Source organism: Leucoraja erinacea, chromosome 5 (assembly GCF_028641065.1).
Source record: "Leucoraja erinacea ecotype New England chromosome 5, Leri_hhj_1, whole genome shotgun sequence".
Taxonomy (NCBI): domain Eukaryota; kingdom Metazoa; phylum Chordata; class Chondrichthyes; order Rajiformes; family Rajidae; genus Leucoraja; species Leucoraja erinaceus.
Genome location: NC_073381.1, coordinates 28,553,248 through 28,766,992, shown reverse-complemented (window position 1 = coordinate 28,766,992; position 213,745 = coordinate 28,553,248). Strand labels below are relative to the sequence as shown.

The 213,745-nt window shown below is 41.4% G+C and overlaps 1 protein-coding gene and 1 long non-coding RNA gene across 3 annotated transcripts; one reads left to right on the top strand and one right to left on the bottom strand.

Moving 5' to 3' along the window:
- Positions 1 to 598: 598 nt before the first annotated feature.
- On the bottom strand, positions 599 to 138,896 carry asap2a (ArfGAP with SH3 domain, ankyrin repeat and PH domain 2a). Of its 2 annotated transcripts, XM_055635286.1 has the most exons (28): positions 138,542 to 138,896; positions 98,739 to 98,811; positions 76,429 to 76,574; positions 75,634 to 75,708; positions 68,528 to 68,577; positions 66,021 to 66,150; positions 62,522 to 62,607; positions 62,276 to 62,351; positions 54,447 to 54,533; positions 44,562 to 44,665; positions 43,732 to 43,801; positions 43,188 to 43,275; positions 41,550 to 41,598; positions 32,920 to 33,086; positions 30,331 to 30,464; positions 23,212 to 23,306; positions 21,166 to 21,355; positions 19,912 to 19,997; positions 17,747 to 17,862; positions 15,502 to 15,569; positions 15,300 to 15,407; positions 14,069 to 14,306; positions 13,064 to 13,222; positions 11,234 to 11,426; positions 9,794 to 9,852; positions 9,266 to 9,372; positions 6,459 to 6,581; positions 599 to 2,090 (listed from the first exon to the last, which is right to left on the bottom strand). In XM_055635286.1, the coding sequence occupies exons 1-28, from the start codon at positions 138,665 to 138,667 to the stop codon at positions 2,016 to 2,018; spliced, it is 3,078 nt and encodes a 1,025-aa protein (XP_055491261.1). In that variant the 5' UTR covers positions 138,668 to 138,896; the 3' UTR covers positions 599 to 2,015. The 2 variants fall into 2 exon arrangements, with proteins under 2 accessions (XP_055491261.1, XP_055491262.1); XM_055635287.1 differs by lacking the exon at positions 98,739 to 98,811 and having other exon boundaries at positions 138,542 to 138,680.
- A 37,832-nt stretch (positions 138,897 to 176,728) lies between these two features.
- Positions 176,729 to 179,563, top strand: LOC129697071 (uncharacterized). The gene is made up of 2 exons (XR_008723443.1): positions 176,729 to 176,979; positions 178,949 to 179,563. It is a non-coding gene; the product is annotated as an uncharacterized LOC129697071 (long non-coding RNA).
- Positions 179,564 to 213,745: the final 34,182 nt, after the last annotated feature.

Genomic DNA, 213,745 nt, shown 5'->3' with positions numbered 1-213,745 from the left:
ACAACAGGAGGTGCAACTCCAGAGCAAACAAAATCATGAGAGACCTCTTCCACCCCTGCAACGGACTGTTCCAGCCGCTACGGTCAGGCAAACGCCTCTGTTGCCATGCAGTGAGAACGGAGAGGTTGAGAAGGAGTTTCTTCCCAGAGGCAATTCGGACTGTAAACGCCTTTCTCACCAGGGACTAACTCTCCAGAACGTTTTTCCTTCTATTATTTATTATGTAAAAGAATATGTGTGTTATGATTGTGTTTATAATTTGTTTGGTTGTTTTAGTTGTTTGTCTTTTGCACAAAAGTCCGCGAGCATTGCCACTTTCATTTCACTGCACATCTCGTATGTGTATGTGACAAATAAACTTGACTTGACTTGTCTCACAATTTTACTCTTTAATGAAATAAAACTGATTTCTCGCAAATCTTCTGAGTAGCAAAATGATAGTTAATAACCAAAGCAAACTATCTTGATGCATCGGATGGATTTTTAAACACCTTTTTAACCTGATTTTGTACAGTATTTCACCAGAAGCCTCAAATAGCAGATTTACTGGGCTTCATGTTCAAAATATGCACAATAGACCTGCATTACTTATGAAGGCTTTGGTTTAATAACAGTTTATTGTATTTGTGAATTAATTCTAATGTTAAAACTGGGATATACAGTACATTACACATATCTAATTGTCAATCAATGCAATGAAATGTAAAGGTATAGGACTTAACATTTACAATATATATAGTGTTGCTCTGCAACAAATACCAAGTTTGTCATATCTGTATCAATTTTACACTACATCCTAAACAGGATTTATTTTCGGCTCTGAGTACTACTCACAGACAATGACATGAGAGCAAGGTTTTCCCTGTCCAGAGGTTTTTATGATTCTATTAGTCACTCAAAGAAAGCAATAGACCTGAATGATGTCAACATCTTCAATATTAATTTGTATTGCATACATAACCTGCTTTTTGACAATAATTACAGCCACATGTGTAAATAGTGATAGGCTACAATTTTTAATTGTATTGCTGGACCAAAATAATTTTCAAATTTGCATTCCTATGCAATGGAATTAAGAACATATTTTAAAAAGAAAGATTGTAACAAATCTAAGAATTTAAAATACTAATTTTTCAAAACTAGCTATTACGTATTTGAGATGAAGGTTTACTATAAATGTTTTGCACAGTACTATTTTTCCATATATTTTCTCAAATTATTTTGTCCTTAATAATAAAGATTCAATAATTCCGTGCAGCCTTTTAAAAAATAAGTCTGCAGCAAACATCAATTTTTTTTTCCAAAAAGATTTAGCAAGTTAAACACTATTTTGGATTAAACTATTTAATGCTAACACTAGGACTGTACAAAATATATAGTGGATCCCCATGATCATGTATGTATTTCCATGACTAATTTCTCACGAAGAATAGCTGTTGGATATTATAGCTGTTCATTAGCTGCCTTTTGAAAAATAGTCATACTTACAGCATAGAATCCCATGTTTAAGAACAGTTAGGAACATTACAGGAATTAAATTTTAAAAATCAGTATGGAAACAAGTATTACTTTAGATTAATAGTAGTGTTTTAAGGCTTTATGCAAGTTACAAAGTTCACCAAAACAGCATGCTTTCTAAAGTCATTACCTGATTTATGGATTACATTATATAATCTTTAAAAACTACTTGTGTACTCCAATTTTGCTGCACTGTTGATGCTACCTATTTTTAACATTTTAATTGCGTTAGTGATGTGAGTGATTCACTATCCAAAGATAACATTCTTTTCATTCCCAAGTACCTACATGCACCATAACAAATTGACAGATGTGAGAAGTCTACAATTTATAAAATGAATCTCCAGTTGTACTGAAAGTGCAAAAACTTTAACAAGAATACATATTTCATCTTCCAGATAAGAAGTGATTTGGCTATCGAGCTAAAAAATTGCATTCATTGTCATCAGGGTGTGGTACCATGCTTAAATTGTTTCTTTCCATGTCCAAAAGAGAGCTCAGTCAGCAACGAAGTGCACAAAAGTCACTGGGAACACACCCCTTCGCTTTGGGTCTCCTTCAATGTGACCAATCTAAAGTAAAACAAAGATTTCAGTATATTCACAAAAACAGGTGTTACAGAGTAATAATTATAGATGGACACAAAGTGCTGAAGTACCTCAGCAGGTCAGGCAACATCTCTGGAGAAACAGGATGGGTGAAGTTTTGGGACGGACCCTTCTTCCTCAGAGATGCTGCCTGACCCACTGAGTTACTCCAGCACTTTGTGTCCCTCTTTGGTATAAACCAGTATCTGCAGTTCCTTTCTACACAATAATTATATTATGTTTATTACACAACTTCTACAGGTGCACAGTAGAGAGCATGCTGACAGGTTGCGTCGTGGTTTGGTTCGGCAACTTGAGGGCTCAGGAGCGGAAAAGACTACAAAAAGTAGTAAACACTGCCCAGTCCATCATCGGCTCCGACCTCCCTACCACCGAGGGGAACTATCGCAGTCGCTGCCGCAAAAAGGCTGGCAGCATCATCAAGGACCCACACCATCATGGCCACACACTCATCTCCCCGCTACCTTCAGGTAGAAGGTACAGGAACCTGAAGACTGCAACGTCCAGGTTCAGAAATAGCTGCTTCCCCACAGCCATCAGGCTATTAAACTGAACTGAAACAAATCTCTGAACACTAATAGACCATTATCTATTTGCTCTTTATCTGCTTATTTATTGATGTGTGTATATATTTATATAATGGTGTATGGACAGACTGATATGATATGTTCTGTATTCGTGCCTACTATATTCCATTGTGCCGATGCAAAGCAAGAATTTCATTGTCTTATAACCATATAACAATTACAGCATGGAAACAGGCCATCTCGACCCTTCTAGTCCGTGCCGAACACATAATCTCCCCTAGTCCCATATACCTGCGCTCAGACCATAACCCTCCATTCCCTTCCCATCCATATAACTATTTAATTTATTTTTAAATGATAAAAACGAACCTGCCTCCACCACCTTCACTGGAAGCTCATTCCACACAGCTACCATTCTCTGAGTAAAGAAGTTCCCCCTCATGTTACCCCTAAACTTCAGTCCCTTAATTCTCAAGTCATGTCCCCTTGTTTGAATCTTCCCTACTCTCAGTGGGAAAAGCTTTTCCACGTCAACTCAGTCTATCCCTCTCATCATTTTAAAAACCTCTATCAAGTCCCTCCTTAACCTTCTGCACTCCAAAGAATAAAGCCCTAACTTGGTCAACCTTTCTCTGTAACTAATTATCTGGGACATATGACAATGAACTCTCTTGACTTGACCTGACAATTGTTAAACTGTCATCAATGAGATATTGTGAAAAAATAAAATTAGAACATCTAAGATATTACTGAAAAATAATCTAAATAATAATGAAATTCTTACTAACAATAAACAATGGTTTTTGTACCACACTAGTTCAGAGAAGTATTATTACATTTTAAATCCATTTCATTAGCAGCAGTTCACTAGTTTAAGTTTTTTTAGTTTTAGTGTTGTAGCATATTAACAGGCCTTTTGGTCCACCAGGTCCACACCAACCAATGATCATCTGTACACTAGTTCTATTGTACACACCAGGGACCATTTACAGAAGCCAATTATGTCTTTGGAATGTTGGAGGAAACCGGAGCACCCGGAAAAAGACAGGAGAATGTACAAACTCCATACAGACAGCACTCGTAGACCGGATCAAACCCGAGTTTCTGGCACTGTACAGCAGCAACTCTACCACGGCGCCCCAGTCATATTCTGAATGTTTGCATCCTCTAAATTATGCAATAAAATGATAATCTGTTGTCTTGAGTATTTGTAATTCTCAATCATTCAACATCATCTGGTCCATCAGATGGTGTTTGATAGATTATTAAAAACTAAATCTTTTCCTGACAACATTATTATCATCCGTTTCTTTAGCATCTTGAGACAGAAGTACTAACATTGTTGGTGTTGGGTCAATAACTGGATCAGATGCCATGCCTGAAGAGATCATCCAAATTAACAATGTAATTGAAATATGGCAGAGGTTCACCGTTGGTGCCTTGTTAAAGGGACGATGTCTTAAATGACGATGATATAAAAATGCTTTGTTTGCTGAACACGACATTTGGTTGGACCAGGGAAAACACGATTGATACTAGTCTCCCAGAAATGCTCACAACTCTTGCACTGCCGGGTAATGTGAGGATAATCGCCATCCTTTCTTCATCATCTTTAATCCTTTCAGCTATATTCTTGTCAAACTACTTGTCCAACTGCTTACTGCCCATCTACCATTTATTTACCTTATGTTAGCTATTACCAATTCCCTTTCATCAGTCAGTGACAACGAATTGAAGCCATCTTCTGAGATTTCCACCCCACAGCCTCTTTTTCAGAATAGATATTAAACCAATTTCTTCCCTTCCCTCTCAGATGGGCAAATAAAAATAAATGCCATTATTTACATAGAGAGCAGAGGATTCATCCCGTCTGACCGAACCAATATTTGCTCCTCAGTCAATGTTATTTGAATCGTGTCATTCTCTGGTGAGAACTTGTGAAATAATTTGTTCCTGTATTTTGTACATTTAATATCCAACTTCAGGAACTACTTCACCTGATGTGAACAATGCTCTGTGTTCGAGAAAAGTTACCACGCCTCCAAAAATCCACTGCAAGCCATCCAGAAATCAGCGATGGGACACAAAAAGCTGGAGTAACTGAGCAGGACTGGCAGCATCTCTGGAGAGAAGGAATGGGCGACGTTTTGGGTTGAGACCATTTGGGCCTGAAGAAGGGTCTTGACCCGAAACGTCACCCATTCCTTCCCTCCAGAGATGTTGCATGTCCCGCTGAGTTACTCCAGCTTTTTGTGTCTATCTTCGGTTTAAACCAGCATCTGCAGTTCCTTCTTACACGTCCAGAAATCGGCACCTGGCTCAGCAGGTAATGTTTACTGCATTCCCTTTCCCTCACCAATGCTCCAGTTCCCGTACTGCCTCGCAAGTTACCAAGGCCTTGGTTCCCACACTCACAATATCCCAAGTTTTCGATTCCCAAATTCCTTCAAACTCAACAGGGGCGTAGCTTCTGCTCACAAGAGCAACAGTTGCTATGCACTTTAAAATGACTATGATTCCATTTCCCACACTTATCAGGATTACTGGAAAAATTATGTTGTGTAACATACAAAAAAAAAAACTTAAGCAGTGGTCATGCATTAATGGAAATAACAACGGCATAGAAAATCTGCCAGTCCATCACCACAAGCATGCTGGATTGTTGGAGTTTCATTGTACTGAAGAAATGCTAGTCACTCTTAATTCTTCAGTTGCAAATTGAAAGCTAACACCTTATTGCTTCACTAAACATATTTACACATCGCACGTAATTGCTGTATTTCCCGGCAATGAAGACGCTACTTTTTACCTAAAAATAAGCCACAAAAAGGGGGGAGAGTTCCTTTCACAGCGTGTGGCGAGTTTGGCCTGGGTCAGCAAGCAGGGGGTCGGGGATCAAGCCAGCAACTCACTCACCACTGCCGCAGCACTCCGGGCACAGAACCACCGTATTGTCGGCGGGGAGGGAAGTAGCTCGTGTGGCCGCGAGCGGCCGCCGTTTCTTAAATTCCGACTGCCGCCGGGAGCAGGACATGGGTGACACTGCGCTGGGTGACATTGCTTGGCATTCACTGCCGTGGCTTTCAATGTAGACGACAGTGAGGGGACCAGCTCCAGAGCAGGAATCATAGACCGGATGGATAACAGGACAGCAGGCGGTGGAGCTTACTCCTGTGTCAGCGTGATCAAGGGACCAATTGAGGTTACTCGTGCTGTTATCCATCGCCCGCTGATTCGCTCTGCGGCAGCAGTGAGTGAGTGGGTTGCTGGCATGATCCCCGACCCCCTCCTTCTCAACGCTCCTGCCCTTGCCGACCCAGGCCAGACTCCCCACATGCTGAGAAAGGAACTCTCCCCCCAATTGGTCCCTTGAACTAGTATTGTCATTCAATAAGATCACAGCTGATTCAACTTGTCCGGGTGTGCTCTCGTTTTTCCCACCATCTCTCCACCTGCTGTCACCCTCCACCCCCCACCCATTTAGTCATTCAAAATGGAGGAGATCTCGAAGCCTTGGGCAAATTGAATTGTTACTTTCTTTATTTTAATTTAATTTAATTTATTTTTTTTGAGCATGAGAAGTTCTATGTCCCACCAGCCTTTTTTTCAAAATTTAGCAACTCAAAATGGGGGTGCATCTTCGACGCAGGTGCGTCATCATTGCCAGGAAATACTGTACCTCAAAACATGATTGTTTGATGAAAGAGTAGAGTTAGATCGGATTTGTTTATCTGCATCAGTTACAAAGTGATTGTTAATTATTTAATACAATCTTATAATGTTAACAATTATCTAAACCACTTACCCACCACTCGGGATCTTCCTCACCATCAACAACTATAATTTCACCCTCAGAGAATGTGAGCTCATCCGGATTATCTGCACTACAGTTATAAATTGCTTTCACTCTTCTTGGTTTAGACTTTATCTAAAATAATGAAAAGAAAATGAAATACCACAGAACAAAGTAAGCTCCTAGTCCAATTATTAATGGTTTAATAAACTGTGACCAAAAAAAAAAAAAACATTTTAGTTCTAATGTTTATTGCATAATTAGCATTTTAAAGGTTCATCTATATGAATAAATGAAAAAGAATTTGGATTATACAATCTAACACGACACAAACAGTATAATTTCATTAAACTCTCCAAGTCAGTAAACAAGATATATTTCTGACACCAAATCCTTATCTAGCAAGCTCAATATTGATACTAGGGCGAACTAAATTAATTACACCAAACTATAGCTTGAACTAACCTGACTGGGGGTCAGGTATCAGAGAGTAAACTGGCCTAATCATCTAGTTCACTTTCTCATACAATCTATCTATATAACTAAAAGTCTCATCTTGACCACTTCCTGTCTGCGCGGTATATTGATTTTAGAAAAAACGCTACCATATATCGCTATGATTTTTGGCCATCTTACTCTCAGTCCTCCTCCGCTGAGGTAGCCCCAAGGATTTTTCCGATCGATGAAAAATAAAAAAGTTATGAATGTTAAGAAAATCATGAGACCAGCTGATTGGTCCTCTCGCCTGTCAATCACCATGATGAAGGTAACGGCACTTCCAGGGGGGTGGGGGTGGAGGGATGGGGGAAGGACTATAAAACACCGGATGCCTGGACGCGAGTCAGTCACTCTGGAAGATCACGAGGGAGAGTCCACAACTGTGATTCTAAGCTGTGAATCAACTGAGTTGCGAGTCTGCAATGTACTTGCAATAATGATTTGTTAGCCCTTAATGACAATGCAATGAGTTGTTTGGCCTGCCCTGCCTGTGCTTGAAACTGCAATGCAAAATTGGAAATGAAGTGATAATGCAATGAGTTGTTTGGCCTGGCCTGCCTGTGCTTGAAACAGCAATGCAAAATTGGAAATGAAGTGATAATGCAATGAGTTGTTTGGCCTGCCCTTGAAATGGATTGACTTGACTTGAATTGGATAGACTTGACTTGAAATGGATAGACTGGACTTGGTGACTTGAACTGGACTTGGACTTGACTGGACTTGCAGTGGACTGACTTTACTTGAAGTGGATTGGCTTGACTTTGAAGTGGATTGGCTTGACTTGAAGTGGATTGGCTTGACTTGAAGTGGATTGGCTTGACTTGAAGTGGATTGGCTTGACTTGAAGTGGATTGGCTTGACTGGACTTGAAATGGATTGACTTGACTTGACATGAAACGGATTGTTGGCCATGCACGCACTGTGCTTGACTTGACCCACAACAACCATGCTAGCAATCCAGAACCCCCCCCCCCCCCACCAATATTGGAATTGGTGGAGAAGTGGAATATTGCATTGGGGGACCAGCCCTGGGTGAACCTAGGACCCAACGGGTCCCACTTAGTACTAGATTAAATGGTTCAACTGTTACTATGGTATAATTTGCTCCAATTTAAATTAATGCAAGAGCTGATGTCAAAAACTTCCAATTAATACACCATTCTCACCAGAAAGTTAAGACTTTCTTCTACTACCACATGAACCTTTCTAACTCCAATTTATTATTTCAATTCGCAGAAAGGGTTTTCAAAACGGATTTCAAGTGCAGTAGCTTGTAACTTTGTCCTTATAATAGTATTTATAGGCTGAACGCAAATTTAAGCACAAATGAAGTCAAAATTGACAGGTACAAATTAAAAAAAAGCTGAATAAATAATAGCCATTTTTATTATTGACACATATTATAGACGCATCATTAGGGAGATCGTGCACAGTGGGGTGGGGTAGGAGGAAGAGGTGTTACCTAAAATTGGAGAATTCAATGTTCATCCTCTTGGGTTGTAAGCTACCCAAGCAGACAGAGGCACTGTTCCACCACTTTGTTGGCCTCACTGTGGCAATGAAAACAGCCCAGGACATAGAGGTCAGTAAGTGAATGGGAGTTAAAATGATGAGCAACTGGGAGATCCAGTAAGACTCAGTGGACTGCGTGCAAGTGTTCGGAGAGATTAAGCTTAGATCATGCAACTATTTTTCCGTATACTCGAGTTCGGTCTGCCAAGTCCTGACGGATCTCCCAGTTGCTAATCATTTTAACTCTCTTTCCCATGCAGACCTTTCCGTCCTGGACTTCCTCCATTGCCTGAATGCGGCCACACGCAAACTGGAGAAACGGCACCTCATATTTCCGCTTGGTCAGACAACAAATCAACAGTATGAATGTTGAATTTGCCCATTTTAGGGAACACTCCACTTCCTCCACCCCCCAGTACATACTCACTCCCACCTTTTTCCCTCCAACATCCCTTCCCTTCACCCTTCCTCATCCCCCTCCATTGTCCCCATCCACCTATATCCCTCCCTCTGGCTTTACTCCTTTGTCTCCTTTTCATCTCTAGTCTTTGTTCACCATCTGCCAATCAAAACCCCCTTCACCTCTACCTATCACTTGCTAGACTTTGTCCCACCCCTACGTTTCTCAGCTCTCCCTCCCCCCCCACACAATCATTCTGAAGAAGGATCCCGACACAAAACAGAGCCTCTTCATTGTCCTTCAGAAATGCCACCTGACCTGCTGAGTTACTCCAACAATTTATGTTCTCTGGAAGCTTCTGCAGTTCATTGTGTCTCGGTATTTTTTAGCATTTGTCTAATGTACTTACCATTTGAGACTTCCGTGGCATTGGCGCTGGGGCCTTGTTTAAATTTGTTAAATTAGGTGCATGCCCTGGCTTTTTTGGGGCAGTTTCAGATGTCAGAGAAGAATCACCTGTTAGAGAACAAACAAATAGCAAAGTTCAATAAAAAATTGTTCAATAACCAATAAAAAAAGTTCAATAAACAATTATATTTTTGTCCAACTTGTTTTATGTTGGATTTAATAAATGTAACGTTTTAATCGAGCATCAATAGACAATAAACAATAGGTGCAGGAGTAGGCCATTCGGCCCTTCGAGCCAGCACCGCCATTCAATGTGATCATGGCTGATCATCCCCAATCTTTTGTGTTACTCGGAGTGTTCCAACATGCTATTTTAATATGCTCACTATCGTAACAATGCAAAGTGGTAATCAATTGCCACATGGAAACTGCCCATAAAGAACAATGAAATATACAGAATCTCCCTGGGTTACGAGTGATCTGACTTATGGAAATCCAACGCAAGTTCTCCAAATACATGTTCATTCACCTGACTGCATTGATTCAAGTACTGTTGATGGTCTTTTAACTGAGGATGTTCGATCAGAGCTGTGAACAAATGACAAAGACAATATAAAATGAGCAGTAAATTTATTTAGTCTTTTTTGTTGCTACTTATTTCAGTTGGTTCTGTCCAGGACCCTTCAATTAGCTGAGGGCAGATTTCGCAATGGCAAGGTAGACACAAAATGCTGGAGTAACTTAGCGGGACAGGCAGCATCTCTGGAGAGAAGGAATGGGTGACATTTCGGGTCGAGATCCTTCTTAAGATTGATGACAGGGGAGTGGGCGAGATAAAAATAGAATGTAGTCAGATACAGTAAGACTGGTGGGAGAACTGGGAAGGGGTGGAGAGAGAGGGATAGCAAGAGCTATTTGAAGTTAGGGAAGTCAATGTTCATACCACCGGGATGTAAGCTACCCAAGTGAAATACGAGATGCTGTTCCTCCAATTTGCGCTGGGCCTCACTTTGACAATGGAAGACGCTCATGACAGAAAGATCAGATTGGGACGGGGAGGGGGAGTTGAAATGCTGAGCAACCAAGAGATCAGGTAGGTTAAGGCGGACTGAGCGGAGGTGTTCAGCGAACCACTGCGCTTGGTCTTGCCGATGTACAGAAGTTGACACCTGGTACAGCGGATCAGTAGATGAAGTTGGAGGAGGTGCAAGTGAACCTCTGCCTCACCTGGAAAGACTGTTGGGGTCCTTGGATGGAGTTGAGGGAGGAGGTAATGGGACAGGCGTTGCATCTCCTGCAGTTGCAGGGGAAGGTACCTGGGGAGGGGGTGGTTTGGGTGGGAAGGGACGAGTTGACCAGGGAGTTGCAGAGGGAACGGTCTCTGCGGAAAGCAGAAAAGGGTGGAGATGGGAAGATGTGGCCAGTAGTGGGATCCTGTTGGAGGTGGCGAAAGTGTTGGAGGATTATATGCTGGATTAAACCAGCATCTGCAGTTCTTTCCAACACATCCTTTCACAATGGCAAGTTGAGCACTTGGCAGAGTTCTTTAAACCAGCCATGCAACTCCAGATATGTTTTTTTTTTAAACTTTCCATGCAGATTATAATTTTTTTCCATTCGTCTTTTCAACCATATTACCATAGATTTTTCACTAGTTTAAATGAGAGAATTAGAGCCCTGTAGAATTAAAAACAAGACATCAAATGGAACAACCAAAAGAATTTTGGATGAAACCAAGGATGGATTCCACAAGATTACACTGGATCAGGAAGACCATTTATTAATATCAACACGTCCATCTTGACAAATCTACAATTAAGTCATCGAATGTTTCTGAAATATCAGTGGTTTTGACAGAAAATCCAATGTGTTGCCATTAGCATTTTTAGCTCTTTATCTGCATTGCCATAGTAGAAACCAAGTAAAGATTGATTTATAGTTACTAGCTACACATATAAAACCTATTTACCTGGGCAATGACCTCTGTTGTGAAGTGCGAAGTGGTGGCTGTGGAGGCAGTGGGAGTGGTGGGGTCTTTTTGTTCTGAGCAGCTAGCTGCAGAGAACCCTGCTGTTGCTGCTGGGATTGTGACTGTTTTATTTGCAAACTCATTGCTTCAATAACACTGCTTGTTTTTGCCACTGGAGTAGGTGGTGAAGGATCTGAAAGATAACAATAAACTTAAAGCAAAGGAAGTTATGCACAACATGCAGCATCTTTTCACCATTCAAAGTTATTTTCAGTTTCTGGACATTGTCAGATAGGCCAGCATTATTGGCCATCCATATTATCCTTGAGATGAGTCAAGGATGACTGGCTGCTTGAACTGCTGAGGTCTTTCTGGTGAAAGCACTTTCACAATATTGTTGAAGAATGTTCCAGGTTTAATTACAGTAACGATTAACAAGAGGTGATATACAGCATTTCTACGTCAGAGGATACATGGCTTGGACAGCAAACTGATTCCCTTAACCATCTTATTGTAGAGCAGCCAGGTTTGGGGATTAGGTTTGGCAAGAGCAGCAATGCATTCTGTGTTCCCAAAATGGCAGATGTGGCCATCACAGTCAGCAATGATGCTGCAAGCACTCTTGATGATGGATGTAGAAGTCCCCGACCCAGAGTAAGCTATGTGCCGATTCTTAATGCCCAAATCGTCCATGCCAACCAAGCTGCATATCTGGGCTAGTACGAGTTGCCTTTGTTTGGCCCTTATCTTTCTAAACTATTCCGTACCTGCTTAATTGTCTTCTAAACTTTGCAATTTTTCCCAGCTCTACCACTTCCTCTTGCAGGTCACCCCTCAGTCTCCTGTTCACTAGGGGAAAAAGCCTCAGCCTATTCAGTTTCTCCTTCCAACTCAAGTACTCCAGTCCTACAGAATCTCTTCTAAATTATTTCCAGCTTAATATCATCCTTTCCATAACTGGGCAAACAAAACGCCACACAATACTCCAAATGCGGCCTCATCAACAGCGGTGCTGGCTCGAAGGGCCGAATGGTCTACTCCTGCACCTATTTTTCTATGCTTTAAATGTTTATACAGTTGTACATGATCATCCCAAGTATTGTACTCGATGGAGAACAAGGAATTGTGGATATTAGTTTACAAAAAAAGACAAAGTGATGGAGTAACATGTGGGTCAGGCAGCATTTCTGGAGAACATGGAGAGTGGCGTTTCGGGTTGGGACTCCTTCAGACTGATTGCCGTGGAGGAGGGTGGGGAGAAAACTGGAAGAGAGGAGTGGAGATCCTATTGAATCTCCCAGTTGCTAACAATTTTAACCCACCTTCCCCGATGATCAAAACCCTGTGGTAATCTTAGCCAATCCTCTTCACTGTCCACAATACCACCTATTTTGATGTCATTCGCATCATGGAGATGGCAACTACACTCTCCATCCTAACTACTAACCATGGCAACTACAATCTCATCCTAATATAGATGATTGACAACAGTGGACCCAGCTCTGGCCACAGTGGCATTCATGTTTCCAATCTGAAAAACATCATTCCATCTCCCCCCTCCCCCAGTCTAACCCTTACCACCATGCCGATTTTATATCTAATTGGTTACCTCACCCCGAGTCCTTCATGATCTAACCTTCCAGTTTAGCATAACATGTAGGCCTTGCTAAGATCAACATATCCAACTGGGTAGTTAGGTTTGACGTTTAATCAAATTACCTAACATCATTTTGGATCGCAATACCAGTAAAAACAGCACAGAATTAATTTGAATTAATTATCGTATATCTTTAACAAAGCTGACCACAATATTAGCGGTCAAACACATACTTGCTGTTGTTGATGTAACGCGGACTGGTGGTACAGGCGGGTGAAGATTTGGTGGATCTGAAGCAGATCGTTGCCTACTCGCAGTATCCATTCCATGCGAGGCAGATTTCCAAACACTGGACGATATAGTTGTCTGAACACCAGGAACTGAAGTTTGGACTAAATTAAAAACACAGAAAAATATAACTCAGGTGGTATTGTGCATCACAGATTCTGTTTCACAATTTTCCAAACATCATGAGCATCTTTCATGAGCATCTTTCCGTGCAAAACAAAGTACTTTCTGAATTAACACTTTAAACTAACTTGTCACAATCAGAACGTGCATTGCTAGGCACTGGGATTGGACAGGTTTTGAGTACCAATGACAAGCCTTAGGAATCCTATTACCCTTTATCAATCTCCACAGCAAACAGAATATTCCACTGTTTATCAAGGTGAAAAAGCAATGCTAAGTTAACTGTTTCTCCCTTCGCCTGTCTATTCCTGGGCTTCTTCTCAGGTTGTTGTCGCAGCCTCACAATTTCTCGAATTAACGTCTGAACTCCCCTCATGTATTCTCAGAGCACAGCTGGTCCATGATATCCAACTCCTGCTCCCTCAACAGTACCAAAGCAGCAATGATAAATTTATAACCATTTGACTATGATAAAGCATTCCTTCTCAATCTATATCAGTAAAGTTCAGTTCAATTCAATTTATGACTTATGTGAGCAGTTAGCATTAAATAGCTTTTAAAAAACAAGGGGCATTATGTGCCAGCAGCCCAATATGCTGGACTCCAATATGTTGGAGTAAATCCCAGAGCTCAGTGGGTTGAAGCCAGTGTCAGAGTGCACTCAATTTTCTTCAACTCTCACCCAACTATTCGGCCATTCCTCCGTTATTAAAATGTTGCCATTTAATTTTCCAGAACTTGGTAGATATAGAAAATAATAATGGACAAGTATATTAAATCACATGTACTAAATAGGTACCAATACTCCTCAAACACAAATTACTCACCTTTGTTGATATTCCTTGGTGGAAGAGGAGGAGCATTAGTCACAGAAGGAGGAGGGCTGGAGCCAAGTACAGTTCCATATGTCTCATTATTCAGCATGCTTGCAATGAATGGTCGCTGCTTGTCTTTTAAAGCTGGATCCCTTGTCAGGACTGCATGAGGAGCTGGAGGTTGAAGCTGGTTTACCCCTGATTGATATGATAATTGATAGAAACTGATCGGTCGATTGGGACTGGATTGCTGAAAAAGATAGGTTTTATTAGAGCTGAAATGAGGCTTAACAATTTTAATTCAACACATTCCTCCAATTGGCATCATTGGCATAAATGTGTAACATTTTACATTTACCTGCAGTGCTACCGAGTATGGTTAGTGCAAAAAAAAGTTCAGAATTCCATTAGGGTTGTGGCAATATATACGCAATTATTTTTATCAGATACTTAAAGTTATGAATTGGGAGATTAAATGCTTTGAAATGTCTAACACTCAGGATCATATCTGAAATGTGCCTGGAAAACCAACTGACTTATTTCTGCAACGTAATTTTCGATAGTGCCAGGGCATCAAAAGTAGAGGGACAACTGGCTAGAAAGAGCATTGTATTGGCTTAATTCATTGGCTTAATTCATTCTTGCCATAGAGGGAGTACAGAGAAGGTTCACCAGACTGATTCCTGGGATGGCAGGACTTTCATATGAAGAAAGACTGGATAGACTCGGCTTGTACACGCTAGAATTTAGAAGATTGAGGGGGGAATCTTATAGAAACTTACAAAATTCTTAAGGGGTTGGACAGGCTAGATGCAGGAAGATTATTCCCGATGTTGGCGAAGTCCAGAACAAGGGGTCACAGTTTAAGGATAAGAGGGAAGTCTTTTAGGACCGAGATGAGAATATCATTTTTTACACATAGTGGTGAATCTGTGGAATTCTCTGCCACAGAATGTAGTTGAGGCCAGTTCATCGGCTATGTTTAAGAGGGAGTTAGATGTGGCCCTTGTGGCTAAAGGGATCAGGGGGTATGGAGAGAAGGCAGGTACAGGATACTGAGTTGGATGATCAGCCATGATCATATCGAATGGCGGTGCAGGCTCGAAGGGCCGAAAGGCCTACTCCTGCACCTATTTTCTATGTTTCTATGTTTCATAAACATTTAGAAATAAATAAGATAAGAGGTTTGGAAGTATGCTAAGACATTGTATGTACAGTTTGTGGCTGAATGTCAGATTTCTACCTTGTCTTCAATATCATCGTCACTTTCATCCAAATCTTCATGATGTAATCGCCATTCATATTCCACATGTACATGGGCATTGAATTTTCCTGATAATGATTGTATAAGCTGCACAAATAAATCATTTTTTGAAGTTTATTAAAGTATAAATGGACATCTTGCGATAATTTTAGTATAGGAATAATGTAAACATAGAACGTACCACCTCTTCACATTGAGTATGTTTTAAGCGTTTAGCTATATCAAGTGGTGTTTCTCCTGCTTCATTGGCTAAAATGAAAGAACACAATCTATTAAGTATATTCTGTTTACATTGACAGAATTTGTCATTCTAGATGCTGCAGCATATAATGTTGAAAACTCAGCACCATTGATATACGATCAACTGAAATCTGCAATTAGCATTTCAGCACTTTTTGATATATTGAGCTGCAAAATCTTGTATAGGTTTGTGCAAATATAATTCCTTTGAGAGACTTAAATTAGTTTAGATCTGCTTAAATCAGTTTAAATGTGCTTTAGCAAGACTTGTTTTTCAGCTTTGGTTTCTTTTGTGTACTAGTTTGGGTCAAATTACAGAATGATGCATTTACAGAAACCAATAAGTACAGTCTTCATGGTTTCTAAAACTGTAGTCTAACGAAATCTTCAGTTTACACTATTAGCCCGCAGGTTAGGCTATTCTTTGTGTAATTTTCCCAGACCCGACTTTTTCCCTGTATGCAAATCCAATACATCAAATAGAACCAGATGTGGAGCTGTTATTGAGAAGGAATACAGGAGAAAGCATTTAGATACTGCTGCAAAAATAAATTTTGAAGTGTTTTCAGATGCCTATCACTAGCAGTCACTGCATAAAGCAATGCCACAGCCATTGCCATCACTTATGTGTTAATGCAAGATTTGGCATGCCATTTTATTTTAATATTTCATGTTTCCTTTTCCACACTACAGTACTGCTGTTTTAAATTATATAACAGCACTCAATAGCCACTCGAACATTCTATACTTCAACAGTTAGGTGAGAAAATGAGCGTGTCCCCTCCATCCTCCTCACACCTTCATTCTTCCTGTGCTAATCCACAATCTATGTACATTATTACCAATCAACAGGAGTAATCTTTCTCTGGACACCCTTCCACACCCATATGACAGTGGTAAGACCCAGATGAAGTTCACTTTTATTTCACATGGTCCAATTAATTATTACCTACCTTTAATTCTGAACTTGTGGGACCTCTATGAATTCTATTAAGTTTGATGCATTTATCATAATCGTAATCATACTTTATTAACCAAGTATGTTTTGCAACATGCAAGGAATTTGATTTGCCATACAGTCGTCCATTGAAAAGCAACAAAACACACAAAATACATTTTAACATGAACATCCACCACAATGACTCCATCACATTCCTCACTGTGATGGAAGGCGAAAAAAAGTTCAATCTCTTCCCTTCTTTGTTCTTCGCGGTCGGGGGCCTCGAGCCTTCCGTTAACGGGACAATCTTGGTTCCCGTAGCCGGTGGCTTTCGGGCACTCCGAGTCGAAGCTCCCGCATCGGGGAGGGAATCTCAGCTGGTCGAACCTTCTGCGTTGTTTGGAACTTCCCGACATTGGTTTCTACCAAAGACTGCGAGCTCCTCGTCGGTGAAATCCGCAGGCCACAGTTGGAGAGTTGATACCAGGCAAGGGATCGGCTCCAGTGGTAAGTCCACATCCCCGCGGTGGGGCTCAAAGTCAATCCGGACCAAGGCCGCCAGCTCCATGATGTTAGGACGAAGAGCGACCGGAGATATACGATCCAGAAAACAATCGCATCTCCAGCAAGGTAAGAGATTGAAAAAAATGTTTCCCCCCGACCCCCTCCCCCCACTTAAAACAAACCAGAGAACATTAACACAAGCTTTTAAAACACAATAAAAATAACAAAAAAAACGAAAAGACAGACTGTTGGCAAGGCTGCAATCGTGCGGCACCCTCGATGGTATTTGTATTGGCAGAAATCAAATTGATTTAACTCTAACCTTAAACATGACTTCAGCTCAAAGTGAATAACTCTCCCCTGTTTATGCTGTTTTGAACGTAAATTTACAACCATAAATCAAGCTTTGATCAGACTTTTAAGCCAAAACAAAAACTGTTGAAAGTCATAACAACTCGTATGGTCAGATTGAGGCTGACCTGAAATATGAATATTTTGTAATAATTGAAAATTATTTTCAATTTTGTCCACTTGATCTTCACATGTCTTGTCTTCCCTTCAAAATGATGCTGATGGATGTTTATCTGAAACATGAACTTATTTTTCTCTCTTTTGGGATGCTGAATGACCTGATGCGCATTTGTAACTTTTTCTTTTTTATACAAGGATTTAAACAATGCCCAGTCATTATGGATGGGACTCTCAGGCACTAAATACAAAACATGATTTTAAAGCAACATACCTATTTCAATGGAAGCTTTGCCCCTCAAAAGCAACTTGAGACACTCCACATTATCATTTAGACAGCAGTAGTGTAATGCTGTACTGCCTTTAGTAGTCTGTTTGTCAAGATTCCCGCTGTTGGACCAAACATGACAAATTCATACACAGGATTAAATTTTAAAATATTCCATTGTAGCATTTGACAACTAAATACAGTATGAGATTACATATACATCGATGAGATTTCCTTTTCATAATGTAATACGAACATCTAAAGTAATATCAGGAACAATACAATTTTATAAGATCAGGCCAAATGGTTTGAGTAATGATATAGACCATTATTACTGGAGTATTACTAGACCAAGTGGGACCCGTTGGGAGGCCTGGTCCCTCAACGCAAAATTGCACCATTCACCATAGCCCCCATGGGAGGCCTGGTTCCCCAATGCAACCCATTCTTGTAAAATATAACATCAAATGTGAAGAAACTTGAAACGAACGACCACGGAAAAAAGCTGAGTAAGATTCTGCAAAGATTTGCGCGCTATTGTCAACCGCTTTGGCGTAGTTCCTTGATCTCACAGACAAACAAAACAAGACAAGACTTTTAATAGTATTATTATATTACTAAAACTCTCATCTTGTTTGTTTGTATGCGTGTGTGCGTGAGTTCCGGAAACTCCGCCAAACCGGTACACAATAGAGCTACAATTTTTGGCCCATCTTACTCACCATTGTCCTGCAATGTGCAGTACCATGTTTTGTTCAGTTTGATGTTATATTTTACGTGATTGACATTTTAAACTTTCCAAAAACCACTTTTCAAACCACTTTCCCACTTGCCCTGCCCATCAGCCGCCTTTGATGTCACAATGGCATCCCGAATTTAATTTACATTAAAAACAAAAATCGCGATTTGCATTGACATTGTTTTTATTCTTTAAAAAAAAAGACCAGTTTTAATCAAATTCATCCGTTTTCATTACCATCTAACATTGTGTTTAGGTTATTTTAAAGAGAAAACACGATTTTCATTGAGAATTTCATTTAAAAAACCCACGATTTTCAGTGTAGGGGGTGGTGGTATAGGGGGGAGGTGAGGAGTGGGGGAGCAGGAGGATAGAGGGAGAGGAGGGGGGTAGGGAGGGAAAAGTGGGGGAGGTGAGGTGGGAGAGTGGATAGAGGGAGGGGGGATTGGGGGTAGGGAGTGGGGAATAGAGGGAGAGGAGGGCAGTTAGGAGGGAGAGTGAGGGGGGTGGGATAAGGGGGGGAGGTGAGGAGTGGGATAGAGGGAGAAGAGGGGGTAGGGAGGGGTGAGGGGGTATGGAGGGGAGAGGGGTTATGGAGGGAGGGAGTGACTGAGGTTAGGGGAAAGGAGAGGGAGGTCGAGGTGAGGGAGTGGGGAAGGGAGGAGGAAAGGGGAAAGGTGAAGAGGAGGGGGAGGGAGTGCTGGGGGATGAGGGGGAATGGAGGATATGGGTAGGATGAGGGATGGCGAGGTAATGGAGGAGGGGAGGGGGAAGAGGGAGGAGGGGAAGGAGGTGGTGAGGGCAGGAAGCATAGGAGTTGGTGGAGGGTTGGGAGAGGAAGGATAATGGAGGAGGGGAATAGGGGACTGAAGAGGGAGAGTAAGATGCATTCACATTGATCTTATATTTTCAAAATTGCCATTTTGAACTTTACAAATGTCGCAGTCACTCTCCCACTTGCCATCCGCGCATGCGTAGTTGGGGGAGGGTTGCTGTGACTCGCGTCACAACGGGGATCTCTGGCGTCACAACGGGAAGCGCCCGGGCTATGGGTCAGTGGTGGAATATTGGCTCGGGGGACTGGCCCAACTGGTCCGCACCTGGTCTACTATAATATAAATATTTCACCAAAATCTCTTCTAGTTATCAATACCCATCCTCATGGAAAGTGAGCAACTTATTTTTGAGATTCTCATAATGAGTTATATTGGTTTGCCAAATATACAAAGCAGCAGATAGGAATAGATGAATGTTACTGTCATTTCCCAAGGCAACACAGCAGAGTAGTGACAGAAATGACAGATATGCAAGTTGCAGCACAAATTTTCTGTAGAGTACCAATCCACTGCTTATGCAGTTAATTATTCACATCACCTTTACTTGCTTGCCAAGAAGCAGGCTATTGTTTTAATGTTTATGGAAAAATGCTTACCTATTCTGCACTAGAAAATCAACTACATGAAGTGATGTCCTGTCCACTAATCTTACAGCAAGATGTAGTGCTGTTTCTCCTTGTTCCTAGAATATGTTGAAAAGAAAACAATGAGCAACTAGCTTTTAAATATACATGAAAATCCATTGTGCTTTGGAGAGTTCACGGAATTATAGAAATGTTACAACACAGGAGGTGGCCAATCAGCCCAATGAGTGTCAGTTCTTTGTGTGCTGTCCCTTTCCCCTTGCTCTTTCCATACAGCTTTGCAAATTACTTTCACTTAAGTACATATTCAAAGTCTTATTGACTGTTTCTTCCACCCTTTAGACAGCAAATCCCAGCTTCTGATCACTACCAGCATTAACATCCTAATCCTCCCTGTATTTATAGCCCATCAACTTTAACTTGTGTCCCCTGTTCTTCCAGCATTTTGTGTCTATCTTCAGTGTAAAACCAGCATCTCCAGTTCCTCCCTACACATTGTGTCCCTGTTCTTCCCTCTATTCACCTTTTCTAAGCCCATCATGGCCAATCACAGTCAATAATATCCCTCAACCTTCTTCACTCTAAGGAGAACCCTATCTTCTCTAGTCTAGCCTTGTGGCTAAATTTTCTCATCTTGTAAACCAATCATAAGTTCATAAGTGATAGGAGCAGAATTAGGCCATTTGGCCCATCAAGTCTACTCCACCATTCAATCATGGCTGATCTCTCTCCCTCCAAACAACACTCTCTTGCCTTTTCCCCCACAACAATCCCGTCAATCCTTTCTACAATCTCTAAGTACACATGCATCAAAATGTGTGACAATCGGAATCAGATGCAATACTCCAGTTAAGACCCAATCATTGCCCTATACACACTAAAACCACCGTTGTGCTCCAAACCTTTATTTTTAAAGGTCTGAATTCTACTGATTTCATGCACCTCTTCCTCAACTTATCTCACCATTTTCAAATATTTATTCGTATCCCCTTTTTTCTCAAATATCTTATAAAGCCCAGCTATTCATTTCTTATTCTAATTTCTTAATCAATCTGCAACTAGTCAGTGCTCCATGGGCCTCAATTTTCCTGGCCAATATTTTATGTATGTCTTTTGGAAATCCACATATGAAATCTATTTATTCCCTATAGCATTAACTCCCAATAAATTACACATTATCCCTGAACCATTTCAAATATGCATTCACATTAGCATATTCTCTTTTTTACTGAAGTGATATATTTGTGCCACAAAATTAAATCTTACATGTCCATTCGCCAAAGGTATTGGGTCAGTGAGATCGACACCATCAGCATAAACCTGAATTAGTGCAAAAATGTCTCTCGACTTGATTGCATCACACAAACAGCTAAGTTTGGCAGCATTATCAGTGGACCTTTTCCGTGAATACTTCCGTTCTATGTATTTGGCTGTAATGTAGTCCTTACGGGCAACCCTGATGGAAGAATACATTTTTTTGAATAACCCTCATTTGATATCAATGACAAGAGGTACAAGACTATTTGTTCGAAACTGAATGATGTTTTAATAAAAAATAACTGGATTCCTTATTTGTGCAAATGTCAATCTTTAAATAAAGAAACTTAGCATTAGCTGTAGTAAATCTCCATTAACCGGGAGTTTAGTGGTGCATCACTCCTTCAGTCTTGTAAGAGTGTTCATTTGAACCTGCTTATCAGCTGTGGAATACATTAAGGTACTGTTCACAACAAATTAATAACTAAAACGCATGTCTGGTAAGCATGTAATTACAGCAGGCAGTGAAGAACATTAATGGGATGTTGGCCTTCATTGTGAGAGGATTTGAGTTTCGGGGCAAATAGGTCCTACTGCAGTTGTACAGGGCCCTAGTGAGACCGCACCTGGCGTATTGTGTGCAATTTTGGTCTAATTTGAGGAAGGACAATATTGCTATTGAGGGACTGCAGCCTAGGTACACCAGGTTAATTCCCGGGATGGCGGAACTGACATATGACGGAAGAATGGGTCGTCTGGGCTTGTATTCACTGGAATTTAGAAGGATGAGAGGAGATGTTTTTACAGAAACATTAAATTCTTAAAGGATTGGACAGGCTAGATGCAGGAAAAATGTTCCCAATGTTGGGGGAGTCCAGAACCAGGGGTCACATTTTATGAATAAGGAGTAGGCCATTTAGGACTGAGATGAGAAAAAACATTTTTACCCGGAGAGTTATGAATCTGTGAAATTCTTTGCCTCAGAAGGAAGTGGAGGCCAATTCACTGGATGTTTTCAAGAGGGAGTAAAGGGCCTGTCCCACTTGGGCGTCATTTGCGCGTAATTTACGCGACATCATTTACCCATCACGACGCGCGCATGGTGCGCATTACGCGCGCACTGTGCGTGGTGACGTAGGCAGTGACGTGCGGTGCCCCAGGATTTTGGGATATACAAAATCTTTGCGCGCCATCTGCCTGACGCGCAAATGACGCCCAAGTGGGACAGGCCCTTTAGCTTTAGCTCTTAGGGTTAAACGAGTCATGGGATATGGGGAAAAAGCGGGACGGGGTACTTATTTTAGTTGATCAGCCATGATCATATTGGATGGCGGTGCTGGCTCGCCGGGCCACTTGGCTACTCCTGCCCCTATTTGTTTCTTCTATGACTCCTTTACCATAAACAACAATAACTTAATTTTAAATTTAGCTGGGATAGTATGAGGTAAAGTCTGTCTTGCCCATTCCATACCACTGTCATGCGTAAATATTACACCGAATGGAAATATATTTTATTATTTTATAATTTAGAATGAGGGGGTCCTCGTTGAAACGTACAGAATACTGAAAGGCTTGGATAGAGTGCATGTGGAGAGGATGTTTCCTCTAGTGGGAGAGTCTAGGACTGGAGGTCATAGTCTCAGAATTAAAGGACGTTATTTTAGGAAGGAGATGAGGAGGAATTCCATTAGTCAGAGGGTGGTGAATCTGTGGAATTCTTTGACACAGAAGGCTGTGGAGACAGTCAGCGGATATATTTAAGTAGTAGATAGAATCTTGATTAGTACGGGTGTCAGAGATTATGGGGAGAAGGCAGGGTTAGGAGGGAGAGAGAGAGATCAGCCATGATTGAATGATGAAGTCGACGAGCCGAATGACCTAATTCTACTCCAATCATATGATTTTCACAACAATATCAATACATTTTATTAAAAACACAAAAAAGGGTAATTTTTTAAAACACTCACATTTAAATTGACAGAGCTTTAAAGTTCAGAAAATTCACACTTGCTTTGTCTCTTTACATGATGAACAGGAAACCAAATGTGTACTTACATGTCACTGTTTGGATTAGGCTTGACAGTACCATCCAATGACAAACCAGCTTCCATGATCTCATTAAATGCTGCATTCCCAATGTTCTTAGCTAGCTGTCAAAAATAACAATATTTAATTAGGCCTAACATATATACAGCTAGTCTATTATTTAAATTAAAACTGCCAAGAAAGTTAAGAAATTACTTTGGCTGCCATCAACGTCCACTTCAACGACCAGCAAGCACATATTTCTACGCTAACCCTATCTTAACCCTTTTTATTCTCCACTAATTCCCATCAAATTCTGCTCCTCCTCCACCACCCCACCCCATCTCCCTAAATTCCACCACTTACCTACACACTCGAGTCAAATTACATAGTCAATTAACCTACAGTGCCCCCCGTAACCCATCATTTATTTATTTGCCTCCGTACTCCACAATTTGAGATTTGTAATAGAAAAATTCACATGTGGTTAATGTGCACATTGTCAGACTTTGTTAAAGGCCATTTTTAAACATTTTAGTTTCAGCCACAAAAATAGGATGGCCAGGTTACAGTTTGCCAAGAAGTACTTAAAAGAGCAACCACAGTTCTGGAAAAAGGTCCTGCGCAAAGATCCTATAGCAGAGCAAGATGGGTCACTCTCACGCAAACGTGTAGTACGCTCATGGGCGGATTCATGGGTGATTATATGACTCATTTTAGCAACCTGCCCCCGCCATCTTGTTCCGCCATCTTGCTCAGCCATCTCGCTTCCGGCCAAAGATTGGATCCGCAGTGGGGAGAGGGAGTGCGCGGCCTGGGGCAGCGGGAGAGGGAGTGCACGGCCCGGGGCAGCGGGAGAGGGAGTGCGGGGTCCGGGGCAGCGGGAGAGGGAGTGCGCGGCCCGGGGCAGCGGGAGAGAGAGGGGAGTGCGCGGCCCGGGTGAGTGCGGGTCCGGGGCAGCGGGAGAGGGAGTGCGCGACCCAAGGCAGGAGTGCGCGGCCCTGGGCAGGGGAGAGGGAGTGCGGGGTCCGGGGCAGCGGCAGCGGGAGAGGGAGTGCGGGGTCCGGGGCAGCGGGAGAGGGAGTGCGCGCGCGGCCCGGGGCAGCGGGAGAGGGAGTGCGCGCCCCAGGGCAGCGGGAGAGGGAGTGCGCGGCCCTGGGCAGCGGGAGAGGGAGTGCGGGGTCCGGGGCAGCGGGACAGGGAGTGCGCGGCCCGGGGCAGCGGGAGAGGGAGTGCGCGGCCCGGGGCAGCGGGAGAGGGAGTGCGGGGTCCGGGGCAGCGGGAGAGGGAGTGTGCGGCCCAGGGCAGCGGGAGAGGGAGTGCGCGGCCGGGGCCGGGGGGAGCGGGAGAGGGAGTGCGCGACCCAGGGCAGCGGGAGAGGGAGTGCGCGGCCCTGGGCAGCGGGAGAGGGAGTGCGGGGTCCGGGGCAGCAGAGGGAAGGAGAGGAGAGGAGTGCGCGGCGGCCCGGGGCAGCGGGAGAGGGAGTGCGCGGCCCAGGGCAGCGGGAGAGGGAGTGCGCGGCCCTGGGCAGCGGGGAGAGGGAGTGCGGGGTCCGGGGCAGCGGGAGAGGGAGTGCGGGGTCCGGGGCAGCGGGAGAGGGAGTGCGGGGTCCGGGGCAGCGGGAGAGGGAGTGCGGGGAGAGGGGGAGACGATTATATAGATTTATATAATTTTCATGTATGTGTGTTTATAAACATTTTATTCTTTAACAAGAATTAACAGAATTATGAATCTAACCCTATATCACACACAAAAAGATCCCCCGCAATGTCAATTACCCTGCGAGTCGGGTCGGTTCCGGTAACTACAAAATCAACTCAAACACTGCTTGTGAGCCATTTAAAAAGAAATGATTTAAAAAACATAAAAAAAGACAATTACCAGAGCCAAATTTTATTCTTGACAAGAAGTTTGAACTGACAGATTTATGAATCTAACCCACACAAACTGTTGTCCCGCAACATTGATTACACTGCGAGTCGGGTCGGGTCAGGTAGGCTCAGGTTGCTAAAATGAGCGGGGAAAAATGCCCAGGATCCCCTCCATAGCGTACTACACATCAGCCCATTGCATTTAGCAGGAATAGCCTATCTTGCTCCGCTATAGGATCTTTGGTCCTGTGGACAGATGAGACGAAGATTAAGGTACAGTTTAAAGGACAAGAAGGAGCAGCTGATTGTGAGTCAGATCCCTGCTGATTTCTTCCAGCAGTTTGTATTGTATTGTACTTGTATTGTATCCAGGGTAAGGCGGGAGCATGAGGCCCAGGGCAGTTTACTGTTCTGGATGTCAGATGTTGGAGGTCATGGAGTCGGATAGCCCTCCAGACATCCACATCTGTGCCAGGTGCATTGAGATGGGGCTCCTAAGGGACCGTATTAGGAACCTGGAGCAGCAGCTCGATGACCTCTGTCTGGTCAGGGAGAATGAGGAGGTCATAGAGAGGAGTTATAGGGAGGTGGCCACTCCAAAACCACGGGAGACAGACAAGTGGGTCATGATTAGGAAGGGCAAGGGGCAAAGGCAGGGACTAGTGAGTACCCCAGTGCCTGTACACCTTGAAAATAAGGACTCCTGTTTGAGTACGGTTGGGGGGGACAGCCTGCCTGGGGGTAGTGACAGCGGCCGGGCCTCCGGCACAAAGACCGGCCCTGTTGCTCAGAAAGGCAGGGAAAAGAAGAGGAGGGCAATAGTAATTGGGGACTCTATAGTTAGGGGGTCGGATAGGCGATTCTGTGGACGCAGTCAGGAGACCCGGATGGAAGTTTGCCTCCCTGGTGCCAGGATCTCGGATGTGTCTCAACGCGTCCAAGATATCCTGAAATCAGAGGAAGATGAGCCTGAGGTTGTGGTACATATAGGTACCAATGACATAGGTATAAAAAGAGAAGAGGTCCTGAAGGGAGAATTTAGGGTTGAGAGGAGAGTTAAGGAAAAGGACCAAAAAAGTAACAATCTCAGGATTACTGCCTATGCCACGCGACAGTGAGAGTAGGAATGGAGCGAGGTGGAGGATAAATGGGTGGCTGAAGGACTTGTGCAGTGGGCCCGGATTCAAGTTTCTGGATCCTTGGGACATCTTTTGGGGAAGGTGTGACCTGTACAGAAAGGACGGGTTGCACTTGAACCCGAGGGGGACCAATATCCTGGCGGGGAGATTTGCAAAGGCTACTGGGGAGACTTTAAACTAGAACGGTTGGGGGGAGGGACTCAAATAGAGAAAGCTAGTAGACAGAGTGTGAGGCAGGAGGCAGAGAAGGGAAGCACTCGGACCCAAAATTTAGGGGAGAAAGAAGAAAAAGAAAATAAACAGAGAATAAGAGGCGCGGGTTTCTTAAATGTGTATATTTTAATGCCAGGAGCATTGTAAGAAAGGTGGATGAGCTTTAAGCCTGGATTGACACCTGGAAGTATGATGTTGTGGCGATCAGTGAAACATGGTTGCAGGAGGGCTGTGATTGGAAACTAAATATTCCAGGATTTTGTTGCTTCAGGCGTGATAGAATTGGAGAGGCAAGAGGTGGAGGTGTTGCATTGCTTGTCAGGGAAGATATTACAGCAGTGCTTTGGCAGGATAGATTAGAGAGTTCATCTAGGGAGGCTAATTGGGTGGAACTGTGAAGTGGGAAAGGTGTAGCAACACTTATAGGGGTGTATTATAGACCGCCAAATGGGGAGCGAGAATTGGAAGAGCCAATATTTAAGGAGATAGCAGATATTAGTAGTAGGCACAAGGTAGTGATTGTGGGAGATTTCAATTTTCCACACATAGACTGGGAAACACATTCTGTAAATGGGCTGGATGGTTTGGAGTTTGTAAAATGTGTGCAGGATAGTTTTTTGCAGCAATACATAGAAGTACCTACTAGTGAAGGGGCGGTGCTGGACCTCCTGTTAGGAAATGAGACGGGTCAGGTGGCGGAGGTATGCGTTGGGGAGTACTTCGGGTCCTGTGATCACAATACCGTTAGTTTCAATATAATTATGGAGAGGGTCAGAACTGGGCCTAGGATTTAAAAGGAGTGAATTGGGACATTTTGTTTTATGGGAAGAATGTAGAAGAGAAATGGAGGACATTTAAAGGGGAAATTTTAAGAGTACAGAATCTTTATGTCCCTGTTCGGTTGAAAGGAAATAGTAAAAAATTGGAAAGAGCCATGGTTTAAGGGAAATTGGACACTTGGTTCAGAAAAAGAGAGAGATCTACAATAATTATAGGCAGCATGGAGTAAATGAGGTGCTTGAGGAGTATAAAGAATGTAAAAAGATTCTTAAGAAAGAAATTAGAAAAGCTAAAAGAAGATATGAGGTTGCTTTGGCAAGTAAGGTGAAAGTAAATCCAAAGGTTTTCTACAGCTATATTAATAGCAAAAGGATAACGAGGGATAAAATTGGTCCATTGGAGAGACAGAGTGGACATCTATCTGCAGAGCCAAAAGAGATGGGGGAGATATTGAACAATTTATTTTCTTCGGTATTCACCAAGGAGAAGGATATTGAATTATGCGAGGTACGGGAAACAAGTAGAGTAGCTATGGAAAATATGAGTTTCAAAGAAAAAGAAGTACTGACACTTTTGAAAAATATAAAAGTGGATACGTCTCCAGGTCTTGACAGGATATTCCCTAGGACATTGAGGGAAGTTAGTGTAGAAATAGCAGGGGCTATGACAGAAATATTTCAAATGTCATTAGAAACGGGAATAGTGCCAGAGGATTGGTGTACTGCGCATGTTGTTCCATTGTTTAAAAAGGGTTCTAAGAGTAAACCTAGCAATTATAGACCTGTTAGTTTGACTTCAGTGGTGGGCAAATTAATGGAAAGGATACTTAGAGATAATATATATAATCATCTGGATAAACAGGGTCTGATTAGGAACAGTCAACATGGATTTGTGCCTGGAAGGTCATGTTTGACGAATCTTCTTGAATTTTTTGAAGAGGTTACTAGGGAAATTGATGAGGGTAAAGCAGTGGATGTTGTCTATATGGACTTTAGTAAGGCCTTTGACAAGGTTCCTCATGGAAGGTTGGTTAAGAAGGATCAATTGTTGGGTATTAATGCAGGAGTAGCAAGATGGATTCAGCTGTTTGTCAGGTTGGAGGCCAGTGACTAGTGGGGTGCCTCAGGGATCTGTGTTGGGTCCACTGTTGTTTGTCATGCACATCAATGATCTGGATGATGGTGTGGTAAATTGGATTAGTAAGTATGCAGATGATACTAAGATAGGTGGTGTTGTGGGTAATGAAGTAGATTTCCAAAGTCTACAGAGAGATTTAGGCCATTTGGAAGAATGGGCTGAAAGATGGCAGATAGAGTTTAATGCTGATGAGTGCGAGGTGCTACATCTTGGCAGGACAAAATCAAAATAGGACGTACATGGTAAATGGTAGCAAATTGAGGAATGCAGTTGAAAAGAGGGATCTAGGAATAACTGTGCATAGTTCCCTGAAGGTGGAATCTCATGTAGATAGGGTGGTAAAGAAAGCTTTTGGTGTGCTAGCCTTTATAAATCAGAGCATTGAGTATAGAAGTTGGGATGTAATGTTAAAATTGCACAAGGCATTGGTGAGACCAATTCTGGAGTATGGTGTACAATTTTGGTCGCCCAATTATAGGAAGGATGTCAACAAAATAGAGAGAGTACAGAGGAGATTTACTAGAATATTGCCTGGGTTTCAGCAACTACGTTACAGAGAAAGGTTGAATAAGTTAGGTCTTTATTCTTTGGAACGCAGAAGGTTAAGGGGTACTTGATAGAGGTCTTTAAAATGATGCGAGGGTTAGACAGAGTTGACGTGGATAAGCTTTTCCCATTGAGGGTAGGGAAGATTCAAACAAGAGGACATGTCTTCAGAATTAAGGGACAGAAGTTTAGGGGTAACATGAGGGGGAACCTCTTTACTCAGAGAGTGGTAGCTGTGCGGAATGAGCTTCCAGTGGAAGTGGTGGAGGCAGGTTCGATTTTATCATTTAAAAATAAATTGGATAGGTATATGGATGGGAAAGGAATGGAGGGTTATGGGGTCTGAATGCAGGTAGATGGGACTAGGGAAAAAAAGTGTTCGGCATGGACTTGTAGGGCCGAGATGGCCTGTTTCCATGCTGTAATTGTTATATGGTTATATGATTAACTTATATCAGAGTGATGGCAAGAGCAAAGTATGGAGGAGAGAAGGAACTGCCCAAGATCCAAAACATAACTCCTCATCTGTGAAACACGGTGGTGAGGGTGTTATGGCCTGGGCATGTATGGCTGCTGAACATACTGGCTCACTATCGTTATTGATAATACAACTGTTGATGGTAGTAGCAACTGTTGATGGTAATAGACACATCCTATCTGCTCAAGTTCAAACAAATGCCTCAATACGCATTGTCCAGCGGTTCATTCTACAGCAAGACAATGATACCAAACATACTGCTTTAGAAACTCAGCAGGTGCAGCAGTGTCTATGGAGTTTTTCAAAGCTAAAAAATGGTGAACTATTGAGTGGCCAAGTCAATCACCCAATCTGAACCCAATTGAGCATGCCTTTTATATGTTGAAGAGAAAACTGAAGGGGACAAGCCCCCAAAACAAGCATAAGCTTACGATGGCTGCAATACAGGCCTGGCAGAGCATCACCAGGAAGACACCCAGCAACTGGTGATGTCCATGAATCGCAGACTTCAAACAGTTATTGTATGCAAAGGATATGCAACAAAATACTAAGCATGACTACTTTCATTTACATGACATTGCTGTGTCCCAAACATTATGGTGCCCTGAAATAGGGGGACCATGTATAAACACAGCTGTAATTTCTACGTGGTGAAACCAAAATGTATAAAAATGGCCTTTATTAAAATCTAACAATGCGCAGTTTAACCACATTTGATTTTTTGCTATTACAAATCTCAAATTGTGGAGTACAGAGGCAAATAAGTAGATTTTGTTCGGCGCGGACTTGTAGGGCCGAGATGGCCTGTTTCCGTGCTGTAATTGTTATATGGTTATATGGTTATATGATTATTATGGAGGGCAATGTAATGTCACCAACATGCAAGAAGTGCAGTGCAGCAACTTCTACTAACTGCACATAGTAATTTTTGTAGAAATTTCATTTGGATTCAAATGAATGAAATACTTAGCTAAAAGGGACTTACCAAGAGTTCAGATGTTCCTAATACATCTAATGTAAGGGATTGTATTCTAGAATAATGAACTCCCAGCTCTCTGTGAATCCCAGAGCACTCAATACATGTTAGAATTCCCAAATTAGTAGATAGCCATGTTGGATCTACAAAATAAAATGTAACAATCAAGCAAACAAAAGAGAGCATTATCATTTAGATTTTCGGCTGCCGCATGCAATAAATTTGTAATATTTAACATACAGCCACTGTTGGTTCATTGGCATTATTGGTTAAAAATGGGTAACTTTGAACCAGTGAGCAAAAGGTGATCCTGAGATAAGAAATAAGGGGTGCACACTCTGGGTATTATTTGAAATAGATGTTAGAGATTGTTTTGCGAGTTTCAGTTCTCCTGCGATCTGATCAACATTATCTCCTTAAATAAAATAATTATTGTGCATTGTACTGTGCCTCTATAGTTTGATTTGAAGCTAAACCAACTAATCACTACTATTACAACCTTAAAACAGTGTTTAATGTTTTATGTGTCATTCCTAACTGTCACTGTATGTCATGTTGTCACTTGCAGGCGGAGCACCAAGGCAAATTCCTTGTATGTGAATACTTGGCCAATAAACTTATTAATTCATTCATTCACATCCAGAGCCTAGAATACAGGTCGCTCTACTGTAACTCATAGTTCCACAACGTGAATTGAACATAACACGATAGATGAATTGAAGATAATGCGATTGATTAAATAATTAAAACACCATTTAGTCATAATAGGGCCTAAATGGTTATAGTGTAATTTCAATCCCGAACTAGAGAATTATTTAAAAGTTACTTTGGGAACTGGCAAGCAGTATAAAAAAAAAAGTCTTGAGGGAAAGAAAAATGTTTCCATGTAACTTCACTGCAGTAAACTGACACCATTACAATTTAACAACAAAATAGCTACGTTCACCACAAGGGGCGATAGAAAATGATACGCCATTGTTTCTATTGACATTTGTACAATACTTTTCTATTAAACGATGTAACATACAGTGTTTAGTATTTTTAAGCTTGTGATAACAAAAATTAACTTAGTAAAACCCCTTTCTCACGGGGCGACTTGACGCAAGAGTTAACCAGAGTTGAACATCGTGGGAAACTCTTGCGATAACCGTACAGCATTCGTGGACCACCGTGGCGCTAACGGCAGGTACTCGCGTAACTTGGCACTCGGGAGAAAATTCAAACAAGCTTGAATTTCTCCAAGAGTGACTTGCACACTTGTGGTTGAACATTGCAGCATTATATGCACGTAGTGGCCAGTGCGATATCCGTACTGACTCTTGCGTGTACCGTGGGAACTCCTGCGAATGAACCCGGAAGCTGGACAGAGGGGACAGAAGGCGAGTAAAAATTGTCTTCTGTGGGATTGAATTTAAAAAATAAAGATTTGCATCCGCATATGGACATCAACTTATTCATGAGTTATGTTAATGAGATTCAAGAAAATAACTATAATCTTTAAAAGGGACTTTACTGAAAGGTCCCGCATTTTTATGGTCCGTGAGAAATTTTTCACATGTACTTCTTTGAGAGAGAGATGCTGCTTGGCCCGCTGAGTTACTACAGCATTTTGTGTCTAACTTGCTGATTCAGACAGTTTTTGATTATCAAGGATTCTGCGCTGACTCTTTACTCTGAAACACACGTTGGAAATTTAAACTTGGGCGCAACTAACATCGTCTTACTACCGTGGGAACTCTTTAACTCAGCGGGCAGGCAGCAGTTAATTGTTGCTCCCTTCAGTTTCCCAGGGGGTCGGGACGGGACTGGAGTTGGGAGGGAAAGGTGGGGGAGTCGATGGAGAGGAGGGGGAGACAGATGGGGGTGGTGTCTTCATTTACTGGCGGCGGGTGTCTGTCACTGAAACAGGCAGGTGAGATTTCACATCCACCTTGTGTGTGCCTCTCTCTCTCTCCCTCCCTCCCTCTCACACAGGCTGAGAGACTCTGCCTCTGTGAGTGTACGTCTCTTTCTCCCCCTCTCCCACACACAGTAAGACCGAGGTACTGTGCTCAGTCCATCTGTGTCTCCCACATACACAGTAAAACTTTGCTTTGTGTGTGTATATACGTCTCCCCTCATTTCTCTCTCCCCCCCCCATCATTTGTGCCACGTGATGATTTAATTACACTTGACAGTTTACAATGTCTTTCAAGATTTAACAGGAAAGCTCGGGAAACGGACAAGTTACCCGCACAAATAACAGAAATGCCGAGTACCGTGGGAACTCTTTGTCTACCCCCCGTTATATCGTGTGATATCGTGCTAGACCATGACCACTTCACTCTGGTTACATCTTGCGTCAAGTCGCCCCGTGAGAAAGGCCTATTATTAAAAAGATCTTTACTTTTAAAAATACTGTGGGGAAAGATAACTTTGTTATTGCAAGTCTGAAACTCTCTAGCTCCTAGCCCCTTTTCCCCATTGATAAATAGGTTTTAAAACAGAATATAGCAGTGTAGATGTACATAAAATAAAATAGATTAGAATGTATAGTAAAATCAAATCATGGTAATCAATGACATTTCCTTTTAACATTAAATTGTAAATGCAAAGTACCTGGTGCTCTGCAGTCACAGCAAACGTCATTTCCCGTCATCCGTTGCACCTCCACAATAATTGCCTTTGTTAACTCCTGGACAATGTTATTTTCTCCTGTGTTATGGTCTCCCTTAAAAGCATTGTTCAAAGCCTCTTCTTTACTGTTCTGCAAAACGGACATCCAACTACAGAATAGAAACAAAGATGCAAAATGTGCATTTGAAAAAACTGCTTCAGAGAAAAACAGCTAAATCATTGAATCTCAAGCACAAGATTGACAATGTTAATTATGTTGTCGGATTTCGGACATTTTCGGATTTCCGAATGGAAGATTTTTAGCGTAGATTAGGTAGGTAGCGCAGGCGGCTTGAAAAGTTGGGAGCGGCTGCCTCCTCCCCGGACCGGGAAGGAAATCATTGTAAATCATTGCTGTTTGTAATTCTTACCCTTCAAATTGATAAAATAACATATATCATGCATCCTCTGTTATTTTAAGTATACAGTATAATACTGTTTTGTTGATCAAATGCTCTTTTAAAGCCGCAACCAGCATTTCCATAATAAGAGTTGATGAGCTCAATATATGGGGCTGTGTTTGGAATTATTAGACAAATAAGCAAAGCTGGTTGGCGGCCACAGCGCTGTGGAGCTATGACCCGGTAAGGCATATCCCCGCCTCTCGATCTAAAAAGTTTCCCCCTATTTTCCAAAATAACTGACATGAATTTTATATGGGGAATAGCACAGTTGACCTGGAACCGTGGGTTATGTAGGTCAAGTTTGGCACCACAGCTTTGCAACATAATTAAAAATGACAGCATCGGAGTGTTTCGGTTTTCGAAAAAAGCGATTAACCAAATTTACAGTAACCAAAATCTAAATAAGAGTTGATGAGCGATTAATCAAGCCAAAAAGGCTCATGTGAAAGGATGGACGTGTTTGGCATTTAACACGACTGCAATTCATAATTAGTGCAAGCATCATGACAAAACTTTTTTTTTTACATTTTCTTTGATTAAGATTTATGATTTCTGTTTCAAGGTGAGTACATTTGTTTCTGAGTCCATTCTAAGTAATGATTATGATCTTTGAATCCTATTATAATGTCAACAACCCACCAATTAATCTCCCCTTTCCAGATGATATCAGGTTTCCAAATAGATATTCACTTTCACATTACATTAAGGTGAAAAAGAATTGAAGGACTTGCAGATAGAATCTGACAAAGGAGTGTTGGAAATGTGTTGTACAGCTTATCAGCATGATCAGTCAAGCCATATTTCCTGTTTCTACTGCAACTTCCATTTAATCTTGGCTCACTATCTACTCTCCATCCAGCAATAAGATCAAGGATCTTATTGCATCTTTAATCTGCAATTTCCAGATATGTGAAAGCTGCTCTTTCTTCCAAGATTGTGTTTTTACTACATCTGATTTAAAATTGAATATTCTGTGCAAAAGTGCAACACAAATCACATACATGATTGCTTATGAGAAGCTAAAGAAATTATTTGTTGTAATTGCTATTATACTATTGTGAAAATATGCCGTGTTAAATTTTCCAGAACTTTGATAATATTCTGTTCTTTGACTCAGCAAACATGTGATTCCTCTTCCCTTCATTAAGCATATCTGTTCACTAACTTAGTGGATAATAACCTTTGTGGTCACTGCACTTTAGGAAGGATGAAATGCCCTTGGGGAGGATGTAGAAACAATGCACTGGAATGGATCCAGAGATGAAGGACTTAAGTCATTGAAAAAGCTGTGGCTGCTATTATTAGAAGAGAGAAAGCTGATCACAAAGAATGGTGGTTTAGTGCTGAAGTAGTAATCTGGAGCCAAATCTTAATGATACAGAAGCACAAATGCAAAGACAGTGAATGAACCAACATTTTACAACTTGTAATGATGCCCAAAAAAACTTCTGGAATGTGGTTATAAAAATAATCTGGTTCACTCGTCATAGTCATGTGGCATCATATCAAATGTGTGTAAAGAACCTGCTACAGATAATCATCTTGTGTTGTTCCTTTGGCGATTAATCAATACTGTTCATGTTGATTATCACTGGGAAGATCCGAACAAGGACAAAGATTAAACTCTGTGAAGCACCACTGTTGACAGAGCTGGATACCTGATGGGGGGAACCAGCACATAGAAATATCCTGCAGATTCTCACTAATTCTCCAGCTGGAGATGTAATGGTCCACAAAGTGGACATGACAGGCATAACCACCTCATTCTGCGGCAATGATGTATATCCTATACCCTCAATGTTATTTGCTAACACCAAAGATTTTGACCACATTTACTAGCTCAAACCAGACATCCAAATGGAGACATGGGCCATTAATCAGCAACAGAATCCCATGCTAAGAGTAACAGCAGGCACATCCAAATGCAAGGTGCTCACGTGGTGAAGCTGCAATATAATGCTAATAAGCATGCTAACAAGCAGAAGTAATGGGTGACGAACATATCTAGGAAATTCCTCAGTCCAACAATCAAATTAAAACTCTACAGCCCTGCCACATCCACTTCTGTAGTTTGAAAATGACATATCTTAGAATATGGCTACTCCGACATCTCAGTGACAGTAGAACCTAGCACAAACCGAGTCATTTACAATCGTATAAAGTCAGACGTGTCACTTTTATGATCCATGGAGACTTCCTCCCAGAGAAGCCAGATACAGAAAATTATATTTATTAACTTAATTTCAAGGGATAGCTGTTGTCTCGTCCTTTAAACATACTAAGTGCAGAGCTGAAGAGTTTTGCTCTAGATCCAGACCTGCCATTAGCAGTACAAGAACAGCATTGACAGTAAACCAATTCAACCAGGTATATCATATCCACTCAAATAGGACGGCTAAACAAGCCAATTACCAAGCCAGTGTCCTCTCGATCATCACTAAAGAGATGAAAAGTGTAATCACCAGTATTTTGAACTGACACTTGCTCAATAACAATTATTTTACCTGTGCTTTGTTCACATTCTGCTAGATTACACAACTCCATTTTTCTTTTTTACAGCGTCAGTCCAAACAGGGACAGAATTCCAGAGGGAGTGAAAATGACCGCCGTTGGCATCAAGACAGCTTCTGACTAAATATCGTATCTATGTATCCGAGTCCTAGTAAATTTGAAGTCAATGGAAATTTTAGGGACAAAAACTGTGTGTGAGGTGACACAATGTCTAGCACAAAACAAAATAGACTATTCTCAAACAAGCATTTCTCAAAGCAGTGAATCAGGCCTAATCAAATTTAATTACTCCATCAATGGAGCCTTTCTTCCACCAAAATATTAGAGGTCTGGATCTTCACTCGTAACTCCGGATTACTTAATTTCGTTCACTGCGCCTTGATAAATCCCACAGATTTTGCTGGTAAATGCCAGTTGTTCCAAATAGAGTGTATAATTATTTTGTATCATGATTAGCTCAGGACATCCATGTACCTGTACATGACACCTCAACCTTGTTCAGAGATTTGCATTTGTTAGTTCACAAGGCTCAGACGACCATTGGATCCTGAGCCAAGTCAGTCCTGGCACAGACTTCACATACTTCAATGACCATTGTATGGCTGCAGGCCTAACTATATTTAACTAATTCATCAATTACTATTCACTTCCTCCTAGACCCAAGAGACTGTGCCAATGTTCAAACCATGCTGCTGCAGTTCAGGGTGCTTTGGGACGGCATGAAAGGCTATTCAAGAACTGGCAAGGTGGTTGTGAACAGCAATTCCAGAACGTTCGCACCAGACCCACAAGATTTACCCAATGAAGTTAATGATTCTCAGGTTGCACTACACTCATTAATATTCTGATAACCTAATAAAATGCAAAAAGGTTTTGCTGCAGCCAAGTTTCAGATTGTGATGCCTCAAACATGGGATTTTTTTTTGATATTTGATGGAATTGTCATTGACAGATTCCTCATTTTGAACACGTTGGGATTGCAACTGTGCCAGCCACATAAATTCCAAGAGTATGTCAGAAGATGTGCATCCAGTTGCTAGTGACTCACCACATCTCTTCCCCAAGCCAATTCACTATCTACAAAGCACAAGTCAATAGAGAAACTGAATATTATACATTTGCCTGGATTATTCAGCTTCATAAATATAAACATTTAAGAGCGTATTACCACCACAACACACTTTGTCACACACTGCTATATGTGGCTATAAACAGCCAATCCTTCATCATTGATGGGATAAAATACGGGAACTTTTAACAGTTTGTACCACGGGAAGATTTCACTACGCATTGTTGAAGTTTTACCAAACATACTGCAGTGGTTCAAGTAACCAGATAATTGGATGGCCAAAAACTGCATGTCTTCTCAATAATGCATACTTCCCATTAGTTTTCATAGCAATCTAAGCAGCAATGCACAAAAATAATAAATTAGTAGTTTAATTGAACAGTATTGTGTTACTAAAGTGCAACTGTTTTCTAACAGAGATGTTATGTGACCCCAAGACCTAAAATCTTGGTTGTCAAATATAAACAAATGCGTTATCTTTAAAAATTCGACTGACTGTTAGGCAGTTCATGAAGCCATAACCACACTGTCTTTATTATTCATGAAGGATAAAGACAGAGTCTTCCCATGGACAAGAAAATAAAATCAGATATTTCTGAAGTCGTTTGATGACGACACAAAAGACTGCAATGGTGAACAATGGTCAACGCCTTCATAGATACGAGCTTCTTTGTAGATTTCAACTTTTGAGCTTCTGCTTGCAAGTTTCAGCTTGTTAAAATGAGTTACATATCCTTTTGAGTTACATCAGGGAGGAGACTGACTAGCTTCTGATTCTCGCACCACCCACAGCAGCTGATAGGCAGTAGCTAATACTGAAGTAGCCAAAAGGAAAGCTGTCAGCACAACCTTTCTCACTCCTGATGCCAGCTCTGGCAGCAAGCCTACTCGTCTTCGCCCAGTGTTCCCGGACCCAGATCCAAGTGTATACTTGGCCCACACTCCGAATTCCGGCTCAGGCAGCAATTATCAACATACAGTGCCCTCAATAATGTTTGGGACAAAGACCCATAATTTATTTATTAGCCTCTGTACTCCACAATTTGAGATTTGTAATAGAAAAAAAAAAAAATCACACGTGGATAAAGTGCACGTTGTGAGATTTTAATAAAGGCCATTTTTATACATACACGCCATCCAAGGACCCAAGCAGTCTTTCCAGGTGAAGCAGAGGTTCAATTGCACCTCCTCCAACCTCATCTACTATATCCGCTGTTCCTGGCGTTAGCTTCTCTACATCGGTGAGACCAAGCACAGGCTCGGCGATCGTTTCGCTGAACACCTCCGCTCAGTCCGTCTTAATCTAGCTGATCTCCCGGTGGCCCAGCACTCAACTCCCCCTCCCATTCCCAATCTGACCTTTCTGTCCTGTGCCTCCTCCTCCATTGTCAGAGTGAGGCCCAGCATTCGAGGAACAGCACCTCATATTTCAGGTACACCCCAGCGGTATGATCAGATCGCCCTTGCTTTCTCTGTCCACCCCCTTTCCCGTTCTCCCACTAGTCTTACTGTATTGCCGCCTACATTCTATCTTTGTCCCGTCCCCTTCCCTGACATCTGTCTGAAGAAGGGTCTCGACCCGAAACATCACCCATTCCTTCTCTCCAGAGATGTTGCCTCACCTGCTGAGTTACTCCAGCACTTTGTGTCTACCGATTTTTATACATTTATAGTTTCACCATGTAGAAATTACAGCTGTGCCTATACATAGTCTCCCCATTTCAGGGCACCATAATGTTTGGGCACAGCAATGTCATGTAAATGAAAGTAGTCATGTTTAGTATTTTGTTGCATATCCTTTGCATGCAATGACTGCTTGAAGTCTGCGATTCATGGACATCACCAGTTGCTTGGTGTCTTCTCTGGTGATGCTCTGCCAGGCCTGTATTGCACCTATCTTTAACTTATGCTTTTTTGGGGGGCTAGTCCCCTTCAGTTTTCTCTTCAGCATATAAAAGGCATGCTCAATTGGGTTCAGATCAGGTGATTAACTTGGCCACTCAAGAATTTACCATTTTTTAGCTTTGAAAAACTCTGTTACTTTCGCAGTATGTTTGGGATCATTGTCTTGCTGTTGAATGAACTGCCGGCCAAAGAGTTTTGAGGCATTTGTTTGAACTTGAGCAGATAGGATATGTCTATACACTTCAGAATTCATTATGCTACTACCATCAGCAGTTGTATCATCAATGACGATAAGTGAGCCAGTACCTTCAGCAGCCATACATGCCCAAGCCATAACACCCCCACCACCGTGTTTCACAGATGAGGTGGTATGTTTTGGATCTTGGGCAGTTCCTTCTCTCCTCCATACTTTGCTCTTGCCATCACTATGATATGTTAATATTCATCTCATCTGTCCACAAGACCTTTTTCCAGAACTGTGGTTGCTCTTTTAAGTACTTCTTGGCAAACTGTAACCTGGCCATCCTATTTTTGCGGCTAACCAGTGGTTTGCATCTTGCAGTGTAGCCTCTGCATTTTCGTTCATGAAGTCTTCTGCGGACAGTGGTCATTGACAAATCCACACCCGACTCCTGAAGAGTGTTTCTGATCTGTCGGACAGGTGTTTGGGGATTATTCTTTATTATAGGGAGAATTCTTCTGTCATCAGCTGTGGATGTCTTCAATGGCCTGCCAGTCCCTTTGTGATTTGTAAGCTCACCAGTGCTCTCTTTCTTCTCAATGATGTTCCAATCAGTTGATTTTGGTAAAGCCTAACGTTTGGCTGATGTCTCTAACAGTATTATTCTTGTTTCTCAGTCTCATAATGGCTTTTTTGACTTTCATTGGCACAACTTTGGTCCTCATGTTGATAAAAGTATATAAAAATTTCCAAAGGTGATGGAAAGACTGGAGGAGACTAGGTGCTGAGAGCTCTCTTATACCTGCATTGAGGAGGCAGTTAAACACACCTGAGCAATTATAAACACCTGTGAAGTCATGTGTCCCAAACATTATGGTGCCCTGAAGTTGAGGGGGGGGGGGGGGGGGGGGGGGGGGGGGGGACGACTATGTATAAACACTGCTGTAATTTCTACATGGTGAAACCAAAATGTATAATAATACACTAATAAAATCTGACAATGTGCACTTTAATCACATGTGATTTTTTTCTATTATAAATCTCAAATTGTGGAGTACAGTGGCAAATAAATAAATGATGGGTCTTTGTCCCAAACATTATGGAGAGCTCTGTGGATGTTACTTTAATTTATCTATTAAAAATCATGCCTTGAAAACCCGAAACGTCACCCATCCTTTATCTCATCAGATGCTGCTTGACCTGCTTACTCCAGCACTTTGTGTCTATCTTTGGTATATATCAGCTGCTGCAGTTCCTTTCTACACACTGAATTCTTTCTGCACTTTGTCTCCAATAAAAACACACAGCCCAGGTTCCTGACCACAGCCCCAACCCATACTGTGATATTTCATTAGTTGTCAGCACAAGATATCATATGCATTCCAGCTCATGGTAAACAGGATTTCCTGAACAACAAAGGAGAGACCTCTAGAGGAAAGTGGATTGTTAACAACACTGCTAGTAAAATACATCCGACTTTGCAAGTACATGTGCTACAGATAGTGAGTTAGCAGTTAACAAAGGTCGTAATACAATTTTTACTTATCAATATCTCATCAATATTTCTTCTCATAATTACATTGATCATATTGAAGCAAAAACATTCATCTTGCTCATAAAGGGAAAAGGTCATCCATTAAAATGAATGCAATCCCGAAAACTACAAATAACAGTCTCTACTTTTGATATGACGATCTAACGCACCCCTTGGTGAACAACGCAAAGATAAGTTTGAATATGTCAGTTAATGTGTAGGACCACCCATTTAGCTTCATTCAAATCTACCCCATTGTGGACATTGAACTTTTTCTATGAAACAGATGCACTACAATGTCGACAACTATATTCTGCTCTCCTTTGCTCCACGTCTATTGTACATGGGGCGGCACAGCAGATTTGTTGCCTTACAGCGCTAGAGACCCGGATTCAATCCCAACTATGAGTGCTGTTCATACAGTTTGTACAATATCCCTATCCCCATGGGATTTCTCTGGGTGCTCCGGTTCCCTCCCACATTCAAAAGACATGTAGGTTTGCAGATTAATTGTCGTGTAAATTGCCCCTAGTGTGTAGGTTGTGAAATTGGGATAGCAAACAACTGGTGTATGGATGATCGCTGGTCAGCACAGAGCCAGTGGCCTTGTTTCCACTGTATCTCGAAAATAAATTAAAATTGAGCTTAATTTGATTATATTTTTGTATGGTGTATATGATCTGTTTGAAGAGCAATCAAGACAAAGCTTTTCACTGTATCTCGCTACAGATGACAATAATAAACCTAAACCTATTACAAGATTTTATACATTTTAAAATTTAATTAGTAATTCACAGCTTGACGATATAATAAGTTTTACATTTTATATCACCATCATACTGATCCAAAATGAATGCCAACTCATGAAAGACAATTTACAAAATAGAAATAATTCTTTGCTACAAAAATATATTATTAACAATTCTTCTTCAACTATTAAGTGTTTTCATTAGTATTTTTAAAACTTACACTTGGCATTCCTGTTCATCGTCCACTTGAAAATGGTATGTTCTATCATCTAAATAAGAAGATGCATCATTATTTTAGTACTCCAACCATTAGAAAAGCTGCTTTCATACACTATCTGAGTTTTGAAAGACAGACTCTGTGATATATTAGCAAAACATTCTAAAATAATTTTGGCTTTCTTTAAAATATCTCAATGAACTTAGTTTCATGGAAAATTAACTTTCTAAAATCTTTCCAAAATATCTTAACAACTTTCTACATAGCTTCCATTACAAGCATTATTAATTGATACAGCAAGATATAAATCAGCCACAAAACCACGTGAGAAATGCAATGAAGTTTAACCCAGGTAACTATGTAGTGTTGAACTTTGGTGAGAGGTCAAATGTAAGGGGAAAGATTTCAGTTAATTCAGGATCCTTAACTGCGCAAATGTACAAACGGATCTTGGTGTCCAAGTCCATTGGTTCCTGAAAGTCGTAACACAATAGATAGAGTGGTAAAGGTGCCATATGGGATGCTTGCCCTCATCAGTCATGGCATTGAGTATAAGAGTCAGGAAATTATGTTGCAGTTTTATAAAGTTTTGGTTCGGCCGAATTTGGAATATTGTTTTGATCATCCTTTCAGGAAGGATGTGGAGGTTTTAGAAAGAGTGCATAATAATGCTGCTTGGATTAGAGAATATCCATGCAGCTTTCTTCTGGATATTAGCCACAAAGAGGTTGGACAAACTTGGGAGTGTTTTCTCTGGAGCATCACAGATTGTGGGCAGCCCTAATAGAAGTATCTAAAACTATGAGAGAAATGGATAGGAAATACAGTCACTCGAGGACATTTATAGGATAGCCAAAGACTAGAGGGAATAGCTTTATCAGTGGGGAAAAGTTTAAGGAAGATGTGAAGGCCAAGTCTTTTTCTTCGCAGAACGAGTGATGTGTGCCTGACATGTTCTGCCAAGGATGGTGATGGAAACAGATACAATCCTGGTGTTTAGATGTTTTTAGATAGATGCATATGCAGGCAATGGTGGCATATGGATCATGTGCAGACAGAGGCGGTTAACATGTCATCATGTTTGGCACAGACCACGGGCCGAAGGGACTGTTCCTGTGTTGTTCCGTTCTATGCTTTGTTTTCTTTGGTGCGCCAAAGGCTATATGGAAGTCTGATAGAAGTTTCGAAATTGATGTGAGACACAGATATTGTAGACAATCAGTTTATTTTTCCCATGGTAGAAATATCAAATACTTGAGGACATAACTTTAAGGTGAGAGGGGGAAGAATGTAAAGGAAACGTGCAGGGACGTTTTTTTGCTCAGTGTTAGATGCCTGTAAGGGGTAGTGGTAGAAGCAGATACGATAATGGAATTTACGACTCTTTCAGATTGGGACATGGATATGGAGTGAATGGAAGAATAGGGCAGAAAATGTGATCGATTTTAATAGAGAAAATCCTATTACTTTCAAGTTTCAGTGAAATTTATCGCATGTTTTGCATATTTATATTTTAATATTTTTTTACTATCTGTAGTTTTGCACATTTGTGAACTTAAATTAACCATTCACAGAAGTGATTAGGCCCTTGCAGTTTTCGTATAAGCAATTAAACGCTTTTTAAAATATCTGGGAACATACGTGATATCAGATCAAAACATTTTTTCTCTTCAGGATTTGCTTTCACTTGACATGTAAGTAGATTGAGTTTTGCTGGTGGTCTATTAACCTGTAAGAAAATAAAATATGATTGAAAACTTTTAGACAAAACTTTAGTAACAATAGCACATCTACTGTACAGTAGTATTAACCACTCAGAACAGAAAATGACAGCCTTTTATCATATAATATGTATACAATCAAATTAATTCCATTATTGCATACCACTCAATATTACTATCCATAGTTTCAATATAGAGTAAAAGAAGGAAAAGTATAAAACCAAACTTTCAACCATCCAATCAGTGAGCATTTTGAATAGTAAGTATTTTTCTGATAGCTAACCTTACAGTACTTGGCAAGACGGTTGTAATTCATTCCTTTACTCTGCTAAATTACAAGTCTGAAATCTGCTCCTTTTAAAAGAGAACAGTTTGCTTTTTTAAGAAATATTAGAAAAATAGCTGATTTGGAAAAAAAAATCTTCAATTTCAATGGAATAAAATACAACTTTTTATAAACTTACAGTTCCATGTGAAATTGTCAGATAACCATTTTTTACTGTACACTTCCTTTTCTGCCACACTTTCCTAAGTCTGGAAAAAAATACATTAACATTAAATGTGCACGTAAAGTAGTTTGTCACAGTATCTCTACTTCTCAGAAAAATTACTTGGTTTAATTTGGGAATAATTATCCAAATGGGAGTAATTCTGTTTCGGACCTCCAAATTTGATGTCATTACAATAAACCTCCAATGCTATTGATATTTGTCTACTACAATGCTGCACCTCATTTTGTGGGAGAATCATGATTATAATCTATCCCAGTTTTAAGAGCGATACACAAAATAACATTATTTATTTTTACCATACATAACCAGACACAATAGAATTCTGATAATCCAGCATGCCTTAGGCTTTTTTGCTACCCAGATTTGCAGATTTTCCTGACTTAATACCTCAACTTTTCTTTAATTCACTATTTTTAGAGATTACACATTAGATAATAAATCTTCCAAGGTAAATTGAAAGGAAGCGTGGGAACCAGGACCCATGTGAATGGTAAAGGAGCATGGGAACCAAAGCCACTGTGGGTGGAAAGGGAGCACGGCAAATATCACCTGGTGAGCAAGATGTCAAACCATCAGGATTTCCAAATATCGCTTGGCAAATTATTGGAGTATTACTGCACTGATGTATTTAGTCTTGTTGTTTAAAGACAAACACTTGGTTCTCATTACTCCCTCACTATTTCTGTACTTCTCCGCCCACTGCCCCCTCTTTGTTTCTCTGCTGCTTTGAGAGAGTTCCTTAGATGGACAGTTATTCTTGAATGAAAATAAAATTCACTTACCCATCACTTTTTTTATACAATGCACCGCATTTTTCTGTTCCATGTTCTTTGTTTCCCTGAGGTTGATGCAAGCTGTACATCATGCTCTGACGAACCTGAGAATCCTAAATGAAGTAATCATTTTATACATCTTAGGACTCAATTTAATCAAGAAGAATGGCAGAATGGTGAAACGTTCTCCCTAAATTGCTAACTCTGTTCACTCCATTTATGTTGGCTAATTTGATGCTATTTTTTATTTACTGTTAGTATGATATTCTATTAACCATCAACACTCATTTATCTCAATAACCGTCTAGATAATTTAAAATTGGTTAAATATTAGTTGAACCATGCAGAACCGACTCGTAGATTTTCTGCTAATATAGAGGATATTGTGCCATTTGAATTTATCTAATCCAGTAGACTGAAGTGTATTTATGTGTCTTTACAGCAGGAAGGAAACAAGTGCAGATCCATATGAATATTACTTAATCTGCAAAAGATGATTTCATGTACTATGGTCTGTAGCAAAGATTAGAGGTCAAAAGTATCATGAAACATCTTACAGGAAGAGCAAGTACTCCAATTACATGCATTAGCTTTTTTTTTACCTTTCTTGTTCAGAAGTCATGCTGGGAAATATGACACCATGCTCTTTTTTAAAGAAAGCACTGCAATTTTTTTATGCATGCCCATCGTAAGCAACTGATTTTCAATGATATAGTACTTCAAAACTTACGATTCTAATCTATGCAATCTTTATAGTAATTGATTACCATTAGTCGAGTAGAAATAACATGTATTTTAACTTCTTATTATTTCAGACAAGCTCAGACTTGCTAATTTTGAATAAGGGTAATTTGCTTGTGGACTCTAAAGATTAAATCATACATCTTACAATGGAAAAAAAAACGCTGGATTTTGCTTTGTAAATTCATGCAAAACTGGTCAGAAATTAACGTGTTATTTGAGGGTTAACATTTCTCTGTCCTCAACACTTGTATTAATTTCAATGTCCTAATCATGTAATTTTAAATGCTATCATATCACTAAAATACAACCTTTAACAAATTAACACATAGTTTACTTTATGTCAATAAATAAATGTAAATTTGTTACTATTAAAAAGGCAAAAAAATCTTATTCAAATGAGGTTTAAATACGAAGAATGCTCTCTGATTAAAATTAAACGGCAGATTTTAAGTAGACAATATTTAACAACCAGACAAAATACAAGAATAACTTACTCTCCTAGACTTTGATCACAAAGGTATTTGCATTTTGGAAGGAAGCAAAATGTATCCTTTAGTTGCAAGAATATTTAGTTGCAAAAATCACATTTAACAGTTACCATATATTATTGATCATATATATTAAGAGCAGAATTAAATTAGTTATTCTGTATTATCTGATAAATCACTTTATACAAACATTTGTACTAACATTAGGAACTCTTCGACATTGGTATTTTTTCCACAGTAACATTTTTCTCAAACCTTATTTGATCTTGAAAGCGCTGTGTGTTCAAGTGGATTTCAGTAATTTTAGCAATGGAATATGAGTAGGCTGCTAGGTCCATATATATGGTCCATTCAATCAAATCACAGTTTATCTGTTGCTCGACTACATTTAATGCAATTTGTAAACCAATTCAAATTTGCCACATTTTACACCCTTGCCTTAATTCAATTCATCTTTCCTCAAAAAGGTACACCGATCTATCTTGAAAAATTTAATTGAACCAAAGGAGTATTGAAATATAGAGATTAAGTTACCAAAATGTACAAGAAATGAGAGGTTTATAATCAGCTAAACAGAAATACAAGGGCATTACCGTACAAGCATTTAAAATGTTGAACTCTTTGGGATTCCATGTCTCAGAACATTTTGGCAATGAATGAATGAGTCATCAATGGCTCCATCAAATACTTTGAGCATGCGCAAACATAAATGCCATCGGTATACTACAGCTTGATTACTGAGCTTTAAATTACATCTGCAGTGAAGCTGCTTTAGGCTTAACAATTTCCCATTAAGTTTGAAGATAGCTCCATGGGAAGTTCTTTTTGGAGCTGAGGTGCTAAGGTGCAACATTACAGTGAGAAAAAATGCAGTGTAGGGCTAGTGATGCAGCTTTGTTTAACACCAATCTTGACCAAGATTGGTTCTATTATGGGCAGCACAGTGGCTCAGCAGCAGTTGCTGCCTTACAGCGCCAGAGACCATGGTTCGAGCCTGACTATGGGTGCTGTCTGCATGAAGTTTGTACGCTCTCCCTGTGACCTGTGTCTGTTTTCTCCGGGAGCTCCAGTTTCCTCCCATGCTCCAAAGACGTACATGTTTGTAGGTTAATTGGCGTGGTAAAATTGTGAATTTTAGTGTGTAGGATTGTGCTAGTCTACGCCGATCGCTGGTTGGCGCAGACTCAGTGAGCCAAGGGGCCTGTTTCCACCTGTATCTCTAAATTAAACTTAACCAAAATAACCCTTAACCTTATGCATGCTTGCTGTCATGAAGCAAACACAAGAGGGAGGTGGATTTCTCTTTGGCACTGAATTTGAGGAGGTATTCCAGTCATTCATAAGTAATGAAGTACAGGCTCTGGTGAGATCTAGAAAGGTTGATGCTGCTCCTTATGTTTTCCTTGGCATCATTATGCAATGAAGATCATGTTCACGCTATTCAAGATAGACAGAATCCATAGAGCAAGTTAGAAATCAGCTCTTTAGCCACTGGAAGGAGGTTGTTCAAAAGGATTTGTGATGACTTTCCCCTGTGGCTGACACCAAGAAGATCCCTTTGTCATTAAAAGGGGCGCTGTCTTGTGTACGGTTGCCCAGCCAGCAGCTGTCCTGCCCTTTCATCTTTTTTTTCTTATTTTTAGTTTAGTGTTTTGTTTTAGGAGTTCTAGCTTTTTTTTTAATGTGTGGGGGAGGGGGGGGGGGGGGGGGGGGGGGGGGGGGGGGGAAAGGGGGGAAACTAATTTTCCGGGTCCCTACCTGGTCGGAGATGCAGCTTTTCTCGGGCTGCACTCTCGACCCGTCCTCGCGGCCTAACAGCGGGCCTGGAGCGGCGTTTCCTGAGGGGACCGCCCAGAACCTTGGCATCGGCATCGGCATCGGCGTCATCGGCATCAGCAACGGTGGCACCAGCATCGGCATTAGCGGAGCTGCGGGTCTGAGGACGGCGGTGCAGCGCTGGAGCGCCATTGCGGGGCGGGCGGTGCCTTGCCTGGGTTGCTGAGCTGGAAACTCCGGTGAGCTGGGTCCGTTGCGGAGCTGCGGGTCTGTGGAGCGGCTGCGGGGTGGCGGCGCTGAACTTTCCATCGGGAGCCTGGAATCTCTCGGAGATTGCCAGTTAAGCTCCATTTGGCGCGGCCTTGTCGGCTCCGAAAGCCACGGTCTCGAGTAAGGAGGCGGCCGTGTTCCCGACAGCATCGGCTGATTAGCGGAGAACGGCCTGCGGGTCTGAGGGCACAGGACCCGACTGGGGTCGGGGACTGGACTTTGTGCCTTCCCTCCTAATGGGAACCATTGTGGGGGATGTTTTCATGTTAAAGTTCTTTAGTATTGTCATGTTTGTATTCTTTTTTTATGTGCTGCATTGGCATAACAAATTCCACCAGCCTGGCTGTGTGGTCATTAAAAGAATCAATCAATCAATTACCACAGTTTTACTTGCCTCCTTTCTTAAAGATGATCATGATCATAGCATCTCTGAGATCTCTTAGGATTTCAGCAGGGAGACTGCATCTTTCCAAAGCATTGTTTTTCAGATGGAATGTGGCTCTCAATTTCTTATTGGTTAAAGGTACCGATGTCAAGTTCAAAGTCGTGATTGATGAGTTCTTTGAAGGGTTTTTGCAGCCTTGAGTGTTTACGCTGCGGATAGTTTTTACCACCACTGAAGATTCTGAGCATGTCATGCCATCAGTGAGTTCCTTAGCATTGTGCAGTCTCTATCCATTATCTGTCCTTTATTCACCCTCTTCAAATCAGAGTTAGTTCGTCATCTCATAGAAGCCACGTCTCTTTGCAAGGTCCGGGTCAGCACCACGGAGGTGTGAAGTGGGGCCTCTGCAGCAGTGAGGCCTCGGCGGCGGCAACGGTGAAGCCTCGCAGCGATGGGGCCTCGGCGGTAGTGAAGCCTCGCAGCGGCAGCAATGCCTCGCGAGTTGACCCATGGTCGACAGTCGATGAGAGCATCGAGAATCGCCGTGGAGGAGGGGAAGAACAATGGAGGATCTGGCGTGGGGGGGGAGACACAACCGCGAGGGAGGTGGGGGAGAACAATGGACAATTGGGGAGGGTGGGAGAATAGAGGATAATGGGGACCCAGCATGGGGGAACTGCCGTGGGGGGGGGGGGGAACAAAAATAGGAGCCGGCATGCTTTGGAACTTTGTCAGCGCCATAGGTGGCTGCTATTTGTATACATTGGATATGCAACAAAGATTTTCACCGACAATAAAGTATTCCAATTATGACTGATGTCAGGAAAGCCCACGAGCTAAGGACATTTACTGTAGGCTGAGACTTAGTGGTTTGCCTGTAAGGCGCTGTTCAATATGAGTTATCTTTTGAGTATCTGACAGCTGTGATACTGATTTTCTTGTGGCAACACTTCCATGGACATTGATGGTCAGTTTGATAAGGATATAAAGTAAATTAGGCATGATCGGTCCAACAGTCATCAGTACCAATCAAGGCTCAGTTGATGGTAAAGCGATATCTCGCCTGGATGATGATTCAACCTATTAGGTGCCACTGATTGTACGAGGAGTGCTGATGTGATATCTTGTACTTCATTATAACAAGACTATGCACAGTTTGTTAAAAGAAAGCCCCATTGGAATTAGCCTATCCTATCATCCTTTGTCTACCACAACATGCAAAGGAGAGATTAGGTGTGCTACCAAAGGCAGGGACAAGTACATGGATAAGAAAGGTTTACAGTGGATATAGGCCATACGCCGGCAAATGGGACTAGCTGAGATCGACAGCTTGGTCAGCATTGGCGAGTTGGACAAAGGGCCTATTTTTGTACTGAGAGAATATGCCTGGGAACATGGTTTGTTAAGCCGTTGTGGGTCAGGAACATAGTTAGTTGTGCAAATGAGTTTGCGCAAGCTTTGACATCAAAATCATTACATTGAGTGAACGCAATAGACAGGATATGGCAAGTTGAAAGAGGCTCAGTACTAGCTCAAATATAAAGAAAATATTTTAAATATTTTGTCATGCAAATTTATAGACGGCTACAAGGTGTTATAAAACAGAATGACTACTGATTGTTAGGTTTGCATTAAACAAACACAGAGAAAATACTAGTTGCAGGGAAGTTATATTAAAAATGATTCCTCCATTCAGGGTTTGAGCCATGGCATAGATACATGTGGTAGTAACTTATTTTAGTATTGAAAATTCTACACAAAAACAACACACTAATTTTAATCATCTATCACTCAATTTCACAATTCTACACGCAAGTCTTAAAATCTTGCCACTGAGAGGTTCTGAAAATTCAATAGAAAAAGCATGCAATAAATAATTGGCAGGGAAATGTTTAGTTTACTTTAGAAATATAGTGTGGAAACAGCCCCTTCAGCCGACCGAGTCTGTGCCGATCAAAGATCCCCCGTACACTAGTTCTATTCTACACACTAGGGACAACCCGGGTCTCTGGCGCTCTCAGGTAGCATCTCTACCACTGTGCCGCCCAACACATTAACTTCCAGCAGATCAAAATAGTGGGTCCAAGAAAGCAACCTTGTAGTTTTTTTAATTGTGGCTAATATATGCTGTTAAATGCGACACAATTTTGTCTCTTATTTTACCCATGTTTTTTACCCTATCAGAAGAAATTGTGATTGAATAGGTCAATTTGAGAAATATTTTAATTAATCACGAATCAAAACATGTAAATATTCTATATTCACCAAAACTTTAATGACTATATTTTCTTTTAAATTGAATTTCTCAATCAGACATCAATTCTGACAGAAATCAAACCTTTTACTTAACTTGGAAACTATCTGCATCAAACACATAGAGGCACAAAAGGTCAAAATTTAGGGAGCATTTGAAGCAAGTGCAACATTTCAGTGAACATAAATTCATTAAATGCAAATTTTGAAGCTCTAGTACAGGTGCACAACCTTTTATCCGACAGCCTTGGGACCAGACACTTTTCGTAATTCGGAATTTGTCGGCCTTCGGAATGGAAATTTTTTAGCGTAGATTTTAATGGCTGGCTCAGTGGTAGAGTGCTCGGCTCATATCCGCAAGGTCGCGAGTTTGCGCCTTGATCCCGGCAGTTCCTCGGTCGCGAGTTTGAGTCTTCAATGTAGTTTTTTCTTGCAGAATAAATGTCTGTATGAAATGCAGTGTGTTGAATGAATTCCTGAATTTGTAAATGTGACCGCAGCATTGAATCACCTCTCGCACTCATGTCACCCTAGCGGGGTTACATGCCCTTAGGCGGCCTAAGGCGACATTTTCACACTCTTATATCCGTGTGCAGCAGAGGCGACGTGCGTTTGGCGCCAAACGTGAGCTTTGGTGTGCAGACGACATCCTGGAAAAAATGTCCGGTTTCTTCCAGGTAGGCGATATACCCTCCCGGGCAATATACCCTCCACTTCTCTTTTATGAAGGGGATTTAGTTCCCCTTTCTTCCAGGACTGACCGGAGGTTCCGCTGTCACCCCTGCGGGCCACCCTCAGTGAACGCTCACTCAACTTTGTCTTGGGATTCCTACTGTCCCGCGCAATGTACCCTCACCTTCTCTTTTATGAATGGGGGTTTAGTTCCCCTTTCGTCGAGGACGACCGGAGGTTCCGCTGTCACCTCTGCGGGCCGCCCTCGGTGAACGTCCCGTCTCCCTGTCCCTGGGATAGCAGGGGGCGATCAAACAGCACAATACCCCCCTCCCCCTCCAACTCCAGAGGAATCCGCTCCCCGATGGGCCGCTACGGCGACAAGTGGCAGTTCGCCCACAGCCCGAGCTGCGCGACCCCAAGAACAAGACGTACCTTGCACACCATCAGCTTCTGCCCATACGGGGAGCGTGTTCCTCTGGAGTTGGAGCGGGGCTGGGCTGGAGTTGCTGATCTGGGATCTCCGTGCTTGCAGTGGGCCTGGGGGTCGGTGTCCCGATGAGGGGGCACAGCTCGGGCTGTGGGCGAACTGCCACTTGTCGCCGTAGCGGCCCATCGGGGAGCGGCGTCTGGTGGTCCTGATGTCTCCCGCTAGTTTGCAGTTTTCCTCTGGAGTTGGAACGGGGCTGGGCTGCTGCTGGCTGTGGGTCTCTGGGATCTCCGTGCTTGCAGTGGGCCTGGGGGTCGGTGTCCCGTTGGTCCTGACGTCTCCGGTGACTGGCATTGTATGCTGGCATCGCCGACATGAAGACAGTGCAAAGCCCCCATGCCGGTGCAATGGGCGGGGAGCTGGAGAGGGGAGGGAAGGGGTCACACACATGGCCGGGAAGCAGAGGGGTGTAGGTGGGGTGAAACTGAAGGGAGCGACAATCTGCTGCTCCCTGCCCGCTGAGTTAAAAAGTTCCCACGCAAGATTCACGATACACTGTGTATCATGAGTCTACCGTGGGAACTTTGTAACTCAGCGGGCAGACAGCAGCATATTGTCAATTATTAACCCTCCCGCGCAATATACCCTCACCTTCTCTTTTATGAATGGGGATTTAGTTCCCCTTTCTTCAAGGACCGACCAGAGGTTCCGCTGTCACCTCTGCGGGCCGCCCTCGGTGAACGTTTTCAAGGACCTTTCTTCAAGGACTGAAAAAATGTCCGCTATTCGGAGGTTTTCGTTATTTGGATCTTCGGATAAAAGATTGTGCACCTGTACTGTCATTATGCTCAGAAAATACTAAAGAATGCATGCATATTTCACTAACAGTGCCCTCCATAATGTTTGGGACAAAGACCCATCATTTATTTATTTACTTCTGTACTACACAATTTGACATTTGTAATTGAAAAAAAATCACATGTGGTTAAAGTGCACATTGTCAGATTTTATTAAAGGGTATTTTTATATATTTTGGTTTCATAATGTAGAAATTACAACAGTGTTTATACATAGTTCCCCCATTTCAGGGCATCATAATGTTTGGGACACAACAATTTCATGTAAATGAAAGTAGTCATGTTTAATATTTTGTTGCATATCCTTTGCATGCAATGACTGCTCGAAGTCTGTAATTCATGGACATCACCAGTTGCTGGGTGTCTTCTCTGGTGATGCTCTGCCAGGCCTGTATTGCAGCTATCTTTAGCTTATGCTTGTTTTGGGGGGGTTGTCCCCTTCAGTTTTCTCTTCAGCATATAAAAGGCATGATCAATTGGGTTCAGATCAGGTGATTGACTTGGCCACTAAAGAATTGACATTTTTTTAGCTTTGAAAAATTCCTTTGTTGCTTTAGCAGTATGTTTAGGATCATTGTATTGCTGTAGAATGAAACGCCAGCCAATGGGTTTTGAGGCATTTGTTTGAACTTGAGCTGATAGGATGTGGATATGCATTTCAGAATTCATTATGCTACTACAATCAGCAGCTGTATCATCAGTGAAGATAAGTGAGCCAGTACCTTCAGCAGCCATATATGCCCAGGCCATAACACCCCCACCACAGTGTTTCACACATAAGGTGGTATGCTATGGATCCTGGGCAGTTCCTTCTTTCCTCCATACTTTGCTCTTGCCATCACTCTGATATGTTAATCTTCATCACATGTGTCCACAAGACCTTTTACCAGAACTGTGGTTGCTCTTTTAAGTACTCCTTGGCCATCCTATTTTTACGGCTAACCGGTGGTTTGCATCTTGCAGTGTAGCCTCTGTATTTCTGTTCAAGTAGTCTTCTGCGGACAGTGGCCATTGACAAATCCAAACCTGAAGAGTGTTTCTGATCTGTCGGACAGGTGTTTGGGTTTTTTTTCTTTATTATAGAGATAATTCTTCTGTTGTCAGCTGTGGAGGTCTTCCCTGGCTTGCCAGTCCCTTTGTGATTTGTAAGCTCACCAGTGCTCTCTTTCTTCTTACTGATGTTCCAAACAGTTGATTTTGGTAAGCCTAAGGTTTGGCTGTTGTCTCCAACAGTTTTATTCTTGTTTCTCAGTCTCATAACGGCTTCTTTGACTTTCATTGGCACAACTTTGGTGCTCATGTTGATAAACAGTAATAAAAGTTTCCAAAGGTGATGGAAAGACTGGAGGAAAGACTAGATGCTAAGAGCTCTCTTATACCTGCATGGAGATGGCAATTACATACCTGAGCAATTACAAACACCTGTGAAGCCATGTGTCCCAAACATTATGGTGCCCTGAAATGGGGGGGGGGGGGGGGGCTGTATAAACACAGCTGTAATTTCTACACGGTGAAACCAAAATGTATAAAAATATCCTTTAATAAAATCTGACAAAGTGCACTTTAACCACATGTGATTTTTTTTTTTATATCACAAATCTGAAATTGTGTGCAGAGGCCAATAAATAAAGGCAAATAAATGCTTCTTCCCGCCCCCTCCCCCACCCCCACATCACTGAAGGGTCTCGACCAGAAACATCACCTATTTGCTTCGCTCCATAGATGCTGCATCACCCGCTGAGTTTCTCCAGCGTTTTTGTCTATCTTTATTTTCCAGCATCTGCAGTTCCTTCTTAAATAAATAGATAAATGTGTCTTTTTCGCAAACATTATGGAGGGCACTGTAGATATTCTAATGCAGAAGACAGTTATGTACTATCAAAACATGATAGTTTAATTGGCCTGGATGCACACAAACTTGTTCTCCAAATGTAAAGAATAACATGACAAAAAACACACAAAAACAAATGAACTTTGTTAATGGCACAACATGCACCAGCAAAGTAAAAAACTGCTCACCTCTTTCTGTTCAACCTGAAGCCCTGCTTTTAGTACATCCCGAAGTTGAACAAGCTGTTTTCTTTCCTCATCCTGCACTTGCTTGATCTGGAAATAAAATTGACGTGGTTATTTTTCACAGAACAAAAAAATTTGCTGTACCCAACAGGAAAGTGCCTATTTTTCCCCAAAATGATGCACTTAGATATCTTTCAAAATCCCAAAACACTTCTGTAGTTTCATCAATTGAACAAAGGGAAAAAATTGCCTATTTCATAAAGGATTATTCCATAAAGCTTATTCAGACAAAAAGCCGTTCAAGAGAAAAGATGCAGAGTGTGAGTCAATCCCGGATTTGAGCCATTCCACTGCTCAGTGGAGCAGCAGCCAGAAAATAATTCAATGCATGACAACTTTTCTTTTTCCATCTAGCCTCCCTTCATTTCATCATTAACTTAGAGCACGTTCCATAAAGAATTTCACTCATGTGCCAAATTACCGAGATACAGTACTGTAATCTTTCACATAGGAATCATGTAAAAAATCTAAGGCTAAATGGTAAAAGGAAAACAAACTGCAAAAGGATGAAAATTTTGTTGGGATTTGTGGGGTATTCATTCCATAGAACTGCTGAAATAGATGAAGGAAAGAAAATAAAACGGGAAAATGATTGTTAAAAAAGTGCGATGTTGCAGGATTAACTGGAAAGCCACAAGGAACCAGTTCAAACAAAGGCTGAATGCTTATATCTGCAACATTTTACCTTTCTTCATGTAATCTACCAGTAATGTAGAATTACCAAATTAATCTGATTTATTCAATTAGTCAATAAAAGAAAAAAATGAAAAGGATACATTGCAAAATGTCAGCAACAGATAATCCTGAGGATCTATATCTTAAACAGCCAGAGTCATTGTCACAGGATAAAAAATGAGATGGAGCTCTGATTTGTTTCACAGTGTTAGTTTGTTACACTTCCAAAAGTGCAATCTCGAATTAATAAAATTATGTTCTGTCAATTTACATAATTGTACTCCAAGCTCAGAATACCCCTCAAAAATATAGCATTTATTAATTTCACCTTCTTGGGTTAATAGGAAGCTTTGAGCACATGCATGAATCTTTTTCTTCTGTCTACTTATCTCCCATACCATACCATGCCTGTTTTGAGTTAAATGGCAAGCAAAGAATAACATGCCCTTCCTTACCCGACAAAGCCTTCACTACATAGTCATCTGTAAGCAACCAAAGGAATATCACAGACGCTGGCCTGGGACAGAATGCTTATGTTGGCTTACTATTCTTCTGGCGAATTTGGAGGATTTTGTAGAGACAAGGTGATGTTTTCCTCAACCAGTCAATAGAATCATGGCTGATCTGAAGTTCGTATCAAATTCAATTTTATTATTATTATTATTATTATTATTATTTATTTGGTTTAATTTCATTTATTTAGTAACTAGTTATTAAGGATTTTTTTTTTGCCCAACCCCTCAATTCTCACCTCAACAATCCAAAATTCTGTGGATCCTTATTTTAAATTAGATTCCCTCATGATGGAAAAAAAAATCCTCTTGAAGCCGCTCAGAAATATATTTCAATAAGACTAGCTCTCATTCTTCTCCTATTTCTTATTTATGCATGTATAGCAGAGCTGTGGGGTCGGAGTAATTTTGGCGCTGCTGGAATCGGAGTCGGTAAAAAAGTCCCGCTACAATTTTTGGTCGACCTTACTCACCATTATCTTGCAGTGTGCATTAGTAAGTTTCATTCAGATTGATTACATATTTTACAAGTTATTGACATTTTAAACTTTACAAAAAACACTTTTGCACTTGCCCTGCCCGTCAGCTGCGTTCAACGTTACATTGGGATCCCAATGCGTCACAATGGTAATATGGCCGCCGGATCCGCACCTGCGCAGTTGGGGGAGGGTTGCCTGGCCCGCTATCCGCATGAGCGTGGTTGGGGGGTTGCCGAGCCCGGCGCAATTTTGAGATCATCCGCCGCTTCTGCATAGTTGCCCCGCCGCCATCATGAAATCCCCATTTTGACTGACGTCACAATGGTGATCTCTGGAGTCACAACGGGGACCCGTCGGCCACACCTCCACAGTTGGGGGAGGATTGCCGGGCCGGGATCGAAATTTAAACATCCAGCGTCGTGTATAAGTGAGTGCTACTTGAGGGAATATTCCGTTGGGGGAGGGGGACCTTTAATAAACCTGGCAGTCGTGCTCCCACTTTCCGACCGCGCATGCACAGTTGGGGGAAGCCTGTCAGCTGCGTCACAATTGAAAATGGTGCCGGTGACGTGGCAATAACGCAAAATGATGCCGTCTCTCTGCGCGTGCACAGTGGGCCTGATACCTGCGCGTGCGGAATTTGAATAATAACTGAAAGTCTCCCCTGCGCAGTGGGCCCAGTATAAAGGAATACGGCACGGAAGATTAAGGAATATGCCTTAGGTAAGAGTTTTTCTACTTAAATTAGATTTAGAAAAGTGAATTCCAATACAGAATGTCCAGTTTTATTTTCCACAAATTTCAGAATGGTTCAGTCACAATTAACAATCTAAGACACAAACATAACTTTGAAATCAAGTCAGAATTTAGTGTTCAGGAGCACAAGTAACTGAAATGCCTTTATAAACACATAATTGGAACAAATAAAAGTTTGTGCACATATGTTAAAAAAAATGCCAAGTCTGGTTGAATCAAACTTTATTGCAAATCATTGGAGGTCAAGAAATAAATTGGCTTTTTTTTAAGATACAATTCCAATTAAAATGAAAACTATTTCAAAAACCGGTCTGGGCTATTTAGGGATGGCTTTGTCGATTTTCACATCGCCATTTTAATCTACTTCCCAACGGCAGTGGCCTACGCAGTTTGGTGGGATTTTGCGTTGGCAAAATAGGGCCCTCCCTCGGTCTAGTATATTTAGACTAAATTGAACAGTCGAGACCACGGCATTCCCGTTTAAACGTGCGAAGGCTGCCTTTTGATGTTAAACTAATGGAATTTAAGCAAGATTTTCTTGGTGGCTTAAAAGAAGTAGAAAAATATGATTGCTCATCTAAGCTTACAGTACAAGAAGTCATCCCTGCTTATCCAGAAATAGTAAAATTGGCAGCTACGATAGTAACAACCATACCACCCACTCAGGTCAGCGTGGAAAGACTGTTCGCCGCACTGAAAATAATTAAATCAGACTTAAGGGCTTCAATGAAAGAGCATCTGGCAGAAGCAATTCTGTTCCTAAGGACGTTATTGATAAATTTTAGGTATGTACTTTTGTAGCAAACTTAACTACCTATGCATTTAGTTTTAATTTCTATTGCACTTGGGATTTTATTTGGTCATAATTTAGCCATTTAGCTCATGCCTGTGGCCTTGATTTAAGAAATTTTGGAGTAATGCTTTTATAATTTTTATTTGTAATTTAATGTAATTTTTTTTCTTTTATCTTAATGAATTAGATTTATCTTAATGAATTAGTTTTTTTCCCCCAAGAATAAACAATAAAAAAGCTAATTTAATAATTCATCAGGGACATCACTGCTGTCCGAAATATCACTATCATCAAATAGAATGTCGTATTCCAAGCCATCTAACACGTTAGAGGTCCCACATTTTTTAAACGCTTTGACGACAATTTACAGTCTTAACGCGGTTCCACTCGCACACCTGACCAATGGATGGCTTTTTCAAATGACCCGATTTTGTTAGATCATGGTCTTTGCTCCTCATCCACTGATTCCATTCCTCTTTCATAAACAATTTAAAGAGTTTGTTGATGGATACATCCAAAGGCTGAAGTTGGCAAGTTAATCCACTGGGGATTACTGCAATTTTCGACCTCACTATCTTTAGCCTTTCTTTAGTAGCCGTAGTTAGGTGAGCGAGAAACTGGTTCCACACAAGTAGGGATGTTTTTTTCAGAAGGCCGTGACCAGACCTTATCCAACCACTGTTTCATTCCATCCCCATCCATCCATCCTTTTGGATGCACGTGGATAACAATCCCAGGTGGAATTTTGTCTTTTGGTATGGTTTTCCTCTTAAAAATAAGTAGTGGTGGTAATTTAGTCCTATCCGCACAACATGATAGCACTGCAGTGTAGTGGGTTTTCTCATGTCCAGGCGTTTTTATAGTTATGGATTTGGAGCCTTTGATATCCACTGTCCTATTTGATACCACTTCAAACGTTAATGGCACCTCATCTACGTTTCCAGTTTGTCCCATTTCATAGTCAGTCTCTTTTCTTGCATTGATTACGTAGCTATGAAATGCAATGGTTTTGTTTTCATAATCTTCAAGCATCTTTTGAGCGATTCTCGTCTTAGTTCTCATTGAAAGTCCATTTATCTTCATAAATCTGTAGCACCAACTTGACATGCCATGAAAATCATTCAGACCTTGTGCTGCTGTCCTCAACTTCGATTCGTTAATAATAGTCTTTGTTGATATTGACCTGCCCGCATTTCTCTCCTCAACTATCCAATTCTTAATTTCTTCCTCGAGTTCTGGCCACTTTGCTGCAGAACAATACAGGCTACGTTTGATTCTTTTTGCAGGCTTCAACTGGTCCTCTTGCTTCCTCCAATAACTTATCATTTTCTCAGTTGGCAGTGGTCCAAAATATCTCTCAGCAGCCCTGTTGCCATGTTATTTTGCATATCCAAAAGCCTGCGACTTGTAGCCAATGGTGTAAGAACGCTTTTTGTTTTGCAGATGCCATAATATGGGCAGTATTAAACAATTTACAGTGCTAAATAATTTAGTTACATAATTTAAACATAATTTACAGTGCTCCTATCTAGACCAGGTGTTTGAAGTGGCAAAAATCAAACGCTTGCGAACGCATCTTGCTTCTCGTCAAAACATACAATTGGATTTCTGTATTAAAACTCTTCCTATAGGCCAGGGGTGTCAAACTCACATCCAGTGGGACACATACGATCCGCGAAGGAGTCCGATCCGGCCCGATGTATTTTGCCCGTAACCTAAAATGAGTTTAAATTAGTTTGACACCCCTGCTATAGGCATATGAACAACCTAACCTTCGGCCTCCAAGACGCAGGTAATTTTAGGGTAATTTTTCCCCTAAAATCGGGCCTTATTTTAGGGTAAAAAAAATAGCATCTTTGACGCCGGGAAATGCGATAGCGTTATCAATCTGGATAAATTAAAATGATGTATACTTGCAATTAGTATTTTCTACTTTTGCACAACATTCCCCTTGCAATAAAGGCCAACATTTTATTTGCGTTTGTGATTACTCAGTGCCTGCAGGTTAATTCTGTTACACTTGAGGGCACCCACTTGAGTGGAGCATCTTCCTTCAAATAATATTCTACTTTTTTATCTTCTCAACTAAATAGAGAATATCATTCTCCATCTATCAAATTTTTACCTACTCACTTAACCCAGCTATATTCCTGTGATCTTTTTTTTTTTGTCCTTCTTTCAATACGTTCTCTTCCCTACCTTTCCATTTTCATCAAGTTGAGCAACAATACAAGGGGTTTATTCTTCCAAGATTTGACAGAGGCTGTAAATATTTTAGGCCACTGCCCAAATCCTTACGACACCCCACTAGTTATAGCTTGCATTCCATACTCTGCCTTGATTCTATCCATGCTAATATATTACTTTCAATAGTAAGGGCTCATAAAACGCTTTTGGCACTCCCAAAAAGCTATCTTCAACCTCCCCTTTATCCGCTCTCCCAGTAATACCATCAAACAATGTTAATAGATTTCCCTTTAGTAAAACCATGTTGATTTTGTTTCTTTGTATTATGGTTTTCTAAATGTCCTGCTACTACTTCCTAAGTAATGGCTCTCATTACAGTTGTGACACCATCTGGCCTGTAGCTATCTACTTGTCGCCCTTACTAAGCAGGAGATTACATTTTTGGCTTTCCAAATTGCCGACATTTTTCTGGAATCAAGAGAATTTAGAAGATTTTGGACAACCAAAGCACCCACTGCATTTGCAGCCACTTGTTTCTTAAAGACATTAAGACATAAGGAATCCAGTAGACATCAGCTATTCGACTATTTTTCCACAGTCAATCATAGCGATAGTTAGCTGAGAATTGTATAAAAACACTGGAACAATAAATCATCTCCACGATCGCATACTGTGATACAGAAGTAACAATGAGAGGGTTGAATGCTGGACTGCTTTGTCACTGTTATGAAAACCCTTGATTGCAGCTCAGAAGTTCTTTTCATTGCATTTTAGTTCGACTTCAGTTACGTTTAGGTCTAGTGAAAATAGTAGTAGGCCCTTCTCGGTCATGACTGACCATGGGTGATGCATCCTGGTCGGATGCAAGCCTGGGCGATGTCATATGGAAGACAAGCTGTTGCCCATGCAGCACGTCCCCCCCTCTCCACGTCGCTGATCGATCCAAAGGAACAGCAGGGCCGTTACAGATTGGCACCAGCGCCGTCGCATGAGCTGCCAGAGCGAGGTTGTAGACAACGACGAACTGCCTTAGGGGCTCCGACTGGATTTTTTTACTCCTGGAGCTTTTTCCATGACTGGATATGGCCACAAGGCAGTGGAGGTTTTAAATCAGAGTTTTCCTTCTCCTAGATGGACCGCCTTCCCAGGCTGACAAGCCCCATCTGCCCGAATAGGGAATAGTGAGTAGTCTAGTGAAAACCTACTCAAGAAATGTAATATATTTTTCAGGTATTAAAAGACCTCAGCAGATCTGTTATTAAATTCTTAATAAAGTTTTTTTTAAATTATGGGTTAATAATTGGAAAGAAATTGATACTTAAATTTTGGAAACATACATCTATTCCAACTGTTAAAATGTGGATTAGGAATATGACGGACATAGCACGCCTTGAAGAAATGAGACTCCGACTAATAAATAAATATGACCAATTCTTAAAGAGTTGGTCCCCTTTTATTGACTTTTTGGAATCATGTGATGCAGCAGTACCGTAAAGATTACTGATTTCAGGTCAGGTCGTGGGTAGATTTACATCTCCGAATAAAGATTTGAAAATTTCTCTTTTAAGGGTCTTTTGCTCCTATTTCTACTTTCCACTTTTTCTTTTCTTATACACACACTTCACGTTTTTCTATTTTCTACTATCTATTTTTCCTCTTTTTCTCTTCTTCAATTTTTTTTTTCTTTCCCTTCTTCTTGTCTTTCTTATTTTCTTTTCAAAAACATAAAACTAGAGGTTGTATATAGAATGTATAATTACGTTATGACATAGTTGGCACCTAAAATTAGGTCCCACTGTATTGTTTTGTATTGTACTAACTTCTAATAAAATTAAAAAAAATAAAAAATAAAAATTCTTTTGAATAACTCTCAGTTCAACCCACTATAAATTTCAGTCGCACAATTCATTTTATTTACATCATTACTATCCTCCCTCTTCCCACCCCTAAATCCATACTTGTTGAGCAGCTTTAAATCCATACTTATTTAGACTGACATAAGAGAATTAGGTGTGTAAAATGCATATGCACTTGACTGTTTTTAAACCCATTAAGAGCAGACACAAATATCAGCCTTAGAGGGAAATGTAGCTAAGCACAATCTGAAATTTAACAAGCACATTTTCCTGCAGTAGCTAATGTGTAACATTCATGAGCAGATTTCCTTCTGCCTTGTAGTCCAGTGCAATATCAAAAATTGGATCAAAATATTAGCCTAACATGGACCACCAGAATCAAAAGAGCAAAAATCAGACCAAAGATTGTACAATTTTGTTTTGTTTTCTAATTTAACAGAAACCAGTATTAAGCATTCTTTCATTATGTGTGTAACGTATACAATGTACACTCGCAATAATAATTAAGACTTACAGCATGCAAATCTGTAGCCAGCTTTTCCATGGAGGGTTTTAAACTTTCTACAGCCTTCAAGCCATCCTGAAAAAAACTGATTCTAAACAGTTAAACTGGAATACAACATACAACTTAATAAAAACCTCTACCCATAGCAATGTCACTCACTGAACAAAATTAGATTTAAAAAAACAAATGCATCATAAATTCTACTAATAGAATTCAAAGCGTTACATAAAACAGGAAAAAAAATCAAAAACTTACTTGCATTGTGCATGGAAATATTTAATCAGGTTCTGCAGTAAATCAACGCCTTTCTTAATCTTGATCTCATTGACCTTAAGCAAATACTGTGAAAACAATTAATATTTTGAAACTCAAAAATCACTCTCCACTCAACATTTAAGAAAATATCCATTGAAACAACAATATTATTGAGAAGGGCATGAAACTGCAGAATGTGATGTAATTTTTAAGATTACCTACACAATCAACACAACAAAGTAAAAAGTGGTAACAATTCATTCAAAATATTCACAAATAACTTTTCTCGCAAATAAATATCCAGATATTTAATATACTGCACTTCAAACCATGCCAAATCTCAATTTAAATAGCCAATGTAGCATCTACACCAGTCCATATAGTCTACTGCACCCACTGGGATGCGGTAATATACTGGCAAATTTATCCAATGGATGGGGAAATTAAACATTAGCTCAATTACTTCATTAAGTGAACCAAAATATTGAACATTACATGGTTTTACAAAGGCAGCCCCAGATAGATCTCCAACGCATCGGTAGCCTGTGTGCTGACTATCAGGAAAATAAGATTAGAGAAATAACCCAAACAGGCTTCAAGCCAGATTTGACCACATATGATTACAGTTCATCCAGGATCTCAAATAAACTTTGCCAACTGATTCTCATCGTCTGTAATCCCTCACGTATCCAAAAATGAAACCGACCTTAAGTATACTCAGCAATGACAAAATATGAAACAATAAATTCAAATAGTTTGAAGACATATCCAGTCTTCTCAGTCCTAAACTTACAAATGGCCAATGCTTTTTTCCAAAGACTATACGCCATAGTTTCACCATCTCTGGATTAGAGGACAAGCTTTTCAGCATCTCAGAATATTTTATATCATAATGAAAACCACCTCTCATTCTTCTAAATTCATGTAATTAGTAAATATGTGAGGATATTAACCGTACCAATTTTTTTTGCATAGACAATTAACTTCATCCAAGAATGTATCTAGTTAATTTAAATTGCACTGACCCCAGTATTGTCTGCTGCTTGGAACCTCATACTTAAATGAACTCTCATGCAATGACCATTGAATTCTTCAATTTTAAATAACACCCCGCGTCTTCCCTCTCTCTTTCCTGTACCACCTCCTACCCTGGTGCACATTTATTTCTCCCATTATCGCGCCTGCCCCTCTTCCTCTGTCTCTTTCCACCTATATGCCTCAGTCTTGCATTACATTGCACTTCTATAACCATATAACCATATAACAATTACAGCACGGAAACAGGCCATCTCGGCCCTACAAGTCCGTGCCGAACAACTTTTTTTCCCTTAGTCCCACCTGCCTGCACTCATACCATAACCCTCCATTCCCTTCTCATCCATATGCCTATCCAATTTATTTTTAAATGATATCAACGAACCTGCCGACACCACTTCCATTGGAAGCTCATTCCACACCGCTACCACTCTCTGAGTAAAGAAGTTCCCCCTCATATTACCCCTAAACATCTGTCCCTTAATTCTGAAGTCATGTCCTCTTGTTTGAATCTTCTCTATTCTCAAAGGGAACAGCTTGTCCACATCAACTCTGTCTATCCCTCTCATCATTTTAAAGACCTCTATCAAGTCCCCCTTTAACCTTCTGCGCTCCAGAGAATAAAGACCTAACTTATTCAACCTTTCTCTGTAACTTAGTTGTTGAAACCCAGGCAACATTCTAGTAAATCTCCTCTGTACTCTCTCTATTTTGTTGACATCCTTCCTATAATTGGGCGACCAAAATTGTACACCATACTTCGGATTTGGTCTCACCAATGCCTTGTACAATTTTAACATTACATCCCAGCTTCTATACTCGGCTTCTATTCTCTTCTCTCCTTATCCGACAACCTTTTGTCTCCTTTTCATCTCTAGCCTTTGTCCACCCCTGCCAATCAAAACCCGCTCACCAGTATCCACCCATCACTTGCCAGGCTTTATCTCATTCCCATCTCTTTTCCAGCTTTCTCTTCCCCTACTACAATCTGATCCTGAAACACTGCCTATCCATTCCTTCCATAATTGCTGCCTGACCCGCTGAGTTACACCAGCGATTTGTTTTACTCAAGATTTCAGCATCTATAATTCCTAGCATCAACAAGACCAGTATGTATTCTGTCTTCCACAATAAAGATATTTGCAAAATATTTGTTAAATGCCTCGGCCATTATTTAATTGTATATTATAAATTTCTCCTGCTTTTGAGTCTATGGCACCAATACGTGCTTTTGCTGCTCTTTCTTTTTCAAATAGTTTCGAAAACCTCAAGGGCTTAAGAAAATTTCAGGATGCCCCATGCAAGGTCCAACAGGAAATGACAACTGGAAGAAATCTGCAATGTGGTCCAACATTTCTAACTGCTCAAGGAAAAATCAATAAAAGGAGAGAAAAGAAAAGATAAACCCAGTTATTAAGCAGGCCATTCAGAACTACAGTGACTGAATACCTTATACCTGATGCAGCAGTTTTGAATTGTTTCCACAGTTGTAAGGTGGTCAATCAGCAAGTCAAAATAACCAAATAATCCATTTTTAATGACATGGGTTAAGAGATAAGAATTGGCCATGGCAACAGATTTTTCATGGGATCTCTTTCTTCTATCAAGGATTTCCTTTGGTTTATGTTTACATTAAAATATTTTGCAGCCAAAAGTACAGTACAATCTCAGTATCACTTTAAAATGCTGAACTGAAGGTTAACTTCGGATCACATATCTTTCTGATTCAGAAGCATACGTGCCACCACTAAGCTATTGTAGATTTCCAAATTAGTTCTAATTTAGTTTAGTTCATTTCAAAAATGAAACCGCGGAGATCATTAAATTGGCCTCACCCAATCCACATTAAGCAGTGATACATTGGTTTGCATTTTTTCTGTCCATGAATGGATAAACTACTTTGGACATACTGTCCATGGCTACAATTTTGATAATGTGTTTATAGTCAACTTTTATACCGAACATGTAATCAGATATTTGCATGTATGTAAAAAAGAAACATGTTGGAAGTACTCAGCGGATCAAGCAACATCCATGGAGGCAAAGGATTTGGTCGATATTTCAAGACGTGACCTTGCATCAAGTTACAGCATAGAGGAAAGACAACCAGCGTATGGAAGTGAAAGGGAGGATTGAGATAAAGATTAGTAGGTGATTGGTGAAATCAGATTAGAAGTGGGGGATGTTGAACAGATGGAGCTTTATGAGAGATATAACATTATTATAATGTTTAGGCCAAGGATGTTAGGGAGAATTTTTTGCTGGAACTCCTAGCATCTGCAGTTGCTTATGTCTCGACATGCACATACAACCAACCCTCAAATTGAGAAATCTTTTAATCAACGCTTACTTTACCAAATATAAACTCTTGAAAAGCAATGACTAGAAAAAAGAAACATGGGTAGTGATGTTCAACCATGGTTAAACAAATAATTGGTACATCCTGGACATGAGTATTAATTACCTCGCACATCTGTAATTGAAAAAATCTCCGTTCTTTCTCCATTTCCTCAGCGATTTCCGCTCCACTTATTTCTGTTCGGATCATACCATGCTGTTTGGCATGTTCCTTTTTCTCCTTTTCAATTTTTGTACTGCAAATGAAAAATAACAAACATTGTATCAGTCACAAGTTTACAGTTATTCCATTTAAGATCATAAGAAAAGGAGTACACCATACATCCCCTCATGGGTGCTCTGCTATTCCACGGATGATAGTTCATTTGATCTTAGTCTCAACTCTACAGTCCTGTCCGTCTCTGTAACTATTGATTATAGTCCAAAAATGTCTCAGCCTCCAATTGCTTCCTGGGGTGGAAAATTCTGAAAATCCACCAGCTCACAAGTGAAAATATTCCTCTTCTTCACTGTCTTAAATGGGTGGCTGCTAATTATGAACCTACATCCCCTCGTTCTATGTTCCGCAAGGAGGAGAAACATCCTCCTCTACCCTGTTAAGCCTTCACAGAATTTTATAGATTCCTCCTGCTCTCCAGCCACATTTCCTTTCCCAAGTCAAAGTCATAAAACTACTGTATCATGTACATTTTTAAATCTATGGAATGTACAAAGTATTCCAGCATACAATGGAACAATTATTTGCGGGGTATCCTTGTGCCATCATTGTCGACGACATTCTCGTTGCTGGACGCGACATGGCTTGCACATGATGCCAATTTTTAAAAAGTACTGGACCGTGCAAAAACATCCACCTCAAGCTCAACCCTCTGAAGTGCAGATTCCGCGTCAAGGAGGCCCAGAATGTCACCAGTGACGGCCTCAGACCTGACCACTCCAAGATATCAACGAGATGTCAGTTCCCCTGACATGACAAGTTTGCAGAGATTCCCGGGAATGGTTAACTACTTGGGGAAATTCATTCCCAACCTCAGCTAAATATCTGCCCCCCTACGACAACTGACTCACAAGGACACTGCATGGTCTTGGTACCCACAACACCAGAGGGCTTTCGAAATCCTTAAATTACAATTGTCCAGTTCCCCTACCCTCGCTTATATCGATTTAAACCTACCGGTGACACACTTGTGATGCCTCCCAATATGGACTTGGAGATGCTTGCCTCCCAATATGGACTTGGAGATACAAGGACTTAATTTTTGAGACGTCAGTGGTTGTTGAAACAGACCACTGCCCGTTGGTCACCATTCTGAACAAACCCATTCATGCTGCTCCTGCTCGCCTGTAAAGGATGATGATGCAGCTACAGTTTCGAGTTCACCCTCGTCTACAAAAGCGGCAAGGACATGCATCTGGCTGACATGCTATCAAGAGCCCCACAAACTTGCAAACACAAGCCGTCTGAAAATGACCAGTTCACAGTAATGATGGTATTGTACGTATCTGCAGAATGCCTAAGCGACCTGGCAGAGCACACGGCTGCAAATACAACTTTACGGCTGCTGACGTCCGGCGTGGCTGTCCAGATAAACAATATCGCGCTCCACTTCCTATTCGCCCATACAACTCCGCGACGAACTGGTGCTGCAGGACGGTGTCATAATCAAGGGTCACAAAGCAGTCATCCCAGCTGCCCTACAGGGAAAATATTTTGATGACATCCACAGGGGTCACCCTGGCATGGAAGCAACCATACTCCGAGCAAAGAGCATGTTTTTCTGGCCCAGAATGACCGAATTAATGCGCTAGAAATTCGAAATCTTCAAGCCTGCACTATCTGCAACAGCCTGATGCCACACCAACAGAAGCAGCCCCTGCTCTCACAGCCTGTTCCTCCTCTGCCTTGGACCACACTTGCTACCGACATATTCGAGTGGCGTGGCAAACAGTATCTGGTTCTCGTTGACTCGTATTTGGGCTGGTTCGAAATCTACCTGCTCCAAAGCACAACATCCGCTGCAGTAATCCAAAAGCTGGCACGCCATTTTGCCGTACACGGTGCCCCCGCACGCCTCTTATCAGATAACGGCAGTCAGTTCACTAGCCAGTGTTTTAAAAACTTTGCTCAACAATGGGATTTTCGCCATGTCACCAGCAGTCCAGAATTCCCACAATCAAACGGACTTGCAGATCGGGCTGTCCGGAGCACCAAGCAATTGATGGGAGCACTCACACCTTGCTAAATCTGATATCTACCTGGACCTGCTCAACCTGAGAAACATCGCCCATGACCCAATACTAAAGTCTCCTGCCCAAGGCCTGATGTCCCGACAGACCCGTACTGCACTGCCTGTGCCCCAACAACTACTGTAACCACAGGTTCGTTCACTGCTTGTCATCCAGAAACTCCAACTAAAACGCGTTACCCAAAAAGCGATGTTTTGATACGCAACACCATGGTTCCTCAATTGCATGTACTTGTTTTACAAACAGAAAACCTGGACAATATGTTCCATTTCCTGAAAAATAAAATGCCTATTTGTATTGCTTATTTCAGAGTAAAAGTCAGCTGTCCATATATCCCACTTACTTCTGATATAAAAAAAGACTTACACTTTGGTTTCATAGTCCTTCCAGGCTTTATCGAAAGGCTTCTTAAGATCCTATAGATAAAAGCAGTAATATGTTTGAATAAGATTTCTATTTTCTTACAGTGCTTAAATTTTGATTGTTACAAAGTAACAAAAGTCTTGAATTTTGTTTCAACTGGGCATGCAATATTTTCACACTACAAATATCTCAACATATTTGGGATCAGACAAAATAAAGTAAACATTCTGCAAAAAGTAAAATATAACTAACTTGATTGTCTCATTAACTTGAGTTTGAGGTGGTAAAAAAGAAGGTTGTTGAAGGCAGGGCAGTGGATGCAGAGTACATGTATTTTCGTAACGTTTTTGATAGATAGGATGATTCCAATTAGAATGTACAGCATTCCAGATTCAGAACTGGCTTATTCTAGAAAACACTATTCTGACTGAAGGTCTATGACCATTGGAGTTCCTCAGGGATCTGCGTTGGGACCTCTGCTGTTTGTGATATAATGTATATAAATGTAGATAGGCTGGTAAGCAAGTTAGCTGATGACACCAATAGTGGAGGTGTCACAGTGAGAAATGCCGTCAGAAAATACAGCAGGATTATAGATCAGCTGCAGAAATGGGTGGAGAAATGGCATAGAGTTTAACCCAAGCAAGTGTGAGATGTTGCCCATCGGAGGTTGAAAGTAAGGAGTATACAGTTAACGGCAAGACCTTTAATAGCATTGATGTTCGGGGGAATCTAGGAGTCCGAGTTCATAGCTCACTAAAGAGTGTAGCACAAGTAGAGGGGGTGGCAAAGGTGATATATGCTATGCTGGAAATAAAAAGAACAGCAGATGCTGTTTTATACCAAAGATAGGCACAAAATGCTGGAGTAACTCCATCTCTGGAGAAAATAGACAGGTAATGTTTTGGGTAGGGATAATTTTCCACAAGACTCAGGAAATTATGATACACTGTATAGGATTTTGGTAAGTCGTATTTGGAGTATTGCGTGCAATTCTGGATGCCCCATTACAGGAAAGATGTGGAGGCTTTGGAGATGGTGTAGATGAGGTTTACCAGAATGCTGCCTGGATTAGAGGAACTCAGCTACAGGAGCTGTTGGATAGACATGGATTGTTTTCTCAGTAACATCAGTGGTTGATAGAAGTATATAAAAATATGAGGCACCAAGAGAGGGTAGTCAGGGTGAAAATGGCCAACACTAGAGAGCATTGCTGTAAGGTGAGATGGAGAAAGTTTAATAGAGATGTGTGGGACTAGTCTATTTACACAGAGGTAGTGGGGACTGGATTGCATTACATGGTGGAGGCAGATATGATAGTGGTATTTAAGAGACTTTTAGATAGGCACATGGAAGTGCAATAGATAGAAGGTAGACAAAAGTGCTGGAGAAACTCAGTGGGTGCAGCAGCATCTATGGAGCGAAGGAAATAGGCAACGTTTCGGGCCAAAACTCTTCTTCAGGCTGATAGATAGATATGGATGAGATTGTTTTAACCAGGCATCATGCTCGGCACAAACATTGTGGGCCAATAGGCTTGTTCCTGTGCTGTACTGTTCTATACACACTGTTATTCTCAATCAACCAATATATGCATGCAGCACATTCAATTTTCCACAAATTATTTTTAATTACACAAGCAATTTAAGGTTTAAATAACAGTATATAAGTTGCTTCAAGAAAGACAAACTTGAAGAGGTCTTATGGAATCTACAAGGGGATATAAATAGATTGTTGGGGCAAAGATATGGAGCATAATGTAAGGAAATGTTAAATTGACCATTGGTCAGTAAAGATTTAAAAAAATCTAAATAACGATGGATTACAGAGCACTGAGATTCAGTGATATTAGAAGCCTAGCCATAATTTACCCAATGTTAGTTTGTTTGCAGGTACATTAAGTAATTGGAAAAATTAACATTTTGTTATCACTTATTGTTCAAGGAATTAAACATAAAATTGTGTGTAGGGAGGGGAGTGGGGAAAGAGACACTTCCATAGGAAATTTGTGACACCATATCTGGAGAATGGCATACTATGTTTGTCTCCTTATCTAAGCCAGTAAGCAAGAATGCTAATTCAGTTAGAGCTGGTTTACTAAACAAGCAACTGGAATAACTGAAATTTGTCTCAAGAAGAAAGGTTGAACAGGCTAGGTTTGTTTCTTACAGTCGAAGAGAGGTGATGTTCGAAACACAAAATCTCCTAGGATCTTGATAGGATGGATGTGAACAAGATGGTCCATTTAAACTAAAATAAATTAAAATTTTGTGGTAGAAACTAGTAGTCACGGTTTAAAAATAACGAATCACCCACTTAAAATAAGGATGAGTTTTTTCTCTCGGTGGATTTTAAGTCATTGGAATCCCCTTTCTCAAAAGGCAGTGTTTGAATATTCTGAAGGCTGGGATAGACAGCTACTTCTTAACCAAGTGGGTGAAGATACCATGGGTAGATAAGGATGCCGAGTTGAAGTTACACTCACATTATTGATGATCTTATTACATAGTAGACCAAGCTTGAGGGCGATATCTTCTACTAATAAATGTATGCTACAAAAAGCAGTTTCTGGGATGCTTGATGATAGCATTTAGACAAAAATAGCTGCAAAATGCTGATCATTGTCAATTTAAATATTCCACATTTAGCTGTGCCATGTAAAATTTTACACCATTTAACAACTGCCATTTTTGTCTTAATGGCACATTTGCAACTACAATAATTACCCATGAACTACCCTTCACGGACAATTGATAATATAGGGCCGGGTCTATATAATCAATCAAGGATATTAAGGTATTGAAACGTAATTTACAACAAAGCACATCATCAATCCTACAAAATGCCCATTTTAAAACCTGGTTGTTAAATCGGTCAAAGAAATGTGTTACTTTTATTTTTCAATAATCAGGATATATTGCTAAATCATAGTGTTAGATTGTTACTAATTAATCAGTTACAAATAATCCTTCCCACACAAAGACAGAGAAGGCAACCCAATATCATTAATGATTCATTAGACTTTCTATTCAGTTACATTAACATAATGCATTTTAATTAATCAGCTTCATATCTGTGTATATAATTTACGTTAAAAATTCGACCCAATAATTAGTGGGTTGCCGAGAAAATGCTTTATTGCAAATAGAAAAGTTGCATGATTGATCAACCTCTTATGGCCAAGGAAGAAAACCACACAGGAATTCAAACCAATGTGTGCATCAAACTAGGAGTAGGAGTAGGCAACTCGGCCCTATAAAGCCTAACTCTGCAATTCGTCAAGGTCATGATTCATTTTGACCTAGTCCCTACATGCTTTGTTTTTACACGTGTGAAGCCTGTCTAGTCTTTCTTAATTAGGCAACCCGCCCACTTCCACACATTACTTTGGCGAACCTCTGTACCGTTATACCTACAGGCTAACCTTTTACAAATCATGGACAAGAACATGAAGACCTTGGAAAACTGCAAGCTCTGATCATTTAGATAATACGCTTCTTTATTATTTTTCCTGACAAAGTGGATGATCCCACAATTTCCCACATTAATCTATTTGTGAGGCCCATGGGCATAAAATTAAACTATCCACATCTCTTTGCATCCTCGTTTTGATCAACTTTTCTACTTGTTTTTGAATTATCAGCATATTTACCATAGGCAATTACTCCAAATCTTAAAAAAAAAGGTTGAAGCCCCACCACTGATCCCTCTGACACACCAAATGTTACAGCTTATCAACCACAAAAAAAGCAACCATTTATGCCTGATCTCCGTTCCCTGTTTACCATTCATTATTTTATTAGTCAAAACATGATCTCCCATCCATTCAACTTTTTTTTTCCACAATAACCTTTGTCGTGTCAACTTATAAAATGTCTCTGGACATCTCGGAACAGTATTTCCAGCAGTTCACTTTTATTCACATCACATTCCGATTAATAAATAATTCTCTCTCTTTTTTATATATTATACTCCTTGCAACATAAGAGGAAGCCACTTGCCCATTATGTCTATGCTAGATTGATCCCTGGGATGGTGGGACTGTCATGAGGAAAGATTGAAAAGATTAGGCTTGTATTCACTGGAGTTTAGAAGGATGAGGGGATATCTTATAGAAACACATACATTTATAAAAGGACTGGACAAGCTAGATGCAGGAAAAATGTTCCCAATGTTGGGCGAGTCCAGAATCAGAGGCCACAGTCTTAGAATAAAGGGGAGGCCATTTAAGACTGATGTGAGAAAAAACTTTTTCACCCAGAGGGTTGTGAATTTGTGGAATTCCCTGCCACAGAGGGCAGTGGAGGCCAAATCACTGGATGGATTTAAGATAGAACTCTAGGGGCTGGGGATCATGGGGTGAAGGCAGGCACGGGTTATTGATTGGGGACGATCAGCCATGATCACAATGAATGGCGGTGCTGGCTCAAAGGGCCGAATGGCCTCCTCCTGCAACTATTTTCTATGTTTCTATGTTTAGCCATCTAAACAATCCTACCTTCCATTTAGTTTCCCAAAATTATGCTGTCTGATTACTTTTAATTTTTCTATGTTCACTGCTATAATATCGTTAAGGATAGCTTTTAACATTTTCCCTTCTACAGAGATTAATTTTACTGGCCTGTGGTTTCCTGCTTTCAGTCTCCCTTCCATCTTGCTAGTATCCAATCTAATCTAAACATTGGCAAATCTGGCAAATTCTGGAAAGTTAAATCAATGCAACAACCATTTCAATGGCAACTTCTTTTAAGACCCAAGAATGAAATCGGTCATGTTTATACAATTCCTGAGTGACTTGTGCACAATATCCGTTGAGGAATTGAACAAAATACTTGATGGTGAATCTCCCTATTTGCCACAATTCCACAGTTTTCCTTAGAACACTCATTTTGTTAAATCTTTTCGTTGTTCAATATTTATATAAAACTCCTCCCCATCTGATTTATATTTCTGGGGAGATTTGTTGTCTACAATGATTATTCTCCTTCCTTGCCCTCTCCCTGCATCATCTTAAACCTATATCCTCTGGTCACAGACACCACTACCATGGGGCAAAAGTTTTATTCCATTTATCATATCTCACATAATTTTATATATCAAGTCCCCACTCGGCTTTCTATGCTCCAAGGAAAAGAAACCCAGTCTATCAAGTCTCTCCTCATAAATAAAACATTTAATCTCAGGCATAATTGTGGTAAATCTCCTCTGCACCCTCTCCAGTGCAATCACATCCCTCCCATACGTAGTGTGGGGACTAGAACGGCATGCAGTATTTCCAGCTATGGTTGTACTAACATTTTATAAGGTTGAAACAAGACTTCACTGCTTTAACAAAAAGCCATCAAGTTCCAACCCGGAATTTCTCCCATCCATGTTCTTCAGAGGTGCTGCTTGTCCTGCTGAGTTACTCTAGCACTTTGTGTCTTTTTGTGCAAACCAGCATCTGCAGTTCCCTATTTCTACTCATTAGTGGTGCAGATAATTCTGGAGTAGAGTGGTTTGGTACTACAGCTGGAATGCTACCTAGTTGAATAACTAGGTAGAATGCTACCTTTGCTGAATCTAACGCTGTCTGCAGTCTCTATGTCATGTTGAGTGAAACAAAGTAGCTGAGAATGAGCTTCTGCAATGATGGCATCTCAAGAGGAAGCCAAGACAGATCGCCTATTCAGAACTTTTGAATGAACATAAATATGAATTCTTCAGCATTTTATCTAACACTCAAATGATGAATCTATCAGTCTTTGACATTAGGGATGTACATGGAGCTTCCTCCCTCTCTGATTAGCTGTTAACTTGTCTACCACCATTCACAATGGTACAATGGTAGGACTGCAGGGCCTTGATCCCATCCACTAATTGAGAGATGCGCTTGCCGTTCAGCTTACATGAAGTTCAGTATTGCTGCTTCATTATACTGGTATCTTGTCGCACCGATGCTGTACCCAGCAGGCCCTTCTGCACTTCTCACAGAACTGTTTCCTTGAAATGGTGTTCTCTCCGTTGTTATAATGTTAAATATGTTAATAAACATAGAAAACAATGTAGATAGACTCAAAATGCTGGAGTAACACATTGAGACAGGTAGCATCTCTGGAAAGAAGGAATGGGTGACTTCTGGGGTCGAGACCCTTCTTCAGACTGCAATCTGAAAGAGTCTTGATCCAAAACATCACCCATTCCTTCTCTCCAAAGATGCTGCCTGACCCACTGTTTTACTACAGCATTTCGTGTCTTACTTCAGTGTAAGCCAGCATCTGCAGTTCCTTCCTACACATAGAAAACAATGTGTTTTTTTAATTGCAGCTCTCAGTGGGTCAAAGTTATTTACTTTTTCTTGTTGGAAGAAATCCTTAAAAAAAAAAGATTCACGAACTTTGCTGTTTGTCACCACTATATGAACAGTAAAATAATGATGGCTAAACTGCTTTCCTATTTCAGCTCTTTATTTAGCTAGGTGTGAATGTAGAATTGCCAGCCGCAAAGAGTGGTTGAGGTAAAAAGCACAGGAGTATTTCTAGCAAGTTAGTACACAATTTCACTGAATGCCAGAACGCATCTGAGGGAATCTACAGATTATTCCTGTTTCTACGTTACAAAAGGCAAGGTGGAATAACGAAGGAGGTGGCCAACACTGACATGGAAGTTTACAACAATGTAATTGAGAAAATGGTGCAATATCCTTCATATCCAGTGCGAACATTTACCGATTCTGCCAAGATTTTTGATGGTAGTTTCAGTTCAGTTTATTGTCACTTGTGCAGGTACAGGGAAAATCTTTTGTTGCGTGCTAACCAGTCGGCAGAAAGATAATACATGATTACAATGATCCATTTACAGTGTATAGATACATGATAAGGGAATAACGTTTAGTGCAAGGTAAAGCCAGGAAAGTCCGAGCAAGGATAGTCTGAGGGTCATCAAAGAGGCACATAATGTAAAAGTGCAATAGCATGCAGAATATTATTCTGATTTGTTTTAACATTTACTGGCCCACAGATTATTGCTACAACAGTGAAACAAATGATTTTATCCAATAGTTTGTGCAAATCTTCAAAGTGGTATCCATGAGAGTCATTTAAAAATGAAATAAAGTACTATAAACTTACCCCTTTAACTCCTTTTAGGTCTCCTTTTAATAAGCTGTCCAGAGGAAAAGTGATGATATTGTTCATATTCTGAATCTGCATTGTGATAAATAACCAATTTATTTGCTAATTCTGCAATTATTTGCAAATTCTCTAAACAATCTATTTAACAGTGTATGTATGCACATGATACAACGATAGGCGACATCTAACTGTAGAAAGTTACATGGAATTGTGCAGGATAAAGGAAAAGCCGCTGTTGAGCTCCCCCCCCCCCCCCCCCCCGATTTGAAGTACACAACCTTTCCTCACATTTAAAAAAATTGTTCACTGTCTGATTTTTATAATTGTCTACTAATTGAAGTATGCAGCTATAGGCACTAGAAAATGATTTGTAATGATCTTCCATCTTTGGAAGGTTTAGCTAAAAAAATAGCTAAAACAATGATTGAAACCATTAGTTATCTTTCTATGGATTAGTCAGCGTCATTTGGTGCCACTCGGAATATAAATATATCAAAACAGGAATCACTATTTGGCCTCACTGGTGATATTATTTTGAAGTTGAGATTCTTGAGACACTTGAGACTCCTGTTTTTTTTTCAATCAAAGCCACAATCGATTTGATATGGACCTAGGACTATTTTGTAGTAGTTATCTTAAAGACTCTACTATAGTTTCAGTGATCAATACACACATTATATATACACTATTTTATAATTATAAATAAGGAAAACAATTTGCATCACTTAAACTATACACAAGTTTCTTTTGACAAAAATGTATCTGCATAGAGGCACAGGTTTAAAGTCTTACCAGGTTTTTGAAAAGTGCAGTTAACTCTTTAGTAAAGACTGCAAACTTCAAAAAAGCGGAGCCAAGATCAGGATCATCACGGCAGACACAGTTACCACCAAACTTCTCCAATGCCTGCGTGTACTGTTCTTCATTTTCCACATGCCCTGTTGCAAATGGAAAATAGTTCATGAAACACAAATTTCCATTCACAATATGACTACAACCATGACTACATGAGCTAAAGGGAGGAGGTCTGTGGTAGGGTAGGATGAAAATCTGCAAAATAATTTAAGGTCAGCAAAGATTCAGGGGGAGATTAGGTGCAGAGGGTAGGAAGTGATGAAGAAGGCAACGATCAAGGACACCAGTGCCTCTGCTCGTGTGCATTTGTATTGTACGTATTGAGCACACCTTCAGATTTTTAGTTATGTTTGTAGTAATGGAGCACTTTTGGTCCAAAAGATTTTTTCCATTACATGGGAATGACTTGTAAAAGAGAGTAGTCATCAATGTACTAATTTAGTAGTTAATATATCTCTCACATTGAAGTATTTCTGCTAACAAAGCCTACCAATTGGATATTAATGAGGATCACTGATTTAGATGAGGAACATGGAATATAATGAAATGCAAAGATAAATCAATTACATCTGATTGGTAGGTACTTTCACTCATTTGGAAGACTTCCTTGCATTTCTCTTTTATTTCAGATTTCCGCTTATTTGAAAATGAGTTAACAGTTTGGCAAAATAGAGAGAAAAACATCAATCAAAACTTCGTAAAGAAACATATCTAATTAGAAATCTTCTGATTTATTATATTACACCTTTTTAAATGTGTTATTAATTTAAAAGATAGGGCTCAACCTTTCTGAAGAAGGGTCTCGACCCGAAACATCACATATTCCTTCTCTCCATAGATTCTGCCTCACCCGCTGAGTTTCTCGAGCATTTTTGTCTACCTATGACTTTTCCAGCATCTGCAGTTCTTTCTTAAACCTAGAAGATCGCTCATTTTACAACAACCAGTCAAACCAAAATTAAAATAAACTGTTATTGTTTCAGAGACTGAAACAGTAACAAAAGCTAATTGGTAAGCTTTTTCAAATTTCTATTTCGAACTTCCGGAATTCACTGTTCTTTTAATCAATGTGAAACATACTTACAAATCTAAATATGTAATTTTTACAGTCCAAACAGCAACTGGTTCACTGTGTACTCATCATTAGGTATTGTATCATTGTTGGGAGTCTATTTTGCAAATTGATGAATAATCCTACAATCATCGAATGGTTAAGGTACACATGCTAACCCTCGACAGCAATTATAACTGGAATCAAGATATTATTTGCAGAACATGTGAAAAGATAATGCTAAGAATCCATCACACACTAGGCTATTTAGTACATGGATGTGAGGCTACATCTGAAATTATCTGCAATGCCTGGTGAGTTGCTGCTTACATAGGCAAATAACCGAGGTAACGATAAAAAAAAACCCAGAATATTACTGAAGACAGCAAATTTCAACTAACGACAATGTATGGCAAAATATATTAACAAAAAATACACCACATTATACTCAAACTTCAAAGTCTGCTTACATCTACTTATCTCTTTCAATGACCCTGAAATAAATGAATGTCTTCAGTCTGAAGAAGAGTCCTAACCAAAACATCGCCTATCCATTCCCTCAACATATGCCGCATGACCCAGAGTTACTCCAGCACTTTATGGTTTACTCAAGATTCCAGAATCTGCAGTTCCGTGTATCTCCATATTTTAATATTGTTATACTATATAGAATTGTGTTTGTGTTGTTACACAATTATTAAATTTGCATTTTTTAATCTTTAATCGTACTTTTGTGACAGAAAAATAAATTGTATTTCAACTATGTCTAACATTCACCATGCTTCATGCTAATTACTTAAAGTAGATTTAATGTTAGACTACCAGTTGCAACTGTGTGAAAAGGAAAACTGACAGTCAATCCATTTCTCGTGCCAGGCGAGGTTTAAATTAGTCAGAACACAGTGAATTATTTTACTAATCTTCAAATAGTGAAAAATAGATTCTCAATTTTAACATCCAATTCAGGAGGTGGCACATCTAATAATGCAACAATTTCTCAGTGACATACTCCTTCAATACAGATTCTGTGTTCAATTAATTAGAGCAAATGTAGCTTAACTTAAACTTATAACTTAAAATATAGATCCTCGTGATTGAGAGGCAATGGGTATTATGATTGAGCAAAGCCTTACTTTAATTTAAAACAAAATTAATCAATGGGAGATGGAAAATCAGATTTACTGGGTTAACATAGAGTTAAAAATAAAGTTGTGATAAATGTCTACCCCAAAACACAACTATAACACACTCCTTAGTTTCCTGCATAAAACTTTATAGATTTTGGAGTGATATTTTCGAAATATTTACAAAATTATTCAAGATAAGAATGGAACCTAATACTGAAATGATTATATTTGGAGTAATGGAAGATGGGAATAAATTGAACACATCTCAAATTTTATTTTTTAACTATGGTTTAATAATAGCAAAAAAAGTAATACTTACATTTTGGAAAAACACATCTATACCAATGCTTAAAATGTGGATTGCAAGTATGTTGGACACCGCACATCTTGAGGAAATGAGATTCCTCCTAATGGATAAATCAGACCAATTCATAACGAGTTGGTCTCCATTTGTCGTCTTTTTGGAATCATATGGTGCAACACAATTGTAAAAACTAACTGCTTCAGGACTGGACGAGGGTTGGTCAAGATTATAAACAATGATCTCCTTACCCTTTTTTTTTAATGTCGTTCTCTTTTTTGCTATTTTCTTTTTCTCAACTTTCTTCACTCATTCGTCTTTCTTCTTTTTCTTCACACACTATATCTCACGCTTTTCTATCCTTTACTATCTAATTTATTTTTCATATTCTAATCTTTCTTTAATATACCAAAAAAAAATAAGAAGCTGTACATAAAATGTATTATGAAAATATATATTAGGCACTTTGGTGCCATTTGGTTGTACTTACTTCTAATAAAATACCAATTTTTAAAATAAATAAATAAATAAAGTTGAAAACTAGAGAAGATCCAGTAAAATGGAAGATGTCAAGAAGACATTGCTTCAACTGCATTGACGTCGTAAATTAAATATTCCTGGTCATAAAACTTAGTCAACTAAGAAAAAAGATCCGTTCAGTCATACAGAGATACGGCGTGGAAACAGGCCCTTCAGCCCAACTTGCCCACATCGGCCAACATGCCCTCACTACACGAATCCACCTGCACGCAATTGGTCCATATCTCTCCAAACCTGTCCTATCCATGCACCTGTCTGTTTCTTAAACATTGAGATAGCCCCTGCCTCAACTACCTCCTCCGGCAGCTTGTTCCATACACCCACCACCCTTTGTATAAAAAAAGCTACCCCTCGCATTCCTATTAAATCTGTCCCTCGCCTTAAACCTATGTCCTCTGGTGCTCGATTCGCCTATTCTAGGTAAGAGACTGTGCATCTACCCGATCTATTCCTCTCATTATTTTTTTCCCACCTCTATAAGATCTCCCCTCATCCTCCTGTGCTCCAATGAATAGAGTCCAAGCTTACTCAATATCTCCCTATAGCTCAGACCTTCTAGTCCTGGCAACACCCTCGTAAATGTTCTCTGTACCCTTTCCAGCTTAACATCTTTCCTATATCACGGTGCCCAGCACCGAACACAATACTCTAAATGCGGCAACACCAACGTCTTTGACAACTACAACATGACCTCCCAACTTCTATACTCAATACTCTGACTGATGAAGGCCATGTGCCAAAAGCCTTTTTGATCACCCTATCTACCTGCAACTACATCTTCAAGTACCTGCACTCCTAGATCCCCCTGCTCTACAACACTCCCCAGAACCCTACCATTCACAGTGTAGGTCCTGCCCTTGTTAGACTTACCAAAATGCAACACCTCACATTTCACTACACTAAATTCCATCAACCATTCTTCAGCCCACTTGGCCAATTGATCAAGATCCTGCTGCAGTTTTCCAGAACTATCTTCACTATCTGCAAAACCACCCACCTTTGCATCATCAGCAAACTTGCTAATCTTGTCATGTATGTTCTCATCCAATTCATTGGTATAGATGACAAACGATAATGGACCCAGCACCGACCCCCGAGGCACACCACTAGTCACAGGCCTCTAGTCAGAGAAGCAACCTTCCACTATCACCCTCTGTTTCCATCCATGAAGCCAATTTTCTATTAATTCAGCTTTCTCTCCTCGGTGATCGTGTGATCTTACCTTCTGGAGCAGCCCACCTTGCGGAACCTTGTCGAATGTATACAACATCTACAACTCAGCTTTCATCGACCTTTTACCTTTTTGATCACGTCTTTAAAAAACTCAGGTTTAAGTCATGGCCTCTCACGTCCCAACGCATGCTGACTATCCCTAATCAGCTCTTGTCCGTCTAAATGCCTGTATATCCTATCACTCAGAAAACTCTCTAGTAACTTTACGACTACAGATGTTAAGCCCACTGGCCTATAGTTCCCAGCATTTTCCCCTGCAACCCTTCTTGAATAGAGGCACAACATTTGCCACCCAGTTCCAAACAACCAATAATATTAAACCCTCACACGCATGTACTTTAACTCTTTCTGACGCACTTGGCTATTCAGCCAGCTTCATCCTTACAACTTGAACATGAATCAAATTTAAATAATAAAAGATAAAGCTGCATTTCCCAAACACATTGCAATATTTAATTCCTTGACACATTTTCCTTTCTTCGAGTTAGAAAAGCAGGTATGGCAATTAAATAGAGCATGACAAACATGCCTACACATCTTCAACACAGAAGAGACAACCACATGTCATCACAAGTAGCTTTTGCTGAAATCATGGCCATTATTTATGCAGTCTTTTTTAAACTGGCCTGTAGAATGTGTAATTTATGTATAATTTATGTTTATGTGCTGTCTGAGTCCATGTGCCTGTGATGCTTCCACATTCCCAACCTCAATGAGGTGTTACCAGAGGAATTAAACACTACATTCATTGACACCAAATCTAGACCCTTTTAGTATTCACACACCTGACATTAATCCCAGTGTTCACTCCAGAATGCTCACAAGTCTGGTTTAAAAAAAATATGGCTTTAAGGCTTTAAGTCATTTTGTAAGGAACTGAAGAAATTCCACCAATGTTGCCTCCATTAAATTATATAAATCCAGTAACAAAGCAAGTGACCAATCTCAGTGTCCTCTCCCAGGTCAATATCCCAGAACTGGATGCATAATTACTCATCATCTCAGATGGACAAGCCAAGCAGTTTGCATGCAACCAAATTGGATTCCCATATTCTATTCCAGTTCCATCATGCAAAGAAATTACCAGTGGAATGAGGAAATAATTCCAGGACACTCTCAAAGTCTCCAGGCGTAACATTCCCATCTATGAGGGAATCTCTGCCCTTGATTGCATAACCTAAGAACCTTGAGCTTTATTATCAGGTCCAAACAGAAGCACAGCATAAACATCCAAAGGAGTGCATCACCTTCCAAACATTCTTTGTCAGCGGATCTTGACTCTCCTTCATTGGCCACCTCAGGAAACCGAGAACTGGAATAGGATTGGGGGAAGAGCTACAAAATCTAATGTTGACATACGGTGTCTTGACCTGAAACGTCAACCATCCTTTTGACTCCAGAGGCTCTGCTGGACCCGATGATTTTCCCGGGAGTTTGGTTTCTGCCCCACATTCTAGCATCTGCAATTTTGTGTCCCAATTATAACATACTGTTCTTGTTTACCAAAATGTATTTGTATTCCTCCATGACAAATGACAGTTGGAGGAATAAGAAAGGTGAGTATTATTCTGGGTGAGGGATTTCAATGACATGACCAACAATGGTCCAGTAGAATCACCATGAACAGAACTGATCAACTGCTGAAAGCCAATTCAGATTGGTTCTGTGATGAGTGCTGAGAATCAATACCAAGATAAATGCAGCCGACCTCAAACTCACCAATTAACACTGTGGATGTAATGTCACTATTGGAAAAAGTGAACATCACACAGGTTTAAGTTTATTATTGTCATGTGTACAGAGGTACAGTAAAAAGTTGTTCTTTGCTTGCTATCCAATCCAATCCAATCACATAATATACATTAATACAAATCAAGTCAAACTCAAGTACAAAAGGTAGAGCAAAGGGGAAGATGGAGTGCAGAATTTAGATTTCAGCATTGTAGCACAAAGTCCAAATGTCCACAATGAGGTGGAGATGAATCCCACGGTATCCTGGCATAAGGAAGGATATTTTGGAAGCCTGATAACAGAGGGGAAGAAGCAGCTGTTCCCGAGTCTACTTGAGCATGCCTTAAAGCTTTTGTATCTTCTGCCAGATGGGAGCGCTAAAAATGACTCCTCTGTGCCATGTAACAATGTGGTAAGTAGATCAGATTCAGAAGTGGTCCGATAATTCTAAACTGAACACTCATGGTGAAATATAGTTGGAGAATTGTACTCCAGTAGAACATATCCCCTCAGTGACGGGTATACTCCGCTTTCTACTATTAATGTCAAGCCGGGGGACCAACTCAGTTGAAAGGAAGATTTTGTACACCTAAAAATGAATTACTCAGCTGGCACATATGCAACAAGGGACTACAGGTTATCTCCAGGATATTATAGGGTTCTCTGCCCGAGAAATGTTCATAATACAGTAATTCAGCTGCCCAGCAATCTCTCTCCTGTGGCACCTGTACCCAGGAACATTAAGTTTCCCCCTCCCCCCACACCTCCCCACATGGCACAAGTTCATCCACTTTACCCACCAGGACTCTCACATTAAAATAAATACAACTTAATCCAACAGCCGTTCCTCACTCCCTGCCATGCTCCTGCCTATTTTGTCCACAGAACTTTCATCACCATCTATACTGACTTCCAGCCTCTCACTTGCCTCAGTTCTGTCGGGATCCTGCCATGTCATATTAACCTAAAGTGGGAGATCGTCACTCTAACATGTGACAAAATACCCTGACAGATACTTCTGACAGTGAAGTTTGAAGTTCTGGATGATGCCAACATATGTTGACTCCAAATGTGATGTTGTATCAGGTAGGAGAAAGAAGAGTTTTAAATATATTAACTGTAGACTTGAAAGTGGCAGGTAACGTTATCTAAAGGTTTTTTTTTGCACACATGAACTAAACTGTCAGTGCCCTTTGTAACTGGCGATCATTTGTCCTCCTGACAAAGGATATCACGAACTATAGAGCAGCTCCTGCAAAGCTTAGAAAAATGAAGTCTGATATCAATCTGGGAAAATTTAGCATGCTGCTTCTTGTATAATCGCTCTTCTGCACACGCTTGTTGGGCTGAGGAAACGCAAGATCTTGCTCTCCACATCACTGAAACAGGTTTGCATAATTTGTTAATAATGGTTGTTTAAAAGATGAGATCTTAATACACTATGTATGGAGCACAATTAATGCTTTATAAATAGAAACAAATCAGACACAATTATCAGTTTATCATAAAACTATTTATTTATTCTTTATCTACTGTAAAGGGGTTGTCCCACTGTGGCGACCTAATCTGTGATTTAAAAAGTTTGCCCTCGACTCAAACTCGCAGCATGGTCGACATGTGGTCCTTGGAAGACCTATGAGGTCACTGGAACTCTCCTTCATGCTCAAGGAAAGTTCCCGCATACTCGCAGCCTCAGTTAGGTTGCGGAAAAATTTTCAGCATGTTGAAAAATTTTCCGCGAGTAAAAATTGGTCGGCATGGTTCTTTTGAACTCGTAGTGTAGTGGAGTGGGGTCGCTATGTAGTTACAGGCTGTCGAGGGCAGCCGTAGGCAATCTCCTTCGCTGACTGGGCATTTTAATTGGCTCATTGGAGTTTTTAGGACCAAGGAAAACCGACCAGTAGGTTAAATGCCCGCTAAACTTTATTATACTTCTTAAAAGTGTATCTGCTCCTTGCGCTTTATATTGATTTTAGAAAAAGCGCTACCACGTATGGCTGTGATTTTTGGCCATCTTACTCAGAGTCCCCCTCCACTCATCAGGTGCCGAGGCTTTTTCCCATCGATGAAAAATAAAAGTTATTAGTGTTTTTTAAATGTTGAGATTCTCTCTCCTGTCAATCACACCATGAAGGCCACGCCCCTTCTGGTGGGAGGGGGGAGGAACTATAAAACCCAGAAGTGTGGGCGTGGCTCAGTATCTGCAAGATGGAGGAGGGAGAGGTCATGACTCACTGTCTTCAGTGGCCTTGCACCCTGCTTGAAATGGTATGATACTGCACTTGAATTTGGTGGCCTTGCACCCTGCTTGAAATGGAATTTCAAGGAATAGCCGTGAGTCAACTGCCAGCCCACCAGCCGTGAGTGAGCTGCCAGCACAACAGGCTTGAGGGACTGAGCTGCCAGCCCAACAATCCATTCGGCCCACAATGTCCATACTAGCCCTCTGGAAACCAGTCCCTTCAGCCCACAACACCCATACTAGCGCTCCAGAAACCCCCTTCTCCCCACTGACCACCAATATTGGAATTGGGGGACGAGCCCTCCCATGTGATGCTGGGACCCAACGGGTCCCACTTAGTCTAGTATTTCTTATAAATGAAATTCAGCTTCTGCATTAAAGATATCACTTGACATTTTCTAAATTTGTTTAGAAAATGTTACGTACTTTCTAAATTTGTTTAGAAAATGTTACGTACTGTTGGCAATACCTGCACTGGTTCTAGAGCCAGCTACAAAGGATTTTGGTTAGGCCGCATTTAAAGCATTACGTGTTGTTCAGGTTGCCCCATTACAGGAAGAATGTGGAGGCATTGGAAAGGATGCAAGGAGGTTTTCCAGAATGCTTCTTCCGTGGAGAAGCTTTTGTGGTCCTGTGATCCTGAGAGTGATGCCGTCTGGAGCTATGCTCCTGGTAGGGCCACCCATGGCAGTAAGGTCGAGGGAGAGGTCTCTGACAAAGGGCAATCCAACCAATCCGCCTGGGAAGGCAGATGAAGGCTGCAGCAGAAAAGGGTCCCCGGTCGTCCTGGACTCCATGCCACTGGAACCTGACCCAGATCTGTCAAGAAACGTGTGGTGGCCGACTGTGCACCAGTCTCCCCACGTTAAACAATGTCACGCACAGGCGTCCTCCCAAAAGAGGACAGTCATACTTTTTTCGAGTGACCGCCGATGATGATGTGACTTTACAAATTTGGCATTTTGTGATAACTAAAAACTAAGTGCTACTCCCAGCATGGATTCTTCATTGAACTAGGATTGAACTTTTGGTTTGGCAATAATTGGAGGATAAGCAACATGCTGAACCACTAAGTTGCACATTATGGTGGTGAATATTTCTTCAGTTGCTGCAAAAGGTTGGCAATGAGCCATCAATGATCAGTTTTGAGCTACTCCATCTGTTCTCAGTCTATCCCCACTGAGGGAGTTTTGCATGTGACGAAAGATCATTGTCTCCACAAGATATGAATAATGGCCATGCTTACATAACCCATCATGGACAGATACATCTGAAACAGACAATCTGACAAAGTTGAGATTTAAAATTTGTGTTGGCTCATCCAACACATACCCAATCTGGCTATTTCCTGAAGAACTTACCCAGCAGCACCACTAAACCTTGCTTGGCAATAGACAAAGTCCACATCCAGAGTACACGGACAGCCTCTTATCAATGTTTTTTAGCTTTGAACGCATTCAGAGATTAAGTCCTCGCGCCAACACATCTACACATGCAGCACTGCATGCAGCATATACAAACAACAGTTCTAGACAACTAACAGTATTGTATTAGACCTCAAGAGATTTCTTCTGATTACTTTTTAAATTCATTTTTATAGATGAACAAACAGTGTTGGAGCTCAGGGTTTAGTAATGAAATCTCCCAGGCCCAAATCCTTCTTGCCTTGTCCACAACTATTTTGAGGGATAAAGCTACGGATTGAGATATGGGGCGATAAATATAATAATGTCTGCCATTTATTTCAGACAATTGCTAGGCTATCCTATGCTTCAGTACATCTAGCTGAACACTACTAGATATTAAAAAAATATATTGCATGCTTTGACTGGTCAAAGATTGATCAACCCTCACCTTGTTTTCTGTAGAGTATTTTTTTTTTTAAACATTGAATGATCAGAGTCAAACATCAACCAGACCAATGAATAAGTGCCAGGTCTATCACACAGATGGATATTAGGTGATCTCTTAAAACAATCTGACACTGTTGCAATCATTTTCTCCCACAAATTACCAGTTAAAACCATGATTCACTTAGCAAGGTAACCAGCGCAAGATTCTAAGCATAAAAAAGCCACGGAAAAAACAACCGAGTGTGATAGGGGGCTGCTGATGTGTTTCTTTCGATGGTTTTGTTCTGCATTTTTAATATTGTGTTCCTTGAAAGTCTCTTCAAATTATTATTTTCAATGAAACCAAGGAAACTATGTTATTTGTGATAGGCTCTCTTAAGAAAAGGCACCACTGGATCCCTCTACCGGATGTAGATATTCCAGGTCTTCTTTGCGTTGTTGCTCTTCCTTTGTTAAAATATCCCATGTAAGTCTTGATGAAGTCAATATTAATTGCTATTAAAATACTTCCCCAAAGTTATAGTTTCCAACAAACTGAAGCCTAGGCCTTTATTTCTCTTTTCCACACTGTTCCTTTGTTGCACGTCTGCTACTCTCTCATTAAAACTGTAAAATAGCAGTCCAATACTGTACATAATTCTCCAGATACTATTTCACAACAGCACAAATTACTGAAGTATAACCTCTCTAATTTTGTCAATACAGTCATTTGCATCAAAAGCCTGACACATGACTTTAGTATGGGCTATTGGTGCCATGCTTTTCTTCATCCATCATTCTTAATAACCCAAAGGATTCTAGTTAAATAACTTTTTTAAACAATGACAGATTAAAATTGCTGAGATGCAGTGGAATGATGGTATGTTGATTCACTGAAAAAGTAAACAATCATATGCTGCAAGGAATTTTGATGGCAAATGGCACTTTAAACTCTATTGCCAGAGGCGGGAATATAAAAGGCCTTTTACTGCAACTGCACTGCGAGACCATTCCTGGAGTCTGAAATATAGTTTTGATTTCTATTATCAAATCATGACATATTTGGCATGCTCTCTTTCACAATTCTGACAAAGGGTCTTTGACTTGAAATGTTAAGTTTAGTTCTCTTACAACAAATGCTATCGTGCCTGCCGAATATTTTCAACATTCTATTTTTAGTTCACATTTTATTCACCTGCAAATTTTAAAATGTCATTTATAGTAGTTTACCCTGCATACATAGTGATCACGGAAAAGTTTTTTTTCCCCGTCACATAGACAGTGTTTTTTGATATAGTATTTTATTCATACATCTTTTGGTTTTTATTATTTTGTGTGTTAGTTTTTCTTTCATCTTTGCACTATTACTGTTCCTTTCATTTATCTGAGGCTATAACCATGAACTTTTTTTTACCCTCATATTGGTCGTATTTAAAGGCTACTGATCATGCATTTGATCCATCCTCTTGATACCTATGCCCAGTTCAGATAAACTGATCCCACTGTTTTTAGTTGCTAGGGCATCATGAGTTGTGCCAGAATAATATGAAATGATCCATCCCCCAGCCCCAATCTCATTCCTTCTCATACCACTATTTTGATTAGGTGTCGTAACTTTCACTTTCTTAGTACAGGTGCACAACCTTTTATCCGAAAGCCTTGGGACCAGACACTTGTCGGATTTCGGACATTTTCGGATTTCCGAATGGAAGATTTTTAGCGTAGATTAGGTAGGTAGCGCGGGCGGCTTGAAAAGTCTGGAGCGGCTGCCTCCTCCCCGGAGACCGGGGAATCATTGCATAAATGTTAGTCAGTTAGTTTGGAGGGATTTTATGTGGTGGTGGTGGAGTAGGGGTGAAGGGGGAAAACTTTAATTCTTAGTCCCCTACCTGGTCAGCGACTCCCAACCTCGCGGAGCTGGGGGCTCCGTCCGGCCGCGGGCGGCGCCGGTTGTCGCTCTGACCCCGACAACTCTACCCCTGGCTGCGCGGCTCCAAATTGTTGGGTCGGCGGACACAGCGCTCCGGAGCTTGCCGCACGGCGACCCGGTAAGGCATTGCCCGCTCCCCGCTGGTGTCCCAGCGCCTGCTACGCCGCCGACTCCCAACATTCGCGGATCTGGGGCGTCCAGCCGCAGGCCGCGCTGGATTTGGAGCGCCTCGAAGCCAGGGGTAGAGTTGCTGGGGTCGGAGCTACAACCGGCGCCGCCCGCAGCCCCACCGGCCACAGCGCTGTGGAGCACGGCGACCCGGTAAGGCATTGACTGCTCCCCGCCTCTCCGACCAGGTAGGGGACTAAGAATTAAAGTTTACCCCTTCACCCCCCCCTTCACATAAAAGCCCTCCAAACTAACTTACTAACATTTAAGCAATGATTTACAGATGTTTAAGCGTCTCCCGGTCTCCGGGGAGGAGGCAGCCGCTACAGTAGTACAGACCTGGGTTGACCGTGGGTCGTTTCGGGTCAAGTTTGACGCAAAATAATGGTGCGGAGTTTTTCAGTTTCCGGAACACCGGATAAAAGGTTGTGCACCTGTACTATGCCTATTTATGGTTCAATTAATAACAGAATAAAACACTTCAAAAGTTCTTTACAATTTTTAATCCAAGTTCCACTTTCTTATTCTTTTTCTGTTGGTGAACAACATTGACCACTTTCTCAGCAATATTAATAAAAGTTAGCTCAATATGTGGGTCACCTTGATTCTAACTAGATAACATCAACAAACTTTACTCCCCTTATGCCACCCAAAAATAAGCACATGATTCATTGTGCAGAATGGATTTCAAAATTATTGAATTTATATTAAACAATGGATCATGATTGGAGCAGATAAAAAGCACAAAGATTTGGCTTCCAAATTAGAAAATGATTTTTTGTAAAGGGAAAAACTGCAAAAAGATGTTTTATGTCTATAATCAGATGCAAGAAAGTACAACTATTCAAAAGGACAAAGTGGTTGGGATTTTGACCTGAAAGATAACCATAGGTGAACATAACGCATGTTTAAAATTATAAAGACATTCGCACAACAGAATAGGCCAAAACCACCAACTAATACATTCAATGAATTCAAAGTAAACTGCTCAAAAATGATGGGGAAAGTGACTTACTATCAAAGAACAAAGGAATGTATGTTTATCGAGCGAATATAATAAAGCTGGAGGAAAAAGTTTAGAGAATTAATACTAGCAAAGATGTTTTGCTTCAAATTAGCCCATTACTATAACATTTTACATAATTAATAAATAGTTGCAAATCAAATTAGCCTTAAAATCAACACCTTAAATTGGTTTAGCTCGGGATCAATAATAGAATGGAAAAATGCAACCACGTAAATTTCAATATTAATACACATTTTATTTTTATTTAGAGATACAGTGTGGAAACAGGCTCTTTGTCCCACTGAGTCCACACTAACCAATAATCGCTGGTATACTAGTTCTATGTTATACCTATTTCGCATCCTACACACTACGGGCAATTCATAGAAGCAAATCAACCTACAAACCTGCACGTCTTTGGAACGTAGGAGGAAACTAGAGCACCCGGAGAAAACCCACGTGGTCACAGGGAGAAAGCACAAACTCCGCAAAGACAGCACGTGGTCAGGCGCTAACCCACGTCTCTGGCAATATAAGGCAGCAATACTACCGCTGCGCCAGTATGCTGCAACTGAAGAATTTCACCACTGAATAATCTCAAGGTTCTACTGAAAGATGAATGGGTCCAGAAACTAATTAAAATTGTGCACAAATAAAAAAAATAATTTGCTAGTATGGTTAAAAAAAAAAGGGTAAATTACAAATAATTTCCAAGCAAACTAATATAATTTTTACCAACTACAAACCCTTGGGGAGTTTACAATAGAATGGTGAAATAAAGCATTGATAAAAGGTTCCTCTGAATATTATAGCATTTTGTAGTATTTTTTAAGAAAACCGTATTTTGATATAGCATATTTCATGACTGTCATTCCAGAGAATTTGCAATCTAATGAAGTACTAATTATAAGGAAAAAAAATCTGGATCTGATAATCTAAAATAAAAACAGTGATAGAAATAATCAGATGTCCACATCAATAGCCTTCTGAAGCGTTGTTACAGTTGTAACACAGGTAATGCAACAGCCAATTTACACACAGAGAGTTCCAACAAAATTCATTGTTGAATCTTTTTTTATTTTTTAAATGTGCTTGATGGCTGTAGGATAAATATTGGTGCAACGATTGCATGGGACTATTACATGTCCAATACAGCAAAAGAGGGGTGTAGGAAGGAACTGCAGATGCTGGTTTAAACCGAAGATGGACACAAAATGCGGGAGTGGCTCATCGCTGGAGAAATGGAATGGGTAAAAAAAAATGCAAAAAAAAGAAACAATGATAAAGGTAACAGGCCATTGTTAGCTGTTTGCTATGTGAGAACAAGAAGCTGGTGCGACTTGGGTGGGGAAGGGATGGAGAGAGAGTCTCAAGAAGTGTCTTGGGCCAAAATGTCACCCATTCTAGAGATGCTGCCTGTCCCGCTGAGTTACTCCAGCATTTTGTGTCTATCTACAGAAAAAGAGGGTCTCAATTTAACATTTCAACTGACAAATTGTAGCACCAATGGTACAGCAGTCTCTCTGACACACTGGAGTGTCTGCTTAGAATTCTGTATTCAAACCCCCAGAGAAGGACATAAACCTAGAGCTAAGTCAAGAACACTTTCAACTGGGCCACAGCCAACACTAGTTGGCAATCACATGTTTACCAAAGATTCCTTAATAAAGTTGTAGATAAAGTGAGGTTGTACTGCAAGTTTAAAGTGGATATTTTTATAAACAAAAATGTCTTCTGGTCTATGACACTTGGAAAGATATATAAACATACTATTTAATAGCTAACAAAAAAACAAATTTATCGAATGCACAAGGGGAATACTAAAAAAGTTGCACTTCACAGATCTTTGGCTTTACGCTCATTATATAGAAAAGACTAATCAGTAGATGGAACATTTGAGCAGTTTCAGACATTGTGGTCTCCAATTACAAAGCCATTAACTAAGAATAGTCTCCGAGGAACGAGACAAGCTATTTTATCCACAATACGAAGTATTCATCTCCTTGCAACATACTTAAGACATTAAGTAAGAATGTCACTTCATTTTTTTTAAGGTGTAGCTGACTGGACCAGCTGTCACAAGTCTAAGACAGCCTGGCAGCCAGCTGTCTGAACACAGTGGAGGCACTGTTTTCATAAGGTCACTTTCATGAGGTCACTTCTTCACTACTTCCAGTGAACAGCTGACCTTTGGTAGAAATGTGAAGCAATCCCTGCTGATGGTCTGGCTTTGGAAATGAATGTGAATGATCAGATGACATTATGGAGACATGGATGAAGGAGGACAGATTGGCTCCTGATTATTGAAGGGTACATGACCTTCTTCAGTCTGAAGAAGTGTCCCAACTTAAAATGTAGTCTGTCTATTTCCCTCCATAGATGCTGCCTGACCTGCTGAGTTCCTCCAGCAGTTGTATTACATAAAGCAAGCCCTACAACACCTGATCATGTGCAAAGCATCCAGCCCAATCAGCATACTAGCAATACCAAGACAAGTGCAGACCAACTGGCAGAAGTATTCAAGGACATCATCAATGGCAACAAATCAACAGCATATGCTACCTCACTAGCTCTCCAGTCTGCTGGAGAGCTAGTGTCAGGCTGTTTTTCATTGACTACAGCTTGGCATTCAACACCATTATCCACCCCCAAATCCATTACCAAATTTTGAACCCAGGGCTTTTGTACCTCCCTTGGCAATTAGATCCTTGACTTCCTTATTGGCAAACCTCTGTGAATTGGCTATATCTCTTCCTCACTGACCATTGACACAGGTGCACCTCAAGGCTGTGTATTTTGCGCTCCGCTCTACACACACGATCGTGTAGCTAAGCATACAGTGCATTCAGAAAGTATTCGGACCCATTCACTTTTTCCACATTTTGTTATGTTACAGCCTTATTTTAAAATTGATTAGTCTTTTTTTTTAATCATCAATCTACACACAATACCAAAAAATGAAGAAGCGAAAACAGGCGTTTAGAAATTTTTGCGGCAGCATCCACAAACTACCACAAACTTTAGCCAAATCAACTATTACACTGATACCCAAAAAATATAAAGATATCAAAGAGCCAGGATCATATAGAGCAATAGCTCTGCTAAATACAGACCAGAAAACCCTGGCAATAAGACTAAGTAAATACGTTAGTAAATTAATACACCCTGATCAAACTGGGTTTATACCCAAGAGACACTCGTTCAACAATATAATGTACTGTTTAATATAATGTACTCACATAGAAAGATAAAAGACTTATCAATTATTTCATTAGACGCAGAAAAAGCATTTGACCAAGTAGAATGGAAATATCCTTTTACAGTATTGCAAAAATTTCAATTAGGAGAAAATGTTATTTCGTGGATAAAGTTGTTATATAACAAGTCGACTGCCAGAATACTGACTAATCAAACACTCACCTAAATTTTAATTATCCAGGGGCAATAGACAAGGGTGTGCATTATCACCTGTCATTTGCCCTTGCTATAGAACCGTTAGCTGAAAACATAAGAGTGCATCTGAACATTCATGGCTATAATACTAAATATTCTAATAAGATATCGCTGTATGCAGATGACGTATTATTATATATTACCAACTTCCAAGTTAGTATTCCAAACATACTAAATCTTATAGAAGAATTTGGTTCCTTTTCAGGGTATAGAATAAACTGGAACAAAAGTGAAATAATGTCAATAAAACCTCAATAACACCGTCTAAAATTTCCTTTTAGAATTGCTACGGAAAAATTTAAATATCTTGGAGTTTGCGTAACTAGAAAATACCCTTCTTTATTTCAAGCAAATTTTCCACCATTAATTACCAAACTAAATGCCCTTATTCAATTTTGGAAAATGCTTCCAATCTCCCTCATAGGTAGAATAAATGATATGAAGATGATCTTCCTTCCACAAATCATGTATCCATTTCAATCAATACTGATTTTTCTCCCCAAATTAAAAAAAAAAAAAACTCGATTCTGTGATCACAAACTTTATTTGGGATTACAAAACTCACAGAATTCATAAACGACATTTATGTAAATCGGCAGACTGGCTCTCCCTAATTTTTTTAAACTATTACTGGGCAACGAATATTAAAAATGTAATCTATTGGATGTACGATACATGCCAACAGGTAAACTGGCTAATAATGGAGAGGGATTCTTCTTTCCTTTTAATATAGGCTGATTCTTCTCTCTACAATAAATCTGAGAAATCATATGAGAAAAATCCAATAATCCATAGCACCTTACGAATCTGGAAACAGGTGGTCAACCCTTAAATTGAGAAATTTATCTCTTCTCTTACCAATCGCCAATAATCCCTCCTTTAGATATGGCGTTTATACTATGGGAAAGCTGAGGAATTAAAAAGCTGGGAGACCTTTATGAGATGGGGACTCTCCTCTCATTTCAAGAATTGCAGTCGAAATATCATTTGAAAGGTAGCCAATATTTTAGATACCTTCAAATATGAGACTATGTGAAATCACACACACAAGACTGTCAATATATGGTTCCAGACTTACTATACGAATGCATGAATAGAAAGTCTGATTCAAATAAGTTAATACTGTACCTTTATAATACCCTTTCATAATACAATGGTATTATAATACAAACTCCATCGTCGGAAATAATTAGGCGAGCTTGGGAAGATGAACTGGGCCTGACAATTTTAAAAGATAGTTGGGAGGAGAGCCTTCTATATATACACAACTGTTCTCTTAATGTTAGGCACTTGCTAATACAATTTAAAATACTGCATAGACTTTATTACTCAAAGTCTAAACTGAATAAGATCTTCCCAAATGTCTCCCCAATTGTGATAAATGTCTCCTTCAGGGGCGAGAGGCAGGTATATCTCCATTTTCCTTTTTATTAAATTTTTTTATCTCTACTCACTTTTCGGCCAGTCTAGGGGTCTTTTCCATGTGCTTTTTCGAGCTATCTTTTCACTTCTCACTTTTTTCCTCTCTTGTTCTCTCTCTTTTCTTTTCTCTCATTTTCAGGTTATAAGGTTAAAAATAAAGCTGTACAATAATTGTATAATTTTAGATGCTGAATGTTTTATCCTTGTACAATTGCTTCTAATAAAAATACAACTTTAGTAGGACCTCCTTGCTCCTAAACTCAAATCCTCTCACAATGAAGGCCAACATGCCATTAGCTTTCTTCACTGCCTGCATGCTTACTTTCTGGTGTTTCAGTGACAGATGTACAATCACACCCAGGTCTCATTGCACCTCCCCTTCTCCTAATCTGACACCATTCAGATAATAATCTGCTTTGGCACCAAAGTGGATAACCTCACATTTATCCACATTATACCGCATCTGCCATGCTTCTGCCCTCTCACCCGACCTATCCAAGCCACCCTGCAGCCTCATAGCATCTGCCTCGCAGCTCACACTGCCACCCAGCTTTGTGTCATTAGCAAACTTAGAGATTTTACATTTAATTCCCTCGTCAAAATCGTTTATATTGTAAACAATTGGGGTCCCAGAACCAAACCTTGCGGCACCCCTCTAGTCACTGCCTGCCATTCCAAAAAGGACCCGTTAATTTCTACTCTTTGCTTGCTGTCTGCCAACCAGTTCTCTATCCATATCAATACCCTAACCCCAATAACATGTGCTCTAATTTTGCACACTAATCTCGTGTGGGACCTTGTCAAAGGCTTTTTGAAAGTCCAGATACACCACGTCCACTGGCTCTCCCTTATCCATTCTACTTGTTACATCCTCAAAAAATTCCAAAAGATTAGTCAAGCGTGATATCCCCTTCATAAATCCATGCTGACTTTGACCGATCCTGTCACTGGTTTCCAAATGCGCTGCGATAACTTCTTTAATAATCGACTCCAGCATCTTCACCACAACCGATGTAAGACTAACTGGTCTATAATTCTCCGTTTTCGCTCTCCCTCTTTTCTTAAAAAGTGTAGTTGCATTGGCCATCCTCCATCGCTACTTTTTTGCATATCTTTCATTCATTTATTCTATATCTCTCAATATCACCGTCTATATCTCGTTTCCCTTTCCCCGACACTCAGTCTGAAGATGGGTCTCGAATCCAAATGTCACCTATTACTTTTCTCCAGGGATGCTGTCTGACCTGCTGAGTTACTCCAGCTTATTGTGTCCTCCTTCAATCTTATCTTCTCCCTGGTTACCCTCTTGTTTTTAATGTAGGTATTTAAAGCCTTGATATTTTCTTTAATCCAATTTGGCAAAACCTTTCAGCCCTTCTATTTGACCACTTGAGTTCTTTCCTACTTGCTTCGTACTACTCAAAAACCCCTGCCTGATTTCATCTGCTTAAGCCTTACATTTACTTATTTTTGGCCAAGTAAACTGCTTCTTTGGGCATCTAAAATTGCCTCACCTTGCATTCCTTATCCCTCCTCCTTACTGCAATTCCCATCAGCTGACCTTCATACGACTCCCGCATGTATGACTTCAAAGACATTTGGATAGGTGCATGGATAGGAAAGGTTGACAGGGAGAAGGGCCAGGTGCAGGTAAATATGACAAAATGGGGTATTAGCTGTTAAAATGGGGTGAATACTGTAGTAAGTTCATTTAAATTCTGCACAAGTGGAAGGTAACCAATTAAAAGCTGATATTCTGGTCAGGCTAAGAATGCAAAACAGAAAATTACCAGATGGTCTGAATTAGGCAAGGGAGAACAGACTCCTAAAGATTAGAAAACTTAAAACAGAATTGATATCCATGAGGCTTGTGCCTTCAGTTCTCCTCCTCCTCACAATTATGGAATCTGGGTCACATACCCCAAGCAACAGCAGGAATTAAAATTCATTGCCACATGGGACCAATAGAACGCCAATGACACACTTGACTGAACTGGTCTACAATCCATGTGAATTGTACTGTATACCTGCAGGCTTCACCAACTAAGATGCCTTTGTATATCTCAAGGTCATCTGCTGATGAGCTGCAGTTTATGGTCAATTCAAAAACTGAAAAAAGAGACCAACGCAGAGAGACCAATGCTCCCAGAAAAGTTTTTTTGTGATAATTGTAGTAACTGAACAAAGTAATGATGAGTACAAAGAAATTCAAGTATGTCACCTATTTACTTCTACAAACGTTTTGGAACTTTTTGGAAATTTACAATGATTGGAAATCCAAAACAGAGTGATATCCTTTCCATATAACCATATATCAATTACAGCACGGAAACAGGCCATCTCGGCCCTACAAGTCCGTGCCAAACAATTTTTTTCCCTTAGTCCCACCTGCCTGCACTCATACCATAACCCTCCATTCCCTTCTCATCCATATGCCTATCCAATTTATTTTTAAATGATACCAATGAACTTGCCGACACCACTTCCACTGGAAGCTCATTCCACACCGCTACCACTCTCTGAGTAAAGAAGTTCCCCCTCATGTTACCCCTTAACTTCTGTCCCTTAATTCTGAAGTCATGTCCTCTTGTTTGAATCTTCCCTATTCTCAAAGGGAAAAGCTTGTTCCACATCAACTCTGTCTATCCCTCTCATCATTTTAAAGACCTCTATCAAGTCCCCCCTTAACCTTCTGCGCTCCAGAGAATAAAGACCTAACTTATTCAACCTATCTCTGTAACTTAGTTGTTGAAACCCAGGCAACATTCTAGTAAATCTCCTCTGTACTCTCTCTATTTTGTTGACATCCTTCCTATAATTGGGCGACCAAAATTGTACACCATACTCCCGATTTGGTCTCACCAATGTCTTGTACAATTTTAACATTACATCCCAGCTTCTATACTCAATGCTCTGATTTATAAAGGCTAGTGTACCAAAAGCTTTCTTTACCACCCTATCTATATGAGATTCCACCTTCAAGGAACTATGCACGGTTATTCCCAGATCCCTCTGTTCAACTGTATTCTTCAATTCCCTACCATTTACCATGTACGTCCTATTTTGATTTGGCCTGCCAAGGTGCAGCACCTCACATTTATTAGCATTAAATTCCATCTGCTATCTTTCAGCCCATTTTTCCAAATGGCCTAAATCATTCTGTAGACTTTGGAAATCTTCTTCATTATCCACAACACCCCCTATCTTGGTATCATCTGCATATTTACTAATCCAATTTACCACCCCTTCATCCAGATCATTGATGTACATGACAAACAACAAAGGACCCAACACAGATCCCTGAGGCACCCCACTAGTCACCTGCCTCCAACCCGACAAACAGCCATCCACCATTATCCTCTGGCTTCTCCCATTCAGCCACTGTTGAATCCATCTTGCCATTCCGGCATTTATACCCAACAGTTTAACCTTCTTAACCAACCTTCCATGAGGAACCTTGTCAATTTGTCAAACCTTGTTTCCCTGGAATTTGATTTGTGTGAACAGTAGAACCCATTCTGTATCTTGTCAGCTAATCATAATGGGGGGGGGGGGGAAAGGAATCAACAAAATGTGTACAATTTGAACCAAACAACAGCTTAGAATAGCTTAGCAAAAGTGCCAAGTTAAATAAAGGAGAACAAAAAGCTCAAATACGGGCCAGAAAGGGAGAGACAGATTCAATTCTGAGGAAAAGGGACACACTACAAATGAAAAGATTTCCAACGTCAGAGAGGTTGTTCAGCGTTAATTAAAATTTGATTTATTCACGAATAGACAGACCCTATGCTTTTTTGTTTTGGTGGATATTTTTCAGTTAAATACTACAATTTGCATCCTTCTCGGTATTTCAATGTGATGTCATTTGATGATGAATTACCATAGCACATCTGGAGCAGCAGAGAAACATAGGCAGCACCTTCACTTATACACATTAAAAATGTAGATACAATCAAATTCTTGAATATGGGATGCAATTTATTCTTTAAATTGGGATATAACATTAATCATACAATTTTTATTATGACATTTTGTTTGGAAGTGTATAGTTCATTCCAAAAGTACTTCATTGTCAAACGTGCTATTTTCATTATACTAACCTTGGTTTGAGTGCAGAGAAATACATATATTGCATGGACATGCAGATCAAAAAAAAAAGGAACACACAGATCCCTCACATATTGTAATCAATTATTGAAGCAGCTCTTTACCTAGTCCAGATGTATAAATAGCTTTAACAGATTTCTTCATCTTTTGTAACACTCCACGATCCACATCCAGTGCCTAAAAATAAAGAGTGTGTATTTATAACAAAATGAAAAACAGTTAACACGCTAATTTTAATGAACGCTTGACTGTGTGCTTCAATTTAGGTTGGTGGCTGGATAGGTTTTACCCGGATGGAAAACTTGTATTTAAGTATTAAATCAGACTCATTGTCATTTGTGACCTATTAATGAATGCATGATTCACGTATTTTTGCTGATAATTTCACATTTATGGTTTGAAAAAAATGATATCACTCCTGTTCCATGCTCTGATAGCATAAACTCAAAAACAGTGTAATTACTTATTGTACAAGCAGCAAATTGTCAATTATCATTACCGGGAAACCCAAAGTAGTTATACTGACCAACTCATTTCCATAACACATTGATAAACAATTGCTATTTACTTCTACATATGTATATTTTTCAATGGGTTCCATGCATACTCGATATTTGTGGATGAGATCTTTGACAGGGAAATGAGCCTGAAGGCAGGAACATACTAGCTGTCAAAGCCTCTCTGCAAGTGTAGCAGACTGCCAGTGATGAGACTGCCTCTTCATTCCGCACCAGTCCCAACTACCGGAGTCAGAATCCCAGTGGACATTTGTGCCTTGGCCACAGTCGAACAAACAGCAAGCCCTTCAAACAGGCTGCTGGCAATTTAAGGACAAATAATATTTTCCTCATTACGTTCTTAAAATAGCATGTTAAATTTGAATTCCATTTTCCTGTGCTGGTGCTTGATAATAATTATTCAAAAAGTACAATTTTGAGTTTTAGAAACTATACCTTCACCTAAAGCAGACCAAAACTTCCTGGTCTTTTCTTACATTACTAACGGTGGCGTTTTAGGATCCTGGCTGGTTCCCATGCTAAATTGCAGCCAGTAAGACATAATAATTTACTGTAATAGCAGTAGCAAAGACTGCCAACTCTACTTTATTAAATATCACCACCATTTACCAAAAGTAATTACTTTAACTTGAATGGAAATCCTGCTGTATGCACTGAATGCTGCAATTACAAAAGCTCAATTAAACTAGATTTTAATTTTTTCACTGCATCTCTCACATAGGAGCACAACAATGGGAGCTAAAAATAGTAACATTTCCCAGAATGCTCACATATAATTGTACAAAGATATTTGCAGCAAAAAAATCATGTCCTTTGATTATTGAAGACTGCTATTGGAAAACAGATTTCCCTTTTATTCTCACTAAAATTATCTATCATTTAATGTTATTAACAAATCTCCCACTTTCATCTTCTTTGTTCCACGAATAATCTCTCTTTTTAATCGCATTGTGAACTGAGTCCTGCATCCTGGATAGCAAATTAATCAGGCAAAGAGGAAATTTTCCTTAAGCATAGTACCCTGAACTGATTTCAATATTCTAATTAACCATTCTGAAGAAGGGTCTCAACCCGAAACATCACCCATTCCTTCTCTCCAGAGACGCTGCCTGACCAGCTGAATTACTCCAGCATTTTGTATCTACCTTCTAATTAACCAATATGTCATGAAGATTTAGCACAGCTTTCCTGCTTCTGCACCCCATTCTTCACATTACATGCCAATGAGTATGTCACCTTGCTGCCCATTCTGTCACCTTCAACACACAGCAGATATCTGTACCTGCAACATCCTTTTAAAATAGTAACATTTTGTTTATTTCTATTTATCCCATCCCACTTTCCCGAGTTACTCACAAATTCTCCCGAGTTTTCCCCTTGATTCAAACTCGGGGAATGTCTGTAGTGAGTCCGTAGATATTTCGTAGCGGCTTGTAATGCCAGCCGTAGGTACTCGGGGCACATCAAGTAAGTCGGGACATTTTTTCAACATGTTGAAAAATGTCAACGAGTAAAAAAAATAGCCCCGAGTACCTACGGTTGGTATCTCCGAGTTTGAATCAAGGGGAAAACACGGGAGAATTCGTGAGTAACTCGGGAAAGTGGGATAGGCCATTTACTCCTTTTCGACACAAATTTTCAGTGGCTGTGGATGTCTGCCATTTTACCCGTTCACCTGAGCCCTTGAAGCATGTGGCTACTTTTTGAAGTATGCTACTCTTTCCTATCTATTACAATAATTGATCCATTTGTGTTTCGTGTCAGCTGCAAATTCCAAAAATCTACTCGATATACCAGTCCGGATCACTAATATTCATGAGAATTTGTAATGGGCCCAAAAGCAGATGGGATTCTAACGTACATTTTTCCCCTATTCTGATTATCAAACACTCACCAGTAAAACTGCATTTTTATCCATTCTTTGATTCTTAAGAAATCCCAAAGATTTAGCAACTGGTTTATCTGGCCCCGTTTCCCATACTACATTTAAACACACTTACGCTCCATCTCCCACCCTTCCTTTAAATTCATCCTGGCTGTTTTAATCTCACTGGGTCTCTTACTTCCCACACTCCTTTGAAGCACAGTAGGCCTTGAAGGAACTAAACAAGTAACGCAGGATCTAGGGAGGCAATGGACAGGTGACATTTTGAGTTGGGACCGTTCTTCACAGAGAACAGGCAAACTCCACACAGAACAAGCCAGAGGTCAGGATAAACCATAACTGTGTGGCAGGATCTCTACAAGCCATCTATTCCCTACACAAGGGGCAATTTGCAGAGGCAATCATCCTATAAACCCACAAGGCTTTGGGATGTGGGAGGTAACTGGAGCAAACCCAGGCGGACACAGGGAGAACATGTAAACTCCACGCAGACAGCACCAGAGGTCAGGATGAAACCCAGGACTTTAGCACTGCTCTGCAGCAGTTTACCAGCTGCTGCTGCGCCACCCAACATGTTCTTCAGCCAGCAATATGAACACAAGTAACTTGGTAATGATGACTGCTGTTTGTGGCATTTGCATCATCAAAATTAGATATCTTGCTTCCTAAGTTACAACAGTCACTAGACTTAAAAAAAATTGTTCACAAAAATCACAGAAACACTAAGAGGAAAGCAGCCTGAAGATTGCATGCATCTGTTGTATTAATCACTTGTTTCACAAAAAATGAAAATTTCATAGCTATACTTCAAAATAATGTCAACTTTTGACTTACACAGGTTGATTTTATTTTAAGTAAACCTGGTAATATACTTATTTCCCGAAATAGGCTTCCAGCAGAGGATTTTTTGGTTGGCTTCCAACACAAAATCATTAATGAACACTAGTTCAGAGCATTTCTGCTGAAATTCTGAAATCTTAGCTCTTTAAAAAGTAATGCCACAAAAAGTGTTCCTGTAGTTTCACAATATTATGTTCTACTGCTCAACCCTACTACAGGTACTATTAATATTCTTCATTAAGTAATTTATGGGCACCGCCCCATTGAATTGTGTAAGAGAATGTCACGTACTAATCGCATCAATCTCAGCTCATTTTTGAAATGGTCCACAGTTCACGTCCTCTCATTTATTTCATCAAACTAATGATTTAACCAGTACGATAGTGAAAGTTGATACTATGAATTGCCCCTTCAAAACCTCACTCCCATCACCTCCCTTGTCCAAACCTCTACAGACTATTAACTTTATCTTTAATGAACCTTTCATCTGCAGCGCATTTTAAGAAGGGGCTTTTTAAAAACCTATGCCTGCAACATCTCCTTTGAATCTTTCCTTTCAGCTTCCCAAGCCTCCCCTAACTCAAATATTTCTACTGAGCTGGTGAGCTGCAGCCAGCCCATTGCAATTTTAAAAAGATAGAAAATATACCCCCACTATTTATTGGAGGGGGAGAAACAGAGGGAACAATAGCCCAATTAGACTAACATCAGCAGTAGTTACGTTTCTAGAATCTATTTAAGAATTTAAGCTTACAGGACTCTCAGGAAATAAATAATAGGATTGGGCAGAGTCAACATAGATAATTTTTGAAAAGTAAGGGGAGAGAAAAAAAAAAATCATATTTCACAAATCCGAGTTTGAGGTTGCACACTGCAGTTGAAGGCCAAGCCAGTTGATGAATTACATTTGCACTTTTCAGAAGGCTATTGATGAGGTGCGACATAGACCTGGAACCAGATTATAAAACATGCCACTGAGGAAAGTACAGTAAACCCTCATTTTAACAGACCCCATTATAACAGATTTTGGTTACTGCCCACGGCACCACCAGCTCGCACAGCCTCCCTGGTCCCAGCTTCCAACAGCACTATCAGCTTGCAAGTTGCACCAGAGAGCCGTGCACCTGCCGCACTCACCGGTTGATACAGCTGTTCTCCAGTCACTATGTCCACTCTGCCTCTTTGCTCCCCAACCCCTGCTCCCCTGAAGTCACCTACATACTCCAGAGATGCTGCCTGACCTGCTGAGTTACTCCAGTAGTGTGTGTTCTTTTGTGTAATAACTGTCATCTGCAGTTCTTTGTTTCAACTACATACCATGATAATACCCGACTCGATTTTAGCAAACGGCAAAACGGACCATTCCCATTATCCTTCCCCCCTCACCCCCCATTATAACGAGGGCTTACTGTATTCTGGCGGATTGAGGATGGAGAGAAAATAGTCATTTTCTTGGAGTGCTTAACGTGGGGCACTGTAGGGATCAGTGAAGTGGACTCAACTGTACATAAACGTTATCAATGATTTGGATAAGGGAACCAAGTGTAAAATATCCAAATATATTAACATAGAGGGAAAGATCAGGCCAGATTGAATGACAGAGTTGACTTGATGTGCTAAATGGCCTAATTCTGCACCTAGAACTTAGAACAATGCAAGTTGTGAACAGGATACAGAAATACTTCAGCGGGATATTGGCTGTCAATTGAATGGCTAAGGGCGTGGCAGATGGAACACGATGTGGAAGAATGTGAAGTCGTCAACTTAAATGTATTTGCTTTTAGTTTAAATATAAGTAGTGAGGAATTACAGTGCTGGTGTTCAGAAGAGCCCTGTGTTCTTCTGCAAATCACAGAAATTAACAAGCAGGTACAGCAATCAGTTCCTAAGGTAAATAGTATGCTAGTTTTCAATTTAAGAGGATTTCAGTACAAGAGAACATACTATACTGGAATTATACAAGGTCCTAGTGAGACTACACGTTGAACAGTCTACCAAGAACCTGTATTATACAAGTCTGGACTCGCCACCCGAGGAAGGTAATTCTTGCAATAGATTATGAAAATACCCCGCAAAAAGATTAAACAGAAAAAAATGGATCTGTTCCGAGTTCAGAGAAATAAAAAGAGAATTTAATTGAAAAATAAAATATTCTTACAAGACTTTTTAAGCATAGATACTAGAGTTATATTTCACCTTCAGTAACATTGAGAACCAGGGGCCAGTCTCAAAGTTAAGGCAATAGCCACTAAGAACAGGAGACGAGAGAATCTTCTGCTGGAGAATATTTGAAATTTTCTATCCAACTTTTCTCAGGCGACTCAGACGTTGACTATATTAAAGGAAGCTTATTGGATGCTAAAGGAATCAATGGATATGTATTTAATGAGAGACCGTGGCACTGAAGTAAAAGCTAAACCTTAATCCTATCAAATGGTGGATCGGGGAACAAACAGCGCCTCCATTTCATAAGCTTTTAAGTACCATAAAACATGGAATATACGTCCTTCGGTCCACAATGTCTGTGCCGAACATGAAGCCCCAGGTAAACTAAGCATGGTGCCAGCAAGTGATCATCTCTTTCCATACCTTGCACATCCACATTTTAATAGTGGAGATATGGCATGGAAACAGGACACTGAGTCTGCGCAGACAAATCAACACCCATGCACTAATTCCATCCTGCACATTAGAGTCAAATTACAGAAGTCAATTAACCTACAAACCTGCACGTCTTTGGAACATGGGAGAAAACTGGAGCACCCACGGAAAACCCACAAGGTCACAGGGAGTACGTACAAACTCCATACAGACAACACCCGCAGTCAGGATCAAACCCGGGTCTCTATTGCTGTAAAACAGCAACTCTACCACTGCACAACTGTACCCAGCTAAAAGCCACTATCGTATCTGCTCCCACCATTACTCCTGGTAGTACGTTCCAGATACCCACTCAGTAAAATACTTCCCCGCATATCTTCTTTAAACTATGGCCCTTACACCTTAAAGCTATGCACTCTAGACATTGACATTTCCATGCTGGGAACTGTACCCTACCCATACCTCTCAATTTTGTGTTCTTTTATCAGTACCTATTTACGTCATCCTATAACATTCCAGAGAAGACAATTCAAATTTGTCCGAGCTTTCCCTATAGCCAACACTCTAATCCAACAGTCTTTGCGCTCTTTTCAAAGCCTCCACATCCTTCCTATAATGCGGTGACCAGAATTGCACACAATACTCCAAAATGCAACCTAACCAAAGTCTTAAAGCTGCAACATGACTTCCTGTCTCTTATACTTTGAAACGTATACAACAGAAGTATGTGCTTTCCAATAAACTAGAACAGACATGGTAGGGACTCCATTTCGCCAAAAATATTATTTGATCGTTTTCCTCATGCCCTCCCAACAGTTGGATGCAGGGAAATAACTAAATGTGATTAAAATATGCAAAGCCACTCTCACAATTAAATGGGATGGAAGAATAGACCTTCTGCAGAGCATAGTATTGTCTATGTTCCCTGGGGGAATAGAATTATACAGCGCAGAAACAGGCAAATTGAGCCAACTTGTCCATGACAACTAAAATGCCCCATCCAAGTTAGTCTCACCTGCCCGCATTTGGCTCATATCCATCTAAACCTTTCCTATCCACCTATCCAAATATCTTTTTAAATGTTCCTGGTTTCTGCCTTTCCAAGAAGATAGACACAAAATGCTGGAGTAATCCAGCGGGTCAGGCAGCATCTCTGGAGAAATATAGGTAACGTTTCAGATCGGAACTCTTCTTCAGACTGCAAGATAGAGAAGGTCAGAACAAACCAGGGCTGGCAACAGTTGACCTTAGGAAGGTGAAGCAAATAACGGTCCATTGGTGCCTTTTAAATGTTGTTGTACCCGCTTCAACTACTTCCCTTGGCAGCTCATTCCATGCACACACCACATTGTATGGAAAAGGTTGTCCCTCAAGTTCTTGAGATTCTCAGAATAAATCTCCCCCCCACCTCACCTTAAACCCATGCCCTCCAGAGCTTCATCTCCCTGCCCTCGGAAAATGACCTTGTGCGTTCACCCGATCTATTCCCCTCATGGTTTCCCCTGCACTCCAAGGAATTAAATCCTAGTCTGTCTAATCTCTCTATAGCCCTGGCATCATCCTTGTAACTAAAACTGAACACAATACTCAAGGTGCAGTCACACCAACATTTTGTAGAGCTGTGAATTGGTACCTTGGCAAGGTGGCAATTTGGATTGGTACCTTAACTTTTTTCTTTGTTTTGGGATAAGTGCTGGCACGTGCAAGCTATCTTTCAGTTCGGAATTGCATTCATGTTACAGTGGCTCACTTATACATGAAACTCCTCAGTAACATGGTACTTCCACTATGGCGTATACACGGTACGATGAAACTTTGTTTGCTTTCTATTTTGCGCAGAAAGCAAAAATAGTCTGTGTCACATCAGAAATATGTGGAACATTGAGGGAAATGTGTGCTGTTGCTCTTAACCCTCTAGGTACCAGTGACAGTAAAGTTTAATTTAGTTTAGCTTAGGGATACAGCATGGAAGCAGGCCCTTTGAGTCTGCACCGACCAGCGATCCCCACACATTAACACTATCCTACACACACTAAGGACAATTTTACATTTATACCAAGCCAGTTAACCTACAAACCTGTACGTCTTTGGAGTGTGGGAGGAATCCGAAGATCTCGGAGAAAACCCATGCAGTTACGGGGAGAACATACAAACTCCGTACAGACAACATCCTTAGTCGGGATCGAAGTTGACATTATTCCAGTAAATTTGTCTAACTGCAGTACACCCTGCAAATGAAGAATATAGTAACAACAATATACCGATGGAAGGGAAGGATGGATATGGTCCTTGATGCATTACTATATTTAAGCTTGCAAAAGCAACAAATGCATGCTTTTGTTACTTCTAAAGATAACAGCTACAAAGAAACTACAATGGCAAAACTTGACCTTCATATATAGCTTTTTTTGCATTTTAATATCTTGCTGAGCATTCTTCAGAAAGTTCCAAATCATTAAATGTTAGTTATGAATCCTGAACATAAATATGAAACTGAACATGAAAACACAACAAACATTGTTTGGGAAAATTAACCTACACAGGTGAAGTTGCTGAATTTGTCCAAGTCAGAAGATCAGGTAATGATTCTCGAGCTTGCATTGAACTTCATTATAAATAGCATAAGAGGCCAAAATCAGAAGTCAGCGTGGTGTGAAGAATTAAAATGACATGTCAAGACTGAAGGCTCGTGTTTATCTCTAAAGATTGAATTGATATTGGCATGGATTGAGGAATGGTTAACAGCAGGAAGCAGCGAGTATGGGCAAGGTCATTTTTAGGTTGGCAACCTGTGCTCAGTGGAGTGTTATGGAGGTCAGGCTGGGGATGACAACTGTTTACAATTCCTTGTAGAAATAGTAGTATATCTATTATCACTCATACAGAGACACAGCAAAATGTTCAGTATGCTATCCAGTCAAATCGTTCTATACACGAGTACAATGGCTCCACTTCTGGAGCACCGCACAAAGAGTCGCCACATTCCAGTGCTAGTATGCAACTTCCAAATCTCTGATACATCCAATCATGTCCCAAGGACTTCACTCAATCCTTTCCCTTACCCGACTGCTGTAGGACTTCCACCTAGAGGGAATAGGCATCTGAAGAAAGGCCCCAATCCCAAATGTTGCTTGTCCATATTCCCTCCACAGATGCTGGCTGGCCTGCTGAATTCCACCAGCACTTTGTGCCTTGCTCAAGATTCCAGCATTGGTGGTCTCTTATGTTTCCCTTTTCTGCTCCACTGCGAAATCTCCTCCAAGTATGCCTACTTTGAAGTTCTCATCCTCTCTCTGACAGGAGTTCTGCAAGTTCACATACTCGATAACCAAATTTGCAGATAACACAAAAACAGGTGGAAATGGGACTGAATGGCAGAATAGGCATAAGGGACTGAATGACCTACTCCTGTTCGCATTTCTCCTGGCCTTAAGATCCATCCTTTTATTGGGATGAGAATAAGTACAGAGTATAGGAAATTAAAGCAATGCAGTTGAAATGTGCACTAACCTCTGGTGGAAAGAAAATCATGGTTAAAGAAACAAAAACATGCATTGGAAGTACAAGACGTTGGTCATAGGAACAGGAGTAGAATGATGCCATTCGGCCTATCATTGATGAAGCCACATTTTAAGTATGGTGTTCAGTTTTGGTCTCCCTGCTATAGGAAGGATGTCATTAAACCGGGAAGAGTGCAGCAAAGATTTACGAGGATGTTGCCCGGATTTGAGGGGTTGGGCTATAGGGAGAGGTTGGGCAGGCTCACACCATATTCCTTGGAGCAGATGAGGCCAAGAAGTGATCTTATGGAGGCATATAAAATCATGAGGAGTAATGATAGGGTGAATGCACAAAGTTCGTTACCCATGGTAAGGGAAAGCAGGAGCCAGAGGGTCTCGACTCGAAATGTAGATCAGTCTGAAGAAGGGTCTCGACCCGAAACGTCACCCATTCCTTCGCTCGAGAGATGCTGCTTGTCCCGCTGAGTTACTCCAACATTTTGTGTACACCGCCAGAGGACATAGGTTTACAGCAAGAGTGGACAAGATTTAATATAAACCTGAGGGGTAACCTTTTCACTCAGAGGGTGTTGGGTATATCGAACAAGCTGCCAGAGGAGATAATTAAAGCAGGTATGATTACAGTATTTAAAAGAACATTTGGACAGGTACATGTCTAGCAAAGGTTTGGAGGAATATGGGACAAACATGGGCAAATGTGACTAGCTTAGATGGGGCATTGGTCAGCACGGATAAGTTGGGCGAAGGTCTTTTTCTGTGCTATATGACTGTACTGACATAGGATGTGGTAAGGTGAATACAAACACATAGAAACTAAGAAAATGGAATAGAGACTTTATTAGCAGCAGGGTTGATGTAGAATAAAATTAGCTATAGAAGTCCACAAGCTTGTGGTGGATCCTGGTCACTCACTCTTTCTTTGATGACCTGCAATAATCTGGTAACAGAAAACTATGGACTACCTCTTACATTACCATGGACCTTTCTAATTGTGTATTTTGCCCAAAAGTTTTGTTTTTTCAGACTTTCTTTTCAATGCTTGGTATAATTTGTATTGTCTGATTTTGTGTGTCTGTGATGCTGCTGCAAGCAACATTTATATTCTACATGTACCTCACTTCACTTATGCATATGACAATTAACTCAACTGGACAATGGAGAAAGGGAGAGAACAAAGTTGGAGGTTAACCAGGTGAGATTGAGAGATAGATGATAATTGGTGAGATGTACACTATGTACAACGTGAGAAAAGCCCAATGTACTAGAAAAGATGAAGGTGTTCACCACCCCAGAACTAAATTAAAAAAATATCCACAAACAGTGGGATCCCACTAAAGAGACCCATATGGCTTAGACCCATAAGGGATCCCATAGTTACAATCTTGATTTAGTAATAAGAGTCAAATTGACATTCAGTGCAATATCAAGTTCATTCAGCCAAGGAAGTTTTGAGGGATTAATAAGTGCTGGAGTAATTCAGCAAGTCTGAAGAAGGGTCACGACCCAAAACACCACCAACAGTGCATTTAGAAAGTATTCAGACCCCTTCTCTTTTTCCACATTTTGTTACATTACAGCCTTATTCAAAAAAGGATTAAATTCATATTTCTTTTTTTTTTTAAATCAATCTACACATAATACCCCATAATATAAAAGCAAAAACAGATGTTTAGAAATTTTTGCAAAGTAATTCAAAATAAATAACTGAAATATCACATTTACATAAGTATTTCAGTACAAAGTGAATTTACAGAAAACTCTGCTTTAAGTGTCGAATAGATCAGGAGGACACATTATTGGCAACAATGCTGAATACAAGATTCAACTGTCAGCTCCTTATGCCTGTTTACCCATTAAACAAAAATCAGATCCCTTTACTCAGTTCTTTGTTGAGGCACCTTTGGCAGCGATTACAGTCTCAAGTCTTTTTGGGTATGACGCTACAAGCTTGGCACACCTGCATTTAAGTCATTTCTCCCATTCTTCTCTGCAGATCCTCTCAAGCTCTGTCAGGTTGAATGGGGAGCGTCGATGCACAGCTATTTTCAGGTCCCTTCAGAGATGTTCGATCAGGTTCCAGTCCGTGCTCTGGCTGGGCCACTCAAGGACATTCACAGACTTGTCACAAAGCCACTCCTGCGTTGTCTTGGCTGTGTGCTTAGGGTCGTTGTCCTGTTGGAAGATGAACCTCCGCCCCAGTCTGAGATCCAGAATGCTCTGTAGCAGGTTTTCATCAAGGATCTCTCTGTACTTTGCTCTGTTCATCTTTCCCTCCCAGTTCCTGCCACTAAAAACATTCCCGACAGCATGACGCTGCCACCACCATGCTTCACCGCCACCACCATGGTCTGAGTTTCTCATGGTCTGAGAGTCCTTTAGATGGCTTTCGGCAAACTCCAAAGGCTGTCATGTGCCTTTTACTGAGGAGTGGCTTCCGTCTGGCTACTCTACCATAAAGGCCTGATTGGAGGAGTGCTGCAGATATAGTTGTCCTTCTGGAAGGTTCTCCCATCTCCACAGGGGAACTCTGGAGCTCTGGCAGAGTGACCATCGGGTTCTTGGTCAGCTCCCTGACCAAGTCCCTTCTCCCCCGATTGCTCAGTTTGGCCGGGCGGCCAGCTCTATGAAGAGTCCTGGTGGTTCCAAAGTTCTTCCATTTAAGAATGACGGAGGCCACTGTGCTCTTCGGGACCTGCAATGCTGCAGAAATTGTTTTATACCCTTACCCAGATCTGTGTCTCGACACAATCCTGTCTCGGAGGTCTACGGACAATTCCTTTGTCTTCATGGCTTGGTTTTTGCTCTGACAGGCACTGTCAACTGTGGGACCTTACTGTATATACAGCCTTTCCAAATCATGTCCATGCAATTTAATTTACCACTGTAGAAACATCTCAAGGATAATCAATGGAAAAGGATGAATTTAAGCTCAATTTTGAGTGTCATAGCAAAGGGTCTGGATACTTATGAAAATGTAATATTTCAGTTATTTATTTTTAATTACTTTGCAAAAATTTCTGATCACCTGTTTTCGCTTCTTCATTCTGGGGTATTGTGTGTTTCCAGATTATAAAAAAAATGAATTTATTCCATTTTAAATTAACGCCGTAACGTAACAAAATGTGGAAAATGTGAAGGGGTCTGAATACTTTCTGAATGCACTGTATCCTTGTTCTCCAGAGATGCCACCAGACCAGCTGAGTTACTCAAGCACTTTGTATCCTTTTGGGTAAAGCAGTATCTGCAGTTCATTGTTTCTACAAGTGGTAGAGGAAGTCAGGTCAAGAAAGCATGGATTCTGAGGCACCATGCTGTGGGATGGAGAAGTAGCATCCATTGTTTAAAAAAGGTTACTTAAAAATGTTCAAATGTTTTAGAGTGTCATAAGTGTCCCGGATGTAGACACAAGAGATTGGAGATTCTGAATCACGAGCAAAAAGTATACTGCTGGCGGGACTCAGCAAATTAGGCAGCTTCTGTGGAGGGAAATGAGCAGTGGGAAAAGTTACTTTTTTCCCACAGATGCTGCTTGATCCACTGTTGATGTTGGAGGGTAAAGAGTGGAAGTGGGATGAAAGAGCCAAGAATTCTGCAGACAAGAACAAGCACTGAGTAATTAAATTAAGTATCGTATTTCCCGGCAATGACGCACCTGCGTCGAAGACGCACCCCCATTTGCCAAATTTTGAAAAAAGGATGGCGGGACAGGATCAAGGGTTTGGTTTAGTCCAGGGGTCGGCAACATAGCCTGCGTGCCGCAGGACTGGCTGCAGTTCCCAGATCCCTAGCGTCCCCAGGACTGGCTTCAGTTCCCAGATCCCTCGCATCCCCAGGACTAGCTGCAGTTCCCAGGTCGGCTTGCTTGCACCAGGTCTGGCTGTGACACCCAGGTCGGCTTGTTTGCCCCACGTCTGGCTATTGCACCGAGGTCGGCTCGATTGCCCCAGGTCTGGCTGTAGCGCCCAAGTCAACTCGCTTGCCCCAGGTCTAGCTGCAGCTCTCAGGTCGGCTGCGCGCCCCAGGAATGGCTGCAGTTTCCAGGCCACCTGCGTGCCACGGGACTGGCTGTAGCGTCCAGGTCGGCTTGCTTGCCCCGGGTCTGGCTCTTGCTCCTAGGTCGGCTCGCTTGCCCAGGTCTGCTCATTTGCCCCAGGACTGGCTGCAGTACCCAGGTCGGCTCACTTGCCCCGGGAATGGCTGCAGTTCCCAGATCACCTGTCCCGGGACTAATAGAGGGGGGTGGGGGGGGGGGAAGGAAAGAGGGACAGGGAATGAGCAGCCAACCTTCCACCCAGTAGCTACCCACCAACCACCACCTCCATCCACCGTGGCTGGCCGGCCGGCAGAAGGCACTGAGGTGGCGGCCGGTTCCACTGTCCGGCCCCGGCGGCCGCTCGCAGCCATCCGAGCTACTTCGCTCCCCGGCCACAATGCGGTGGCTCCCCGCCCGGAGAGCTGCGGCAGCGGTGAGTGAGCCACTGACATGATCCCCGACCCCCTTCTTCTCAACGCTCCTGCCCGTGCTTACCCAGGCCAGACTCCCTACACGCTGTCAAAGGAACTCTCCCCACCCCCTCCCCAGCGGCGCTGTCCTTTTACAGCCGCTTACCACTTTACAGCCGCTTCCCATCAGCTGCCAGCAATGAGGGATAGACTTCGCTATCCCTCAATACAGCAACATCATTCTTGACGTTGCTTTACTGAGGGATAGCCAAGTCTAACTTTCTTGTCTAACAACCTAACTTCGGCCTCCAAGACGCAGGTACATTTTCGTGCCTTATCTTTGGGTAAAGAATAGTGTCTTCATTGTCGGGAAATATGGTAATTAGATATTGCCTGTTGAGCATATTTCCGAGATTTTCACTTTATGATTGATGTTAACATTTAGTTATTTGGTGTAAAATAGGTGCCTTTATTATTGCCAGAAAAAAAAATTAATTGAGATCCTCAGCAATCTTATTTTCAAATTTCTCTTGGCTTCCCTTCTCACTCCCTCATGTTTTCACTTCCGCTTTAAGTTTTTTGTATCAATTTATTCCTTCAATCACAATATCATATAGTATACAGCTACATTTAATCCATGTTATCCACTGCTGTGTGTAATGTCATGGTCAGCCTCACGCAAGATTTGCAATTTTTATCCAACAAATACAATCTATGCACAGATTGATGTTGAGAAACTAATCACTGTCAATATAAATATGGTGGTCAGTTTTCAGATGACTTGTCAAGGGACGCAGCTGTGCTCTGCTGCAATAGAGACCTGTCATCTATCTATATAATTAAAAGTCTAAACTTGACCACTTCCTGTTTGCATTGTACATTGATTTTAGAAAAAAAAAACGCTACCACTTACGGCTGTGATTTTTGGCCATCTTACTCAGAGTCCCCCTCCAGCTGTCAGGGCCAGAGGCTTTTCCCATCGATGAAAAATAAAAGACTTATTAATGTTTAAAATATGTTGAGATTCTTCCTGTCAATCACGCCATGATGGCCACGCCACTTCCGGTGGGAGGGGGGGAGGGACGATAAAACCCGGAAGTGTGGACGTGCCAGTCTCTGCAAGATGGGGGAGGGAGAGGTCACGACTCTCAGTCTAAGCTGTGAATAACACTGAACATATGTCTACCAAACTGTGAGTGTGGTTTTACTCACCTGTGAGTGCCCTTAAAGAAGTCTGAAAATGTGGTTTGTGGTTTGAAAATGTTTGAAAATGAAAATGTGGTTTGAAAATGAAAATGTGGTTTGACAATCCATATAATTAAAAGTCTAATCTTGACCACTTCCTGTTAGTGCTGTATATTGATTTTTAGAAAAAAGGCTACAACGTACGGCTGTGATTTTTGGCCATTTTACTCAGAGTCCCCACCGCTCATCAGGTGCCGAGAATTTTTCCCATCGATGAAAAATAAGAGTTATGAGTGTTGAGATTCTCTCTCCTGTCAATCACGCCATCAAGGCCACACGCCTTCTGGCGGGAGGGGGGACGGACTATAAAACCCGGTAGTGCGGGCGTGGCTCAGTCTCTGCAAGGGGGGAGGGAAAGGTCACGACTGTCATTGGTGGCCTTGCACCCCGCTTGAAGTGGCATGAAACTGCACTTTTCAGTTCCCGAACGCAATACTCCACCACCCCCCATAGGTCCCAATATTCACCACTCCCTAGAGAAGTGGGGGGGGGGGGTGGGGGGGGGGGGGGGGGGTGCAGAGAGGGAGGTGTTCCCAGGATGAGGTGTTCCAAACCTGGTCATCGGAGATGTCCTCATTCTTCAGGGGTTCCCCTCTTCGACTATAGATGAGGCTCTTACCAGGGTCTCTTCTATACTCTGTAACTCTGCTCTCACTCCCCAACCCCCCCCAGAGACCCCCTTGTCCACACTTTCCATCCTAGCAGCCGTCACATACAACAGATAATCCTCTGACATTTTCGCCACCTCCAACGGGATCCCACCACTAGCCACATCTTCCCATCTCCTCCCGTCAGCTTTCCGCAGAGACCGCTCCCTCCGTAACTCCCTGGTCAATTCTTCCCTTCCCACCCAAACCACCCCTTCCCCTGGTACGTTCCCTTGCAACTGCAGGAAATGCTACACTTGTTGCTTTACCTCCCCCCTTGGGTCAGTCTTTCCAGGTGTGGCAGAGGTTCACTTGCACCTCCTCCAACCTCATCTATTGCATCCGCTGCTCTAGGTGTCAGCTGCTCTACATCGGTGAGACCAAGCATAGGCGATCGCTTCGCTCAACACCTCCGCTCAGTTCGCAATAACCAACCTGATCTCCCAGTGGCTCAGCACTTCAACTCCCCCTCCCATTCTGAATCTGACCTTTCTGTCCTGGGCCTCCTCCATGGCCAGAGTGAGGTCCACTGTAAATTGGAGGATCAGCACCTCATATTTCACTTAGGTACTTTACACCCCAGCGGTATGAACATTGACTTCCCCAATTTTAGGCAGTCCTTGCTTTCTCCCTCTTATCCCCCCCCAGCTCCCCCACAGCCCACTGTCTCCGACTCTTTCCCCCCCCTCCACCCCCCCCCCAAATCAGTCTGAAGAATGGGTGAAACGGGACCCATTCCTTTGCTCCATAGATTAGGTATGTTGCAAAACCTACCTGAATCGTCGCTGAGAATCTGCCCCAGCCCGTGTGCGTGATTTTGGTGCTGTTTAGAGGGGGCGGGTTTAAAACACGATTTTTACTAGGCTGTTCCATTCGAAGATGTTCAGCCTAGTAAATCATTAACGAAAAATCGCTGAAAGACCCCGTCGCAAAAGGTATTATTAGTTTTATAGGCCTCGAATAATAGTTATAATAGTTTTAAAATCACTCTCTCAACCCGCCACCTCTCGCAGCCCCAGGGTTTTATAACGCAAACAATTAAAGGTATGTGCCTTATTTTTACATTAAAAGGGGCTTCTTAAGACCCCTTTATACAAAGTTTACTATAGCGAGTAGTTCATTTTGGGCTCTTTATATCCCGCAGTATTTTTCTGGGCATTTGAGGGCACAAATCCAGCGCAACGTGAACGTTCTAAACCAGCGCATTCACAGGAACCCACTAGAAAGCTGATTTTAAAATGGACTTTAATTTACAGCAATTGAACACTAAATTCCTTCCATTTGGCCTATAAGTTGATGTAAATGAGATTTAAAAATCATGTTTTATTGTGAATTATATGTGAATATTATTTGGACACTTAGGCTATTTAAAAATGTTAATCATTTATTAAGAAATGGATAGATGTTTAGATCTAGTAATTGAAGTTTAAAATTAGCTACAATTGGGTAACTAACTAATTATATGCTTTAATTGCGTACAGTTTAATATGCTTGTATTGCGTACAGTTTTGGTCTCCAAATCTGAGGAAGGACATTATTGCCATAGAGGGAGTGCAGAGACGGTTCACCAGACTGATTCCTGGGATGTCAGGACTGTCTTATGAAGAAAGACTGGATAGACTTGGTTTATACTCTCTAGAATTTAGGAGATTGAGAGGGGATCTTATAGAAACTTACAAAATTCTTAAGGGGTTGGACAGGCTAGATGCTAGATGTTCAAGATGTTAGGGATTCAGGACAAGGGGTCACAGCTTAAGGATAAGGGGGAAATCCTTTAAAACCGAGATGAGAAGAACTTTTTTCACACAGAGAGTGGCGAATCTCTGGAACTCTCTGCCACAGAGGGTAGTTGAGGCCAGTTCATTGGCTATATTTAAGAGGGAGTTAGATGTGGCCCTTGTGGCTAAGGGGATCAGGGGGTATGGAGAGAAGGCAGGTACGGGATACTGAGTTGGATGATCAACCATGATCATATTGAATGGCGGTGCAGGCTCGAAGGGCCGAATGGCCTACTCCTGCACCTAATTTCTATGTTTCTATGTTTCTAATTTCAGGTCATCCAAGTAAGATTATTTTATATTTGTTTCAGAATGGTTCAATCTATGATAACTGAAAATTTCATTCAGTTCTCTTAATTTTTAAGAAGGTTATGGGCTTTTGACTGTCCATGATCACAGCTTTTTTGTTATGTCCATAGAAAATCAATAGGGAACAAGATGCTAATTTCCGAGTATGAAAATGGCCATAACCTTTTTATTACTTGAGATATGAAAGTGAATTAGGTGTCAAATTAAACTTCTTTTTATGCTTTATCTGATGGGATAAATTGCAGACTTGATTTTTTAAATCTCAAAATTTTGTAACATTGCTACATAGATGCTGCCTCACCCGCTGAGTTTCTCCAGCATTTTTGTCTACCGTCACTTCTGTCCTTCCATCTTTCCCACTTGTTTGTGGTCTCATGAACATTTCCTAAAATACTTGCATCTGAGCAAACGTTACATTTTAATATGTGTGTTCCAAAAGGTGTGTGATTTAAATTGAGAACATTAAAGAACATGGTAAAATTTGAATTGTGGGATTAGGAGACGCTGGGTCAGCTTTTCTCAATTGACAGTGATTGAATCAGGAACACAGAAGATTTTCATATTGCATTTCAGAACTTGAAGTTGTTCTTTAAATTGAGCCGAACACCCATCAAACTACCTTTTTCCTGATGTTATATCTAAAGGTACTTAAGAATATTTTTCCTGTGTCATGCCCTCCACGAGCCAATATAATACCAAAACTGGTTAGTTGTTCATTTCAGGATTATGTGTGTGTATATTTAAGAGGGAGTTAGATGTGGCCCTTGTGGCTAAGGGGATCAGGGGGTATGGAGAGAAGGCAGGTACGGGATACTGAGTTGGATGATCAGCCATGATCATATTGAATGGCGGTGCAGGCTCGAAGGGCCGAATGGCCTACTCCTGCACCTAATTTCTATGTTTCTATGTTTCTATGTGTGTGAAAAATGTGAATTCTTCTTAGACATGCAATAGTGCAAATACAAAGCTGAATTGTTCAAACTACAACACAGTTTACACACAGCACATGCTTCTTGTATGTTGTGGCACTCAGGGAGACTAGTACCCATGGCATATCTGCAAACGTTGTTTAGAAACCGACTCAAACCCCTTGACATATAATGAAATTATATAGTGTTCAAGCTGGCTGAAATAGCCAAATGATTGTTCAGTAAAAAGGATTCCACACACCTGACAATGATAAAAGCAACAAAATAACAATGAATAATTAGCATAGAACCACGGAACAAAAATTACATTTCCAACTTTTCCAAAATCAACTACTTGCTAAAACAAGGAACATTAGTGTGCTCTTCATAATAAAAATCAATGCTGTCAGTCCATACTCTTGGGATTTTCACTTCACTCAGACACTTTCTCTTTATCAAAACTGGTTAAGTAAATAGAAGTGCCTTTCCAGGTGAAGTGAAACACCAGGACCTTTCAAAATCAATTTTTATACTGTCATGGCATTGTGATTTTTTTTTTCATGAAGAGCTTATAATGTGAATTCTAGTAAGTGTTCTGGAAAACACATTCCCATATTATACTAATTACTAAAAGGCAATTTTATTTTGTAATAATCCATCTTCCAGCATTGTACAGCAAGATACAAGTTAGAATTATAATTTGCACAATGGGACATACATAAGAATGCCCCCAAGATCAATTGCTTTGTAGGTGTTAATTCTTCTAATGAGAATGAGATATAGAATTTTGTACCAAGCAAAATTCTGGGATGAATCACCATATGAAAGTCTGGACCTATAAGATCCCTAATTAATGCCAAAAACTGAGAAACCCTCATCCAAGAACAAAAAGCACTTATGCTTTAAACAAAAAAAAAATCCGACATCTCCTGCAGAGACAGAAATAGCAATGGAACAGATTAATCACCTCAAAGGGTAAATGTTCCATAAAGGTCTCCTCCCTGTTACTTAAAGCAGTCACCTATCCAGGATCCTTTGGATCAAAGATCATAGAGCGGAGCAAGATGGTCCACTCCTGCGAATTCCAACGGACTGACGTGTAGTACGCACCGGAGCGCAACTTCCCCCATTTCAGTAAACCCGACTTGACTTCAGTTATGCCTCTTGCAGTGTAATGAGCGTTGCGGGGAAACAGTTTTTGCGTTCATAATGTTTTTAAATTTTCTTTGTAAATGCAGTAAACTCTCATCAACCCCCATCACTGACAGCACTGCCTTGGTCACTATTTGCTGAAGTAAGTTCGTGTGTGGAAACCTGCGTGATTGTTAATCTACTAATACGACCCGAACGCGTACGGACCAACCCCTCTCTCTCCGCACAAGAAAAGTTAGTGGGGGAGGGAGGCGGTGAACCCAGAAGGGAGAGAGCAGCTGGGGGCACTTTAGGCGACCGATAGGGTGAGAATGCGGGAGAGGTAGTGTTGTTGTTAGACAGGGTCGCCGGTCGTGGTGGAGAACAGGACAAGCTCGGACTAGTGATAGCAGCAGCAGCAGCAGCAGCAGCAGACGATTTGAACATCAGAGGTGGAGCAAAGGGATCGGCTGGTGGCGGACGAGGTTATTTTACAAGCAGCAAGTGTTGGCGGCTCCATCTGTACAGGGCACCATCAAGGTCGACAAGGTAGGAGCGGGGTTCCTTAGACGGGCCGAAAACGAAACCCAGATGGGAATGTCCCACAGTAGTCTGCAAGCGGACGACATGGCCCTGCAGTAGTGGTTTCAGCGGTTTGTTGGTCTTGTCATAGGATCGTTTCTGGATGTTGTGTTTCTCCTGGATGCGCGTATGGCTTAAACACCTGTGGCACCAGCATCTGCTGGGCAGTTGGTATCGGAGGTCGCGTTGTCCTAGACATCAGGTGTTGGGCTGGTGAGCATAGGACCCCCCGTCTCCGAGATGTTTCTGAGGTTTAAAAGGTCTAGATACACATCCGACTTGGCCAGGTTGAAGCGTTCCATTAGTTGTTTTGCGCTCCTGACGGCCCGTTCTGCGAGCCCGTTACTTTGAGGGTATTCAGGGCTGCTTGTGACATGATGGAAGTTCCATCGGTTAGCAAATTGTTTGAATGCGTGACTAGTAAATTGTCTTCCGTTGTCAGGTTGCAGGCGGACTGGTGCGCCAAATGTGGAAAAGTGTCTCCGTAGCTTTTGAATGACCATTTCTGACGTGATGAAGGGCAGTAAATCGAGTTCGAACCAGTTAGAGTAGGAGACTAGGTAGTGTTTACCATGCTATTCGAAAATGTCTGCTGCCAGTGACGTCCAAGGCAGTGCTGGTGGGGGTTGTTGTGGCAGAGGGTATTTCTGTTGGTATGGTGCCAAACTGTTGCAGATGGGACAGAAAGCTGTTCTGTCCCGTATGTACTTGGCCATACAGGCCAGTAGAACATGCTCTGTGCGTGGGCCAACGTGGCATCGGTTGACCATTGTGTGCCTCTTTGTAGTTTTCCTCTTGTAGTGATGAAGGGATCACGACTTTGTGGTCTTTAACTATGACATCGTCCTGTATTACCAGCTCATCGCGGACTAGGAAGAACGGCTGCACCTCCAGTGGTGTGCTGGATTGTCTGTCTGGTCAACCTCTTTTGATTATGGATGAGAGTAGCTGAAGAGTGCCATCAGCGGCTGTGTGTTCAGCCAGACGGCGCAAGCGTTCCGTGGGAATGAAGTCGATCTTGAGAACCGTAAACGCGGCCCATTCATAGGGGTGTCATTCAGTGCACGAGAGAGAGTGTCAGCAACGAGCATGCCCTTTCCTTTTTTGTAAACGATTTTGAAGTCAAACTGCTGGAGCTGCATCATCATGCGCTGCAGTCGTGCAGGTGCTGCGTGTATAGGTTTATTAAGGATGGTTACAAGTGGTTGGTGGTCTGTTTCGACTGTGAAAGTGTTCCCGAAGATGAAGTCCTTGAATTTTGAACGCGAAGCCCACAGATAGCAGCTCTTTCGCGATCTGTGCATAGCGCTGTTCGTTGTCAGTCATGGTGCGGGAGGCGTAAGATACAGGTAGTACGGTCCCATCGTCAGATGTTTGAAGGCAGGCTGCGCCCAGCCCGTATTGTGAGGCATCGCAGGTTATCGTGACAGGACACTTCAGGTCGAAGAATGTCAAGGTGGGAGCGCTGGCCAGCTTGATTTAAAAAAAAAATCAAATACTTGTTGATGCTGCTGGTACCAGGTCCAGTCAGTGTCCTTTCGGGTGAGTTGTCTCAGTGGCAAACTTAGTTCGCTGAGATTCGGTATGAACTTTCCCAGATAGTTCACCATACCCAGAAATCGTTGTAGGCTTAACACGTCGGTAAGGGCTGGCATTTCTCTGATGGCAGCAGTTTTCTTCGGGTCAGGCTTAGTCGACACGTGTCCGACACAGGTGACCTCTCGAACCCGGAACTTGCATTTCTTTGGGTTGAATTTCAGGTTAATCTCACGTGCCCTGTCCATAATACGCTTTAGGTTGTTGCCATAAACTTATGTCCTTGCCATAAACCAGGATGTCATCTACGATGATGGCACACGGGAGTCCTTCAAACAGCTGTTCCATGGTTCTTTGAAAAACCTCGCTGGCCAAGTTGATGCCAAATGGCATCCTAAGAAATTTGAATCTGCCAAATGGTGTGGCAAACATGGTGAGGTTTGACGACGTCATCTAGTGGTATCTGCCAAAACAAGCTTTTTTGCGTCAAGTACAGAAAATATTGTTGCACGCCCGATTTGTGCAGCGGCGTCCTCGACAGTTATCATCGGATAGTGCTGGCGCTTGATGGCAGTGTTCAAGGCTTTTGGATTAATGCACACGCGGAGCTCGTTTTTTGATTCTTATAAGTGACAACCATGGTGGAGACCCAGTCTGTGGGTTAGCTGATTTCGGCTAGTACACCTATGGAGACCATGTTTTTTAGTTCAGTCTCAATTCCGTCTCGCATGGCATGTGGCACACGGTGGGGGGCCGGACAGCTGGGTCGATGGTGGGGTCAATGGCGATCTTATAAGTCACAGGCAGCTTGCCATCGAATAGGTCAGGGTGTCTTTTTATCGGGTCCTCGGATATTAGTAAATTGTGAACGGAGCGGTCGAAGGAGACTAGCCCTAGGTGTTGGCACGCATGGATGCCCAGTAGAGTCAGTCAGATTTTAAGATATAGAAAGTCAGATTTCTTGTGGTGTTTTTCAGCACACGTTTAAAGGTAGTTCTTCCAAGAGGATACAAGACCTCTCCCCCATAAGCATGTATGGTAGAGCTGTCTCTAGTCAAGGTGTCATTATTTTTTATCTTATAGTAGACATTCACAGACATTACATTCACGTGGGCACCAGTATCCAGCTTGGCCTTCACAGGCTTGTTGTTAATTGACATTGATACAGAGGGATCCAAAATCTTACCAGCTGTGTGAAGGTGTGTATGCACAGTGGACTCCTCATATGTGCTAATTGGATCGTCTTTGTGGGCAGATTCAAGCTGATCCTGTAAGTCATAAAATGTTTGGTCTTGTTGCAACAGGTGCAGATTAGACGCTGAGCTGGAAGTTCTGTTCCCACAGGACCTGCAGACAACGGCCAAGTGATTGATCTTTTTGTAGTAGTTACAAGGCTTGCTGTTCGCTGGACAAAACGCGGGTCCCTTGTTGTGGAAATAGTTGCAATTCGGGCATCTTTGCGGGGGCTCATTGGTAAATCCCCGGTTAGCTGTTTGCGGTGGTTCATTCATAAATCTTTTGTTAGCTGTCGGTGTGGCACATTTGTTGAAACCCGTCAGGTTTATGGTCTTCTTCCGAGTGTCAAACTGGTCACTAAGTGGAGTCACAATCTCAGACGTTCGGCAGGCATGCACAGCTTGTTCAAGGGTTAAGTCAGCATTCCGCAGCAACTCAGTCTTTAGCTTTTGATCAGTCATGCCACCGACAAGCTTGTCCCTGATTAATTCGTTTGACATGACCCCGAAGCGGCATCTCCGAGCCATATATTTCAAGTTACAGATAAATCTTTCTACAGGCTCGTCGGGAAGCTGGTGTCTCGCGAAGAATTTTGCTCTTTCTAAGATACGGTTTGAGGGTAGGTCGCATAGTTCACGGAATTTACGTGGACATGCACAATCTCAGCAGGTACAACTACCTAATCGTTGGCATTGAGAACGGCTGGCTCGTAGTCAAATGTCTGCGCTCTCATCAGAGCCTCTAGTCCCACCAGGTTTAGTTGACAGCATCTGGTTCATTACGATGGACGATGTTGATATAGTGTTCAAATAGCCTCCTTCATTCCCCGATGTCATAATCGAAGATGAGCTGCGCTGGCTTTCAGCACAAGTGAGCCATGGTGATACAAATGAAACTGATAAATACAAATAAAACCCGACATACGGACGCAGTGGGTTACTTCACGCTGACTGACACCATGTAAATGATTATGTTACACAGGTCTGGAGTTTAAAGTCATCTTTAATTGTAACACATAGTAAAGCGGTACAGCAGGATAGATCATAGAGAGGCACTGATGACATTTCGTGTTGAGACCATTCTTCAGACAGAGTCAAAGGAAAGGGAAACGGGAGATACAGGCATATCTTCCATTCATTTGTCCTTAGTACCGTCTATATCTCTTGTTCCTCTTTCCCCTGACTGAGTCTGAAGAAGGGTCTCGACTGGAAATGTCACCTATTCCGCTCTATGATCGTTGCTTTCGTCCGTCTGTCCGCGCGTTTGCTTGCTCTTGGTGCAGGCGCTTCTCCCCTCAGACTCCGCCAAACAAACACACACACACACACACACACAGCATGCCCGGCAGATCAGTGCGGGCCGAGAACAGGAGCAGTGCGAAGGATGACTTCAAATGGGTCATGGCAGCTATCGAAAAAGTACGGAAAAACGTAAGGGGGAAATTAAAAAGCAAAAAAAACCTCCCAAAGGAAATAGATGTTTAACAATAAAACAGGGGTGGGCGCCGATCGTTCTGTGTCCGTGTCGGAGGGAAGGGGGGGAGAATGGTTTGAGTTCCTCTTTCCCCAGACTCAGTCTGAAGACGGGTCTCGACACGAAATGTCACCTATTCCTTTTGTCCAGAAATGCCTCCCGACCCGCTGCATTTTGTGTCTATCCTTTAATCTCTCAGCCTGATATAGCAGAATCTCCCTGAATTAGCTTGACGCCAAGCTATTAGCATGACGGAAGCTGGTAACGGAAATGGCGCTGAAGATTACCCATCATCTACCATGGCTTTTTCATGGAGTGAACCATCTTGCTCCACTCTATGATCTTTGCTTTGGATTAGAAATGCACAAGTCACTATGTAATGAGAACTTTAACTGGCCCAAGATAGACTATTACGGCATTTCTCTATGACCACCATTTTGTTCCGATCCAGCAACAGAAACTGCACTGAATGTGATTGCTCTCAAAAGTTCATCTCCATTCTAAGCCTGCAACGTAATATCATTCAAGCCGTTAAATAATGGGCCATAGGATCATTATTGTAAACCTCCTCTGGACCCTCTGCAGAGCCAGCACATCCTTCCTCAGATATGGCGCCCAAAATTGCTCACAATATTCCAAATGCGACCTTACCAGCACCTTAGAGCCTCAACATTACATCCCTGTTTTTGTGTACAAGCCCTCTTTATCTAGTAAAAAAGCTGTAAGCAGTGCCTTACAAAAATTATCTTTTAAATTTACAGTGGCCTAGAGAACCTAATATTTCTCTTGTTGCTACCATTTTCTACCAGGTTAATTGAGAACTAAATCAAATTTAACCTTCAAAATTTATTTTGATAAACAAGCTCTCACAGACCTTTCCACTTCCATTAATCCCCAATGGCTACAACACATAACAGGAATGCAGTCCAACTGCATTGATCTTCTAATTCTCTGACTTCCCACCCTGCATTGAAGTTGTATATTTAGAAAGAATTAATTTTTGGCTTAATAATCGATCCCTCATCCTGTATCAGTCAAAGTGACGTGACAAATTGGAAGGTACAACTTATTTGATTAGCACAGGAGGGAGAGCTGAAAAATGTGAAAATCTTGTAATATATAAAGGGAGTCTTTCATTCATTCCTTCCCCCCGCCCTGCCTGCTCTATTTGTACCACACGTTTCATTGCACATACAAACTTCATTTGCAGCATAAAATTGTCATATGTGGACAAGAGGCCTCCCTCGCCAGCATTTTCCATTATTTGCTCTGGAAACATAACTCAAAACAGGCAAACATCCAAGCTTACTTCCTGGCTTTCAAGACCAAACAGCTTAAAACTGTGTACAGCTGGTTTCTGATAAAGGAGTTAGAGCTATTATTAGTGAGTGGGAGCTCAAGCTGAACATGAAGTCACTACTGAGGCATAGAATTTGAAATACTCTTAAGCCAGTAGAAAATTTGAACTTCTTGCTGAAAATGTGTATACAAATCACCGTTCTCCTATGAGGATGACGACAAACAAATTAAGTTGAATCGAGGCAAATGGACTGGAGAGCTTCAGTTGTCAGAGAACTGGATTGGAAAATTAACAATATAAGGAGAGTTTGGGTAGGCTGGATCTGTTTTACCGGGAGCAAAGGGTGCTGAGAGATGACATGATAAAGGTTTGTAAAAAAATATGTACGGTAGCCAAGTCTATTTCCCTTGGTAGGAGAGCCTAACAATAGAGGGGTGTATTTAAGGTGAGAAGGTGATTCAAAGGACATCTGGGGGGGGGGGGGGGGGGGAGAATTTTTTCTCTCCACACAGTGTACTTGGTATATGAAATGAGCTCCCAGAGGAGGTAGTGGTGGAAGCAGGACCAGTAACAACATTTAAATAGAACATGAAAGCACAGGAATAGACCCTTCACTCCACGTCTGCGCTGAACATGATGCTCAATTATACAACTACATAAATTATATGACTCAAGACTGGTCACTTTGATGGAGCACAAAAGCAAAATTTAAGACGTATCTGAACAGGTGCTTGAATAAGCTGGCATGGAAGGATGAGCATAACGGTTAATGTAGCGTAGACATTGAGAGCAATAGGACCTGTGTTTATGCTGTACAATTCTATGCCTCCATGAGAAACATCCTTGGGTTTGATGAAGTGCAATGGATAAATTAACAATAGAGGATGGACATTTTTTCTTAATATTACAAACAAGTCATATCCTTGTGTACTGATGCAAAATATATTTTCAGACTTGCCAATGAGCGACTTGGCACTTAACAGCTGGTGCATGAAGTAGCTATGACCATAAAATGATATCAATAAATTAAAGGTGAACAGTTAGCAAAAACCAACTAAGAGTTAAGGGTCTGTCCCACCAGCATGCGACTTCGACCAAACGTGGTGGCTTGAGGCGCACAGCCTCGCGGGGTCGGTCCCACTTCCAACCGTGGAGCCATATGGAGCAGGTCCCAACATCATACTCACCAATCAGCTGTGCAGGAGGCGGGCCGACTGAATTTGGACGTCGCAAGGCGTCGGGCGGTTACGTCATCACGCAACGGCACGCCGGGCGGTGACGTCATCGCGGAACTCCACGCGGTAGGCGTATGCCGTCAAGATGCTGCATACCGCGTCCAGACAAATTCAGTACACCCGTCGAACCACTGCGTACGCCTGTCGAGGCGTTGCATAATGCCTCAATGCGGCTGCGGGCCGACAGGCCGTTGCCGTGCGGGATTTTTGCACAGTGTCAGTTTTTCGATGTCTGGACCAGCCCCGCATAACTCCATAAGGCTCCGGCGATCGAAGTGGGACCGGCCCCGCGAGGCCGTACGGCTCAAGCGACCACGTTAGGTCGTGCTCGCCGCATGCTGGTGGGACAGGCCCTTAAGATGTTACCAAGTAATGGATTCAACAATAAAAGCAGGATTTTAAGAAAAATGTTTCAATGAAAACTTATAACAGGAAATCTGAAGGAGAAATTGATCCTAAAGATTACCTCTAAAATATTTGGACAATCACAAACAATTACCAGGGGAAATCAAGTTCAACTAATTGCGGATAAAAATGCTTACTAAATATAATGAAAGACATAAACAAGGATTGAGCATGCAAAGGAAAACCATGATAGACCTAGAGATAATAACTTAAAGATAGAGAGAGGATCTGGAACTACTCAGAAAAGTTTACATATAATAAATGGAAGCATGAAAACAAAGATGGGGGGGGAAGCAGCCTGGATAACAGATTTGCAATTAAAGAAACAACAGATGACATACTGCACACAATTTTCAAGAGAGAAAAGTAAAACTTGGCCAATGCAGGACACTAAATAACAGGATAATAACAATTACTATTTCTAAAGTAGGTACATTTACAATGCACTATTGCCTTTTGCTTGATCAGTTATGCATTATATTGTTAAATAACCTTAAACCTCAAATAGGTATTGTAAAAGGCAGAAGAGCAAGCTGCTTTCACATCTGGAAGAACAGTAAATTGCCCATTTTTTGAATCTTGTGTACACTGTATAGCAACTACCCAAAGAACTCGACTATAATTCCATAAAATTTTCAAACGCTTTTGACGAATGGTAAAACAAAATACTTTGGCTGAAAACAAAAAGGACACCTAGAGGTGTCTTGTGGAGGAACAATACAAGTGGTTGTACGGAACAGTTTGCAAAGCTAGCAGGCATATGGCAAGGCTGCCACCTTTGATTGCCCTAATTTAATTTATACTTGGAAGCTGGCAGATATAGTAAATTGCAGAGTGAAAAATTAACAACCTTCAATTTACAAGAAAATTAAAAATAAGATGTGTAATTGCAAGAACTCACAGAAACCACAAAGAGACATGGAATGAAAGTGTGCAGTACTGTCACTTGCATAAGTAACTGAGTATAAGTAACTTGCATAAGTAACATAAGTAACTAGCTTGCACAAGTAACAGCAGTGCCTCACAAATACATGTCCGTCCATCCCTTCAGGAACCACCTGCCCTATCCATGGAAGAGTATGTAGTTCCCACATTGGCACGAATAGTCACCTCAGAACCCACAGAGAAAGCAAATCAACCTCAATCCTGAGGAACTGCCCAAAAACAAGATCAAATTAATTGTCTCAGCCAATGGTATGCCTCTAAAATCTAAATAATCCAATAATCTAAAAACATACAGTACATTTAAAAATCGCGAAGCAACCATAAGGATTATACTTTCAGCCCATCAAGTCTATGCCTAAACTTTGTAGGTCAACCCTGGCAGTCCATTCCCTGCTCTTTTCACAGAGCCGAGCAAATGATTTTTCCTCAAATATCTATCCAATGGTTCTTTTAAAGTCCAACAAATTCCCTTTCCTCTATTCTAGCAGAGAGCTCCTAATCACAACCATATCCCACTAGAAAAATAGCTTGCTTTTTCACAGTTCCATTATACTATTTGCCTATCACTTTTAATCTGTTTCCCAGCTCTTGTAATCATCCATTGATGGCTGAGTTTCTGATTGCCATCTCAATGATATACACTTTTATCAAACTAGTAGTTGAAGCAGCTTAGGCAGAATTGCTGAGCGGTTTGATGAAATTTAATGCAGACATGCTAAATAAACAGGGTTAGGGTTAGGACATTGAAAAGAACAGGGGCATAAAAACAATGTGGTTTCACTTGTACAAATCTTTGAAAATGAAGACAAGGATAATTCTAATGCAAAAAAAAACATGTTCCATAGTTAAATAAGTGCATAGAGCTGCAATTAGAGCAGCAAAAATTTTGCAATTCTAAGCTTAGCTTATTGCTTTTAGAATTAGGAAGTAGGTGCAGTAATTAATTTTGCCCACAAATACAAGTATCAACGAAATGCAGCTTTGTAGCAAAGATGGAGAGAAGATACAGTCCTCTTTGAAGTAGAGGAAGTAGGTGCTTTTCCTCATCCTGCATGGTACGTGACCTGAGGCTTCCCTTGGGAAAAAAATCCATGGTTGGGGTGTGATTTAGATCTGTTTGTAGAGTAAATGGCAAAAAGGAACCTCTTTCCCCCGTTGTATGACTTGAAAGATGCTGTACAATACCTTGAACCTGGTCATCATTAACAAGCATTGCAGTCCACAGGACAAATGAAACACAGTAACACATTCATCAGGATATACTGTACTTCCGTATCATCAGCCATCGAACACGATCACTTGCAAACATTTTTTTATTGATTTTCCTTTCACACTCAGTAAATACACCGTGGTATTCAGCAAACTTAATTTTTTACATATTATGCAAGCTTCTTTTTTTCAGTGAACCTGGTGAGTTTTAAGGAAGTGGGAAATAGAACCTGGTGCATTTCAGCTAACCAACCTTCCCTTAAAAAAATAATTTAGGCTGTTTGTAGAGTAAATAAAAAGGAACCTCTTTCCCATGACTTGAAAGATGGCACAACCTTGAGCTGGTCATCATTAAAAGCATTGCAGTCCACAGGACATGAAACACAGTCTTCATTAACTGTACTATCATGAGCAGAACACGAGTTCAAACGTTTTTTTTATTGATTTTCTATCAGTAAATACAGCACAGCAAATTAAAATATCACTAAAACAGACATCGCCATTATGGTTAATGTTGCTTATGGGAAGTTTGCTATGTGCACACCATTTAACATCCTTTTCCATTACAACAGTAGCAAAACAGTAAATCTAAAAATCTATCACCCTTGGGAATTATGACATAGATTTTCTGGCCTAATGGTAATTATTCTTATTAACCATGCCAACCTACTTGTAACTCTTTTTTTTTTACATATTATGCAAGCTTCTTTTTTTCAGTGAACCTGGTGAGTTTTAAGGAAGTGGGAAATAGAACCTGGTGCATTTCAGCTAACCAAACAAGTCGAAACAATCACCCTGGACCACTGCACCGCTGTTCCTGTTTCTGATAGCACACCTGGCCCACAGACCAAATCCCAACCGTGTTCAAGAAGGAACTGCAGATGCTGGAAGATCGAAGGTACACAAAATTGCTGGAGAAACTCAGCGGGTGCAGCAGCATCTATGGAGCGAAGGATCCCAACCGTGGTTGCACAATGACCTCTTATGGCACACCTGCTTACACTTAACTAACAAGCAAGGCAGATCGAAAACACTGGAATTTCCAAACAATCAAACATCAGAGCTGTACTATTCTTTTATAAGATAATGCAAACCGCTTCAAAAATGCAATATAGCCATGGAGTATAAAGTGGGGTCGGGGGGGGGGGGGGGGTTTACAAAGGTTACACTCGTGTTCCTACATATGCCCCATAAACCTCAAGTAATTAATAGAAGAATAGGGTCTTCCAGTTCAGAAATTCTCCAGTAACAGGATTAGCAGCAAAACAGCATTATCAATGCCTCCAAACCCAGAAATTTAAAAATGTTGTAAGAACTATTGAAAGACCAAGTTATCAGAATCAATCAGCCAGCTTGTTGTTAAGGTTACACAAGGTCCATAGTATGCAGTCATTTAAGGTCAATTTCAAAATTTAAGGGTACTGCAGTAGAGAGACAGGAAACATGTTCAAAACGACATCTTCAACATTTAAGATGTCTAGACTAATTCCACTATCTTGGTCACTCCTTACAAACCAATAAACATTTGATCTAAAAATCAACAAAGTATTCATGGATTCAATAATTAATACTCTTACCTCTGCTACAATTTCATGTGATCATTTGACAGCCCTTCTCATTTTTTTCCTCAATCAAAACAGTTAACAATTAAACAGTAAACAAATAATCCAGAAAATTGCTCATCACACTGAAGACCTTGCATAATAAACCAAAATGAATCAGTCTTTTTGCTGGCTGTCACTTGGTAAACGATGAACAGAATAAAATAAGGCAATAATGACTTTGCAAGTTTAATAAGTCACAAATTTCAGGTTGGTAAACTCTCTCACAGAGCATGACTGAAGTCTGATTTTAATTACCAACCTTTCACTCACCCTCGCCCAAATATGATATAGATCTAGTGAATTTAATTGCTTTACCGTGTAGCATTTTGATTGATTCATTGAGAATATATTCTCTATCACAAATTTAACTCAACAAAATACAAAAGGACCTTTCGTCAGAATCAATCTACTTTCACAGAACTCTAGAACATTGGTGCTCTGAAATTTTGAAAGCAGTCTCTTATTTGTCTCTTATATTCTAGCAATCTTGGTAAAATACCAGAAACATTGGGACTAGCAGGATCAATTTAGGTGCAAACCTCATTTCCAGGCAGGTATGAAAGGCATCCAATTTCTATTCCTATGCACATCTGAATAGCATCAGTATGAATGGCAAACTTTTGCAACTATTCCAATAATACGACCAAGCTCCACCCAATTCCCGTAAAAAGCAAGACAAATAGGTTTTTGTCACATTGCTCATTTAAACCCCCTTTTCACGGGGCGACTTGATGCAAGAGGTAACCAGAGTTTAACATCGTGGGAACCTCGTGCGGTAACAGTACGGCATTCGTGGACCACCGTGGCGCTAACGGCAGGTAATCGTGTAACTTGGGTACTCGGGAGAAAATTCAAACATGTTTGAATTTGTCCAAGAGTGACTTGTACACTTGTGGTTGAGCATTGCAACATTTTATGAACGTAGTGGCCAGTGCGATATCCGTAGTAACTCTTGCGGTCACCGTGGGAACTCCTGCGAACGGTGAACCCGGAAGTTGGATAGAGTGAATCCAGCCAGTTTGCTATTTACATACAAATCTAATAAAACTAGCTAACAAGCATTTCATTAATGTCAGTGTGTCTCTTTTTGTCTGAACGCAGTTTCTAACTGGAGGAACTCCGCGGGCCAGGCAGCATCTACGGAACAAAGGAAATAGGCAACGTTTCAGCCCGAAAAGTTGCTTATTTCTTGTGTATGTGTCGGAAGGAACAGCAGATGCCGGTTTAAAGAGAATGAGTTCGACGGCAGGCAGCATCTTTGGGGAGAAGGAATGGGTGACATTTTGGGTCGAGACCCTTCTGATATGCTGCTTGTCCCGCTGAGCTACATGTTGTGTCTATCTTCGTTTTAATCCAGCATCTGCAGTTCCTTCCTGGCCGAACCCGATTGAAAGATGAGAGGCTGGGCGATAGAAATCATTAATTGAATTAAATAACTAGATACCTGTCTAATCGTATCTACGGGATTGAACAGGCTAGATGGAGGAAGAATTTTCCCGATGTTGGGGGAGTCCAGAACCAGGGTCCCAGTTTTACAGTCTACCGTGGGAACTCTTTAATTACAGCGGGAAACCTTCAGTTTCCCAGGGGGTCGGCACGGGACTGGAGTTGGGAGGGAAGGGTGGGGGAGTCGAGGGAGAGGAGGGGGAGACAGATGGGGGTATCTTCATTTACTGGCGGTGGGTGTCTGTCACTGGAACAGGCAGGTGAGATTTCGCATCCACCTTGTGTGTGCCTCTCTCTCTCTCCCTCTCCCTCCCTCCCTCAGGCATGAATGGAGGAACTCCGCGGGCCAGGCAGCATTTACGGAGGGAAATGGACAGGCAACCCATTTTTCAGGCTGCCTTATGTCTCTCTCCCCCCCCAACTCCCACCCACACACGCGAATGCTGGAGAAACTCCGCGGGTGCAGCAGCATCTATGGAACGAAGGAAATAGACAATGTTTCGGCCCCACTGCACCCGCTGAGTTTCTCCAGCATTCGTGTGTGTGGGTGGGAGTTGGGGTGAGGGGGGGAGAGACATAAGGCAGCCTGAAGAATGGGTCGCCTGTCCATTTCCCTCCGTAGATGCTGCCTGGCCCGCGGAGTTCATCCATTCATGCCTGTGTGAGTGAGAGAGAGAGAGGAAGAGAGAGAGACAGTCCTGGTCAGTCCTTTGAAGATAGACACCAGTTGCTTGGAGCAACTCAGGCAGCAGGCAGCATCTCTGGAGAGAAGGAACGGGTGGCGTTTCGGGTCGAGAGCCTTCTTCAGACTGAAAGTTTCACCTCTCAGTAGATCATAAAATAACACAATCATCACGGTCAATGTGAGATACAGTGTTTATTCATATTTGACAAAATAAAAAGACGACTTCTTGCACATATTGAGAGAAGGTGCATCACACCAAACAACATTTGTCTAAAAAAACACAGATTATTCTTCAGCTCATTAAAGAGTTCGGGTGAAAAAAAACAATATAGTGTGTGACAACAAAGTAACATCATTTGTGCCACGTGATTAACTACACTACAGTCCACGATGTTCATTCACAATTAACGGGAAAGATCGGGAGACGGACAAGTCACTCGCACAAATTACAGAATTGCCGAGTACCGTGGGAACTCTTTACTCTAGCCCCGTTATATCGTGTGATATCGTGCTAGACCACGACCACTCCACTCTGGCTACATCTTGCGTCAAGTCGCCCCGTGAAAACTAGCCATTATCATTGGGTTTGCAGAGCTCACATAAATATTTACCAATTTTACTTTGAATTTTGAGCCAACTGTGCTAGGAGGTTATTTTTTGGAGAGCAGGGGGATGAGGGGTGATCTTATAGAGGTGTAAAGATGATGAGTGAAATAAATAGGATAAATGCACAGTCTTTTACCCAGAGTAGGGGAATCACAAACTAGGGGAGATAAATTTTCGGTGAGGGGGAAATATATAATAGGAACCAGCTGGGCAACCTTTTTTTTTTTACAGAGTGGTAGGAATACAGAACGAGCTGCCGGAGGAGATAGTTGAGTCAGGTAATATCACAATGTTTGAAAAACATGTGGACATGGATAGAACTGATTTAGAGGGATATGGGCCAAATGCAGGCAGGTGGGACAAGTGTAGGTGGGCAAGTTGGGCCACTGGGCCTGTTTCCAAACTTCTTTGACAGTTGCTGAAGTAATGGAAGTTTCACGCTGATTAATTTCCACATTCTTCCGATTTTCATACTAAAGAGCAAAAATTACAGTTTGCTTGCTATTTTTTCCCCCAAAGGAATTTTAACAAGAGCGAACATTTTTAATTTCACAATATATTTGCAATGCCACTCAAAACATTTGCAAATAATTCAAACAAAAGCTTGCTATAAAATTAGTCTTTGTGAGGAAGAAACTTTGCCGTAGAACTCTTTCATTCAACAGCTCACTGAGAAAACCTCTCTCTTGGATTTGAATTGGTCCATAATTGCACCACTGCTGAAACAAATGTAATATGCTCTATGCATTCTTTCCATTTTTATTTATGTTCCATTAGTGGCATCTATACAATTCCAGAACTTGAGACGGAGTCATGTAATCTTAAAATGCAATGAATTGCATTCATGCTCCAAAGTCTGACAGGATCCAGGGAAATGACAACCGAAAGATTGATGGACTATTTCAGGCTTTACTTTCTTACTTTAAAACATTATTTATTCCCCCTTATGAAATTACAAATAGCATAATTTTATTGTTGTCATTTTGGTACCCACGTTTTAACTCTGAGTTCTTCCCACCCCTCCCCCACCACACCCAGAGTCATGCCAGTAATATCACTGACCAATATATTTGACAAACAATCTGACTGTAAATACTGGGAGCGTAGACTACAAACCATTTTGAGCTCAGTACTGTTTGATTACTGGCACTACGCAAACAAAAAAATCACCAGTATAAGGAAATTCAACAAATTTTCTGAGGAGAAAATTTGGGAATACTTTGTCCAGTCAAAATGAAAAAAATGTTCTAAGCATACCACACTTAATGTATATTAGGAATGACAACATGATGCCCTTTCACCCATCACATCACAGCCACAAAAGGACTGTGCTGTCATCTATAATGGCCCAAAGATACTAATTTGAGTTAACAAGTTGAGCAATGTTTATTGTACGATCCCACTGATATTTCAAAAATCATCTCTCAGCACATGCAGCGTTGTCAGTCCATTCTTGAGAGCATCCATCACTTATCAGGAAGGTTAGCCCATTGCACGATTTATCATCTGACACAATTGCCAGACTATTCAGACTATATGAGAATATTCTTCAAAAAAAGACATTCAATTAAATGATTGAAAAAAAGTATATTTCCATTCTGATGTAAAAATCGTGCCTGAAAAAAACCAATAGGTCATAAAAAAATTCATTTTAGGCGTACTATTTTTTAAGTTATGCAATATGATAGTTTTAACAGTAATTGTGATTAAACATTGCTTAAAAGTATTACAACAGAAATTTAAAGATTATCTAAATTAATATTTTATAACCAGAGTCAAAATCAATAATGCAGTAAATACTTAAATTCATAAACTTCCACAACTGGATATCCTGTGGGAATTGATTGAAAGTTAAGTTCAGTACCTCATTCATACTTTTTAAAAACAAATTGCTGGAGGAACACAGGCAGCATTTGTGGAAGGAGAAGGAAAAATGGCATTTCAGATCGTGATTCTTCAGACTGAAGAAGAGCCCCAATCAAAAGGGTCACATGTCCATTTCCCTCCACAGATGCTGCCTTGTTCCTTCAGCAGTTTTTTACTCAAGATTCCAGCATCTGCATTCTCTTATGACCTAATCCATGACCTTAGCATAAAACAAACCTGGATGGGAAAGCAAGCAATGAGGATGATGCAGTGTCAGCAAAGGGAATGAGCAGGTCAAGTAATGAACAACGTAGGAGCTGAAGTAAAATGGAGGGAGGGGGGGGGGGGGGGGGAAATGTTGATTTAGGCACATGGTAAAAATAACAATAGGGTAAAAAAGTTATATGCATTAACCTGCTCTTGACCCAATACCTGCTCTGATATAAATCATGGCCAATTCTGTGTTGTGTGCACATTTTCACACTTGAACCCAATAGCCCAAATATTGGTCAAATCTCAGACTCGAATTGTCGATGACTGAGCACCATCCATCCTCTCATGTTAAATATGGAGTAATCAGCCTCAATGAAAAGAACAAAATAACAATTTCATCATAAAACAGAAAATGCCGTTTCCTCAGCCTAGGAGGCAGGGGCAAAAAAAGTTAAGATCAAAAAGGAGTAGAAAACAGAAAGGTTCATGATAAGGTTGAGGAGAGAGGAAATTAAGTATGCAAGTGGTGATGAGTTAGGTCTCAGTGTTACAAGGCATGCAAATAGTAAGGTGTTGAAGGTTGCAAATAAATGAGAAATTATCAGCATAAAATTAAAACTACAAATTAAGATAAAGGTAGATAATTGTTAATGTGTTAATATGCAAGTATTTTACCATATCTTAAACACAATAAAACATTTAAAACATTATGCCCAGAAATTCCTTCTAAAATAGAACAAAAATAACTGCAACACAATAGGAGGCAAGTCCAAGTGCTGATTTTATGAAGATCAATTATAATTACTGTAATTCTTCTACAATGCAATACACATCCAAGCCAAGGAGTACTAATTAGTCAGCAATTTGTTCCACCTAGTAAAGGTGCAATTTAATGACATCCAATGACTCCATTTGATAAACTGACCTCCATTAGCTAATGTTGTTTTAAAAATGTGTCTGCAAATATGCTGCAATCTTACAGTTTCCAGTTTGTAGGATATGAATTCTACATGTCTGGTCAAAGTTCATCCTTTGTTTGCGCGATGCCAGCAACCAAACAGAACTCACCAATGTTCCACCTCATTCACTTTAATACATTTATCTATTGAACTACATTCTAGCATGTATATATTCCGAAATCAACAAATATGCTGTTGCAATACAAACCTCTCCATCTTGCTAATTTTCTAGAAATTTTCCAAACAATGAGATCACATTTGGCCAGAATGGATGCCTGCCTATAGAAAATATCCTACTGAACAACACCATCATTATCTGTTGCGTACTATTGAAACCGGCAATGATATGAATCACACATCCAAGATCACTTATTTGTATTGCAATATTATATCCTAGCCATAACCAGAGGAGGTAATTTTCTGTACCAATAAGTAACACACTGAACAAAGGATTCCCAATATTCTGTGAAGTAAAAGACATCAACAACAACATAATATGTATGCTGGAAAGAGATCCCTGTGGTATTCAAGATGACCATATAATAGATGGCTTAATTTTTCCTCAATAAGTATTTTAGGTGGAGAAATGACTAAAATATATTTTCTATTTGGCCATTTTTGTTTAATAAATGATTTGCAACACATCTCCAGTCCATCATAATTATGAATGATGACTTGATCAATACGTCACATCACCTTATTCTCAATAATACATGCTTCTGTTGAATTTCAACAGATAACAGCCTTTCTTTGGGAGCTATTTTAGCTACTGTCCTTGCTCATCAATGTCATTTTCCAGATAACATTTAGAAAATAAGCACAGAAGCAAGTTGTAACTTTGCTAAGAATAATTACAAAGTGGTGCACAGAAAACCAATGGCTGTCAAATAAGTACTTTATCAAGTTCCTTTCCTGACACTTATTTCCGGTATACTACTGAATAAATCCAAGAATATAAACTAAATGAGGCAGCACAATGAGTTAAGCTCATTACTTGCAGTTCTAATGAAAAGGGGAATGGGGTAGCCTAGATTCAATAAATGAAATACTCCTTAAAGTTACCCAAATGTTAATTAATCCATCTTCCTTAGAAGGAAGTATAATTCAAGATGCAGTCAAATCAAGTACAATTCTTGTGTACCAGCAAAAATCAAATGAAGACTGGTATTCACATGAAAAATTATTCAAGAATGTATCATATGTCAAAAAAAATGCAGTCTCTTTTTATTTCAAATTCTGTACCTCGCAGATTTTTTTTCCTTTGACATAAGCAAATGTGATATTTGAAAAGATACAAGTAACAACTTTATTATCAACATTAAACAAAAACATCGGTCACTGAAATTCAACTTTGCACTGAAATTCAATTGTTATTTTAAAATTATTTGTAAACTTTATTGGCCTCTTAAAAAAACATGCCCCCCATTTTATCAACGTCTTTGACTGCAAGAATGGAGTACATCAAGACCAATGGAATAACATGAGCAGTCTCACTTTCTTTTCACATCTTTTGTTAGCAGATTTACAATTGTGTACTAAACTTTTACAATTGTTTGTATTGCTATTTGTGTAATATTTATTTTAAAATGTCACTTAATGGTTAATCGGAACTGTTGGGAAAAGAGGTTCCACCAATTCAAATACAAAAAAAACAGAAAATGTTGGAAGGGCAACACCTGTAGAGAAAGAAACAAAGTCTTTCTTCATAACTGGAAAAATTTACAACACATGACTTAGGTTTTTTTTTAATCAAATTCGCTGCAAATCAAATTTTGTGAATATAAAGCGAAACATTATTGAATACGTCGAATTTTGGATGAGACATATAGGTATAAAAGTAAACTTATTTTTCCACGTGTTCGTTATGCGTTGGTTTCAACATGTTTTAGGTCTTTTTCACCCGAACAAAGTATCATTTTTCTCCAATCATGTTTTTTGTGGTGCAATCGGGAATTATTCCCCTTTAATAAAACACAATTATACAACTAGTCGCCTATAATAGCAGGCCACCAAAGGAAAATACCCAAACCGAAGAAAAAAATTCTCGAGGTGGAGTCTTTTCGATCCTTAAAACTGTAAACAATGCACTTTGGGAGAGTTTCTCTTTCATTGAGAATACCGCACACGCGAAGTAAGTTTATTTAATCACCCATTATCCTGTCGGTTCAAACCTGAACTGACTCTCCCCTAAAAACAATCCAGCTCAAAAATGAATTGGAACACATATCTAAAGGAAAACATTCACGGATTCATTAAACCCCATGAAACGCTGTCAAATTAAGAAACATTCCATACACTGGCAAATAAAATAAACTGAATATATTGAGCATCGTCTCCAATGAAGGACAGAAAAAACTCCACTTAAATCATTGTAAGTACAGAGTACGAATGGGTGCAGGCATACACTTGTCGTGTGCCCCTTGACAAAATACATTGTTGTCCTTTTCTAACACAGGGGACCATCACGTCGCCCTGGGAAAGACTATTGTACTTTATCCTCCCCTCAGGTTTCCGAGACTAACATGGTTTGTGTCCGGCTCACCACCCTGCCTTGGGCCAGACCCAGAGCCCCGGGGACCGACTCTCCGCCGAGACGGCTCGACAGGGGAGCAGGAGGGATACCAGGCGAGGCGAGGCGAGGCGAGCGGAGCTGGGCAGAGCCGGCGGTGAACGGGATCAGACTCTCTCGGCCAAGCGGAAAGTATTGTCGATCAGTGGCGGACGACTGGGAGAAGAAGTTTGCCGGGGAGGGGAGGGGAGGGGGTCGCTGCTGCACCTTACCTCCTCCAAGGCAGCCACCGTGTTCCTGCACTGGCTCATCTTGGTGGTGAAGCTGGAAGCGGTCGGGGATTTGTAATCCTCATTCGTCTCCGCCACGAATTCCGACACTGTGATCTGGTCCGGCATGGCAGCTCTTTTCTCTTTTTTGCCTCCCGGCCCGCAGGGAATGAGCTCCGGTTTCCTTCTTTCCTTCACTCCCTTCACTCGCTCACTCTGCTCGCGCCAGCGACGGCTCCTTTCACATCGGAGCTCCCTCCGTGCGCGCGGCGGCGATCGCCAACCGAAGTCCAGCACCAGCCCCCGCGCGCGCGCGCCCGCGCTCACGTTCACGCACCGGCTATCCGCGCGCTCACAGCGCCCCGGCCATGACGTGTGGGGAAGGAGGGGTCGACCAGTGCGCCGCCGCCTGTCCCGCTTCCAGGACAAAACACAAAAAAAACTGGCGTAACTCAACGCAACTGAAATGCTGAGAACGATATTCTGCACTCTGTACCTTCCACTTTGCTCTATTTAATTGTACTTGACTGTAGTTATATATGGATAATCTGATCTGTTTGAACATCATGCAAAATAATTATTTTCAGTGTACTTTGGTTAGCAATGTTACAAAATTTTGAGATTTTAAAAATCAAGTCTGCAATTTGCCCCATCAGATAAAGCATAAAAATAAGTTTAATTTGACACCTAATTCACTTTCATATCTTCAGTATTAAAAAAGTTATGACCATTTTCATACTCTGAAATTAGCATCTTGTTCCCTATTGCTTTTCCATTGACTTAACTCAAAAGCTGTGATCGAGGACAGTCAAAAGCCCATAACTTTTATCAAAAATTAAGAGAACTGAATGAAATGTTCAGTTATTATAGATTGAAGCATTCTGAAACAAATATGAAACAATCTTACTTGGATGACCTGAAATTGAAGCATATAATTAGTTAGTTACCCAACTGTAGCTAATTACAAAATTCAATTACTAGATCTAAACATCTATCCATTTCTTAAGAAAAGGTTAACATTTTTAAATAGCCTGTGTCCAAATAACATTCACACAATAGATCACAATCTAACATGATTTTTAAATCTTATTGTCGTGAATTTATAGGCCAAATGGAAGGAATTTAGTGTTTAATTCCCGTAAATTAATGGCCATTTTAATCTTGAGAGTGGGTTTTTGTGGAATGTGATCGTTTTGAACTTTGCAGTTGCAGTGAATTTAAACCCCATATCGGCAGGTTCGTATATTTACATAATCACATTTTCACTGATGAAATTTTATTTAAAGTAATCCTAAGAAGCAAGTTTATAATCCAAGGAGCTCATTGTAGACTTCAGGAAGTCCAGAGGCGGCACGCACACCCCCATCCACATCAACGGGACAGAGGTGGAACGTGTTTCTAGCTTCAGGTTCCTGGGAGTCAACATCTACGATGACCTCTCTTGGACCCACAATACCTCTACTCTGATCAAGAATGCTCATCAGCGTCTCTTCTTCCTGAGGAGACTGAAGAAGGTCCATCTGTCTCCTCAGATCCTGGTGAACTTCTACCGCTGCACCATCGAGAGCATCCTTACCAACTGCATCACAGTATGGTATGGCAACTGCTCTGTATCCGACCGGAAGGCATTGCAGAGGGTGGTGAAAATTGCCCAAAGCATCACCGGTTCCTCGCTCCCCCCCATTGAGTCTGTCCAAAGCAAGCGCTGTCTGCGGAGGGCGCTCAGCATCGCCAAGGACTGCTCTCACCCCAACCATGGACTGTTTACCCTCCTACCATCAGGGAGGAGCTACAGGTCTCTCCGTTGCCGAACCAGCAGGTCGAGGAACAGCTTCTTTCCGGCGGCTGTCACTCTACTCAACAACGTACCTCAGTGACTGCCAATCACCACCCCCCCCCCCCCCCCCGGACACTTATTATTATTTATTCAAATCGTTTGCTATGTCGCTCTTCCAGGGAGATGCTAAATGCATTTCGTTGTCTCTGTACTGTACACTGACAATGACAATTAAAATTGAATCTGAATCTGATATGTAAAATATACAACTTACCTTATGTTTTGTCCAGTACGGGAGGTCCGTCCCGTTGACGGCGTTAGAAGTCGCTTTTTTATTTTACTCCAGCCATTAAATTGTCCCGCGGTTTAAAAAAAAATTAACTGAACGGCAGTCGGTACGATTATTCAGCATTAGGTAGTAGCCCGAGAAAATATATCTCGGACAGACAGGAGAAAACGGCATTGTAATCCCCCCCCCCCCCCCCCCCCCCCCCCCCCCCCCCCCCCCCAAAGGCGCCAAAGTCGTGTACACAGCCAGTGACAGAACTGCAGTGCCGCTGAAGGTAAGTTATGTAACATACCTACAGGCTTGGTAGGTGTGACATAATAAACCTAACCCTGAAGTGCGAGAGGGAGATTCAACATGCATAAAGGCCATTTTTACCTTTTTATTTGACCCTCATTCTTTTCAACTCTTCTCAGCTTTTTAAAAAAGGGTTTCTTGGTTTCTTGGTTAAAATAAATTGGAAAGAAGGACATATTTGAGGAGCACGATTTTTGGGTTGAATGCCTGTGCCTAGTGCTGTGCCTCGGGGATTGGTTCTGGGTCCATTGCTGTATGTCATCTACATCAACAATTTGGAAGAGAATGTACAAGGCATGATTATTACGTTTGCAGAAGACATTAAATAGCTGGAGGTGTAGACAATGAAGTGGACCGAGGAAAGGCAAATGGAGTTTAATTCAGATAAATGTGAGGTGGTGCATTTTGGAAGACGAACCAGGGCAGGACCTTCAAATTGAATAGTAGGGGCCTCGGGAATATTATAGAGCAGAGAAATCTAGATGTACTAGTACACAAGAGCAGTACTGAACTGAATCTACCTCTCTGGTGACCCTCAGACTATCCTTGATTGAACTTTGCTGGCTTTACCTTGCACTAAACGTTATTCCGTTATCATGTATCTATCCACTCGGTTGGCTCGATTGTAATTATGTATTATCTTTCTACAGACTGGATAGCACACAACAAAAGCTTTTCACTGTACCTCGATACGCGTATCAATGAACTAAACTAAACTAATGGTTCCCTGCAAGTGGTGTCACAGATAGATGAGGAGGCTTTTGACTTACTGGCCTTCATCGGTCAGGGAACTGAGTACAGAAGTTGGGACTTTATGTTACAGTTGTACAAGAAGTTGATGAGGCTGCACTAGGAGTATTGTGTTCAGTTTAGTTGCCTTGCTATAGGAAAGATGAAATGAGCTGCCAGAGGAAGTGGTTGAGGAAGGTAAAATAATAATATTTAAAAGATGTTTGGACAGGTACATTAATAGACAATGTTTAGAGGAATATGGGTCAGCTTAAATTATGAGCTTAAGTGAGGCTCTTTGGGCAGCATTGACGAGTTAAACATAGAAACATAGAAATTAGGTGCAGGAGTAGGCCATTCGGCCCTTCAAGCCTGCACCGCCATTCAATATGATCATGGCTGATCATCCAACTCAGTATCCCGTACCTGCCTTCTCTCCATACACCCTGATCCCCTTACCCACAAGGGCCACATCTAACTCCCTCTTAAATATAGCCAATGAACTGGCCTCAACTACCCTCTGTGGCAGAGAGTTCCACCACTCTCTGTGTGAAAAAAGTTCTTCTCATCTCGGTTTTAAAGGATTTCCCCCTTATCCTTAAGCTGTGACCCCTTGTCCTGGACTTCCCCAACATCGGGAGCAATCTTCCTGCATCTAGCCTGTCCAACAGCTTAAGAATTTTGTAAGTTTCTATAAGATCCCCTCTCAATCTCCTAAATTCTAGAGAGTATAAACCAAGTCTATCCAGTCTTTCTTCATAAGACAGTCCTGACATCCCAGGAATCAGTCTGGTGAACCGTCTCTGCACTCCCTCTATTGCAATAATGTCCTTCCTCAGATTTGGAGACCAAAACTGTACGCAATACTCCAGGTGTGGTCTCACCAAGACCCTGTACAACTGCAGTAGAACCTCCCTGCTCCTATACTCAAATTATTTTGCAATGAAAGCTAACATACCATTCGCTTTCTTTACTGCCTGCTGCACCTGCATGCCTACCTTCAATGACTGGTGTACCATGACACCCAGGTCTCGCTGCATCTCCCCCTTTCCCAATCGGCCACCATTTAGATAATAGTCTGCTTTCCCGTTTTTGCCACCAAAATGGATAACCTCACATTTATCCACATTATACTGCATCTGCAAACATTTGCCCACTCACCCAGCCTATCCAAGTCACCTTGCAGTCTCCTAGCATCCTCCTCACAGCTAACACTGCCCCCCAGCTTAGTGTCATCCGCAAACTTGGAGATATTGCCTTCAATTCCCTCATCCAGATCATTAATATATATTGTAAATAGCTGGGGTCCCAGCACTGAGCCTTGCGGTACCCCACTAGTCACTGCCTGCCATTGTGAAACGGACCCGTTTACTCCTACTCTTTGCTTCCTGTTTGCCAGCCAGTTCTCTATCCACATCAATACTGAACCCCCAATGCCGTGTGCTTTAAGTTTGTATACTAATCTCTTATGTGGGACCTTGTCGAAAGCCTTCTGGAAGTCCAGATACACCACATCCACTGGTTCTCCGCCATTCCACGCTACTAGTTACATCCTCGAAAAATTCGATAAGATTCGTCAGACATGATTTACCTTTCGTAAATTTACCTTTCTCATAAATCCATATGGCCCATTTCCTTGCTATGTATTATCCAGCTCTTGTTGATCCTCCTGATGGTGGCAAGCTGCCTTCTTGAATTTCTTCTGAAGGTGCTTCCATGGTGCTGTTGTGTGGGGAATTCCAGGATTCAGAGCCAACAATGATGAAGGACGTTCAAGTCAGAATTGTGGGTGACTTGGAGATATCCTGCAGTTACGGGTGTTCCAATGTGCTTACGGTCTTTGTTACCGCTGGTGATTGGCTTGTAAATTTAGTAGGAGCTCTCGTAACATACCATTCGCCTTCTTCACTGCCTGCTGCACCTGCATGCCTACTTTTAATGACTGGTGTACCATGACACCCAGGTCTCGTTGCATCTCCCCCTTTCCTAATCGGCCACCATTCAGATAATAATCTACTTTCCTGTTTTTGCCACCAAAGTGGATAACCTCACATTTATCCACATTGTACTGCATCTGCCATGTATTTGCCCACTCACCCAGCCTATCCAAGTCACCTTGCAGCCTCCTAGCACCCTCCTCACAGCTAACACTGCCCCCCCCCCCCCCGCTTCGTGTCATCCGCAAATTTGGAGATGTTGCATTCAATTCCCTCGTCCCTTGTATTAGCTGGGATGAGTAACTGGAGTGCATTTTAAAGTTAAAAATCACCCCAATACATATTTATTAGCTACATGCTATTAGACGAAAGAATACATGTTTAGCGAGATGGATCGGGCGCTAATCAAGCAGGCTGATATGTCCTGAATGATGTCAAGTTTCTTGATATTAGGTAGAGCTGCATTTATCCAGGCAAGTTGGGGGGTTTTCATCACGGCCCAGACTTGTGTCTTGGAGATGGTAGAATGGCCTCAGTTGTCAGGAAGTGAATCACCCGCCTCTGCATAACCAGCCTTTGACCTGTGCTTGTAACCACGGTACAGCAGAGTTTGTGGTGGGGCATTTAGTGTAGAAAGTGCCATTGCATGTCAAAGGTAGGTGGTTATACTGTCTCTAGTTCAAAATGGTAATTGACTGGCTTTTCATGCTACAAATGTTACTTGCTATTCATCAGCCCATGTCTGCATGTTGTCTTGCTGCATGTGGATATTGGCTGCTTCATATGCATTATCTGCCATGTTTCCACCATTTCTCGCTTCAGATGCTGGATATGCATTATGCAACACTTCATCAAGAGGTCATTGGAGCTTTAGGAGAAAAGAAAATTATGTGTTATTCTCTGAAATTCCTGCCATTGCTGTTCCATTGTGATCCCTGCTAGGGACCCTTTCCCGTCAACTTTGGCCAGCTCCTCCCTCATGCCTCCATAGTCCCCTTTGTTCAACTGCAATAATGGCACCTGATTTTTGCCATCTCCATCTCAAATTGTAGATTAAAACTTATCATATTATGGTCACTACCTCCTAATGGTTCCTTTACCTTGAGTTCCCTTATCAAACCTGGTTCATTACACAACACTAAATCCAGAATTACCTTCTCCCTGGTAGGCTCCAGTACAAGCTGCTCTAAGAATCCATCTCGGAGAAACTCCACAAACTCCCTTTCTTGGGGTCCAGTACCAACCTGATTTTCCCAGACTACCTGCATATTGAAATCTCCCATAGTTTTAACTCCTGATGCAACTTGCACCCTATATCCAGGCTATTGTTTAGGGGCCTTCCCATTAGAGTATTTTTGCCCTTAGAATTTCTCAGTTCTATCCACAATGACTCTACATCTTCTGATTCTATGTCACCCATCGCAAAGGACTGAATTTCATTCCTTACCAACAGAGCTACATCATCCCCTCTGCCCACCCTTCTGTCTTTTCGATAGGACATCTAACCTTGAATATTCAGTTTCCAGCTCAGATCCACTTGCAGCCATTACTCTGTAATTCCTAAAACATCATATCTACCAATTTCTAACTGAGCCCCAAGCTCATCCATTTTAATTATTTTATTTCGCACATTCATATATAAAACTTTTAATTCGGTATTCACCTCCCCACTCACACCGGTTCCTATTTCACCTCACCTTAATTTCTTATCCCTTCTTGAACTATCCGTCCCATTAATTTGGGTGTCTTTCGTAACTTTACCTATACTCTCTTTCCCTTTAACTCCATCCTTATACTTCCATTTTGTCGACCCCTCCCTCTGCTATTTAGATTACACCCACCAATGTTGACAAATAAGATGATTCCAAACAAACTTCAGAAATCATTCTTTTGCAAAGACAAGTATTTCCATTCGTCATTTATTTCTACATTAGATTATCAACCAGTTCCTAACCCTGTAAGATGATTTATCATTAATATAATGGCCTTCATTATTGTAAAAGCCACATATGTAAATCGTGATCAATTGACTTTTAAAACTTCAAATAAAACCTCTCAATAGCTCCAAAGGTTTGATAGGTAATTTCTGAATTTTCCAATCCCAAAACAGTCATCTACTTAAAATGAAATAAGATATTTTGGTGCTTAAGTGGCTAACAGAGTTACATCTTGATTCATCCATCACATCCCCTTTGAAAATTGTTAGCTGGTTCACTAAACTACGTTATTCACACATAACATTGGAATATATAGGATTCTGAAGAATAATTAATTAAAGTCTCAATTATTTCTCCACATCCCTTTGAAGGGATACTCTTCATTTATAATTATTGTGTAACATGCCACACATTTTTACAAAATACTTTGTGGAGAGAATCTCTACCCTCTTCAATGCGATCACCGTAACCAGTAAAGCCTGAACTTTGGAGTTCTTTTATTTCTTTAATGAACGGCATCATTGTAAGTACATTTTTTCCAATAACGAACTTTATAAAAATTCAGAGTTGTAAGTAATAACATCGCTACTGGCAGCATAGTCATCAGCCAAAGAATGATAATGTCAGACACTGAAAGGTTTGGCAGGGACATGCTGCGACTAATCAATACATCGGCTCATTGTGTAATGTTGTTGCTCTTAATTCTTCAAAAAACGATTGGCTGAGCTCTGTTATATGAAGTAGAAAAAAATTACAGCAGGAAGAGAAGAGGAATTTTCTAACAAGGATTACATTGTTTATTGCATTTCTTTTTAAAGCTATTTTTCTCTTGATTCAGTGATTTGTAAAGTCTAAATGTAGCTCTGGGTAGGTGCAGTAAAATTGATGTCAATAGACAACTAAAGAATCTTACATTCAAAATAACTGAGAAAAATAAGCAGGGCATTGTATTTTTATTGGTCAAGTCAAGAGAGTTTATTGTCATGTGTCCCAGATAGGACAATGAAATTCTTGCTTGCTGCAGCACAACAGAATATTGTAGGCATAAATACAGATCAGATCAGTGTGACCCTATACCATACAATATATATATATATATATATACACACATAAATAAACAGATAAAGTGCAATAGGCTGTTATAGTTCAGAGTTTGTTTGAAGTTGTGTTTAATTCCCAAAACATCATATCTACCACAGTCTGATGGCTGTGAGGAAGAAACTGTTCCCGAACCTGGATGTTGCAGATTTCAGGCTCCTGTACCTTCTACCTGATGGCAGCGGAGAGATGAGTGTGTGGCCTGGATGGTGTGGGTCTTTGATGATGTTGGCAACCTTTTTGAGGCAGCAACTGCGATAGATTCCTTCGATGGTAAGGAGGTTAGAGCCGTTGATGAACTGGGCAGAGTTTACAACTTTTTGCAGCCTTTTCTGTTCCTGGACGCTCAAGTTGCCGAACCAAGCCACGATGCAACTGGTCAGCATGCTCTCTACTGTGCACCTGTAGAAGTTTGAGATAGTCCTCCTTGACATACCGACTCTCTGTAATCTTCTCAGGAAGTAGAGGCATTGATGTGCTTTTTTTATAATTGAATCAGTGTTCACGGACCAGGAGAGATCTTCGGAAATATGCACACGGAATTTGATGTTCTTGACCCTTTCGCACGCCCAGCAATTTGAAGTTCTTGACCCTTTCCACCGTTGATATAAACGGGACTGTGGGTAACCATCCTACCCCTTCCAAAGTACACAATCAGTTCCTTACTTTTGCTGGTGTTGAGAGCCAGGTTATTGTGCTGGCACCATTTGGTCAATCGGTCGATCTCTCTTCTATATTCTGACTCATCCCCATCAGTGATACGGCCCACATCAATGGTGACGTCGGCGAACTTGATGATGGAGTTCACACTATGTCCGGCTATGCAGTCATCAGTATAGAGTGAGTACAGCAGGTGATTGAGCACGCAGCCTTGAGGTGCTCCCATGCTGATTGTTATCGAGGATGACACATTTCCACCAATACGGACAGACTGTGGTCCGTGAATGAAGAAGTTGAGGATCCGATTGCAGAGGGATGCGCAGAGACCCAGTTCTGCGGGTTTGGTAACCAGCTTGGAGAGGATGATGGTATTAAATGCCGAGCTGTGGTCAATGAATAACAGCCTGACATATGAGTTTTTGTTGTCCAAGTGGTCCAGAGTGGAGTGGAGAGCCAGTGAGATCGCATCCACCGTTGATATGTTGTTGCGGTAAGCGAACTGCATTGGGTCCAGGTTTTTGTCGAGGTATGAGTTAATTTGCACCATGATCAACCTCTCAAAGCACTTCTTCATCACAGACATTAGTGCAACTGGTCGATAGTCATTGAGGCACGTCACCTTGTTCTTCTTGGGCACCGGTATTATTGATGCCCTTTTAAAGTAGGTGGGATCCTCAGACCTCAGAGGTGAGAGGTTGAAAATGTCCGTAAAAACTCCAGCCAGTTGGTCCGCACATGTTTTTAAAACACGCCCGGGTATACCATCAGATCCAGGCACTTTGCGAGGATTTATCCCTCTGAAGGATCTTCTGACGCCGGCCTCTGTGACTGTGACCGAAATACCATCACGGTGAATGGAGGCTCGGGAAGGTGCATCAGTATTCTCCCTATCAAAGCGTGCGTAAAACGCATTGAGCTGGTCAGGGAGTGATGCTTCGCTGACATTTGAGCTGCCTCCTGATTTCGCCTTGTAAGAGGTGATTGCATTCAAGCCGTGCCACAGTTGCCGAACATCCGTCTCATCCTCCAGCTTGGAGCAGGTCCCTTTTGGCCTTTTTGATGGCCTTACCAAGGTCATATCTGGACTTCTTCTAGACTTCTGTATCTCCCAAGACCTGAACGGCCTCAGAAGGTTTTTGTCTTGCAGAAGAATGAAGAAAGTTTAACACTGGTTCATATTCATTCAGGTCTTCTGAACATTGCCCAGGAACACATTCAGAAGGTTTTTCCTGCCCCCCCCCACCCACCCCGCAGTTCTCCACACATTCCTTTATAAAGTCTGTAACGGACTGTGAAGCAGCGTATGGTCATTCAGGAACGTTTCGTTGGCGAGCCACAGCCTGAAATGAAAATATTTATTATAATAATTTATGAATGCTATTATGGTGGTTGTAATAAGATTCAGTCCTGCACAAATAATTTATTTATTGAAGTTTGCTATCACAATTATATTCTTGGAACTAATTAATGGTAGTTGAAGAACAGAAAAAAAAACTGCTAACCATTTCTAACATGGAACTCAAAGCAGCTTAACTAAAGCACAGTATGATTTTACAGCAAATTGGAAAACCGAGACATTGCAACCTGGAATCAAATGACAACCTCAATTAGCGCTTACGCATTGCATCCAACAGCAGGCAATGACCTGATGTTCTTCACAATGGAAGAAGCTGGGAAAATATACAGTCAGCAACATTTGTGAAGATAGCCAAAATATTGTCAAAGTAATAAATGTGTTAGAAATTCAGCAACAGAAATGTATCCAGTTAACTAGATTAGGAAGAAATATCCCAAGATAAGGAACATATTCTCTGACAACTGACACATTGTTGAAACGGATGGAGAGCGACATTAGAGCCAGAAGAATGAAGGGTGACTACACCTTTGTCTGACTGATTGAGATTGAGGGAGTGTTGCTGTTTTAAAATAATAAGAACTGGAAATCAATGGTCTTATGGCAGGGTAGAATCACCAAGTACAAAAGACAATAGACACAAAAAGCTGGAGTCACTCAGTGGGACATGCAGCATCTCTGGAGAGAAGGAATGGGTGACTTTTAAGGTCGAGACCCTTCTTCAGAACCGAAGGGTCTCAACCCAAAACGTCATCCATTTCTACTCTCCAGGGATGCTGCCTGATAATAATTGTGCTTATTTGGGTAGAGAATGAAAGGAAGACTTGCAATTATATTATGCCTTTTACTCTCTTTTCAAAATATACCAAAGCACCTTTCATCCGTGGAATATGTTTGACGCGCACAGTGCAAAGCAAGCTCCCACAGACAACAAAAGTGAAATAACCAGACAGCGTGTTCCAGAGGTGTTGATTGAGGGATGGATATTGGACAGTATAGCAGGGATCTTTTACATAAATGTAATGAGGCAGATTAATCTGATGCTTATTAGCTCATTTAAAGGATGTCACCACCCATAATGCAGTACTTTCTCCAAACTGAACACAAGGGTCAGTCTGGACTTTTGTGCTGAACTGAGAGTGAAATTTTAATATTTTGACTCAGGAAGCCATGGGCACTGCCAAGTAAGTCATAACCAACCACTTTTCTTAAATTTCAGCAAAATGGTAAGGCAGATATTTGAAAACACCATTTGGGTTTATTTGCAGTGAGTCGCCTTTTTAAAAGCAATTCAGGATAGATGTTGGCAAGGATATCTCGCCTAAGCTCAAATTTGTCTATTAGATTCAGTGAGACATTGAATCACAGGCTGGGTATGACTGCATGGTGTCATCAGGATTATAAATGCTAGCAGTTGAGTCAGGCCCTCTAATCTGAACACACATTTATAGTTCTTACTTGGTAAGAGTGCAAAGAAAAGAAGAGACTTACAGTATTTTTAAGTTAAAAAAAGTCAATGAGCAAATAGACATAATTCAACAAAAATGGCAAATATTTCTCTTTGTCCAAATGGTATGTGTCAGGGGTGAGAATGAAAAAATGACATTAAGGAGGGCACCACAAGACAGTAAAAAGTAATTATTCTCCTAATGTTCCTCTCATCAGAGCAGGAACTAGAGAAAACAGCTCATGGTAAACAAAGGGAGTTGAAAGAAATGCAGAAATGCTGGAAATGTGCAACAGGTCAGACGGCTTCTGTAGCAAAAGAAGATTCAGGTTTCAGTTAATCGTTCTTCATCAGAACTGGAAATGGTTGGAAATAAACAGGTTATGAGAACTGGTGAACTGGGAAGGGTGACAACAAAGAGAAAATCTGATTGGATGGATGGCAGGTGTGAAAAAAAGGGCTGAGAGTGCAAGGTCTCACACATTTGGAGGAGATGTAAATGCAGGAATATTAACAGCAAATACTGAAAGAATCTAAAATGTAAATGATGGAAAAGCTCATTATCTGACATTGTTAAAGGCCTGTCCCACTTGGGCGACCTAATCCGTGAGTCCAGAAGAGTGCCTTCCACCTTCAAGCTCGAGGGCACTCACCTGGAAAGTCTCGAGCTGGATCAACCGAACCGCGAGCTGCATCTACCGACCGCACACACACACACACATCGCGAAGGTGTGGGCCAGGGACAGAGGAGGAGCGCTGTCTGCGCGATGAAGAGGAAGGTAAACGGCTGCCACAGAGAACCGTAAAGGGGCTGTCCCTCTGTACGAGTTAATTCAAGAGCTCTCCCGAGTTTTAAAAAAAAAAATCAAACTCGTAGTAAGCACGTAGAATGTACGTAGCGGGTACATCGGTGCTCGAGATGTCCCTTAGCGGCTCGTCACGCTAACGGCAGGTACTCGGGAAACGCAGTAAACCCGTGAAGATTCAGGAAGATTTTTCAACATGTTGAAAAATGTCCACGAGAGCCTCGAGTACCTACGAGCTGCTATTACCGTAATTCTCCGAGTTTGAATCAGGGGAAACTTGGGAAAACTCTTGAATTAGCTCGTACAGTGGGACAGACCCATAAGTCCTTTAGAGAGCACGGGTGTGGGGGGGGGGGGTGGTTTAGGGGGGCACGGGGGGGGGGGGGGGGGGGGGGGAGTGGAGAGAGAGAGAGAGAGGGGAGAGAAGGAAGAGAAGAGAGAGAAGGAGAGAGAAGGCAGAAGTGAGACAGAACGGAGACAGAAGGGGAGGAGAAGGGGAGAGAAGGGGAGGAGAAAAAGAGAGGGGGGGGGAGAAGGAACGGATACACTTTAAAGAAGTTTAATAAAGTTTAGCGGGCATTTTACCTACCGGTCGGTTTTCCTAGGTCGTGAACCTCCAATGAGCCAATCAAAATGGCCGGTCAGTGAAGGAGATGGCCTACGGCTGCCCTCGATTGCCTGTAAGTAAATAGCGACCCCACTCCACTGCACTACGAGTGAAAAAGACCCATGCCGACCAAATTTTACTCGCGGAAATTTTTTCATTATGCTGAAAAAATTTCCGCGACCTAGCTGAGGCTGTGAGTAGGCGGGAACCTCCCTCGAGCATGAAGGAGAGTTCCAGCCACCTCATACGACCTCCAAGTAACTTGTGTCGGCCATGCTGCGAGTTTGAGTCCAGAGCAAACTTTTCTAAACTCGCAGCTTAGGTCGCCCAAGTGGGACAGCCCCTTTAAGCTTGATGTCCAATTCCCTCCCAGATGCTGCCTGACCCACTGAGTTCATCCAGCACGTTGTGTTTTGCTCAAGATTCCAGCATCTGCAGTTTCTTGTGTTTTCATGTTTCAGGTGGATTGACGTTTGCTAACATTTTGGTTCTTTATAAAGAAAAGTGATGATATTTATATTGGCCCAAAGGAGACAGATACTTCAGAAAAGTTGATTGGCTGCTCATAGAGCATGGGTGGAATTAAGAAGATGCAAATGATGTAAGACCCTGCTAGCTGAAAATAGTGATACATGGGAGGAAATGTCAATATGGAAATGTATCAACACATCATGAGTGCATGGTAGAAAATATTTATTTTAGCACTAAAAGAGAAAAGCAGAAAAACCCCAATAATAAAAGCAACAGTTTTGAAACTGAATTTGGGATAGTTTCATGGAATAAGATTTTAAATATTCCCTTTGTGAAAAGTGGCCATAATGGATTTGCTTTTGAAAACCAGGCCAGAATTAGCTAATGGCGTGGTGGTAATGGAATATTTTATAAAGACCATAGCCTGATTGACTTCAAGAGGAAGAATCGTAAAACAAGGATCTAAATTAGTTTTTAAATTGAAAGAGATAAGTGATAAACTGGACTGAATGATGAATGGGTGTTTACAGGGAAATACTGGGATGCCTCCCAGTAGTGCAATCACTTATGCTTGCAATCACTAAAAAAATCATTGACTGGACTTGAGAAATAAATAACCAAGTTTGACCAAGGAGTTAAGAAGTGAGAAGCTGGATTGTGTTCAGTTCTGGGCACCATGTTATAGAAATGATGTTGTCAAGATGGAAAGGGTACAGAGAAGATTTACGAGGATGTTGCCAGGACTAGAGGGACTGGCCTATAGGCAGAGGTTGAGTAGGCTGGGACTTTGTTCCTTAGAAGGCTAGAGGATGATGGGTGATCTTATAGAGGTGTATAAAATCATGAGAGGAATAGATTGGGTAGATGCACCGAGTCTCTTGCCCAGAGTAGGTGAAACAAAGACCAGAGGACATAGGTTTAAGGTGAAGGGGAAAAGATTTAATAGGAATCTGAGGGGTAACATTTTCACACAAAGGGTGGTGGGTGTATGGAACATGCTGCCAGAGTAGAGAGTTGAAGCTGTGACTATGTCAACATTTAAAAAGCAGTTAGACAGGTACATGGATCGGACAGGTTTGGAGGGATACGGACCAAATGCAGGCAGGTGGGACTAGTGTTGCCAGGACATTATTCAAACAGATTCAAACAAGGGACATGACTTGAGAATTAAGGGACAGGACTTTAGGGGTAACATGAGGGGGAACTTCTTTACGCAGAGAGTGGTGGCTGTGCGGAATGAGCTTCCAGTGAAGGTGTTGAGAGGCAGGTTCGTTTTTTTAATTTAAAAATAAATTTGCAGTTGTTATATGGACGGGAGGGAAAGGAAGTTAAAGTCTGAGCGCAGGTATATGTGGACTAGTTGGCTGCAAGTATGTGTGGCACGGACTAGAAGGGTCTGATGGCCTGTTTCCGTGCAAAGAAAAAATGGTTATAAAAAATCTAAAAATAAGTTACATGTTGGCCGGTGTGGGGAAGTTGGGCCGAAGGACCTGTTTCCACATTGTATCACTCCATAACTCTCTCTATGACACTAAAAGAAAAAAAGCAAGATAAAGGAGAAATCCAACAAGCTGTGATAATATATAAAGAAATATATAAGAAGCAATAGAAATAAAGCGTTGAGGCATTGCTTGCAAAGGATAGCAATCCTAGTTGCAGTTTTGTTGAGAAAGGAAGAAAAAGGAGTACAATGTGTAGTGTTAAAGTTGGCTGCAAGTTATGTGTGACATGTGTGAAAGTTTCTGCTTTCACGGTGAAGGAAGTGGACAAAGAAAAAATGGTTTAAAAAATCCAAAAATAAGCCAATGTGAGAAACCTCGTATACTTTAACATAGATAAAAGACAAAGTAGAAATAGAGAAAATAATGGGCTGAAAACTAGAGCATCTACAGGAGAATGATTCTTTTATATAAATGTGAGGGAATTCCAAGTTAAAACTTTACACTTTTGTAAATTCAATAAATCCGTTTCGATTGAAAAATTACAAATAGTCAAGTCAAGAGTGTTTAATTACAACAATGGAACAGTGACATTTTTACATACAGCAGCTTAACAGTCCCATAAACGCGATACACACAGAAAAGTATATATATTTTTTAATTCAGTATATCATAACTGTCATGCTAGTGTAAAATAAAACAAAGTCCTTCATGCAACCAAAGACAGTGCATAGAAGTTCACAGTTGCTGAGGTTAGTATTGTGCAGTGTTCAAGAGCCTGATAGTTGTGGGGAAGAAGCTATTTTTACATTTTGTTTTAGAGATACAGCACGAAAACAGGCCCTTGGACCCACCGGGTCCGCGCCGACCAGCGATCCCTGCATATTAATACTATCCTACACCCAATAGGGACAATTTTTACATTTACCAAGCCAATTAACCTACAAACCTGTACGTCTTTGGAGTGTGGTAGGAAAATGAAGATCTCGGAGAAAACCAACGCAGGTCACGGGGAGAACGCACAAACTCCGTACAAACAGCACCCGTAGTCGGGATCGAACCCGGGTCTCTGGCGCTGCATTTGCTGTAAGGCAGCAACTCTACCGCTGTGCCACCGTAACTGCTTGGGCCTGATAGTCACCGTTTACACGTTTCTATACTTTCGTCCCAATAGTAGAAGTGAAATGAGAGCATGACCAGGGTGAAGTGCATCATTGATGATATTGGCTGCCTTTTTGAGGCAGAATCTTCTATAGAACCCTTCAATTTTGGGAATGTCAGTACCTGTGATGGACCAGGCACAGTAAGCTTTCACAAAAAGCATTCTGATACTGAGTCGTTAATAGACAATAGGTGCAGGAGTAGACCATTCGGCCCTTCGAGCCAGCACCGCCATTCAATGTGATCATGGCTGATCATTCACAATCAGTACCCCATTCCTACCTTCTCCCCATATCCCCTGACTCTGCTATCTTTAAGACCCCTATCTAGCTCTCTCTTGAAAGTACCCAGAGATCCGGCCTCCACCGCCCTCTGAGGCAGAGAATTCCACAGACTCAAAACTCTGTGCGAAAAAGTATTTCCTCATCTCTGTTCTAAATGGCTTACTGCTTATTCTTAAACTGTGGCCCTTGGTTCTGGACTCCCCCAACATCGGGAATATGTTTCCTGCCTCTCGCATGTCCAAACCCTTAATAATCTTGTATGTTTCAATAAGATGCCCTCTCATCCTTCTAAATTCCAGAGTGTACAAGCCCAGCCACTCCATTCTCTCAGCATATGACAGTCCCGCCATCCCGGGAATTAACCTTATAGAACCTACGCTGCACTCCCTCAATAGCAAGAATTGTTCCACTAATCTGTCTCTTACGATGAATATTGACAAGGGCATAGGGGATAAATCACATACTCTTTTTCAAAATAATGTCTTGAGCACTTTCCCCCTTATCCAAGAGACCAACCTTGAGTAAAACATAAGGTGCTGGAGTAACTCAGTAGGTCAGACAGGTCCCAACCCTAAACATCGCCTATCCATTCATTTCACCGATGTTGCCTCACCCGCTGAGTTATTCCAGCACTTTGTCTTTTACGTAACAAACTTTATGAGTTAAACACGAGAACCATAGAGAAAGAAAGAACTGCGGACACTTGTTTACAAAAAAAGACACAAAGTGCTGGAGTAACAGTGGTTCAGTCATCATCTCTGAAGAAATCCCGCTATCTTTATTAAAGGTTTAAAGGTCACAGAATGTCATGAAACTACTTAATAATGTTTATCCATGACCAAAAAAATGATCAAATGAACAGGATTAATAAACGGTAATTTATAAACGTTTATTTTTGCATTATTGTCACTATTCAAAATATGTTGTGATTGCATTTAATATGTACAGGTACTGCAATATTCTGCCATCATCTTTAAAATGATTCTGTGACTCCAAACAGGAAACGTACTGTCTGCATTGGTGCCAGTCATTGACGAGGTCCATTTCCTAGTAATATTTGCACCCATTTTGTCTTTCTCTCTAATGAAACAATGCTCTTGACATCTTATTACAAGGTACATATTTAGTCCTTCTGTATTGTACAATCTATTTACAATTAGAATTATTGCATCTTGCATTTTTCCAATAGTCGTATTCTGTGTCTTTTCTCTACATTGCTTCATTTTTTTCATTATGTTTACAGCCTGTTTTTCTCGACTCACGTGTGTCTCCTATTTAGTTAAAAAGGACTTTTCCATTTTCAACATTCTTTGCTCTGCCATGAGAAGGCATCAAAGGGCAAGTTGTCTGCTAAAGTTATTCAATTTTGTGTAAAAGCTCCTTCCTTTGATTAATGACATCCCAACACATAATTCCTTTCTCATAGTTTTCAAACATCTCTTGTCTTATGCTTTGATCTATTTCAATGTACTTTCAGCAGATATTTAAAACATTAAATTTCTAGTTATTTTATCCACTTCCCACATCCTCAACTTTTTCCTGTCAAATTTCCTCGTCTTTATAGCTCCCCATGTTTTCACAATTAGTAGCTGTGTTGGTGATGCCGTGGTTAAGTTTATAAATCCTCAGATAGCATCGCACCATAGTAGCTGTCAAATTTGATTGCGGTCTTAAAAATGATAATGACCAAAAACTGGTGATATATTTTTAAAATCTGCTTCATGAACCCTGCCGTTCTTATTTGGCGTGGTCTATATGTGACTCCAGATGCATCTTGTGTGGTTGATTTATAAATGAACTAGCAAGCTGTAAAGTTGAAGGGCAATTTGGGATGAGCAATCATGCTGGTCTGACCATTGTTACCCAAACCCCAAAATCAATGAAAATAAACCTTCCATAATACATTTTGATTGCTTTTTGAGTAACAATAAACCTCCCCTGTATGTTTAATTTTTGATTGTGTAATGGACCTGTCCCACTTAGGTGACTTTTTAGGAGACTATGCAGTCGCCACATGGTCGCCACATGTTTGCAGGTGGTTGCCGGGGAGTCGCCTTCATGGCCGTAAGTAGATCCCACATTCTGGGAAGTAGTCGCGGCCTCATTATGGTCGCCGTGAATTTTTCAACATGTTGAAAAATGAGCGGCGACTAGAATGAAGCCGCCCTGGAGAGTAGCAAGAATTCTCGAACCAGGATGTCTTAGTGGGTTGCCAGGAGATCAAAGGTTCTCGGAGGTTCTCGTAGGTTGTAGCCAGTGCTGACCTGGGAATTTAATTGGCTCATTGGGAAAAAATAGGTAAGCAGTAGTTTTCAGAACCAAGGATAACCGACCAGTAATGTTAAATGTCCGCTGAGCTTCACAGCCGTGTCTCTCTGGCGTCTTAAAAGTTGTCTCCACTCCTTCTCCTCCTCATCCCCCCCACCTCGTACACTGTGCTTTATCCGTCTTTTTATAGCACCAACCCTCCTGTTCATCGCGATGTGTGTCTGTATTACCTTGGCATTGCACAGTGTGAATTTTTTAGACAGGGCAAGCGAGGGTGAGCGCCGTCTAAAAACTTCACACGGGCTGGTGAAGGAAGCGATGTGTTTGCGTGTGTGTTTGTGTGTTCCACTCTGACAGTCGCCGTTCCAGTTCCCAGTTTTTTTAGACGACTGCAGGCAACTTGACAGTCGCGGCAGTCCGCTGAAAAATCACCTAAGTGGGACAGGCCCATTCATCTCACAATTGTTAAGAATAGGCCAAATATGGTGGCAAGTAACCAAAAGGTGAGCATTTGAAGAGATATTTTTATTCACAGGAATAACCAAAATTAAAAAAAACCTTTTTGCTACCATCTTATTGAAATCAAAAGAATGGTTTTACCATAAAATATTAGTATGAAGTTGGTTATCCAAAACTGGTGGCTTTTCTAAAGTATTAATGATAAAAATGAGTCAGGTTCATAACTATCAGAAAATAATTAGTGCAGGCATTCTCGGATTTATTTTAGGATAATTTGCAGGATTGCCATTAATAATAGCCAGCCTTCTTCTCAAGCCTATCTTTACTTGTTTCTTGTTTCATTTTCTCAGCATCACGTGCCTGGATGTTTTTGCTATAAATATCAGTCGAAAGCTGTAGTTACAAGATCCACATAGCAAGTTTTCAGCCAGACTGCAAATTTAATGCAATTGGGAACTTTTGGTTTTCTGCTCATTATCACAATGACTCATTGCAGCTGATGCTAATTGAATTGCTCTTTAATTATGCACATCAGCAGGCTGCTCAGAAATAGTAACTTTGTTGCACGACTTAAACATAGTCTACTGTGCTTAAAAGTGCATTGTGACTGCTGGAGATGTTCCGGTCACCTGGAACAACGCCAGACAAAGAATTGAGAACAATGGCTGACTATTGTGTTCTAGTACCACACAGGAAGCCTTGATGCGTTGGAAAGTAGAATAGAAGGGTAAAATATCTTCACACATGCATTGAGACATAGCTTTTTATAACTAATGAGGTTGTGATTTATTTGCAAGACAGCGCACAAACTATTTTCATGTTCAGACTTTAACCTGTCAAGCAAATGTCTGTAACATTGTAGTAATTTGGAGAGATACACACATATCAAAGTATAAGCACACACACGGTTACAAAGACAATACCATGTATAGACTTAAATTTATTTTTCAATAAATAACAATTATGAAGGCTGGTTTCGAAATTGTTTTTTGGAGTCTTCCTGATCTTACAGTTTTTGATGTTAAACCAAATATGGTCGGATTTGCTCTGGATCTCTTCTGTGTTTCCTTGTTTCCACTTGTGTAACCTGGCAGGTGAGCCAAGAATGGAAAAAACACTCATTTAATTTTGAAACTGCATTCTTTCTGATTAGTGTCATTTCTGACTATTTTGATTCAACTGCTTCTGCACAGCTTTAGAAACTAAATTTGTTTGAATCAAACTCAAGTGTATTATTGATCATAAAGATAACTTATTAATATTAAGTGGCAGCATTCTGAATTTGCTCTGTACTACAACAAGAAATTGGCCAAGTAATGGTGTGATCGGAATTCTTAAAACCCCAACAAACATTTTCATGAGAGCTTCCTCACCTAGTCTGAATGACGTCATAACTGCTCAATTTGAAGCTGGCTGATATAAAGGAAGGACAGTAGGTTTGGTGCCAATTCATTTCATGAATCTGTTAACATCCATTTTACATCCTTCTGCAAGTGAAGCAATGGACTGAACAACAGCACAGATCTGGGAGGAATTTTGCCTAATAGCATTATCCCAAGGAATGATCTTAGCTTGGCTCTATTTGGAGGCTCTGATAACTGGCGACGACCTCCACTTTCTCTTTCGCAGACCATGGATGATTGGCAACAAACCTCAAACCAATTGTCATTACTTCCCAATGCAAAAAATATGGATTTTTTTTTTGCTTTAACTTCAGATGTTGATCATGTAATCCCCTGAATACCTCTTCCATAATCATGTTATTTTTACTTTTGTACTCATGGAAATCAGTTACCTGCTATGTTTCACTCCTTGTAATAGTTTACACATTGAAGCCAAGAAAATGAATGAAGCCATGGAGTGTGAAAGTGGCATTATAGGTGGGCAGGGTATTGAAGAAGGCTTTTGCCAAGCTGCCTTTTATCAGTGGGGGTATTGGGTATAGAAGTTGGGATATTATGCTACAGTTGTGTAAGAGATGGACACATTTGAAATATTCTATTCAGTTTTGGTCACCCTGCTGTAGGAGCATTCCCATTAAGCTGGAAAGAGTGCAGAAAAGATTTGATAGAATGTTGCCAGGACTCGAGGGACTGAGTTGTAGGGAGAGGTTGGATATGCTGGGAGTGTTTTTCTTCACGTGTAGGAGGCTGAGCAATGATGTTATAGAGGCGTATAAAATCATGACAGCCATAGTGAGGGTGAATGTGCACAGTCTTTTTCCCTAGGGTTGGGGAATCAAAAACATGATAGGAAAGGTTTTAAGTGAAAGGGAAATATTTAATAGGAACCTAAAGAGTAACTTCCATCCCTGGAATCAATCTGCAGAAGATAGAGTTGTAGAGTCTTGCAGCAAGGAATCAGGTCCTTCAGCCCAAATTGTCCCTGCTGACCAAGGTATCCCATTCATCTAATCCCATTTGCCTGCATTTGTCCCACATCCCTCTAAACGTATCCTATCCATGTAATGACATGTTCTGTCTTGGATTTAGAGGTATGAGAAGTGATCGAATCATACAAAACTCTCCCAGGACTTGACAGAGTAGATGTGGAAATTATGTTTCTCTGGGTGGGAAGTCTGGAATCAGAGATCACTGTCTCAAAATAAGAGGTTGAGCAGTCAGGACAGAGGTGAGAATAGATTTCTACGCTCAAAGATCAATTAATCTTTGGGATTCACTGCCCAAGAGGGATGTGGAAACTCGGTCACTGAGTAAATTCTAGACAGAGATCAATATATTTTTTGATATTAAGGGGATAAAGGAATGTGTGATTAGAACATCGAGTGGCACATAGTAAAATAGTATGTAGTCGTGTATGAAGAAGCTGGTATAAAGGCCCAAATAGGCTGCTCCTGTTTCTATCCCAGTTCATATGCACCTCATCCTCAGCTTTTATTTAAGATTTCCAACATATTTTATATTAGAAGAGAAAGGAATAAATAGGAGATTAATACAAAACAAGCAGAAGAATTGAAAGTTATCATATTTGTATAGTACTGAACATTTAAATAGCATTCTTTTTCACAATACTGCTTGGTATGTATGGTGTATGGATGAAAACTGTGAGCAAGTGAGTAATATTACAAAAGTGCCAGCAGTATGGAAGCGGAAATACCATTCAGACCTCTTCAAACATGTATAAATAGAAGGCAGGACTCATGGGATGGCAGTGTGGCTGAGCAGGTAATTAGAAATCCTGTAACTTTAACCTGATTTGTATCTTTCATACCTATTGCAGTTTCACAATCCAAAGCTTGCTTCCAGATTGCTGAGACCCTTTCGAGTTTAATGACAAACACAAATCCAAAGCAGTCATGTGAATATGTTAAGATTTAAAATTAAGATGTGAAATTATTACATTTCCATTGAAATACCTTGCAGATTTTATGAAGTGAATCAGTGGAAGGACTGCTTTAGTTACAAACATTATGCTTGAGTTGCCTGATTCAAATACATTATTTATAGATGCTTTAAGTCCTCTGTAGTTCTTACTGGAATAAGTCACCATTTTGAACATAATGTTTGTTCCATAAAATATGAATTCCATTTTAACTCAAAATTCATTCATTAATTAAGATGCGAAAGGTGATTGACCATAACATGATAAAAAACATATTTACAAGGAAAACCGCTGACATAATTAACATATATGGCAGCAATAGTGCTGCCGGATATAGGACTAACTATAAAAAAATAGCCTTGGAGAGTATGAAATCATTGTTTCCTTAGTTTCAAGCAGCCAGAATAGACTGCAGTCTAATACAAATAACACATTGGTTTCAGCAGCAAGGTATCTGCACGCAACACTGACCTCAAGAAAGACTCCCCACAACAATCTACTAATCTCTGTGGTGAGGCGTAAACATTTCCAACACCTGCCGCTGTGTGTGTCAGTTCACAGGGATTGAAGCATCCAAACAGGACATGCACTTTGATGAAGATGGAATACACAATATATCAAATCGTACTTGCATAGCAATACATAAGGAGACCATTCAGCCCATCTGCTCCCCATTGAGGAATCTGCCAGTCACATCCCCCTTCTTATTTCTCGATAATCCTGCAATTTACTCTCTTTCATGTGCCTAGCAACTTCCTCTTTTTTGCCACTAAACCAAGGGTAATTTGCTAAATAACTTACCAACTCGTATTTGGAATGTAGGAGGATATCCTAATGCTTGATAAAACCCACATGGCTATGAGAACCCTCAAACTCCACACTGAAAGCATCCAAGGTCAAGCTGTAATCTGAGTCCTTTGAGTAACAGTGCTAAATGTAGCACCATCATGTGTTAAAATACACACGTTTATACCTTTTTAGGAACATGCCATCTGCTGAGCAGCAATTGATGATTACGATGCCATCAAAAACTCACACCTCATGCAACAAAATATAAGCGCCTGGAAATTCTGTCACACCCTCATGAGTGTGTAAATGTGCTGGACCGGCAACGACTGTCAGCAGCTGTTTCAGTTGTGGGCCCTCATCTGCAAAATCCAATTGCACCCAAGGCTTAGGGCCCATTGCTCAAGGCTTACCTTGGAATAGAGTGGGGGAAAGATTGATGCAATGGGCCTAAAGGGAGCGATGTTGCAAAACGTAACTTCAGCGGCGCTGCAGATCTGCCACGGGCTGTGTGTGCAACTTTGGCATCTTAGAAGGGGGTGGGGGGCGGGATTAAAATGCAGGTTTGTATCGCTTGTCGGAGAGGAATTTCCTCGGGCTGCTAGTCGATGAAGAAAAATCGATCGGACTTCCGTTCCCGGTTTTTAAAACAAATCACTGTTGGATTAAAGTAAAAAGCGACTTTGAACGCCCTCAACGCCTTCAATGTGACGGATCGTAATATCAGGACAAAACAAAGGGTAAGTCATATATTTCACATATAATTTTGCTTCTTGGGTTGGCTTTAGTTTAATTTTACATTGTGAAAATGTTATTTGGGCCCCATACGATTTGTCAGTGTCTTTCCTGCCGATATGGGGTTAAAATCCACGGCAATGTTCCAATCGATCGCATTCCAGAAACACCCACTCGCAATATAATTTAAATCCTCATTTTTTTTGGACAATCATGTCATAAGAGCATCTAAATCGTCTATATTTTGTGTTATTGTCTATCCATAGTCAATATTTTTATACTAAATAACCACAATAGTTTTAGCCACGTATTGTGCAAAAAATAATAATTTTGATTATATTGAGAGTGGATGTTTCTAGATTAGTTTAGGGGAATTAAACATTAAATTACTTCCATCTGGCATATACTGTATATTCATGACAGTGAGATTTAAAAATCATGTTGTATTGTGAATTCTTGTGTGAATGGGATTAGTTTGTTATTTGGATACTTAAACTATTTAAAAAAATATATCCTTTTCTTAAGAAATGGATAGATGTTTAGATCTAGTAATTGAATTTAGATGAATTTAATTGATTTGATGAAACTGATGAATATGAATTTTTTGTTGGGTATTTACTATTTTTTTTAGCGTTTAACTTTATCATTTCTACCTTTTTTCTAAAACTGCAAATAATAACTTGTTTCTGTTAATGCTGTTCAGTGTTTTTTTTTCCCTTTACATTTTAAACAGATGTCTCCGAAGAAGAAATGCAAAATTGTCAATCCAAATGCCCAGCAAAAGAGACTGATTTAGACAGCATTCGCAGAGACTACTGAATGAATCTCCCATACCATAGGGTGTAGTTCTGATCTCCCAGCGTATCTCACTACAGACCTTACATTTTGTTAATCTGCACTCTCTCTGGAAATGTCATTCTATAATACATTATATTGTGCACTCTGGTATTTTTCTCTTTCCCTACCTGTTGACCAAATGGTGCCAGCTCAACAACCTGGCTCTCAACATCAGTAAAACCAAGAAACTGATTGTGAACTTTGGAAGGGGAAGGATGAGGACCCACAATCCGGTTTATAGCAATGGTGGAGAGGGTCAAAAACTTCAAATTACTTGGGGATGTGTATTTCTGAAGATCTTTCCTGGACCCAGCACACTGATGCAATTTTAAAAGAAGGTACATCAGCGCCTCTACTTCCGGAGAAGATTACGGAGATTTGGTATGTCAAAGAGGATTCTCCTGAACTTCTACAGGTGCACAGCAGAGAGTATACTGACTGGTTGCATCGTGGCCTGCTTCGGCAACTTGAACGTCAAGGAGCGGAAAAGACTGCAAAAAGTTGTGACCACTGCCCAGTCCATCACCAGCTTTGACCTCCCCACCATCGAAGGGATCTATCGAAGTTGCTGCCTCAAAAAGGCAGCCAGCATCATCAAAGACCCACACCATCCTGGCCACACACTGATTTCACCATTGCCAGCGGGAAGAAGGTACAGGAGCCTGAAAACTGTAACGACCAAGTTCAGGAACAGCTTCTTCCCTACAGCCATCAGGCTATTAAACACCACACCAAATAAGCTCGGAACTACAATAGACTATTATTATTATTGTACTATATTTGTTTATTTATTGAGTATGTGTGCATTTGTGCATGTGAGTATGTGTGCATATACACACACTAAACTTTTTTTTTCTCCCATTATGTACTATGTTTACATATTCTGTTGTGCTGCAGCAAGTAAGAATTTCATTGTCCTATCTGGGACATATGACAATAAAACACTCTTGACTCTTGTACTTGACTGTACTCATGTACAGGATGACTTGACTGGATAACACGCACATTGGATTTCCCTGTATTTAAAGTTCATGTGAATAAAAAAACCCAATACCACCACCTATTAAGGCCAACATAACCTTCAGATTAAGGCAATTAGAAACATAGAAACATAGAAATTAGGTGCAGGAGTAGGCCATTCGGCCCTTCGAGCCTGCACCACCATTCAATATGATCATGGCTGATCATCCAACTCAGTATCCCATACCTGCCTTCTCTCCATACCCCCTGATCCCCTTAGCCACAAGGGCCACATCTAACTCCCTCTTAAATATAGCCAATGAACTGGCCTCAACTACCCTCTGCGGCAGAGAGTTCCAGAGATTCACCACTCTCTGTGTGAAAAAAGTTCTTCTCATCTCGGTTTTAAAGGATTTCCCCCTTATCCTTAAGCTGTGACCCCTTGTCCTGGACTTCCCCATCATCGGGAACAATCTTCCTGCATCTAGCCTGTCCAACCCCTTAAGAATTTTGTAAGTTTCTATAAGATCCCCTCTCAATCTCCTAAATTCTAGAGAGTATAAACCAAGTCTATCCAGTCTTTCTTCATAAGACAGTCCTGACATCCCAGGAATCAGTCTGGTGAACCTTCTCTGTACTCCCCCTCTATGGCAATAATGTCCTTCCTCAGATTTGGAGACCAAAACTGTACGCAATACTCCAGGTGTGGTCTCACCAAGACCCTGTACAACTGCAGTAGAACCTCCCTGCTCCTATACTCAAATCCTTTTGCAATGAAAGCTAACATACCATTCGTTTGGTATTAGAGTTAGATATGGTGTCTAACTCTATATATCCAATTAGAGTTGGATATGGTGATGTAATCCAAGATACGCGTTAAAATCACATTCTATCCTTTTTTTTCATTTTCATAAATTCTGATGTGCTCATTTTGTAATGAACATTTTCTAAATGAACTTATTACTCGTCGTTATGTACTCTACAAATCAGTTTGTACGGGGATAAGAAACTTTGTGATATAATATACGTTAATATAGTTTTTTCAGTGTTGCTCAATCATTCTATTTCAGGAACAAAAATTACTTATCTTCATTATTTTAGCATGCTATCCCAGATAAGTTAAAAGACACACAAATCTTATATATAACAGGATTCCTGTTTGTAATAAAGGCAGAAATTTTCTGAAAAATACTTGTTTTATCACTAATTTTGAAAAATAGGGAGTCCATATTCAAAGGCACAGAAGTGATTTGTCCAGAGATGTTAACATAAATTGCAGTTGCTTACAAATTAGTATACGCTTTTATGCCTCAATTTCTTTGTCGTGATGCAGTTTTTGCTAACAAATGAAGTACTCACTGAACTTTATCTTGCACTAAATCTGTACCTAAATTTGTAACTATATATACAGATAATACCTATATCTGTATACTGTGAATGTAATCATGTATGGTCTTTCTGCTGATTGGATAGCACGCAACAAAAAAGCATCACACGTTACAATAATGAACTAAACTAAACTAAAAAGTAATTCTCCTGCATTGTTTATCCACTTAAGGTTGCTTTTTGCAGTGCCGTGTTTGTAAAATAATTGAACTAAACCTTGCCCAGACTTTTCCTTCTTGTTCATTAATTTATGTTTGTGTATATGTTCCTTATTTCCAACTCAAGCAAAGGAAAAAACAGAGGCACAAAGAAAAAGTGCAACAAGGTTATTTAACTCTCTGTAGGATTTATTCAATTCTCTAGATTTCCTGTTTGACCTGAATCATTTCCAGGTTAATTATTAACCATCAGGAAAGCATCAGCCTAAGGGAGCTATGTTGTCTATGACATCATGGGCCATGCAGTGCACCTTGTCATTTAAAAAAGAATGGCTGTGAGAAAAGAAAAGAGCGACAATAAAATATCTAACAAGATTAACCTTTGAAACACAAGGCTGGGAGATGTTGCAGACCCATTAATTGTCATTTCATTCTACAATCTAATGGGCAAGCATAATTTTTTTGGTGCAGATAATTATGAAGGCTAGAAGTTTACCCCAAATAAATAGTTTGGAGATGTTGGCATCGTAAAAGTCTGCAGATGTCCAAGCGAAAGGCCAACAGCACCAAGTGAATGAGCACCTAGTCTGCTGGGCCATGAGAAGCTATTTCACTTCAGTTCAGTTTAGTTTATTGTCACGTGCACCGAGGTACAGTGAAAAGCTTTTAACTTGCGTGCTAACAAGCCAGAGGAAAGGCAATACATGATTACAATCGAGCCCAGTAAAGTCCGATCAAAAATCGATGAGTCCCCGGTGAGTTCAGGATGGCTCATTGGTTGTGGTAGAATGGTTCAGCTGCCTGATAACAGCTGGGAATAAACTGTCCCTGAATCTGGAGGTGTGCATTTTCACCCTTCTCTACCTTTTGCCTGATAGGAGAGGGGAGAAGAGATAGTGGCCAGTGTACAACTCATCCTTGATTATGCTGCTGGCCTTGTGTGAGGTATAAATGGAGTCAATCAAAGGGAGGTTGGTTTGTGTGGTGGTCTGGGCTACGTCCACAATTCGCTGCAATTTCTTGCAGTCTTGGATGGAGCTGTTCCCAAACCAAGCTGTTATGCATCCCATGAAACATTGAAGAGAGTGGCCTGTACAGAAAGGGAAATAAATCCAGAATTAGGTGCCATAGAGGGAGTACAGAGAAGGTTCACCAGACTGATTCCTGGGATGTCAGGACTTTCATATGAAGAAAGACTAGATAGACTCGGCTTGTACTCGCTAGAATTTAGAAGATTGAGGGGGGATCTTATAGAAACTTACAAAATTCTTAAGGGGTTGGACAGGCTAGATGCAGGAAGAATGTTCCCGATGTTGGGGAGGTACAGAACAAGGGGTCACAGTTTAAGGATAAGAGGGAAATCTTTTAGGACCGAGATGAGAAAAACATTTTTCACACAGAGATTGGTGAATCTTTGGAATTCTCTACAACAGAAGGTAGTTGAGGCCAATTCATTGGTTATATTTAAGAGGGAGTTGGATGTGGCCTTTGTGGCTAAAGGTATCAGGAGGTATGGAGAGAAGGCAGGTTCAGGATAGTGAGTTGGATGATCAGCCATGATCATATTGAATGGCAGTGCAGGCTCGTAGGGCCGAATGGCCTACTTCTGCACCTATTTTCTATGTTTCTATGTTCTAATTAGGCTGTGGGAATAATATTTCATAAGAGTCACTCATGATGAAAGCAGTAAGTTTTAAAATCTAAACTATTTCAAAAAAAAAATTTTGGGAAATAAGAATCATTCAGCTGGAAACATAGTGGCAGCATAGTGGTGCAGCTGATGCAACTGCTACCTCACAGCTTCAGTGACTCAGGTTCAATCCTGAACTCTGGTGCCGTCTGTGTGGAATTTGTCTGTTCTCCGTGCAACTGTGAAGGTATCCGTTGGGTGTCCGGTTTCCTCCCACATTCCAGAGGCGTACTGGTTGGTCGATCAATTGGCCATGACTTGTATTCTTGTATTCTTGTATTCAAATTTTATTGTCGTTGCCTCACTTTGAGACAACGAAATGAATTTCCCGTACAGCAGTATCGTTAAAAAAAATCACAAGAAAAATAATAAAAATAAATAATAAATAAATAATAAAACATATTAAAAAATAAAATTGAAATTGAATTAAAAATTTAACAAAAGCACAAACACAAAAAGTCCACAACACAACATAACATAAATGGCACCCAGGTGAGGACGGCACCATAGTCCAGCCAGCCTCCCCTCCGTGTCCATCCGTAGTCGGGGCCTTCCGAGCACCCGCAGTCGCCGCCCCGGGTGGCCCGATGTTCAGGCCCTCACGCCGGGCTGGTGGAACGCTGACGCCGAACCCCGACGGTGAACATCCTCCTCCTCAGCGGCCCGGACCTTCTGATCAGCCGCCTCCCGCTGCCGGAGTCTGCAGCTCCCGAGTCCACAGGTCGAGCTGGGCAGAGTCACAGGACCCCGCGCTGTCCATCAGCGCCGCCCGCGTGGGAGCTCCGCAAAACCGTCCATGATGTTGAAGGTCCAGCACTCCGTCCAGACGGCGACCCCCGGTAAGGCATGTGTTCCAGCGCTGTCCCGCCGCTGCTGGAGCTCCGGTCGATCCCGGCAGGAAAGGCCACGCCAATCCAGGTAGGTAGGCCGCTGTGGGGGGGGGGGGGGAGGGACGCGACCCGAAAAATAGTCGCGTCCTCACCAGGAAGCGGGGGAAAGGCGGGTATCCCCCGCACCGTGCCCTCTTCCCCCACATAAAAACACAAAAAAACACACAAAAACTACACTTTTAACATAACAAAATAAACAAAAAAACATCCGTGGAGGCTGCTGAATACAAGAATGACAAGTTGTCCCTCGTGTATAGATGTGGGGTAGAAACTGGGGGTGGAGTTGATGGGAATATGGAAAGAATAAAATGGGATTGGAGTAGGATTAATGCAAATGGTGCTTGATGGTTGGCATGGACTCAGTGGATTGAAGGGTTATAATGACTTTATAATCCTATGACGTGGTAAATGCAGCATTTTTAGAAGGAATACATGTCTTTGAATCTATAGTGTCAAAGAGCTTCCTTTACTTGTTCTATTCCTTTCTAGATCTGTGGGAGATGAATTAATTGAAAGTGTGAGCTTTGATTTGTCAAAATCGAGATTGTCATTGTATCATGTGTCTATCAAGAATATAGGTTTAGATCAAAGGTAGATTTCAGATTGAGATTAAATGATTGGTTTTTCTCATCTGCCTCACATTTCCTGTTTTGCTATGATATGCCTAAATATAACAATAAATCTGTTATCAAGATTGATCTTTTGCAATGATAATCTGGATGTAAAATGAGTGGCATGTTAAGGAAAATCTTTTAGTTACTCACAAACTTTCTTTGTCTATTTTGGATAGCTGAATTATGAGTAGTCTTATCAGGTCTATTTTTCTAAAGCTGGTAACTTTCTCTTTCATTGCTGCCAAGTGCTCTGAATGTGCAGCACCCCATTGATATCAAAGGCCATCTTGCATGCAATCCAAATGACTGTTTTGTGGGAATCCATTCAATGGAGCTCCACAGGGGCAGACCATATCCACACTCGGAACTCGCCGTGAATAAATGATGAGGCCAGCCTCAGAGTTTGCTGAGAGTCGTAATTCTCCTCTTGGCCAGGTGTAAAGCTCAGCTGCAAACTGCAGCCCCCCACTCTCCCAGCAATTTTCTTTCACACCATTTCTAATGAAAAATAGGGCAAGATCTCATTGTACCCTTGATTGCACTCTGAATTCAATGGCAATTAATGTTTTGCAGTAGTATTATAAACAGTGCCACTCGTCCACTTCTAGTATTTAATTGACAATTTGTTAAATATCTGTTTTATGTTGAATGCATTACCACACAAATTAATTTTCTTCAGGGCAGAAATATAATTTGTAATCTATGAGGTGAAAATGCTTTTCATTGCTCAGAGCTATACCTTATACCCACCAATATTATTGACCGGAATCAGGCAGAGAGCTAATGTGATAACTCCCATGCCGCATTTCAATATGATTCTGCTCACAGGACTGGGCTGGGAAACAGGCCTCTGCCCTCATTCTTTCTGCTGCCTGGTTGCTGAGGATGCTGCTACACTGCTCCTCTGCCAGCCATTCCTCAGACCAAACAAAGCTGTCAATAACGGCATGCATGACAAGCAGACCGGGCTTTCCGAGGAAGTGCAAGGCATAAAAATCCGACAAAAGAACTGTGAGTCAGATCTTGTCAGTTAACGACTGCTGTTCTGAACAGAATTGTCAGCATTCAGCCACCCAATCTGGAATTTCCATGCACATGGTGTCAAACCGGAAGTTCAGGAACTACTGGAGTTCAGAGGAAGGTGGAATCTGTCAGTTTGTTCTGCTGCTGGACCCCATTTGGACCCAACCCAAAATCTGAGACTCAATTAAGGCCAGCAGGTCAAAGGATTAGAAGGTGTAGTGGAAATTAAGTTAATTATTTTAAAAAAATTAATTTTAATGCTTTACTTATTTTTAAGTGTTTTAGATATTTTAGCTAACTTTTTCTGCTACTTAGAAGATTGTTAAAACATTTATCAATGCTTTTAATTAGTTTAGTTTAGAGACGCTGCGCGGGAACAGGCCCTTTTGCCCTCTGAGTCCATGGTGTCCAGCAATCACCTCATACACTAGCATTATCCTACACACAAAGGACAATTTACAATTCTTACCAAAGCCAATTAATCTGCAAAGTTGCACATCTTTGGAGTGTGGGAGGAAACGGGAGCACCAGGAGAAAAACCAATGCGGTTACAGGGAGAACATACAAACTCCATACAGACAACACCCGTAGTCAGGATCGAACCCAGGTCTCCATCTCTGCCGCTGCGCCCTGGTTACTTCAAGATTAATTTTGTTTAAGATCATTGAAAATCAGATACATATATCAGATCAAAATCGCTTACAACTTTTACAGCTGGTAAATCTGGCGGGGGGGAGTGTTGAAGGGTGTTTCCCAGGGTGGAAATGTCAATGGCTACAGTCCGCAGCTTGAAGATGAGAGGAGTAGAATTTAGTGTAAATGTGTGGGCCGTTTTTTTTTCATGAATGTCAGGTCAGAGTTGAATGGCAGGTGTCCTGCCTTGGCCAGAGGCCCCCTAGATTTCGAGGCCCTGGGCTTCAGCCTTTGAAGCCTAATGGTAAATCCGGCTCTGCGAGGCCCCCCTAGATCTCGAGGCCCAAAGCTTAAACTTGTCCAGCTTATACACAAATCCGGCCCTGAACTGTGAATGTGGGTGCCTGGATCATGCTACCAGGTGTGGTGGTCGAGGCAAAAATGATAGTGACATTTAAGAGGCTTTTAGATGGGCACACATGTATACAGAAAATGGAGAGATATCGTTCACACGCAGCCAGAGAAGATTAATTAACCATGTTCAGAATGGATATTTGGGTCCGAAGGTCCTGGTCATGTGGTTGAATGATTCTTAATTATCACATGTATCAAGAAATCCCTTTTTTTTCATACTGTTCATTAAATTATTACCATACATAAGTACAATCCCACAAAGTGTATAGAAACAGCCCACTGAAACCATTTACAGGAGTCGCCAGGTTTTGGTGCCATTTTCAAAGCGAGCTGTAGCTGGCCATGAAGGCCTGTTGAAGCCATCGCCTCCATCTGGAACATAGAAACATAGAAAATAGGTGCAGGAGGAGGCCATTCGGCCCTTCCAGCCAGCACCGCCATTCATTGTGATCATGGCTGATCGTCCCCTATCAATAACCCATGCCTGCCTTCTCCCCATATCCCTTGACTCCACTAGCCCCTAGAGCTCTATCTAACTCTCTTAAATCCATCCAGTGACTTGGCCTCCACTGCCCTCTGTGTCAGGGAATTCCATAAATTCACAACTCTCTGGGTGAAAAAGTTTTTTCTCACCTCAGTCTTACCTCCCCTTTATTCTAAGACTGTGGCCCCTGGTTCTGGACTCGCCCAACATTGGGAACATTTTTTCTGCATCTAGCTTGTCCAGTCCTTTTATAATTTGATATGTTTCTATAAGATCCCCCCCTCATCTTTCTAAACTCCAGTGAATACAAGCCTAGTCTTTTCAATCTTTCCTCATATGACAGTCCTGCCATCCCAGGGATCAATCTCGTGAACATCGAGTAACATCGTGACAAATAAACGGTATTGTATTGTATTGTATTGTATTGTATTGTATAAACCTCATCCCTCTCCTCGCCTGGCCACCATTCAGCCTTTGTGCTCCGGGGGGTGTCTCCCACAGCAAACCATATTATTTTGTGTAACTAATTATTTTGAGAAGAATTCTGAAGATAGTACACCATTAAAAACTCACATCAACCTCAGGGAGAAGGTATAAAATTCCAAGGGTATGTTAGTTTAAAGCCATGTCAGGTCTCGGTGTTTTCCTTGATTGTGGCCAACTGTGTAGACTGTGTGGGCGGCTAAATTGCAGACAGCTGCCTCGGGATCTCCAAGTTAAGCTGTGCATATGTGATAAGCCCGCAGGTGCTGTCAGTTTTATTAAATAACGAGAACAAATGCCAACAGCTTCATCTTCATTGCTACCACAACATCCAGGCAGTGGAGGTGAGAAGAGCGAATTAATGAGCCTGCCTAACATCATCAGATGCACATTTTATCCAAATCCATCAATATTTTCACTACACGTTAGGTGTTTACCTCCAATAAACAAACTTTAAAATTTGAAATTCTACCATGTATAAAGTAGCACACGTCACAGCCACATTAACAAACCAGCCAGTTATTACTGCATTACAAGATCCTGATCCAGGATCTCTTCTGAAGAGCAAATATCACTGCACACAATGTAAATTGGTACTCTGATGTTAATTTCTTTTTCCACAGGTTTTAAAATACGTACCAATGCTCTTCATGTTCCCATTCACAGCATTCCCTGGTGAAAGGTCAGGCAGGTAATCAGCTTCGACAAAGTCCATCAGTTTTGACCAAACATTAAAATTAGTGAGACTCACTTTCCTTTCACTTCCCCTATTCAGCAGAGGGGGAACGTTCCTGAATGTGTTTGGTGTAAAATCTCAGTGGTGATGTGTGATACAACTAGTTTAGTTTAGAGATGGAGCATGGAAACAGGCCCTTCGGCCCATCATGTCCACTGCGACCATTGATCACACCCATTTACACTAGTTCTATGTTATCCCACTTTCTCATCCACATTAGAGGCATTTTATTTTGACTGAGGTCAATTAAGCTACAAGCAAGTACATCTTGGGATGTGGGAGAAAACCAGAGTACCTGGAGGAAACCCAAGTGGTTACAGGAGAATATGTAAACTCCATACGGATATCACCCAAAGTCAGGATCGAACCCGAGTCTCTGGCTCTGTGAGACAGCAGCTTTACCAGCTGCACCACTGTGCCACCCTTAATGTAAGATTCTACCAGGTTTCATATAGTGAATTAACACGTCAATGTAGTTATTTTCTTTAATTAAGAACCACAATGAAACATTCATTGGCATGGACATTGTTCAAATATTTGACAGAAGTATCATTTTCAAAGAGGGACCATATGTTAAGAAGTGGTGTTGATTGGCTGTTAATTCTGTCAATGTTAAGACAATGTTAAGTTCTGTCACTGGTATAAGACAAATGGAAACACTTCATGAAACAACATAGATTTCTGGACAGGCTCCTATGGAAGGAATTGTAGCGTGTTAATCAGCAAATTGAACCAAAAACTAGCCTTTGGCCGGTAATAATTCCACTGACCTATTTATTGAAGCAAACCAGTTAAAACATCGTATTTGCTGCATTGATGATAAATGCAGAGTTCTTCCAGAGGTAGCCGATCATGAATAATTAGCCGCAGTTTCAACAAAGCTGTCTAGTCTTTTTGCTGAAAGCATTTGCCTTGAAGCCTTTACAGCCCTTGCTACCCAAGTGACAGTTGCGTCATGTACAGCGAGGGCCTCCGGGGAATGCCTAACTGCGACTCACAACTGACAGCAACACTGATGTATCTTTTTTTTAAGAGGATTAATCATTCTGCTATTTTTTTCTACCTCGTCTCGTTCTATGCATTTATGGGCGTTACAGTTTATTTCCTTACATTTAATTCCCAGAATACTGAAAAAGCACTCCAGCTTGCTTCCAAATTAGGTCTTATTTGCAGGACCTGCTCCTCCTCCGCTTTCCGATCCTCTGAAGAAAAATGAACTAATTCCTTGAAAGGTTCCCACTCGCATCCAAATCAGTCCAAACCTTCTTCATAGTCACCAGATAGCAGAAGTATAAAAAAGATATTGACTGTAACAGCCACCATGCAAGTACATTGTAATTATTATTTAAGAATATTTTTATCTAAGGGCATGGTGTTAGAATAAGGGTTCATAGTACATCGAACAGTACAGAACAAGAACAGGTTCTTTGGCCCACAATGTTTGTGTCAAACATGATGCCAATACCATCTGTTATCTACCTGCATATAATGCATTCCGTGCATATTCATATGCTTATCTAAAAGTCACTGGAAGTCAGATTCATTGAATATATTTAAAGTGGAAATTTGGAGCCACTGCAAACTGGCTGCTGCAGAAGTGGCCACAAGAGGTCATTGGCATAAGTAGAGAGAGCAGGAAAGTGAATTGGAAGCCAAGACTGGATAAACCATGACCTTATTGAATGTTGCAGCAGGCTCGAGGGGCTGAATGGCCTACTCCAAATGGAATTGAATGGTTCCCTGGTTCTGATGTTCCAGTGAATTTTATAATGAAAGTTACAAATGCTGGAAGTCTGCAACAAAAACAGAAAATGCTGGAAATACTCAGCAGGTCAGGGGGTATCTGGGGGAAACAAAGACACCATTTAAGTGCAATGACCCTTCAAGAAATTAGAGGTCGTTTCTGATGCAGGTCATCAATCTGTAACATTAATTCTGCTTCGCTCTCCACAAATGCTGCCTAATACGCTGAATATTTCCAACATTTTCTTTTTTTTGTGTCACCTGGATTTGAGTGGGCGTGCTAGCTGCCTAAAGCACGGCCTCCCCGACAATTAAGTCTTCCAACATTAACTTGCCAATTTTTTTTTTCCTTCCCGAAACATCATCATATTGTATGTTTTAAATGGGTGAAAGGGAAATGAGAATTCACTCTTTTGGAACAAAGAAGATATTTCACCTTTTAATCCATCATATGAGAAGCCACGCACGACTGGCCAAGTACAACGCCAATTTAAATTTTAAATTTGCCGATGATACCGCTGTTGTTGGTTGGATCAACAACAATGATGAGATGGAGTACAAGAAAGAGATTGAGATTGGATACACAAGGAACTGCAGATGTTGGAATCTTGAGCCGAACACAAAGTGCTGGAGGTACTCAATGAGTCAGGCAACATCTGTGAAGGAAATGGGCATGCGATGTATCAGGTCAGGAACCTTCTTCAAACTGATACTAGTACGGGGGAGAAAGCTTGAGGAAAATCAATTTCCTCCAAAGTTGTTGCCTGACCGCACTTTGTGTTTTGCTCCAGAGATCGAGGGCCTGGTGTCACAATCAGGTCAACAACCTAGCCCTTAACATCAGCAAGCCAAAAGAGTTGGTTGTTGACCCAAGTTCATGAGAGGGTGAACACAACCCAGAACTCATCAATGAAGCTGCTGTAAAGATCGTCGACAGCTTCAAACTCCTGGGCATCCATATCATCAGCAACCTAACCTGGTCCCTTTACATTGATGTGGTGATCAAGAAAGTGCATCAGCCTTTTTAGCACCTTATGTATTGAGCGCCTTGAGAAGAATCAGCGTATCCGTGAGGATTCTCTCGCCCTCTTCAGATGCGCTACAGAAAGCATTCTGACGGGATTCACCTCTGCCTGGTAATGGCAACTGCTCTGCTCTTGACTGTCTAATCCTGCAGAGAGAGAGATGACCACAACTCAGTCCATCAAAGGTCCGAAACATTGCCTATTTCCTTCGCTCCATAGATGCTGCTGCACCCGCTGAGTTTCTCCAGCATTTTTGTGCACCTTCGATTTTCCAGCATCTGCAGTTCCTTCTTAAACACTCAGTCCATCAAAGGCTCTTCAATTCCTTCCATCTTCACGGTGTTTGCATCGGGAAGGTTGGATGTATTGTCAAAGATGCCTGCCAGCCCAGCCATCCCCTTTTCTCCCTTCTACCTTTGGCAAGAAGATACAGGAGCTTGAAAGCCTGAATAGAACATAGAACGGAATAGTTCTATACAGGCCCTTTGACACAATATATCTTTGCTGAACACGATTCCAACACTATCTGTTATCCACCTGCACATAATCCATATCCCTCCATTTCCTGCATATCCATATGCTTATCCAAAACTCTTTTAAATGCCACTAATGTATCTGCTTCAACCATCACACCCGGCAGTGCGTTCCTGGCACTCACCACTTTCCGTGTAAAACACTTGCCCCATACATCTCCTTTAAACCTTGCCCCTCTTGCCTTAAACCCATGCTCTCTAATATTTGAAATACCAGAAATACTGAATGTCCATACTTAAGAATAGCTTCTTGCCCACTGCTATCAGTCTCCTGAACCAGTCACCTTTCTCACACCCCCTTCCCAGAATTGTTGCCACATACTCTTATCCTTAACTCTCCCTCATTCACTTATTGCGTTATTGTACTTGTATTTTTACACTACTTTGGATTGCACTACAATCTTGCTCCAACTGCTATTTTCAACCAATTGTGTATTTATCATCACTGTTTGCTGTTTACTCTATGAGCTTCATGTGAACAGAATTTCATTGCACCCTGGTGTATATGAGAATAAACCAGTCTTAAAGTCATCCAGTATCCAGGCTAACATTTATCTTGCAGCCAGTGCCTGAGCATATTATTTGTCTATATTTTTGTTAGCAGGACCAGCTATCTGAAAGTTCTAGGCCTGCCTCCTCACCTCATAAACTTCCTACATTTTATTTGTTCTAATGTTTAATCAACTTACAGTTGGGCATTCCATGTCCAAATGGTTCTTTCCATGAAGGATGTGGTTGGTAACTGATTTTCTTTTATTTATTTTCTAAAGTCGTTATCGTTGCATGAAATCAGTGCAAATAGATTCCCTTGCATAATCAAAACCCTTCACCATTTTAATCACCTTGAATAGGAAATTGGCAACAATACCTGCCTTGAAGAAGTTCTCCTCCTCTCTCCGGATTCAAGGTATGCCTGCCTTGAAGAAGTTCTCCTCCTCTCTCAGGATTCAAGGTATGCCTCACATTATCCTTGTTTACAGAAAGTAGAGAAGGTCCATTGAGTCTTGTGGTCATAAGGAAGTGCGACATTTAATTCTGCAGCTGAGGGTAATACAAACTAAATTTAATCTTAGATAGCCACATCTCTCTGGTATCTATCTATATTACTAAAAGTCTGATCTTGACCACTTCCTGTTGTTCTGTATATTGATTTTAGAAAAAACGCTGCCACTTATGGCTGTGATTTTTGGACATCTTACTCAGAGTCCCCCTCCACTGCGCAGGACAAGAGGATTTTTCCCATTGATGAAAAATAAAAGAGTTATTAGTGTTTTAAAAATGTTGAGATTCTCTCTCCTGAAGGCCACACCCCTTCTGGAGGGACTATAAAACCCAGACGTGGAGTGCCTCAGTCAGTCTCTGCAAGATGGGGGAGCAAGAGGGTCACATCTCTCAGTTTGAGCTGTGAATAACACTGAACACATGTCTACTAAACTGTGAGTGTGGTTTTACTGACCTTGCGTGCCCTTAATGAGGTTTGAAAATGAAAATGTGGTTGGTTTGGAATGAAGTTCAGCAAATGGTTGGCGGTGGTTGGTTTGAAACGAAGCACAGCAAATGGTTGGTGGTGGTTGGATTGAAATAAGTACAGCAAATGGTTGGTGGTGGTTGGTTTGAAATGGCAAATGATTAAAAGTCTAAACTTGACAACATCCCGTATGCACTGTATATTGATTTTAGATAAAACGCTACCACATACGGCTGTGATTTTTGGCCATCTTACTCAGTCCCCCTCTGCTCATCAGGTGCAGAGGATTCTTCCCATCAATTAAAAATAAGTGTTATTAGTGTTTAAAAAATGTTGAGAATCTATCTCCTGTCAATCACGCCATGAATTGCGGAGGGATTATAAAACCCGGAAGTGTGGGTGTGGGTCAGTCTCTGCAAGATGGGGGAGGGAGAGGTCACGACTGTCTGAGCTGTGAATCAACTAAACACACTGAATGCCTACTGAACTGTGAGTGTGGTGTTTTGTGTGTTGTTTTGTGTGGTTTTATGGTGGTTTCACCCTGCTTGAAATGGTATGAAATGGCATTTGAATGTGGTGGCCTTGGACCTTGCTTGAAGTGGTATGAAACTGCACTTGAGTTTGGTTGGCTTGCACCCTGCTTGAAATGGAATTTCAAGGAATAGCCGTAAGTCAACTGCCAGCCCACCAGCCATGAGTGAGCTGCCAGCACATCAGGCTTGAGTGACTGAGCTGCCAGCCAAAAAAAAACATTTGGCCCACAATGTCCATACTAGCCCTCTGGAAACCAGTCCCTTCAGCCCACCACACCCATACTATCGCTCCAGAAAGCGCCCCCCACTGGCCACCAATATTGGAATTGGTGGAGAGGTGGAATATCGCGTTGGGGGACCAGCCCTCCCGTGTGAATATGGGACCCAACGGGTCCCACTTAGTCTAGTAACTTCTAAAAGTGTCATTTCAGTTATTTTAAATTTTATTTGCATAAAGCTAAGAAATACAAATTAAAAGATATTCTGTGTTCACTGCCATCCCTAGAGGTGTCCTGGCGACAGCAAAAATTTCAGCCAACTTTAGAGCTTGAAGTGCATAAAATAAGATTGGGCGTACCAACACAAAACAGTTGAAGCAGCCTCAGGAAAGCTGACAATTCAAACACTAAAGTGTTTTATTCACTTAGACACAGGTTTATGATACTTGATTAAACTAGACATCATGCTTAAAAAATAAATAATATTATACAAGTGAAAATACAAATTACAACAGTGGAGCATTCCAAAATTGTTACAGGGGATCTCTGAATGCTGGCAAGGTGTAAAATTATTTTGTAATAGAAACCCAGTATGTTCTTAGTCTCTCCCGAGCAAGTACAGGAGAAACATGTTCTAGTTAACATTAATCTCTGAACCAACCACAGTAAAACAGATTGACCTTTCACATTCCTTCTTTTTAGGATCAGACTGCGCATAGTATTGGTTCCTGTGTTCGCCTGGGTATTCTGAGATGGTAATCCAACAGTAATCCTTTGACAATAGAGCAGAGGGTCATCATAGTGTTGGATAAATACAAGTCTCCTCCTGTGAAATGACTTTTATAACAAAAGCTAAATATACTGGAAACACTCGATGAATCAGGCAGCATTGAATGTAAGAAAAACAAAGCTAATGTTTCAGGTTGAAGACCCTTTGTCAGAACATTTTCTGTTTTATTTAAAAATCTGTAAATATATTATCACAAACACTTTGTGTAATGGGGGCTGGTGTCATTACTTGTGCATGATATATATTATAAATGTGGTACTAATCCCTTTACAGTGAATGGTTTAATACTTTTGTTAAACTAATGGTCAAAGGAACATTGTGCATCAAATGTTCATCTACTATTGTCAAAAACAAAAGCAACGACCTTGTCAAAAGCTCTATTTTTGCCCACTAAAAAAACATCAGTACATAGTGTAATCAGTAAATGCTCAGAAAATGCTTACAACTAACTTTTAAGAAACAGGCCTGGTTTCTGTGCCTTCAGGAAGATTTAACTCCCATGCAATAAACTCTGATTATGAATACTCCTCCTCATATTTCCCTGATAACTGTCTGTTCCACTATAAACGCTCTGGGCTTTCTTCTTGAAAATTTCACTTAGAAAATAGATCACCAATGAGTAAAGTAGCTTGCACGTTCTTCATGAGGTGACACAATAACTTGTATATTTATTGTGCACCTAGCTGAAGGTCACAAAGTGCTTGCCTGGAGCATTTCCAAACAAAATATGCCATCACACATGCATGAAATCAGAACGAAAGAACTGTGGAGTTTGGTGTCGTTAATAATAACAGCAAAGTAGAATTTGTGGAGTGCACTCCAATGCTTGGGGCAAAGGCATTTGAGGGATGATTACCTTTGGCGGAATGGTTATTATCAGCATTGGAGGTGGGGGAGGGGTTATAGCTATGTGTGCGTTGTGGGTGCGGGGGGGGTCGGAGGTTTGGATGAGTTCCAACATTTGGTTGCTAGAAGGTACACAAAAATGCTGGGGAAACTCAGCGGGTGCAGCAGCATCTATGGAGAGAAGGAAATAGGTGACGTTTCGGGCCAAAACCCTTCTTCAGACTGATGGGGGGTGGGGGGGAGGAGGAAGGAAAAAGGGAGGAGGAGGAGCCCGAGGGCGGGGGGGATGGGAGGAGACAGCTCGGGGGTTAAGGAAGGGGAGGAGACAGCAAGGGCTAGCAAAATTGGGAGAATTCAATGTTCATGCCATCTGGACGCAAGCAACCCAGGCGGAATATGAGGTGCTGTTCCTCCAATTTCCGGTGTTGCTCACTCTGGCAATGGAGGAGACCCAGGACAGAGAGGTCGGATTGGGAATGGGAGGGGGAGTTGAAGTGGTGAGCCACCGGGAATTCAGGTAGGTTATTGCGGACTGAGCGGAGGTGTTCGGCGAAACGATCGCCCAACCTCCGCTTAGTCTCACAGATGTAAATCAGCTGACATCTAGAGCAGCGGATGCAGTAGATGAGGTTGGAGGTTGCTAGAAGTTGGCAGGCCAGTTCAGCATGGTGGTGCAGCCATAGAATTGCTGCCTTACATCACCGGAGACTCGACCCTGACCATGGGCACTGTCTGTATGGAGTTTGTACATTCTCCCTGTGACCGTGTGGGTTTTCTCCGAGATAATCTTGGAAGCTTCTTTGTTTTGTATTATTCGTCCATACACATTAAATAAACATAACTGTGAGGGCGAAAATCTCACCTTGCCTTTAAACAATCTTGTCTGCAATCAAAACTGTAGAAGTTATGTGTGGCTGGTTCTAAAGCCTTAATCCTCAGCCTGAAACAATCCGATTGGTTGTAGCAGGCTCGTGTTGTCATCCCATTCATCTGATTCCAAATGTCTTCAGTTCCATCTGATGGTTTCAGCCGGTTCCAATCTCTCCCACCAACTCAATTCCTTGTAACAAAATTCATCTTACAACTGATTTGGAACTGTGGCCTGGATTGACCAGTGTTATGCAAACAATCTGACACCTAAAATTATTTTTATGTTTCATAACAGGATCTTGGTTTTCAAGATATTAAAAATGATGATTGTAGATTAGTGGCTCATGTTATGAGTCATGCTTTTGTAGTTACGCCCACTAGCTTATTAGCTTCGCGGTCTGGTGCACTCCGCAGTATGAAGTTATTTCTCAAGTGAGAGCTTGTAGTTGTTCGAAATAAACAGTGTATAACCTGCCACGGTGTGAGGTTTTTATTATTACAAGGACTCAAAACCAACATGGTGTCAGAAGTGGGATTAACGTTGTTCTGCGACGTGCAGCAGCATACGGGTCTGCTTTGGCAATGATCGTTGAGCAGGGGAACCCAAGGCAGGGTCACGGGAAATGTTGCGTAAGTTGAGCAAATCCAGGAATACGTCAGATTTGGTCCTGTGAGAGCGCTCAATGAGTTGTTTCGCACTACTGACAGCCCGCTCAGCCAGCCCATTAGAGCTTGTAGTTGTTTATTTTAAATAAACAGTGTATACCCTGCCAAGGTGTGAGGTCTTTATTATTACAAGGACTCAAAACCAACAATGGACAAAACAAGGAAAGATTCACAGCAATTCTGGAATATCAGTCCAAAATTCCAAGTCACTCCAATTCAGTCCAAGAGAGTTGGCCATCTCAAACTGGCCTCAGTCTTTGTGGGAAAAGTACTAATGACAATCAGAATAAGTCCTGCTCAAGGTCATGTTCAATTATTGATGTTAGAAAGTTTGGATTTACAGATCTTGGCTTAAAACCGGAAAGAGCATGAAAGTTTAATGGCCTCCGCTCTCAAGTTGCTAAAACAAGTTTCCTTATGGAGACATGCGTTGACTTGTTTGAGGTTCTTAAGGCTTGTTACCACACTTGGAAAGCAATCCAACAGGAACCAAAGCTCTCAGGAGAAATTATGGGAAATTGGAAAACAAAACAAAGGCGGCCCAGCAGGTAGAGCTGCTCTCTCATGCTGCCAGAGATACAGCTTTAATCCTGACCTTGGGTGCTGTCTGTGTGAAGTTTACATGTGTGACTGTGTGGGTTTCCTCTGGGTGCTCCAGTTTACACCAACATTCTGAAGGTATGTGGGTTTGTAGGTTAATTGGCCTCTACAAATTTCCCCCAATGTGTAGGGAGTGGATGAAAAAGTTGTATGATATAGAACTAATGGGAACGGGTGATTAATGGTGGGCGCAGACTCAGTGGGTTGAAGGGTCTGTTTCCATGCTATATCTCTAAACTAAACTAACCATCGCAATTTTCAAGCTACTTGAATGGCCTTACTTCATTTGTGATTAAACAATCTTTGGCAGTCGTCTTGTGTGGCATATGCTGCTTGTGTTATGGGGGATGGTAAGCAGACATGGACCAGCTGAGCTGCTTGAGCTGTGCCTCATGCCAGCTGTTGACAAAGAGGAGAAGTTTTGTTTCCCATTTCCTCCTGTCTTCCTGGCTGGAGAAGATTATGCAGCAGGAGGTTTGGCATGTAATGCAGTTCGAGATCATTGAAATTGGTTTAGCAGTGCAATTAATAAAAATATTCCTTTAATTAACTATTCCCACGTCAAAGTAAGGGGGAAAGCCACTGAAATTTGAACTTGGATCAAATAGATTGTGGTTATTATATATTTTAATTTACAGTAGGACTGTAAACTCCTATCTCACCAGGGACTAACTTTACTGTACCACTCTACTGCTTTTTAAAAAACTTGCTGTTTGTTTCCCTTTTTCCTTCCGCCCACAATATTTAATATGAAAAATAATACGTGATTCTGTTAAATTCTGTTTGCAGTTTGTTTGGTTGTTTGTTTGTTTGTCTTTTTGCACAAAGTCCGCGAGCATTGCCACTTTTCATTTCACTGCACATCTCGTATGTGTATGAGAGGAATAAACTTGACTTGAATAAAACTCTAGAAGACTTCAGTAAAGTAAAGCTTAGTAAAAATTGCAGCAGGCTTGTTTCATTTTATGTCTCCCAGCCCTCTCTTTGCCTTATGTTTTCTTATTTCAGGGCATATCTAAATCACTTAGAGACATTTATCTTTCTGTATCATAATACAATCAAAACATTGAGCAGAGGAAGTTGCCAATTTGTGAATCTTTACCTTCAACATTGCGGTGGGAAATGGTGTGTTGTATTTGTATAACTCTTTCTAGTCTGGCTGCTTTAATTATTTAATATACTGTCAATGCTCGTCTTTCTTCCATTCGTTCTCAGCCTGTCCAATCAAATACTATCTACAACTACAGCGCACTGACAAACTACACGTAATTTTCAGTGGCGATTAAATCTCAGGAAATGTCAATATGCATCAACGATCGCTAAGAAAATAGAGATAAAACAAATATAAATTTTTCATACTCGTGCAAGTGTCACTTCCAAAAACATTAAACAGTGAAATAGTCACACTTTTTCTGCTGCAGATAGGCACAGCCCAAGCTGAATCACTATTAAAACTTACGTAAGCAAAGTAAAGTAATCAATCCACTTTAAGCTACAAATACCAATAAAATAAACTGCAAAGCAAATTTAGAGTCAAGGAAAACAGGTTAAAAAAAAACACATGCTGGAGATATTCAGCAATCCAAAATGTTAGCTCTGTTTCACTCTCTATGGATGCTCCCTATTTCAGATTTTACTTTGGATTTTCAGCTTTTGCTATGTTTTGCCTTTTGATATGAAGCACCTACACGGAGAATTAGAGCATATTGTTCAAATTTGGTATGGTCATAACAAACTTTCTGTCCAACAATATCAATCACTTCCAATACCTTCTTTATGTGAAGGAGCAAAGACATGAATCCTTCCCTCGTAGCCTGACTACATTCCTATCCCCAAAGGGTATTTGGATTCACACATGGAGAGCAAGTACTGCATGAAGCCACTTATAATTCTATGTATTTGAACCTGGAAGATATATTATCATGTTTTCAGCACTCATGTAGACAGACTGAAGTTGACAGTTTGAATGACATTTCACTAATCAAACCTCTGGCCAGAATGTTTGAATTTTTTCTATATCTCTTATCTCATTACTCACAAGATTATATTTCTGTTTTGCATCAGTCTGGTCCAGTTAACATCATATTCTTTATCTTGCATACACATCTTTTCCAATGTATTGATTTTAAGCTTCCACCTGTGCAAGGCAGAAAGACATGCGCACTGTAAATTTGTGAATCTCAAAATATCCATTTGAGCTCTCAAGGTATTTACTAATCCAAGTTGAGGGCAAATGGATTGCAAATAAAGATTCTCACTCTGCCACGTCCTTGACTGTCTTGCTCGCCACTGATCCATCATCTTTTCTCAATCGCGTTTCTCCTTCTTTTCATCTCCTCTTCACGAGAGTCCCCTTTATACTCTCCTCAGCCTGGAGTACAATGGGGTAAGACTGAAGCTCATCCAATTGTGGGTGAATTGTCGACTAATTTTGGACTTTGATTGTACAGTAGGAAACAAAATATAAGGAAATGGTAATGTACTTAAATTGGCATCAAATGAAAAATTGTGGCTTCAGGATCTTCACAATGGTGTGCTGAGGTAGACACCATTTGCCTTATTTTTAATTAATAGGATAGAAAACTGTGTAACGTAGGGTTGTCTGAAGAACAAAGGTTGACTTGTACTGCGAGAGGAGACAATTGAATCATATAAGATGCTGAGGGATCTTGTCACGGTCAATATCTAGAGGATATTTCTGTCCTCTGGAAAAATCTAGAATTGGAGCTGAGGTCACTCTTTAAAATAAGAAGTGGTCCATTTAAGATAGAGATGAGGCGATTTATTTTGTCTCAACAGCTGGTACGGCTTTGCAACACATTTCCTCAAAGGATAGTGGAAATAGTGTATTCGCGTATTTCTAAGGCAGAGTTGGATAGACTTTGAAAAGCTACAGGGAGTAGTTGAGTGGATGGAACGGCAAAGCACCCAGAGGAGCTAAGTGGCCTAATCTTGCTATAATTCAGTTTATTGTTTAGTTTATTGTCACGTGTCCCCAGGTAAAGTGAAAAGCTTTTGTTGCGTGCTAATCAGTCAGCAGAAAGAGAACTCCAGGGAGTAGAATCACAGGAGCGAGGGTTGTTATCCCTAGAATTATAGTTAAAGCTTGACATGACAAGATTACCTACATTATAAGGGAAACTTTGAGACCATACAGGGGAAGTGTTTCCACTCAACAAAATAAAGCCTGAGACAAGGGGATGGAGTCTAAAGGGTAGAGTCAAATCTCTTTGGAGTGGAGGTCAGAAGCAGTTCTACATTCCATGTGTGGTTTAGAAATGTCATAAATTGTGATTAATTCTAGATCAACTATTCATTTAAAATGTTAACTGCATAGATTTTTAGTAGCAGGAGGTGTTAAAGTGTGCGAAGAAAAAGTAAGTATATGGAATGGGTTGTAGAGCAGCCTTGATTTCCCTGAATAGACCAGCAAACCCATGAAGCTAAATAGCTCCTGTGTCCCTAGAAATCCCAGTTACATGTATGAACAGAAGCTCCTTTTGCAATTCTGGTGAATTTGTGGCAGTGGAATGAGACCAGCCTGAGACAAATTGTGGGCCCATGTCTGCCAATTCTCGGAACCAGGCACAGTATGAATGCTTTATTTAAATCAAATGTGGTATTGCTAAAATCTCAACATTATCAGTGTATTTTCTCATTTTAATTATTAAATTAAATTCTAATTAAGCTGATGTGATATGACATTTCTCTTTCACAAATCCATTTGGCATAAAGCCTCCTAAAGTGATGCTTTACCTTTCCCCTTAATTCTCTTCTGGATTGATGTGAAATTCATCATAGAAACATAGAAAATAGGTGCAGGAGTAGGCCATTTGGCCCTTCGAGCCTGCATCGCCATTCAATATGATCATGGCTGATCATCCAACCTGCATCTCTCCATACCCCCTGATCCCTTTAGCCACAAGGGCCACATCTAACTCCCTCTTAAATATAGCCAATGAACTGGCCTCAACTACATTTTGTGGTAGAGAATTCCAGAAATTCACCACTCTTTGTGTCAATTTTTTTTTTCTCATCTCAGTCCTAAAAGATTCCCCCTTTATCCTTAAACTGTGACCCCTTGTTCTGGACTTCCCCAACATCGGGAACAATCTTCCTGCTTCTAGCCTGTCCAACCCCTTAAGAATTTTGTAAGTTTCTATAAGATCCCCCCTCAATCTTCTAAATTCATCGATCTATTCCTCCCTAAAGTTCCAAATCTGTTTTTAAATTGGGTACAACTATTCTGATTCCCCGGCTAACAATGCCCAACATATTCAAGTCAATGAATTACACATCACCTGAACCTTGATTTGAATCATAAATGGACCAAGTAGTTTTACTGAATTATCCATGAATGCATAGTGAACACGCTAATTTTATTCAACCCCTACATTTGATTAACATGTATTTGACATTCATCTCCTATTTTAGGAGCCCAAGTCACAAATAATTAAATTAAAAATATCAAACTTTTTGACCAGGTCAACACCATTCAAGAATGAGACTGACTGACATATTTAGAATTGGATGCAAGCACTTTGATTTGATAGCTACTGAAGGAGCTCAATAAACACAAAGCGCAGACATACATTTGCACAAACATAAAAACATCATAACGTGTTTAATGTTTAAGAAGGAACTGCAGACCCTGGAAAATCGAAGTTAGACATAAATGCTGGAGAAACTCAGTGGGAGAGGCAACATCTATGGAGCGAAGGAAATAGGCAACATTTCGGGTCGAGACCATTCTTCAGACTGGAGAAGGGTCTCGACCCGAAATGTTGCTTATTTCCATAATGTGTTTAATGATCATTAAGGGTTGAAGGATGGACCTGTGTCTCTTCTGCATCTCCCCTTTCCCAACCCCAACTGTGTATCCCTGAATACCTGAGCGATATGTCATAGAAAGGGATGTCCACAACAGCAAGAGTCATTTAACATTCACAAACACGTTCATAGAGGAAGAGTCTATCTTACTTTCAATGACATTGACCTCACTGAATCTCCATCATCAAGATCCCTGAGGTCAGCATCGACTGGACTCGCCACAGAAATATGTGGCTGTATGAATGAATCTTAGAATAAAGGGGAGGTCATTTAAAACTGAGATGAGAAAAAACGTTTTCACCCAGAGAGTTGTGAATTTATGGAATTCCCTGCCACACAGAGGGCAGTGCAGGCCAAGTCACTGGATGGGTTTAAGAAAGAGTTAGATAGAGCTCTAGGGGCTAGTGGAGTCAAGGGATAAGGGGGGAAGGCAGGCACGGGTTATTGATAGGAGATGATCAGCCATGATCACAATGAATGGCGGTGCTGGCTCGAAGGGTTGAATGGCCTCCTCCTGCACCTATTTTCTATGTTTCTATAATTCCGCCAGAGTCTGGATTTTTATAGCAAGTGTCAAATGATTTAACTCTTTGACTCCCCAAAGTCTGCTCCAAGATAGAAAATGGAATCACGGTGGAATATGCTCCAAATACTTGGATCAGTGTTGCTTCATCAACATTTCAGAAATCAAGCAACTTCTGGGACAAACCACTCCACTCGATCAGAATCCCAGCTACCATCTGAACCACTCCATAACTCTGGTATCCTGTGAATGCAGTGTGCACCGCTAAATCATCACGCCAAATCTTGTTTGATAGCATTTTCCAAACCTTCGATCTCTGCCACCTAGAAGGACAAGAGCAGTGTGAACGTGTGAACAGTCATATCCAAAATCCCCTCCAGTTCCAGACATAATTCCGATTTAGAAATACAATCAGCTGAAGCCATGTGCTAGGTTTGAGGAAGGGGGGACTATTTGTGTTCCCAACTGTAATGTGAAGCTGTGTACTCTGCACATGCAATAGAAATATGAATTGAAAAAATAATAATTTTGTGTTAATTTATTTACTTCTTCATAGAAATTCTGCAAGAGTGAAATTTATTCCATATCTCAAATTTCTGGGTAGTTATTTGTGAATTCTATAAGGGTGAATTTCTGTTACTTAAATGGCTGTAATGTCCCTTGCCCTCCAAAAGGTCTTCATGAAATTAGATCATCACTAACTTCCTGTGAGTACTTAGAAGTGAGCATTAGATCCTGGCCAGTTTCCATGAATGAATTAATCACTAGTTTAAGTAGACAGGGAAGAGAAGGAAGTAAGATCCTAAATGAGACAGATTAGGAGGTGGGATATAGTGACAAGGTAGGAGATGTGAGAGAGACCAGACCTCCAGGACATACATATTATCTGTTAGAAGCATTAGATGTCAGAACTGGTGGTGCCATCAGTCACTGAAGCGACAGGTATCATCCCAAAATCCAGGGCATGGAAACTAACGTAATAAACAAACTATAAAAATGGCATTCAGAGTACATGTCAGTGACAGGTGTGAGAGTGGAGGGAGCTGGAAGTTTGATTATGTGGATAATAGAAAATGGAAAATTGTATTTATCTGGGTAATGTGGAAACAAAATTCTATTTGACATTACATTGCAAAATGAATAATCTGATGATGTAATGGTGAATCTCTGGAACTCTGCCACAGAGGGTAGTTGAGGCCAGTTCATTGGCTATATTTAAGAGGGAGTTAGATGTGGCCCTTGTGGCTAAGGGGATCAGGGGGTATGGAGAGAAGGCAGGTACGGGATACTGAGTGGATGATCAGCCATGATCATATTGAATGGCGGTGCAGGCTCGAAGGGCCGAATGGCCTACTCCTGCACCTAATTTCTATGTTTCTATGTTTCTATGTAAGAATGTAAAAATAATCAAGTTACTTTGGGGGTTAAATATATACCCAAAACAAACAAGCTTCAGCTAGATTGTCATAACTCTAAGCCAATTGCTAAGTTACTTAAATCTTAATAAAGAGGAAAAAGAGACCACAGAAATCCTACCGAGATAGAGGCCTTGTTTGAATTGAACCAGACATCTTAGAAAAGGTGATATAATGATCAGAGGAGCATAGAGCATACCCTTTCTGGCTTAAGCCTTCCCTTCACCACCTCCAGTTTAAATTTCATTTGGAATATTTTGGAGGACCAAGAAACCAAGAACCAAGAGAAGTCCAGACAAGGTCCATGAACACTATCTAAAGTGCAGTCAGAGAAGTGGTGAGAAACATGAAGGTAGGAAACATCCACAAACTGGGGATCAACACAATTAGTAAATATTCACATAATAAATATGTTTCTATTTCTATGTTTCTAAATATTCCAAGGAGATGCATAAGAAAAATAAAATTAGTTGTGTTCCTGGTGTGGGAAAGAATTGAGAGGAAAGATCAGAAGTCAGGTATATACCGGAGCACAAAGACATGCTCCTAAAGATTAATTTTGGTACTTCAAGGAACACTCCCAATCTATCAGGATGTTATCATAGGGTACTGTTTATCTCATAAAAGATCGGTGATGCATTGTTGTACAGGTATTACAATTACGTCCAATTGATGTAGTTAGCATCTTTTGCAAAATGTTTGAGTTTCTCCACTATCATTAAAGATTTCATTTTGTAGGTGAGTGAAGAAGTATATTCACTTTACTTTGGTACTAATATACAGATATGTAAGCAATAAAGATTAGTTTCAAAGAATGTCCTGTTTGGTTAAAAGGACACATGACAAAGGACGTTGTCACTTTATAGACATTTTTGCAGAACACTTTCTGTTTGTAAATGATGGACTGACATTTAGCGAGGTGTATGTCTTGACAAGATTCTGGATCATAGAAGTTGTACCAGTATTTAAATTAATGTCCACTGTCTGGTAAACAACCATTACACCAATACTGGAACACTATATTTCTACATAGTGAAGTGAAGAAATGCAGTCAATTCATCTTAGTGCTCATATTCAGATATGTAAACAATAACGTTTAGTTTTAAAGAATGTCCTGTTTGGTTAAAAGGCATGTGAGAAAAGACGTTGTCACATTATAGGCACTCTGGCAGACCACTTAATGAACACTGACAATTTGTGAGGTGTATGTCATGACAAGATTCGGGATCACTTGAAAATATTGCTATTTTATTGTGCACATCACAAATTCTCTTCATGTCTACGAATGAAAAGCCATTCTAATTACTAAAGGGAAAAGTGGGTACTGTGGATCTACATATATCAGTATCAAAGTCATTTATTAGTCCCCAGAGCCTCTGAAAGTAAATCATGACATTCTAATCCAAAGGAGTTTACATTTATGGTGTCCTGGTTTCATTAAGACAGAAGCACTTAACTGCATTCTCAGGAATAGAGCTGAGAGTACAGGTCTTTGTATGTCAGGCGTCCGATAACACTTAGAAGGATTTCAAATACTGCATATCAAAAGTGTGAAAGGAAAAGCAGCCATCAATTTTGTTCACCCTACTTTCTCCGTCCTCCCATGAAGGCACTGACTGAGGCTGGGCAGGACTCGCACTAGAATTGAGCACTCTCTGTTTGTCACCCAAATGGCCATCAAAACTGTGTCAGTCTAGAGAGTCAGATCCTAGCTGGATCCTAGCCAAGACCCACATTCTCATCAGTGGATGTACCTGGTCCCAGCGGAATCAATAACTAATTATCCCTTCTTTTGACGAGAGGTTTGGAGGCCCAATATATTGCTTGAATTGCTGACCCAGCTAAGATCAATTAAATCTTTGCAGCACAGTAGTCGTACCAGTATTTACATTTATATATACAGTCTGGTAAACAACCATTTCAATTACACTGAAACAACCTTCATCTGCCCTTCTACATAATTCAACTTCTGTTTTAGTTTGTTCTGTTGAGTAATTAATTATGTTCCCTTACATTCACAGCTATAAGATTGCCAAAGCCTGTTTTCATGAAACAGGAATTTCACTCTTCCCATGCCATGTCAACTTCTGATCTGTGATTTCTCCGTTTATTACTTGTTTCTCTTACATATACAGTATTCCCATCTTTCCATGTAATCCATCCCCTTCATTGTATGGTCATTGGCATTTTCTTGACCTATGTCCATTATTTATGACTCGGACTCCGTGGTGACTTCTGTGGCATCTTGTGTTATCTTATCCATCAAATTAGCAGAGGGAAGGAACTCTGATGGGGCTTCAAACAAAATGATGCCCTTGATTATCTGAGCTGTAAAGAAGTTCATAATGTAAAACCAGTAATATGTTTTTCAATTTATATTGAACCCAGGACTCTAGTTTGTACAGCTGGGTTAAAAGCTACCTTTAACAAAAATGGCTTGATGCCACAATTTCTGTTTTTAATAATTTCACATTGAGCTGTGCCAAATGCATCCAAACTCAGATCAAATTCTACACACCCAACTCTTTTCATATTTTCTTAGGACACAGGAGGAGGCCATTTGGCCCAACAAACCTATCAAAGCAATCCCATCAGTCCTATTCCCCACTGATTTCCTTGTAATCTATTCTCTCTCACATGCTCATTAACTCCCTACATTTCTCCTACCACTCACCTAAACATGAAGGGTGATTTACAGTGGTCAATTAGCCCAATAACCACTCGTCTTTGGAATAGGAGAGGACCAGGGATACCTGAGCAAACTCCATGTAGTCACTGGGGTTACGTGCAAATGCTATTTAGCCAGCATCGGAGGTAAGTTCAGGCCTAGGTTGTTGAAGTAGTGAGGCAGCAGCACTACCTGCTGTGCTGTCTGTTCTGTCACCTCTATGTATCTATTTCTGAATCTTTGCCCTCGTGATCTTGGTTTCACGCCATCTCTAAGTTAATTCCAATTCTACTGTCCAAACCTGTTCACGCTGCTCTTTATAGAAACATAGAAATTAGATGCAGGAGTAGGCCATTCGGCCCTTCGAGCCTGCACCGCCATTCAATATGATCATGGCTGATCATCCAACTCAGTATCCCGTACCTGCCTTCTCTCCATACCCCCTGATCCCCTTAGCCACAAGGGCCACATCTAACTCCCTCTTAAATATAACCAATGAACTGGCCTCAACTACCCTCTGTGGCAGAGAGTTCCAGAGATTCACCACTCTCTGTGTGAAAAAAGTTCTTCTCATCTCGGTTTTAAAGGATTTCCCCCTTATCCTTAAGCTGTGACCCCTTGTCCTGGACTTCCCTAACATCGGGAACAATCTTCCTGCATCTAGCCTGTCCAATCCCTTAAGAATTTTGTAAGTTTCTATAAGATCCCCTCTCAATCTCCTAAATTCTAGAGAGTATAAACCAAGTCTATCCAGTCTTTCTTCATAAGACAGTCCTGACCTCCCAGGAATCAGTCTGGTGAACCGTCTCTGCACTCCCTCTATGGCAATAATGTCCTTCCTCAGATTTGGAGACCAAAACTGTACGCAATACTCCAGGTGTGGTCTCACCAAGACCCTATACAACTGCAGTAGAACCTCCCTGCTCCTATACTCAAATCCTTTTGCAATGAAAGCTAACATACCATTCGCTTTCTTTACTGCCTGCTGCACCTGCATGCCTACCTTCAATGACTGGTGTACCATGACACCCAGGTCTCGCTGCATCTCCCCTTTCCCAATCGGCCACCATTTAGATAATAGTCTGCTTTCCTGTTTTTGCCACCAAAATGGATAACCTCACATTTATCCACATTATACTGCATCTGCCAAACATTTGCCCACTTTAGAGTCAGAGCATCAGTTCACTTGGTCCCTGCCTCTAGTCTGTCTCCCATTCGAGACGTATATAGTTAGCTTGTTCTCTAGCATTCTTCCAACCCTTCCCCCTCCTTCACTTTATCTTTATTTTCATTTTCTTTGGTACATAGACATCACTGGCAAGGCAAGCATGTACTGCCCATTCCCATTTGCCCTTGAGGTGATGGCAGTAATTCATCTTCCTGTCTCCCTACAGGTGAAAGTGCTTCCACAATGCTGTGTTGTAGTACGTTCAAGGATTTTGAACCAGTGATGATAAAGGATCAGCAAAATATTCTGGTCAGGACGGAGTACAACTTGGAGGGGAACCTGCAGGAAGTTCTGTGCCCGTGTGTAAGCTGGCCTTCTCCTTGGTAGAAGAGGTCACAGGTTTAGGAAGTCCAATTGATTAACCATTGAGGCCCAGATGAGTAACAGTAGTGTACACACTACAACTATTTAGTGCTGATGATGAAAAGAATGAATGTTTTGGGAGGTGGCAGGCTGCTTTGTCCTTGGTGATATTGACTTTGAGTGTTGTTGGAATTGCACCCATCCAGGCAATTGGAGAGTATTTTTACCACATTCCTGAACTATGACTTGTGGGTGGAAAGCTTTACGGATATCAGAGTGAGTCACTTATTACGAAATACCAAGACATTGACCTGCTTTAATAGCTATAGTTTGTGGGTGGTTCCATCATGTGTCTATTCAACCTCAAACTCGGCAATAATGTCATTGAATGTCAGAGGTGAGTGGTAAGACTCTTTTGTTGCAGATATCTCTTACTTTAGTGGCATGATTAATATTTACCACTCTATAGCCGGTGAATTCATGCTGTCTGGGTTTAGCTGAATGTAGGCGTGTCCTGCTTCATTTGCCGAATAGTTCAAATATCAGGGAACAGCCCCATTGCTGATCTGATGATGGGAGGAAGGTCATTGATGTAACCCTGAGCAAGGCAGCCCTGAGCAACTCCTCTGGCAATGTCTTGCTGTTGACCTTCAATGTCCTACACTGACCTCATTAAAACCACTGTCATTCCACCTCATGTTCACTGAGCTCTCCTTATTTTTTGCTCACAGTCTGAATTCCTCCAGCTCCACCCTTCCCTTTACAAAATACACTTGGACGTTCTGTTGTGGCAGTGGTACGAGATAATTACATCATCAGCACAGATCTGCAGAATCTGGTTTGAACACGAACAAGCAGTAAATTATTCAATATGTCAAGATAGCAGGTATTTGCCTGAACAATGAAACAACACTTACAAGTTCACATTCTATCTGCATCATTATAATCTCAGAAATAAGTCGTATTAATTCTGCTTATATAGATTTTGTTGTCTAATTACCATTTCTAAAATGTTGAGCTCTCTGTACACTGTTAGTGTATTTCACTTGAAGATGAAGCGAGGCTCAGTAAGACACCACATGAGCCCTTGCAGTTCATCCACAATATTAATTTATCGGATGAATTGCATTAATAGTTCAATTAATCTCTTTATCCTTGCAATCGCTCCTCCACCTCTTCTGCCCACATGAAGAGTCCCGACCATTTCCCTCCACAGATGCTGCTCGACTTGCTGATTTCCTCTGGCAGATTGTTTGTTGCTCCAGATTCTGCATCAGCAAGGGGATCAGCTGCAGTTAAATGAGAGCCACAAGAATAAATGTGAAGTTTGTTATTGGCTGGTTGCTGCTTGCTCTTCTACAAGTGTTTGATACTTTCCAAGATTAACTTAAGTTGCGGAAGCCCAGGGAAAGGTGTGATGGATTGGGAAAGATTTTTCAATGACCTTTGGCATTCTGTATGATTCTAATACTCTTAAGCATAGGTGCAATGGAAGGAATTAGTGGACAGGGGAGTCCATATGGATGAAGAAATTAAGGGAGGATTGGAGGGAAGTGGATTAGGGAAAATGGGATGTTGTTGAGATGGAGGTTCACATATCTGAGACTGATAAGTCACCTGATGCAGAGGAATGAAATTTAGTCAGAGTCATGCAGCTCAGAAAATGGCCATTCAGCCCACTGAATCCTTGCTGACCATCAAGTACCTATTTAGTTTAGTTTAGTTTAGAGATACAGCGCGGAAACAGGACCTTTGGCCCACAGAACTCGCACCGACCAGCGGTCCCCGCACATTAGCACTACCCTACACACACCTGGGACAATTTTACATTTATACCAAGCCAATTAACCTACAAACCTGTACATATTAGTTGTGTGGGAGGAAACCGAAGGTCTTGGAGAAAACCCACGCAGGTCAAACTCCATACAGACAAGTACCTGTAGTCAGGATCGAGTTTGGGTCACTGACGTTGCAAGGCAGTAGCTTTACTGCTGTGCCACCGTGCCGCCAATTAATGTACCAGTGCAGTAAAACAGTAGAAAGTGGGAAAACAAATAAACTACTCCACATTTTTACACAACTGACTGGAGTAAAACGTCAATAATCTGATATATCCAATCCAATCCAATCCAACTTTATTTGTTAAGCACTTTAAGACAACCAATGTTGACCAAAGTGCTGTACAGAAGAATAAACAAGACATCATAAACAGACAACATAACAGAACATAACATAACAGCTCACATAAAGCGCAAAAATTACATATGAAATACAACAATAAATTAAAAGACATAAAACATGAGTAAAAATAATAACCACGCAGTAAAGCAATCAAAATAAGAAATTAAATCAAGTAAATAAAGTCGACATCTTACTGGGTATCAAAGGCCACGGAGAAGAGATGGGTTTTAAGAAGTGATTTAAAAACAGACAGAGAAGAGGCCTGTTTAATGTGGAGAGGCAGATCGTTCCATAATCCAACACAGCAAAGGCACAGTCCCCTCTGAGCTTCCGGTTAGTGATGATTTAGGAATTCCAATGGTTTGCCATATGGCTTACCAGATGATGTTTACTGCACCTCCTTTAAAATCACCAGGTTTCCTATCATCCCTTTAAACTTATTGAGTTCACTGTAAAAAATATTTTAATACTGTGTAATGTCTAAACATGTGAATTAAAAGAGCTGTTGCAATTCAATAGAAATAACATCCAATATTCCAATAACCGGCAACACTAAGTCTCCAGCATGCCGGACTATCGGGGTTTTAATGTGGAGATTAGACTGAATCTGGATCTACAAAATTCAGGCAAATTCAGGTACTAACTGAAGCAATCAGCAATGAGGCTGAGGAAAGAAAAACTGTTCAAAGTGCAAAAGTATTCGAAGTATAAAATCAGTAACTCTACCTCTTCCACGGGAGATGAACTAATGAACATTGAAAACGTACAATTTAAATATTTAGAACTTGGAATTTGTCATTACGTACCTGAATGGCATGGGTTGAAAAAATAGTTCTCAACAGAAGTACCGTGCATTTATTACTCACTGTACTTTATGAAAAATGTAGCACAGCTCCCATGCCGAGCAGGGGTGGTCTTACCAATAACGCCTTGTTTTTTTTTTCTTTCCTTAAAACACCTTGTGTCATCCCTATTTGAATGAAACAAAGGCATCTGTTCAGCGTTACATAGCCACATAATGATGTGGTTTTGAAATAGTAATCTGATTACATCTTTAGGTACCTGAACATTACCTTGCATATGACAAGGCAAATTATACCATTCAGTGTTACCAGACAGATGAATCACTGCGAGGAAACACAGAATAGAAGCCAGACACTATAAAGCAGAGAAATGTTGGTCAGGATGTTCTCGTATACGTATCATTCAGCTGTTTCATTCAATTCTTCTTGGGCGATCCAATGGGATCGAGGATGACTTCCTTCCAATTCAGTTTTGTGGGTGCTGAGGTGGATATTGAAGCCAATGTGACAACCACAGATGGGGCAGGAAATGGCTAAGGGGATAGGTGGTTGGTGGTTTTTTTAAATAAGCTGCTCCTTGCATCACATACTGGGCTCCCATGTGTCCTTATGCATGGACGAGTTCCTCAATAGCATCCTGCAGGTTCTTTCTCCACTTTGAGCAGCCACAGCCAATCCGTCGTGGGGTTATTTTATTCGTTCAATGAGTACATCCTTGTCTGCCAGGGAATCTCTTCCCATGATAGGTCTCTGAACAGAGCAGCTGTTTTGGGAGTGTTGTCAGCTTTATAATATAGCAGATTAAAAGATAACTAAAATCTCAATAGATACAAAATGCTGGAGGCAGCATCTCTGGATAGGAATGTGTGATGCTTTGATGTCTCCTTTGGTGTCTCGTTTTCACACCTTAGCTTTCCTCACCTTTGTGTCTCCCTCTCCCTTGACTCTCAGTCTGAAGAAGGGTCTTGACCCGAAACGTCACTCATTCTTTCTATCCAGAGATGCTGCCTGTCCCGCTGAGTTACTCCAGCATTTTGTGTCTATCTTCGGTGTAAACCAGCATCTGCAGTTCGTTCCTACACTTGAATCTCGATGCTAGGGCTGGGATGATGATGCTGTTTCACTTTGCCTGCCGGTGAATTTGGAGGGTTTTGCAGATATGGTGTCAGTGACATATTTTCCTGGAAGTGATTGCAATAGGTGGTCCAAGGCTCGGAAGCATATTAGTGGGCAGCAACCGCTGCTGCCAAGTGGGCCATGAGCTTTGTGCTGGATCTGAGGACATGATCTTTAAACGTCCTTTTCTTCAGAGTCAAAACCAGTGCTGGCACATTGAAGGCCATGCTGAGTTTCACCCTTGCGAAACAAATGAGGTTTTGGTGTCTGTTAAAACTGAAAGAACGCTGGAAAATAAACTGAAGATCACGTATTAACATTTTCAATAAGCAGAACTTCTGATGACCTTGGACACAACAGATCCATTTCATTAGTTGCCAGGCAACAGTTGGACTTTGTGCTACACCCCCAAAATTGTGAAGACTCGATCTCACAAATAAAAGTCTGGTTCAGCCTAGTTTCCAGACAAGCTAATATAAGAGTTCAAAGAGAAACTGAAGATACCGCAAAGACTCAGCAGTTCAGGAGAATTGTTTCTTTATGTTGAGAAAGAAAGAGTTTGTAAATTAAGATAACATGTACTAACTTGCTCCAAAATTTTGAGAACTAAACAGAAAGATTTAATGCATGGAAAAAGCCAAATGCAGTAACAAACAAGCCCGCACAGAAACGCTTATTGCACTTGCCTATTAGTAGAAGGATTGGGAAGTACTTTTCAGTCACAGGCATATTGGTCAAGGCATATCCAAATATGTGGAAGAATTATTAGGACAGTACTTACTTTCTTTTGGAGCGATTATTTGCTTGACTGAATGCCATGAATTCAGAATTCTGGCAGTGATATTCTTTCCCGCCAAACGTTTGGCAATGAAAGTAATTTTTTTGCTGAAGGCTCCAGGATAATCAGTACGAAACAGCGTTGTGCCATAATCTTGTTTTAATTTGTTTGATAGTTTGCTACATGTTATCTTTTTGGAGACAGATCTTTTTGAACGTTAGATGAAGGAATGATTTAAGACAATTAATCTTGGATTGACTGGTCATTAGAATTTGTACTATCTGTTGGTTTAAAAACCTTTCTCAATCCTCCAGGGATATTCAAACTATAGCCGACGACTATATATGGCCTAATGGACCTGGGAAGCTAACATAGTGAACTCAGACAACACAGTTCTATTTATATTTCTTGCAATTTCATTGTGCTCCAAATGCACTATTTTCACATCATTCCTCAATCACAGAAAATAGGTACAGGAGGAGGCCATTCGGCCCTTCGAGCCAGTATCACCATTCATTGTCCCCAATCAATAACACGTGTCAGCCTTCTCCCCATATCCCTGGACTCCACTAGCCCCGAGAGCTCGATCTATAACTCTCTCCTAAATCCATCCAGTAATTTGGCCCCCACTGCCCTCTGTGGCAGGGAATTCCATAAATTCACAACTCTTTGGGTGAAAACGTTTTTTCTCACCTCAGTCCTAAATGGCCTCCCCTATATTCTAAGACTGTGGCCCCTGGTTCTGGACTCGCTCAACATTGGGAACGTTTTTCCTGCATCTAGCCTGTCCAGTCCTTTTATAATTTTATGTTTCTATAAGAATCCCCCTCATCCTTCTAAACTCAAGCCTAGTCTTTTCAATCTTTCCTCATATGACAGTCCCGTCATCCCAGGGATCAATCTCGTGAACCTACGCTGCACTGCCTCAATCACAAGGATGTCCTTCCTCAAATTAGGAGACCAAAACTGGACACAATACTCCAGATGTGCTCTTACCAGAGCCCTATACAACTGCAGAAGAATCTCTCTACTCCTATACTGAAATCCTCTTGTTATGAAGGCCAACATTCCATTAGCTTTCTTCACTGCCTGCTGTACCTGCACGCCAACTTTCAGTGACCAGTGTACAAGGACACCCAGGTCTTGCTGTACCTCCCCCTAACCTAACCCCATTGAGATAATAATCTGCCCCCTTGTTTTTGCCACCAAAGTGGATAACCTCACATTTAAAACCCCCTTTTCACGGGGCGACTTGACGCAAGAGGTAACCAGAGTTTAACATCGTGGGAACCTCGTGCGGTAACAGTACGGCATTCGTGGACCACCGTGGCGCTAACGGCAGGTAATCGTGTAACTTGGGTACTCAGGAGAAAATTCAAACATGTTTGAATTTGTCCAAGAGTGACTTGTGCACTTGTGGTTGAGCATTGCAACATTTTATGAACGTAGTGGCCAGTGCGATATCCGTAGTAACTCTTGCGGTCACCGTGGGAACTCCTGCGAACGGTGAACCCGGAAGTTGGATAGAGTGAATCCAGCCAGTTTGCTATTTACATACAAATCTAATAAAACTAGCTAACAAGCATTTCATTAATGTCAGTGTGTCTCTTTTTGTCTGAAAGCAGTTTCTAACTGGAGGAACTCCGCGGGCCAGGCAGCATCTACGGAGGGAAATTGACAGGCGAGCCTTTCCTCAGGCTGCCTTATCTCTCTACCCCCCCAACTCCCACCCACACACACAAATGCTGGAGAAACTCAGCGGGTGCAGCAGCATCTATGGAACGAAGGAAATAGGCAACGTTTCGGCCCGAAAAGTTGCTTATTTCTTGTGTATGTTTCGGAAGGAACAGCAGATGCCGGTTTAAAGAGAATGAGTTCGACGGCAGGCAGCATCTTTGGGGAGAAGGAATGGGTGACATTTCGGGTCGAGACCCTTCTGATATGCTGCTTGTCCCGCTGAGCTACATGTTGTGTCTATCTTCGTTTTAATCCAGCATCTGCAGTTCCTTCCTGGCCGAACCCGATTGAAAGATGAGAGGCTGGGCGATAGAAATCATTAAATGAATTAAATAACTAGATACCTGTCTAATCGTATCTACGGGATTGAACAGGCTAGATGGAGGAAGAATGTTCCCGATGTTGGGGGAGTCCAGAACCAGGGTCCCAGTTTTACAGTCTACCGTGGGAACTCTTTAATTACAGCAGGAAACCTTCAGTTTCCCAGGGGGTCGGGACAGGACTGGAGTTGGGAGGGAAAGGTGGGGGAGTCGAGGGAGAGGAGGGGGAGACAGATGGGGGTGACTTCATTTACTGGCGGTGGGTGTCTGTCGCTGAAACAGGCAGGTAAGATTTCGCATCCACCTTGTGTGTGCCTCTCTCTCTCTCCCTCCCTCCCTCTCACACAGGCATGAATGGAGGAACTCCGCGGGCCAGGCAGCATTTACGGAGGGAAATGGACAGGCGACCCATTCTTCAGGCTGCCTTATGTCTCTCTCCCCCCCCCAACTCCCACTCACACATGCGAATGCTGGAGAAACTCCGCGGGTGCAGCAGCATCTATGGAGCGAAGGAAATAGACAACGTTTCGGCCCCGCGGCACCCGCTGCGTTTCTCCAGCATTCGTGTGTGTGGGTGGGAGGGGGTTGGGGGGGGGGGGGGGGGGGGAAGGGGGAGACATAAGGCAGCCTGAAGAATGGGTCGCCTGTCCATTTCCCTCCGTAGATGCTGCCTGGCCCGCGGAGTTCATCCATTCATGCCTGTGTGAGAGAGAGGGAGGGAGAGAGAGAGAGAGAGAGAGAGAGAGAGAGAGAGAGGGAGAGAGGGAGAGAGAGAGTGTGTGTCCTGGTCAGTCCTTTGAAGATAGACACCAGTTGCTTGGAGCAACTCAGCGGGACAGGCAGCATCTCTGGAGAGAAGGAACGGGTGGCGTTTCGGGTCGAGAGCCTTCTTCAGACTGAAAGTTTCACCTCTCAGTAGATCATAAAATAACACAATCATCACGGTCAATGTGAGATACAGTCTTTATTCATATTTGACAAAATAAAAAGACGACTTCTTGCACATATTGAGAGAAGGTGCATCACACCAAACAACATTTGTCTAAAAAAACACAGATTATTCTTCAGCTCATTAAAGAGCTCGGGTGAAAAAAACGAATAGAGTGTGTGACAACAAAGTAACATCATTTGTGCCACGTGATTAACTACACTGCAGTCCACGATGTTCATTCGGGAAAGATCGGGAGACGGACAAGTCACTCGCACAAATGACAGAATTGCCGAGTACCGTGGGAACTCTTTACTCTACCCCCGTTATATCGTGTGATATTGTGCTAGACCATGACCACTCCACTCTGGCTACATCTTGCGTCAAGTCGCCCCGTGAAAAAGGGCTATAACTATATTATACTGCATCTGCCATGCATCTGCCCACTCACTCAACCTGTCCAGGTCAACCTGCAACCTCCTAACATCCTCTTTACAATTAACACTGCCATCCAGCTTTGTGTCATCTGCAAACTTGCTAGTGTTACTCCTAATTCCCTCTTTCAAATCATTAATATATATGCTAAACAGTTGCGACCCCAATACCGAGCCTTGCCACTGCCTGCCATTCTGAAAAAGACCCGTTCACTCTTACTCTTTGCTTCCTGTCTGCCAACCAATTTTCTATTCATGTCAACACCCTACCCCCAATACCTGTGCTCTAATTTTAGTCACCAGTCTCCCTTGCGGGACATAGAAACATAGAAACATAGAAATTAGGTGCAGGAGTAGGCCATTCGGCCCTTCGAGCCTGCACCGCCATTTAATATGATCATGGCTGATCATCCAACTCAGTATCCCGTACCTGCCTTTTCTCCATACCCTCTGATCCCCTTGGCCACAAGGGCCACATCTAACTCCCTCTTAAATATAGCCAATGAACTGGCCTCAACTACCCTCTGTGGCAGAGAGTTCCAGAGATTCACCACTCTCTGTGTGAAAAAAGTTCTCCTCATCTCGGTTTTAAAGGATTTCCCCCTTATCCTTAAGCTGTGACCCCTTGTCCTGGACTTCCCCAACATCGGAAACAATCTTCCTGCATCTAGCCTGTCCAACCCCTTAAGAATTTTGTAAGTTTCTATAAGATCCCCTCTCAATCTCCTAAACTCTAGAGAGTATAAACCAAGTCTATCCAGTCTTTCTTCATAAGACAGTCCTGACATCCCAGGAATCAGTCTGGTGAACCTTCTCTGCACTCCCTCTATGGCAATAATGTCCTTCCTCAGATTTGGAGACCAAAACTGCACGCAATACTCCAGGTGTGGTCTCACCAAGACCCTATACAACTGCAGTAGAACCTCCCTGCTCCTATACTCAAATCCTCTTGCTATGAAAGCCAACATGCCATTCGCTTTCTTTACTGCCTGCTGCACCTGCATGCCTACCTTCAATGACTGGTGTACCATGACACCCAGGTCTCGCTGCATCTCCCCCTTTCCCAATCGGCCACTGTTTAGATAATAATCTGCTTTCCCGTTTTTGCCACCAAAATGGATAACCTCACATTTATCCACATTAAACTGCATCTGCCAAACATTTGCCCACTCACCCAGCCTATCCAAGTCACCTTGCAGTCTCCTAGCATCCTCCTCACACCTAACACTGCCCCCCAGCTTAGTGTCATCCGCAAACTTGGAGATATTGCCTTCAATTCCCTCATCCAGATCATTAATATATATTGTAAATAGCTGGGGTCCCAGTACTGAGCCTTGCGGTACCCCACTAGTCACTGCCTGCCATTGTGAAAAGGACCCGTTTACTCCTACTCTTTGCTTCCTGTTTGCCAGCCAGTTCTCTATCCACATCAATACTGAACCCCCAATGCCATGTGCTTTAAGTTTGTATACTAATCTCTTATGTGGGACCTTGTCGAAAGCCTTCTGGAAGTCCAGATACACCACATCCACTGGTTCTCCCCTATCCACGCTACTAGTTACATCCTCGAAAAATTCTATAAGATCCGTCAGACATGGTTTACCTTTCGTAAATCCATGCTGACTTTGTCCAATGATTTCACCACTTTCTAAATGTGCTGCTATCCCATCTTTAATAACTGACTCTAGCAGTTTCCCCACTACCGATGTTAGGCTAACTGGTCTGTAATTCCCCGTTTTCTCTCTCCCTCCCTTCTTAAAAAGTGGGGACCTTATCAAAGGCTCTCTGAAAGTCTAGATACACTATATCCACTGGCTCCCCTTCATCCATTTTACTTATCACATCCTCAAAAAATTCCAGAAGATTAGTCAAGCATGATTTTCCTTTCATAAATCTATGCTGACTTGGAGTAATCCTTTTACTGATATCCAAATGCCCCATTATTACCTCTTTAATAATTGACTCCAGCATCTTTCCCACCACCAAAGGCAGGCTAACTGGTCTGTACTTCCCCGTTTTCTCTCTCGCTCCTTTCTTGAAAAGTGGGATAACATTAGCTATCCTCCAATCCACAGGAACTGATCCTGAATCTATTGAACATTGGAAAATGATCACCAATGCGTCCACTATTTCTAGAACCACCTCCCTGAGGACCCTGGGATGCAGACCATCAGGCCCAGGGGATTTTTCATCCTTCAGTCCCATTAGCCTACCCAATACTATTTCACGCCTAATGAACATTTATTTCAGTTCCTCTACCCCCTTAGATCCTCTGTCCTCAAGTACATCTGGGAGATTGTTTGTATCTTCCTTAGTGAAGACTGATCCGAAGTACCTATTCAACTCTTCTGCCATTTCCTTGTTGCCCATAATAATTTCACCCGTGTCTGCCTTCAAGGGACCCACATTTTACTTTGCTACTCTTTTTTCCTTAACATATCTAAAGAAGCTTTTACTGTCCTTCTTTATATTCATGGCCAGCTTCCCTTCACACTTCATCTTTTCAGCCCGTATTGCCCATTTTGCTGTGTTATACATCTTTTCTTTTAGTTTTATTCTATCCGTAACTTCTCTTGTCAGCCACGGTTGCCTCCTACTCCCCTTAGAATCTTTCTTCCTTTTTGGAATGAAATGATCCTGCGTCTTCTGGATTATGCCCAGAAATTCCTGCCATTGCTGTTCCACCGTCATTCCTGCTAGGATCCCTTTCCAGTCTAGCTTGGCCAGCTCCCCTCTCATGCCTTCATAGTCCCCTTTGTTCAACTGCATCACTGACACTTCCGATTTAACCTTCTCCTTCCCAAATTGCAGATTAAAACTAATCATATTATGATCACTACCTCCAAGTGGTTAATTTGATTTTGCTGGCCAGATCCTTGCAAGTGATCATTGCTCATGGATGTCTATGCACATATCCATATGGTCTCAACTCAGAGCTCACTAGCTTGGGGCGTTTGGGACCCTAAAAGACTGATCGGGACAATGTGTAGGCCTTTGACAGAGTAGTAAATGTTTAAGAAACATTTAGTTAGGCATATGGATAGGACAGGTAAGAGGGATATTGGCCAAACGCAGGCAGGTTGGATTAATGTCGATGGGAAGATGGTGGGCGGTGTGGGCAATTTGGCCGAAGGGCCAGTTTCCACGCTGTGTGACTATAAAGATGATCATTTTCACAATGGCTTAAAAGCCATGACAGTCCTGACTTTGTTCTCTGTAAAAGCTGAGGGTATTGGAATTGTTTAAAATTTCTCTGACATTGGGACACTTTTAAAGAGTGGATCTTTGTTTTCTAGAAGCAGAGTATAAGGCTCATCCTCTCAGTGAATGACTGACAATGTTGTCCAATGACTGACAATGTTGTCCAATGTTGAGAGGCTTGTCAAGAAACACATCTGCGCCTTCCTCCCTCGCAACATGGACCCGCTACAATTCGCATACTGTCCAAACAGACCCACGGACAATGCGGTCTCCCAGGTTCTGCACACCGCTCTCTCTCATCTTGACAGCCAGAAGGGGGGCTATGTGAGGATGCTGTTCACAGACTTCAGTTCAGCCTTCAACACGATAGTCCCCACCAGACTTGCCGAGAAGCTGCTGGAATTAGGGCTCAACACCCCCCTGTGTGCCTGGGTCCTGGACTTTCTCACCGCCAGGCCACAGGTAGTCAAGATGGGAGGAGATACATCGAAGTCCCTCACCCTGAGCACAGGATCGCCCCCAGCGTTGCGTCCTCAGCCCCCTATTGTACTCCCTGTACACACATGACTGTGTAGCTAGGTTCAGCTCCAACTCTATAATCAAGTTTGCTGATGACACTGTGGTGGTGGGCCTGATCTCCGATAAAGATGAGAAGGCCTACCGGGAGGAGGTGGCTGGTCCGGCACTCTGGTGTCAGGATAACAGCCTCCTCTTGAACATCAAAAAAAAACTAAGGAACTGATCATGGACTTTAGGAGAGAACATCATCTGAGGACGTACACACCATTGAAGATAAATGGGGATATTGTGGATAGGGTGAACTGTTTTAAATACCTGGGAGTCCACATCTCAGAGGATCTGACATGGTCATCATACGCTGCAGCACTGGTGAGTAAGGCAAGGCAGCGCCTTTACCACCTCAGACAATTGAGGAAATTCAAAGTGTCTCTGAGGATCCTTCAGTGCTTCTACTCAGTAGAAAGCATCTTGTCCGGAAACATCATGATTTGGTTTGGGAACTGCTCTGCCCAGGACAAGAAGGCTCTGCAGAGAGCAGTGCGTTCGGCCGAACGCACTATGGGAATTACACTTGCCCCCCTGCAGGAACTATACATCAGAAGGTGCAACTACAGAGCCAACAAGATCATGGGAGACCCCTTTCACCCCAGCAACAGACTATTCCAACTGCTACGGTCAGGCAAACACCTCCGTCGCCATGCTGTGAGAACGGAGAGGATGAAAGGAGTTTCTTCCCAGAGGCCATTAGGACTGTAAACTCCTATCTCACCAGGGACCATCTTTACTGTACCAATTTACTGTAGTGCGGTGTCTTTTTAAAATTGCTGTTTTTTCTTTTATTTTCCCCCCACAAATATGTAATATGTGATTCTGTTCCGTTCTGTTTTGTAGTTTTTTTGCACAATCCGCAAGTATTGCCACTTTCATTTCACTTCATCTCGTATGTGATGAATAAACTTGAGGACTTATGGAGGCTAAGACATTGTGCATTATTAAAGGGGAGATTAACAGGTCCTTGATTAATAAGGGCTTCAAAGGATATGGGTAGAAGGCAGGAAAATGCGGTTGAGATGGAAAAATAGATCAGCCATGATAGAATGGCAGAGCAGATTTGATGGGCCAAATGGCCCAATTATGCTCCTATATCTTATAGTGATGACACATAGTGAAGACCATACGGGAACAGAGCCCGTATGTGCTTTTGGGAGCAACACTTCAGACATCAGGAGGAGACGGTTGAGAAGTCTCTCAATGACTATGGAATACATGAGACGTCCATTCCGACTTAGGCAATCAGATGTGTTTTCTTCCTTGAAGACGGTCATGATTATAACATCTCTGAGGTGTTCTGATGTGACATCCCCAGTCAAGACATGGGAGGGGAAGGTGTGGACTTATGACTGAGCTTTCGTGTTAAAGATGGAGAGATCAAGTAAATGATGACATAGACGGTAAAATATTATAGAGGCGTTAATTTTCAATCTGTAGAGGTTCACCACTTGAAGTAACAGGATCTGGATGTCAAAAAACCACCCGTCAATTGTGAAATACTTTGGACTTGTGATAAACTCCAGTTTACTTCAGTGCAAACATGTTGCCATCTATTGATGACCCTGTGTTATGACACTTGCAGATATGAAGTGGGATGAAGCCAAAGCAACAACATGCTCTTACCTTGTATATTCAATAAAGATTAATGTTTTAACTGAAATTAATCAAATAGAAAATCTAGATCAAGTCAAAAGGGACGGAGAGGTGGAGGCACCAGTGATTGCAGCTGCTGAAATCTGAGAGAGGTGGAGATGGGGAAAAGATTAGCAATGATTAGCAAATTCCTGAGCTTGACTGTGAAGGAAGCGGAGATCTGTGAGATCTCAAAATCGGAGTTGTGGAGGATTATAAAACAGGAGACATTTACAGAGATATGGAGGAACAGGAAGTGAAAGCATGTAAATTTGGAGTGGTGGTAGGGCGCCACCTTGTGACTGATGACTTGGCAGATTGAGACACAGGTTAGGTTAAAGGCAAAGGCAGATATTGTTGGGAAACCTCAGCCAGTCAGACCTATAGAAGTTTCTGTGGAAGGAGAAACAGGTCAACATTTTAGGTCAGTTATCTTGAGTCAGAACTAGGAAAGAGAGAGGCAGGTAGGTTTTTAGTTTGCGGGAATGTAGGACAAGTGATATGTAGAACTTGGCAATGTCTGTGATAAGGTGAATGGCTTAATGGGGACAGATATCAGCACATAAAGCTGTGCACCAAGTTGCTAATGGTGGGGCAATGAAATTGTGGCACAATTTCAGCAAGTCAGGCTGCACCTGCAGAAAAGAAACAGGCACCTTTTTGGGTCTGCAGCATTTAATTCTGAGATCTGATGAAGGGTCCTTCATGTGAAACATTATCCGTTTCTCTTTCCACTATTTTCCTGTGTTTTTCAAGTCCTGACAGCACATGCTACTTTCTGCTCATAGAAACATAGAAAATAGGTGCAGGAGGAGGCCATTCGGCCCTTCGAGCCAGCACCGACATTCATTGTGATCATGGCTGATCGTCCCATATCAATAACCCGTGCCTGCCTTCTCCCCATAACCCTTGACTCCACTAGCCCCTAGAGCTCTATCTAACTCTCTCTTAAATCCATCCAGTGACTTGGCCTCCACTGCCCTCTGTGGCAGGGAATTCCATAAATTCACAACTCTCTGGGTGAAAAAGTTTTTTCTCACCTCAGTCTTAAATGACCTTCCTTTTATTCTAAGACTGTGGCCCCTGGTTCTGGACTCGCTCAACATTGGGAACATTTTCCTGCATCTAGCTTGTCCAGTCCTTTTATAACTTGATATGTTTCTATAAGATCCCCCTCATCCTTCTGAACTCCAGTGAATACAAGTCTAGTCTTTTCAATCTTTCCTCACATGACAGTCCCGCCATCCCAGGGATCAATCTCGTGAACCTACGCTGCACTGCCTCAATCACAAGGATGTCCTTCCTCAAATCAGGAGACCAAAACTGTACACAATACTCTAGATGTGGTCTCACCAGAGCCTTATACAACTGCAGAAGAACCTCTTTACTCCTATACTGAAATCCTCTTGTTATGAAGGCCAACATTCCATTAGCTTTCTTCGCTGCCTGCTGCACCTGTAAGCCAACTTTCAGTGACCGGTGTACAAGGACTCGCTGCACCTCCCCCTTACCCAACCTAACCCCATTGCTCATACTTTCCTCCTCTAATGATTTATCAGAATCTTGTTGCCCTGGGAAACCTGCAATGTTCCCTCGCTGACACATTAACAACAAGTTTAAACAATGAGATCTGTTGTGTGCATGTGTGGAGTTGATGTTTACTCATTTATGGAGAGGTCCTCAAAAATAAAGATTAGGTAAACATAAAATACCTCCAGTTTCTTTCTCAACAAACTATAAAGGTATGGCTCCACTCTCCGCTGCTCTATTTCTGGCATTACAAAATAAATTCCAGGGGATGAAATCTTGTAATATTGACTCAACATGAATGCATTTTGCCATATCCAGGTTAGTAATTGTCATAGAGAACTATACAGAAATTAGGTAAACCCCACAGAGAGATGTGTAAATGTAGTTACGTTAATTGTTTTCAATGCTTTCAGAGATATTTGTGTACCTCTTAAGGTGGAAGGTTAGGAAGGTTGACTAGGAACCAAAGGGGTGACTTTTTTTACACAAAGGGTGGTGGGTGTATGGGACGAGCTGCTGGAAGAGGTATTTGAGGCAGGCACTATCACAATGTTTAAGAAACGTTGAGACAGGTACACGGATATGATAGGTTTAGAGGGTTATGGCCAAATACAGGAAGGTGGGACTAGTGTAGATGGGGCATGTTGATCGGCATAGGCAAATTGGGCTGAAGGGTGCGTTTCCACACTGCACGACTCTAAATCACTCTAGATCTCACACAAATGCAACCTGCTTTTTGCAGTCCTTTTGACACTGACAAAAAACAAACTGCCGCACCTACCCCTCCCCAGGCACTTTCTCTTGCAACTGCCAGAGATGCTAAACTTGTCGTTTTACCTCCCCCCTCGATTCCATTCAAGGACCCAAGCAGTCGTTCCAGGTGCGACAGAGGTTCACCTGCATCTCCTCCAACCTCATCTATTGCATCCGCTGTTCTAGATGTCAGCTGATCTACATCGGTGAGACCAAGCGTGGGCTTGGCGATCGTTTCGCAGAACACCTCCGCTCGGTCCGCATTAACCAACCTGACCTCCCGGTGGCTCAGCACTTCAACTCCCCCTCCCATTCCAAATCCGGCCTCTCTGTCCTGGGCCTCATCCATGGCCAGAGTGAGCACCACCGCAAATTGGAGGAGCAGCACCTCATATTCCGCTTGGGCAGTTTGCACCGTAGCGGCATAAACATTGACCTCCCATTTCCGGTAGCCCTTGCTGCCTCCTCCCCTTCTCAGCTCCTCTGTCCTCTGGCTCCTCCTCTTCCTTTCTCCTTTCTTCTCCCCCCCCCACCCTACATCAGTCTGAAGAAGGGTTTTTCGGCCCGAAACGCTGCCTATTTCCTTCGCTCCATAGATGCTGCTTAACCCGCTGAGTTTCTCCAGCACTTTTGTCTACCTGCTGAAGAACATAACAGGTTGAACAACATCCCAATTTGTGGGGTAACAAATTGTCCACATTTCAGGTCAAGACCCTGCAGAAGGCCTGTGAGTGGGGTGGGAGATTGCAACCTTCACATGGTCCGCCCTGTTTCAACGAATGCAATCAACCCGGCATGCACAATCAAATAGAACAAGTTGTCCTGCAACTTTAGGCTGTGCATGCCCTATGCAAGAAGAAGGCCTGTGAGTGGAGAGGGAAGAGAGCCGGAATAAAGAGAGGGAGCGGGGGTAGGACAGAAATCGGTAGGCAATAGGTGGAGGCATGAAGAGTGATGGGCAGATGGAGTCAAGTGGAAGAGGAGGGATGCGAATTTCGGAAACAGAGGTGGGTGGAGGATAGGTGGAAGCAGACAGGGAGCAAAGACAATTGGAACTATGCGGGGATGGGGTGATCACAGCCTGTTTACTATACTTTTATTCTCACCTCCTTCCAAACAGAAGAAATAGACTTTGCCTCGTCATCTTTCAGCCTACTGCCCTCTGCATCCTGCAATGGGAACCACCAGCAGCCATATCTTGCCCTCCCCACAGCGGTCATTCTCTCTGTGAATTGCTGCTCCATCGTTCCACCCCCCCCTCCCCCCTCCCAGATCCCAGGAATTTTCCCTTGCCGCTACATCTCCTCCCTCACCACCATCCAGGGACCTAGACAGACCCTCCATGTGAGAAGATTCATCATGTATCTTCGCCAACCTTGTCTACTGCTTTTGGTGTCCCAAAGTGGCATCCACCACATCAGCAAGATTAAGCACAGATTGGATGACCAGTTTGCAGAATACCCGCACTCACCTCCAAAGAGGAAGAAAGATTATAAGGGGAGTAAGAGGCGACCAAGCCTGACAAGGGAAGTCAAGGACAGTGTAAAAATAAAAGAGAAGACGTATAACATAGCAAAGATGAGCGAGAAGCTAGAGGATTAGGCAACATTTAAAGAACAACAGAAGGTAACCAAAAAGGCAATAGGGAGAGAAAAGATGAAGTACAAAGGTAAGCCAGCCAAGAATATAAAGAAGGATAGTAAAAGCTTCTTTAGGTATGTGAAGAGGAGAAAGTTAGTTAAGACAAATATGGGTCCCTTAAAGACAGAAACAGGTGAATTTATTATGGGGAACAAGGAAATGGCAGACGAGTTGAACAGGTAATTTGGTTCTGTCTTCACTAAGGAAGATACAATCTCCCAGATGTACTAGGGGACAGAGGACCTAGGATAAGTAAGTAAGTAAGTTTATTGGCCAAGTATTCACATGCAAGAAATTTGCCTTGGTGCTCCGCCCACATGTAACATGACATACAGTGACAGTTACGAATGACTCAGAAAACACTAAACATTAATAATAATAAAACATTAATGATAAAACACCATTGATCAAGCATGTGAACCAACAAAATACCAGATCAAAGGGAGGGTACAGATTTTTGGCTGTTGAGTAGAGCAACTACTCGTGGATAAAAACTGTTTTTATGTCTGGCTGTGACAGCTTTGACAGTCCGGAGTCGCCTTCCAGAGGGAAGTGATTCAAAGAGTTTGTGGCCAGGGTGAGAGGGGTCAGAGATGATCTTGCCCGCTCGCTTCTTGGCCCTTGCAGTGTACAGTTCGTCAATGGAGGGAAGGTTGCAGCCAATAACCTTCTCTGCTAATCGGACGATTCCAGAGATTAGTCGTGCTTGGTGGCTGAGCCAAACCAGACCATGATGGAGAAGGTGAGAACAGACTCTACGATGGCCGTGTAGAATTGGACCATCATTGCCTGTGGCAAATTGTGCTTCCTCAGCTGTCGTAGGAAGTACATCCTCTGTTGTGCCTTATTGACTGTGGAGTCGATGGTAGCCCCCCACTTAAGGTCCTTGGAGATGATGGTTCCCAGGAACTTAAAAGACTCCACAGATGTGACTGTGGTGTTGTTGATTGTGAGTGGGATGAGGGGAGGGCGAGCTCTCCTAAAGTCTACAATCAATTCCACTGTCTTAAGAGCATTGAGCTCTAGGTTGTTGCGATGGCACCAGGACGCCAGCTGTGACACTTCCTGTCTGTAGGCAGATTCCTCCCCATCCTGGATCAGTCCAATCAGGGTTGTGTCATCCACAAACTTGAGAAGCTTGACAGAGGTGTCTGTGGAGGTGCAGTCGTTGGTGTAGAGAGAGTAGAGGAGAGAGTACGCAGCCTTGCGGTGCTCCTATGCTGAGCGTTTGCGCGTCCAAGATGTGCTTTCCCGGCCTCACATGCTGCTTCCTGTCTGTCAGGAAGCTGGTGATCCACCGACAGAGAGGTTCAGGCACAGTCAACTCAGAAAGTTTGGAGTGTAGTAGCTCTGGCACAATGGTGTTGAATGCTGAGCTAAAATTAACAAACAGGATCCTCGCATAGGTCCCCTGGCGATCTGGGTGCTGTAGGATAAAGTGGAGGCCCAGGTTGACTGCATCATCCACAGATCTATTGGCCCTATATGCAAACTGCAGAGGGTCCAACTACTGAGGTTTGTAATATTTTTCAGATTGGCCTTTCGAGTGTCTTCATGACTACAGAGGTCAGTGCGATAGGCCTGCAGTCATTAAGCCAAGTAATCCTTGCCTTTGTGGGTACAGGGACAATAGTGGAGACTTTGAAGCAGGCAGAGATAGTACATGTTTGTAGGGACTGGTTAAAAATATGTAAATGCCAACTGTTTGGCACAGAGCTTAAGAGTAGAGGGGGAATCCTTGTCAGGGCCTGGAGATTTCCGTCTTTTTTGTCTTCTGAAAAGCATCTCCACCTCCTCTATTTTTATTGTTGATGATGGAGAAGTGATGTTGCGCAGCTCGGAGGGTGTGGGTGATTGGGTGTGAAGTGGTGATTGGAAGGCGGTGGGTGTAAAAGGGCCCAGTCTTTACAGAATGAGATCAGGCTGTGAGTGGGTGTGAAGTGTTGGTTGAGGTGGGAAATGGTCCAGACGTTTCATACTGCAGTCTTGCCTTAAGTTGGTGTATTCAATATTAACTTTATTGTCATTTCACCGAGTACTTGCATACACAGACGAAACGAAAAATTGTTTCTCATCAGTTTTTGTCAGTGCAATGAATAAAAACAGAAATAAATACATACAACTTAAAAATTATCATATCTAAAATAGACCTAAAATTTAATTAAAAACAGACATTCAAACCGAACAGTGACCATACCTTGACAGGTGTCTAGCTGTCAAGGTTTGGGCGAGGTTAGATGTGGGGGTGTATGTGTATGGGGAGGGGACACAGTCCGTTAACCATTTTTATTACTTGTGTGAAGAAGCTGTGTAGCATCCTGCTGGTCCTACAGCTGATGCTCCTGTACCTCCTCCCAGATGGCAGAATGGAGAAGATGTGGTGTGATGGGTCATAAGGGTCCTTAATGATGGAGATGGCTCTACGGATGCAGCGCTTCTGATAGATCTCCAACAGGAAAGGGAGTGGAGCACCAATGATCCTACTGGCTGTCTTCACTATCCTGTTTAGCTTTCTTTGTTCGTAAGCCTTGCAGCTCACAAACCAGGAAGTGATGCCGTAGGTCAGTATGCTCTCAATGGTACCCCTGTAGAAGATCGATAGGTGAACAGTGGGGAGACCTGCTTTTCTGAGTCTCCGGAGGGGGTGGTGCCGCTGCTGTGCTCTTTTGATGACTGCTGTGGTGTTGGTCATTGAGGTCAGGTAGTCCGCTAGGTGAAATCCCAGGAACTTCATGCTGCTAACCCTCTCCACAGCAGCACCATCAATATGCAGCGGTGTATGATGTTGTTTGCCAGCCCTCCTGAAATCAATCACCATCTCCTTCGTCTTATCCACATTGAGGGGTGAGGTTGTGAGATCTGCACCACTGTGTAAGCAGCTCCACCTCCATCCTGTATGCCGACTCATTATTGTCACTGATGAGACCCACCACCGTTGTGCCGTCAGCGAGCTTGTTGATATAATTATTGCTGAGTCTGGCAGTGCAGTCATGGGTAAGCAGACTGAACAGCAGGGGGCTCAGGACACAGCCCTGGGGTGAGCCAGTGCTCACTGCGATGGTTCTTGATGTCTGGCTGCCCACCCTGTCTGCTGCCACTGCGTCAAAAAGTTAAGGATCCAATTGCAAGTGCCAGT

Coding starts and splice junctions, on each gene's coding strand:
- asap2a (XM_055635286.1), bottom strand. CDS start 138,667: ATGCCGGACCAGATCACAGTGTCGGAATTCGTGGCGGAGACGAATGAG. Junction 19,998..21,165: donor TACCTTTGGCGAATGGACAT/GTAAGATTTAAT, acceptor AACATATTCTAG/GAACAAGGAGAAACAGCACT. Junction 13,223..14,068: donor ACCAAGGAATATCAACAAAG/GTGAGTAATTTG, acceptor TTTTTAATTTAG/TCCAAACTTCAGTTCCTGGT.